Source organism: Anticarsia gemmatalis, chromosome 11 (genome assembly GCF_050436995.1).
Source record: "Anticarsia gemmatalis isolate Benzon Research Colony breed Stoneville strain chromosome 11, ilAntGemm2 primary, whole genome shotgun sequence".
NCBI lineage: Eukaryota > Metazoa > Arthropoda > Insecta > Lepidoptera > Erebidae > Anticarsia > Anticarsia gemmatalis.
In genome coordinates, this window is record NC_134755.1 from 10,057,074 (window position 1) to 10,345,431 (window position 288,358).

The 288,358-nt window shown below is 35.6% G+C and overlaps 6 protein-coding genes across 15 annotated transcripts in view; 3 read left to right on the forward strand and 3 right to left on the reverse strand.

Annotated features, from left to right (window-relative positions):
* Positions 1–210: 210 nt before the first annotated feature.
* eIF4B (eukaryotic translation initiation factor 4B) lies at positions 211–8,684 on the reverse strand. 2 transcript variants are annotated; one of them, XM_076120225.1, is made up of 14 exons: positions 8,535–8,684; positions 7,935–8,048; positions 6,900–7,090; positions 4,866–4,973; positions 4,470–4,558; positions 4,064–4,197; positions 3,235–3,355; positions 3,015–3,119; positions 2,829–2,899; positions 2,517–2,703; positions 2,085–2,169; positions 1,959–2,001; positions 1,339–1,874; positions 211–1,230 (listed from the first exon to the last, which is right to left on the reverse strand). In XM_076120225.1, exons 1-14 carry the CDS (start codon positions 8,545–8,547, stop codon positions 1,168–1,170), a joined length of 1,860 nt encoding a protein of 619 aa, XP_075976340.1. In that variant the 5' UTR covers positions 8,548–8,684; the 3' UTR covers positions 211–1,167. The 2 variants fall into 2 exon arrangements, with proteins under 2 accessions (XP_075976340.1, XP_075976341.1); XM_076120226.1 differs by having other exon boundaries at positions 7,935–8,045; positions 8,535–8,562.
* Positions 8,685–13,297: 4,613 nt separating this feature from the next.
* FER (tyrosine-protein kinase Fer) lies at positions 13,298–74,726 on the forward strand. Of its 3 annotated transcripts, XM_076120222.1 has the most exons (15): positions 13,298–13,925; positions 17,001–17,191; positions 57,208–57,304; positions 58,261–58,462; positions 60,377–60,514; positions 64,548–64,805; positions 65,094–65,304; positions 65,573–65,755; positions 66,811–67,011; positions 68,183–68,359; positions 68,744–68,957; positions 70,900–71,175; positions 71,632–71,754; positions 72,187–72,319; positions 73,258–74,726. In XM_076120222.1, the coding sequence occupies exons 1-15, from the start codon at positions 13,730–13,732 to the stop codon at positions 73,343–73,345; spliced, it is 2,688 nt and encodes an 895-aa protein (XP_075976337.1). In that variant the 5' UTR covers positions 13,298–13,729; the 3' UTR covers positions 73,346–74,726. The 3 variants fall into 3 exon arrangements, with proteins under 3 accessions (XP_075976337.1, XP_075976338.1, XP_075976339.1); XM_076120223.1 differs by lacking the exon at positions 65,573–65,755 and having other exon boundaries at positions 13,306–13,925; XM_076120224.1 differs by lacking the exons at positions 13,298–13,925; positions 17,001–17,191; positions 57,208–57,304; ... (3 more) ...; positions 65,094–65,304; positions 65,573–65,755 and adding an exon at positions 66,031–66,462.
* Positions 74,727–74,991: 265 nt separating this feature from the next.
* eIF2Balpha (eukaryotic translation initiation factor 2B subunit alpha) lies at positions 74,992–78,439 on the reverse strand. The gene is made up of 7 exons (XM_076119830.1): positions 78,285–78,439; positions 78,098–78,199; positions 77,673–77,812; positions 77,277–77,393; positions 76,307–76,419; positions 75,689–75,833; positions 74,992–75,310 (listed from the first exon to the last, which is right to left on the reverse strand). Exons 1-7 carry the CDS (start codon positions 78,295–78,297, stop codon positions 75,029–75,031), a joined length of 912 nt encoding a protein of 303 aa, XP_075975945.1. The 5' UTR covers positions 78,298–78,439; the 3' UTR covers positions 74,992–75,028.
* A 761-nt stretch (positions 78,440–79,200) lies between these two features.
* On the forward strand, positions 79,201–127,277 carry Men (NADP-dependent malic enzyme). 3 transcript variants are annotated; one of them, XM_076120249.1, is made up of 12 exons: positions 79,201–79,360; positions 97,311–97,521; positions 118,302–118,460; positions 120,587–120,768; positions 121,180–121,340; positions 121,692–121,896; positions 122,182–122,308; positions 122,673–122,898; positions 123,306–123,448; positions 124,152–124,325; positions 124,657–124,780; positions 125,953–127,277. In XM_076120249.1, the coding sequence occupies exons 1-12, from the start codon at positions 79,314–79,316 to the stop codon at positions 126,087–126,089; spliced, it is 1,896 nt and encodes a 631-aa protein (XP_075976364.1). In that variant the 5' UTR covers positions 79,201–79,313; the 3' UTR covers positions 126,090–127,277. The 3 variants fall into 3 exon arrangements, with proteins under 3 accessions (XP_075976364.1, XP_075976365.1, XP_075976363.1); XM_076120250.1 differs by lacking the exon at positions 79,201–79,360 and adding an exon at positions 91,764–91,920; XM_076120248.1 differs by lacking the exon at positions 79,201–79,360 and adding an exon at positions 92,128–92,414.
* A 243-nt stretch (positions 127,278–127,520) lies between these two features.
* LOC142976725 (uncharacterized) lies at positions 127,521–146,199 on the reverse strand. Of its 5 annotated transcripts, none has more exons than XM_076120246.1 (12): positions 143,877–146,199; positions 135,659–135,740; positions 135,053–135,119; positions 134,390–134,503; positions 133,957–134,047; positions 131,791–131,970; positions 131,142–131,271; positions 129,648–129,792; positions 129,016–129,121; positions 128,780–128,927; positions 128,518–128,548; positions 127,521–127,931 (listed from the first exon to the last, which is right to left on the reverse strand). In XM_076120246.1, the coding sequence occupies exons 1-12, from the start codon at positions 145,773–145,775 to the stop codon at positions 127,925–127,927; spliced, it is 3,000 nt and encodes a 999-aa protein (XP_075976361.1). In that variant the 5' UTR covers positions 145,776–146,199; the 3' UTR covers positions 127,521–127,924. The 5 variants fall into 5 exon arrangements, with proteins under 5 accessions (XP_075976361.1, XP_075976360.1, XP_075976358.1 ...); XM_076120245.1 differs by having other exon boundaries at positions 131,779–131,970; positions 143,877–146,198; XM_076120243.1 differs by lacking the exon at positions 128,518–128,548 and having other exon boundaries at positions 143,877–146,198.
* A 32,921-nt stretch (positions 146,200–179,120) lies between these two features.
* The window catches only part of LOC142976429 (progestin and adipoQ receptor family member 4), a 112,640-nt gene continuing 3,402 nt past the window's right edge, over positions 179,121–288,358 (forward strand). The window contains exons 1-6 of the mRNA XM_076119786.1: positions 179,121–180,034; positions 218,237–218,458; positions 275,744–275,847; positions 276,246–276,383; positions 285,526–285,666; positions 286,577–288,358. The exon at positions 286,577–288,358 is cut by the window's right edge and continues 3,402 nt beyond it. Of these exons, the coding sequence (XP_075975901.1) occupies positions 179,677–180,034; positions 218,237–218,458; positions 275,744–275,847; positions 276,246–276,383; positions 285,526–285,666; positions 286,577–286,642 (1,029 nt within the window). The 5' untranslated portion in view covers positions 179,121–179,676 and the 3' untranslated portion in view covers positions 286,643–288,358. The remainder of the gene's footprint in view (positions 180,035–218,236; positions 218,459–275,743; positions 275,848–276,245; positions 276,384–285,525; positions 285,667–286,576) is intronic.

The following is a 288,358-nucleotide window of genomic DNA, read 5'->3' on the forward strand; positions in this document are numbered from 1 at the left end:
TAGTATGCGTTTATATGTAAGGATGCGGAAGGAAAAGGATTCTTCGGCCTTACGTATTGGACGAAGCAGCAGATTTGGTACTAACGCATACCTCGTTATTTGCCACCTCAAAATCCTCAGTCGTACCGATGCCGATAATTGGCGTCGGGCTTCCGACAGACCAGCCAGGATGTTAATTTCGGGCTTAATTCACGACAAATAAAATACAAATTACTGTAAAAAGGGTAATTATTTATTTATAATTCACAATTACATAGTGTACCAAACAAAAATTCTTCGATATTACAAATTAAACGTCTGTTACGTTTTCACCATTAAATTAAAATGTGACCAAGCCGTAATCGCATCAATTAGGTACGTTTCATTATCATCTATATTTCATTACGATCAAGGCAGGCACATTTGTATGCATACTTGCAAAATATAGGAATATTGCGGCTTAATATTATTTTAACAAATTTTGAGTGTAAAGATAAATAATACAATTAACATTCTAATAACCTAAATCGACTAAATATTTAACATAAAAGACATATTCTAAAATATAGAAATTAGATTCCCTATGGTGTTTGCAATCAACTGCAGTAAAATTCCTTCAAAAAGGATTTTAATATTGCAATAATATAAATTAAGAAATAATTATTATTCACAAAAAAGACATGAAAGTGCAGCACCTGACCCAAAACCAGCTCTTATCAGAATTTAATGGAATATTTGTAGTTTTTCTGTTGGCCATGTTTGCAACCATTCTCCATTAACATTATATTTGTAACAAACCCATAGAAAAATTTACACAAATCAGTACAACATGGTCACAAATAGCCCCAGTCTTTACTGCAGCATCCTCGGGAGCTCGGTGAAATCGACGGGCGTACGGCCGGGGGGAAAGGGTTATTACAAAATCATCACAGAAAGCGTCAATAAAGACTGGGGCCGGCCTCGAAGCAGTGTGAGCATATAGCAACCCTATTAATATACACGTATATCCACACCGCACTAGTGACTAACGATCGAGTTCTATTACATAGCACAATTTAAGATTGTCTCAGTGCTTCATCAAGTCCTTCTACACGATAGACACTCTGATACTCGTAAATTTACACTTTACACTCGAGTCAACTGTAAAACGGACACTAATATGTAGCGCAAACCGACGTTACGCACGTGTTAATCGGATGCGCCATCGTCGGCGTCTCCTAAGCAGCTGAATTTATTCGATCCAACAAAATTCTGAAAAAGAAAAAAATGTATCAGCAAAGCAATATTTTTAACATAAAAATAGGTACTAGGAGTGTGCTACGTAAGCAAAGGCTTATTAAAGCTACATTTAAAACGTACCGGTTTCTCCTGTTCTTTCATCTTAGGCAAAGGTTTGTCGTCGTATTCGTCGTGTCGGTCGCGGCTGCGGCTGGGTCGGGCGCGGCCGTTGCTGACGTCACGCGGCGCGTCGGGCCCGTCTCTCGCCGGCGGCGGCGAGGCGTCCCGCTCGGGCGCGCGGCGCTCCCGCGAGCCGTCCCTGTAGTCGCGCTCGTCCCGCGAGCCGCGGCGGGAGCCGGAGTAGTCGCGGCGCTCGCGTCTCTCACCCGACGGCTCGCGGCGCTTGTCCCCGGAGTAGTCGCGTCGGGGGCGCCTGTCCCCTGAGTAGTCGCGTCTGTCGCGGCGGTCGCCGGAGTGTTCGCGTCTGATGTCACGGTCGTCGCGTTGGTCGCGGCGGTCACGCTCATCTTTGTAATCGCGGTCGCGTCCGGGCCGCGAGTCCCGCTCGTCCCGGTCGCGACGCTCCCTATCGTCTCTATAGTCGCGTCTGTCTTTGTCGTCTTTAGAATAGTCGCGTCGATCTCTATTGTAACTGCGAGAGTCTCTGCCGCGTTCATCTGAAATAAAGCAAAACACATTTAAATCATGCAAAGAACAATCATTTGTGTTTTTTTAGTAAAGTAAATTTTTCATGAACTTACCTCGTTTTGGTGGTGGTGCACGACGGTCACCGGAATGGTCATTCTAAAACAATAAAATCAACTTTAAGTTTCATGGACTAATTTTATACGAAATAAAAAGTAATTATAAGATGGACGTGAACTGACCCTCCTTCCCCAACGTTCCTTCTCTTCACCTCCGCGTCTCGCTTCCTCCTCCTGCTTACGAAGACGCTCCTCTATTTCACGTTCCCTTTAAAAACATGGTAAAAATTAATTTACCTATTAAAATAAAATCACAAATAATGGAAGTATGTGTAAAATATTTTTTTAAATAATATAACGAATTTTTTCAAACATTAATTTAAAATTAAAATTATTTAGAGGTTTTGAAACATTTATACTTATTTCGGAGTAAAATGTAGGTATAGAGCGACCGATTCTAGCATAAAGGCACGAGCCGGTGTCTAGTTAACCAATTTTAATATAGCACAAGTTAAAAAGTGAATGAATATCGAGACAGGATTATCTCGATATTCGTTTAATGTGCAGAAAATATTAGACTGGATCGTATAGAAGTAGATGACAGAGGACACTCACTTGGCAGCGGTGTCGACGGGCTTGGCGGCGCCGAACACTTTCTCGGCGGAGACGGGCTTGGGCGCGGGCTTGTCGGGCAGCTTGTCGTCGAGCGGCGCGCCGTCGGCGGCTCGCTGCGGCGCCTCCACGTCGCGCGGCACCGTGCGCGGCAACAGGTTCAGCTTCGGCCGCTCGCGGGCCTTCGCCTCTGGACATCGGAGCGACACGGTTATAACGATATACCCCTAAATCTCGCCTCTAATACGCAATTTAACAACGTGCTTGGATATTCATTGGAAATTAATATTTTTGTGCATAGTTAACGAATAGTACCTTCTCTTGGTGGTGGATCACGATCGCGGTCTCCGAAACCTCTGCCACCGAACCCTCTGCTGTCTCGGCTCCTGAATAGATAAAACAAATTATTTCAAATTCACTAATAAGTATAAAATTACAAACGAGATTGCTGATATACTAATATTACGATAATAAAATGTAATTAAATATAATTCCTCTTACCCAAAACCTCCGCCGCCGCCTTCACGTTCCGCAGTGCGGAACCCGTCACGGCCGCCATAGCCACTGCGTTCAGTGTCACGGCCGAATCCCCCGCGCTCTCTGTTCCTGCAAATGTACATTGAATTAGAGCCGATTCTTTATTTTTTGTAAGAAAATCTTCGTCAGTTTAAATATGTATTTGAGTAATGTAACCACATGTGTAGAAACAATAACTACTTACTCTCCACCAAATCCGCGGTCGCGGCCAAAGGAGTCTCGTCCTCCATAAGGTGTGCGTGCAGGTTCAGGCGGCGCCGGACGGTCGCCATCGCGCCATCCGCCTGGACGATTATCTGCACTGGCTGTTTCACGAATAACAAAAAAAAATATTAACCAAACATCTAAACGAATAGTTTTCTTTCAACAACTTTAAACAGGTCACTCAGTTAAGTATCTGAAAGTAGGAGTTAAGCATAGACTAGTCTGAATTGAGTTATAGCAATGCCATGTCACAGATTAAGCTGAAACAGCTGGTCGCAGAGCATTTCCAAGGGGTCGGGAGCATAGTCTCGTCCATGTGGAGTCCCTGACAAAGCTCAAGAGCCCTAGTTTCTGGTGTCTCTGCTATCGCTATTAGCGATACCGCCCTCTAGACGGACCAGTGCACAACAAACACTGGCGACCTTTACTCAGACCTTCCCGAGGCGAATAGAGTAACTCAGAAGACCAATTAAAACATGATCAATTGAAATCTTTTTAAAAGATTTGGATTAACGTTTTCCGTTGAAATTAAAACGTGATATTAATTAATTAACGTTATGCAAGCCAATTGATATTTAGATTAAGGAGAAATGGGTTTTCTTGTACTCGGTGTGTGCGCCCCAAGTGTGACATTACACTTAGCTCCAACTTGCAAATTACTCATCATCATTGTTATTTACACAACACATAAAATGTTCATAAAAATTGTGGTGTTAGTATTGCTATTGCAGATAACTTATATATGGATAAGCTATGAAAATATGTTATTAGTACCTAGTTGATAAAGTGTTAAAATAGTGCATACTCACAGTCCCTCTCCCGGTCGCGGTCCCTGTCCCGATCTCTCTCGCGGTCGGGATTGCGCGGCCGGCCCGAGGAAGAGTCCGGCATCGCACGTGGGCCTGAACGCCAGTCACCCATCGTGCGCTCCGGATCATACTCTCTACGCAACACAGGATACAGATGCGATTTAATTTGAGAATGGCCATATCCTATTAAAGTATTACTTTATCATCAGCCTAACAGTAAATTACAAGAAATTTGCTGCAATTTTATAAGTATGTAAACTATAGTACATTTTAATAGCTACAAGGAAATAGGGGCATTATAAAGATCTTTCCTGTTGCCAAATACTTAACACATAATATCAGCAAGCTGTGCTGTTAATAATAATAGCTCTTGTTTGTGTTTCAATAAGTAACAATAAGTATTTACCTGTCCCGGTCGGAGCGGTTCCCCCTTCCCATCCGGCGGTCGTTGTCCTGGGTAGACAATTCTATTCTTATCCGCCTGCCGCCTATTGTCTACAAAACAAAAAAAACTAGTTACAATCGATGTACAAAAGCCCTTTCATACAAATTCGGGCAAGTTTCGTGTGAAAAAAAAATGAGCAAGGTATTTTGAGAATATGGTATTATATCATAAAAGAGGGATTTTGAGTCCATTATTTCTGTCCCAGCTGTTATTGACAGATGTAAGTAATATCTGGTAATACCAGTTGCATTTAGAGTCAACAGAAAACAAATGAATTTTACTGAGAATTAGCATGATACAACAATGAAAAATTATTTTAATTTAATTTATTCATTGATCAATACTTTTAATACTTACAAGATCGGACATGTTCATAGCATTGATCAGGCCTTCTCTTTCTTCAAAATCAACACAGCCAAATCCTTTGAGGCGGTCTCCATCACGGGGCAATCTCAGGTTGGTAATCTGATGGACAAAAACATAGTTATTGAGTTGCTTAGTTTCTAGTAGTAGTACACTCTTATGTACGGGGCAATGATACAATGGTAGCATAATTTTATGGTCAATATTTTAGTTGCAATATCTGCTCTAGTTAAAATTAATTTCCAATCATTATAACAAGAGAAAGAAATTGCAGCTAAATAATGTAGTGTAAAACTTGACCTTTCATTTATTATTGTCTCATAATCTCTTTATTTTAGTGGTTTCTGCCCATTCAAGCTTAACAATAAAATAACAATCTGGGGGCACGGAAGTGCCCCCGCAAGTCGAGCAAAAAAAAGCGGCACGGCCGTAACATCCTTTTCTCGAAGCAATTCGGGCTATTTTTGACACCCCTATAATTTCGTTGTGGATAAAACAAGAAGCCTGGATTTTCAGCAACTAATCAGTCATTGTATAAACACGGTATATTTAAAATTTCAGTCAATTTGAACCAGTGGTTTAAAAATTACAACTTGTTAAAATTTTGAATTTTGTCACTCACTGATTCACTGATTCACTGACTCACTGACTCACTGACTCACCGATCATCAAAAGTCTAAGGTACTTCTAGCAGACTTAGAAGCTTAAAATTTTGAATACAAATAGGGTTTAGTGTCTTAATCATGGGAAAAATTTAATATTTTCTAATTTCGGTCCAGTTTTCTAAATACACTAACTGCAACAATAACTTTGTAATCCCATATAAATGTATAAAATTACAAGGTTACATTTGCAGTTAATTAATTATGATTACTGTAGAAAATAAAATAAATAGGTGTAAACAGGTACCTACTATATGAGGCATAACGGGAGGGGGTATAGGGTGGGTAAGGGTGTTTAGCCCATGAAACTGAACAACATTCCCATAGGAAAATATGTTGAATTATGAAAAAAAAAACGTCTTTCCATACGAATTGAACTTATGTTCGCTCTACAAAAAGAAGTGAGATGCCATCAAAAACATTCTGTAAAAACCTCAAGTCTCGCCGTAAAAAGTTGTGAGATCTATATAATACCAAGTCGATTAATCTATTTAGTCTCTACTTAAAGGACCCTCTGTCTTAAGTTATTACGTATGTTATTATCATGCCAATTTAAAAAAAATACCTTTAAAACAAATAGATCGACTTGGTCATCGCAAGAAAACACAAATTCGCCATTAACATTTCAGGAGCATTAACTTCTTGTCGTGCTGTGTAGTGTGATACATACTAATAATCAAATCATGCGATGGCCAGGTCGGTCTATTTGTTTTAAAGCTATTTTTTTTTATTGGCAAGATAATAACATACGTAATAACTTAAGACAGAAGGTCCTTTAAGTAGAGACTAAATAGATTAATCGACTTGGTATTATATAGATCTCACAACTTTTTACGGCGAGACTTGAGGTTTTTACAGAATGTTTTTGATGGCATTTAGTTTACTAAGATAACTTAAAGATATCTTGTTATAAAGTTTATAATGTAAAGCAGTGGATTATGATTGACTTAAGTTATTTAGCAACTGGTTTTAATCTAGTTTTCAAGGTTACATATTTTGTGTTAGGATTACTTTCAGTGACATTTGTATTATAATAATACAATTTGTCTGCAGCTTAGCTATTAGACTGCATAGAAATGTGATGAATATATTTTATGCTTGAATATATTATTTGCTAGGCATTTATTATTAACTATATTACTTAATAGAAATAAGAATCATTATAAAAGCAGAAGCAAGTATTTTTACATAGGCATGGTATTGCAGATCATGCCAGAAGAAAATGTGCTTTTCTTTTCCTCATCATTAAACAAAAGTTTAGGTAGGTACATTCAAAGATAATTGAAAATAAAATTGCATCATCCTTTGAATATTTGTCAAAGATCCAATGTTTTTTAACTAGTTAGTGTAATAGATATAATTATACCTTGAGTCCAGCAAATAGTTCAGTGATAGCACTCTCGTCGACATCGTAAGGAAGGTTGGAGATGTGTGCGGTGAAGGGAGGGCGGCGCGGGATGGACTCGTCGTCCACCGCGAGGCCGCCGCGCGCCGCCCGCGACGCCGACGGCAGCGTGACCACGGCCCGTGAGCGTGATGCATATCCATAGGTTTCAGCTAACCAAACAATATTGCATGTTAACCTAACATTTTAGTTGACACAAATTCCTTCATTCCTTCATGAATTATAAATGTAAAATATTGCTGATCTCAAAATTTTACATGTATAAATTTTACTATATCAGTCAATGTAGCAAATGATAAAAATTTGATTCTACTAATTGCTTACAAGCAAATTATACTCAATGAAAGTTAACTTGTTTCAATTAATTAACTATTTATTGTTATCTTGGAGCTGATAAGTACTGCATACTTGTTAGCAATTTGCTCAACAATTTCTTTTGTAATACATGATACAGTTGACTATTACTTCAATATAACATTGAGGACATTCTTCTTGCATGAATAATGCCTCAATATAGCTTAGGCTGATATAAGATCATACAATTTGTTTATATATGTAAATAAATAAGAGAATTGAGACTCTCAGAAAAATAGGGAGCAAGTCAATGAAAGACTAGTCTGAATTGAGTTATGACTGGAGTCACCTCGTAGATTAAGCTAAAACAGCTGGTCATAGGGGTTTCCAACAGTTGTAACATGCACACCTCCACCTGTCCCCACAGGCCAGGGGCCAGGCATCCCAGGCCTAACATTACACCGTCCTTTCTGGTTCCCCCACCTTCCCTGTGAGGGAAGCATCCTCCTAGAATGTATTTTAAATCACATAGACCTTTACTCAGACCTTCCCGGGGCGGATAGAGCGACAAGCACTCTGTATGTGCGCCCCAAGTACGAGATTAACATTGACTTGCCATTACCCTTTACATCATCACTGAGTCTATAGTTGTAATGTGAAGGTGAACAAAGCGTATAGTAGCAATAATAACATATTACTCACGTTCTTCATCTACAGAGTCCGCCCAGTTGTTAGTGGTAGCAATAGTCGTTGGCTCTGCAATAATGTCTGTGATGCTGGCTTTGATCCATTTTGCCTTCTTTGATTTCTTGCCTGCTAAAACATGAGAAAGTCGACCGTTGAAATTCGTGCGACAGCCAGATAAAATCTCGAATAAGTAGAGGACAACTTAATGAATAATGATGACGCATAGTAAGTGAACGACCTACTCCGATTTTGGAAAGCGGTTATTCGCGGACACATGAAAGGACAATTAGCATTTGTAACACATCTGTTCAAGTTCATTTTTCTCACCTTTTCAGAAGTTACGAAAATCGATAATTACAACGCTATAATGAGTAGTACAAGTGATAAAGTTATCGAGAATGTTGAGAAATGTGGCCACGCGGTAAATCCAAACGTCCGCAAAGGTGAAATGATGACACGTTAGCATTATTAGATAACATTGTACAGCTTCCAAAACGGATGCATTTGATAACTGATTCACATGCAAACTAAAATAAGTATGAAAAAATGATATAAAATAATAAAATCAAGCGAAATTCAGGGTTTTTTTCACGTGACAAAATTACTAGAACTAACCTGTAGCGGCCATATTACAAGGCTGGGGTCAGTGTTGCCACTGTCGCGAGCTAGTTACATTTTAGTATTACCAAGAGAAAATGAAACAAAAATGACGTATTGTAACTAACATCGACGCAATGCGTTATTTGAAATCTAAAATTAAAATATTTTATAAAGTACGGAAGATTATGAAGAAACTGTTTTAATTTTGTTGGTGTTTGTATTAACAACAAGAATTTTGAGCTTTTGGTTTGGACAGGTTTGGAAATAAATTTTGATTTGATTCGTTCAACAAACCACAGACAAGAAAACATAGTCTTTTTCTAGAGTGTTATTTGAGACACGGGCTTTTAATCCATGGACAGAATAGTCGTTTTTGCAAAATTATGTAAAAAATTATCACTAAAAGATAATAAGACCAGTATCTAATGATTGATTTTGTATAATTTCATTCGAAATATGGTTTAGATTTTTGAATCAATGTGTGCCTGATATATGTTTCAGCAGAAGTTTACGGACTTCATGACTTTATGTATGTATCTAAGAATTAAAAATAATGCAAATACTCATGTATATACAGTTTTATTCTATATGAAGCTATATTATCTAGTAAATGCAATGATGTAGAAACGTAAGAAATTATTCCTGATGGAACAACACATCGCAGGGACATGAGGGGTAAAAAAATAAGTAAGTAAATGGCAACGTTTCTTCAGTTTGTTGGTTGAATACACCGTAAGAAAATTAGTTATTATCTCCTATTCTATGTAGGTAGTAATGTAATTAGTACTAAGGAGGCAATAGCTATGAAGGTTCTTTTTCGAGCGTGTAGAAGTTTCCCAGCTAGTCCGAGGCCAGTTTAATGACGGGACGAGAGTTACCAACAATAGACGAAACGCGTGTTACTTTAAAAAACAATAAAAGTTTGATGCCTCCTTTGAATATTAGTCGACACTAATTGCTAACCTTTTATTACTACCTACCATTTTCCTAAAAAGACTGGGGACATAAGCCATGGGTGCGCTTAAATTATTTTACACTTGCATACCGGGCAGTAGTCCAAAAGTTGGGAACCAATAAATAAGGTGGTATTTTCAGTAAATAGTTTCCATAACTTACTTTCTCAATACATTGCTTGAATTTAAACATGTTCTTGAACTACTTACTTATCAACATTTTTGTTACGTTCTATGTTTGTTGCCACAAAAAAGAAAATATATGGTACACGAGATAAAATGTTTCAATTTTTGAAATACCGTAAAACGGGGTGAATAGAAACAATTTTCAACTTTGTCCTAAAAATTTGTAGCGAATAACTTGTTATTTTTATTGTCGGGTTATATTATATCATGTCCGGCGCCAAGAAGAAAGAGTTAAAACCATATTTGTCCAAAAATAAGCATCATTTTACGATATTTCATTAAAAAAATGGTCAATTTCTATTCACCCAGCGATAGGGGTGAATCGAAACGACCAAAGGGGTGAATGGAAAAATTGTGTTTTAAAACGTTTTTTCAGTTACCAATATTGTATCTTTATAGATAAATATACACCTAAAGAGATTAACACTCCAAACAACTTATTAGAAAAGAAATTCCACTTTAAATCCAAAGTTTTGAAAAAATTGTATGGACCATTAAGGCATTCGAGGACGGTTGAATTTGAAGCAATTTTTTGGGTATAAATATCAATTTAAACATTTAAACAATGGAGAATGTTACTAGGTATGCCAAATCGCTTTAAATTTTGTCACAGTATAGCCTGTATGAATACATATAAACTAGTTTTTGTTTTAGTAAAAAATACCAAATAGTTTTGATTTTATAAGCATTCAAAGTTTCGAAAAATTTCGCGTCCCGCTAACAGCCGCGTGAGCGGCTGTGACGTCATACTACATTACCGCGCCGCGCCGGCCGCGTCCCGCTTAGTATTAAGTCGCCAATCGTTGTTGTAGGTGTAATAACTTGCGCAGTATTTTGTTGTGTTTTCGTCCGCTTGTGTATAAAATAACTTATAATAATAGTAAATACTATTCTATTAATAAAATGGATAAAGGATTTGAAAAAGGGCAATCGGATAATCTACCTAAAATAAATGGAATAATGGTTGCGAATTATTTGTGGAACAAATAGAGGTTTTGTTGCTTCCGAAATCCTACTTAATATTATAAATGTGAAAGTTTGTGAATATGTACTATGTATGTATGTCATTGTATGTACGTAGGTATGTACGCATGTATGTATGTATGTATGTACATATGTATGTTTGTATGTACGCATGTGTGTATGTATGTATGTATGTATGTACATATGTATGTATGTAGGTATGTGTGTACGTACGTACGTATGTATGTATGTATGTACGTATGTTTGTATATGTATGTATGTACGTATGTAAGTATGTATGGATGTTTGTTTCTCTTTCACGCAAATTTGACTGAACCTATTACGATGAAATTTGATATATGTATAGGTAGCCGAAAACCCAGAATAACACATAGACTACTTTTTATTGAGTTCCCGAAGGATCGGGATTTACGCGGGAAGGGTTTCCATGCGGACGTAGTCGCGGGCGGCTTCTAGTATATATACGATCTATGTTAGATATTTACGAACACTGCATATTATAATGAACCAATTTTTAACCGAAATAATCGCGTACTTATTGATTTTACATTTTTCCTGCCACAGTAAAATCAATAAACTCGCGATCAATCCGGTTAGAAATTGTTTCATTAAAAGATGAAGTTATTTATTATTACTTATGTACTTACCTACATAAAATTAAATTACATTTAGGCACAACATATGATTTCCTAGTATTTGAATTGGACATTTTTAAAAGTATTTAGGAATAATTTCAACGCACCGAGTGCGCTACCGCAAGCGGACTGTGTAAGCCAGACTGAGCAAGTGTAAAGTGACGTCACACCGTCACCGAGAGCGAGCATCGTGCGTTTACAACTTGTTTTGCTTATAAATCGAAAACTATTTGACGTATCGAAGTAATTCTTTCACCAGTATTTTTTATTTTTAAACGAGAATATGGAATGCTTAAAATCAAAATTAGGTAACATTCTCCATTATGACACCGCAGAGAAGTAATATCGACGTGTAATCATTTCAAATTTGAACAACATTCTTAAACGAGGAGTACTCAAATATTGGGCTTGAAAACTTTCCTGTTTTTTTTTCTATTCACCCCGCGAATTCTATTCACCCCGTTTTACGGTAATGTTTGTTCGTGTACCGCGTTTGATTCTCTCTTGATATTGCTGTTCTCTATGGTATGGTAGTTTTGCTTTTTTAGTGGTTTTTATTATTTATCTTATCCCACTGTTAGAGTGTAGTTTGGTTTTTATCTGTAAAAAAGTCAATTTATTTTAAATATGCTTGCCCTCTATTGTCCTAATACCTGTATATATGCCTAATTTTTAGTAAAGAGAGACGAGAGAGCGATTAAGAGACGGTTTTTTTAAAAACTTACATTGTACTTTGTACAAGAAATGTGTTAAAATTCGCATCACATCTTTACATTCACCCTAAGTTATTCTAAAGTACATAATAATATATTATGTTACATTACAATAATTTGTGTTCGTTTCACGATTGAGGTTGCAGGAGCAGAAGTACATCAAGGATCGGTGCTGGGGCTCCCAAAGGGATCAATGGTGGGACCCATTTTCAACATTTTGCAAATGCATTGTTTGTTATATTTAAAACTAGGAATTAAAGTCCTAGGTTACTGAACCGTAGCTCATGGGTTTGTACCGTCGATGCGTGACAAGGAGGAAGTGAGCCTTCCGTAGGGTAGATATACAGACGTTAAAATCGCAAATGCTTTCATAAAATCAAAACAGTAATATATAAAACGATTTTAATATGTTTCATGTCATAAAGAAGGCTGGATTCACTTCAGTTGATTACTATTTAGAAAAATAAATATATTATAATAAAATATAGTTTATCTACCAATCACATTTTAATTCTAAAAAAAAAAACGTTTTAAGCTAACGTGTTACAATTTTCTATTTATAATAATATCTGTCCTGTATAAAATATGTGTATCAGTGTATAAAAAGTTTTAAGGACTTGCATTAAGTCTACGAGTAGATTATTGGTTTTACCTTGTTTATGAAAAATCCTTGAATTAATGTATTGGTGACTAGTTACATTGACGTAAAAGCTTTCCACACAGGTACTTGAACAAAGCAAGGTTGATGGACCTTATTCTACGTCTATTCATCAGATTTGTTTCTGACGCCTTGTCTTGATAGCTTTTTAAGTTAAAACCACGTCATACAAGCATTGTCTTTCTGTTTTTAAGTAGAACAATGTTATAATATGATTATCATAGTTGATTCTGCGTTCCTTACATAACTGAAGGATGTAGGTCAATATTCTAATTCTATTTTGTTTTGTAACTAAATGTTATTCGTGTTCTTTTCGTTGCCCAGTGGGACAATGTATAAAATAGGTAGCAAAATGTCTATATTTTTTAAAAAAAGAAAAAAGAACAATGCCATATCTATGTTTCCATAATACTGTGTAACAGATAACACTGTTACCGAACAAAGGATATATAGGAACCGTATTAAGAACCAGTAAACAAAGGATACGGTTCTAAAATCGAGATAAGCACAACCTGCGCCTAGTCTGACAAAACTGGTCGCGCTTGGAGGCGACGTATCATGAACATTTGTAATGTACTGTCTGGATCTTATATCATCTTGTTTTGAAGCAATTCCTCGCCGACGGACAGCGGGCGAGGCGACGACGACGGGTGACTGAGCCAGAGTGGGCCAGCTCGTAGTGCTCGTAGCGGCCGCACCAGACGTAATGTGCTCGCGATAGATGGCATTCAGGTCGGACGACGTTGCCGTGCGGACGCGCGTTTTGATATTCCGAGCGCGCTCACCTCGTTCGTTATAAACGTTTCTATCGAAAGTTTTTTTGTTAAATAGTTTTTATAAAAGCCTTTACTGTTAGGCTGCGATGCGGGTGCTAGCACTAAGAAAAAAAATAAAGCTTCTTTTTTAAAGCTTAGTCGGTCTCCTTTCTAACGAATCGGTTGTGCGTGCCAATAAATTGAATTTTGCTACGAGGTGACGTATAAACTCTGTGCCGGTGATAACGGAGAATGATGTGAATAGTGTTGTGTTTATGTTTGCAATGTGCGGTATAGTGTAGACGTGGGTCGGTGGCTTGTTTACAATGGGGTATGCAACGAGCGGCGCGGGGCGCGCGGCGCACGAGGCGCTGCTGGCGCGCCAGGACGCCGAGCTGAAGCTCATGGAGACCATGAAGAGGTCCCTGCAGGCCAAGATGAAGAGCGACCGCGAATACGCGCTGGCGCTCTCTGCCGCCGCGGCGCAGGGCCAGAAGATGGACAAATGTGAAGAACTTAACGGTAAAACTCAGCGCCACTTAACAATAATTATTATCCCTATTAGCACCAGCAAACGATCTTCTAACATTATGGTGCAAGTTATTTTTACAGTTATATAGTATTAGCGCAATAATAAACACTGTGCAGCCGCAGTGGGCGCTGTACCTGGTCAGGTAGCACATATTTATTTGTGAAACCGTTAAATTTAAATAAGATGTGTCAATATCTTGTGAGCAAGGATATAGTCACTGACTACATGTTTACGTTAGAGGGTATACATAACATAGTCAGGTCTACATGAAATATATTATAAATACGTGGACTCAGATTTATATAGCTTCATTTTTTATTTATTTGGGAATCTTAACGTCCAGCAGTGAGAGGTATATAAAAAGTTCAATATAATTGTTAATTTGACAATTGTTATTAATTGTTAAAATTAGAAATATTTTATTGTGTTAACTGGTGTTTAGAAATACTTCCCGATATCGAAATTTAAAGTAGGTCGTTGGAATTGCAATATATTTTAAATGCAATCTAGATCTAGGTAAGTAGGTCCGAAATTGTAATAATATTAGACAAAAGTTATTTAATCAATTTGGATTAGGAAATTGACATTTATACAGCGGGTTGAGACAGCATTTTTTTATTAAAAATGTTATTTTATGCAATTGTTTTTAGGTTTTCGGATTAGTGTTAAATTGGCATCAAGGTATTGGCAAATGTCAAAATGTTCATAAAAATATGACTTAAAACTTATTTTAATAATTAATCACCGTGGACCGCCAACTTATTTCCAAAATAAAGTAGCTTTATCGAACAAATCGAAAGTTAATAAGCCTGTGAGTCATTGATGTTCTTAATTTTGACTTTTGTCGCGTTTTGCCAGTCGAGAACTTTGCATACAAAGCTCCCTACTAAGTTGTGAGACTATAACATGCTCCAATTGGAATTCGTACCAACAATTCCTACAATGAAGCCTTGTCGAATTGGATAATTAATAGTTTAACGAAAAATTATTAATCTTGTACTCGGAAAAGGTTTGTCTAAAATGCTTAGGCGATGTAATTTTCTTCCTGTTGCTGAAATTGTAATGAATGCAGACTGAAACATTAGGCACTCATTTGATATCATCCAAAATATGAAACTGTGACGTCACTACACCGTAATTCTACACTGTTTTTGACATTTCATAAAGAGTAGCTGAAACTGTAGTCAAGTACCAAATAGGATCAACACTTTATTGATTAATAGCTTTTACCCGCGACTTCGTCCGCTACCTGAATTTTCCTATAGGAATGCGTCATTTCCCCGGGGAAAAAAGTAGCCTATGTCCTTTCTCGGGTATCAAAATATCTCCATACCAAATTTCATGCAAATTGGTTTAGTAGTTTAGGCGTGATTGAGTAACAGACAGACAGACAGAGTTACTTTCGCATTTATAATATTAGTATGGATACCAAAACAGTATCAGATTATCAGATAGTGAATAAGAAACAAACAACCCACAGGGATGATGGCACGTCTAATATTAGTAATAGATATGATAAGTAATAATTATGTGAATATTCATCTATAGTGGTAGGTGTGTATGTGGGTGCTGTCATTGTTCTCGCCATAACTGTCGCTTTGTGGGCCGGCCCTTACATATGGCAATGTTTGTTTACTAACATCTATTCTATAATTTTATTGTATGTAATCACATCTTCTGCTCTAAATCCTTTAAAATGGGAATAATCAACAATGTATCGGTTGTGGTCGATGCGTATACGACTTGGATCATCTGTAATCCGGACAATATATTAGTACTAGAGGCCGCCCACGACTTCGTCCGCGTGGAAACTCTTCCCGTGTAGACCCCGATCCCTCGAAAACTCCGGCATAAAAAACCCTATGTGTTATTCTGGGTCTTCAGCTACTTACATACCAAATTTCATCGTAATCGGTTCAGTTGTATTGGCGTGAAAGAGTAACAAACATCCATACATATATACCATACATACATATTATTTCTCACAAACTTTCGCATTTATAATATTAGTAGGATATTAAAGTCTATCTTTAGATACATAGGTATAGGCCTCTCTGGAGATATATATATATCCAGTCGTTAAAGTAGATTTGTTATAGGAGACATAATTATAGTCCAAATAAAAAACATGATACAAGTGAACATGACTTTCTTAAACTACGTCTGATAAACAAACACTATTAAATAGAAAAACATTCTTGCCTTTGATATCCTCGTATTGATATTCTTATTGGTAATTTACTATCAGAAAACGAGGTTTTAAAAAACTAAATTCCAATTAGGCTCTTGCAAATAATATCGCCACGTTTGAACGCTTTGCACCAAGTGAAATATTACGTAGATATTGATACTCCGCTTACATCTTTGCCCATAACAAGCTGTGTTATGTATGTATTTCATAGAAACGATTATCAAAGTTATCGAAATCTAAAAGATCTTTTGTTGTGCTTTCATTTCTTATAAATTGATAATCTAGGTCTATTTTATTTTGATTTACAAGAAGATTAGTTTAGTAATACGTTATCAGTTTGTTATCTATCATGCGAATATCATTGGCATTTATTCACGATTGATAGTCTTATCTTATCGCATCAATGCATGAGTTTATCGCGACAAATAGTTTTAACATTTGTAATAAGTAGCAATTGGCAATTGAAATGAAAACAGAACTATATTTTATCATTTATTTATGCTATTACTGCCCTATGGTTTAAGTTTGAGTCCATTAGTCTGACTGAGCACGGGCTAAGGACTCTGCATTCCTTGAAGATTTATTAATTAAAGAACTATTTTCCTGCAAATATGTTAAGATGATACTTTCTAAAAAACTTAATTATGGTAACCCTAGCACAAACACATGGAGTAAATGCCAAAATGTTAAGTTATACACTTAACTCTCTCTCTCTTCCTGGCTATTCGTGCCAAATGGTGGTGGGGACAGCCTTCCACACTCTCCCTCCTCTTCGACCTATCCTTATGTTAAGCTATACACTTAAGAATATAAGATAGTCATTTGGGCTTCACGCCAAAATGCAAATAATTGAATTGTTGATTTTATCCCTCAGGGTCGGTGATAGCATCAGCCTGGCGCGCCATGACTGAGGAGTGGGAGAACATCAGCCGTCTGATCAGGGCTAACGCTGAAGCCTTGGAGTCCAGGGCCTTGGACAGGCTCACCTCCCTCAGCACGGAACGACGGAAGTCACGCAAGGCGTACCAAGAAGACCACTCCAAAATATCTTCACAGTTTACACAGGTATGTTGGTATTCTTATTGAAGAAAAATGGCAAAATTTCATGTTATTTGCGTACGGAAAATTAGGACTTTTACTTAATTCGCTGTACTTAATTTTAAGCCCAATAAATGCGCGATGAAAGGCACTGATTAGGATGTAATTTTATAATATGTGTTGACATAAAAATATCCGACAGCATGTGATGCAATTGTGACCATTAGCAGAAACAAATACAGTTTTGGAAAGCTTAGTAGAGGTGTGGAAAGTCAATATAGATATTAGATATAACATAAGAAAATGGCAATTTCTCCGATACGAATGTAGAAAGAATAAAAATAACTACAAAACTTATAGAGTTGTAGAAAGCTACTCAACACCAAACATAGATGACTCAAATCCATAGAATGTACTAACGGGCACCTAATACGTAGAGTCGTAGGTTTGTTATCAGTATCACCGTGTCTGATCACGTTCAACGACGATAACACCCACGACTCATTGGACGTATGCTGCTTCTGACGTTACCTCATCACAAAGTCACGTAAGATTTATGTGCGAAAATACTTGTATCTATCTGGTTACAATTTTTTGCTAGTAAAATCTTCCGTGAAAATATTCTTGCTTGAGTAAATAATAAGTCTGATATTTATTTTCGGCTTGTCGACAAACTTGTTTTAGTGTATAATCAGTGATCGGGTTTTACTGTCTGCATCTTTCATGTTTATTTATTTAGTAAATGGTGCACGTCTAGAGGCGGAGAGCCGGCACGCGCGCCCCGTTACCATGGGCATGACCGGTTCGGCTAGTCTCACAGTTCCTCGTCCGCTTCCTATCACAGATCTACTCCCAGTACTTGGTCCACGTAATTAGGTCCCAACCAACGGTGCAAGAACAACCGTGTCGAGGCCAGTGTATAACCAGATGCTAAATTAACACACCATCTAAGCTTCGATGTGGGCTAATCGATTCTATGCGACACAGCGAACCACTGCGGTACTACTGCATACTGCATGCGTGCTCATGAACGATACGACACAGTAATCCGCCAAAGAATTCTACACCAATTTATTATAAATATCATACTTTTACGAATTTATTCCTTCTTACAAATACAAAGTAAAGTTTACGCGTCTCGAATCTCGACTTGTCGAGGAAGGACGGACCAGTTTCGCGAACTGTATTTTTGCAGCTTATACTTCTTGTTACCATAAACCTGTTTATATCGAGATTAGGATTTCGAAATACACAGATATAATTATGGACGCCATCTCGTTTAGGATTTGGAGTAATGCCAATTTTTTGCCAGAGATGTGAATAAAACAAGCAATATCGGCGCCGCGGTGCCGCCCGCGCCTGCCGGCCGTCGCTCGACTCTACATTATACACGCATCTGTGAACATTTTATCTGGAACTTAAAATTAGGTTGCGCTCCATTTCCTATGCTTACTGGTTATAAATGATTTATGTTTCACAGAAATTGTAGGTTTGTTTCTCGTACGTTGAACAATTTGAACGTAGATCGGTGTGACTAAATGTTAGAAAGTTAGTCGCTGAGTCTCGACTAACTCGAAGCTACAAGCGACAGGAAGGACATTTGTATGCCAGGGAATGCACTCGGCTTAATGAATGACTGACATTAGACCGCACAGTAACGACCTCCTGGAATGCGTGGGACGATACCACGAGAATTACAATTCCACCCGTACTCAGTACTGTCTAGCTAGGTACATGAACTTTTTCAGTTAACAAAGGATTACGTAATCTGACAGATTAAAAGCTCACAAAGATGGTGGTGTAATAAATTGTGCGAAAGTTATCATCTTCACAGCGTAGCATATTGAGTGTTATTCGCGCAGAAGGAAAAAGACAGTTCTTAATAATATCTCAGCGAGTTAAGCAATCTTCAGATTGATCGGTAAACAAAGAGTCCGCAGCGGCAACCCGGTTTAGGCGAGAGGTCCTTGGGCTTCTATGTCTCTCTTGCACACAATAAGATTTGAATGTGGCAGAGAAGGATGTAGACATAATTTCGTGATTTGAAGCGAGTCGCGTAAAGTGAGATTCTGTATCGGGATTGGTTGCGCGGCACCTGTCAACGTTCATTGGCCCTGCGCCTGCGCTGCCGGCGCGTGCACAACTGATTTCTTTTTAGTTTCATCTTTTGGCCATTACATTTTGCATTAGTTAAAATTTAAGATTGCTCCGAGGGGAAGTGCACGTGATACAAAATGATACAAAAGTATCCTGTATTAAAATAACCCGCATCTACATAAATGTAGCCCCTATACTTTTTTAAGTGCAGATATTAAATTTGCATAGAACATGCGTAAATCATTTAAATAGGAAATACCATTCTCGGAAGTCGCCTACTTTGCACAGAACGTATGGCCTTTTTCTGTAATGAATAGTAATTCAATTCGAGGCTTCGAAACAGTCAGCCTGCATTAGTCATTCTGTAGATGTCGAAATACAAAACAAAATCCGGCAGTGTTTATGTAAAGTGATATCGTGATCACGGCTCTCCTACCGGATGCAGGCTGCACTGACTAGGTCTCGCGTTGTCTGATTGGAAATCTGAAGACGCGCCGTGTCTGACTTACAAAGTAAATAAAACTAAAACTAGGACAAAAGAATCGCGACCGACACGCCTCTACAAGGTTAGACCGACGTTTCCCCGCTGACCATAAATGGCGCAGAATTTCACTCGACTTTTGCAAGATAGAAAAAAAACTAAGATGTTTTTATTGACATAAAAAGAGTGGTAACAAGTGTTTTTGTGGTAAAAGTCAAATACTCACAAAATATCATTTCACACTTCAGCTGTAAAAAGTTAAGTGTTTATACTTTGAGTGTCACACTCGATTATTGTACGACTACGTTGATATTTTTAATTTATTTATCCTGTTCTTATGTTTTTTAACGTAATATATTACAAAACAGTGGTTAAGTAGTTGACATATTTAATGAGTCACGAGATGAACCTACCTTCTTATTTAATGTCATAATGAAGCTTATTAACTCATCAGGGCATCTCGGTCGTTCCATCGCTGAGCTAGTGGGTCATCTCGCAGTTATGTTTTAAGTACCCTTCTTAATTGTCAACTCTGCGGCAGGCACCTATTATGTCATTTTTCTTCACGAGAGAGACATTTTATTCTATCTAGAATTTTATTTTATTGTAAGGTCAATTTGGGTAACTTTGAATCATTTGGGTAACATTGACAGTGGGAATATGAACTAGTTTCGATAATTTTTTCATATGAAAACAACACAATTGATAAAAGTTTGCAAAACTAAAATGAATCTTTATCAATTGTGTTGGTTTAATAATCGAAACTAGTTCAAATTCCCACTCAATGTTACCCAAAGGATTCAAAGTTACCCAGGTTGACTGTAACGCAATTATTTTACCTTTTGCAATGGATTACTGAATTCCTTATTTCTGAATAAATAAGTTAATAAGTATGACGAAGTGCGATAGTTTTTCAATTAGATCATGTGCAGTATGAGCAGTAATTACTGAGTATTTCTAGAATATGCCTGACCTACAATTATCCGTGAGAACATGAAGCTAAGACATTTTATTTCATGCACTGTGTAAGCAGTCATCTGGTTAGTATTGCGAAATATCCGCTTGCAGTAACTCACGGAAATAACTCCGTTTAAAATATTTATTTCACTAGTATTTTTTTATTTAAACGTGTAAAATGGTGCCAATATTTTTCTTCTTGTTTGAAATGTTTTTGATGTACAGCTTTTTAGTCGTATGTTTTTAATCTTGAGATATACGAAGCAAAGGGAAATGTAATGAAAATTGTCGCAGCAGTAACTATAATTATTAAAAAAACAGATGTTCTATAATTCTGTTGAATAAGCCATATTTATAGAATCTTTGATTTGGTTTATTTGCACGGCCATGAGATCATTGAGTAAATTGTAAAATAAATTGGTGAGCCAATTGCCTTGCGTATCTGTATTATTTTATAGATGAAGACATTGTTCAATGTCGATGGTTGATTGTCTTAGCAGGATATATTACTGGTTAGGTTTCCGGTGGGCAGGTCTGTTTTTGTAATTTAATACGTGAACATTGAAGGATATGTGTTTATTCCTTTCGGAATATAAATAATCTTCAATTAATGCTTGAAATGTCTTAGACGTGTTGATTAAAACTATAGCCGTAGTATATTCAATATTTAATTTTGTGGTTGTACATCTATAGTTTAAAATGTCATTAATTTTAGAATTCAGGGAACTATTTTCCTAGTATTTAAGGAACGTTTGTCTACTTAGCGTTTTTACATTTTTTAGACTGCTCTTGACCTGAATCATTAAAATAATCAGACGAAAAGTACTTAGCAATTTTTTTTCAACCAGACGTTATCTTAATAGCCCGTAATCAGATTCCCAGACAGTCAGTGAATGATATGACCGGTCGATGGTGGCCATTGTTGCGCAAGAATCGAATCAGTTCATTAGTTGCCGAGTTGCCGCGCTGAGTGAAATCACCCGGTCAGTGAAAGTCTACGACAGTTATCTAATTTTGATAGCAGGTTGCCGCAGATTATGGCTTACTGATTGTTTAAACATTTTTTTTCACGGTTTAAACTTATCAGAATATTTACGATTTTGTAAACTTGACCTGCTTTAACTTCCTATTGCAGTAACTTGTCGCTGTTCCGCGAAGAATTTGAATTAGTTTAGAAATATTGAGAGCAATGGAAAGGCAGTTTCCGCCTACAGCCACACTCGATGCGGTATTACCTTATCAGAATTGTGACGCTATTTCGTTTCTAAACGTTACAGATTTTCACAAACAAAAATCAATCGATTCGATTTCTAAATATACGAGATTAAAAATCGACTAAAAGCAAAACTGCAAAGCTCTGAACAGTGAAGTCAACTTTTTAAAATAAGAATAGTGATAACTGTACAGTAATAGTGCTGGACAATGAGGTTTTATCTTCAAAATTGCATTCCATAGTCAATGGTTTCTTTGTTATCCTTAATGAGTTCTCAAAGATACTCGACAGTGCTAGAGAGTGGAATTTCCTTTTACTGACGATAACATTATCTGAAATGACATTAGTGTGCAAATATCAAGGTCATTGGCCACAGTATGAATGTGCTCGTATAGGGCGGTCATACTGGCCATTAACTAAGGCGGCATGTTATATAATAGTTTTAAAAAGTAAGGCACATGGCGGGCTGAAGGTTAGAAACGGCGCATCATAGTTTTTTTTAGCAGGGTTGACCATGAACTGTGAGATTCAACCTCTGTAGAGCAATTGCAGTGAAATAGTTATTTGTAACAAAAAAATCATTGAATGCGTTCAAACATTATTTTATCAAAGTTTACAGTAATTTTTGTGATAAACATTCACATGAGATAAACCGCCTACACAGTATCAGTCACTGTCTGTTCAGTTTATAATTGATTAGTAAATTATTTTGCAATGCAAATTAATCTACATACATATTAGGTCGCGGAAAAAGTCTTTTCGCATTATAGTATGTATGAACTTGTAATAAAATCTCTTTGCCTTCAAGAATCACAAATGAGTACAAGGTTTATTAGGTTTCTTTCAGTGAGCTCGTGAGGTACCCAAATACCGAGATTTTATTTCAAGTTCATACATACTATAATACGAAAATACTTTTTCCCCGACCTAATGCATAAAATCACGCCTTCCTCCCATAGGGGTAGGAAGAGACCAAAGAACGCCACTTGGTACGATCCTTACAAACTTCCTTTGTTTCATTCACATCCATACATCTTGTCATACAGGACCGCCGGTTACGAGTATAAATAAATTAATTTTAATCAAGTTATAAAGACATATTGATCTGAAATTATAATTTTCATAAAAGGTCCTGTGTTTCTTAAAGTCGGTAAGGTTGGAAACTGTCGGAGATAATAGTGCCATTATATATTTTGTGCCTGCACTTAGCGAATGCTAAACGCTTTATACATATGCGGCCCTTGAATGCCTTTTTCAAAACACAAATAGTTGCCAACAATGCCTTCAAGGCAATTCAATGAACGCCACGCAAAATATTATATACTTATATATAGAATCCTTAGCGCCAATTACGATAAGATTATTACTTAATTAACCATAACTTGATATAATGATTACGATATCATCTTCAAAAACAATGTAACGTAACATGTCTAAGCATATATCTTATCGACATAAAATTAAATAACAATATATAGAAAAATGTGGCAAAAGTCCAAAACTCCAATGTGACGTCATCTCGATAACAGATGACAACAATCGTCACATAATTTTAAAAGAAATAAGGCAGGAATGTGACACACATACATGTATACCTACATAACTGAATATGAACATGACATGAAACGTAGCCAATTCACGTGGTCTTATTTTGATTGATGCACTCAGTAGCGCGAACCTCTACCACTATCTACTACTGACAATAAGCTAGCTATTGAGAAATTTTGTATAAAAATCGAATCAGCGCCTCTTGTGGGCGTCAGACAAACTATTTTCCAATACATTTTAAATGTCAGACTCTACTCGATAGCACCGATTGTACAGAATCGCGCAACTGTTTCAGTTTGTTTGAAAGACAAAGGAAGACTAATATACTTATGAGTCAGTACTTAAATATATCGAGAGATTAGTTAGACAAAACAAAATTACGATAGTTATCTCCTGCGTGCATGCGTCGTAGGATTTCCCGAACTGAATTGTGAAGCAGTAACGAACAGCTGTAATGCCATCCATCCCCATTCATATTTTTGTAGCCCAAAGTTTGGATACCGATATTTAACCTTAGGAAGATTTGCCCCCTATTGCACGGAATTTATAGCTAAAATTGGGTTTATTTCTATACACATACATTCAGGTATCATAATCGTAATACAATTTGCGCTTTGTTATTTGAAAAATACGGTAGCGAATTTGATATTATTCTTAGCCTGGCACACAATATATTGTATAATACATACACAGGTATTATGTAACGGTATTTACACGTACATAAGCACTAATTTTAACCGCATGCCTGTAAGTATTTAGTCAATGTAATGTCGCAGGCATAAATTATCTAAAAACACATGGCGGTGTGCCAAATATTCTAACTGAAAGGATTTTTAACAACGCCATAGTTCATTATGCGTGCTATGAAACGATTCGTTCTGTTCGCTTTATATCTTTTGTGTTCAGAATAAGATTTTGTGTGAGGTCATCTCCTTTGTAGTTTTGAAATAATTTGAAGATCAAGATGAGACTGGTCATCGGTGATTTACCTGTGCTAAATTCCTTTGATATTAATCTTAGCAATACTTAATTCTACTAGGTCAGTAAACCAATATAAAGCTGACCCCCGAAAGTTTAGCTAATCTGTAATGAAAACCTACCCTATTTCGAAATGATAAATAATGGGGTTTTTAATATTTTCCGCCCTTTTTTTGCCGCATTTCCCATTAGTGATAAAAGTAGTAATTTGTAACTTTAAACCTAAAATCTGTGTGATCTACACATCTACTTCTCAACTTTGGGTATTTCTCTCAGAGTGTAGAGGAACTAGTTTCTTTCCAGTAATGTTATAAACCTAATCGGACTTGCAAATGCTTCAGCTTATTAATTATACAATCAATAACAATCTTATGACGTGACTGTATAACGAGGATATTAACAAGGTGAATAAGGACGCAAGTACTTCCCCGGCTCTAAGCGTGCGTTCGAAGAATTATATGTCATCCTTACATCTAACACGGGGGACATGACTGTAGGGACACAGCCATTTTCTGTAAAATATTAGGTCGGGGACAAAGTCTTTTCGCATTATAGTATGTATGAACTTGTAATAAAATCTTTTCTCTACACAAAAAAAGCTCGATATTTGGCATCACGAGCTCACTGAAAGAAACCTAATGAACCGTGACTCATTTGTGATTCTTGAAGCTAAAGAGATTTTATTACAAGTTCATAAATACTAGGTACATATAATGCGAAAAGACTTTTCCCCCGACCTAAGTAATATTACATATACTTGGGGAAAATAATATTCAAAAAATGTTCTTAAATGTTTTAATAAATAGTCCTTATTTTCTAAATCTTTACTAACTATTACATAAAGCAGAAACACCCTTTTAAACCTGTAGCTTTCTTTTCGTAGAAAATATGTTTTAGTTTGTCCACCATTTTTCTTCTTTCAGTCTTTTCACTTTCACAATTTTTCTTCAAAGTAACTGTTTTGTCCGAAACGTCTTTCACTTCGTAATCAATGATATTAACACTATTACACGCATTTATTTGCACTGTAGAACCACCGCCGATCATTTCTAAGTTGCCGAAATTTTCCAAAACGTCAATACTGCATCCAGTCCCGACCATAATAACACTGCCCATATTTCTGTTTATCTTGATGTAATTATTATTTCCGATTATCTTCAAACGATTCTCGTTCAACTCCATTTCCATCTTCAAGTTGTTCCCGAGTAATAAATATTTCTTCATTTTTATTTCACTTATTTGTTAATTGTTTATCAGGAACACCGATGGTGTCGTAACAAAGTCTGGCGCTACATTGACTATAAACGGGCTTTGAGTCGCACTTTATTTCCTCTTTATAGCGCGCGAGTCCGCTCGAACCTCAGAGTGATTCCCCGTGAGACTCGTCATCGCACAACTAAAAAGATTATTGATATTTATGTTGTTATGCATCTGTTATGATCTGTATCTGAGTTTTACTTAATCGTAATCGTTGGGTGCAAATAAATTGCAACTCTGACCTCTGCCAATTTGTATTGTTTCCCACGATCCCATTGTTGTTGGTGTATAGCACTCCGCAGTTCATATTTCACAATAGGCAATTTGCATGGTGTTTATATAAAACCATTAAAAATGTGCAGTTAAATCTTGTCATTCCCACATAACTTCGTCTCGGTACATCGTTAATCGATTGAATGAATTGTCAACATTTCTAAACGTCCGGTCAATCACGTTGAACTTTATTTACACATCTTGAGAACTATTATGATGTATTGTGTACGCTGCGTCGGTTACGTCGACATAGATTTTAGCGTGCGTAAGTCAAATAAAACAGCCGTTAACCCGGTTTTCCGTGTACCACTAAACAAATGTAAGGTTTGTGTTAAATAAGACCAACGTGCGGTCATCATTTTGTTTATAATTAAGAGTGATTAAACCTCACAGTTTTGTGTTAAATCATAACAACACGGTCAACAGTTTGCATTTGCAGTCGTTATCGTTTAATGTATTCAGTTTTGTTTCGTGTAGCGATATCGCGCAAATTACTCACTATATTCGCTTTTGTTGAGTGCGCCGCCATTTTAATTTTGTCGAGATTAACCGTCTCGGTTCGGTTTTAGTTTGGCGAGGAGGCGGGTGCTTGTTAGACGATCACTGGGACCTGTTATTTGCCTCGCCGACAATCGCATCCGACTATTGGTAACTCTAGAACGCCTCTTTCATCTTGCGTGAAATTGCCTTTTGATCGTCGCTCTTAACTTGTTTTGTGTCCAGATAAATGTTTATTTGGACAAAAAGTTGATAGTTTTAGATGAAATCTTGATTCGGACTTCCTTTGTGGCCATACAATTTAATTTAATTTCATCAATATAAATGCAAAATGTATGTCTAATCTAACGTCTGACGAAGTCAATACACCCGGAGAGGTCATCAAAGCTGACTATTCTAAGAAATCCTTTGAAACATGACTTCACGCTAATAGTGTTTCTGGCAGGCAGTCCTTGCAATGTTATTGATTACATTGAAGCTCATTAGGCGCAAGTCAATAATAAGCGCGTTGTTGTTGGCTGTGAGTGCGGCCACCATATATTATCTGGCTGCAGAACACATCAATTACCGATATTAATTCGAAATGCAGAACAAAAATAGATCAAACTCGAGCGCATCTGAGGCATTCAATCAAGACCGCATCTGTTTAAATCCTTTAATTATGTTTTAGTATTCGCTCTATGTTTTATTTAATAATATAACAACATGATGGTCATCATTTAGTTTTTTGCTGTGCCAAAACCGTACAGTGTGATGGTAAAGACAGAGACAAGTAGAGGTGAGCAGATCGGAATTCGGAAGTGAAAATGGCGAAGTGTGTTGGCGATGTTCTCAATCTACATAAGTTGCACATTAATCTATAAAATAAAGGCCGTAGTCGGACAACGTTACGTTATCGCTAACAAAGTAGTCGCGTCTGGTATTGCGTCACTTGTGCTCAAACATGACCGGTCGTTGTGATCAGCCGTATCAAAATTCAGAAGGTAAAAATATATAAAAAGCCTTAATTTATCGCTCTGTAGTTGCTATAGTCATAATTTTATACAAGTCGTTGACGTGGTCCAGTTTGAAGTCATCATTAATTTAATATTTGGGACGTTTCTTTACATTAACCGGTGCTATTAAGGAAGTGAGGATTTTCGAGCGTCCATGTGTATTTTGTCACCAATAGCCTAAACGACTAGACTCATTTGAACAGATACAATTCTTACTTTAAAGCAAGTTGAATATTCTTGTTTATGTATATACATTAGTCTAGATTTCCACTTCTTGCATACCCTCTTTTAACATGATTCGCTGACGAAAACCGTTACAGTAAAATCTATGCTAAATGGCGAGTGGAATTTCCGTCGCTCTCAAAATTGTTGGCTGTTGTCAACAGTACTCGTGCAAAGCAAATCAAATGAGGTGTTTGAAACAACAGTTCCGCTAATAACTGCGCGTGTGCAATAAAATGGCCGTTTAGCTTGTACGCGGGGAGAATAAACTGCGAAATGTAGAGATCCTTTTTCTTTTTCGCTCTCCTCATCTTCGTCTCTTTTTATTTTCTCTCTCACTCTCCCTGGCTATTCGTTCCATAAAAGGGGTCATTCTTCCGTAAAGCCTCCCTTCACTTTGCCCTATCCTTGACGACGTCTTCCTCACCCTCACATACCTTTTTGTCTCGCCGAAACTTTGATCTCTCTCTATTTTCTTAGTAGGTACCTAATATTTTTATTTGTGATGACTTTAAATGCTGAATGTTTCTTATTCCAGCAGTTATCTTTTTGTACATTTTGCGCTTTGGCGCTTTCAATCGTCATTATTCGGCATGCGGCTGGCGAGCGGCCGAGTCGCGTTTCTCGGAACTAAATGTCGCACCGCTCCAAATAGTTCGTTGCACTGTTCTCTCATCCAGCCATACTGACCTCACTCATATCTTCATGCTGTCATCATGATTATTATTGTCAGTTTTATCAATGCTATACATTTTTCAGTAGCGCAATTCTCTACAGTCAGTACTGTCGAGTATCGAGAGTTTGACATTAAAAATGTACTGCCACAATAGTTCTTATGGAGCCCACCTAGTAGAGGCGCTATACAGATTTTCTTGTAAAATTTCGCGTTAGCTAGCCGGTGGTCGGTAGGCGATAGTTATAGAGAATTGAGCTACTCTATTCACTGATCTAAACTATTTAAATCTTATTGTACCAGCGCAATATCAAATGCAAAATGTCAGTTTGAATTACTTGTATTGCAATTTGTGTTACTATCGATTGCTTTATCTTAACTTGTAACAATAACCATTTAGCTGTCAATGCAATCAGTGAAATCTAAATGTAATTTGCAGTAGCTGAAATAACAATGCGTTTTTTCCCCATAAAATTTAAATTCACCGTATCCATTAGGCGCTGCTCCAAATGAGTTTTTCTTGAAATTTGTTGAAAGTTTCTGCAGTACCTGTGAATCAGTATTACGTTGGATTTAAACTAGACCATATTTCTGTACGTAATTGTTCAGGATCTTACTACTTTCTGAAAAATTATACATATTTTTAGAAGCATCTATTAATAAAATATAAAACAAAACACATTATTAAAACGATAGAGTTCTAAGAAAGTAGTTTGACCTCGGAAGGAGTGCTTCGTGTAAATCAGTAGATACAGCATGAACTATATGATACTAAGCTTTATTGTGATCCACGTATAAGCACCGTGTTCACCTTTGTTCAAAGTTGTAATTACTTAATAAATGATTGAGCAACCTGACACTTGCGTGCCGGTGGCGACCCAGTCGTGAACGACGGCTGACCCTGTTCACTCACAAACAGATGATTACTGTCATCGTCACGTGACTGGTCCGATAAGCTATGAATAAAGACACAATAAGAAATCTAACTGGTTATAGTTCCTTTTCAAGGTTTTTGCATCTATTTATTAAGTTGAATAAATGATACTTAAATGAAATGTAAGCTATTTCAAAAATGTGAAGGTGCTACAACTAGAATCTGTTGTCAACCAATGCTTTTTTTAATTGCGTTTTTTTTCATCGTCTCGTTTAAGCGTCAAATGATCGTATAATTTGGCATTACGGAGTCAAAGAAATGTAAAGACCTTTTATAATAACCTATTTTATTGTATTAGTTGAGCAAGAAACAATTCAGTTTTCCAGAGGTTTTTGGGGAATTACTTATGCCTACATGTTAGGTATATTAGCTTCAGGTATTTAACAGACTTTCCTGGTTATATAATTATGGAACGCAATTAGAACTTCTATTTCCTCATTTTGTAAATTTTTCCTTAATGCTAATTAAGGTACATATAATAATAAAGTGAATATAATTAATATAAGTTATAAAAGGAAAAATATCAATGGGAGGACTTAACCGCTTGCGATCATGATTCATGACGCAAGCTTATGTGGAATTGCATTGATCAATTGAAATATGAAGTCCCCTATTCAATATGATAGTGAGCAATTTGATCAATTACTCACTCATATGTTTTTTCCCCGAATATTTTCTATACGGATGTTGGTTTCGGATATGAATGTGTTTTGAGGCTTGGGGACTTTTGAATCTTATACAATATCTTTAAGCACATTTCCGTCTATAGTTGCGGTTCTGTATTATTTATTATTGAAGGATTCTAGAGTTTGTGCGTTGAGCTTGTGTTCTCTTCATAGAGCAAAAATTGGCGTAACTATAAGCTTGCAAAAATTATGACTGAAGTAATTAATCTACTTTTCAAGTTATTGCTTTTTCCTTGTGTCAGTCTAATCTCGTACATCAAAGTGAGTCAATTTGATAGTTCATAATAAAGTAAGTTGTTACAATTGTAACAAATGACGTAATATAACAAAGCACTTGTGAATTTTAGTTTCGTTTTCGTCTCGCTACAATTGTGTGATATAATAAAACAGAAGTGGGTTGCTTGTTTGAGACTATCGTGAGAATATGAATTATTTTAATTAGTTTATACACATTTTCAGAAGTCATTTCCACGAGTTACAACATGTTATACAATTAAGAGAGCACCTAGTTTTTGATTATGAAGGAAATACGGTTATTTCATCTAGGTATTCATGTTAATGTCGGCTGACTTTTATTTTTTAACATCTCATGAATTTATAATCTACGCGGGTTGAATGAATGATGAACAAATTATGAGATAAACTTTATTACTTTCGTTTAAAATCGTTCTTGTACTAGTAATGCCTTGAATCGGATCTGTATGTAAATGTGCCATGTAAACCAGTGATAACTGCATTTAATAAATTCCAGTCTAGCGTCAATTTAAAGTTCAAGTAAAAGGTCAATTGCCAATTTCCTATGAGATTGTCTGTGTCTAATTGTTTATTGAGAGATCTATGTTCTTGTCGCGAGGTCTGACTCTATAAGTACTTACCTATTCGTTTCATAAAGACAGCTAAATTTCTGATTAATATAAAACTAAATATTTGTGTAAAGGCATTAGAGCCTCAAAGGTAAAATTTATTTAAATCTGTTTTTGTTGAAGCTAATGTTAACTCAATTCTCGGAACAGATATTTTTTCTTTATCCTTATTCACTTATTCTTAGACATAATGAGCATTCTGAATAAACTAAATATTTTCAACAACATGAATCACTACTGATATGGGCTTTACACAGTTCTTAAAACTAAGTGACACGTTTGACATCAAACCTTTTTTCCTTTGTTAACAAAACTAGTGATTAGTCCTGTACGCTTAACAATTTATTTATATTTTATGGCATTTCACACGACGGCACCGACACCACAATAAGCTCCCACCGTAAAATGGAAGACATCATTCTGTCCAGGTACCAACTTGAAACTCGACTAAAAAACAAAATTGACAGCCAGCGTCCAACGTAATATATTAATGAAAAGATGGGATAGAAAAAAGATATTAGAATTCGAATTTTAAAAGGCGGCGCGTTCAAGCAACTGTGCTAGAGTTTATTTTGTTTGAGTGTTCGAAAAAGAAAACAAAAGTGTGGACGTTCTTTTCTCCTATTTGCCTCTGACCTCGGCTCTTATTGACAATGGCTGCCAGAATGAAATATGGCGCGCCTCTAACGAAAAAGAGATTAGGTGGACGATATTATTTCTCGTCTATTGTAGACTATCGGTGCGGGAAGGCTCTGTTTGCCGTTTCGAATGCATTTTACCTTGTTATTTTTTTAATCACCTGTTAAGCTGTGACGAAGGTTGGATGTTTTCTTAGGGAACAGGGGATCTATGGCATATCATTAATATAACAAATATGATTCATATGATTGATAAATTAAATAATATGAAATATCTCTCAACTATATCTCAGTGTATCACGAAGGTATAAAGTGAGAGTGTTTGCTGCTTCGGTTTTTGCCATATTGCGCTTGCGTATTTTCCCATATAATACTATTGTTAGTGGGATCTAGTTCAAGAGCAACACAAATCTACACTTATCGTTAATTGAACACCAGTAAGTGATTGAAATCAGTGCACAAATATGGGGAGGCATTGGCGCCTGGGTTAGTTGAGCAGTAACACATGCGCACGGGCCGGGAGGGGAGGCAGAGGTCTAGAGGGACGGTAATGAAGCGGCGCGTGTGGCAGAGGGCAGACACAATAGCCGCCGCCGCCGCCGACGCGCCGAGCCTTCTCAGAACCGGTCCCGAGGGCAGCGCTCTGCCGAATTTCGCGTCGACCACCCATCGGCCCGCGCCGCCTCGCATCGCGCCGGCCAGCCCGATACTTATCGCACCTGTATTTATGACTAGAAACACCATTACAGATATAGACCCCGGGCGAAGAAATCGCAAGTCGGGACCACCCGTTGTACTCGCTGTTGCCAGTGAAATAAATCGCTTTGTGGTCTCTGCGCACGCTTCTTGGCGTTTGACTTATGTCTCGCTCCGAGCTCGGTGCACTCGTAAATTCTCTGACTGAAGGACACCAATCTCGTTCTTTAGCAGCCCGTTAACACTTCGATTTACATTTTTTTTATCGTTTTTCAATAGGCAGCCCTAAAGCCTTGGTTCGGAGAGTAAAAGAGAGGGAAAAAGTGCACCGCTAGATTTGGATGGAGCGTGCGACTGAGATAGCAAACTGCACCGCTAGTCGGTGCAATGATCTCGCCTACTTAACGTCTACTCTACTCAGATATAGTGCTGTCATCACTATTGATCTCAAACTCATCGATACAAAATGGACACTGCTATTTGTTCTTAACGTTGTTCATATTAAAACTGTAATTTTAATACTGTATCAGATGTTCCGATACGACGAGATGAAATAAGTGGCAAGCTGCAAATAAAAACTGGTTTATTTAACGTTGGGCAAATTGACAAACGTGATTCTCATTTATTGTATACGAAAAATGTCACTGTCATCCATCACTGAATATTTAACAATTTGTTTAAAAAGAAATTTGTTTGTCAATGAAGATCTCAAGTGATTTTTTTGTCATATTTCTGTCGGTGACGCAGTGTACCGATAAATTAAGAAAAGTGAGTGACATTAGAGTGATCGTAAAAACTTGTCTGTTGGCTTGTTGCGGCCACATTATAAATAGATGACGCATCTACCGAAATACTTATATTGGCAGAGAGCGTAACTTTAAAAAAATGGGTCTATCCCACTAGTCCCGTTGAGTTGTCCCGTGACGGGACAACTGGCACTATTTTGTCCCAGTTGTCCCGTGACGGGACAAGTGACACTGTTTTGGTGCCAGTTGTCCCGTTGCAGAAAAATCACGGGACTAATGGGACAGACGGAAGGGTCAAAACAATTGGTTTCATTGAGTTGTTGTGTGACAACAGGTACTTGGTACTTTGGTAAGATAGCAGACGTTATACGTTGTGTTGTACATTTTTTCTTAATTTCTAGTAGATAAGTTGAAGTTACATTAGGTACATGTTGAATTGACTTGAGTGTTTGAGCTGCTCCAGGGGCCTGTTAACAATATATTTTTAGTTTCCTTACATTATGTTTTTTCAAGTAGGGAATTTCGCATAACGGTATGGAAGGTCATAGATATAGACACTCTTGTCAATTTAATTATAAAGTGAAAAGCCCAAATGGTAAAAAAAACTTCTTGTGAATTTAAAGTCTACATGGAGTAGCGTACAATTCATCATCAGCTATCTTACCAAAATACCAAGTACCTGTTGTCACACAACAACTCAATGGAACCAGTTGTTTTGACCCTTCCGTCTGTCCCATTAGTCCCGTGATTTTTCTGCAACGGGACAACTGGCACCAAAACAGTGTCACTTGTCCCGCCACGGGACAACTGGGACAAAATAGTGCCAGTTGTCCCGTCACGGGACAACTCAACGGGACTAGTGGGATAGACCCAAAAAAAACGCCAGAGCCTATTATACATAACATATAGACAGAAACACGTAATGTTAATTGACTCGATGTGAATATAGAGCGGATTCGTCGTTTGTATGAAATCATTTATGAGTTATTTTTTTTTATCGATAGAATAATGTGAGGCCATCCCTGTGGCGTACAGTTCATTGAGTAAACCTGTGTCCCAGGCTGCGCAGGCGCGTCGCCGCGGGCGAGCACGACCCTGCTTTTGTGTGTGTCTGTGTGTCAGCCACTTATTTGTTGTGAGCACTCGTAAGTTTAGAAGCTTGCCGGCGCGGGCGCCGCTCTCCAACGTGTTTCGTTAACTTTAACAGTTGTTATTGTATATTTATTGTTGTTGTTCGTTTCTCTCGGTATTATGGCTTGCCCTTTTATAATATCCTCCATTTTCAAACTAATTCTTAGATGACTTATTTATAACAGGTGGCATTGCATCTACCTGAGTACATTGAAAGTAACAATCGTTTGAATATTTTCTAATACGGCCTCTATTATCCAGTAAACGTCGTTCATTACTTCAACGATCGTATAAATCTAAACGAAAGCTTGTTTAATAAACATAGATTTCCGTGTTGACTTCGCCATCGGCAGCACGAGCGAGGGAAAGTTAACTTTCTGAATACTGATCGATTAAAAGTAAAAGTGCCTTCTATGTTGTGTTTGAGAGGCTTAATTTGCGTAATAATATGTTATGTGAATTACGTATGAGATCGTTACACCGTGCGGACTGAATTCTAAATATAATTACACCATCGACTATATAAAAAGAATATAAAATAGTACTGTTAAACCATGTCCCATTGGCCAATAAGTGGTCTGAGGTGGAAAGTGGCGATCTGTTTAAAAGTCAGGTACGCCTTAACACATTTAAGCGTATGCGCATCAATGTTCAGTTAAAGGAAAATTCTTAAGGAAAATGCTTGCCAAACATAACATGGCATGTTTGACATTTGTATGTGTCATTTACCAGTTTGTGAGCAATAAGCACCAAGAATAAGATTTGTTTTATCTTTAATACTTTTTTTATTTCATGAAATACATGATATTACATTATGTGCCCACCATTTTTTAATGTCGAGCTATGACATGAGTTTTTTTTATTAAAATAACTAAGTATTTGCTTTACCTCAGACTGTTGTACAGACTAAAGACTACAATGAATAATCCTATATTATCGCAAGAGCAAGTAATAGAAATTATTTTTATTTAAATTCGGTCTATTTTAAAACTCAACCTAATTTTGTTTTAAATAAAAATAAATGAAAATGTACACAGCAAGTTTATTTTGAATTTTAAACACACAGTATTGGTAGCAAGGTTCACGCACAAACAGAAATCACTATGTCATATATTATATTTTTATATGTACAAATGTTTTGTATATCACGGTAATTAACGACACAATGAAACTGCGTCATTCAAGTGTAATTACTTGTTAAAATACTGCGATGAGAGTGATTATATTCTTCTAATAATATCGTTACTATATCAGCCTAGCCTTTCTTCCCACTATATTGGAGTCGGCTTCCAGTCTCACCATATGCAGCTGGATACCAGTATTTTACATGGAGCGACTGCCTATCGGACCTCCACAACCCTTCCTAAACACGGAGGAACTAGATGTGTATAAGATGGTCATCCATCCACATAACAGCCTCGGCATGCGTAGCTTCATCTCAGAGATCGATTCGCGCGGCTATTGTTAACTAAGCCACGAGCTTCTCAATAATATCGTTACACCTATACCCAATATGACCACAGATTAATAAATAGTTACTACGGTATGGTTGTTGAATAACCACAAAAATATGAATAAATTAACTAGTTTCGTTTCCGTCAAATATAAATTTTGCAATAATCTATCACTTATGTAATATTTCCGGATGTATTTAGGACGATTCTTCGTGAATCTAATCACAATAATTGCCAAAGATTTGACACTTTTGACCCCCAAAGTTTAATAGTGTAGAAATTTTGCAATTTTGCTAAACAGAAACAGAACAGCGTGTTGAGAAATAGATTTGCTTTATTGATAATATTGTAGAAATGGCAAAAGAGCAACACTTTTCACAATTAGTGTTTACATATATTTCTGGGCGAATATTTTATTATTTCTAGTACCCGCAACGGCGGTCCTGTATGACAAGATATATGGATGTAAATAAGGCCAGGGAAGTGTGCAAGGATCGTACGGAGTGCCGTTGTTTGGTCTCTGCCTACTCCTATGGGAAAAAGTCTTGTATGTATGTAGTTTATAATTTCCGACAAACAATTCTCAGTCTTTAAGCAATTCGGAATTTCCAGTCAAGCCCTTTGTAGGTGCGTCTATGACATCACTCGCTGCATAAGTAGTAGAAAGTTGCGGGCCCATCACCTGTTAGTTGTCTTTACGCTGCCAATATTACCTAGAATTTAGCAAGTTTTCTTGCAAATGTACGGTATTATGTAATTTTTCCCAACAAATGCTGTGTTGGTCTCGAGCATTCGGACAAATTACATATTAACTACCATCATCAAATATTTTCAGTACCTACGCTCATTGTCGAATTTCAGATACAATTCTGTATAAAAAACAACTGCTCTACAATGACTGTTTTCTCATCTATTTCACAGTTTCTATAAGAGATCGATCAAATTGGTGCAGTCTGTTAGCACAAGTGTGTAATCGAGTTAAACAAACAAGCAGTCCCGTTTCATAGCGACATCGGCTCCTACGGCTGTTTGGTTTTCTTCGCGCACATCGTCATCATAATATAACATCATAACACCATTTTATCGAGAGCTCTTATCCGTTTCTCAATTACCATTTATTAGTTCATTATTACTTTAAAGAAGGAGGGGTGGTGGGTCTCCTCCGACTGGTTGCCGATAACAACACGGTTTGTTTAGCTGTGCAAATAGACGACGTTTGGTAGCAACACGCGCGATACCAAGAACTTTCTCGTTTACTTACTGTTGTACTTAAATTATATTTATCTTTGTTATTTCTATTAAGTCACCTACGGATGTGAACTGATAATGCTGTTTGATCACTCGTTTTCGTTGAAGTAATCATTTCCTCGAGACATTTTATTATGTGTTTATTTACGATGTCAAACATCGTCGAACTGAGAACTTAATGGAATGTTGTTGTATTTGCTCCCTTGAACAGGATTTGAATGGCTTTGAAATGGATCCTTGACATTAGTCGCGTCTCGTCGAGGTCAAAGACTACATTAGGTCATGTTGCGAATTCACTTTAACTAGTCACTATATAAAGCACACTAGCTGGCCGCGCAACTTCGCTTGAGTCACATTAGAGAGAATGGGTCATAATTTTCCCCGTTTTTGTAACATTTTTTACTGGTACTCTGCTCCTATTGGTCGTAGCGTGATGATATATAACCTATAGCCTTTCTCTATAAATGGGCTATCTAACACTGAAATAATTTTTCTAATCGGACCAGTAGTTCCTGTGATTAGCGCGTTCAAACAAACAAACAAAATCTTCAGCTTTATAATATTAGTATGGATTTCTGTAAACGTTATTTTTAAAAAGTAGTGCGCAGTTGTGAGCGCACCCGTATCAAAAACAAAAGGGTTCAGTGCCTTAGCCAGTATTAGTTATCATCGCGGACGTGCTGGCATCTATACATACATACATACATACATACAAACATACGTACAGTCAAACAGTCAACGTCCTCGACAGATTGTTTACAATTTGTACATGACGGTAAATCGTTAGTATACAGGGAAATAATGTTATTCTAGTCAGGTGCTGTTTACTAAGGTGTTTACGACAAAAGAACTTGTGTTTAGAGATATTTCGGATCTGACGTCTTTACAGGTCTATGATGACGATTGAAAAATGCTTTACATTGAACCTAGTATGAAATGTGGGATGATTTTTGAGTGAGTATGGAGAAAAAAATATTCTGATAGGTATATTTTTGCTATGGACTGTAAGAAGAAATATGTGTAGAGATGCGCCTCCATTAGTTTATTCACCCCCAAAGGGGAAAAAGAGGGTTGTATAGCTGCTTATTTTTTATATGAAAGTATTAAAATTGTTAGTATACATTGAAATTGATAAGTATCGTAAAAAAATGGCGTCTTTATTTTTTTAACAGCGATATTAACAACAAAAATTAAATAGTTGGTATTTACGAGTTCACCCGTGGTGTTATGTTGCGTGTTCAGTTTTAATTACATACATAAACACCACTACAGTGACGTAAATCATGAATGTACTATATAAATAGAAAAAACCCGGCCGCGTGTAAGTTAGGCGAACGAAGGGTTCTGTATCATTATCCATACAAATCGGCATAAAAACGTTTCTTGTATGAGAGCTACCCTTAAATATTCATTTTATTGTCGTTGTTTTTAGCGGCAACAGAAATACACCATTTGTGAAAATTTCATCTTTCCAGCTATTAAGGTTGATGAGATACAGCCTGGTGACAAATAGACGGATAGAGAAGGACGCACAGCGAAGTCTGCTCGAGTTGTATTACTATGAAACATGCTTTTGGTTGTAGGCTCTGGGACTATTAGTAATAGGTCCCGTTCTTAACCCATACGAAAGCTATAAACTACTATTAATATAGATATTGAGATGAAAGTTGGCACAGTCTAGTGATATAGCCCGTCATTGTCTGTGAAAGAATCCCACGTCTATCATAATTTACTCATACTTTATCAATAATTGTTATACTTTTTATCACGATGCTATTAAGCTAGCAAATGAGGCTCAAATTGGACAGAATAGAAGTGTCAAGTATAAAAATATGCTACTGTTACCATTATATATTATATTTTTGTTTATGTTGACAAAAAGGTATTTTTTTCTATTTACTTCACTCTTTAGTTCGTACAAGAGGTTTTCAATACCAATTACAACGATTTTGAACAATCATTCAATTTACAATTGCATAACTAGAACAACGAAATTCGCAAACAATTGGTTACAGAACGTATCGCTGAAGCGCATCGTACTATGTCAAGGCTTTTTCAATGCTGACTTTGCATGGACTTTGCCTTACACACAAATCTAAATAACTTTTTGTAAAACTTGTTTGTTTGTCTGTCCGTTGCAGACATAATAGGAAAGCTTAGAGTCCTTACAAAAATCTTGACATGAAGTTTTTAACGTATCGCCAGGAGTTTCTTGTCAGCTCTCCTGAGTGGAGTGGAGTGGCTTTTCGAACTGGTGGTAATTTTTCCTACTGTGTTTTTGACTATCATAAGTGTCTGTATTTGACCTAAATGAATAAATCGTTTGATTTCGATGTATCTTTGGACGTATAAAAACTAGGAAGAAGACTTGACCCACTTCTCTCTAGTGTTTATCCAGAAGGGAGAAGAAGTATATAAACTAAAATGATAGAAATAATACTTTTGGTATCTAGAGAAAAAGTTGGCAAGTTGTATTTTATGCCAATCGATTCTTATTTAGATTGGCAAATAGTTTTCCCTTCTTTTATCAGAATGTGATTAACTCGTGTCACTAATAAACAAACGTTTCTAAAATAAGCTTTATTAAACTAAACAAGTATGGATAATGTAAATGAGCGCGACACATCGAATCGGTACACAAGTTGCAATCACATGACTGAAACAACCAGTAGGCAAGTTGCATTTACGTACATATTGCTCCTAAAGATACCTACTCCATGCAATATACTAATAAGCGGTAATTTCCAGGGAATTACTTATTTTATCGTGTGCCGATAGGTTTAGGTACCTACCCTTTATGCAATATTATACAGTACATCATCAGCCTAGCTTTTCTTTCAACTATGTTGGAGTCTGCTTCCAATTTAACTGAATGCAACTGAATAACAATATTGTACATTGAGCGACTGCTCATTGGACCTCCACAACCCAGTTACTAAAGTTGTAACACGATGCCTCTTGTTGAGACTGATTGCCAGACTTTCAAACTTCTGATTACTGGTAACAACTGTCAAAGATAAAAATAGCAGCCGGGACTCACAATTCGACGTGCAGCGATATACGCAGGAACTCGCTGTGTTTAATATGGTCACCCATCCACGTATCAACCATGACAAGCCTAGCTCAACCTGAATGATTGATCTGTGCGGCTGTTACTTAGCCACGAGCTCCTTCATATTAAACAATTGTATGTAGCTAATTGTTGGTTAAGAGTGGAACCGGTATTCAGCAACAGATCTAGTAGGATGTTGCAATTGTGTCTCGGTCTTCTTTGCAAAACTGTACTTTGATATTGTCTTTAAAATATGTTGCTAAATATCAAGTCGTAATGAGTCAATATCAACTTTCTCTTTCTATGAAAAGTTCTGTAAGTATAATTCTTAAGATTTTTTAATTTAAAAAAAAAAAAAAAAAAAAAACATCGGGTAAACAAATGACGGATTATATCTTTTTTTAAAATTCGTTGAAGACACGTCTAGAAATATAAAGGTATAAGTTTTATTGTATTTTATTAAAAATCTAATTTATTTCAAAAACAATACTGGCTTTCAAAATTAAATGGGAACATTCTTCGCTGGAATCATCGTATATTTTTTGCGTCAATAAATTGGCAACTAAGTATAGCTTAGTGTAGGCCTGGTGTGGCTAATTGGTGGAGTGCGAGAAGTAGCCGTGGGAACAGCCCGCGGTGTTCGACTCAACCGACTTTAAGTCGGCTTTATCGCCGCGGATAATACTATTGTTGCTACGCCAGATTCTTCAATGAATCGAATGAGAATGTAGAGAGATTTCCTTTGTCATAGTTCTGTTACTTTAATATTCGTACCGTGCTTTTAGTTGCTGAAATTAATATATTTGGATCAAGCAAAATAAGTGTGCCGGTTTTCCTTATACTGTCCGACTACAAATTTTCAGAGTAGATCATTTAGCTTTCTAGAATTGTATGAAGATTTGTCTGTAAGCTCTATATTCGCTGTGAAAATTAACTCGTAATATTTTTTTATGATAACGTTTATTGTGGTCTTCAAAGAAACTGAATTGGAGCAACAATTAGTCACCAAGCTAAATGAAACAGTCTACGACTTTACGTCTAATAAGCGAAATTGAACACTGATGTCATCGCTTACTATTATTTAGTACAGAAGTAATAACAAAGAAAATAAAATAGCTCTTTGACACATTTTAATAAGGAAATAAAATAAAGGAACTCTGGCACATTTTAATAAGGAAGAAAATAAAAGAATAGCTCTTTGGCACATTTGCTTATTACTGACTGGTCAGTAAGTGTATAAGATACAGTGGTCGTATCGCTTCGTTGAAATGTTCAAACCATGAACAATCTGTGTGTAATTTGATTAATAAAATTGGCCGTACGGTCACAAGACTGCTAGTTTGTCGGCGTTATACTATTTTCGTCTAGACCTCTGGATCATTGACCATGAATATGAAGACATGATCAAGGTGTTTCTTTATCTATACCAGGTTGACTAATATAAATGCGAAATTTTGGATAATGAAAACGACAAGACTGAATGGATTTTGATATAATTACGCAAACATTTTAGTGATTGTTTGACTGGACTGACAAATAGGAAAAGCTTATTACGCTAGAAAATCTTTTCACGCGGAGTTGCTGCCAAAATATAGTGGTTACATACAACCTGTGATCTGCTATAACTAAGCTTTCTTTCAAATTGAAAACAAACTACAAGAATGAAATTAGTAATTCTTCATTACTTGGCACAAGTGGTCTTTGATTGTTTTGTATGAATGGCTAGCTTTTCCTTTACATACTAAATGTTTATTGTTCATGTGCTCAGTTTTCTCCTTTAGGTTTCTTCTTAAGGTCACGCTTTTCACTTAAATCACTCTCTCATTCTAAACTTATCTCTCAATTTTGAAACAGTCTGATTTATCAAAAAAATCTTTAAAAATCTCTATTACGTTTATCGTTATCATACTTTTATGGGTTTGAATTCCCATTGGTTTGTTTTTTTTTCTACTACATACGAGTACAACTCACGACATTTTCCATTGGGAGTAGGCATAGACCTGATAACCCTTGCTTCTATCCCTACAAATTTCTGCTTCACTCACATCGATACATTTTGCCTATTACCAATATCCAGAAAAAAAGTTTTTGATTCATGATACATGAAGTGAATACTAATAGTGCATTAGTAGGTCAAAGACCTGCTTTTCTATAGTAAAAAGTATGTTTTTTCCTTGTTCTCTATACACAGTAAGGTGGTATTGCGTGTTACATGCATTGCAAAAATGTACGCATTTGGCTTATCGGCATGTGCATTTGAAATCATGACAAGCGTTTATTTGGTACCATTTACAGATTTTTTGTCAGGTTCAGAAGTGTTTGTCTATTTTTCTTGTTTCATGTTTATTTTAGTTGCTTGGTTAATTTTCTTTTTTATGAAAACACTTTTATTGAAAACTGTTTTTTTTTTACATTTTGTGAAATTATCAATGGTATTTTTGTTTCGAAAAAAAGCACTTGTTAAGACAAATGTTTATTTTTAACATTGAAATTAAATAATATATGTAACTAGTCTGTAACTTTTCAACAATACTTAGGAATTCAAATATATCTCTATTTTTGTACAACAAAGTGTTAAACTTTATTAAACATCTATAAACTTATTTTATGACTTACCGTATATTATTAGGAAAGGAAATAAGGCCGTGGTTTGTTCAGGAACAGTTTGTCATATTCAATTGTGGCTTGTAGAAGGAAACACTTAAATAAATGATATAATTCACAGTAATATAGGAAATCATTATTGCCTACTATGTCTACCTCAGTGCTGCTTTTATATGAATATACTAGCTGTTGCTCGCGACTTTGTATGTGTCAAAAAAAAATTAGGGTAAAAAGTATCCAACCTATGTGATAATTCAGGTAATAAATTATCTGTGTAAAAATTTCATCAAAATCTGTTTAGCAGTTTTGGCGTCAATTGATACAAATTAACCGTACACCAAACGTTCGCGTAAAAAGATTCCCGAAGTGAATAGTATCCTATGTGTTAACTGAAGTTATAAACTATCTGTGTACCAAATTTCACCAAAATACGTTAAGTAGTTTTAGTCTCATTGAGCAACAAAAATACATACATGCTCACAAACTATCTTATTTATAATAACGACTACCAAGTAAAGATTAGCTTCATGATGTGACTTACATTACACTAGTCGCACTGATTATCAATATGTACTACTTAAAGATAACTGCTTGCCGCAATTTACTTGGAAAGAATTCAATTCTGAAGTACCTATATACTGTACTAGCTAGGGAATGCAATCCCGACTCGAGATCGTCAACTCGAGATCCCTCGCGATCAGAAATATCAATCCCGCGGGATCCCGAGATTTTCGGGATCCCGTCTAGTTAGTAAAAATAATACAATTCGAACGGCTTGTTTAATGTAATATGCGTGTGATAGTGTGGTGAATGCAATAAATTATTATTTGAAAGAAAATAAAAGCCTTTATTTTTGAATATTACTAACAACGTAACATAATTCACAGGTGTAATAACATGAACATAATCAAAAAAGTAGGTGTAGCTCCAGGAGATCAAAATAAAAAGTAATCACATGGCATTTTGAAAGTAGCCTCTTAAAATACAAAGTGTATCAATAGTACGAGCTTCTAATCGGCATCTTAAGTCTATTGCAATGTAGCCAGCTGCTGAAACAATCCCGAACGGGATCTCGTCATATTATGCTTCGGGATTGATCCCGAAAAAATACACGGGATCTCGCGAGATCGGGATCCCGCGAGATCGGGATTGCATTCACTAGTACTAGCTGACCGGCGCAACTTCGCTTGCGTCACCTAAGAGAGAATGGGTCAAAATTTTCCCCGTTTTTGTAACATTTTTTACTGCTGCTTTGCTCCTATTAGTCGTAGCGTGATGATGTATAGCCTAAAGCCTTCCTCGATAAATAGGCTATCTAACACTGAAAGAATTTTTCAAATCGGACCAGTAGTTTCTGAGATTAGCGTGTTCAAACAAACAAACAAACAATCAAATTTAGCTTTAGCTTTAGCTTTATAATATTAGTATAGATGAGTTGTAAATTATTTGCAATGACTTTGATATAACACTGTCTTTAGTAAATGTAGGTAAAAGTATTTATGTAGTGTTTTTATTAACTTTCGATAGTGTGGTATCGAATTTGTGTCGAGTGTTTGACATTTGAACATAAGAAGTTAGTTATTATGACATAGGTTAGTTAGGTGTGCGTTTTTTTTTCATTTTCTATATGTATAAAGTTGTAGTTGGACTCTCGTAATTAAAATTGGCATTAAATAGCTTTAGGCAGACATAGGTGGAAAGCGGGAAGCCTTTACCTTGAAGTGGGACATTATGGACTGATATGATAATAAAAATAAAATGTATAAAAATTATAGAATTTCAATAATGGATACTATCTATTTATTGGTGTAATTTATAAAAACTTGTATAATTTAAATATCGATATAGATCGATAGCAATCTTAGATCAAAATCTTAAAGCACATTATTTACATAAGTATCGAATTAAAATAGCAAAACTCAAACTACAGCATCTTGACATTCCAAACTTTATTCTAACAATCAAATACACGAGGCTATCTGAAACAGCCATTTACTACATCGCCCTAAATATCAATCTGTAAATAGACACCGGCATCATAAATCAGCGTGTTGTAACCTTGTATTGACAACGTTTTGGCTTGACATGCTATGTAGAGCATATCACACACTCGTCTGCGGCGGCCCAGCTGCAGGCGACCGGGTGGCTAGAGAAAGCAGCCACGCCTAGCTGCAAGCTTTTCCTGCCTCATACAAGTTTTTGCTTGTGAATCTGATGGACTTTGGACATAACTCTCTATACTATATCATCGTTTCATGGGTACATTGTGTCAAATATGTATCTTTCTCGATATAGTTGTAAGAAATGCACTGTACTGTCTTCTTTTTGATGATAAAATAAACTATTAGGTCGGGGAAAAAGTCTTTTTCGTTCTTATAGTATGTATGTATGAACTTGTAATAAAATCTTGTCTCTACACAAAAAAGCTCGATTTGGGTACCTCACGAGCTCACTGAAAGAAACCTAATGAACCGTGTACTCATTTGTGATTCTTGAAGCCAAAGAGATTTTGTTACAAGTTCGTACATACTATAACACGAAAAGACTTTTTCCCCAACCTAATATTATTAATTATATAAAGATCTCGACGCTAAAAGTTGATAAATGGTCCACTTAGGCTTCAGTTCAATCGAATAGATCATTGAACTTCTAAACTCATTGACGAGACATTTTTTGCAAGCGTAAAGGAAAAATAATTATTTGAATAGTTGAACACGATACATAGTTCGATCATGAAAGCTTTTCGCTGAATTTTGATGTTTAATGTGAATTTCTGACTAATTGTGGTTGACAGTACGCAGAATCAAGGTAGGTAATAATTGTTATAGAAGTTTGTACTTGCTTGTTTTTACTAGTAAACACCCAACAGGGTCTTGTTCGCATATCGGATGCGCTTGGAATATTAAACGGGATCGCGTCACCAGCCCTGAGGTTATTCCAGGACGATCCCTTTACTCGCTAAGTGCACAGATACATGGCCAACTGCATTCGAAATTACCCTCACAGCCAGTGACTCATAGTCCAAAGTCCAATTAAAAAAGCTAGCCAGACGTGTTTGGGACCATGTGATCGACATTCTTGTTCGCAAAGTCATTCCCTTTCCTATTTTAAATTAACTGACACTTTTATAGACGTGATAATGGATTATTATTACACTTGTTTTGTTGGCTGTTCACTACTACTATCGTCTTTGAAACATTTATTTAGTGGTGGTATTTTATACAATTACATTCCGATGGATCAAATATTTTATACTATTGGTGACTGGGTGTTAGTACTGCACCAGCTAAAGCGAACAAAACATTGATGATTCAAATATTTGCAGACCAAGGATAGGTCCGGTTGACGCAATACATTTCAAGAAACCAATAATCCAGTCGGGAATCATAATACTGACTCAACCGTTGAATTCATTGCTATCGAACATAGACATGTATCTATTTGATTTGGAATAAAAAAGAATACGATAAACCTTTCGCATGTGTCACAATTAAATAAAATACGTTTTGTCGGTTGTGTTTGAAGTGCAGGCAGACATGGCGGCCGGCAGGGCTCGACGGCTTCGAGTTCAGAGAATGGCCATCACTCGGTAGGACAATATAATGTAAAATGAATTGTTTTCCGTTCATACGGTGACCGCAGACATTTATCGCTCGGTGCTTTAAGCCTGTTTTTATCCTTTCTGTGTTATTTTACACTATTTATATTGTTTTTGATCGATATTTATGCTTATTTCAAGGTTACGGATTGTGATCGATGGGAAATAGGATATACATTTTTGTATGATACTCAAATGTTATTATTTATATCTATACGACTTGGTAAAACGTTTTGTGCCATTTGGATAATAATCATAAGCTTCCTCAGAAGATAATCGATTTCTATGCTTACAATAGAGCTAAGTTAGCGAGTATATGTTATTATCAAAAAGCTAAGCCAAACTACGCTAATGGGGTCTGGTAGGAAAAGAACCATGCAAGTATAACTCGACTTTTCCACATTTAGAAACTTCATCGGTGCCAACCCGTTCATAAGAAGTTTTCAAGCTTGTCTATTGTTCGTAAATAATGAAAATTTTATGCGACCTAGCAACGACCTCACATTAGTCTTAAAACGAAGCGATATTGGTAATAACATTTACGAACCCAACCATTTGAATACGAATTACGTGATTTTATAAAATGTTGTTTACACAGACTCTCGATTACCGTACGATATTATGTAAATACAATACATTTTTGTTTGAAATGTCTGAGGTATAATAATCCCAAGTTCAAGTTTGGTTATTTTATGAACGGTTCCTTAAATAAAGTTGAAAAAGTACAGCATGTTTTATCGTTTCCACGAAAAACGCTTTCTCTACTGCCGGCGGTGTTGCTCAAAGCGTCTTGGTTAATGTCATTACTGCTCCGTGTAGTCGGTATTGGTACACTCAGTTTTGTCACACCGTTTTAATTTTCCTCTTAGCTGATGAAATGTTTTGAGTAAATAGTTAATTCCTTCCTTGATACGTTTTAAGGAGGTCAATGTGGTTTGCTTATTATACACTAGTTTTGATTTGTATACTAACATTCTAATTTTTCATGGAATTCTTAACTTGTGGTCTGTGTGGGCAATTAATTAGTGTCACTTGTCACTATTGTCTTTTAGTTTTGACAGTAGGTAAGAATGAATCACTGAAATTACATACTTACTTAAATTATCAATTTATTAAATTTAAAAATAATAATATGTTGGTAAAAGTAATTTGTTATTTAACAAGACGATTAAAATATTGTTTTATGTGCTAGGTGCTTGTTTTTAAGACTTCATCAATATTGTCCGTTATTTGGCCTGTCAGTTTATAAGTAATGGTTTTATTTTCTCACGGGACCTGCTTTTGCCGACGCTTCTCGGAAGTCAAATGCATAAAGGAATTCTTTAGTTCTAATATGCCGCCGTTCCGTAATACCTGCTTTGTAAATTCCATAATTTGTCAATATTTACTTAAAGATTGTGTTTCAGTATAATGTTTACGCATGGCTGTTTTTACATCTTCGTCCACGTGGGAATTTTTAATCGGCACGCCATCGCTGCTAATTTTATGATCGTTGATCAAATATTTGCCATAATTAAAACCATGTTTCTTGTAGGCATTCGTTTATGGCGAGAGTCAACATTGTTTGCGTACATAAATAGAATTAACGAGTTTTGAACGAACTCAAAAGTATAATTTCCGATAACGTGCTTCATCATAAGTAATTACATTATCGACAAATTTGATTTCTTTGCATGACGTCAATGTTCAATTGAGTCGATCATGCGTATCGATGGGCACAATACAATCAAGATATCCTCTTGAGGAGCTATGGTATGCGTGTGAGTTGCCCCATCTGATCAATGTGGGTCACCGCAGACAATAGAGTTGCGTGTTTATAAATATCTAGCGCACATTCTTGCTAATGTCTCATAGAAACAGGAGTTTCACGCTCTTGGCTGCTAAATTCAACCGACCCAATTTACTATTTCCGTTCCATTTGCAAATAATGTTGATATGCGTCGCCGGTATTACAAACAGAAGTGTAGAAAGTGCAATGGTAATCAAATAGAATTGTTGTGTATCTTCGACACAGTTTAGTACAAGTCACGAGGAAGTCTTTCTCTTATTAACTACCGACGATTGTCAACATTCACGCCATTCACGGTCAGTGACAGGTAAATTGCGCTTACTGTACACAACAATCGAGCGTAATTTTACATCGCAAACAGTTAGCTATTTACAGATGCCGTACACCTGCGAGATTTATTTGTATCGTAAAAGTAAAAATATAGACTGCTTATCTAACTTGCGTTCCACATAAAACGAGGCTTAAATTGTAGTGAGACACCGTTCTTGGAAACCGTTATTCGTCTCCTTCCGTACATGCGACATTGTTACTTTCTGCTTTTGTTCACGACACCTACTAACCGTTGAAACTTATGCTTCTCGACACTATTGACAAGTTTTTGCTTGCACAACACTAATGCAATTTATTGCATAGTCTGACGCTTTCTCTTAAGTGATTGCCAATTATAAACATAAAAACGTAAGGTTTCACTCTTGATCTTTCCTTAGTTGCCTTAATTTGCGTACATTAGACATAACATTTATTGATTCTTTAAAATGGTGATCATTGCTAAATAAAAGTCATGCGTCATGAGATGTGCGAATCTAGATGATAGGTATTAAAAAATAATGAAGAAATCGTAAAAACACAGTATATTCATTTGTTATTTTATCCATGTACAAAGAGAATGAAAATAGCGTTGATGTGTTAAAAAATATGTATCAAAATAATTTTATGCTCTATGCGCATACCGAATGAGTTTACGAAATTAAGATATTCATAAACATATCTTTGCTAAATTCCTAGCTATCGATGGCATTCTTAATGCAAATGCGCTTAGGCATTTGATACCGTTGACATTCTAAAATACCTTGGAGCTTGTTATCGGCCATCTTTCTATGTATTAAAAGGTAGTGGATTTATTTAAGGATAGTAAATATTCGTGAGGTAGTAAAAGTGAGAGTCTTTGAGTCAACGAACTGTGCTTGTGGTTAGTGGTTTACCACTAGGCACTGCTCTCGGCCCTACACTAGGTCCTTCGCCATACGTGATTTTTGTTTATTTATCCTCTTTGTTTTAACATTCCAATCAATTTCTGCACCACTGTTTATAGTCGTTGTGATTGGTTAACAATTCAAAACATTGTTTGTTGAATATTTTAAACAGCGTTTGTTTCGTGTTAAAAGTATGCTAAATAAGTCTTAAGAATGTGCTTTTGCATACAGACTTAAAGATAATTTCGCATCTAAAGATACTGTTTTCATGTGGCGTGTGTATTAGCGTCACATTGTCTCAGTTAATAACCAAATAATTTCTAACAATAATATGGTGGATGCATTTACAAACGGTACAATTGACAGTAACAGCTTCCACGAAGATTTATTTCACTGAAGAGCCATTAGCATGACAATCATGTTGCGAGAATTACCGTACTCATTGTGCGTTGTTAACGGTAGTGCAAGTCACATTCTTCGAAACGTTATTACGTGTATTTACGCTTTTCTTAACATTGTATACCAATATTTATGCACGATTGATCGATTTCACTTTCTTCTCGTCTAAAAAGAAAAAGGCGCAGAATTTTGTACGTTTTCACTTAAATTGCGATCCATTAACGTTTTGTAAATGTTTAAAAATAGATTGTGTAGAATAGCGAATAGGTATGGTTGTGGAAGGATTTTGACTGGACAAGGGTTTCCACCTGAACGAGGGAGGGAAAGCAAGGCGTGGGACGGATAAATGATAAAATGTTTGATTATCGAAATTTGTAGCAGGTGCTCCTCTACACTTCCTAAGTAATCTTTATACCAAATTTCAACTCTCTACGCTCAGTAGTTTCAGCAGTACGTTGTCCAGCAGTCAGTCAGTCACTCGGTAAAGATAGGGTTATATTTATATTGATTTGACAGCCTACGTTTAAATTACATAATGAAGCGATACACGGATATTTATTGTACGAGATCAATAACAATATCAAGGTCTGTGTTACCTTAAGTTTTACAAAAGATAATCTTTATTTTTGGGCTTGTTGCGTCATATCACTACTTATGACATGATTCTTGATGAATTACCTTACTCTGCTCTCAAAGGTAACATTTGGCGATACTGATAGTAATGAAATTTATATAGCATATTTGTTCGTTATTTCACTGCCTCTGTGGTGCAGTCAGTAGTGTATCCGACTGCTGACCATGAGACATCGGGTTCGATGCCCGGATCGAGTAAAGTGCTATTGGTCTTTTTTAATTTACATTAGTATATTTAATGCATGCAGCCCGGAGTTTGGTAACATACCCGGTAAATGGTAAGGCATAGCAAGTCCCTACCACAAGAGACTTGATGGCGAAACCAGTATGCATTTCATACATCTCTGCCTATACTCTACGTTATTCGTTACATCAAATATTTCTTAAAAATACCACGATAACGTATTTTGTGATTCGCTTATTACTTATACTTCATCAAAATGTAATAAGGAAGCAATTTCAAGGTGTTTATTTATAAATTTAACTTAAAAAGCATTCTTTCGGATTTTAATGTTATTAATTCAGCGCTTCGAATTATGTCCTTCTCATTCCTTTTACATATTGTAACGGGCAGTGTGTTTTATTTTGTGGGTAGACTGGGAAGGTAGTTTTCCACCCGCGGCTTTGCCTGCGTGGAATTTCACTGCCTTCGGTATGGAATTTCCAATAATCCTTTCTTAGTGCTCCTCTACACTTCCTAAGGAGTCTTCATGCCAAATTTCAACTTTCTACCCTCAGTAATTTCGGCTTTGTCCATCAGTCACACACTCAGTAGCAGAAGAGTTTTTATAAGTATGAGTTTTAGTTTTTTATAGTAATATTGTTTTTTTTTATATGTAGAGACACAAAACATAAGTTGTCGTGTATAAACAATCTAAAGATCAAAACTTTAACGTCTTCATAAAGCTACTTTTCTCCGAAGAAACCAGTCTTGGATAGTTTTTTTATTGATGTGTGTTGCCGTTAGCTGCGAATTATGTGCTGAACACAAAGTCCTGTTATTATGATTTATTTTTACGTATTTTATCTGTGTTTTATTGTTTCTATATTAGTTGTTATGCGATAACTATGATATTCATCTGGACTAAATCGAAACGAAGAATAATTCTAGCTGTTAAAATTAGTGCCATAGTTGAGTATTTTTTTAAAATACCAATGATTAAATCAATCAACAGATTAATTAAGTTACAGCCTTGTAAACGTATTCTTATATACGGTATTTAAAGATATAGAGGTATGTTCATTCTTTAATACAATAAAATTAATTTAAATCAATTTCCTTGAGTAAGATTAATAGTTGATTTAACATTTTCGCACGTTCTCAAGCTCAAATGATTATAATATTCTTTTACTTAATACGAATTTAATTTGAACGACATTAAAATTTGATGATTTATGCCGTAGGGCTATAATGGCTGTGTGAATCATCTAATGATGATGTGTTATGATTTTTTGTCAGCTTCATCACTACTTATTCGTCTTTGAATTTAAATGATGAAGTCATTTTGTTAAATACATTTTAGGTAATTTGACCCATAAAACAGGCACAATGCGTATTCACTACATAGTATAAAACAAAGTCGCCCATTTTGTCTGTAGTCCTTTCGTATGCATAAAACTTTAAAACTACGCAACGGATTTTGATGCGGTTTTCACTAATAGAAAGAGTATTTTCTCCGACAGGTTTTTATATATAATTGAAATACATTGAAACTATATTAGCTGAGTTATAGCGATTTATGTCCAAGAAGTCAGAAAAAAAATCTAATTGAAGATTGCATTTGTGCGTGCGCCGCTTATACCGTTGGATACAAGTAAGAACAATGTATAGCAAAAACATTGGTCTTTATTAGTTCTACAAAAAAGTCCGCGATGACATATATCCAGCTTTTTTATTTAAGTCACAAAAACTACTTTTCTGTATTAAAAAAACATTTAATTCGTTGGGTGATGTTTAACTGGTGATATAACCAATAATACATATATCCTTATCAAAATAAGTAAGTTCATCATCACGGGCATTTAATTTAGATTATTTTTGCAGTTTACAGTGTGTTATTTAGACATATAGTTTAGGAGATATCACGATATTAGTATTGCGGCACGGTACGGGCCGGCCGCGGCGGCGTGGGCAGCGTCCCTATAAATAGCGCGTCGGCGGCAGCGGCTCCCCATTAGCACTTTGAAATTGGAAGCGATCGGACGCGTTTATTTATCGCAGCTCTTTGAGAAAAATAAAACGTGCTTTTCAGCGCGACAACAATAATTGTATGATAATAGTAGGTATTGTATTCTAAGGTTAGTATTAAATCGCACTTATTAGTAAGATTAGTTTTTTAAAATATAAAACCGTAATTTATGGATTGATATTAAGATAATTGATAACAACCGTGACTGACTTTAGAGTGCAATCACGGAAACGCTCAGTTCAAATACTACTACGCGGTCACCCATCTACAGAATGACCTCACCAAATGCTTTATCAATTACAAGACAATCTCTATTAGATCATGATAGTTCATATCATAATACATAATACATTTTAGAATAACATACAGAATTATCTAAGCTAATATTATAAAGCTGAGGAGTTTGTTTGTTTGATTGTTTGTTTGTTTGAACGCATCATTATATCATCACGCTACGACCAGAAAGAGCGGAGTAACAACGAGACATGTTACAAAAACGGGAAAAAAAATGACGCATTCTCTCTTATGTGACGCAAGCGAAGTTGCGCGGGTCAGCTAGTCAATATTATAAAAAAAAATCATATGATTTTTTTGACAGATGGAGGCGTTAATTACAACTAGATTAATATAGATTTACACATAATATGTCTTATTCTTACAGTCTAGTTTCGTAAGACTATAATAAGACTGATATTTTAATAAGCAATAATACTTCAATTAAGCAATGGACAAATGAAAATGCTTTCGAACATCATTACATTTTAAAATTGACATTCAACTACATCGATGAGGCACAGACAAGTCAATGTAATTCCAAATATTTCCGGATGACGAACACTGGCGCGATGTTCGACCAGCGCCAGACTACATGTCGAAATTATACATGTATTTGTATGAAATTAACGATTTGTTTGTTTTCTTCCCCCAAGGGTTATTTTGCCGATATACGAATCGAAAAATATCTCTTTTCCTGACGTTTTTATGGGCAATATCAGAAGTTACGAGTCGAGTTTTCCATCATAAGACATTTTATTGATTTATTTATCGGTATTGTTCTAATAATATTTATAACAAGTTTCAAGTTTCCTCGTTTATTTGGCAGAGATGCACGTGCAAGCGAACGTGAAAGTCTATTATCTATACTAATATTATAAAGCTGAAGAGTTTGTTTGTTTGTTTGTTTGATTGTTTGTTTGTTTGTTTGTTTGTTTGTTTGTTTGAACGCGCTAATCTCAGGAACTACTGGTCCGATTTGAAAAATTCTTTCAGTGTTAGATAGTCCATTTATCGAGGAAGGTTATAAGGCTATATATCATCACGCTACTACCATTAGGAGCAGAGTACGGGTGAAAAATGTTACGAAAACGGGGACAATTTTGACCCATTCTCTCTTATGTGACGCAAGCGAAGTTGCGCGGGTCAGCTAGTTGTCTATATACGGGCATGACAAGTTGTACATAGCTAATATCGCTATAGTTATTTACAGCACATAACACATGTGCTACTTGTTAAAAATATCTATCAAAACAATGTGGAACAATGTTTGAAGCACGTGATCTTTTGTTTTGTTCGAGACGCCCGAATTTTATAACACTACTCCTTGTTAGTCATACCATACATACGAACTAAATCTTTAAAAATCCGTGGGCGATTGTGATATGAATATAGAAAGCATTATCGTTCACTGTAATCCATACGCTGTTGTATCTGTTATTCTTTAAAAGCATTTAGCAATTGATTAAAAGCTTTTTTATTTCAATCTTCTTTGTTTACTGGCTGGTAACAGATTTTACTGGCCGTTTAAAAATAAACGATTTGACGTTTGAACTTTTTAAAAATGGCACACTAAGTGACGCGGTTTTTATCGTCTGAAAGGTTGAAGTCAGGTCAATGCAGGGTCATTGTAAATTAGCAATTTAACTATTGGCTTTTTAAACTCTTCTATTCGGTTACAAAGTCTTTTTATTATAATTTACCTTGCATTCAATGTATAAATTACTCATGTAACCTTAATATTAATTGGTACCTAATGTACCTATGACATCAGATCAGTTACTAACATTTAGGAAGTAATGACATCAGAGTTTAACCTTTAATTATCTTTTGATATTTAACAAGTGGAAGGGCTGTCAGGCTGTAGAACAATTCTCTTAGTCGGTACTATTATATTACTACTATCACTATTATCTTATTAGATAACTATTATCGAAAATCTGACAGCAAAAACATCTACTGAACAATTAGTTTCTACGATATCCGCTAGGGGCGCTGATCGGATTTTCAGACACATTTTCTCGATAGCTAAGTTGTGTTGAAAGTCCATAGTAATCAGGAATTGCCTCTCAGCAACTTGCTTGCCTATATGGCTATGGCTGGCTTTACTATAAAACCTAACACATAATCATAGTGCGTGTTTTATATAAGTTATTTATAAACTAGAATCATAAAAGTAAACAACACAAAGTTATTATTCAACCTCAATAAGGAGTGAATTGCATAACCGTGCCGTCATAATGCATAATTCATATACTTAATGAATATTAACATTGAAATCATCGCAGTAGGAAGAATATTTTTTGTACCAAAGAAGCAATTTGAGATTAGCATTTAATTGTTAATAGGTGTTGTAAAAACGTTTATAACTTGCACGCTCTAATAGTCGGGAGAAACATACGTGTCATTAACTTGAAGTAATTATTATTATCGCGAGTAAAGCCGTGAGAAAAACTTTCATAGTTCACTGGAACATCTAGTTTGTGGAACGAATTTTAATGGCGGTAATTTCCAATATTGTTTTATTCAAGGTTTGTTTTTATTAATAAAATGACTCTATTTGCATTATAAGTAAGTAATCCTTCTGCAATGTCTGTTATGTAATTACAATTTATTATAATTTCTATTTAATTTATACCTAGCTTAGGCTTCAAAGGTCCTTGTTGCTAATTAGCACAATTGAAATCTAAAATTAAGACATCTGCTAATTGCTATAGCTTCGAATCAAATAAAGAAAATAGTTTTTTTGTTTGTCCATTTAATATATATATTTTTTATAATTATGTGTATGATGGTCACTCGTTAAGAAGGCTTTCTAATGGTACGGCAAACGGAAGCATAGCCATCCCTGCAAAAGTTTGAAACATAGCCAGTTGTGCTCACCGGTCGGTGAACGATCTGTGGGTTAAGAAACCGTTGGCGCGGTCATTCTATAGACGGGGTGACCGAGCGTCTCCGTGCTTCGGAGGGCACGTAAAAAGTCGGTCCCGGTTCTTGTCAATTAAGACAATAGTCGATAAACCATGTCAAAGGCCTTGCTGGCGGCTTGAATAACTTTGACACTAGGTTGAACACTAACCATACGATAGATAGATAAGAGAGAACCTCACAATCTAAGCTTTATATTTGAATCCACCATAAATAGAAAAAACCAGTACTTATTACATCAATACTACTCATATGGCGTAGACTGTCGTCAGTTGAACACTACATTTATTTATGAGATGCGAAGAGGCACTCTTGCAAAGGAAACGTCAGTCAGATGCGGTTTCCCAGATAAATACTAAATGTTTATACGTCTACATTACTGTTTATTTATGTGTAGAGATTTGCGCATGTTTTTTATTGCGAGTTATTTTTTATAGAAAAAATACTCTTGATTTAATGTGCGTGTGTCAACAGGATGCATATGATTTTAGTAAAAAGTGTTGCTTATGCTATGTAGATAGGTACTCGATGCGAGAAATTCGATTACAATATTCTTGAGAATTCGAATATACCATGGGCCTTTTAATCTTGATGTTTGTCGTTTACACACTGTTAATTAGAAAAATCTTCATAAGTTACTTTTAAAAAATAAGTAACGTATATTCTTCTCATTCAGAGCTTTAGTCGTTTCCTTGCATAAGCCTCCTCCTAATGAGACGATTTCAACAACTCATGTAATACATTTTAAATTAAATATACCTTATCAAAGTTAGTACTAGCATTTATAATTATTTCACAAGATAAATAAATAAACTCTAAACTAAACTGCAGACAGAAGTGTAACAAATGAATTAGTCGGCCCAGTGATGTATGTTTGTCGAGCTAAACACCGAGTTCGTTGAGGCACGGTGCGCGAATAAATCTCTACAGCCGACTGATTTGTACGTCCCACAGTTGCGCGCACGCACACCTTCGCTGATCGTTTGTTATTCAAACGCATCTGTTTTCATTGCAGATTTATTGCTTTAAGTTCGCGCTTATGGATGAGTTTCTCTCCTAATTAAACCCTGATATTGTGAAATTTTCTTTTGATTTATTACGTATATCGAAAGCTCTAATTTTGTCTATATATTATAATAGAAATGGAGAGCTTTACACGAGGAATAGAAAAGTCTCTTTCTTATGTTGAAAATAAAACTATACTGTCAGATTTTCAAGTTGATTTCTGTATACCATACGAAATCATATTTTTGTTATATCAACCGAAGTTGCAGTGTTAAAATATGTATAGCAAATTAGGTAATAATATGTAGATTTCTTAATAGATGCGTGTATCCGCGCGAATTTATAACATTTATGATTATGTTGAGAAAAACTGGTTCGTTTTGGAAAATAAATGGTTTGCCACGTAATTTTCCTGCTGGGCAGGTTACTTTGTCTGCGCAGTGTCCTTTTATAGATATCCAGATTGACTGGTTATACGACGTTCAGTACAAACACCTGGTACGAACCCCGAATTTGTATTTATTTGTTCTGATTTTGATCTTTTTGAACTATATATTTTAGTTGTATTGTATTGGCTTGTATTTTAAGGTTATAATAGTGAGATGGAAAGATCTTTTAGTATAATTTTATTACTTTAAATAGTACTTAAGCATAACATGTTAGCTCAGATTTGTCGATCTTTCAAAAGTTACGAGTAATCATTATTGCCACGTGTTTATTATTAAGTGTGATGTTTGAAACTTGGGAGAATATTGAAACACTGTTTAAAAATATGTTTTCTATTGCCCGCAGCTGTCAGAGGAGGTGCAGAGGAAGCAGAGCGAGTACCAAAAGTGTCTTGAATCTTACAAACAAATGAGGACCAAGTTCGAGGAAAACTACCTAAAATGTAGGTGTAGTATATTTTCCTTTTATTAACAATCCTCGAAGGTGCAGCCAAAGATGCATAAAATACACACTCGGTTCGCCATTTACAAAGTATAAGTCAGCTTAGTACTTTAATCAAGCACGTTACCAAGCTTTGAGCTACTGAACTAAAAACAAGGACTTTGCTTGATCCTGGGATGGGGTCCGAAGACTTCGTGATAAAGCCGCTGTTACACTACTATCTACTTAGGTAATAGGTAGTGTTTGAAGCAAGGTAGTGACCATAGAGGCAGTTAGGTTCTTAATTCCCTATGATAAGCTAATTGTTTTACCAGTTCATTCATTAATTTGACTATAATGTTTTACCACATCTAATAGTCATCGTGACTAAGCTAAATCGTTCAAATCTATTGAAGCGGCGAATCATTTCGGATAACCTTATTTTTGTAAGAATATACCTACTATGTTTATTGGTTTAACTTTCATATTGTTGTACGTTTTCTCCTTTAGGTGTTAATAACACAAGTAGCTCATATGCTAATGAAAGCAAGTAAAGCACTTATTCTTAACCACAGCATAATTAATCGGTGTAGTTGTATTTACCGGCTAATTTAGTGTACCTAGTTTCTTGCTAAATAAGCATGTTTTTTTGGTTGTAGTTGTTTTGGGCGGATTATTGATTTAACGTTATAATGTCGTCATCGTCGCAATATGATAATAGGTACCGCAATACGCATCATAAAAAGGGCGTTGGCCAATGAAATCTAAACCAACCGAAGATGTTAGTAAATGAATAGTCCAGAGATTAACTATCAATTCATACAACTTAAGCATAAAACTGGCTTGCTAGCAAACATTTTTTTTTTCAGAATTAAACCATAATATTGCAGATATATTCCATATTCTTAAAGCCAAGTTCCTAAAGTGTTTAAAAGTATTTAAGGTGCCTGTTCTTATGGTTTCCATTTCCACTTCCAGGTCCAACAAGCCGAGGGGGTCGCAAGCTGGACGAGACTCGCGACAAGTACGGCAAGGCGTGTCGCCGCCTGCACCGGGCACACAACGAGTACGTGCTGCTGCTGGCCGAGGCCACGGAGTGCGAGCGAGCGCTCAGGACTGCTGCGCTGCCCACGCTGCTGGAGCAACAGCGCCGGCAGGGGGAAGCTGTTGCTACCTCATGGTATGTACTTACTTTTACTGACTTTATTTCGAACGGTTATGGGTCCTGGGTTGTGATTTGGTTGGCGGAAAACGTATTGACATTGTCCATCAACTTTGTAGAGAGATTTAGCTTGTACGATTTATCTAATTTGTAATTAAACATTCTGTGTATTTCCAAAATGAAATCGAAGAGAATTATTAATAACAAGATAGATATATTAATAACAAGTAGATTTATTAATAACAAGTAAGCCGTCGCGTCGGCTACATAAGCTTGCGGATCACTGATGATCTGAATTCTGAATATTGTATCCCATCGTAGGCGGCGAACCTCGTATACAAGGCTCTCTACTAAGTTGTTGAATGTTTCCAGTGTTATACCTTCAAACATAAGGGTTTATGACTAATTTTTTGTAACCAATGATATAGTTGGTCGTCGTCTAATAAAAGTAGTAAAATAAGTGACCATCGTTACATGAACCTAATGCTACAAAGTTTACAACCGCTAAATTGATATTTATTAACTTGAGATTCGCGAGTGACTACGGCAATCTTGCATAATCTTAAAAACCTACACGTGCATTTTAAGTGTACCGTTTCTTTTCTGTAATTTCTACAATTAGGTACAGTTACATATTATAAAAATAACTTAATTATACAGTGAGACTGATCGATTGACTCCAATTAAATGTTTAGTAAGATATGAGATCAGCTGATTCTATTTTTGTACTAATTACTTCGATAAAAAACAATGAATGGACGATATCGATTTATTACTCGTAAAATATAATGTATAATACTTTGATGACGCACTAGAGAAACGACAAAGATATTTTAAACGAGATTATCACGAGCAAATTGGTCGTGTAAGTGTAAAGACAGATAAAAAAGCTGCTTAACTTTTTCTCTATGATAAGGCTTTTCAACAAAATATAAGAAAACCGAAAAAGTTGATTCTGGGGTAAACCTCTTCGTCCCATGATTTTATATTAGTTTTGGCGCTGGACCTGTTCAGGGACATAAGCCTATTCTAAACAGGGAAATATATTATGTAATTACCTTATATCACTAGATAGACGAGTAAATACTAACAGTAGCATAATTTTAACGAAAAGTGGTGTAGCTGCAAACAATACACAACATTTACGAGTATATTGTGTGCTATATTATAAGATATTATCTTTCACAATGTACTGTTATATCATACCGTTATGTGATCTATATCTAGATCGTTACATCTGAAGGAAAACATAGCTATAATCAGAAGAGCGGTGCAAGACTGCCTGCAATTATGTGCTGTTGAATATTGCGCTTTTACGCCTAGATGCATTGGAGTTTTTATCAGTTAGTGACTGCACATGAAAAAGGCACCTAGAAACGAAGATTTTTAAGTTTCATACATAATATATACACACATAAATTCACGCCTTTTATTCGTAGGGGTAAGCAGAGAACGGAGAACACCACTTGCTACGATCTCTACAAACTTTCCTTGCTTAATTCTCATCGTGTCATTTTTAAGTCTCTGTGTAAAAAATCTATATGCGCAGGTTTTCAATTCAATTGAAAACCCATGTTAGAAGATAGGTTGTTTTCATTAGTGTAACTTTAAAACTAAGGGTTCATGACTAATTTTTAGTAACCAATGATATAATTGGTCGTCATCTAAGTAGAAGTAGCAAAATAAGTGGCCATCGTTTTAGGCTTTATCAATTAATGAGTGAGTGTTATCAGGTTATAAGTTATGGAGTCATCATCATTGAGAACTGATATCGAAATACTTAATTACTTAAACCTACTTGTACCTTTCGACTTCTATAATTGCTTATACTATAAGTGATCTAAGTACTTATAGCGATTTAATAAGTTTATCAACATCAGTTATTTCTAGCTCTTGAAGCTATTTTATTAAATAATTGTTATTATTTCACAGGAAAGGTGTGTTGTTGGAGGTGGTGCAGAGGTCTGACTACAGCACAGACAAGTTCCGTGAGATCCAGACCAAAATCGAGACCACCATCCAGAACCTGAGGCCGCAGGACGAATACAAAGAGTTCATTGAAAAGTACAAGTTAGTATACAAACAATAATAATCTGGAAACAGTAGCGCGATCCTGTACAGTCAGTATTTTCGAGTATCGAGAGTTTGACATTGATAATGTACTGCAAAAATAGTTTCTACAACGCCCGCTCGAGGTGCTCAACCGATTGTCATCCGATTTTTTTCTTTAGCTAGCCGGTTGTATATTACATTTTTTTTTGAAATGGCGATTGTGAGAAAGAATGTTCAAGGATTGTAGTACTTTACTAATCAACTTATTAGGGGAAACGATATTATTTACTCATACGAAACAACGATATATATACATAAATAAGACGCAAACTCCTTAATATTCACGTTATTATACTAACCAACCTACCTACCTATTCTATGAACCTAAATCAGCAAAAAAAGATTTCTAAGAATTTATAACCGCCGGAATATATTACGTTACGTTATTGAAACAAAATTGTTTTGCTTATCCGCAATTTTCTATTTAATAAATCATTATACACTAGGGACCTTTTTTCGAATAATAATTTAGGAGACAGTCTTAGTTTTAATATCTTTATTAAAATACGCAACGTATCTTAGTCTATAGATTAGTTTAGAACACTAATTAGAAAGTTGTTCTATAACTGGATTTGCAAGCTTAACAACCTTTTCACAGGTGGTCGAGTAAAAATATTATTATCGATAATAATATAGTAAATCTAAACACCCATCTCAGGATAGTCAAAAAATAATTTAGAATAAACCTACGTAAATTGTTTTTGGCATTTTTTTTTTCATTGGAGGCCAAGTTCTAATGATAACAATTAATTAATCCGTAGACCCTTTTTTATCGTATTTTCGGTACTTTTATTTGTTCTGCGCTTAAGATGTTGATTTTTTAAATCTTTCAATCTATGTCTACCTGATTACTTCTCAAAGTCCAGAATTGAAAATTGTAACTTGTCTCTTGTCATATAAAAATATCTTTTAACAGACTTTGCGAGAGTCATTCAGCTAAAAGTAAAATCATCTATAAACTAATTCCCAAATGACGAAACACAGTTTCTAAATACTAACATGTAAATAACACATTTTCACATATGAATGTCTTCTATATTAGTCTCGCAACACACGTTTCGTAATTTCAATCACCGTGCCGTGTATTCTGCAATATCATTACTTATTAAAAATACCTTTTAGGAATGCTATGTAGAAAGTAAAATGACACCGAAAACTTTCGATTTCACATGTGTGCTATACATGTGCGGTATTATGTTACTATTTCTGCATAAAAAACTAGGTTATGTACTTATTATATGGTGACTCTGTATATTTCCAACCAGTACCGCGATTTGCTACCAACTACTATTAACTACCGACAACCGGCTAGCTGTCGAGATTTTTTTTATGACCATCGGTTCAGCGCCTCTAACGGGCGTCGTAGAAATTATTTTGCAGAACATTTTAAATGTCAAACTCTCGATACTCGAAAGAACTGCCTGTAGTCTTATACTCGCAATACTAGACGTAAAATGTAGTATCTACATTTAAACTCCCTGCTCCTAAAAGTTGCCGCAGGTCAGATTTCCAGACCGTATAGTCGTAAGATCAGCAGTTATTTAGACTTTCTTAGGTGCCCATTTTTCATGTTATGAAAACTTTTAACTGTCAGCTGCTACAGTTTAGGTAAACCATTAACAAAACCATTAACACGGTAATTAATATATTCGTTGGGTTTACCCTCAATCAATTCAATTATAACAAAGAGATACTTTCCTTCCTTTTCAAATTAAATAGTATTTTAATATCTTTAATAAGAAATTTTCTTCAAACTTCAAATAAGAAGAATTATATATATATATAATTCTTCTGTAAGTGTGTATGTCACTGAACTTTTGTTTAACGACTGGACCGATTTTGATGATTTTTTTGTGTGTGTTCAAGGGGATCTGAGAATGGTTTAGATTCACAATTTTGTCCGCTGGACAATGTTTTTTTAATTAATTTTTAATTTATTAGACAGGACAACGTCTGTGGGGTCCGCTAGGTTTTGTATAAAATTAAAAATTATTGAAATAAAATGATAGAACAAGGCAAAACTGTTCAAAGGTGGAAAAAAACGATAGTTTAGGTATAGGTATAATTTCGACCACCTGTGAGGTCGTTTCTACCAGTTTTATGTTAATATTAAGAGATGACTATTAGGTATAATTGGCGGTAACTTAGCAAGGAAGTAAGGTATGGCAATATTGTGATGATTGAGCCAATAAAACGATTACGACGTTTCGTGATAGTCAATTGATGTGAATAAAAAGTTTAAAACTCCGCGTGCGTCTATGAGACGTAGTAGCTTTTATTTTGTGTGATCTATCTAAAAATAAGGTTTCAAATGTAAAACAAATTCTGGTTGAATAATACCTGGGCTGTAAATACTTCTAGATTAGAGCATATTTTCTATGATATATGTAAACCACCTAATTTAATGTAAGCACGTTTGTAATAAGCTGCCGTAGGCTTAAAGTTGCCGTAGAGTGCTCTGGTTTATTTGTTTATAATATTGTGGTAGTACCTACATGACAATATTAGAAAATAAAGTTCCTACTTAATAGGTACTGACTTGTAAACTCAGTAGTAGAGTGTAAAGTAGAAGTTGATGACTAAGAAATTGATTGTTTAAAATACTTGACACTGAGCGATGAGTAATCGAAGGTGAACTATGAATCAGTTAGTCGTATTTACTTTCAAAAATTTTGAGGTTACATATCAAGAATAACCTGCTTACTTAAGTAAGGCTGAAAATCTCCTAGGCGCTTATCTAAGTTTGGATATTAAAGTGTGTCAGATTTTATTAAATCAGGATGCCCTGTACTGTTTCTACATAAAACCTGCCTTCAAATAATCTGATTGGAAATTAGTGTTTTTCTGTGTGAGAATACCTACATAAATAGGTATATTTTAGTCAAAAAACTTTTAAAATTAACCATTGCTCAAGAGCGGTTTTCTATAATTGTAATAGCTTAATTTAATCATAAGCTTTTTATATAGCAACTACATATCGTATTTTTTTATTGGGGATGTAACAAATAATAACAGGAAATGATCTACTACTCTGATTAACCACCAGTCTGTATAATGATTATTTAATTGCTTAAAAGGTTTGTGTTAAGTGGCCTGACTCACTATGTGTCATCGTTTGTTTTGATGCACTTAAAAATATTTAGAAAGTTCTAGATTATATCGAAGAGCACGTATACTTCTCTTTTAGATAATTGTATAAATACTACAGTTAGATAATTATATTAAGTACATACATAGTTGTTATTATAAGAAGCTGATGATTATATAAAGCTTAAAGCCTTCCCCGACTTCACCCGGTTAAAACAGTTAATTTACTAATAAACTTTTACATCTTTTACACATAAACCTTCCTTTCTTAATCACCCTACTTATAAAAAACCGTATCAAAATCCGTTGCGTAGTTTTGAAGATCTAAGTATACATACATACAGACACAGGGACAGACGCGGGAAGCGACTTAGCTTTATACTCTGTAATGATTACAATGATCAGAAAATAGGTCTTCAACAAATGTATTTATTTCTATTGTACGGTTTATTTTAGATGGTCTTTGTTATTTGTTTTTCTTTGCAGAGTATTGGCCTCTATCTTTAAACAGGCCGGTGCTTTCAAACAAAGATATAACTAGCATGTTATGACTAAGCGAAATCACGTGGAATTGCTGGTGTAATGATAACAATTTTTAGAAATTCCAAATTTTTCTAGCCTGATAACATTTGATGATATTCAGATTTTAACATTTAGAATGATAGTTGCTAAGATCCAAAATCTAGTAAATAAACAGTTTAGTAGTAATATGTGGAAACGTTGTTGATTGTACCTTTAAATACTTTAATGTTAAAAAGCCTAGATGTGAGAGGCATTGTACAATTGTTTGTTTTCCCTAATAAAGTGAAACAAAAAATAAAAAAACATTTTTTTCCTGCTTACTATGGAAATATTCTGTTATCTTTCTATTCACCAATAATTAAGATAATAACTTCTTTTCTAGGTCACCGCCAGCAACGCCCGTCTCGTTTAACTTCGACGAAAGCCTAGTCGAAGATACAAGTGGTAAGCTTCAACCAAACCAGTTGACAGTCGACAACCTCACCGTGGAATGGCTGAAAGAGAAGTTGACAGAGCTGGAGCAAACCTTGCAGGATAATAGGGAGAAGCAGACGGCTTTACAAGGCCCTGAGATCATGGGCAATGGAGTGTGTAAGAACAACAATACTGGGCTCACGAATGGAGTCAATGGTATTGATAGGTGAGTTGATCATCTTGAAGAGATTTAAGCAGCCTTAAGTAGTCTCCATTCACGTGATAGTTTTGCACTCACTATTTCTTTGGGCTGTGGGATAGCTATCACAGGCTCGAGTGCCTTTTACAGTAGTGCTGTTTTCTTAACTAACGTGGACGTGTACCTGTTAAGAATAGTAGGTCCATGGGGAGCTTAACATCGGAATGTTGTCTGTACCTCAGAGTGAGGTAATATTTATCTACAGTTGTAACTGTCTGCAATATTTAATAGTTTTAATTTATTTTTCTATCTAAGGCATTCACCTCCACCGCTTCCTGTAACGACATCAGAGCCAATCAAGTTACTAGAACTTCGTGTATCGGAGCGGAAATGTGCTAAACAAGCGGAGATGATCCGCTCCGCTCTGGCCGAGCTGGGCTGCGAGGAGGCGCCGAGCGGCTGTCCCGACCTGTCCGCCGAGACCGTCGGAGTCGACAGCCTCGATGGAAGCTCGCCCGACCATCAGGTACGAATGACTAACTTAGTGTTTTGTGTTTCATGTTGAGTGGCAGTTATAGTCACAACAATGCAGGAATTTTAAGATCATACAGATTCACCTACTGGACGCTAAAGTCACCTTGTGCATATCGAGGTCGATTTAGCTGTAGCCAATTTATAATTACCAATTATTATCCGATGTAAGCTAAGGTGTGCAAAGATCATAAAACCACGATTTGTGTTGTGCTACATTCTTTCTATGGAGGATTTTCCCTAACTCAGATTTCGGTCATCAGGATCGCAGTTCGATTGGTTCAAAAGCATCAGCGGACGCGTTACGGTTGCACCTTCACTCTATAATACCACCGCGACCGTTCTTCAAACTATTCACGCGACCTTTCCGCCGTAAATCCGCGCCGTCGAGCCCCGCGCTCCCGCCCAAGACATACAGGAGCAGTAGCGAAGGCCCCGCTGACTCGGTAACTGCCACTCACCGCTCCAAGCGGTACAGAGTGCTGCGCCGACGCTTCCGTGACCGCGTGGATATCTATGTGCATTGCCGCGTCCATGACAAAACTCTCTTCAAGAAGAGGCGACGCAATCGCATTGTAGCCAATAGTTGTTCTAACAGTGTGGTGAGTGCCACTAACCGAACTTCCCTCACCCACGCATGGCATGGAATTACGTGTTGCATGAGGCTTGTCTCCCACTGGAAACGCCACGATTTATTATTCGCTCCGAATCGAGCGTCAGTCAAATTGTGTCAGTGCTATATTTAGGAGACTCGGCGTCACCGTGCACCGCACGAACTTCTGTCGGGAACAAGCTTTCGAATAAAATGAAAATAGCATCGGGTCTACTTAAAACTCAGTTTCAAAATCAAGGTGAAGCCGCTTGCGACGTTCCAGAAATGTGTCGGTTTCGCGTAGTCTGTGTACGCATCGGTCGCGAGGTTTACGTCAAGTTCATCCTGTTTTCTGTGAGGCTCGCCGCGTGTGGTGAAATAGAAGAGATAATAAAGTAGTAGGTGTTGTGAGGTGAATAGTGTTGATCGCGTTGAGTAATGGATCCGTGGTCGTTGTACATAACTCACAGCGAGCTGCCGCCGCCCGTGGTGGTGCCGCGGCGTAAGAAACGCCTGAAGCAGCTCCAACTACAACTTGAGTTAGAACTTGAACAAGACAACGTATGTTACAGCTTGTTACCGTTTGTCGTGTGCTTTACTTCTACATTATGTAATTAATACGTTGTTTGCATGTGCGTTGCGCGTGTTTACGTTTTTTGTGTGTTGATGCGTGCGTTTAATTACACTGATATTGATCTTGAGTTATTGAGGAGTTATTGATGAACATCGTGTGTTAATTGAATTCAAGTTGCATTGCCATGTTGATTTAAACACAGCACATTTATTACGATTATATGTAAAACTAAAAAAACAATGGTATTTTCTCCAATTCGTTTGACGTCAAATCACATGCACTTTTGCACATGGCCCCAATTGTAATCCTTATCTCATTTTATTGCGTGTATCCAGGTGAATGTGAGCGAGACGGAGCGATCGCTGGTGGAGCAGGAGTGGTTCCATGGAGTACTTCCTCGCGAGGAGGTGGTGAGGCTACTGAGAGCTGATGGTGACTATCTGGTGCGGGAGACGACGAGGAATCACGCCAGGCAACTAGTACTGTCTGTATGTTGGGGACAGCATAAACACTTCATTGTTCAGACTACGCCAGAGGTACGTATTTTATCATTAGTGTCTTTAATTATTTTATATGAATAAAATTCAGACTTTTTCAAATCTGCGCTCTTAAACTATCGATTGTTCTATAATGTTGCGGCTGTCTCATGATAATTAAAAAGTGGGAAAAGGTAATGAATTTGAGGATAATGTGAATTAGCTTATTACGATGTAGGTATTGTTTGTGCTTTTAGTTAGTACCTACCTAGGTACTAATTTTATAACTAATTAGCAAATATCTGTGAAGAATTAATGCTATTTTATCCATTATAATTTACGTCAATATATGACTCATGTACAATCTGCCTCCATTCGCTTGAAATTAATGAACAAATCTTTCAATTTCTGCGAACTTTATAACCTAGGTCACGATTTACGTACATAAGTTTTACGAGTTCTTAAAAGGCAGCAAAAAATAATTCTTTGAAATATTGAAGTGTTTGTGCAATTCATGGGAATTTGTAACTTCTTCATTTTGGAAGTCCAACCAGAATGTAATTCCCCCGTAAATGTATCTATTGAAGGTTTTCGATTAGTTAAATATTTTCCCTTTCCGTAAATTCCTTGTTTCGTATCTACATATAATTTTCCTCATGCTCCATGTCAGACAGCTGTCTTGTATTCTTTACTCCTACAATAAGAATAGTTTTTTTTAACCTATTGCTATCCCACTGCTGGGCAAGGGTCTTTTGCCAAACGAAAAACCAAGTGCGGGTTGGGGACTTTGCATGCCCTCGATAAATGTATTAAACAAATCTTTAGGTATGCTAGGTTTCATCACGGTTTCCCGATGTTTTCCTGAATAGTTATAATTAAATGTTAATCTTATTAGTGGTTACCACAGGCATGGCATCGTTTTCCATACACAGTTATTACCTACAGTAAGAATATGAGTTTTGTGGTTGATATTGAAATCACAAACGTCATACAGTTATTGTTGAAAATACCTACTGAGGTTTATTAAACAACAACAAACTCGCTGCAAAAAATTCTGCATCTCGTTGGGCAATTTAACCGTCCTTTATTCTTGATTGTCTAGTCTGTCTACCGCTATGTCAAATACAAGACTGTGTAGCGAGATACCCTATTGATACAAAAAATTACCATGCATCTTACTCATGGCTTGTTTGCAAAAACAAACAGATATTTATACATCTTTTTCTTCCAGGGTCACTATCGTTTCGAAGGAGCAGCATTCCCGTCAGTGGCTGAGCTGATCGCGTGGCAACGCACCAGCGGAGTGCCGGTGACTGCTCGCTCAGGAGCGCTGCTGAGACGAGCTGTGCCGAGGGAGAACTGGGAACTGAACAACGATGATGTACAGCTGCTCGATAAGATTGGACGGGTAAGTTATTTAATGAACCATTATTATGTGGACGATGGAAGGTGAAGGTTATGAAGCCACATTTTTCAATTCGTGAAACTGCTGCTGTTTCTTTTTACGCTTAAAATATCGTAGTTGTTAGGGTCTATCATATTGTGATTTCGGGTTTACTCCTATACGTATTCGAAAGAATAAGTGAGATTTCTCAAGAGACAGTTTTATTTGTTTTTATAAACACTATTTTGTTAAAAACGGCCACGGGTACAGAAAGCAATGAGAAAATGAATACCAAAGTAAATTAAATGCCGCATTTTTCCTGTACGCTATCCATTATTCAAGCAGTTTTAGCGATGATTTAGTTTTTGCCTCTTGATATATCAAATCTTAATGTATTTTTTTTATCAGGGTAACTTCGGCGACGTATACAAAGCTCGCCTGAAGAGCACAGGACAAGAAGTAGCAGTGAAGACATGCCGCGTGGCTCTACCAGACGAACAGAAGAGGACGTTCCTGCAAGAAGGGCGTATTCTCAAGCAGTACCAACATCCAAACATAGTGCGGCTTATCGGCATCGCCGTGCAGAAGCAGCCGATCATGATTGTCATGGAACTTGTGCCTGGTGAGTAACCACCTAACTTTTGTTTTAAGTGTAGCTTTTGCTGTGTTTTTTGGACTTAGGCAATGCTGACCCCGGAGAAAGTACCAAGAATTTCTAGTTTTTAGGGCCTAGAATATCTTGACATTACACTAACTCTCTGTAAAAACTGTTACCTAATTACTTTAGATACTTGTAAACTGTTAATTAGTCGCTGTACCTCAAAACGTTGCAGACTCTCGCAATCTAATATTTTATGCGATAGTAGAAAAGGGTGCCATGTAACGAATACCTTTTTCATTTCTTTTGAGTTCGTTTCGAATTTGTTGATAATTTAAGTATCAAAATGAGTTAGCCTAGTAAAGTCCCGCCGTTGTTCCGTAGTTTCTTTGTATTCTCTACACAATATTCGCCGGGGTGATTAACATTTAAACGATGTGCAATTTATGTGTCGGCTTGGCAGAGTAGATCAGTACATAAACGTCTGTTTATTTGAAATGCTACTGAAAATAGTCTCGACGTGCACTGTAAACAATTATGTCTGTATTTTCTCGTGAAATGCGTTAAAGTCAACGTGGTGGAGGAAATTAGGGGCACCTACGATTGTAACTCAAAATAAAGTTGGTAAATACGTCTTTTCTTTATGTCCGTGAAATCCAGTAGAATTTAGCTTGGCTAGGTCTAGGTTCGGTTATTAAAGCTAGATATTGGACATAGGGTAAGGTTTGAACATCTCTCCCTGCTTTCGATCGTTATTTGAAAAGCTAGACTTCTGAAAATTTGAATGGAGCTGCATAGCTGAATTAAACGGACAAAAGAGGTAAAATAAGACATTTAAGTATAGCCGGAGAAATAAGAGACGGTTATATTTTTTGTTAGTTATGATGAAATAGAGCAGCTTTAGAAAAGTGGCTTAGAATTTTCGACGAGATTTTTGCTGGATCTATCATAACTTTCGTTATTTTTATGATTATTGTCCGTCTACGTCACTGGGAAATGCCGACGTAGAGTTTATGTTGACAGATATATATCCTCCGATCGTCATGACCCAATTCTTATCCTAAAAGTGTTATTTATAGAAAAAATGTCAGCCTGAATGATATGGAAAATGCCTTCTGGTTACTATCAAACATATCTTATGTTGAAAAAACGGTCATCGGAAAAATCGTTGCGTGTTTTCTTTTAAAACAAATCCTAATGGTTATATCAAAGCTTGGAAATCAAATGAACCATGTAATTTTGTATAGGCTTGGTTATTTATTAAACAGGAATACATAAGCATGAAATGTACAATGTCAACTTCTAGAAAACTGTGCACTAATAATTCTACAGACACACACATATTTTTACTTTTCCAAAATATTTGTATTGCATTCAAATGAATTGGGTTGTGACTTGTGAGTAGTTGTGTCATTTGCACCAAAATAAAGTATTTATAAAATTGCATATTGCGAGAATATTTGTGTTCCACGATGTGTCAGTCCATGTTTATAAGTCGAGTGGGTGTTTCGATTTCAAGTGAAGACGTTTTAAATATAGTTCACTTGTAATTTGAATTACAAAACACGGTGTTGTGAAATGTCTAGACGTATTTTATTGTTATTGTTTCAATATTTAGGTTACACAGGAAATGTTAACTTTATTGAGATCATATTTAATGTGTGTGAAAGAAAATTTACTGCTTTATGTCCCTTTGTAGTTTACGCATTTTTTTTGATATGAAATATTATCTTTTTGTTATTTTTTTTAGTTGATCTGCTTTAGATCACTTTTCTAACTATGTCGACAAATATGCTCTGAGAAACAATTACTTCTTGATTTTATTATTACGTCTTACATGCATCTCTTTTTTAGCCTTCTGTACTTTGCACACCTCTCCCACCTTTCAAAATTCTCTCGGCCCTGTATGATCTCCCCGAACGCTGTTCCTACGAAGGTTTACTGATTCAAATAATTATCTTTACAGGTGGTTCCCTTCTAACATTCCTTCGAACACGAACAGCTACCTTAGGCGCTCGCTCCCTACTGGCCATGTGTCGGGACGCCGCCGGTGGTATGCGCTACCTGGAGTCCAAGAATTGTATCCACCGCGACCTGGCGGCCAGGAACTGCCTCGTAGGTGACGATAATATCGTCAAGATATCTGACTTTGGCATGTCGAGAGAGGAGGAGGAGTATATCGTGTCGGGAGGCATGAAACAGATACCGATCAAGTGGACGGCGCCTGAAGCTCTTAATTTTGGTAAGTTTACCTTACTATAATTTTAACTACTTGGTAAGAGCTTTGTGTGTAAGATTCGTGGCTGAAGAGTGTATGCAAATTCTGAATTTAGTACATTTATGAAGCTGACGGCAGTTTGATACAGCTACTTTATTTTGGAAATACACAGAATTGTTAATAACCTAGATAAAACGTGGATTCTAAGACTCTCTAGGTACTTAGGTAGTTGTTGGACTATAGTGATTGTCTCTTCAATTTTATTACCAGTAGGTATCCAAGATGCGTGTTAAACTGGTCAGACGTTTATAAGCCAAAATATGTAGAAGTACTTTAACTACAAGCTATGTATCTATCGGAATAAATAAAAGTGAACTATGCTCCTGTCAGGTCTTGTGCAAGATAAACATTGCATGACCTCTTGGCTGTGTGCCAGACTTTCTCACTGTCGTATTAATTGTACTGTCGATTGTATTGCAGGTAAATACACATCGCTGTGTGATGTATGGAGTTATGGCGTGCTAATGTGGGAGATATTCTCGAAGGGAGACACGCCTTACGCCGGCATGAGCAACTCACGGGCCAGGGAGAAAATTGATACCGGTACGTATTAAATACTAAGTATTTTTTTACATTCATGGTAAATAACAGATCTACGCGAGATGCACACAATGGAATTTCTCAAAAGTCTGATTTCTTATGAATCTGCAAAATTAATTTGGGCATTTCTTTTTCTTCTTGATTTGGATGGATTGCTCTTGTGTCGCGGGGACTTTTGCAAACATACAAACAAAGGACACAAGGTACAACCAGACCAGAAAACAAATGTTTGTGGATCACACAAATAATTGTTCCGTGTGGGAATCGAACCCACGACCTCCGGACGCAATGGTAGCGGCGTGGCGACCTAAACCACGACGCCTCAGAGGCACAGTACTACTCAACATTCGGTTATTTCTAACCCTGATAAGGCTGGAAACCGTTATTGATTTTGGCTTTAATGGATGTTATTTAATAATACCTATTTGTTTTCAGGCTACAGGATGCCAGCACCGGAGGGCTGCTCAGAAGACGTCTACGCACTAATGTTGCGCTGTTGGGAGTACGAACCTGAGAAGCGACCGCACTTCGACCAGATCTACACCATCATCGACAACATATACAATAGGTAACACATGACCTTTAACCTTGTGACCTTTAGTGACCTTTTGTGAACAAAACGAACAGAAAACAAAACTTAAGTGCCTGTATTTTCCCTCGACTGTGTGGAAAACTGCAACTTTAGTGTAACGATGCTACAGTTTTGTCAGAATTATTCTGTTACGAATTCCTGTATACGTCTTTTGATTGCAATGTATACTTTATTTATACGTTTACAATCTAATGAACTAAGTTTTGTGGAAAACGACTTTTAAAACGGTTAAAAAATATGTTTCATCGTCGAATAGATTCAACAATCTAATATTATTTAGCTTTATCTTGGCCAATGTATTTCGTACAAAAATATAAACGCGTTTTTTATGAGCCTACTGGCAGTAAATGAAAAAATGTCGTTTATATTTTTACAAATTTAAAAAAGAATAAAACTCAAAGATGAAATAACTTTCTACCTTTCTTCTTAAGGGTGAGTTTGAAATATCCAAGATTATGTATTGAAAGGTTTATAAAACGAATATTTGTATACTTAGTGTTAATTTTGTATACATAATTTTCCATTAGATACGCAATAGGTAACTGATATTGTATTACATAAGTATTCATAGTTTAATCTGTGTTAAATAATGAGTATTTTAATTTTTTTGTTTGTAACAAATATTTGGAAGTGTAGAGATAACTGGAGGAGGCAAAAGATGTGAGAAAATATCTAAAAACGATGTAGGTATAACTAATTTAAAATCATAGAAACAGGTTAAACAGCTATTGCACTGATGAAAAATGTTAATAAAAATGATGAATTGAAGTGAATTGATACAAAATCTTAATTTGATAATTTCCAACTTCAATTTTTTTAGTACTTTTCTATTTAACTCTTTTGCACCCTCTAGTGTACAAAAAGCGATTGTAATAGGTATGTACCTTGTTATAAGTATTATAACTCGTTCACAGAAGGTTTGCCGATGATACGCCCTCCCCGTCACCCTGCAGCGTCCCGCACTCGTCCACATTGTACCGGTTCAAGATTGTGACGTCATAATGTCATCGGCAAACTTATTGCGAACGAGTTGTTCTGTAACGATATTGTGTTGATCTCTCTTGAATGGTACTTTAGCTTAGAATGTAAGTACAAACTGAATATGTACGTATTTTTATTTCAAGTACAATTTGTTTATATAATGTATTGTTATTCTTTTGGATAATGTAAATGATAGCCGCATGTATTATGAAGTTAGGTGCTGTAGTTATATTGTTTTGTATATTCTGAGACTATTAGCAAGGTTTTAGAAAAGATTCCCTTAACTTTGATGTACGAGTATTACTTCTCACTGACAAGACAGTTTGATAGAGTATTGGAATAATTAATTATTTTATCTAGCCACTGAATTTAGGGTAGCATGTTAGCTCCAAAACGTTACGTGGCTATTGTATACTTATATTATTATGTGAATTGTATAGTCTGTTCATTTCGTACTCTAGAAAAACCTTCGAATATATTGTATTTTATCGAAGTAACGAAATTAGAGCTATTAAGTCGACTGCAATGTTATCATAGAAAAATATATAAAAATAAGTTAACTTCAAAATAATAATTTTATAATAATAAATACTGTTGAAAGTAATTCCCAAATAGGAATATTGTGCTTCCATTTTTTAAGATAAATATTTAGTATTACGATATTAATAAATTTTGGCAATTTAAGGGACATGTTTGTGATATGTTTGATGCTTCCACAAATTGTAAAGCTTTGTGTACACGTAGACACACTTAGCCCCCTTAGCACGAGCGTTTAACCGCGGGAGCGGCTAGCCGCGCGGTTACAGTTTAACATGCATCCGCTAGTGATTGTACGCATTTGACCGCCATGGTTAAGTCGGGCGGTTGCATATTAAACTGTAACCGCGCGGCCAGCCGTTCACGCGGTTAATAACTAGTGCGTAAGGGGGCTTAACACTTTTGCTGTCAACAACCCAATTGGTAGTTTCAATGTCAATGTGTTAACTGACTTAGGCAGTGAAAGAGTTAAACGGATAAGCCGCACTTACACCCGATTTCTGAAGTACATTTAGCGGTAGTTTATCTATTCAATAGTGTTAAAACTCATATAAAAACGCTATTGAATAGATAAACTACCGTTAAATTTACTCAGAAACCGGGCATTAATCGTACAAGCATTGTTAACGGTGTAAATGCTTACGACCAGTTTGCTTGAGCGGTTTATTCTAAGTGTGAGTTATCTTGTGTACGCAGCTTAATGTTTATAGTTTATTCTCTTGCCTAGGGTACATGCATGTTATGTTATTGATATTATAACAAAGTGAGATATGTATAGATATAATCTAGTATATTAATTATACGTTATAACAATGTAAATATATTTCGTACACATTAAAGTGCCAGACATTTTTTGAATTCAATATATTTGTGTTTTCTTTTGGTTACCCTCATAACATAATGTTGTCGCTAAAAAAAGTTCTAACCCAACCTGTTATAGACTATCGCATATATATCAAAAAGGATTAATAAAATTCCATTCCTTTTCCAATTTTTTTGCCCCCCACCAGAAACGGTATCGTTTCCGTTGCGATAAACCCTAGCAATTTAGTGTTGGATTGCTTCAACCAGAGCACTACTTATACAACACACAAAGGAATATCTAGGATTAAAAAGAACAGTCAAACGCATTTAAAAGTATAAATACAATTTATTATCCAAAAATATTTACAAATACAGTTTTATAAGCTCGTCACTGACGGCCGAAGGTGTTAGAATTCCTAGATCAGTGAACAACAGGGTGATATAAGCCGGTGGGGTGTAGTCTACTAAGGGATGCTGTTTCGTCAGATCTTTGCCAGATTTCAGTACACTGGATAAGTACTTGAACTCATTCGGTAAGTCTTGCTGGTTGAGAGGGTATATTCTTGAGAATTTGAAGCTTTCTGTTAGTACGTAGACTGGTTTCTTTAGTTCTAGTGCTGCCATTCCTAATGCGTATGTGCCGATCTGGAAAAATAATTTAATTTAAAACTTAGTAGTAGTTTACCAGGACTATCTGAGACAGGTAATCTTGCTGAGCAAATCATCCTTTGGGATTTGGTTAAGTTTACTGACAAAATAATAAACCGACTGTAGTCACTACATTCTAGTAAGAAAAATAACAAGTCTATATTGAGTATATTGTCTTCTCAAAAAAAGAAGCTCAGCTAGCTCCGCAGCTCGCTAGACAAACCATGATATTATTTCGGACTATACTTGTTAACGTATTATACTTTATTGCTGTTTTTTTTCACTCGCTCATATTATTTCCTGTGTAAAGTATCAAAGAAGAGTCTCTTCCTTAAAATTATCACCGATAAACATAAAATCTTCAGTGGTATATACCTTGTTGATAATTCCGCCGCTCTCCGTGACTCCCTCGGCTCCGATCATGACGATGTCGACCTGCTCCATGATGTAGCCGACCGACGCGTCCAGGATCAATGTCGCGTCGATACCAGCCGCCACTAGCTGTTTGTGCATCAGTTCACTATAAAGATACAATAAAGTTATGAGGACAAAAATGCCGACGAAAAAATCGTGATTGTTGCAAAATTTTTGTGTTCCTTTCATCTTTTTTTAAGTACAATTCCTATACTAAGAATCGCTGGTGTCGTGGGGACCTTTACAAACACACAACGGCAACGAAGTTGAACCAGAACAAAAACATTTTTGAAAATTGCACAAATAATAGTTACGTGCGGGAATCGAAACCTTGCCCTCCCGACGCAGTGGCTTGGCGTTCCAACCTTAACCACTGCGTCACGGTGGCGGCTTGAGATCAAAAATATGACTGTTAAACGATACATACGCTACACGAATAGGCTGTGGTGTAAACTACAAATTAGCCATGGGCCCTCGAGGTTACAACTTTGAAACTATGACATACTATCTATGCTATAACTTAATTATAATTCAGTAACAATAAATAAACTGTATATACTATAGATAAATGGTGCTTACCCACTATTGTCTGGACAAGACATTGTGACATACACTTCAAACCTCTTGTTAGCTTTTGCTGCTTCTAACATTGCTTGTAGCACTACCCTAGATCTTGAGTGGGTCAGTATTTTCTGAAAATAAAAGAATTTGTGTTATAGAATTACATCATTCCATCAAGAGCCTAGGTGGAAGCATTTTTTTGAATATTTCATAAAGAGATAGAAACATGGCTGTATATCATACATCTTTGCCTACACTTGTAAGTATAACAGGTTTGTTATTAAGTATGTATAAAAATTATTTAAAATATGTGTTCCATTATAAAAAAAAGTAGAAATGTTTATGTAAAATCAAGAATCTATTTTATTTTCTGCAGAGATTGTAGTTCATCATAACCAGTTATAACTAGAGATACAGACAGGAAAATAATTATTTAAATTGAACACAGATTCCACTTTATTGGTAAGAACAAAATGTCAAAACAATATACTTCAATTATTGGCTTCTATTATTTTGACATTGAAATATGCAACTTTGATGAAATTGTTATTTAACAAAAAACTGTTTGCAATTTGTTCACTCCTTATATCTCCAATTGCAAAGCATTAGTAATGGTGAAAAGAAACAACATCAAACAGGTAGAAAAGATCTACCATATTATGAATACAATAATTGAAGAAATAAGTAATGTAATAAAGTCTAATAGATCTACTTTTCATGATAATGCTAGTACCTACAACAGATAAACATGTATCTATTGTCTTACATGATAGTAACCCTCTTATTCATAAACACACTATAAACCTACTTTATTTAAACAACTACTAAAATATGTTTACTCTGTTTCATTTCGCTAAGCAGTGAAAGAAATGAAAAACACTTTATAAGCCTTTCATAACTTCATATATTTTTATGAATAAGAGGGTAAGTCTTTTGTTAACTTATTTTTGCTTGCCACTAACAAAACTGTATGCTTGCATATACTTACACATCCGTCTTTTATAAATCCCATAGCTTGTTTAGCCACCTTGCCTCTCGCCTCTAACAGTTCATTCAGGAATATATGGCCACGCTGCAGCATTATTTGTTCACACTCTTCAAATGACTGGAATTTAATAAGATTTTTATTAATGGAAATTGTAGTATAACCTGGGAAAATATTTATAAGTTATCCTAATGGTGATTAGCATGATACTATTCATGTTAACTTGCACGTGTTACGTGTCCTATGTGCATAAAATAAAGGACTATCTTGAGGTTAGATCAAATTCAGTTAGTTTTGTAATATAAAGTTTTACAGTATAAACGCAAAGTAAAGTTAGTGTACATAGTCAACAGTTACCTAGTTTGCCTATATATAAAAATATTCTTTAATTGTCCTCACCTTAACATCAAGTTTGGCGAATGTGATAAACCTCATAAACAGTTCACATCCTGAGGATATAGCAGTAACGGGTTGATCACAGTGTTTCATGGCATCCACCGCCAGCTGCAGGTTTAAGTCCAGCTCTCTCACTGTTGCCACTGGTAATATAAATATTAACACATACCTAAATATGGGACAGTTACATCATGCAACAAAATCACTCGGAATAAACACACAAACTTTAATCCCAAAAATACAAAAATAGATGGATTTAGTAAAAAAACTCTAAATAATATGACCAAGTAAGACCAAATACCCCGTATAAGTATATTTTATGTTTAATTCTCTTGGTAAAAAGTGAATTTAACATGTACCAAAAGCATGATGTAAGAAATAAAATCATGAGATGGGTTATAAAATTTTGAAAGTAATTGCTATTATACCTTTGTAGTTTTCTATCACAGATAATAGTGTTCTAATAGCAGCAACTCCAGCCGAAACATCTTCCTCCTCTCTCATTATTTTTAGAAATATTTCTTGTACTTCTGTAAACGTAAAAATATGAAATATTGTGAAAACATTTTAATGTCGTCTCAGACTTTAAAAGTTAGACGTTCAATCTTAACCAACCTTCTTTTTTCATTTTGAATTCTTAATTTAATGCTGTTTTTTTAACTGAAATAACAAAATACTGAATTGTTTACGTAGGTTTCGCTAAACATAACCTAACTTTTGGAAACGTCACGTATTTCTTGATGTCAGATTCAGTTAGATATTTGTCATGTAATTTCGTTCAAAAATTTAGTTTCTAGATACACATTTACATTAAAACATTTGATAATGTGCAAAATCATGCAAAATAGTTTCAAATTGCTCATTAATGTCGATAAAAGTAGTTAATATTCATAACATCATGTGATCCATAAAGTAGCTGCATTTTAATACTTTCTCCTAGACTTTACCAATGCCAGTCAGTACTCGGTGATCTTAGTAAATGTCCGGACAGATAGAGGTCACTTTATTTAAAAACCAGATTAAACTTACTCCAGATAGTTAATCTAATTTTATCAAGTTTATCGTATGTTTAGATTCTATTTATTACTTTTAATCATTAGTGTACTTAACTCGGTTATAATTATTGGTAATCCGCATTAGTATTTTCTGCATCACATTGGTAATAACGATTAATATTAAGTTAATATCTAAACGCAAATGAGAACCACTTCTGCCTCACAGCAAATCTTGATAAAACCGAATATATTTCATAATATAGATAAGTAAATTAAACTAAATAGAATTAAGTCAATTAAATAGTCCTTGAAAACGATCAAAACTTTTTTTTGAACGTATGTCACTTTTTATTTTACGACTACCGCCATCTGTTATCCAGTAGCCCGAAACAAAGTTTACAAATATTTTCAAATTAAACATAAGTTTTCCTTGTTACCTGTACGTTTTCTTGAGACAATTAAAGGAAATGACGCCACTTAGTACTGAGTAAGGTTTAGCTGAGCGAGGGAAAGTCACGGTCACCACCGCTCTCGACGATGCCATTCAAAGTGCTAGTGGTGGTGGTGCAGACTGGACGCGTAGTGTGCCAGAACATTTGTTTACTAAACACCGGCTTTAGTGTTATACAGTACTGTTGAATCGGCGGATATGGGAAACTCCGCATCTGTCAAGCTTAACGACAAACGGCGCTGGCAGTAAGTTGTACTATGTCATTGATTCTATGTGATATTTAAAAATATATTGGCTGTATAATTTATGACCTGAGCCTATAGTTATATTATCTGTTAAGTTGTTAAGAAAATACGTATAGATACAAACTTTTCAGTTTGTAAGATGTCATGATAAGATAGTTATCGTAATTGCAGTTATTACTTTTGATCTAGACACGAAATCTTTTAAAAATACCTACACAGATACCTGCATACCCTCGAATGGAAATGTTTATTATTTGCGCATGCTAATGTTATCTACATTAGTTTATTTACAAGTCGGAAAATGTAGGACAACAAGTATGGCTCTACTGATGCATCGTTCAATATTTGTTTATGTCATCGTTTACCTAGGTAATAGCATCATTTGATTGCATAATTCAAACAGGAAAACATTTATTTATGACTTAAAATCACAACTATTATGGAATAAAGTCTTACTGCGTATGGTTATCTATGTTTGCGATGCATACCGGTAATTTCTGAGCAGATTTTCATGTAATATTACTCAATAAAGAGTAATTAATAAGGTTTTAGTCATAAAGTTTTATGTTTATTATAGAAAGGCGAAAATCTTGATACAACATATAACTATCATATGTAGTTATATTGCTTAAGAGCAGTCATAACAATTATGTTTTGAAAACTTTTTATAGTTAACGTGAAACCATACTAAACTATTACAACATTGTTGCAAACTATTCTAGAAACAAAAACTATGCAACAGGCCATTAAAACTTAGGTACTATTTTTTCCTATGACTTCGCCCGCGTAGTATAGCGACTTAGGGTAGAATTTCCATACTAACATTCATCCCATCTTCTAACCCCCTATAAATCTTCTCGACGACAACTTCATCGCTGAACCAAATGTCATTAAAAACGGTTCAGTGTTCTAGACGTGAAACCGTAACAGACAGACAGACATAGTAACTTTCGCTTTTAAAGTAGGGAATAAAACACAGCAAGTAACAAAAACAGGTGCGTAAAGTAAATAGCCGAAGAAAGTAAAAGTAAACATTATCATACAATGAGTGAGTCACGGAGTTAATACAACATAATTAGACTAGGAAACAATTATAGCGCTGTGTGTCGAGGCTGAAACAGGTACCTAGGAACAATCTGTTACGCTGATATTGACATTAATTCGAAGGTATTTCGTGGAGAATAGTAAAATCTCGCCTGAATTTTAACAGATTTATTCCATGATTAGCTCACACAATAGTTAATCAGTCATCGTATAGGTAGCATACAGTTGTATGATTTACAACCGACAGTAGTAAACAAATTCACCTAAATATTGGGTTCGAATTCCATCCATTTATATGACTGTATTGAAGCATTTGTTAATTAAGTATTCTTCATTGTCTTGTCCTTATCCCACGCTCGTTGATGTTTTCTCTCATAAAAACATGTTGGTCAAAAAGATATGACTGATTTTTGCCTGCCTCACGAAACCCCCTCTTTATTCGTCAAGTCTTTTAATATAAAATTAAAAATATGATAAAAATGCAAATACGGTGAAAAAATAAAAAAAAACTGGCCATAACTTGATCTTTTTCATGATTTCTAATATATATTAGCATTTTAAGGGTTACTTAAAACCCATCTACATTGTCTACAGTTCGTATTATTAAGTAAGAACTAATCAGACCGCGACAATTTCCTTGGCCGCGTAAAACTATAGATTTAAGGCCATTTCGCAACTGAAGGGTGTCTGTTAACATATTACAATAACAAATGGATATTGAAACAATTATTTCTCTTCCACTATGATAATGGATTGCGAAATCTCCGGTTTGATTTCCGGGCAATGTAAAGTGGTTGGATTTTCCCAATGTTGGTTGGAATTTTCTTAATAGCAAAGTTAGGTTAGGTGTCTCGTTTTAAGCGATAGTCTCGCCTGTGTCATAAGACCCAGAATACCTAGACGGTGAAACATGAGTGTATTGTCTAAAACTCTAAAAGCTAGGCCTAAAAGCTAATTCCTATTCAATACTTGGTAAGTATATTAGCAGTGAATTGATAGAAAACACAGTTCATCTGTTAAGATTTTTTTTTAAATACTTATAATACAATTATTAAAAAGTAAATATAACCCATTAATGTCCCACTGCTGGGCAAGGGTCTCCTCCCGTAATGAGGGAGGGGTTAGGCCTTGAGTCCACCACGCTGGCCAAGTGCGGGTTGGGGACTTTGCATGCCCTCAATAATTGTATTAAACAAATTTTTAGGCTAGCAAGGTTTCCTCACGATGTTTTCCTTCACCGTTTGAGCATGTGATAATTATTTCTAATACACACATAACTTCGAAAAGTCATTGGTGTGTTGCCTCGGATTCGAACCTGCGACCACTGGCGTGGGAGGTGCTAACTTAAACCACTCGGCTATCACTGCCGACTGCGTATTATTATTGACTATAAACTTCAGCCTTTAGTCTAGCGTTAAAACTCCACAGAAATTTTGTAAATATATACCTCCTTATTGATAAACCTCGGTTTACTTGTACTAATATTATTATACTTTATCTATACCACAATATCGGAAATCCATTGTGGTCGTTCCATTATATTTATCTATAAAGGTTATTTTATGACACGGAAACGAGAAAATAAATAACTATAGACTAATAGAATACTGCTTAGTCCTTGCTTTTAAAAATACTGTGTTATTTTTCTCTACATCACAATAAGTATTTATTAAGTTATTATTATTTAACATGAATTTGTAACAGGCGGTTATGAAGATATGAATGACTTTTTCAAAAGGAAAGAACATATTTTCGTGATAATTAAGATGGCATCGCCTCCGTTCCTAAATAATGGAAGAACAATTTTATTAACATAGTGAATAGACAAAGTCCCTAACTCCATATATCTACACACACTATCACTACTCCATCCAATAGCGTTCAAACTTATACAAAAAAAAACGCTATTGATTAGATAAACTACCGCTAAATGTACCTCAGAAACCGGGGGTAAAGATGAATAAAAAAAAATAGAAATCGGTTATATTACAAGTTACATCAGCGTTTTTTTTTTGCGGGCGTACTAACAGGCGTAGTATAGTGGATCATAAAACTATAATTGGTCTATACCCTCGGCCATAGAGTACGTTTTACGATGATTGTACCACTTATCACTGAGTAACACAAACCATTACTAATTCAAACAGTTTTACAGACCTGTTAGTCATCGGTAATGGCACTAAAGATGCTATCTCAAAGAAATCTCTCATTTCATTGCTATTTAATGCGATTTCTGCTGCTGTTTTTCAACAGTTAAAACTTTCTTTGTATGGTAATGTAAATAAAGAACGTAAAACTACTATGTTTATTGTTTTGTTATAGTAATTTGGTAAGCTGTAATGTAGTAAAAAGATTAAAAGCTAAATCTGTGATAAAACTGAATAAAACAGCACGGTAAGTCATGCTAAAGTTCTAATAATAATTAGCGGGCTAACCCGACTACAGAAAAATTAAATCCCGTTGATTCTGTTCCCGTGGGAATTTTGATCCCATCGATACCTTGTCCCGACAGTTACGAAAATATTAAAAAAATAAGCAATTTAGTTTAATTGTGCAAAAGTTATGCGCAAAAATACATTTTGGTGAAATTATTTCATTAATCAAAATAGGAGAAGATAAGATATTTAATAACATAAGAAATTATCGTAATGTGTTTGGGATTTAAAAACATGACAGTTAAAAGAGCACTGGCCATTTTTAAATGAATTTAGCATAAAAAAATCTAATCGCATAAAATCACTTTAATTGTTATATTACCGCAATTGAACCACCCCCAGAGATTAATATCGCTTACGATTGATTTAACAGCCTTAGGGTTAAAACGACGTTATATTAAATCATGTCAATATTCGTTCGTGAGTCATCCCTATACCTTAAACACCTGTGGTTCAACCCTTCTGAGATAAATTAATTGAACCCTTATTTACGACCACAACGTTACTAATAATTTAAAAGGGCTGTTGAAGTTAAATCGCAAGAATAGATTTTAAGTGTTGTAAAAGCTTTTGTAAATATAGGAGTAATAAAATGAATCATATAGTTTAGAACCGTACTTATATTAAACAGTTTTTACTACTATATAAATCGAAGTATAAGTTCGCGTATGGATAGAAACTTAACTAAATCAGACTCCATATCCTTTTTTCTTTATTGATGTTGAAAAAACAATAGATTACAAACATTATGACACATAGTCAATCTGCGACGACGGCGAGTGTAACCTGCGCCGAAACGTCAGGCATTTTGAGATAAAATGCGTGTTTGCGTTAATTCTCAGTAAATTTTATCATATTATGATAGAGGCAAAGCGTCATATTCATACAAATTAGAAGTAGGTAGATGAAACTAATATTATTTAATAGGACACGCAAATTAATATGATCACGCAGCCAAAGAGTTTTTTCTTCTGACAATGGTCTTAAGCCTTTGTCGTAATCGTTATTCCGTTTTTTCTAATCTCCATCCGACCTTGCTCCTCATAAGATTAAGTATGATTAAAACACATAAAAGAATATAAAACTTAGTTGACATTACACATTAATAACGACATAAGATTGATAGAATTAATTTGAGACGTGACTGTGTCGCAAAAATTTTCGACAGACTTCCGTCTTAATAACATTAGTCTAAATAACTTAATAGTATATTTGACTACTATTATGTGCTATAATGACTTTGTTCTAACTTCCGTAAACGTTCTACAATAAGTTCAATAGAAGTTATTCTTATCCTGGAATAGTTAAAATACAGGAGAAAAGGTTGAGATAGAGAGTAGTCGTTATCTCAAGAGAAGGCTGCCAGGTTAAGCTAGAAACAAGACTTTCCCTATCCAGATAAAAATCTAGATGATAGAACAAGTTAAGATGTTTATGAGTGAAAACACATGAGCGACGTCTGCTACCACGGCCAGGATAGCCCGCGCCGATATGTCAGGCATTCAAAGGTAAAATGTGTGTTCGCGTTTATTCCCGTATTCTATTTTACCATAAACATTCAACGAAAACGTTTCAAATCATGTAGACATGAGTGAGTTCTTAAAAATGATGTCAGTAAAAAGCAGAATTAGCAATGCTGAACCCATTAAGTTATGTGGCTAGACTGGCTAGGAAAGGAATAGAGAGAGTAGTCAAGAGATTCGTATTCATTCAACATTAGTAAAGTATTCATTGTGTATGCACAGCTGTTGAGGCATATTGCCAAATAAATCGGAAGTGTTAGGTTGAGCCTGACTAGACATAAGAGCCTTGGTGTTCAGTCATTGGAAAACGTAGCAAAGAACGCATGACTTGACGTATTCACTGATTCGTCATTCTGAAACTGACATACAGGTATGAAAAACAACAGCAAATATCCCCGTCAAGGGGTTATTTATTGCATAATTCAGAAGAATTTTTCATAATATTTTAAGGGGTTTTACACATACCGTACAACGATTAAACTTTACTGTTATGTCCCCGAATGGCCAGAACCAAAATGTAAATACTTGTTCTTTTTAACCGACTTCAAAAATAAGGAGGTTCTGAATACGACCGTTTTTTTAATTACTTTGAATCAGTGTATAGTATCTGTATGTCATGTATTATTTTTTTTTATTTCGTATGAAAATTAAATTCACGTTAAATTCATGGTAATCATTGGTAGTTTATATACCGAGCCCATACGCCACAGATAATGCAAAACAAACACATTTAAAATCGTATGTTTATTGTAGTATTAATAGCAATGATGCTGTCCACATCACGAAGTTATAAAGTCAAGTTTAATGATACGTGGTCGACAGGAACTATGTAATTATATTGCACATACAACACGTAATTACTTGTATGTATAGACAATTTGCGGTACGGTTCGACCTCGAGTTGCCGCCGTGAGGTCTCAGACATGTATAAGTGACTTTTAAAATGCTCTCATGGTTCCTATACATATAGCATAGCCCGCGGGTTTTCGTGACTGTCTCGGGCTAACGGAAGGATATCATATATTTGATAACAAATTGTAACCAAATTAGCTTCGTGCATGCTTAATATAACGCCTGTTATACTCATAAGTGTAAAAGTATATGAAATAGTTACTCCTACGTTTTACTAGCAATGTTAGTCCTATGTAATACGGGGCGAGCCCACTGCCTTATATAAGAAACGTTACCGAAATCCGGGCTGTTATAGAGAAATACTCTGATATAAATCAGAAAAGACCCATAGCATTTTACCCAAACCAACAATCGAACATTTGAAGATGTAACAGTTTCTTTACAAGTTAGATTTTTCTATTGAGCAACCCTACAAACAAACTACCATTGCACAAATCTACAGCTTTAGTACTCAGATTTATGAACAAATACACATAATAACAATAGTTAATTGTGGCTAGGCCTTGGATTTACTAAATTATCCGCGAAAGTGTATTTTGTAATAACATAATGGTTAGTTTAACGACATTTTGTTTCTTGTTCGTTCATTAGAAATGTATTTATTTAGTTACGGTTTTGTTAGTTTTACTATTAGTTAATACGGGTATTAAGTACATAAATTTAGTAGATAATTTACCTATAAAACCCCATAAAACTCTGTTACTATCAAGGATTACCTTATAGTGTGGCTAGTGGCTAATATTGTAAATAGTGCCACGATAAAATTAAATATTTCTGGAAAATGTCTGTAATTTCGAATTGAATAGTAATTTATTCAGATCCGTAGCCTGTATGGTTTCTTAAATGTCACATGCATTTGGCGAGTTTATAATAGAATTGAATAAGAACGTACCTAATGCACCTCTCATGGACAGGTAATGGCTATTTTATGATAATACTAACAACTTCTTTAAATTCGTCCCTCTGAAAAGATTTTTAGAGGTAGAAATGAATATTATGGATGTGAATATGGCAAAAAACGTTTGCAAGGATCGTACCAAGTGGAGTTCTTTGGTCTCTGCCTATCCTTATGAGAAAGAAGCGTCATATCGTGATATTATGTATGTAAGTATGTAAATGTTCATATACTATCTGTTGCCCAATTCTCAACAAAATCCTCTCTATATTTTTTTCCACAGAGTAACAAACATCCTCACAATCACTAATAACATAAGTAGGATTTAAAGACCATTATTTTCAACTACGTTTTTCTTAGCAAACGCTAGGAATATGCCAGTAATGTTAGTAATATAATATTTTCCACTTTCTATAAGTGTGTACTTTCACTGCGTTAACTGCGTATGAGCGCATATAACTGTGCGGGATATTTCGCTCAGTTTCGTCATAACATTGATGACCAGCCGTCATGACCGCAGATCGATTATTAAACGATTGTGGTACATGACCACACACATTATTGGTTATTATATCGACTTTGTTTCATGTATTAGAATAGAAAATGTGATTTCAGTTTGTTGTGGTTGGCTTTCAATCCACAATGGATCATCAATGGATAAACAGTTTATGCCCGGTTACTGAGGCATATTTAGCGGTAGTTTATCTATTCAAACTGTTTAAACAAATTTAAACGCTATTGAATAGATAAACTACCGCTAAATGTCCTTCAGAAACCGGGGGTTAGTGGCTCAATTCAAACAAACAATTCAAATATTGTCTCAATATGAGACAATATTTATTTTACTTACGTTATAGAAATAAACGTGAGCAAGGAGTCCTTCTTTTACTATGGTTTCGATTTTAAATTCTGTTCATTACCTGAGTATAAAACTTTTCTTTGTAACGTGATGCACCTGGACAGCAAAAAGGGACTTTAACCAGAAAATATAAAGTAACAGCTTGAAGTTTAGAGTAGAAGGCAATTATAATGTAAGAACTAACTTTGTAAACAAACCGTCTCTTTGAAGCGAAGTTTCACAACTATGAAATATAGGATTTATGCTCATCTTCCTTTAAAAAACATTCATCATTCAGAAGTTGTAATAATATATCCATTTTATATAGACTATAAAACTAGACTATAGAATTATTTATGTCCGCTTTGTTAATAACTACCTTTGTTCTGACGAGGTTTTTGATAGAACACCCACTCATACACCAATGACCAGACAGTTTTACATAATAACTTGTGTAGTTCCGTGTTAATACGTAGGTCTGTTTAAAAGATGAACTTTGGATCATATTTTATAGGTAGTTATAATTTTATAACCTTTGGACTTTGTCTAGTATTGAACATTGTTGGATAAGGATAAACAAACATTAAATCCTTAAAATAAAGCATGTAGAGAGCAAAGACTAACATTTTTGAAGCCAGGTTTTTCCGTTTCCATTCATCTATGTATAATAAGATATTATGTATAGTCACGCTGACAAATATAGGTCTTCCAAAAGTATCCTACTGTATTCCAACTATTCATCTGTCTATTATCTTTATAGCAATTAAAAGGTAGTAAGATGCACGGTGTCGTCACACAGTGTCGGTAGTACGCAAGAATTGTGACACCATGGCGTACAGCCATTACCGTTGTCGCTTCTTTATGAATTGCGACAAAAGATCCACCATTTTTGGTTACATCAAAACTTTGTCGTACTTGTGTTATTGCGTAGATGTTAACTGCCACTGTGGCGCGGTCGGTAGTGTATGTGACTGCTGTGCGAGAGGTCTCGGGTTCGAATCCTGAGTCGGGCCATAAAGTCTTTTCTGAGATTTTCTGATAAGAATTTCTTAGAGATTGCCCGGAGTTGGGAAGTTGAGGTCTTAGACCTCCGTGACTCGGAGAGCACGTAAAGCCGTCGGTCGTGCGCCTGATCTCTCACTGGTCGTGTCGGTTATCCGTCCCACCAGACTATGAGAGTGATGGAACAGAGAGTGTACCTGTGTATTGTGCAAATACTTGGACACTATAAACAAAGTCCTGCACCGATGGCCAGTTTCTATGAAACTGACCGCCGTAGCCGGATATCGGCTATGAGGATTATGATTATTGCGTAGATAATTTGTATTTTAGCTTTATGTAGCAGACAGGTAATTGTTATGTGAAGGAATCAAAATTATTACACCCTGTCTGTCTGTCTTAAAGTGTCTTATGATCATTACAATTACTTTTATTGTGTACAAGTTTGTCAATACTGACATGATTTGTTTAGATTTTATACTAATGTAGTCTCGGTTTTATAGCTTCTTATGCCATAAATATGTACTCTATATTTTAAAACTTAAAATAAAGTGTATACGAAACATTACTGATATACACCGATTCTTTGGTTTGTATTTAGTATTTTTCACTGCACAAATATGTATTTTGCACACCAGCTGTTAAGTAATCTTACATAAACATATACTGCCAAAATTTATCACAGCTGATGTTTTATGTCATAAATAAATATTAAATATACCTACGTTACACACCTGAGTATCGTTTGACTCTGTTATTAATTAGCAAGACTACTAGGTAATTGTACATTACAATGTGTTCGTTACTTTGCTATGCATATTATATCGAATGAGAGATGAAGTAATTTAGAGTTGAATTATTTTTCGACTTTCCCCATGAGACTGGCATAGTCGCCTCCAGTGACTGAAGCCTCGAAAAAAAGATTTAAAAAAAAGTCTATTCAGCCCACTTCTACCCACTGTTGAGATTAGACCTCCTTGCAGTTTAAGATCTGCGTATTAACACGATATGTTGGTATGTATATGCTTTATAAAAATACCGTATAATTACTTAATTAGATGCTATTACCGTATCAAAACAGTTCGAATACGAAAGTAAAACTTTTTGCACAATTCAAAGGTCCGTTGAAAATCTAATTATCATTTCATGAATTAATTACTTTAAACTTAAATAAGTAAATTATATTTCATAACTTTGTAAGAAGTTTTCTGGAGACGCTGATTAATTATATGTTTTTACATAATCTTAATCTTATTGAATGCTTACATCGTGATACTATGACTAATATAATAATACAATGCAAGTTACTATGACACTCTTAACTTCCGATTATAATAAGAATATTATTTGAAACGCAAATTGAATGAGCTAGATTTTGCAAGGCCTGTGTATATCAATAAATATGCGACCATTTCTTTAAATATAATAATAAACATTCGATTATAATCTGCTATTTTAAATAGCAAAAGAACTCCCCATTTCTGACAAGAATTTTGAGGGCAATTAATTGTAAATCAAAGAATATTTAATCCATCACAAAATTATAAAAAAAATCTAAAAATAAACAAATGTTATCAAAAGTCACACATGATCGTTGCACACAGCTTCCACCTGTTTCCTTATCAGTGACTTTTGGAGTTCAATGGCCATACGTTATCATTGCCAATAAAATGATTGAGCACGAATTTATACCACTCATTAACTCTCTGAGCCAGGTCGTAGTATTACTAGGAAATTTTTGGAGAAGTAGGTCAATATTTCAGCCTCTCGTACTAATTTTGGGCTGTAATCTGATTAGTACTATAATAATAGTATAATCAGTGTAAGGTTTTGATTACTTTTCAGTCACATACATGACTTTCTTTGGATTTACTCATGACCAGCAGTCAGACGGTAAAAGGTCAAATACAATTTACTTTATTCTTTGAGTCCGTGTTGTAGACATAAATTGACTACTTAACTTTAAAATTACACTAGAATACCTAATGTGGAAGCGCTAAGTTATAAAAATAAAACTATCGATCAATACTGCTTATTGCATTAATGTTTTGTTCAAGTCAATCTCAAGCATTATTTTTCTGTCTTCGTAACAATCAATCAATGAATTATTTTTACTGACTACGTCGAATTTTCTTTTTTTAAATGTAATTTTACATAAAAGTCCATTTATTGATAATTTAATTAGTTCAGGCGGCGTCAGACAGAGGTATATTTCCAACGAAGAAACATCTTCGATCGTGACTCAAAAGTGCTATATGCGGGAGCGACAATCGCCACCGCATTTTTGGCAAAAAAATCTTTGCACTACATTAAGTTAATATAGCGAAGTATTCGTGTAAATAAAAAGCAGCAGTTTTTTGTTAAAATTTTAAAAGGCCGTTTATATCCGGCTTTAAATTACAAACATTCTTAAGTTTCAAATATAATTGGGCGGTTAGTATCCAACTTTGAATTAGGTACCTACATTCCTACAAAACCCGCATTATCTCAATATCTTGCATTACAAAACTTTCCGTTATAAACGTCTAATTACATAAGAAAATCGATAGGTGTATCACGCTCTCCGACATGCGTCCTCATGCCCTCGACCTGATCTTGAGGCGTGCGCAGACGCACATGCGACTGTCATGCGACGCCATGACATATGCGCACGCATTCTCTCTCACACGATCTACCAATGACTTTGTAGCGATTATCTCTTGAACTTGTAGAAGCAGGTAGATTTATCCTTTGTAAGGGTCATGTATGTAGAGCATGAATCAAATGTGTTGACATTGATTGCACTAATGTAAGTTGTGTATAATGGCCGAAATATCGCAGATTTGAATAATTTGCGGGAAAATATCTTTGGTATGTGTAAAATCCACAAAGGTATCCTATTATTATGTGAAGTAAATAGTATATAAATGTAGTGCATCTTTATGTAGTTAAATCTATCATTACATTCTAGTTCCTAAAATAAAATATTCATTTGAAACGAAGAACGCGAAGAAACTTTGAAATTGAAAATGGGTTTTCTTCCGCCGTTATGAAATGGAATAAGTCTATTTAAAGAACCATGAGACCCGCCACATTGCCAGTAGTCTTGTGGAAAATGAACATTCTTATTTTATGTAGAAATAAAAAAATTAGAAAACTAATAAGAGAAAAATATAATTAATGATTGAATCGATTTAGAATTAAAACAACCGAAAATTGAGTCGATGTAACTTTTCTAATTCTAGTGCTAGATTTAAAAATAAAAATGCAAATAATATAATACAATAAAACATAATTATTAGGACAGTTTGTATCATGATTTTTTAATACTATTCTACTAAGTTTAGTAGGTACATACCTATCTGCTACCGGTTAGTTTCCGCTCGTATCGGTTAACCTATCGTAATTTCAGGTCATATCAATTATATCGATAAAGAATGATTCTTCTTTTTATACAATTATTTTTAAATAATTAGGTTCAATGTCGTTTTTTAAATCAGTTCATACGTGCAAAGCAGACAATGAAACGTCGATGCTTCTATACTTTTTTATTTGGAAGTTCAGATGCATCTTTAGTTCCTTACAATTACTTTCAACCGTATAATAGTAACTCAACGGTTGGACTTAGCCCTATAATTACTACAGTGTAGTTTAAAGCCGCGGTGTTATTTTTAAAAAACCGTTTTGCCCTATATTTACTGAAATCTCTTCTTATAAAATGTGTTTCCTATCTTCTTTACTCTTGGAAATACTACTCTAAGGTGATAGATTAATGCAGCTGGTCATAATCTTGTCAAAGATAAATATATACGGTTGGTATCTTGAAATCTTCACGTTATTTCTAATGTGACATCGAGCTGTATCGACGAATATAGTGCTGTGAGACGTCTGTAAAATACAGGCGAAAACATTCCACAGGAAACACGCTAAAACACGTAAGAACAAATTATACATTTACAATTTACCTTTTTGATAAAATGTTTCTTTAATACCTATTTATTAGTCATTTAAAATAAACTAAAACCGCGTGATCGGTTTCAGCTTATTTACATTAACAGCGCGTGATGACCGGAGATTCAGTTTCTACAGTATCTCTTAATTGATATCGATAACTTGATATGTTCACTGATCCTACCATCCAACCTTTAGTTGTCATTTAGAGTTCGTATGAGCTCCCTGGCAATCCGTCATCTTAAAAAAACATTAATCATAAAATGTATTTATTCGAAATTAATAAATATTAATAACACCGTACATAAATCAAATTAAAATTTGAACGTACCTTTTTGGAGAAATTGTCTGTGATATTTATTTTTAATTTGTTTTTTATTGTTTTAAAAATGGAATTCTTGTCACGTAAAGTCAAATCGCACAGTCAGTTAGACGCGCGTCAAGTGAATGGCTCTTCTGACACTGGGAAAACTAAACGGTAAGAATTCGTTATTTGTTAAAATAAACCTATTAAATCTCATGTCGGAGTCTATTTTTGTGAAATTGTGAATTTTGGCAACTGTATCTACAAGTTAAGCAAAGTTTTTAATCCTTTTCGTTATCGTAGAGCCAATTTTTTGTTATTTATTAACTTATAATATGTAAATTAAGTATACAATTGTGTATTAGTACTATTATGTATGAGAATAGAATATTCATTTTAAATTGAATTTTGACTGCTTTCTTGTCTGAACAGCACTTTTATTAATGGTTTAGGTTATATACAAGACAGCAAATTGTAATTATTTTATTTTTATTATTTTGTAGCAAGATTTTCCGAGATTTTGCGGAGTGCTTACAGCTGCACTAAAAGTCGGATTTATACATTGAACCGGTTAGCAAACTAACTATACGTTGTAAAGTAGACCATTGTTTATTAATAGTGTAAAATAGTTAAATAAGTAAAATCTAGCAGTAATTGTAATACAATAAACACTGTCTGAATAATACTGAAAAAACTATTATTTTTATTTCAAGTTTTGTTTAAAATCTAACACTAGTAAATCTAGCTTCGGCTATACCTCTGAAATAATAGTGAAAACCTATTTGTTTTCAGATAGTGTTTTCTTGCTCTAACAATGAGCTGTCCCTGTCACACGACCGAGACTCGTTGTCCCGCTGAACGTAGGTAGGCCGTAGACCTTCGTAGCTTCGTAGAGATTTAGGGTCACGTAGCACCCATTGTGGCGTAGACCGTTAAGGGCGCACGTAGAGCCCGCGTAAGTGTAAAGCACTGTATTTTCACAAAGTAATGTAGAAAAGTAATAGTTAGTCGTTATGGTCCATTACGCACTGTCGATAGTCAGCGAGGTTCTCTTGAAACGATTATTTTTATAGTTTAATAATTATAGGTTTCAGGCAGTCGTCCTGCTGTCTTGCCTGGACGACCGTACTACGTCAGTCAGAGAGACTAATTAATTGTCTATCTTCTATTGTCAGTGCGTATCAGTGATAGTTCAATACAATATATTATAGAAAACGAATTGCTCTATTAAGCTACATTTGTAACAAAAATTATTATTTTTGTTCAAAAGTTTAAAAATGCCTGAATCTACGTCCATCTTTTTTCACATGAAACATTCCAAATTTAAGTTTGCTTCCTTTTTTATTTTATTTTACTTAGAAATGATAGTACTATTTCTACTTTTATTATAAGATTTATGACGTCACTAAACTTGGGCCGTGAAATTTATCACCCTTGAAAGTTTTTCGACATAAAAAAGGCTGATGGAGCAATATTATGCCTGGGCCAATAATTTTGTATAGAATGAAAATATAAAGTACAAATAGGAAATGGGAATTAACGCGTAGTCGCATTTTACCTTAGAATGCCTAACGTATCGGTCTGCAACCACGGCCAGTGCGACCTGTGCCGAAACGTCAGGCATTTTAAGGTAAATTGCGAGTTCACGTTATTTCCCGTATTATATTATAGATTAAACAAAACTATTCGAATTTTTTAAAGGTGTATTACTAAAATTTTATCTAAAAAAATACCTTCAAAATGCGATTTTTTTCTCTCTAAACTTTTCACTATCAATATTATGATTGCAACTGACACGGTGTCATAATGGTCACTTTGTATGACATGTTATGACAACTAGCCTGATCTAACACCAGTGTTTATAAACAACAACATTACCGGGGGTTTTGGGGTCAAATGTGTCAAAACAAACTACACATGCACTACAGCTGGGAACACACAAAATACTTTACATATGATCTATATGGACGAGGCGAAAATATTATAAATTTAACATCAGTTTGTCAATTTTTAGGAGCTTCTATGAGCTAGATTTGAAACAAACGAATTTGTAAAGTATTGAGAGGAGAGCCAGAGGTTCATGCCTACTCTGAAATCGTTAACGTTAATATCTAATGCAAGACTAATTCATTAAAACTTTACTTTCCCTTAAACCCATCATTCACCTTAAGCCGAAATCCAAGATCCTTAACTGAATCTAAGGTAACATAAAAAGCATCAAAAGAAAATGATATAAGCTAGTTATCTAGCGCAGTGGTTTAGGTCGCCACGCCGAAACCATTCCGTCGGGAGGTCGTGGGTTCGATTACCATACGGAGCAATTAATTGTGCTTTGTGTCCGTTGGTTGTATGTTTGTAAATGTCCCCGCAACACAAGAGCAATTGTTAGTGCGGGTCTTTAAAAAAAAAACAAAAAAAAACTTTATGGCAAGAAATCGTGCAGTTTTCGTGTCGCTGAAACTTGCAATTTATTTATTGAAATTAGTGACTCATCGTTATACAACGTGTCCCAAAACTCAACGTCAAAACGAAAACCTGAGCTAGGCCGAGTTGTGTTGGCTCTCAAAAAATAATTTAAAAAAATCTATCTCGTGTAGTTTAAAAATGACAACCCTTTTTGTAAAATTGCCACCCTCTGATGAGTTTAGTCTACTGTGGCAACAAATGACTTCTTTTCTAGTTCTTTTTTTATGTGGAGTATTCTTAAGTAACGCTCCTACAAAATTCAATTCATTATTTGCACACAACTTCATTGGAATATCAGAAAATATCCCTTTTATGGCGAATTATGCCGTGAAAATAATTTCATCACTCAACTTTGACAGTCTGTCCTGAAAAATAATTGTACTACGCTTTTTCGGCATGTACCTTGAAAAGTTGGCGCATTTAATAGGCTTTCGAAAATGGTATAACACTTACTAAATTATTTCATAGGCGATGAGAAAATAAAAAAAATCTTAAGATAGTCGGTATTTAACGTATTATTAGTTCGTCATAAAACTTTCTCAAAATTATTCTAACGTCATCTAAGCGTTCTGTGATGATGTTGTCCTGGTAGATTTCGGATACGGCGGTCAGTTTCATTGAAACCAGCCAACAGTGCAGGTTTTTGTTTATAGTGGCCAAGTGTGTGCACAATACACAGGTACACTCTCATAGTCTGGTGGGACGGCTAAACCGTCACGACCAGAGAGAGGTCAGGTGCAGGACCGACGTCTTTACGTGCTCTCCGAGGCACGGAGGTCCCTTACTTAAACTTCCTACCTGCGGGCAATCTCTGAGTATTTTTTTAACAGAAAATCTCTAAAATTACATTTTGGCTCGACCCAGGATTCGAACCCGAGACCTTTAGGGCGGCAGTCGCATAAAGCGACGAAGAAATTTAAGAGTGGGGCGGATAGTGACGCTACATTCATGGTGTTAGTGACATTTATTGTATTTGGGATTGTTTAAATAAAGATCAATTATTATTAAAAATCTAATGATTATTTAAATGAACCTTTTCTTAATCGTCAATAATTAAACATTACTTCTCTTTAATGACACCTCAAAGAACGCCTAGATGACATTAGAATAATTTTGAGAATGTTTTATGACGAACTAATAATACGTTAAATATCGACTATCTTAAGATTTTTATTATTTTCTCATCGTCTGTGAAATAATTTAGTAAGTGTTATACCATTTTCGAAAGCTCATTAAATGCGCCAACTTTTCAAGGTACATGCCGAAAAAGCGTAGTACAATTATTTTTCAGGACAGACTGTCAAAGTTGAGTGATGAAATTATTTTCACGGCATAATTCGCCATAAAAGGGATATTTTCTGATATTCCAATGAAGTTGTGTGCAAATAATGAATTGAATTTTGTAGGAGCGTTACTTAAGAATACTCCACATAAAAAAAGAACTAGAAAAGAAGTCATTTGTAGCCACAGTAGACTAAACTCATCAGAGGGTGGCAATTTTACAAAAAGGGTTGTCATTTTTAAACTACACGAGATAGATTTTTTAAAATGATTTTTTGAGAGCTAACACAACTCGGCCTAGCTCAGGTTTTCGTTTTGACGTTGAGTTTTGGGACACGTTGTATAGCTATTACTTTTTTTAAATAGCTTCATATGCCACGTCATAATCTTTAAAATGGTGCAACTGATTTTTATGATGATACTTATTTTTTGTTTGTATTTAAATATTTGTAAGTAAATGTCTTCTTCTATGTATTTCGACTAGTTCGTTAAGTAATTATGTACTAATAATAATGTCCTATTTAAGTAATTCACTAATTATACTTCTTAATAACCCATTATCAGTGCATTTAATTATATGTGTATAAAATATCCAATTTGTTATGTTATTATAATATTATGTTAGATGCAATAAAGAAATAATGTGTAAACTAACCTATTAGAATGGTTAAATAGAAAAATATTAAACACTCTATATTTATTAAATTCCACCTAAAATGTAGGTATAAAGAAATACGTATTTCAAAATACTTCAGGATTTTTTCACTGTGATTTTGTATGGACCCCGACTGAATAACTTAATGGGTTTGCTCGAAACGCGAATAATATTCGATTTGCTTGTAAATTGAATGTCCGCAGCCACACTACTACTGGGACTAAAATTTATTTCCTAGCTGCAAGTTCTTTTTATAGTAGAAACGTTCAGGCAAAACCGCACACTCCACGTGTATTCGTTGAATAATGTCAGTGACCTTAATACTCAATGTACCTATCATTTGAATGTGGTTAGATATATCGATTTTACACACCTATAAGTGTATGTGTGTCAATGAACCGCAATATTATCAGTTTTTGAAATTTATCAAAATTGATAGGTAAATAAATTATCATACAAAATATTGAAGAAATATGCTGTCTATTCCTCATAGTAATGCAGTATTTCCTTATATCATACCACTACGCATAGACCCAATAGTTACCTAATAGTTAAAATATTCCCACGAGTTCGAGGTCAAAGCCCGCGCGCCATCTGTTATCGAGCGGATGCAACCGCACTGTGGTTCGTATCTATGTTATCGCTGAAAAATTTTCCCGCTTTCCCAGGAGCGAGTCCGCAATGAGTCCAGCGCCCCCCGCCCACCGAGACAAAAGTGGCGCTACGCTCGGCTCCGTCAAGCAGTCGCTAATAGCCAGCGAAGGGAAGTGTACGTACGACATGGAGCGCGACCGAATCGGAATGTGGGGCACCGGCGACGGACAGTCGCTCAGCACGCTGTCCGGCCTCGACCGGCTGCGCCACCCGGGACTCAACAAGGTACTGTTCCTCACTACACACGCTATACTTGCATAGTTTTGACAGATCGATGAGCGCGTATATTTCGGTTAGGTCATGGTTGGGACTTGTGGCGGAAGTATTCGCATTACGTCAAATCGTATGATCGCCGTGTGATCTGGGCCGGCTGTGTGGCCGGCTTCTGGTGTCGGTGTCTGGTGACTTCCACGTCCGGCCCTCGCTTACATTGTAATGCTAATGTTTGTTTTGAACTTTACACCCGGCGGCAAAGTTTGCGCCGAGTTGATTTCGATGCGAGTGTCAACAAACTTGAGCCCGGGAACTAAAACGTGATTGTTTTTGTAAACAATTCATTTGACAGCGGCGATTTTAATGAAAAATTACTCGTGATAGCTGTAAACTGGGAAAAACGTGAAGAGTATTGAAATTGACGCAATGTTTAGTAATAATAAGTGGATGTATTACAAATATGCCGATTCACTGTGACTACTAACGCATAGGCCGTTCTGTGTTTAAGTAAAACATCTGTATTTATATCTATATGTGTGCTCGAAACTTAATTATTTTTTGAGCCGTTGTTTTTACAGTTAATGAATTTTGTGTTACGCTCAGACAATTTACTTTTCACGACCTTCTTTAGAAGACCGATGGAGTTTTTTACAGCATAGTTAGACTTACGTCAAAATACAATTAACCGAACAGTGAGTGTGTAATTACTGCAACTATATTTTAAACAACCATTGTTGAATTAACGACAAATCAATCTATTTTAACAACATAGAGACTACTTATATTCTTTTCATCGGTCATTAGGATGGTCGTAAGAATATTTTTTAATGAAACTTATCGAACATGCTCGCAATTCCGTTAGTATAGGTACTGCAATGAGGAAATCTACTCAATTAATATTGATATTTCCGGTGTTCCGTACTAAGATTTGACCGCTTACCTTGATACAGATACCATATAAATGGTTCTAGTTATAATAGTGCCCATGACAAATGATTATTACATATATCTTGATTTCCTATTTACGTTTTATAAATGAATGAAAACGGATGAAGCTAAAGAAGTTTGCACGAAAAAGGCGTGATTTTATGTATGTTTGTATATTATGCCAATAGCATATTTTTCTGGTAAAATCCTAACCTTGACTTTTAAGGAAATATGCCATTAAATGACAGAGATGACGTATTTTATGTGTTTTGTAACACGTAGTTTCCAACACCGTTTGTCCTGCCTAGTCTGTTTATTAATATTTACTTTCCTGTTCTATGCACACGGTTGTCATGTTATTTATGATTTTCAGTAACTATGTAAATACATATCATCTTAAAATGCATGAGTAATGTAGGTATACCGTAAGAACTGTAAAATTTTTCGAAAGTCCAGGCATCGTAGCATAAAATTATGATATTATTATTTTTATGATACTTATGATCAAATTCTCAAACGTCACTCAATTTTAAGTGATACTCAAAGTTATATCTATGGCTACCACATAGTACTACTTATCGTCAAAGTAATAGTAAACAACTCGAAGAAGAACTTAAGAGTAACTTAAAATTGAGCATTGATTCAACGAATCCTCCATAATTATCTAAAATTTACGAACAAATTCTTGTATTTAACAATTTAAAGTTCATCCTCCATAGCGCGTAATGATGAGTAAAATCGATGTGAGCGCAGGGAGGCATTGTGCACATCCATTGAGCAGAGATGTGGCTCCCTAGACGTGGAGTATGCGGCAGAAGGGTCGCGGCCAGACTAGGGGTGACTGTACAAGCACGTGTATACGCATTGTGTAATTCGCTTACACATTATTTAGACGTAACTAAGCGAGACGAACAAGATTTTATATATCCGAGTACTTACCCCGGTTTCTGAGGTACATTTAGCGGTAGTTTATCTATTCAATAGCGTTAAAATTCATACAAAAAACGCTATTAAATAGATAAACTACCGCTCAATGTACTCAGAAACCAGGCATTAATCATTTTTACACACAATTAAGTTCATTTTAAATAACCCCGAATTTTACTAGTATTACAAATGAATGCGTTACTAATAGTGATATCTTATAACATAATTAGTAGTAGTTAATTCATTACTGTATCTCGGTAATTTGATAATTAATGAAAACTATTCTCTTCTCTAGATAAAGAATGAAAAAAGTAATGTTAAAGTTCCTTGTAATGCAATCTTATAACATAAAATATGAACGGAATAAAAATAATTAATGAGAGTATTGTTTCAGTTGATTATATTTTTTCCGTAATTTAAATCAACGTGAATAATCGTAAAATTGTCACATTATTGTTTCTCATTTACGTTTTCTCATAAATAAGGTTTTTAAACACTGAATTACCCATTCGATAGTGATTAATATTACACACATATTTTTAAGTTATAGGGCTTAAAACGTATGATATATTACGTATAAAATGTTATGTATCTTTTATCATAATAATCAATATGTCTGGTTTCTATAGTAACCTTGATATTGATTTTATATGTCTTGATAAAAGGCAGATTTACGTAGACTTCTTAACGGCACGAACAGACAGGAGACCCGATATCAAATCATCAAAGATTGAGATAAAGTTCTTTATGTTGTTGTCATGCATTAATACAAGAATTACGCATTTCACTTGTTTTCTGCATAAAAAAATCTTGCTAACTTTTAACTCTCTTATTCATAAACACACTATAAACCTATTTTAGTTAACAAACTACTATAATATGTTTTCTCTTTTTGGAAGGAGTAAGGACGGAGTGAAAAAAATAAAAGTCTTTATAAGCCCTTTATAACTTCATATATTTTTATGAATAAGAGGGTAAATGTAAAGGTAGTCTTTAATTTATTTATGAGATGTATTTCATAGCCAATGTTTGGGCATGGGCTTCTCTTTCATCCGAAGAGAAGAAGGGTTAATCTTTCTGTTAAATTTCATAATTGTGGCCAATTTGCTGATACCAAAGGCTTAACAAAAAAGGGATAATCATTATATTAAACAGGGTAGCAGAATTTAAGTATTACGAGTTCATTTTCGATGTGTAAATATTGGTCTTATTACTGAGGTAACCCAATCATCAGTCCTTAATTAAATTATGTCAATTAGTGGCGGTTGCAGCCTTGCTGACTCAAGTGCCGCACTCGTATAACAATTAATTTGTCTTAATTAAAATAATATAACACTTATACATTCAAAAGACATACACAAATCATTTCGACGATGCCTAGGAATAAGGTCAGGTGCGTAGACTGCGTAGTACTCGTAATCGGCGGTTCTGTATGACAAGATGTATGGATGTGAATGAAGCAAAGGAAGTGTTTAAGAATCGTACTAAGTGGCATTCTCTGGTCTCTTACCCTTATGGGAAGAAGGCGTGATTTTATGTATTTACTAGCTGACCCGCGCAACTTCGCTTGCGTCACATAAGAGAGAATGGGTCAAAATTTTCCCCGTTTTTGTAACATTTTTTACTGGTGCTCTGCTCCTATTGGTCGTACCCTGATGATATATAGCCTATAGCCTTCCTCGATAAATGGGCTATCTAACACTGAAATAATTTTTCAAATCGGACCAGTAGTTCCTGAGTTTAGCGCGTTCAAACAAACAAACAAATAAACAAACTCTTCAGCTTTATAATATTAGTTTAGATATATGTCTTATACCTTAAAGAAGATATAAATGGAGTGTATGCGCATTCACTTGTGATATATTTTGTCGAATAATTTTTAGGTGACATTGCATAATCGGTATACTTACTCTACAGAATTGTAATCTGCAGTCAATCGAAAGATAGCGTCTTATTTCAAAATCTAGTTATATCTGGAATTGACAATGATATGCATCTTGCAACTAGAAACAACAGTCTACACATTAAGATAATAAATACTAAGGTAGATAACAAAATCGCCATATTTATCTTAACGAAAGTCTTTATCAATATTTGGCATATTAATCTAGACTCCCAGACATTATGACATGGTGAAGAAACAAACCACTTGTGATTATTTCAACAGTAACTAGGCATAGTTGATGTTTGCAATCTCTTATCTCAAACACCAGTCGGCTCAGGTGTACCGCCTACACTATAGACAAACTATTACATTCGGATAATATCGATAGTTGTCCAATGTTGCTTAAATTTTCGTAATGACAATAAACAAGATCAAATTATTTATTCATTTAGGTCAAATACATACACTTTTGGCCGATATTTCGATTATCGTCAGTTCGGAAGGTAAGACCAAGCAGAGTTGACAAAAAACTACTGGCCACTTGTAAAATAAAAAATATATTGGGTTGTGGCTGTTTTTTTTTATGTCTATTTGTGAAGCGTAAAAGTATCGCGAATTAAAAAAAACTGGACTTCCGTCTAATAAAACCTCTTTACTATGACAAAAAATACGAGTGTATCTTTTTTGAAAATGCAGTTAAAACCACTTAACATGCAAAGATTCTAGTTTCGCAAATGAGTCTAATTTCTAATTTAGTCGTTACTTGCAAATTGTTAGCGGAACACATTTTCGTAAATTAAATTCGCTTGAAAAACTATTCTTCTAATTAATACAATGTATTTAGAAGTTAATTATCACTCAGTAACGGTGAAGAAATATGAGAGACCCGTGTTAAAATGAGTCTTCGAATCGAGGATCATTAATGAGCTCGCTACGCCTACCGACTTATACGATGAAAAGTAATTAGCTTCAGAAAATTCGCTATCATTATCTGATTACAGGTCCTAGTTAATCTAGTCGTTGTTAATTAATAAATTAGAAAAATGACAGGACATGTAATGTTGTTGTCAATATTTATTGCCTAAAATAAATAGCTCTCGTATTAATACATATTATTTTGTCTCCATCCGGTCTCTTAATAATATTTTATGAATATTTAAGGACTTTTGCAAACTCTATTATAAGTTAGGATCGTCATGAATTCTTTTTTTTTTAAGTAGGTACCTAAGCATGCCACAGTGATCATTCTCTACTTTTAACTTAACGATTACAAAGTACTACAATTAAAAAGACATCATTATTTAAAGAAACAATGATTATTCACTTTATACGTTTGTAGTTCTAGTAAAAAACCTGTCAACGGTCAAATGTACACAGTTGACGTCAAAATGAAACAACTTAAAGTTTATATAAATGTTAGTGTAGGCAAAAATTGCGTCAGTTTATTTTGTCATTAGACACCTACGTGTGGCGTGTAAACGGAATAAAGCCTACGCCAAACAGTAATATAGACATTGCGTGTTTTAGTAATCATTGTGAAACGGAAGCCGATTTAAAATTACTTGTCACCATCATCTGGACCGAGAAATAAAACCGTTTTATGGGTATCATATTGATGGGATCTTAATAACTCATTAGGTATTTAATTTCTATACAAATACGGACCAAAGTTATGATAGTTGGCTGCTCCTATGCAAATAGGGGACCAGTCTGTTGCCATGTACTCGGCATAGTTCCAATACCTAAAGGTAATCTCCTGGCTGCACAAACTTTCGGCCGAGGTCTCAATAGTTTGTAACTCACGTCCATATATCGTATTTACTTGAAGAAAATTAAAACCATAGTCCATTATAAACATTAGTTTCAGCTAAGCGTAAAAAGTTAAAGTATTCTGTGTTAATCTCAGTTCTAAACTACCTATATACCAAATAACATCAAAACCGAGGAGTCGATTTTGCGTACAATAGTAACAAACATACATCCACTTATACAAACTTTCGCATTTATAGTAAAGGAAGGATTTTATATAAAACTGCTCCGAGTTATTCCTTCAGTGCCAGATCAATATCTTATATCGCGTTAGTCTATTTTCGTTGGAGACTTTTCGGCATCAAAGTCACCTGTGCCAAGCTAAATAATAAATCGAACTAGTCACCAGTACTGGTAATAGAATTATTATATCGATTTTAGATAAGCCTCAAGGCTAATCGGCTTACTATGCATTAGAATATCTCACTTTAATAAAAGTTGTCTAATTTAACATTTTATACGCTGTTCTCGCAAAAGTTTGATACTTAGGTACCTTCTGTGTATTTTATTGAGGTCAAATGTGCCCTACAGGGATCTATAAACAGGGTTTTATGAACATTCAACAAAATACAAATCCCTTTATGTAATAAAAACAAAAGTCGAAAGTCTAAAAACTGAAACTTACTGACTTTCTGACAGATGTAATTCTCTCAAAATTATTCTGTACGTTAAAATATACTAGGCATTTTATGGTGTGGTCGAACGACATTATCCTTGCCAACTCGTGGAAGTAATATTTGGAAGGAAATGGCTCATGAGCGTGACCGAACCGGACATTTGATACATAGAAATATTAACATATGGTATACGTATAGTACATTCATAATTAATGGTTTTGTTATGATTGTTTAATCAATATGGCCGCTCGTTTTTCAATGAGTTATGTTTGTATCGTGGAGTGGGGCGACCATGGGGAGGATCAACCCCGTGACCTTCCCGTAAGCCGTTTAAACTGTGTTCCAATTTATATGGGGTTGACTGAATTAATTTTCGTTAAATGTTCTTAAAGATATATTTAATTGGTAGCTTACTTGTTTATTTGTGTGTACGTATTTGAATGTTTTTAAAATTGCTAATTAAAAAGACAATTCGATAAAAACGCAGGCGTAAATATCCATGCAAAGTTTCATAATTATTGGATTAAAGAATTAAAAGATTACCGAACTACTAATTTAAATTACAAAGAACTATCTAAATTCAGTTCTGTTTTATTTGTTAGCGACCTTAATTTTAAAACGTAAACACCATTTTTACAAACATCTTCTTAAGTTAACCTTTTTTAAATTTCTTTACCAAATCACATACGAATTATACTGTCGATAGGTATTCATGTTCGGTGGGTGTGTCTCTACGTCACGTCGTACGATCGTACAAGGTCGACCCGCTCTTGGTAATGAACCACAAACGTTCGGTTGCCGCAACAAACACTCTTGGTTTCGTCACAATACGCGTGTGAAAGTCCCATGAGTCGTTAGTAGGAACTACAGCCTATGTTGTGTTAGTCATTGTGTGGTTTTTATTCTAACAAATGAGATCAAGGATCTAGTAACGGGTTTTTAACGGGTTATTTGTAGATTAGTCATCGCGGAATTAATAAAGGCCATCTTATTCGGAAGTAGAGGTGTCTCTAACAAACATATAAGAAGGTTCTTAATCTTTCGTTGATAGACTAAACTTGATTATTATGATACATATTCAGAGAGTATAAAAATAGGGAAATTGCAGTAAAAACTTCAAGTATTTTCACGGTACTAACTCAAATCGTGCCAGGCAAGACTCTAGCAAATGTAAATCAGCTTTACTCGCAAAAATCATTTATACATTTCTTTGATGAAATGTCGGAGCCGAATTCCTTCAAATCTCGGCCTTGTAGAGCACGTTCGAGTAGGAAATCAATCAACCTCAGAAAGCTCAGTACTTTACTTGGTTCCCAAGAGACCTTGACAATCAAGCCTCTTATTGAATCAATACGAAATGCCTAGCTGTCTAAATCTACATACCTGTATACTTTCTATATTTTATGCGTTGCAGTTAGTTCCACATATTTTGTTTGCCAATTTTATAACTGAGCTCACATATTTTGCTAGGTTTCAAGCACTACTATGATGAAAGCCTTATTATATAACTGATACATATATACAAGAAGGTAGTAACCTCATAAGTCTAGTAGAAAAGTGTAACAAACAGCTGATAATACAAGTGTAAAAGTAGGTGATTATTTTTCATTTTCACTTGATTGGCGAATTATTAGTATAAAAGCTGAAGGTTAACCTCAGCACAATAGCAATGTCCCGACCTCACGAAGATTGGAGTTTGGGTTGACCCAAAACTGTTTATTTGATGCGTAAAATTTGTATCGCTGTATTTATTGCTCTAGATATTCGAAAGGGTCGGAGTTTCTTCTTAATATTTCTAAAACATCATCATCGAAATATTATTAATTATAATTATTGTTTACGTTGTGGACTTAAGGCCTAACTAGCCCTTCGTTCGGAAAGAGACCCTTGCCCAGCAGTGGGACTGTTATATGTTAAACATCTTTGCCGTGTAAGTGAATGGTAAAATAAAACATTCGCTACCTTTAAATAAGATACTTGACTGTCTCATTCATTATGGATATTTAACGTAAAAACTCTGCGTGTTTATATGCCTATATCGCATTCGGTAACAGTGTGGTGTCCGATAAGACCATGCGACAGATATATTTATAACATATTATATGATAGTTTTGTAACAAAATACACAATAATAGTGTTATCAGATATCAGTTCGAGTATTGTTTGATGTTTATTATCGCGATCGTTACTGATAACAGAGTTTGCTGAAGGCTGTTAGATACAGGTAGTGCTTCTATTACCTATACCTATCTGCCTGTGTTCTAGCGAAGCAGTTTATATAACTGGCAGGTTGCACTTCGCAAATTGGAATTCTAGACTGAAATTGGAACCTTGTACAAATTGCTTGGCAAAAGAAAACTAGTTCTGCACTTTAAAAAGTTGTTAGTTTAGAATGGTTCTTGATCCATATAACGCACAGATCCACCTCGTGTTACAGGGATTATAATTTCTTCTAATAGTTACTTGTGTTATTGTAGAAGTTATTATAAAGAGAAGCATAATAATAAGTTATCCGATGTTATTAATACAACTGCATTCTCTTATAAAACATGTTATTATTTGACGTGTGAAAAATACCAGGTATTTAATTGTCTTGTTATCTACACAATATCGATTCACGATCTTCTTCCTTTAATTAAATGACAATAATTATAATGTACTATCATAAGACGATTAGCCGTAATGTGATAAACTTGTTGGTCATTTTTTGATCAGTCTAAAACTCAAAATTTGAATGTCATGCTTCCTACTTCAAGGCACAGATTTGAATCTATGACGTCATTCGTATTTTACGTGGTATTTCACAAGTATTACACCATGACCATTACGGCTATCTTAAAATAACTATAGAAACTTTGTATTTACGTTTTACATCCTAATATTATTATAAATGCGAAAGTTTGTGAGAATGTATGTTTGTTACTCTTTCACGAAAATGCTACTGAACCGATTACGATGAAATTTGGTATATAGGTGGCTGAAGATCCAGAAAAACGCATAGGCTACATTTTATCTCGGAGTTTCCCAGGTTGACTCGGGAAGGGTTTCCACTCGGACGAAGTTGCGGGCGGCCTCTAGTTTGAACTATGTATGAAATCCTTATCCAAACAGCCAATGTTATTTCAGGCTCCAAATAATGTTGTCAATTCCACAAGCTTAGCGTACTAACATAGTTTTCAAAGGTATTTTAGTTACAACCGCTGAGTGTTATTACTTCACACAAAGTTGGACATAAACCCTCAAACATGTTGTCCGACAATAAACAGACAGAAAAACCATTTTGCCGAGAATAATGGCGGTCAATTTGCGCTAATGTGGACCTTTTCTCTGTTTTGTATGAGTTTAATTGAATAAAACAGTTACCTCGGGACTCTGGTCGTTAATGTGGATAATCATGAGATCCTAAATTCTTCCTTAAATATGAAAATGATAGCTGTGTAACCTTACGTCGCGTAATCTTTACTTGTCTACGCTTAGAAATGTGAGCGGGTACCGTAAAAGTAGTTTATAAAAGTTAAATAAAAATATGCTTGGTAGAAATGTTTTAAAACCTGCGCTAAAAAATCTTGAAACAAAATAAAACAAGGTCGGTCTAATTTAGCTGTAGTGTTTTAGTGTACAAATTATTCTAAAAATAAACTTACTTTTTAGAATGACTAATGACTTGCCTATTCGTACTGGTTGGTAATTACAACACGCCATGACTGTGCACGTCATTTCGTACGACTATTTGCTGTTAAAACCTTCATAATAGCAAGCTTCTACCAAGAGTGTGACATCACCACTTATAAAGGCTTTGCGGCGAGTCGGCGCCAGAAATCCTCTGAATTCTTCCTTTGTCTGTAAATATTTACTTTGTACCCCTACAATGGTATTACAAGATCTTTAACCGTCTCAAAATTGTTTCTCACTTGAAATAAATTCAAAGATTCAAAGCGATATCTTTGACACTGAAGGGCACAGAATGTTGTAATATAAAATGTAAAAAGATTTACTTTATCATGTGACGTTAAACTTTGCGCACATTTCGTTCCAGCCGGTTAGATACAATTTTATCTGTCTCTCAAGTATTCTTGTTTGTGATATCAAAGGATTTTGTGACTGCTATTAAATTCAGGAGCTGACACTGATACGCTGAGTCGATGGAAATATACGATGATCTTTGCGAAAACTTATACGATATAGGAATTTCATTTCATTTTTATATGTAGAGGCCTAAGGACTCAACTCGGTAAATCTCGTCAAATTACTAAAAAAAATAATACTATAACAGTTATAAAACGTTTAAATAAATTGTACCCTTCTTCTTATTTAAGGACAACTAAATCAAAGCAAATAGTTTCACGTGTCTTTCGCAAATAACGTACAATTTTCTCAGGTCCGACTTGGGAATAGTTTTCTCCTCCGTAAGTTTTCTTTATCTCGCAATACATAACAAGGGTTTTCGTAATACATTATTTTGCTAACAGAAAAACTCTGTGTGTTCTACAAACGAATCACGTTTTCTTTAGAATTTTTCTTCCGAGAAACAGTCACAGGAAATGAGATAAATAAACTTCAGTACAACGTAAAGGAAATAATTCATGACAATGTTTATTTACTTGAACGGGAAGGAGAAAATGGCAGGTTTATTTTGAAATCTCGGAAACCCTTTCTCCGGATTTAATTTTCGTAGCATTATACAGAGAGGAACAATGTTATATTATTTGTTATCGTTTTAAGCGGTATCACGACATGCCGTGATAAAAATGTCACTTATTAATAACACACGTGGATACAGAGAGGAGGTTCCGCGGATTTACGTTATCGTAATACCCAAAAATTGATTTTCTAATACTGATAAGAGAGATTAATTCAAGTGCTCTCATAGTTTTATTAATAGTTTAATCTTTTGCACGCTTTTACATATTTACCGATGTTATCATTCCTTTCATTACTTTTCCTATAATAGGTACTTGGTTATTTATGAAGGTGTTGAATTATAAATACTTTTGGGTGTAGTAAAAAATCCTTGAAACATTTGTTGGGCACGTGCCTCGGTGAGAAAATTTTCGTACTTTACACTGATAACATCTTTCTTGATATTACGCAATTTCTAAGAGTTTTTTGAAACGTGGCTAGAGTTGATCGAAATATTTACTTTTGTGCAAGTTATGAGAAAAGTGATAGAAGAAGAAGCCAAAAGTATTTTGTTTCAGTTTAACTTACTTTTATCTAGTAGTAGACTGACTTGCTGTAGACTTCGATAAATACACCTAGAGTTAAATCGCCTCAACTACTGTCCAAATCGAGTCAATATTTCCTTACCCACAAACCCACTTAAGAAAGCTGTTTCCATGCTGAAAAACGACCTCTAGGACAGTAATGTCCTATTTATTTATGTTTATCCTATATCTTCGTGACTCCATCGTTTTAGTCCGTGCGCGGCTTAGCCTATTTACAAATAGTTCCTTGTGTGCGTTCGATATTATCAGGCGGGGTTGCATGTTGTCGTTAATTGAATCATTGACTCGGTAATCCTGCGACGCCTCAGGCTTTGTGGGGCGGATTACCGTCGCCATGGCGACGAGATAGCTTGCGTTTATAAATGTTATGTGAACCACACCACCTTCAGTGTTAGCTACTAACCTCATTTGTTGAACTCGTGTCGTATATTTTAGCTCGGACTGTTGTTGGTTAACTGTTGTTTTTGTTGTTGTAATCGTTTGCGGTTGCAATTTGTGCTCGGTTTACCCAAATGTGGTTTGCGTGAATGTACATGAGTGAAATTGCGTGACGTTGATTCAAATTGGGGAATGCTTTTCAATTTCCGGAATTTGTAACGCGATTTTGACATTTATATGTGCAAGATTTATTGAAATTAAACGAAAGTAAAGCGATTAGTAGAGCAGCTACTATACAATTATATCTTAAGATACGGACATATAATATATGAGCGTAAAATATAAGATGAAATCTGAACAATGAAGAATAGTAAAGTCACTAGTACAATATTTCAAAAGTAGTTCTAAGAAATGTGTACTGAAAAGATAATAATGCCATTGTGTGGCACAGAAAGGTTTCAAGTGTGTTGCACAGCGGAAGTCGATAAGTTCACCCCGACATATTGTGCGAATGTAGGTTATTGTTAGCTGCTATTGTTAGCCTTGCTATCTAGGCGTCCTAGGCACTAACTAGACACCACGCCTAGGTATATCCTTGCATTGTAACACATATGAAAGTGATACAATATGACCTATTATGAATTGTTCTAGTACTGATAAACAAATGAATGCTTAGTGTTCGGTTATGCTACTCACATTATATCCTAGTGTGTTGTGTTACGGTAGTTGCATAAATTAATGTTTTGATTACGTGATAAGCTTACTTATCTAGGGAGATTATGAGATTGAGACAATCTGTACACTGTATAGTATAGAGCTACTATGTTGCTTTATTGTTTAGTATAGAGATTTTATCAAATAATCTCAATTTAAACATTTTAAAACATTGAAATTCGAAATGAGAACTTGTCATTCTCGTGGAATACTTGGCAATACTTGCGGTCACGTGTTATTAAAATTAAATGGATTTTGCTACAAAGAAATGGAGAAGAAATCATTTTTAAGGTCTACCTAAAGACCCGTTACGGAATAGAATACCATGAAAAGAAGAAGAAAAATATTCTTCAACAGGATTAGAATTTATCTCGACAATTATAGCTTAATTCAGAAAATATAACAAAATTCTTATCGTAATTTCACTGATAGATTGCATAGTTTTACTATGCATTTCAAACACTAACCAACACGTAGTTAAGCTCAAATCAAAGCGTGCTCCAAATTGTGCAACTCTGCTCTACTTCAAAAGGAATTTCGTATGCGGTTCATTTCGCGTTCAATTCACAACATTCCTAACTAAATGTACTGGCAAAGCTAATACCGCTCTATTTGTTAGTGAAATGTAGGGATTTAATCTGACAGTGACGAATGTGGCCCTCAATAAGCTGGCTCTGAACTGCCTCAGGTGTATAGAACTTTGATTTAACGACAAAGTTTATAGTCTTATTGGTATAGATACAATTTAGATATTTAGAGAAGCGATATTCAAATTGGCCATGTTAGGGATGATGACTTAAGTTTTATTTATTGTCTTTTATGGCTACAAACTGGCCAGGGCCACTACTCATATGAACAAAGTTTAAGAATGAAGCAAGCAAAAAATTTTTTTCGATTGTGGTTCATATTTTTTACTTTTTGTATACTCATACAACGTTCTATTAATTAGGAAATAGTCTTAGAACATGTTTGATTGATATTTTAGTGAAATAACACGCCGCGGCTTATGCATTTTTTATTTGTACACTCAGAAAGATAATAATATGTTCGTACAGACCTACATGGTAGTTTAAATATTCCGTTCACGTTAATCTAAATACCATCTATGTATATTTTTCCTTTATAAGCCCGGTGTTATTATGAAGGCATATTATAGTTTAAACCGCGAGCTCGTCATTTACCTCAAGCCGTTTATATTACTTGTTGACGTGCAGCCATGTTATGCAAACTTAGGAACAATTTACAAGCGGTAGAATAACATTTTATTATTTTATTTGTATTTACACATAACGTCCCCAACCCGCACTTGGCCAGCGTGGTGGATTCAAGGTCTAACCCCTCTCTCATTACGGGAGGAGACTCTTGCCCAGCAATTAGTTTTTATTTTATTTACACAATAGATTTTATAAGAAATTCATATCTTTAACGGTTGTTTATATTGCTCAGTAAAAGTGTAAAAAGTTTACATGACAGCTTGCTATAAGATTCTATTTGGAGATTTTAAATCAGCGGGATAACTGATTCTCTCCTTTCTATGAAGAATTTTCTATAATAGCATTCGCTAATAAAACATAAGTATACTCGAATGAAAATGGGAAAATTCTAAGGTTCATCAGCGCCTGCAAACACTGGAATAATTCAAAATTTTCGCACTCATTTATATCGAGAGAACCTTGTCAGCTAAATGAGAAGTAGACATCGCAGCATTAACGAATGTTGACTCAGTGCCAAGAGAAAACCCTCGCTCTTGAACGAGCCGTCAGTGTTGGTACTATATCGACCCGGTGCAGCTATAGCTACACTTGAACAACGCACCCTACTGTAGGTATATTGATACAGTTGCGGGCAAAAATATGGATACAATGACACTTTTCCAAATGACGTGCTATGTTCGAAGACGTAGACGCAATTGTCGCTATATTATAACCATGATAAACAGCGCTTTAAAGGCCGTGTTTAGCCGCCTCTGTATGTAGCAAATAGTAGTAAATAACAAACATATAAATATTTACAGTTGTTTTTATTAAATGACTGCCACTTTAACTACTACTATAGCTGTGGAACTGGATCTAAGAAACAATTTGTAAAATATTCAGTTGAAAGGAATTAAAACCAGTAAACAGCGGTACATTAAGTAACTCACTGTTAAAATTGAGATTGAAAGTGTGACGACGTAAATATATTTTTGCTTGTGAGTGTACTTGACGGTAAACGTGATAAAATTGCGTCTCAAAGGGCTTGTGATGTTCCCTGAGTATTAAGAAGATTAAAAGGTCGTGATTTCCGCTTGTCAAGTTAATGTAGTCTTTGTAGGGAACGAGAATTGTGTCAATGCATGTACAATTTGTAAGGCTCTGTATAAATTCAAGTCGTAATAATAATATGTAACGCTTTGATTTCCGCTAAATTTGTTTTCTTTTTGAGTACTATGTTTTTCTCCAGGATGCAATTTTTAAACCCTATCATAGTTTATCCAAATTGGGTAGCCATTTAGCTGTCAAAACAACAAACTGATAGCTACTTTCGCTTTTATGACATAAGTTTAGATTATGGTTAGTATCGATTAGTATGTACAGTTGTACAGTCAGCCCTAAAAGTAGCTTAACTTATTTAATCCTTCGAAACCCCACATTGCGTCGAAAAAAACCCGAGAGGTATTTAAAGCAAAAGAGGTTTTATAGTTTTTATTTGTTAAGCGACTTTGGAGTTAGATGTAGTAATCTATAGATAATAAAAAATACTCCTAACTCAAAAAAAACTGTTCGTTAGTATTGTTTCTGCTTCTATAGTCATTAAGAACAAAGTCTTATGACGTCAAATTGTTGATAAATGACTACTTAACGAACTATTACGTCACACCGATGAACTGAAAATTACGTTCAGACAAAAAGTTACCTTGACTTTTGTTAGTGGCTAAGATAATATAATTCGTGTCAATGTTATATTAGTAGGTTATATGCTGCTTGCACTTGACGCAAAAAGATTAGCATTTGTTAATTATTGAGACTGAAGTACTGGAAAATGTGCAACCCAATTTTCGTGATATTTCAACAATTACAATACAAAATATTATTGATCCATTACATTACCTTAGTGATTTAAAAAAAACCGTTTGAGCACGTTTTTGAGGAAGGAAAATGTCATTTTAGGGGGAAAATGTCATGCCATTGACCTTTCTTATGATTCATGTTATTAAGGCCTTACAATCAATATTTTTATACGACAGTAGAGAGTAGTCCGTCAACAGCCTTAAATTCCACTAAGTTTAAGAAAGAACAGACCTCAGTACTTTATTACAGAGGTTTAATTAATGCCTGTTTTTAATTGTTGGGACGAGGAAAAATGTTAGGACCATTCACACTTCAATTACTTAAAAGTTGGAAACTCAGAAGAGGTCTGCTCCCTAATGGCCTATTCGAGGGATTAATTGAGCCGACCAAATTACCCATTTATTTGCGCAAGACTCAAGTTGCTTTGTTGAAAAGATATACAACGACACGCTATGTCGATAACTTACATTTTACAATAAATTTTCAGATGAAGAATTTTGAATATGTAATCAACCGATTTGTAACGTATTTTAGAAACTATAAATGTTAATAGCTATCCTTTAAACCTCGAAAGTTATTCATGGATATTCACAAGGATTTACATTTTCCCAGTGAAAGGACTCCGGGAAGCCCGCCAAGTCTCGGAAAGGCTTACAAAATTTATATGAAGTGAGATACCTATCGCTGTTTGCGAAATTCTTTTTTCCTCTTTACCACATCGTTTCGAGATTTTATCACTTTTACCTTGCTTGCTACGGAAAAATATATGAATCATCTTACTTTACAGTGGTGTCAAATATTCATAAGTTTGAATAATAAACGTCGCAATGTCTCGCCTTGGCCTCGACAACACTACTTCAGCGTGAATTATTTCGCTCTGAAAATTATTATGTTTACATGGTCGACAGTTTTGTTTGTTCACTCTGATTGCTCGCAGGACTGAGCAAATTAATTCATTTTTCGTGTTTATTCACCCCAAACACAAATACAAAATTACGTAGAACAGACGTTTATGTTTTACCTCGAAATTTAACTCTGCAGGTGAATTTGATTTACTTATGATGATTATTAAATCAAGTTTACTTTCACGACAATAATCCTAATAGTTGTAATGGTGCAATTAGTGTCAATGTTGGTTGTAAACATGTAGTCCTTACGTCTAACGAACTGGTACCGTAATTTAAAAGTAATAAAAGCCAAGATCAATGTGACCAAATACGGACAGATCAGAATCACCGCGGCTAGAAGTTTTGTCGCCGTCGGCGTTCCCAAGTTGAAGGCGATTTGTCGATTACTCATGTAATTGGGACAATTTGTGATCGTATCGATGTATACGACGACAGTAATGGTCTTGATTTAGAATAATGATTGCTCTAAACATGTACCTGTCGTGCCTGCGGCGATCTTTCCGCTGGCACCCGTGATTGCCATAACAATTTGAAAATGATTGGAACATGACAGTAATCTAGTTAACTTTGCTGGTAATCGCGAACGATTTGACGACTAATGCGATAAGCTACTACCTTGGAAGCCAAAACAAATCAAGATTTTCGGCTCCCACTGGATTTGCGTAATTGGAATTGCACATTGATTGGTTTTAAAGCTCCCTGGTTAATGCGCTTGATACATATACAATTATACATTCAATTTATATCGCACAAAGAGCACGAATTCGGCTACGATATTGGATTGGTAGAGATCTCACAGTAAATATGTTTAACATAAGAAAACAGTAACGTAAGTGAAAATATTTCCCGGCCGACACCAGCTGTCATCAAAAACATTAACGAGGGTAAACTTTTGGAAATACACATTGTTTGGCAAAAACAAAAAGTGGGGTAACAGACCCTTTCCCGACCCAGTTATAAGGTTCATATAAAATACCGGCTCATAGGCTAAGATATCGATCGTTGTCAGGCGCCGCGATCACTAATAAAATAATAAATGTTCCATGTTGCTTGGCTCACTCCTTCCACCAGTTGAAATGCAGCACTCGTTACTCGCACTGAAAATTGAAAAGCTTTTCCCATTTCAGATAAGTGTAAAATACTGGGTTTTGTAGCTTTCTCAAGTGTTATTGGAGCGTAAAGATTGCTTTATAGTGTCAACATAGCGTTTTAAAGACTGTTTTATTTTTATGGCACGTTTTACGTCTTAAGATAGGGCTTGAGTTATACTCATAGTGTGGACAATGGTTTAGCAGTGAAGTGTTATAAAATAGTGGTCGATATAAAAAGTGATAGATGTGTAAAAATGGCAAGAGATTGGTGGCAGCTGACGCCTCGCCGCGATATATTCTCGATGCCCGAGTGTCTTGGAGCTGCCGACTCGCGGGTGCGTACAAAAGAAAGGGTTGGATGATGAATAATAAGTTCGATGTCTATCGATTCTAAAGGGTTATAATATAGGTATATTAGGTATCCAACAAAAGTTCTATACATTCAGTTTCTCGGTGATTATAAAAAAGAAAATAGACTTTGACTCGTTGTCAGGACCCTACATTGTCTTAATCGAATTTACATGTCGATATAAGTGCATATAACATATTTTTCTAATGTTATTAAAATTCTATTTAACCACAGTTATAACGAGATATACATATGGCTTGCCATAAGCAGATGTGGATAACATAAGTTAAATACTCCTGTCAAGCTTTTAATGGCTTTAGAAACTATCCGACCTTCAGAACTTAGCGTGGTTCCGTGTAGATGTTTGTACAAAAGGATCACAACATTTAATAGGGTGTAATCGAAACCTGTGCTTTGTACTCGTCGTGATCAAATATCCCTTGAATATTAAATTACGGTGAAATTGGTATCAATTCATATTAATCGAAAAAACTCTTTCTAAATTGCTGTGCCAAAAAAGAAACGAAAACCTCCGTGGCGCAGTGGTTAAGGTGGTCGCCAAACCTTTACTATTGCGTCGGTAGGTCGCAGATTCGATTCCCACGCTAGACAATTAGGTACTTGTGCGATCCGCAAATAATTGTTTCGGGTCTAGTCGTACTTTGTCCATTGTTTATACGTTTGTAAAAGTCACCACGACTCAGCAATCCTTAGTGCGAGAATTGTCTTTATTAGAAAAAAAAGACTCAACATGTCTGTTCAGTCAATAAGTCAGTTCCTATACACATTAAAAGACAATGTAAATGGATTTCAACTGTCGCAGTTAGTTGGAGCACTCCGTACAGTCTCAATGAATTACTCGCTCTGAAAGTTTCCGGCGCGCGGCTCGGCTTCCTGAAACGACATTAATTTTGTCAACTTGTAATGTACGAGCGACTGCTGATGGCAGGTGCTCCATGTTTCTCCAGACTTTATTCATATTTCATTATTCTCGTTAAGCTTTTCATTATTGCTTTGGATTTATTAGAGGGGAGAATATTATTCGGAAATATTTCGAGAATACTATTTAACATAGACTTTGAAGATTGTTAAACATAGTCAGACTTGAATCTTGAGTAAATATTTATCCAATAAATAAATTTATTTTAAGTACCACTGCTCGGCAAAGGTGTCTCCTACCGTAATGAGGGAGGGATTAGGCCTCAAATATCACGCTGTCCAATGGCGGGTTGGGGACGTAAAAAGACTTTAAGTAGTTCGCTAAAAATATAAGATAATGATATTATGTGTGGTATCGAAACTACGAATGTGTTGCATAATAATCTCTTTTGACCGGTACAATAAGTGTTAGTAAATACAACATTAAATCATTCTTAAAGAGCCTAGTTACTAAGTAACACTATTTATCAATCTTATATGGATCAATAGAATTATAAACATACCCATTAGTAAGTTATAATTAATGGAAACTTTCACATGACATGTAAAGCAAAACATTGTACTTTAACATATAATATAAACTCTAGAAATAAAACAAGCTGAATTAATCCCTATTTAAAGAGAGATAAGGTCTAAGATCTAATGAGACGGAGAGCAAGGTCGTTTGGATACGGTCACCTTCGTTGCGTCACTGCACAGCTCATTGTTTATGTTTGTGGGAACGTTTCCGGAGTCAGTAGCTATGGCACCTCATTGATCTTGATTTATTGAAACTCTTTGAAGAAATATTTATTAGATATGAGAGAGCCTATTCTAAGAATTATTTTTTGTCAATGAAATGAGTCAAAATGGAAAAAGATTTCTTTCGAGACTTTTTTTTAAATTGGAATATCATCAGGCTCCTTCATCCGAAATAATATTTTGAACATTTCAGTTACCTGAATTGGTCTTAGGATATTATTACCTCATATAAAAATGTGTTTTATATCTTACGAGTATGATTATAATATGAAGAATGTAGTCAGAGTGGGCTGGTCATTGCAATTGCAACAGACCGTTGATAAGGAAGCAGTCAATCATATTCTAAAACAATTGATGTACTCGTAATGATGTCCATTTTGCGCAGTTCTTTGAACTCATTCAACTCTTGGCATCATATAGAACACAATAACATTTGTATTGAGATTATCATTATGCAAAAATATGGTATCTAATAGGTAGATTTTTTTTATACCTACAGCAGTGTTATACAGCTTTTTAATCAATGCAAAGTTCGAAAACCGCACTTGTGACTTCATTCAGACCAGCGTGGTGCTAGCTCTACCTCGGTACAGAAAAGACCTGTGCCCAGCTATAGAACAGCAATAGACCTTAATTAAACTCATAGTTTTAAAAGCCCTTCCCATGTTTGTTTAGATAAATTATTTGATAACAAGTGAACGTGTGCACGCACGTGTTATCGCTGCATCGATTTTTCTCTAGTGCTTTTAATAGCAAGTGCTATCTACGTCCTGTTTTAAACGCTATGTAAACATATTGGAGTACCTAACAATAAGTGTTTATATACAAATAGCAAGGAATGGCTTTTTTATATATTATTATGATGATACAGATTATCGTCATTATTTGCAATCAATGTGTACGAAAAACATGGCATAAATCATATCAATTTGCATAAAAAAAGGTTTCTCTTATTTCATAATCTCTCGTAAACTTTCCGGATTTTTGGCGAAATTTTAAACTTATTTTACGATACATTAGACATTTTATTTATATTGATGACATTAGATTTAAGAAACCGAAACATTATCACTTAAAAAATAAAGTTAAGTTTCATGGCTAGTCATCAAAATGATGCTCAGCCTCACCAACTCCACCCATTGCTCAAAGTGTTTGCGTCCTAAAAGTCTTTATAATTTTATTTGCATGTAACATTAACTCACAACTAACATGTCACTTTGTTTGTCTCACAGGGCATGGCCTTCACAATTGAGGAGCGTCAGACGCTGGGCATCCACGGGCTGCTGCCCGCCAGGGTGAAGACACAGGAGGAGCAGGTGCAGATGTGCCGGCTCTCCATCGACAGATACGAGGACCCGCTCAACAAATACATCTACCTTATGGGACTACTTGTAAGTACCACCCTTCAATACGATATTGGCGATAAAAGTGTAGCAAAATGGCTATTGATTTTCATCATTACGAACCCTTCTTCTTTTTCGGTAACCTAGCTTTAAAGCAGTATGATAATTAAACAGAAAATTATTTTTTTGATGATAATGTATCTTAATATCTTAAGCAAATTATTTGCAAATTTCTTGGATGACTAAGTTTTTCATAATAAATGATAATATTTTTACATAAAATATGAATAAATAAATAGTTGAGTGTCATTACGTAATACTTTTAGTTTTAAACTTAGGTTCTAAAAAATAATAGTCAAAGATGCGTAAAATCCTGACTATTTATTTAGCTAAAATGGTATGATGCAAAGATGATAGATGACTGGCACAATAATGAACAATCCAAAGGTTAAGTTTAGCGTGTTTTTGTCAAGATATCAATATAATTTGGTTAGAGCCAAATTATCTATGGTAAATTCAAGGCCAAGTCTTTTTTCTGTGACGGCAAAAATATCAAGTCAATTAGATCAATTACAATTCAGTTATATCATAGCTTAGTGCGGATTTTCTTCAATAATATTTACATTTTTCACACCTTAAAATGTAATTATATTTTGTCCTTTGTTTTCACAAACTGATGGAAGTGTTTCACAAAGTTTTCGAAACCTATTGAAAGATAACTTCAACACAATAAACTTTGTAGGCAAAGGAAGCGATAATGTAATGAAAACAATCGGTTTATTCCGTCACTTGAACACGACTCTCGAAGCTTGAACCCCACTTAAAAACTTCGCTAAGAATTATTTTGTAATTTTTTGATGGACACATTTTCATTGTTCGTTAAACATTTACATCAGACGGTGCTCTCTTATACAATGTTTCGTTTGTATAATAGCTACGAGAAAGACTTGTTTAAACTGTAAATATTCATGAACTGACAGAATAACAGGGCGTCTGATGTTTTAATGATTGCTAAGTTATAAATAATACAGTGATAGCGTAATGTTGAACACTGTTTTGTAAATTACTTGCACATGAGCTGTAACCATCAGCAGGAAAGATCGTGGAGTCATTATAAGATTCTTAAAGTCAATTAAAGATCAAAGTAAAAATAGCGAAATTGTTATAAGGGTAACAATTTTGACAGTAAGACTGAGTTAATGAATTCAAAATGGTACAATAAGAATATTTAATTCGTTTCGAGTAAAGTTAAATCAATTTCATTTTCCACTTTTAGTATTTATACCTTTGCCTTTGTGCAAAAGCTAATTGTTCTGCTTACAAGAGTGAATGAACGCCGTGAGGCATAAATCCCGTCTGTACGCGAAGGTCAGACACACCATGCCTCAGTGACCTACAGACGTCAAACTTAAACATTGAGAATAAATATTTACATGTCTCACTACAATTAATGAACACTCAGCAATCATTTGATTTATAGTCTAATTACGAACGGTTCACGAACTTTCGTCTGCACGATTTTCTCCGTCAAATACTTTGGAATGTAATTACTGGAATTAGAAAAGTTCCAGCAATATTAAAAGTATCAAAATAACGTTCTATACAAGCTATAAAGGTTAATGTAAGGTGAAATAAGAAAGCTAGCCGAAAGTGTTTTATCGTTCGATATAATGTTAGTTCCCACAATAAAATTAATGGCAGTCTCTAATCATATACTATTATGTAATTTAGATACATTGCCTTTTTATGACACGTACTGGAACTCCAAAATATTTTCGTGGAATGCAAATAGCGCTCTGCGAAAGCTTTTGGCACTAGTCCAGTAATATTCTGACTTATTCCGACATTATAGGAGAAACAGAACTGTTCCGTTTTGGATAACACGGCATCAAACCAAAGCCTTTGACAGTCTTTACAAAAGGTGTACAAAGTTTGTATCATGTCGTACTCACAGGCCTGTAAACGGTCGTTCGCGACATACAACCATTAACTACTTACATAAAAGAAAGCCTTATTCAAGCACCTCATCTATATTTTAGACGCAGACTCCTAACGCAGTTATTTAGTCTTTCTAAAGCCTGTTTCAAAGATATTTATTATCTTACTTTTAAAATAAGTCTGCTAGGACAAAAATAAAAAAGCAACCTAAAATAAACGTTTATACTCTTGTTCAGGACCGCAACGAGCACTTATTCTACCGGCTAGTAGAAGAGAACGTGGCCGACATGATGCCCATCGTGTACACCCCCACCGTCGGGCTGGCGTGCCAGAAGTACGGGCTCGTGTACCGCCGTCCTCGAGGACTCTTTATCACCATTCACGATAAGGGACATGTTTACGACGTCCTTAAGAACTGGTGAGTGGACTAGCTGACTCTACTATGGTTTAGAAGAGGCGAATTATGGCGAAGAAATAAGCTTTGCTATTTTTTTGGTTTTTGCTTTTTAAAAAGACGTTTCAACTCTCGCACTAAGAATTACTCCTGTGTCGTGGGGACTTTTACAAACATGAGTTTGTGTGAGGTGTTGATATTAAGGATCCTGAAGGTTTACACAAGTTCCCTGTATCTAACTGCCATGACATCTATTTCTAATTTAAGTTAAAATTTATAACCAATATTATCTATCTCTGATATGTTATCGTATCATCAATATAGGTATGCATAAACTAGATTAATTACAATGTTGAGCTAAAAGGGTTACACAAGCTAGCAAAAGACAAAACACTGTCTGTACAAGGTTATTTATATGTGGCTATTGTCTGTCAGGCCGGAGCACGACGTTCGTGCCATCGTGGTGACAGACGGTGAACGTATCCTGGGTCTGGGAGACCTCGGCGCGTGTGGTATGGGCATCCCCGTCGGTAAACTATCGCTGTACACCGCACTCGCTGGCATCAAGCCGCATCAGTGCCTACCCATCACTTTAGGTAAGTTTACCATCATACTTATAAAGTTAAGTTTGTTTCCTATTGGGGCACTTTTGATCGTTTCGCTGCGAATTTCAGTAGTTTTTGAGGGCCATCTTTTGAGAATGGCTTGTGTTAGATAGTCTTGATAAAGCATTTTGGTAATCGTAGAACCAAGCCCTTGTGGACTTGCAACCTAATGGATAAGGAGCCAATAAACTTAAAACTTAACTTGTTTTTTGGGATAAAAATATCATATTTGATCTAGACGATGTGCTATGAGTAACGTTCGGAATTGTCTCTGTAGAACTTCTAACTTTGACTGTCACGAGTTATGATTGACTAAAAATAATTAACTATTTGTTTTCCCAGACGTTGGTACAAACAACCAGACGATGTTAGACGATCCTCTATACATCGGTCTGCGTCAGCGCCGTGTCCGCGGCGTCGAGTATGACGAGTTCATCGACGAGTTCATGCGCGCCGTCGTCCGGCGCTTCGGACAGAACTGTCTCATACAGTTCGAGGACTTCGGCAACGCTAACGCCTTCAGGTTGCTCGAGAAATACCGTGGAAAGTGAGTTGAAAATCCAATTTTGTTCACTAACGTATTGCTCACGCTAAATCAAAGTCAGTCGGCACGACTATGTGTACTGGTGTTCAAATTCGATCAATTTCTAAGACATATTTTCAGAAAAAGATAAATGTAAAAATGAAGGTGACTTTAAAAATATAGACCTCTTACCTTTCCGCTTATTATCCAATCTTTACGGAATCTATACCTGATGCAGCGAATCCTAACACACCTATTGTGAAAACATAATATATATCTCTCAATAACTAAGTAATTGTCTGATACTAGGTACTGCACATTCAACGACGACATTCAGGGTACGGCGGCGGTGGCGGTGGCCGGCCTCCTCGCCAGTCTGAGGATCACCAACAAGAAACTGTCTGACAACGTCATCGTGTTCCAGGGAGCCGGAGAGGTAAGCGATTGCAACAAAAAATTGCCTACATTTCGCGCCAAAACTTTCGAGTATCTTATTGAAGACTGTTCAGAACAAACTATTCAAAGAAAAAAATCTTAAGCTTTGTATTATTAGACGAGATCCATTTAAATTTGATCTTTTCCCATTATTCCATTCCCAGCCCATTACATAACTTGCTTGGGTTAAGACTATGAACTTTAAAATATTGACATCAAAATGTTCTTGACACTAAGTAATCAAGTACTTCAATGAGTCATTAATGACCTTAATTAACAATCTTAAAAACAAATAATCAACCTTGCCTCAATCTTGTAACCTTCATTAACTGAACCACTATTACAAACAACATTATCTTCTGCAGGCGGCGTTAGGTATCGCAGAATTATGTGTGATGGCGATGAAAGCCGAGGGTACTGATGAGAAGATGGCGAGGTCTCGCATCTGGATGGTGGACTCCAAGGGTCTGATCGTGAAGAACAGGCCAGAAGGAGGACTCAACGAACATAAGGAGAAGTTCGCCAAAGATCACCCCTCAGTTAAGACCTTGGAGGAAGTTGTCGATCTCGCCAAGCCTTCTGTACTTATTGGTGAGTTGAGGAAATTATTTGTTTATAATTTGGGTTGGGTGTAATTGGATTGTAATTGTTGTTTGAGCATTATCTTGGTCCTGTATGTCATTACAATGTAAATATTGGCAATATAATGAATTGCTACAGTATTCTTTATTGGACAAAATATTCTACATATTGTTGTCATGAGAAGCAAAATAGAAAAAAGAAAAAGTTAATGTAAAGAGTCAGTCAGTCATTTAGTATTTATTCACATTTTGAAAGTGATTGTTTTGATACGGATCGAGTCAGTCTATAGATCATAATTATGAATAGATTTTAGGAATTTGCATGCACTGATTAATTAAACGCTTTCTAAATATTCCTATTATTTTAGACGATGTTACTGAGGTAGTACTTATAAATATTACTTCTTGCGTAATCAGGTGCGGCGGCTATCGGCGGCGCGTTCACGGCGTCGATCCTGCGCAAGATGGGCGCCAACAACGCGCGCCCCGTCATCTTCGCGCTCTCCAACCCCACCAGCAAGGCCGAGTGTACCGCCATCGACGCGTACAGCAACACTGACGTTAGTACTAACTCAAATCTAATCTATTAGGTCGGGGAAAAAGTCTTTTCGCATTATAGTATGTATGAACTTGTAATAAAATATCTTTGGTTTCAAGAATCACAAATGAGTAGGTACACGGTTCATTAGATTTATTTCAGTGAGCTCGTGAGATACCCAAATATCGATCTTTTTTGTGTAGAGAAAAGATTTTATTACAAGTTCATACATACTATAATACGAAAACATTTTGTCCCCGACCTAATATATATCCACCCACTGTTGAGTATATAGGCCTCCCTTTATACGGTCCTGCGCTTGTCTCATGCATTGCAGCCCTACACATTTAGTACTTATGCTACTTACTATATGACATCCAAAAAATGTTAGTCACGGTTACGTTTACGCGAGGTGCAACAGGTTGCCTTCGCGTAACGTAACTGTTCCTTCTTTTCTGCTCTATTTGCGTAGGAGTTTTGAAGCGATGTAGGTCAGTAAACCGAGAGAGGATCGTGGCTAACTAAACTGTCAGCTGGAATTAGATGGGAATCTCTTGCTATCATTTTGGAAACAGCTTAGAAAAGCCAAGAAGTTGTGTCATAAATACTCCTGTCAGATATAATACGATCGAAATAAGACAACTCAGACCATACAACAAGGATTCTATATTTTGTAAATCATCATAATTGTATTTTGTATTCAACTGCAACTATTCTACTCGTAGGACCGTGCGATATTCGCGTCGGGCTCCCCGTTCCCGGAGTACCGCACGAAGTCAGGGCGCGTGCTGACGCCGGGGCAGGGCAACAACTCGTACATCTTCCCCGGACTCGCGCTCGGCATCATGTGCGCCGGCATCATCGACATCTCTGAGGACTTCATGCTGCTCGCCGCCGAGGTAAAATATTATTTACTTTTCACTATAATTATTTATTGACACATATTTCATCACTTAAAGGCGGTTTCACCAGATATCATATTCAAACAAAAGTTTTACTAATAGGTACTTTACACTGACTGTTGCTAAGATCACTTATTCTTGTTTAAGAAAAATTGTACATATCGATTACACGTAAGTATTCTAGAATACAAACTGCATCCAGACGCACATGCCCGCCCCACTCTAGACTCCCGTCTAAGATTTTCCAAATCTGCCTGCAGTTTGTACACTAAATAATTTATCTGTCCATATGTTTTTTTTTGAGACTCAATGTGTATGTTGTGTCCAGGCGTTGGCTGAGATCGTATCGGACGCGGACCTGGAGTCAGGCTCGCTGTACCCGCCGCTCGCGCACATACAGAACTGCTCCGTCAAGATCGCCAAGAAGATCGTCGAACACGCTTACAAGTGCAGTGAGTATACATTAACACGTTTATATCTCAACTGCTTACCAGTATGTTTGTAAATTCAACAGATATTAAATAAAACGCTATTGAATAGATAAACTACCGCTAAATGTACCTCAGAAAACGGAAGTTAGACGTATATCGTATTGAAAGATATACTTTTGAACACCACTAAAAATTTAAATATGTTTTTATATTCGGGTTATAGGAGTTGATCTTTTGATATCTGTTGATTTTTCTGTTCCCTTCGGCTCTCCCTTTCTCTCTCGTTTCCATGCATATGAATCCCATGTGATAGTGGCGTCAGCCTTCCCAATGTTTCTTCTCTATTTCTCTCCATTCTATTCTCCTATTGTACCTAAATCTTTGTCTAAATCCTTCGTAAGACTTAACGATGCTTGACGACAACCCAATTAAAGACAAGCAGCTCAACTAATTGATATTAAATCAATTCTACAAAAAAAGTAAATCAATCCTTACTAAAAAGCCCCCTCTCCAGTTTCCAGAGCTCTGATTTATCACTTCCTGAACTATAATTTACAAAGATGTTCGTGACAACCAAAACATATCTTAAATCAATTTTATAGTGACACCACAATATCACATGACATCATTTTTATGTTTATCTCTAAAAATATTGTCTTTGAAAGTTGCATGTTAAATATATTATTGTCCATTATGTACGGAAAAGGTGGGCGTTAATAAATTTTAATTTGCGTCAGCTCGGCTACAACAGACAAATTGTTTTTCCTCGTAGTGTCTGTTTAATTAAATGATTTATTGTTGTCGTTTAAGTTTCTTGTCACCGACTTCTTTGCGAGTCGAGAAACTTTTTATGGAATATCTATCTATAAATTGGAGATTACGTGTTTTTCTGAAATAAAGGTAACCTTTATGCTTACGTTTATCGTGTATCTAAAATCAATTTATGGACGACATTCTTATAAAAAATACTTTTGCTCAGCAGAGGAACAGTAATCGTGTATTGTATCCATTGACATTGTTAGCAATTAGGTATAAATTCTACAGTCGTGATAGCATTTTTAGTACTAGTTATTTAAGATGATTTATTTCTAAACCTAATAAACTCGAAAGCCTCCAAGAGTGAGATTCACTTCTGCATATATTTTATGTATGGTATGGATAGAAATATTAAAAATTGTCTTTTTTATTTCCAGACAAGGCATCAGTGCTCCCGCAGCCTCCAGACACGGAGGCGTTCATCCGCGCGCAGATGTACGACGCGCGCTACAGCGGCGCCACCCCCGCCGTGTACGCCTGGCCGCAGCACTCGCCCCGCGTCGACATGATCTAACACACACACACACACACACACTCCACACTACTCGCGCTTGACTACATAACCTAACCCTGCTGTATTTTATTCTTCGCTAGGAGCTTACTATCGTTGTATCACGAAGATTGTTCACTTGTAAAGGTAACAAACTGACAGAACAATATAAAAAAAATGTCTCCAGCATGTTACCTTTATGATAGTGACGCTGTAATTTTCTATTAATAAAAATTAACGATCAAATGTCTAGTTACAAACGACAGTAAGCTTCTTGTGTATTTTTCCAATCCTTCAAAAGATTTGAGATTATGGAATTGAAAATGTAACGCTTTCTCTGATATCTTTAACATTCCAAATTGTAAATGGTGTAAACTCTCTGTAAATGTAAATACTCGCGTTGTTCTGTCAAGTTTAATCCATAACAATCGTGTAACTATCACATTAAATGTAATAAATGTATTTATTTATTTTGATACTTGTTGCCTAATAATCTTTTTAGATAAAAGGCCTGTTTTACTACTTACTTAACTTTCGTTTTATTATTTTATAAAGAACGTTGTAACATTATTATTTAGTGAATCAGGCCTAGAATGTGCTCAAGCGCTCGCAGCGATATCTCACAGGATCTTGATTGGCATATTTATTAGTTAAGGCGACGTACTAATGACCAACGGGCTGTTCAAATGGATAAGTTATCTCAAAAGTCACGGTTCTTAAATGACTGTGAGTAATTGTACCACACTAACACACAGTCACTTAAATATCGACATGTTTTTTTTATCTTTATCGTGTCGTAACACATGCTTTGCTTTGCTACATTAAAATCACAATTTTATTTACACAAATCTAAAATTTCTATCATCATAAGTAATGTATGTGTAACGACAACTTTATTTATTTACCATTCCAAAAAACAACCTTGAAATTAGTTATACTTTGTACTTAAGTGTTATTTATTGATAAAATTAATGCTTGGTAATAAGCTCTCTCATTATTTATCAAGCAGGTTTTGTATTTGTTCATGTAATTATTATATTGCGATGTATATTGAAGGAGGTTTGCGGTAAAACTGTAACACCAATGTGTACATTAGAACTAGTATAAATTGCATGACGTTCCTTTCAAATTATAGTATAAGTTAAATTTAAACTTGAACCACAAATGTACGGTATTTATATGTAAATTTTGAAATAAATGATTATACATCAATTTGATGTTTTATTGTGGAGTGCATCATCTGAAAGTTGTTTTTAATAACCCCCTTAACTCCAAAAGTAATGTTAGAAGATCGTCGGGCTTCTCCAATTCCTCTTCCATAGTTTGGACTATACTGCGATATGTTCTTCTAAGATTATAAAGACCCAAGAATAGGTATTCAAATTTTAAAAAAGAGTTTCCTATTGTACAATCTATTCATCGATGAGATTTGGATCATGCAAATAAAAAATAGTGTCCAGACTGACAGTCTTTATTTCGAATAATAGTTACTTTATAAATACAAATTGAGAAGTACCGATTCACAACAAAATATTACCTAGATTACAATGTTCGACAAAATAATTATCACTTATCACTTCATTACAACTGTACAAGTTTACACGCGCATCGACGAACCTCGACGCGTCGGCGGCACTTATTGACTATGTCGTCCTGCGGCTCGGCGCGGGCCCGGCGTGCGGCCCGGCGGGGCCAGGCGGGGCCAGCGGGCAGGCGGGCCGGGCGGGGCCGGCGGGCCGGCCGGGACCCGGCGCGGCCGCAGCTCAAGGGAGCTCGGCTCGGTGCGGGGCGCCGCTCACCTGCTGAGCGAGTGCGATCGCTCGCGGGACCCTGAACTCTCACCGTTACACCGCGCGCGGTCATTGCCTGTGAAATGTACACCACGTTCGATTTATTTCCATGTTTGGAGTTTGTGGCAGCTAATGAGTATGTTTCGAAATGCCAGTAGAATCTCGTTAAACATATTTTACATCAACCATGTCTATCTACATCGCGTCTAAAAAGATTCGACTGACATCGTATGTGCCATTATAAAAATACAGTGACGGATGTACCATATTTTTTAATTTTATTAAAAATAACCTATTACAGTAGAGCCGTCAATAATGTTAAAATAGTCAGAACATGGTAAAAAGATTGTAATAGAATTTATCGCTTTACTCGTGTAACGATAAGCGCTTACAAAGTAAAATGTTCTTATTACGTAGAATTTACGGCTCGTTTGTCATAGATTTTCTTAAGTTAGATACTTGGTACAACCGACCCTTGAAAATAAACAGCGGAGGTTACTGACGATAAATATAGTAAGCGAAAGAAATCAACGGCACACTAAGAACACAATATAAAAAACCAATTAATCGTAACGTCATGTCGCAACATGTGTTTCAGTATGTATAATAATAAAATTAAAATAAAAGCTTTTATAAAGCGTCTAACGATAAAAAGGCCTGACCTAAGAAACGACGGCCTTGTAAACTGGTGTCCTATAACAAAAGAAACTCGACATGAATCGGGCGACACAACATCGACGTCGCTCACATTTCATTTCGGGGACGTCTCAAGTTCAAAATCATAGTTGAGTACATTTAATTTCGCTATCATGGTTTCTTTCGGTTAAAATATATAGGTCGGCGAAGAGCCTGGAGGGACGGGCCCCCGCGTGGTAGAGTGCGGACAGTCGTTGTGGGCGCGGTGTGGTCGTGGTGGGTACTGACCGAGGCGCTGGTGCGGCGGCAGCTTGTTGAAGAAGGGATGCTTGAGCGCGTCCCGCAGCGTGATGCGCTGGGAGGGCTCGTACTCCAGCATGCGCGCGATGAGCTCGAACAGCTGGCGCGACTCCTCGCCCGTGCTCTGCAGGTACCTCTGTGGGGGAGCGGCGCGGTTATGTCGAGTGGCAGGGAGATACACAAGATACACGTTCGATCAGGTTATATTTGTATCGTCGACTCACCAGTAGAGGTTTGCAGTTTTCTCTGACGTATCTGCCGGCTGACGATTTCTCGTCCCAGTCTAGTTTACCGTGGTAGAAATATTTTGTCCTCGTTTTCCGCGCCATTCTGGAAGGTGTAAATATTATTTAAAAAACGTAAATACTTTCGTTTCGCAACGCGCACTTGAGACTGTAGTTATTGGCCTACTTTTTATCGACGCGAGAGTTTCGTATCGAAGGAGAATGTTTATTTGGACGGTTCGGTTTAGTGAACGATCCGAGCGGTCGGCCGGCGTTACGTAAACCGGCTCACGGTAAACGACGACCGAACGTTCACAGCCGGTTTTCTAGATTAGACTCGTGGGAATTTCCATTACTGAAACCTAAATAAACCATCACACAGTGGAAAATGTGAACATAATATTTAGACAATGAACACATTTAACGCGATCATACTTGTCTGTACGTGTATGTTTGTTTTTTACAGTTCTCATAATTATCTGGCACACATTGATATATTACTAGGTATCTTATATATTAATATGGTGCGCTATGTGACCTACCTGGGCAAAACAGAATAATAAATAGGTGTATTTGCAACGTAGACGCGATACAGTCATCGAGTTCAAATAAATAATTAATTTGTTTATTACCTATAAGGTATTGGTCCTAAAATTCTCTCCATCATGGCGAGGTGTTCCCTGTTGTCATGTGTTTGGAAGAGCGTGATGCCGAGATACAACTCGAACATGATGCAGCCGATTGACCACACGTCGCACGGCTGAGACCAACCCAATTCTGAAATAAATAAAAAACAAAATTAGATCACCATCAATTTAAGTTTTACGCAAATAATTTTAAGCGTTCTATTTATTTGCGACAAAACAAAAAAAAAAGAATGCTACAACAATAAAGACAAAATAATTTGGCAAGGGGCTTGAAAATGTAAATTGATTTCGTCGCCGGTATTAGGGTTGAAAATCACAAGTATAATACATGTATTTTTCAATCGGGCTTTGTATTTTTCAATAAAAAACAGAAACTTTCAAAGAGGTCTTACGATGTATCTTTCGAAAGTTTCCGTTTTTTACATGTATTTTACATATATTTTACTGTATTTTAGGACTAATAATGATAAAATAACTTTATGGTTAAATCAGCATTAATCAGCATCCTCTTTTACATATAATTAAAAATCATTCAATTGGTTGTTGTCTTGTTCACAAATAAACCCCAAAAAATACTACTTGCACGATATACATTATTTTTATTATTTTAACGAGCACGACAAAATGTGGCACTGACTGATATTGTAACTGATTTCGTTGTAATTTATGAAAAATACATTGATTAATACACGTATTATACATGTAAACTTGTATTTTTCAAACAGCCCTATATTTGTATTATTCCAAAGTTACATGTATTTTACTGGAAAGTTTCAAAGTTGCGAAAAAAACAAATGAGTATCTTTCGCCATTTTCATCCCTAGCCGGTATCATAATTTCATCGGAACATTGGTGTCAGGTCATGTGACTCGACGATTTATATTGTTATAAATGTGCGCGAACATTGCTCGCTCAGATATAAAGTGATGTTCATGGAGCTATTGTGTGCCAATCAAGCATTGCCGCTCAATTGGCGGTGATCACTTTCAATTTACAAAGTCAAGGTCAACAAGATCGCTATAATAGCGTCCCAATAAACACGTTCTGGGGTACCGTTATGAGCTTTTTCGCCACACAATGACGAAATATACCTTTGTATGTTTATTAGAAAACGAGTTTATTACTTTTCATTGGTGAGAACAATGGTAAAGGTGGGTGTTCTAATTATGTAGTTGACCGGGGTAACGAAAAAATATGAAACTTGTATTCGTAAAAGGTTCAAATAAAATGCCCAGGCTGTGTAATTTTGCCGGGAAATAGTGTTGAACAGACTGAAACATTTCGTTAGGCACTCATTTGATACTAACGAAAATATGAAACTGTGATGTCACTTTGTCATAATCCTATACTAAAATGTAATTTTCACATTTCATTAAGAGAAGTTGATTTGACTGGTAGTAGTCATCTACCTTTCAAAATATGTTAATTCAGAAGAAGAAAAATGTATGAAGATACATAATAAGGTAAAACGGTTTATACCTAATATAACTTCCGGCGCTCTGTAGTGCCTGGTGGAGACGATGGTGCTGTGGTGTTCGTGGTCGAATGTGGCGCTGCCGAAGTCTATCAGTCTCACGTCACTGCGCTTCACTCGCCGTAAATCATGCTTCTATAGCGAATAAATAACACATTACATTTTTTTTATTCTATTTCGTCATGGGCACAAAAAAACTATTTGTTTTTGTTTCTTAAGGTTAGACTACGACTCTGTACATACTTACAGACTTTGGATTTCTATGAACCGAGTGTTTTTGTATAAGCAAGTTTCTCTTGTTACAAAATTTGTTATGAGACTTACTGAAACAGTGCCTACAAACATTTACTGAAATTGTAGTTCCGATTTCGGTCGTAGTCTAAACAAAATTTCAGGAATGTGGATTAGGTGATTAGTTTGTTTTTTAAAGAATAAAGAATATCGGCAGAGCATGCGATGGGCAAAGAGCAAGAAGTTTTATTATGAGCATATATATTACGTAATTCTGCAGAGAGAGATTAAAATATAGACAGGAGTTGCTAATATGACACAATACTTTAAGAAATAGAGGAGATAGGTGATAGTGAGAAAAGGTTCATCAAACAATTATAATAAAAATCTAATACTTTTGTCAATACTTACATCTGAACTTACTTTTTTGGAACCATTATATACACTGACGACTTCGTAGTCGCTGTCCACGAACAGTATGTTCTCTGGCTTGAGATCTGTGTGTGTGAGCTTGTTGTCGTGCAGGAACAACACGCTGTATATCAGCTGGTACGATATGTGTCGCACCTGCTCTAGGGGATAAGGCTGGTAGTTGTTGTCTTTCTGGAATTACAAAAATAAATTATTTTCAACTATTTATCCATACTAATATTATAAATGCGAAAGTCTAAAACTCCGTCTGTCTATCTGTTACTCAATCACGCCTAAACTACTGACCCAATTTGCATAAATTTTGGTATGGAGATATTTTGATATCCGAAAAAGGACATAGGCTACTTTTTACCCCGGGAAATTGACGCATATCCATGGAAAAATTCGCGGCGGACGAAGTCGCGGGTAAATCGCAAGTCATAAAATAAAATAAAACTAGCGGTGGTCCCGGCTTCGCTTATGTTTATAGCTGTTTAACCTCAACAAATTATACTCTAAAACATTCCTAGGATATTGCACGATGTATTGGTAGAAGCAGCAAGAAAATTCGTTTAGGACACCGAATATACCGCAAGCAGACGGACAGACGCGACGAAGCGTCTCCGTTTCATTATATGTATATAGCGAACAAGAAAACTATAAAAAATGATGTGCGTATGTAGGTCTTAAAATAGTGCCAGTACATGACATCACGTACACAATTCTTTGTTATTGTAGACGGCATTTTATTTGCTACTTATTATTTCATTAGTATATTTGTTCCACGCACAAGTATAATGTTGAATGCAAACAAGGAAAATGTCTATATTCCGAGGGATTTACTTGTTCCATTTAAATATATTTACACAGTAATTATATGTAATTTCGATTAAAACCCTATGATGCACACAACTAAGTTTCCAATGCAATTATAAACGGAGGTTAACCAAGGAAAATAATAAACTGTAACATTTCCTTGACTGAGACTTAAATTAATACGTGACGTGGTTATTCACAGCAAAAACAAGCAGAACAATAGCAAGAGACATACTTATGAATTAGTGTCAAATTTTACATGGCTATTCAAATATGTTTTTTCTTCGGTCGTCATTAGTGGAGCTATTATTACAACGTGTTTATTTTTATGTTTAAGTATCATTTAAAAAAACATTAATACGGTTAACAGGAAACCTTATAACATTATGAACCTGAGACCCCAAAACACTTCTGAGAATTTTGATTCAGAAAAGAACCTGATTAAATTGTTGGACAACATTTTGATTAGTCATTATGTGAATCAGAGCGGGTATATTTCAATGAACATATCCCGTTATGACACCGTGACCCGACTGGAACTTTCTATGCCGCTCAGACGTCATACCGAATCCTAGGAAACCGTATCATCAATGGCGAGTGCGTATCTGATTAAAATAGAGTAGGTTCACACAAACAGATGGTTATCTGTGAAAAGTCATACGGGGTGAACCCGTTATGGCAGCGATTGCGTATTAAGTTATATTTATACCTATTTATCACTGTCATTGGGTGTCAATCAGCATCATCGACGCTTGGCAAATGATCTTGTTATTTTGAGGAGTGAATGAGTGTGTCGAGTCAAGAAATAGGGTAATTACAGTTCACGTAGGCGATACACTAACAAATGGATGTGCATCGTCGCCACTTTGTTTTGCACATTGTAGGTGTAATGCCAACGTGATCGTGAATATCGCGCCAGTAGGGCGGAGTATCATCTTAATCAAAGTCCGTTTTACCAGTCAGCATGACAGCTCGAGATTCACAGATTTATACATCGTTGCCGATTACTTGCTTACGACAACAAAATGTTATGGATTTAAATGCTAACTACCTACTTTATATAGCTATTTAAAATAACAATTACTTTTTATTAAGCTAGCGTTGCACCCCAATTTAGTCAGGTATTGACTAATGGTCTCAGTTTCAATGTCAAATGCAAATTATTATAATTGTCAGAAGTAATAGACAATAACTCGCCAACAAGGACATTATTTATTTTGTAGAATGTGAAAACCCGCATGTCAGACCACCATTAATATATATTTTATTAGTTATCAATGTAATGACGCATAAGTTATTTAATGTACAATATCATGCGAGGGAGTTTTCGTATAGTTGGGGTAATAATACCGTGACACTTACCAGGAAGTCGAATACACTTTGTCCGAGCATTTCAAACGCAATGCACATGTGGCCGTGGTATTCGAACCAGTCTAACATCTTAACGCATAAGCTGAAACATAGAGAAACACACGACTGTAGCGATGTTATCAGGTAACAGTATATTCTTCTAGAACAATACCTACGGTATTCGGTATTGTTATATAAAAGCTATAATGAGCGCGTAATCAAATAATATGTGAAGTTCAGCGCGCGGTGGGCACATGGTATTTTTGTGTGTTGGGAGTTGACATCGGGTGCTTCGTTGGCGGAGCGCCAGCCAGGAGCAATAACGTCGCATATAAACGTGCAAGGTCAAATATTGCTACATTCGCCGGCTTCGCCCGACGTCCAGCCTCGACTGTATCAACATGTGACGCCGCTACACAATAATAAAACATAATCAAACACTCACTTTTTACAATCAGGGTCGACGTCAGCTAACTTTTCTAATACATTAATCTCGAGTTTTGCAGCCTCTCTGTACTTCTCAACGTTCTTGATTATCTTCAGAGCCATTCTGTGCTCCCTGGAATTTATAATTAGACAGTGTTATGTTATATTCCACTATATAAAACCAGGAATTTGGCAATAAGTATAGAAATTTGACGAGGTGCTACATACTATAAACAAATGAAAATAGAAATGAATAATTAACTAGAGGCGTGTCCTGCCAAACAATGTGTGTCATCATCCGGCGCCGCGCGGATACATCGCTCGTCTAGATACTGTTAAACAACTATGCAATCATTTTTTTCAAACATCATCGGTATGCTAGTGTAATTTCTTTAAAGAGAGGGCGAATATTCAATTAAGCAATGTACTTTTGGTATGTGCGTACTATGTTACTGTAGTGTGCGACCGGTTTAACTTGGTGATAAAAACATGACACGAATGCAGCTTTATGTTGCATGCAATGTTGTACTGTCACGAAAACTAATATATGCAACAGAAGATGTATGCAAATTATATGAATACCTTTATATTACTAGAGTACGGTCGGCGATGTTATCGCTGCGCTCGCTCTCACCTGGCATTGGCTACATGCACTAGTACAATGTAAAACAGAGATACTCACATTTCTAAGTCCTTCACCTCGACCACCTTGCCGAAGGTGCCCTCACCGAGCGTGTCGATGATTTTGTCTGCAATGAAACCAAGGCAGAATGATTAGTTAACTGAACACAGCACAAAGTCATGAAGGAATCATCATTGAATATCCGTGTGCCTAAGAGTTCATTGATACAAGTCGGCGGCCCCTTGAATTAACAACTCTAGTATTCAATAACACGGACAAACAAAGTACGGGGTTCCAACAGGACTTTATTCGTTTGTGGCTTTGTTACTGTATTATGAAAAAAGTTTATAAAATACATTTCAAAAGCAGAAAATCTTATTCTGAAATCTTCAAAAACACGAATCACTGAGTCAAAGGACTTTGCGGTATCTTTTTGGGTAGTATTTTCTGCAATCTGTTGTGTTTTTGTGACTCATGTGTGATAAATGTGTGGTTTCCATTATTACAATAGTGAGTGTAGTTTTCTGGTCTATTAAATGTGAGGGTATGTATTGTTGTGTTTGTGTGTGTGTATTTGTGTTAGGTGAGTGTTGTGTGTGTGTGTATGTGTGTGTATTGTATGGTGTAGTGTAAACATTTGGTTAAGTTATGGGTGTGGACACGAACATCTCGCTCCCATGACATATCCGGGCCAGTAGACCAGATGTCCGTCCTTGTCGTCCTTGACGGAGGAGCGTGCCCGGGAGCTCTGCATGCGCCAGCGCCGCACCGCACAGCCGCACCGCCGCCGCACCGCACCCGCACGCCGCGCGCAGACATCACGCCACAGCCACACGCACCACGCCACATGCCACGTAGAGCGCGCCACGATCGCCACGACCCGAGTAGTGTTGTACCCAACAATCAGACAATGGAACGGTTGCCCGTCAGACAAGCGACATTTGGTATGGTGTGTCGGAGGTACATGCTGTTAGAGGGCGGACGGATTGGCGCTGCGGTGCCGACCCGAGCGGACGCCGCCGACACCGCGCCGACTCGGGACCGGGACCGGATAGGATCGGGGGTCACCAGGAGCGGAACACGATACACCACTGGCATTCCGATCTCTTTCACAAATCACCTCACGCACAGGAATGTTAGGAAAGTGTCCACCCGATATTAAGTCGATCACATTACTAACTTTACGGAAGGCGGATCTATCGTTACTTCGTTTATGTTTTGAGCTCGAAAATATTTTAACACAGAGAAGACACATTTTAGCTTTTATACTACGCACAAATAAGCTAATTACATGCACTATCATCATACAGTACTTCAATTATTATACTTTTTAGCTGTCAACTGTCAACACACTGTTAGTAACACAAGATACGCGTAGTTCGTTACTATGTACCCTCCAATACGTTATTTTTTGTATACCCGCCGATGTGGATATAACTTTAACAAAGTTAACAAATACATGCATCAATTTTATGTGGAATAGATTTTTGATAACGTACATAAGATAGCCGAGGAATATCTGGTTTTATTATTCAACGACGAGTTATTACGAGCATATAGTCATGTGATAATATTTATGAAATAAAATGAATTAGAGATTTGTCAAGAATGCAATGCATACGGTCCTACGATACGATACGTAAAGGTGCGTAGATATATTCAAAAAACCACGGACCAGGTGTATGTTAGCAGCACACAGTGCGCAGGCGGTTGTTAGCGTGTGCTTACAGGCGGCGTGGCCGCGCGCCGCATCAGGTGTCGCGGCCGCTGGGGACGCTGGCGGCTGCGCAGCTCCGGCGGGAGCATCACCACGTCGCCCACGCCTAGCGGTTGTTCTTTCTTGGGTGCGATCACTTCGCTTGGCAAGTCGTTAGATTCCTTGTCGCCGATTCTGCCGTACACCTCGTCCAGGTGTGCATACTTCATTATCAGGCCCTGGATCTCTTTTCGTCGTGTTTCTCGGTCGTTGAGCACGCGATCTCCGACCGGTGTTTTATCCTCGTCCTCGTCCTCATCACTTGACGGAAAATATATTTGTTTCTGCCGCCCTACTTCTCTAGACGGAGAGGATGCCGGCGTTTTAGTTATCTTTAACTTGGTAGTAGTATCGTTGATGGCCTGTTGTGGAGGTGAAATCAAGTCACGTATTCCCGGTTGTATGTTGATATCGATAGGACGCAAAGATAATTTTCCTATTTTTCTATCACTGTTTTCGCTCTTTTCAGCTCTGAGGGATCTTCTCTGATGTCTTCGGTAAACACTATCTCGATCTTTGCCGTAATAAGGCCGATCTTTCAAAGGAATGTCGAATCCATTTTTATAATCATCTTTATTCTTATGACTAGACGACAATCTACGGTCAGCAGTATTCCTGAATGGAGTTTTGTCTCTTGTTTTTTCTCGTGAGTAATTGTTTCTTTTAAAAGAGTTTTCACCAAACACAGCCGTTGTTAAACTCCGCATTAGACCCCGCGACAAAGATGGCTCAGGCTCTAATGTTTTATCGCGATCCTCTTTTTCCTTTCGTGCCCTTTCTTTTTTCTGAACTGCAATTCTGTCCAATACTGAAGAATATTTGTCTTCCAAACGACTACGCGTATTACCTAAGAAAATGCTGTCTATGTTATTATTGGGCTCCTTGAGAGGGTATCGCTTAGTGAACGGTGATGATTTATTATCTTTCAAGTGAGCTCTGCGGAATGAGTCATTGCGACCGAGTGCGCTAATCCCGGAGGTAGAATGCAAAGGTGAGGTGTCAATACGCGACTTCGTAGCGCCCAGGTAACTTGAGTACATACGATCATCGGTCAATTTTTTAGCTTGTGCACTGGATGTAATCGATGTGTACGGTGAGATATGACCATTGTTTTCATAACGACGCACATTTGCTAATGTGGAATTTTTGTTCGAAATGAGTTTATCATCAAAACGTGACCGGGCAGAAGATAACTTGGCGTCGGCTGCGATTTCAGTCTTCTCTGATGGTCCTCGCCGAGTAAGTCTGTTGATAAAACTGGAGTATCCATCGGAAAGCAATTGCGTGACACTCGTGGTGGATGACCGGTTATAACGCTGACGTCGCGGGCTCGTCGTAGCGCTAGCACTTGTGCTCAGACTAGCCATAATGTTTGTTTTGGCAGTTTTAACAGTTTTATTACAAACACTTTAACCAGGATATATCACATAATACTCCAGAAACGTCATATTTACACATTTAAACTGATTTAGCCATTTATTTAAGGTTCCCACGACATTTTCTAGTTTATACGGCGCTTGCTCCGCCACCGGACATGAGACTGGTTCTATCTCGAGATCGAGAGCGTACCTAAGCGCGAACGAATTTCAGAAAGATCACTAGCGCAACCGAGTGCGGCCGCCGGTGCCAAGTAATCGTCGTGCACTAAAAATATCGGCAACCCGTGGGAGCGCCCTCCCGCGCACTCCGAGGTGCCCGCCGCGAACACATTTCTTCGCATTACACTTCACTACGTTTTTTCGTATTATTTTAAAAGTATGTAGATTACATTGCCTATTCTCAGAAAGTCTATTTCTGGGTTATTTAGTCCATAGTATTTGGCAAGGGTCAATGACCCTAGATTTTTAACATTAAAAATAATTGTATGTATTGTATTTAGTACTCTACGTCACCATTTTGGCAGAGCAACGACTTTAATGTTGTCTCATTGTTCTAAAACTCCCTAACTCACTTGCAAGCAAGTTGAAACATCCATCTTTTATAAACAAATTATGCATTGCGAATTTTATATTGTTGATTAGATCAGTATGCCTGAGTAAAAATAATTATAAACATGCATGTATAATAAATTCGTCACCGTGAACGTCACGATGCGCTAAATATGTGCCAGTGTAAACAAACAGACAACACTTATTAAATTTCAAACAGCGCGTTGTTAATTCAGACTTGTAATATCATCGGTGGAGATGGACACCTTGGTCTCAACGGTGAGCCTCGGAGCCAAGACTGTTCTGTCAATAAGCTGTAGGTAATTGGGTCAGTGGAGCGTGTGCGAGCACTGAACAATGCCGCCGCTGCCCGCGACCGACACGAACGTTACTCGCCGCGTGCGCACGCTGCTACCACGCAACATAACCATCTTCTCACAAACATAACACCCATAGGTCGACTCTTATCGCACAAATATTTAAATCAGCATTAAATATTGTATAAAACATGCGTTATCTGTGCTCACAACAGACGATACAAACCGACGGATGTGGGCGCTGTCATTCTGGAGATGCCATGATAAAGACACCGACACGACTCAACTACGTGCTGTCTCACGCTTATCTTATTGTAAACTATTTATCGTGTATGTGTTACCAAAGTTTGATTGATTTTTTACGTGTAGTTCATATCTTCTGAATCACCATTTAATATATGATATTAACTGAATAAACGGTAAATAACTGGTGATAACATTACATTACATACAGTTGTCATAATTTCTTTCTGGCACATACTGTTTATAAGAAGTTTGTGTGCAACGGAAACAACACAAAAATAATCTTGCATTCTTAACGTAATATCGCGTACTCCATCACTGCCACAGCATATTCTTCATGTGCGGCGGTCGCTAATTTTCTACTTTCACTTGGCAAACATTTTTCTGCACTATAGCCAACGTTATTTGCAAACTACCGTAATGCCTATAATTACTGATCAATATCTACTTTTAACATTCTTTAATACAAAATTGTAGAGTTTAATGACTTTGTTAGAATGTGGACCAAAATTGATGCACGTATTTTTCAACCCGAACTTATTTGCTTGAGGGTATTGTCTGCTAAATATTTTGTTACTATAAATACGAATTAGTTTGTACATTATTTTGACGAGTGACACACCTTGGGGTATCCGAACTGGTCTAATGTGACAGGATAATTAAAATTGACTATTTTCTCTAATATACTGAGGAAACTAAATGTTTTCATTTTATGCACAGTAAGGTAAGTCGTGATCACTAACAATAACACTGATGTGAGACGTTCATCACCGACAATAGTATCGTAGCACTTGTACATAGACACTATCATATTATTGTTGGAATGAGCTAACATGGCACACCGGTGTTGAGATATTGTCAGTTACTAAACAGCATGCATACTGACGGTTAGCCAGCTGTTTCGATCCGCTTTGTAATAGGGTGCAGGTAAAAACTGCCCTAACAGGATTGGTCCCTCATCTTGACAATAAGCATTCGGCCTCACATTTTGCGCCCGTACCTTAAGATCAAATATTTTTAAACACACTATGATAAATTTATACTAATTGAGATAGTGGGTTTCCATTATTTAGTACGGTTTATATGACATACAGTTTGAATAACATAAAATCTTAGTAAAAAAACTGTTGTTGAAATAAGATAAGTTTTATTTCACTTTTATGCACTAAGGTGACACCGGTATTTTTCTTTTTATGTGTTTATTGTCTACTAAGTTTAGTTCGGAAGCGGGTACGTGCTCATTTGTACGATAATATAATAGTCTCATGTTATTTAGGTTCTACTAAAAAAATATAACCCGAATCTAACTTAATAAGCTTATAATGTACATCGTCTAGGTTCCTATTTCAAAAGTTGTAGACTGACCTTGCCCACTAGCCGGCTACAAGCGCCATCCACATCAAAAAGGATCTCCGCGACCACAGAGAGTAATTTCGAGACATCGTGCCACTTACAGCCGTGTTCCTTGAGAAATCGTTTATATAGCTCATAAAAGGAGGCAATACGTAAGGGTATACGAGAGCGATCGTGTTTTATTGACAATTCGGCCATTATGCACTACACTGCACTGCACTGCACTGTTTAGACGCGAGCGAGCCGCCGGCGACGTGGGGCGGGTGGCCAGCCCGCCGCCTGTTACACAACTGTACACAATGCACACGACGCGCGGCACAACCACTCAGCCTCTACACTTACTGAGCCGACAAAAAGATGACACAATACTATGATAACTTGATCTTAGCGTTTACTTAGATACGAGCGGACACTCGAATACATGTATTGTATCGTTCACTCTACGTTCGAGACTAAACTGCGTGGGTCCGCAGCTCCATGGCTTTTAATTAAAGATGGCATGCACAAATGGAGCGAACAATTTGAAGCTTTCTGTATCGGTTGAAACAGGATTTATCCGAATTTCACTCGTTAAAATTGTTGTCGTTCCATGAACAAAACGTGAACGCAAATTACTTATGAAGGCAAAATTAATATTTTCATGTTCTACGCGGGTGAATGGTAAGAACAAGACTGAGGAAGATTAGATGTGTCTAATTGATATTATGGTTTAACAACTGACAGTCGCCTGCTACCGGGTCAACACCCTTGTAACATGTTATTTAAAAATATTATGTTGTTAATAATGTATTAAGATGATCGTAAACATTATTTCGTTTGTGTTCCGTTTCAAACATCACGATAAGGAACTTCTTCAATGTCAATGTAAGTACCCAGTACGTAATATGTTTATTTTGCGTGTACTTGGTGTAATTAAAATTATTCACATTCACCTTAAGTATTTCGATGGAATCAAATATGTCAAGCATTTAACATTACTCAAGGACTATTCAAAAAGGTTTTGAAGAATGCCATACGTCACGTTAATTATGAGAATGTATTATTTGTGAATGGTACAACTGTTAAGTACTGTACATAATAAATCTAAACAGATTGTTGCAGTGTTTGACTTATATGAAGAAATAATATGCATGTGCATAATATCATTAAAGGGAAGGCGCTCTCGTCTGTGTGTCCAGTGACAGAAATGTTAAGGTATGACAATGTGAATATAATTGTGAAGCGGAACGTACTTCACGCAGAGTGCGCTGTTGGCGCAACACGAGCGATATCGGCAAGGTCGGCCGGAAGGAATTGGGCATTACCAAATAGATAGGTGGGCAAAACTACGGGCGTACCGCATTTATCAGACCACTATCTCGATCGCCATTGGCGGAGCACGCCACTCGCGCTGTATTAATACGCGATACCTACTACTACCAGCTTACCTATGAACTTGACCTCTGACCACTAACGCTAAGCAAATAATGTTCTTACATAAGGTTCTATGTGACCAACTATGAATGTTAATGAGAATCATTGATGACTTCCATATTATACCGGATTATATCCCTTGTTATCATGTTTATCATTTTGATAATTAAATATTATTACCATGCAATAAGTATACACAATACACATGTCGCTTTATGTACTGTAGTAATAATATTACGTATTATTTAATTACTCTCACTGTAACTAAACTAATATTAACATCAAATATTACTCAAAATAAATTTATTTAAGTCTATCATGCAAATTTGCCTTGACTGATATCTGGAAGGCTTTGAACTTATATGAAAGGCTATTCACAGTAAGGCAGCGTCGTTTCATAAATCGATGTTCTTATTGTTAGCCCTTGAGGAAAATTAGCGTGAAATAAGGAAATTCTAGAATATTCCTCTTAGGCACACTTAAGACGACAGTGCTCGCATTTATAAAATAATATTATGAATAAAATGGTGAATACAGCAATTAAGAAAAATAAAGATTGTAGATATCAAACACAAATCATCAATGACAAACATGTAATCTACTGGGTTAGTAACTAAGAAAAACATACTAGGTACTCGTATTATATTAACATAATACCGTATTATGATTTCAATGGGTCAAAGTTCTCAAAAATAACATGGTGGTATATATGTGAGACTTCCTCTTATGGGAATGTCATCTGCCTCGATCCGGCTACAGCAGGATACAATTTATAGTTTTGGTCTCACAATTCAAAACAATTGAGTGGCACGCCTCTTGATGACTGTTCATTACTCAACTGTATCAGTCGCAACGATTCCTAGTAAGTACGCGCACTTCTTACACACACGATAACTTCAACGAATAGTACGTACAACAAATCATTAATTTGTGTTTGTCACATACAAAACAAAAAATCAGTTAGTCACTCCTCTGGTTTGCAATAGTAATTGAAATATGCACATTTAGATTGTTTTCCGTGATAAGCCATGCCAATTGCAGAATAATTAGTCAATAATTTATTAGTAAAACCATCCTATTCAAGTTCTTTGCGCTCGTCTATACAAATTATCATTTTGAAAGTAAAATTTTATGAATATGTATGAAACGATCAGGTCAGCAAAACGCGTGGGCGAGTGGGCGACGCTTGTTCACATCCATGGGCTGTTATCATAACACAGTATAAATGCATGACGGCAGTCTCTCCTAGGTGAAGGTGATCGTCGCGATACTATTTCGGTGCGCATGCGTCGTCCATGTTTTCAGCGCAAGTACAACGCCACGCGGCGCCATCTATCGATCGCCATTGGCATCTCATAGTTTCGTGCCAGCTGCTGATACTATTTTAAGTTCATCATATCGTACGCATATACCTTAACTTTGTTTATTGCAGCGGGGATTCTTAAATCACTATTGTTGCATATGAGTACCTAAACACAAACGTGCGATCCTATATTTATTATTATCGATACGATTTGAATCTATAATTACATACATATAATATTATCAAATCAGGATGCTGAAGCAAAACTCGGTAGATAGGTTCCAGTGCGATTAGAAGCGTCACAATATATAACAATCATACGGAAAGTATAACGATGAAGGAAATGTTTGGACATATTTTAGAACAGGTCCTAAGTCGTTATGAGGATAGTAATAAATTAAATCCTTGACCTAATAATATATGCTAAAATAGATGCACATTGCTCCCAATACACGCGCGCTGGCAGCGCGTGGCGCAGTACTCTCTCATACAACATGTATTTCATTTATTAACAGCGAGTGTAACAGTGTTTCAAGGCATGTTAATGTATAGAAATGGTATGCGGGCTGACCTCTACTTCTTTTGTCTGTTTCTCGGGTTTGAGTTGTGACACGTGCGCAGGCGGCAGTGGCGCGAACGAGCACGAAGGCTGCGGTTCTGGTGGTACAGGCGCTTGTGTCTTCGGAGCCGGCAGGGAAGCCACTTTGGGACTCTTCTGAATATCAGTCGGTCCTTCAGCATTTTGAACACGTATCTGCGGCGGATGCACTACGTTTGTGTGTTGTCCACTAACGGGTGGTCTTGGAGCCAACCAAGACGGGGGTACCGCAGGTGGGACAGGCGGTCTCCGTGCTACCTTCGGGGCATTATCAGCTACTTTGAAATCATTGTCACGGGCACAAAGTTCCGTTGATGGTTGACTTGTTCTACACTGTGGAGATTCACCAGTTTGAGTTACCTCCGGTTCAGATAAATTCACTAGTTTCTGTTTTACATCTACACCTTGTGAGGGCTGGTCCTCGTGTGTTTTAACAGATTCTTTTTCAGGTAAACTAATTTGTACGGGAGGTAGTTGTACAGGTGGTCGATCTTGAAGTGGAATGGATGGCAATTGACTCAGAGGTAGATTTGTTACATCGGTTGTGTTTGACGTGGCCGGTATATTTTTACCAGTTGTGGTTTCTTTACTAACGGCATTGAGCATTTCTGTTTTAATAGGTGAAACATCATCCCTACTTTGCGAATAATCGGTACTATCACAACAAGAGACTTCATCCAGACTCTGTACTAAGTCGAGCGCGGATGCTTCGTGGTAGTCGGTGGAACACGGAGATGTGTCATCACTGGTATCGTCAGCATCGTCAGGCCTTTGAGAACTTTTACTACTGGGAACAAACGCTAAACTAGAAGTAACATCGTTGGAAATATCAGCATTTAAGGATCCTTCACTTTGTGTAGATGATTCTCTATTATTTGACAACTCTACAGCACTAACTTTATCATCTTCACTTCCTACATTGCTCACTACAGCTTTCGTCGTTGGCACTTCAGTTTTTTGTGAGTTAGCCTCTCTATTGTCATTGTTATTTATTGGTTCATTAGCACTAACAATATTTGTATTTTCTAAAGTAAAACTGTTGTTATCCGCATAATTTTCCATTTTGGCTTGTTCTACCACCGGTAAACTCATGTATTGAGGGATAGCATAGTCTAAGTCTGTTAAAGGTGTGTAATGAACGCCATCTTCACCTAAAGGTGTTTCGTAATGTGGAGAATAATATTCAAAACCAGCATTTTCATTACAGTAAACAGACCACGGATCGTTAGATGGAATTAACGGTATCCCATCATAGTACATTTCAGGATTCATTTCTCTATCGATCAGGAATTCTGGTTTGTAATCCCAACCAGTCGGCACAAACGAATCTTCAAATGCTAAATAATTTTCCGGTAAAACAACCATGCCCTGGTTCAATTGGTGTGGATCCAGTGCGTACGACCCGTCGTAGAACGGGTTGTTTAATACGAGAGGAGGAGGTTGCATAGGCGCACATTCCATAGTCACTTCAGCGAACAATCCGTACTTAGATAAATCGGGTTCAGATCGTCTATGTCGGAATGCGCGCGGGTCGATTTCGTTAACGATTTGTGCCGCGTAAATATCCGAAACGTCAAAACTATGAGTTCTTCGCAAATAGCTTTCCGGTGGTAGGTGATATTCTATGTTTTGGTTATGGTCGAATACTTCTACTTGATCGTGGAAGGTTCCGTCATAGGTGGGCACACCCACGTTGTTTATTTCGTGTAAAGCATCCGCATCGTTTGTTTGGCCGCCACTACAGGGTGCAACTTGGAGGTCGCAGTTCGCGAGCGCAGCATCACTGGGTAGAAGCAGCACGTGAGGCAGTGCGGGCGGGGGTCCGCGGAACAGTAAGTTGTTGGGGGGTGGACGCGGCGGTTGGGCAGCCATGGCTTCGGCGCTGGCCGCCCGTGGCCCGACGCGGCGGACTAGTATTTCGGTGCGGCAGAGACGCGCCGGGCGGCCGGCTCAGCTTTGCGACTGACTGAAGGCGTTCCGAGTGACGAAGGCGAACACAAATAGAACGGGCGCAAGCGCGAGGAGGTCGCCGTCTCTCGCGCACATCTTCACGGGCGAAGGCGCACGCGCACGCGCACTCGTAAGCCAAACCCGTCCCGCGTGTTATCCCAAACAAGCACTCTGACGTTTACGCTTTATTCTGGTTCCGCACTTTGCTTACGGCATGTACAGGTGGAAGCACCGGAGTGAGGAAAATACAGGTTTACGGGTGGACACTTCTGTGGTAATGGCGAGTGTTGAATTTAACGAATCACACCATCCTTTCGCGCATCCTCAAAAATGAAAAAAGAAACATTGAAACTGACCTGTTCAGGGGGTGACCGCGGCGAGGACTCGTCACGGTGGTGCCTCCTCCGCCTGTGAGATGTCGGTGAACGCCGATGATGGGATCGTTTGGAACGTTCATTTCTCCGCCTCCACGAGTGCTCCGAGCTGTAAAATCATCGATCGGTGGGCTGTAGGGTTAGTGAGTAGGATAAGATAGTGCAACGAATGGCAACGAACGTTTAGGTGAGGTCCGTCTGTGTGCTAAGTTTTAAGAGCGAATAGCCGAAGCTTTACTAACGTTGGCGAGCGTTTCCCATGAGCGGAATGTGGATCTATCAGCTGAGCGAGGTGGTCAGGCGGCGGCAGGCAGCAGGCGCTGAGCAGCGCCCGCACGGTAGCCCAACGCCCTTGACCCGTGCCTAGGCCTTTTATGTTGTCTTATCTATACGATCTTCTTTATTTATATAATGTCTATGTTGAAGTACTTAGATGTATATCTAACGACAGTATAACATATCCGCATCTTATTCAATAATGAGTAATGTAAATAACGTACACATGTTGTGAGCGCACCCGACGATTACGCTAAAACACAATCCTAAACATGATTCAAACCTTCACAGTCAAGGCCACCGCAGATGTTTAATATCACTTGTGATTAAACGTGTAGTATGTAAGAGCATGACGAGCGATAACACACAAGAGAAGATATGGCGAGGGGTACACGGTGAAGCACAACGTGTAGTGTCAGTTGGTCGGTACCGCTAGTGCGGTAAAGCGCTGCCGCGATCGGTCACTCATCGAGGACCCGACGCGAGCTGCGGTCGCCGGTGGACTGACAGCTGTGACAAGCCGCCCGCGCACAAGATACCAGCTGAAGTAAACGGACGTACAATCAAGCGCTCGTTTCAAAACACCGCAGTCACAGCCTAACAAGCGGACAATCAAACATTCACGTCACTGGCGCAATGTCATCGTCTATGAGAAATCACCGTACGAACGTAATACTTTGACACGATTCATAAGTAATAGGTACGTCATAGAAGTTTTTTGTTGTTTAAGTTTTTATGCACGTTTTTTATAACTACGGGACTACTAAAGAGTGTTCATTGAATGTAAGTACATTATGTAAAACTTACCAGCAAACACGCAAACCTAATGAGCTAGAAATGAGACCGTTATCGATTACTGTTAAACTTGTGCTTTTTTCGCCCATAACAAAATATACCATATTATTATTATTAAAACTGTATGTACTTTAGCGAGGAGTCGAACAATATAATGCCCATTAGAAGAACATTTCACTAGTAAGATCACACTGAAAATAACCAAGAATGCAGCACTGGGGACGTAGGGACCACTAATAGAATTAAATGTACGTAATTGGTTTACCTAGTAGCGTAGGAGATAAATATGTATGCGCACAAGATATTGCAGAAACAAACGTCTATGGATGTCGTTTTATCGTAAAAGCGAATATTTTCGTGTTGTGGAATAGTAAGTAAACAATATGATCATTAGTGACATCTAGCGGTGAGTAGCGAAACAATTATGTTGCGAAAGTAAGAATCTCAACGGAACGACACACGCGTCACGTTTCTAACTACACAACACGTATTAATTATTATGACCAATTATAATTCTTTACATTACAGTATAATATAATATTTTAGTACAAGGCAACAATGAGTTGTTTAGAGCAAAAAACGTATAGCTACTATATTGAAAAATAAAAAGTTTGAGGAGTATGAGAACCTTAAAAAACAATCTTAAATCATCAAAAGATTTCTAAAATGTGAAATTTATACATCTAAACGAAGGTCTGAAATATCCCGAACTTAAGCAATTAATAAATCAGATATATTATTATTAAAGAATTCTAGAATTAACGCATTTTTGTTAAAATGAAGGCAATAAAATAAATAATGTAATAGTATAAGACCTAAGTGGGCAAATGCACAGGCGGAGTGGTGTGCGGGGGCGACGCTTACATGTAGAGCTTAATGTCACATTGTTTAGCGCCACTTGAGAGGTTGAACTTGAACACTTGATTGTTTCTAGCCGGTGGGCCTTCGCAGCCTTATGTTAACATCATATGTTACGCCTCACACTAACTCGACACATTTATCAAACCAAGGAATTATCTACACCTGTTATTTACATTGGAGATCCATTTTCAATATACTAACCGTCTTATTCATAAAAATATATGAAGTTATGAAAGGCTTATAAGTGTCTTGTTTCTTTCACTCCCAAGCGAAATGAAAAAGAGAAAACATAAATAGGTTTATAGTGTGTTTATGAATAAAAGGATAAGGTATTAGCTATGATTTAGGATTTCAAATTATTGGGTAATGTTGAGTTCAAGCAGCCGTATCATATAGCTAATCAACACTTTTTTGACAGATATCTTTTGCGTGTACACTTATACTATCTACCACTTCACCATATGATATGGAAATAAAACGAAGTAGGTAATGCACTCTACATAAATATTTTTCTTAGTAAATGTTCAATTTATTAAAGAGAAATCAGGTAACTACATACAAACGTGATTAAGACAAGGCTGGCTCGAGAGGTCGCTTAAAATAAACGTTCATGTTATGAAGAACTACATTTTAATGCTGTTTAGAACGTGTAAGAGAGGCTAAGTAATATTCTAGAAAAATTTAATGCATAGAAGGGATAACGGGATAAAACGTTGCACACATATATGTGTTAAAAGTCGGCTCTCCTAGTTCTTGTGTATTGTCACTCTGGTGAATGTAAGTCTAAGAATCTCAATTTATGAGAATATCATAATTTCTGGATGAGTGGAAAAAAGATTAGATGGACTATTTTCACAGATGTTTTCTAATTTTGCCTGTAACTTAATCTAGCGTATCTGGCAATTATTCATAAGCTGAATTTCTGACGAATTTTTTTTAACCCAATACGCAAATGTGATTAAAAATTTAGTCTAGTACTGGTATGTAGATTAATCGAATAAGCGAAATAGATATCATGATTATTTTAAATGTAAGCGGCACAACAGCTGTACACACATACATATGTATTTCGTTTTCGTTGACCTAGTTTATATTAGATAATCGGATTTCAATCATATACATTATGCTCTAAAATTTGCATAAATCATAGAGATATTTTCTCTTTCGATGTATGTTATCTCGATTGAATATGTTAATGAGGTATATAAAATTTAATTTATATTCATAATTAATCAATACATAATTAAACAATCCGGTCGATTTTACAGAGTATAGGAAGTGCAACCTATTTCCAGTTTCGTAGAGTTTTTAAGTTAAATAAGCCTAAAACCAGATGTATAAAAACAAGTACCAATGCATTTATGAGAATGATAATATTTCTTGTTGCTTTTTACCACGATTATGTTTTTCAATCGATTTTTCCAGCTCTTGTCAGTTTTATAGCAAATGCAACATTATAAGTTGCAATAACATTAGTTTATAGCCTGGATTAACAAAAATAATAATTTTTCAACGGAAAACCATTTTCACGCAAAAACTAGTGAAGCTAAGATAAATCAAGGGTTACTTGAATGACACATAGTTCTTTTACCATGAGGTGTATGGAGATAAATGGACAAACATTATGAATATGGCGACCGGACGTTGATTAAATATCATCTGTCTTCCTTTTACCAAATTTGGGGCAGAACACTATAACTTTACGTGCTACTGTTATTATTGGCCGTATTAAGTGTCTGACATTAAATACCTCCAGTGAGAGTTGCTTTAATAAAATAAAAATGTAGTATCAAATAACTAGCGTTAATTACTACCGCGGTGAGTTCAGACTATCTTTAGAGTATTCAAAAAGATTGCACAACGTGTATCAGTTTTATTTAAAGAAGGCACTCGATGGTGGAATCGATGTTCAACAAAGCGACGCACGTCACACGACAGAGCCCGTCGCGAATAACAAACACCGGAACATTCACTTTCGACGAACAACGACATAACATTATAGATTCGAAGCTTCATGTAGGCATGTGAGCGTAAGCTAATTCTAACCGGCTGTTTCATAAAATTCTAAAACCAGTGGAACAAGTAACTACGCCACGTCACCGACACGGTACCTCACTCAATTAATTAGTAGTGGGCACATATTCGTCTGTCGCTCGTTAACATCTACTTCTACGTTTAATTTTAATTGGTGAAATTCCTTTTTAGGCTTTCCTTTCCTCTCGGTAGAGACCGGTAGTCGAGGACTCTTTAATTACAACCTAAGGTGGTTGTTGAAGGTGAAAGCGAACTTAAATGTATTTCACGATTCGTGGTGTTTATGTCGTCGCAGCGTGCACTTTCGGTTCCCGCAAACCACACTCAGCTGGCTCGTGATAACGAAACTTGTCAATATTTGTAGAAATTTACTTGAGAAAGTTTCACATTGGAATAAATTTGCCTTACTGGTAGTAAGGAACAAAGAAGAACATTTACAAGTTAAAAACCGGGCGTTATTACGCACAATAAGTACAACACAGTTTAAGGATAATGCACAAAGGCATATTAATGATTGAAACATTAAAGGAAAACATTAATTCGCAACGCGGTCAACGTTCATACAATACATCAACGGTATTTACACAACGGTTCTTTATATTTAGAAACACTGAACACGTGTATCGTGACTGAATCATCTCTTTCTTCCTGTTTCTTGATATTTTCTTATGGAACGTTGGGCAATCTGCATCCCACAGTGCTTACTAAAAAGCTTTAAATATGAATGATTTCGAATACGATAAGAATGTTTAAATTAAGTGTGTATCACTTTACTAGCAAGGAAACTAAACTAAAGGTGTCTTAAGGTCAAAGAAGCAACGGAGCACGCAAAATCGCAGCGAGAGTGAAACGCCTCTGGCACAATGACCATAATCGATCGGTCGACCAGTGCACACTACGGGCTCGGTTACGAAATCGAAAGCCACAGTCTGCAATGTGACACGACCAGTGCCCGGTCAAGGATTCACTGTACGACAGACATGCCAAGTCGGTATTCATCAGTTTTAATTTCGACAACTACTCCAGTTTCACATTCCACTCATCTTTCCCATTAAAGACAAGAAAATAAGTCTCAATCGAGTGTTATTCACCAAGCGGGCATTTTTATAATAATGTTACAAATAAACCGTGGTAGGACGGAGCGGGTACGCTCGCAGCTGACAAGGCCGCGCCGGATGAGCGATTACTGTGAACCGTGTCAACGCTGCAGCCGCGTCTAATCACCCGCCCGCGCCGCATTTCGTCAGGTCAATGACAAGCACTACATACGACGCTCCAGACTCTAGAGCACACAATAAAAGTAAAACTGGACACTTTTTAAACTTACTTTTGAAACTATTATAGCAATATGTCTAGATGGTATAAATATTGTTTAGGAAATAACGCTCTTTAGGGTTCGCAAACAACCTAAAGGAATCTAGGTCATAGCAAATTAGTACATTACATATGGATAGACAGAAAATACAACGAACGGGCAAGCCCGATCATGTAACCTAAAACCATTAACCTTAATTAGAACGCCTAACAGACACCAAAGGAAAGTTACCTAGTCATTAGTATGTATGTAACCGCTAAGTTGTGTATATAAAACGTTTATATGCATTTTTTTTATTTATTCGAATACTATAAACGAAAAGTGACGTTTTTTTTTTCATTTTTGATGAAACCATAACGTCAAATACAGATTGTTAAAACCACCAAGAGGAGACCAAAATACTAGCACAACAGATATTTTATTGAATCTTAACTTATGGAAAGTCAAAACATACACCAAACAACAAATTTCTTAATACAACATATAACAGCAGTGCTGAGCAATTTTTGTTAAAGGTTATAAAATCAGAACTTGGGTGAAATAAACATCATGTTTGTCCAGCTACAGCCAGCGTTACATAAACAAATATATTCTAACTATTTTTCTAACTACTGCTCTCAGTTTGTAGAAATTTCCAAATAGTAATAACTTTCTTTACTTATATTACAATAAGGTATCAGTTTGTATACATGTATTTCTGTGTAAAGTATTACCAACTGTTAAGCGATCTGTTATCGCAGCTAACGTAATAAAATGTAACTAGACATTAAGCGTGCGTCGTACGTACAAAGCGCACACAGCACGGCGAGTAGTTCGTAGTGAAAGTTGATCACCGGCTGTAAGCTTATGTTTTGACATTTGTGGTGTACGTGAGCGGGACGTTAAATACTGCCATTAGTATTATCGATACACCTAATAGTTACGACACAACCACATTTCTCAAACTGTAACGCTGTCAAGGAATATTTAGTTTCACATAAAACAAAAAGCATTTTCGTCACGTCTGATGTGTTTTTGATTGCTTTGTTTTCGCGTTAGGCGGAGGAAAGTTCTAACTATGCCGGCTATAATAACTTGCTTATTGCCTACATTTGGACAACATTGCGAATGCCAATTATTGATCTTAGTACGCATCATTTTCGTTAGTTCCATATTTGAGTTCGATGTGTTGTATGTAAAGCCGAAAGCTTTACTCTCAAAAAAATTACTCTCCAATCCTACAATATCAGAGCGTGCTTGAGCAAGTTTTTAATATCTTTAGAACCCTCTAAATAAATTGTAGTCCAATGCATCAAAATCGTGCCTCTGTTTACCTCGATATCACTTACGTCGCCGAGTTACTATTCTACAGTTGTAAAGAGGAAGGAACAAAAACAATATGTAAAATTACGTCATAACGCCTACTGAGTTGACAAATCCTTTGCGAGCGCACAAACCAGGACGGGACCTTGAAACATTCACTGTGAACGCTATCGAGACGAATCTTTTAAGCTGTGGATACGCTGGGCGCCCACGGGTATGTTTAGGTGTTTACTTGTCATATTATGACACAAATATTCACTTAGGCATCAAGTGAAAACAAGTAAAATGCGTTGTAGATAATAGTGTGTGCAAGTGAAAGACCAGTTATTTGACCTAAAAATTATAATTATACTTCCATGTAAAATGTACATGTATTGAGACCGCAATCACTAAAAAGTTGGCTACATTTAAATTAAATTCCATTTATGACTTAGGCATATTTTTCTGGTTTAGGCCTCGTACCAAGTGGCAAGCAAATAGCGTTAATGAGCAAAGAGATTAAGCAATCGCTAACAGGATGGTATAAAGTGGTACGCTGGTGAGTCACGGTGACTTGTGCAATCATTTTGCACAACCAGTTCCCGGGCCCTCGATCGACACTACTGTCATAATTCGTAATATAATGTAAAATGAATTGAAGTAAACTACCTAGTTGGACACAGTAAACTAAATAAAAAGTATAAGGTCAGGGTTACGAAAAAACTTAAATAAAAACAATAACACTGTTTCTCAAATGGGTAATACTAGTTAAAACCGTTCGCTGTGACTGTATACTGTACTGTAACGGTAAAAACTTAGTCTAAGAAATAAGAATGAATGTCTCGGACATGCTAGTTACGGTTTTGTTATACACATTATACAGATATTTTGCAGAGGTTAAGAAATGTAATAGGGTCCCTAGTGACGGCGTTAACTATAACTACTGTTGACAAGTATAAAATGTAAATGCCTGCTCCTGATATACTCCAGACCGGACCAGTAGCATAAGTCGATGCACTCGGGCTGCCGACTGCGCGCTAGTTTTTTTCCTATTTATAAGCGCATGAGATGAACTCGGTTTCCAACGCATTTTAAAGACATCGGCGCGCTAAACGCTAAACCAAGCACACAAGAAACCATAATATTGGAATTAAATGGAACTGTTTTGTGATTTCGAAAGGAGTGTAACGGGAGTTGTTAGTAGGAAGTCGCATTGTGTTTGAGTTCTGTGTTGTACATACGAAACGCTCCACTCGTGGTCACGCATGTTCTTCTGGAAGGCGGCAGACTTTGGTGTCCAGGAGTCGACACCGCGGTAGAGCGCCGGAAGCTCGGCTACCTTCACCTCGAGGCGCTCGGCCAACCTCTGTTCGACGACCGCCTTGGGGCCGCTCGTTAAAGGCCGTTGTTGCTCTTTCGCACTGCGTCGCTCCAAACCACCGTATCCATTTAACTTCTCTCCGTTGCAAGACGTCACGCTTTTGGGGCTATCTGTGCTGAGCAATTTACTTTTAACGGTGTCCGTCTTACCGTAACTTTTATATTGCACCGATTCTGTTCCGTTCGCCGTGCGCGAATACTTCAAAGAATCGTACGTGTCGCCGTTCAGGCTGCTGTATTCGACGTTGTTTAGGTTGATGTCTCTATCGACTCGTTTAGTCGCGGCATCGTACCCGTTTCGTTTACTATAACGCTCCTCGTGGCTTTGTTTGAGGAAGTTATTTTCGAAACTAGTTTTACATTTAGGAACATTGTTTAAATAATCGCTATAACTTAAATCTTTATTGTGTAAACCTTTATCACAGCCCTTTTTTAGTGTTTCTTGTATATCGATACCGTTCCCATTAATGCGGCTGTATGCAAAACTTGCAGGTTGGCCATCTGTTCTGTTGTCAATGATATCTGTTCGCTCAGTGGCATCCTTGCTTTCAAATTCGTGTTTGGCAAGTGCCACACGCGATACATCGCCATTGTGGTTGTTCTTGTACTGCGACTTGATGGTGAAGTCGGCCGCTGTGATGCCAGCCCTGCTCTGTTCGTTGGGAACGGTCCACGTATCGTGCTTCTTTTTTTCGCTGCTCTTGGAGGACCACGCCTTTGCCAACGCAGCCTTAAGCGCCTCCCGTCGCTCGTGCACGCTGACCCTGGGGTACTCGTGTATAGGAACAATGGCGGGAGCGTACAGAGTCGACCGTGGTGTGGCTCGAGTTATGCGGAAACTTCTGAACTCCCTGTTGAACTCCGAACTCAGAGAATAAGCCGGTATTCTCGAAGTCACCATTTTGAGATCAAAATTTCCAAACAACAGTCATATAAAACTTTTTACTTTACTTCACAATAAAAAATATTTTAGCACAGAGCACACTGAACACATATCGACTCTACCTGAAATGTCACAGTAGAAAATATGTTGAACCAAATGTTGATCGATATCGGGATACATCGGCTGGTGTTGTATATTATTGTGCGTTTTAAGCCAAGGTGTATTGTCGTGGACGTGACAGCGGCTGTCTGTGGGCCGCGACCTTCGCGGTGGGCGGCGGTGCGGCGGGACAACGCACTGGTCAACGAACCGCCCCGTGCGCCATCGGCCGTCCGGCTTGCTAGCTTGCATAACGTACTCACTAACTACTGCCCTACCTTATCACTTATGCAGTTGAACATTGATCACATCAGCCGTAACTACATCAATTAAATATGACAAAAACTTATCGATACCAGCGCGATAATATTCATAAACATTAAAATGAGTGATCGAGAAATCGATTAACTGTTAGTATTGTGATAAGACGTTACTGACGCGTTAGCAAGTTTTGTGGAGCAGTTATGCCGTATAAGTGCAACAAGTGTCGCCTTGGTTGCATCCCTAATATGGCTTGTGGCGTAGCTGCCATATGGCCCGCGGCCGACACATCCTAGGCTGTCTCCACTCCAGCTGCACCGATACAATGTACATATTCTACACATTATCGCTGTACAAACAAGTTTTGTAGGGCAACATGGTGCTACTGCTATTTGTTTAAGGATAAATTCGTTTGCATCCAAATAAAATAGCACATTTTAGATATGTTTTTCTAGTTATGCAGGAGTCATTTATTAATGAATTCTGGTTTAGATCGACTCTACCCTAATACATTTTCACTTATAACCTGAACAGTAGTTATTAAATAATACATGTACATGTTCGCTTGCGCTTCATTTGCATGATTGTGTCGAGGCTTTATTATTGAATACATCACAAGCACAAGATAACAACACAAGCCGTGTTTATAAATGTATTAAAGTGGTTTATTGTTTTGTAATTGAGGAGAAACAATGATGGAACACTTTGACATTAAATTAATTTAGTTCAACACATTTTCTCGTTTTAGCACAGATTGAAACCGACGTCACTGAGTAGAAACATTGCGAGTAGCGGTCAACACACGCTTGCGGTGGCTGCAACCAAGTAAGCGGCATATAGCACAGGATAATTTATAAACGAAGTGAAACCATCTCGCGGCGCGGCACCGCGGACACGAAGTAGACGACAGTGGTTGGAAGGAGAGCAGCCACCGGAAGCGAGTGCGTGTGTCGATAGAGCGGCTATGTCGACGGCGGCCGGTCCGTGCATACCTTCTCGTTGCGAGCGCGAGAACTGCGTGCGGTGTGCGTGCACCGCTGCGACTAAACTGACTGAAGGGGCGCAACGCGCGGCGGCCCGATGCGAGGACCCCACCGCTGCCGCTCCGGCCGCCTCTCTCCTGCGGTCCACCACTAGTGACTCTAACGCGAGAGCATTACGGGCTGAATCGCAGGAGCACTGACCTTCGCTACAACAACCGAGAGATGCCAACACACTAGCAACCGACGGGCCCGAGCGCACGCTTGCATCCGACTGAGTGCACTGTTCCAGTACCAGTTTAACAGTTGCCAACCAAATTATGCGGAGTTTCAGTGATCACTTTATCGCCTATTGGCTCTAGTAAAATTTTATTCAAGTATCGGTAGCTTTCACTCACTTCTAGGTACCTACCTACAATGCGATTACAGAAGTTTACGAGAATCTTAAGGAAATAATTAATTATTATAATATTGTAGATATATAGATGCTTCCTAACTGTAACGTTGAATAATGGTGTGTTCTGCATTACACAACGGTGGTATATTTCATAAAAAAATTAAATATATAACTAATTACTTAAGTATAATATTATTCAACACAGTCGTAGTTATAGCTAATGGCTTTATTATATATTTCCTTATTTATCGTTAATTTAATGTGGTAATAACGCTGATTTATCCTCATTGGAAAGAACACCCGCATTAGGTACATTGTAAATGAAATAATTATAACGAAAATGTTGCTAAGTTCATCGAGTGTTTAACAGAAACAAACTGGTATACGTATAAAGCTCGTGTTCAGATTTCGATGTATTATGTTGTTATGCGTGACGTAGAGCGTGGTAAATTAGAGGATACCTCACCTTAAACGTTTGGTTCGTTGCAGCTAACAATAAATTGATAATTACCTGCAACAAAAATACTTCAGTTAATAACTCAGCGGTATTGAGCCTTGGCCATAAAACATAACGATAATAATGATAAAAAATACACTCAATGAAAAATACACATGAAGCGAGTCGGGGTACAGAAGGCCAGGTTGATTTCGAAACAACTTTGCATTAACCGAACATTATTATGTATTTGGGCCACTGTAAAAATTAACTCGATCTGCCTATAAATAAATGATCAATTACACGTTTGTTCAACTGCTGGCTAAATGTTTTATTTAGTGAAGTACATTTCATTCTAAGTCTATAACATTATGTCGAAAAAACATAATTTTACAAGCCTAATAAAGGTTACTAGTGCTTTCATGTACTTTAAATAGGTAATTGCAAATTAAATAGTGCGATTGAGTTAAATGAGAAACCGTAAATCCAATGCGCTCTACATTTTTTACATTATGATGGACATATGAATAGGATAGAGCAGTATTTGGAATAATATTACGCCTGTTATACGCCGAGGTGTTGTAGACACAGGCAAACGAAATTCACCCACGTTTCGCCATTAATAATCCCAATCACAGAGAGCGAACTTATTGCAATTTAGGTTGCACGTTACCTACATGCCATAGTTTGAAATGCGAGAAAGGTCATCCGCTATTCATTTACTATTATAAACCTATTCTGTCAGTTTATAGAAACTTTTAAAAAACTACCGTGAACAGGTTAAACGTAAGCTATCAATCATGAAGTAATTCAATATCATATTCATAGATTAAATGTACATTTAATTCACTAATAAACGCAACATAACATGTCTTTCAATTTAAATCCGATAATCAAGCTAATTTGCAGGTTGCCGAATATGGGTGAAAGTTTCCAAGAGTCAATATTAAAACAAATTGAATTAATAGCCTGTCGAGTCTTTTACATAAATTATTACTGCCTACGTTTCGTTACTACGAAACAAAATTAGAGAATGTGTTAGACAAAAGTGCGAAAAGAGAGATTACAAATTTATGACTTCCTTATCATTCTTAAACGAAAATGTTCTTATTGTTATCTTATATTCTACTAAAAATTTTACAAACATAATGATCCGCTGCTATAATTTCTTTCCCAAAAAGCACAGATACATAGTTGGTCGTGAAATCTATAAAAGTATGCAAGTGTATAATATAGTGACATGGATCGTTTAATATTTATTTATGTGTGAAACAAACACGGCCTAGAACATTATTGCTTATTCAGAGGTGATGTGTGTCACTGCCAACGATTATGCGCTTGTATGATTTCATTCCCCTTAGGGCTTAAAGCTGTGCAACATTTGCTTGACCTTTGCAGGTATACTGTAAATAGTAAAGCTGAAATAGTTTTTTTCCTACATTTACCTTTTTTACTGTGTATAACAGTAAAAAAGTAAAACGTATGTTAACTTTCAAAATCGTTAAATGATTATCTGTAAAATATTTATCAGTAATCACTTTGAGCTTACCTAAAATACCGTTAGGTTCTCACATCCTACGCGATTCACCGTGTGAGTCCACCAATCAACGATGATCCGTTACACTTGAATGAAGAAAAGCCATGTAAAGTTACAGGCATGTTTATATACGTCCATACTGTGTCGACAAGAAGTTCTCAAACTGTGATTGTAGGCGATAGCGTCACTTCGAACAATTGGTGGCGCGTAAATGGCGGCAAAAAATAATGGCACCGGAGGCGGCGGCGAGTAGCCGACAAACGGCGAGGTCCAATGACCCAAATGGTTCATTACTAGGCCGGCTAGACTAACGAAAGAAAAATCGGTCGCCGTCAAGCGCACGACGCTGTCTTTTCTCAGTATGTCTCACAGTAAACTCCTGCTTGATTGCCAATTAGTGTCAATTGGTCTTACTTGATTTCTAGCCATTGAACTCTATAACGTGACAGCTATACATAGGTATTTCATACGACTTCACAGATTTTGGTAAAACTTCTTCGTGAGCACGTGGAACGCATGAGAAGGTAAGAATATGTAAGTAATGCGAATGGGTATCGACAAACAATGTGTAGTCAGAATAATATTATTAGTCGAACATTTAACGTGCTGCGGAGCTAGCAATAACCAAGGCGAATTAATCCGACACCATAAATGGTGCTCCGGCAGAAACCTGATCGAGCAAGCACGAGTGTGAGTCCGGTACAAACACCAATCTAAATTATATATCAAAATACCAACCATAAATAGACTTCCTGGAGCCATGGGAGTCTTTGCCACCGCTTGATACGTAATTATTGTTTTAACAGGCATGAAAAACACTGTTTAATCTATAATTACTGAAGATTGAGTATGAATCGTATTTCATTGAATATAAAATAGCCGGGAGATATGAAGATGATTGACATTCATACTAATTTTGCAGTAATTGCTGAACATTAGCAGGAGGTGTTGAATGTTTGGTATTTCAAAAAGTAACGCAATAATAACTGAGTCAAACATAACGGTCCTCATTAATCATTGAGGTCAAATTCGGTCAAACAACTAACCACGTACAACTAAGCATTACTCGATATTGACTCGTCATCTTCAAATTATCATCGGTGTTTTTGGGCCATTTTTTGTATTCATGTGAACTATGTTAACCGAATGATACATATGTATGTATTTTGTGCTGAATTCACAATGAACGTCACATGGAATAATACGGTTTTGTACAGGTAGTGTTTTTTTTATATTTTAAAAATCTAATGATGCAGGTTAAGTCAAAAATGGCTACGTGACTTCCTCTAGTGTTTTTCCGGAACACTTTTGGTTTTGAATGATTCACTCTGTGATGATAATTCAGTGAAAGGTTTAATATATATTTTTTTTACTCTGCGGGGATGTTTTAGGTCTCTGTTTTGTAAAACATCGTACAAACTATTCGTTTTTGTATCCGGTTATTTGATACACCTATTAAATCTTGGTCAACATGTACTGGTGCGTAGCCATTTAGTCACTTATAGAATTAAATACATCATGAGTAAGTTTCCAAATGAAAATAATTAATTGTAGAAGTAACAGTCAGTGTTGAAGGACTTCTCTTAATTAATGTAAAACGTTCTGTAAATAAAAACAAGATCTAACACGGTAAACATCAACCTCAGATCCATTTAATTACTGCTGTGTTATTATCTTCCGGTAAGCAGGACAAGAGAAATCAGTCCAACGACCTGCATTTAAACACCTTTCCCACAAAGACATACCCGTTGAGCTTCTCGGAAGCACAACAAAGATCCTGTACACGTTTGTGACTCACGCTTGCTACAACCTTCAGCCCAGACAACAAAAACAAATAGCAGCGACAGTTCCAAAGCGGCCGATAGATCTCACTGTTTGGAGTTTTATTTTAAAGGTTTCTATAAAAAGAATTGGAAATACAAATAAGCCTATCGACTAACCCTCAGCCTTAAACCTCTCAGGTTTGATCTTAATATCATAAATGCGAAACTGCGAGGATGGCCAAAAACAGTTCGGATTTTGAAGATTGCAGATAGTTTATAATCTGGATAACCACATGGTACTTTACATACCCCGGGAGAATTTTTTTTACGCGGATGAAGCTGCGAAAAGTAGAGTTCACATATAAAATCAATAATGATTTTAGAGTCATGAAAGTTGTGTTGCCCACATGATTAGATACGACGGAGATACACGTAATTGGGGCAGAAAGTTGACTTACGCTGTCGTACAGTTCGTTTCTTCGAAGCGGCGCGTAGGTGTCGCCAACCACATTACCGCCGCTCGCCATCCTTCATACAAGAAATTGCTTGTTCCCATAATTTGTATTCGGGGCCAACGTCACACTTCTGATGTGCGATTAGAAAGGAGAGGCCAATTGTATTTCCTCGTAGAAATGATCCACGTGTGGGTGGTGATACCCGACTCTGGTTAGGGAAACTTTCCAATGTATGATCTATCAATCATCGTATAAAAAATGACGCTACATTGAGATTTTATCTTTTAGCAAAAAAAGTTCAGTTACTTAGTAATTATTGTAGAGGAGGCATAAAATGCTTTGTTGAAGTTGATAGAGCGGAGAAGCACAACTCTTTTTCGATATCTCAATATATGGGAAATAGTCGTTTAATACTGGTGTAGACGTCACTGGTCACTAGTTGCTTAATGAAGTATTTCAAGTGCTTTTAACACAGAGTGATATCTCAAGTCGCCTGGCATCTTAAGCTAATTGTGACGAATTTACGCAAAGATTTTTGCGATTTGTTATTATTATTGCGGTCCTAGTTAAAACAACGAACTTTAATTATAAAATTCAATCTTTATCTAAAACAGAAATTGCTCTTGGTCGCAAAAATGGAATATAAGGTATAATTATGCACTTATGTGAATAAACATCAAAGAATGTCTTAGTGTTAAACACCCTACAGTATTGAAGTTAACCTAGGTAATGCATACAAGTGAGGTTAATTAAACTTCGTCATCATTAGCACCTGAACTTAATGACTCACACACAAGAAAAAAGACATTACTTTGTTGTATTCGAAACGCGGAAACATGTATTTTGTCGAGAAGAAGGTTAAGCGATTGACGTTACTCAGACACGTCAATTGCTTTAAAATTCTTGTAATAAATCTTCATAGTTGCTTCTATCTCTGAAGGAAACTTTCACTTATTAATATTTCTTATGATAAAAGGGAAATCATGTCACGTCACATGACAAATGGCTGCAGACAATGTGCAGCGACGAGATGGATAACAATCAAGGCCGCCAAGAGTAGGCCACGGTTTGGAAGTCGTTTGAAAACAAAAGTGATCACAGTTTACGCGAGATGCGAATAACTGATTGCGTAAATAAAACGTTAAGCTCTCAGATTCGCGCTCCACCGTCGGCTTATAATACATCCCACCCACGTTCGCATTCTATCTAATATATAGAGAGAGACAGCCATATCGAGACGCAACTAATGGCGACATAGGATAATTAATAGGGTTTGTCGACTCAGGACATCAGTTCATCGCCTTTGTGTTGTCCGCTAATTGTTGAAAGTGAATGTTTTCGTCATCTCATACAATGACAAACAAAAGAAATAGGCTAAGACTTTCACCGAAAAAGATTTGTCAGAATTTGCTTTGACGTTTAGTCTGCCTACTATAACATTAGGCTTACGGCCTGTTTCGCAATCGTCACATAACTTATCCAGATTATATAACGTCGAAACAATATTTCTTTATCGGAATAAAAATTGCTGCTACTTAGTGCTGTAATTTTAATGTTTTAAAATTTATTATTATTTGCATTAGTGTTGTGTAACTTAAGGCTATTTTAAACAAATAAGTATATCGCTTATAAAAAGTTAGATTTGCAAGGCCCAGAATGACATTTTCAATGGGTAGATATAATCAAAATTGATTCAGTAGTTAAGGTGTGAGCGCATATGTAATTAGCATGAAGTATGGATATATGTTATGACTTATACGTAAACCAATTTATATCGTACGACTTGGCTGTTAAAATACTTCCGTGAACGAACGAATTACCGAATGATCATTTGCAATGTTTTAGTGCGACGCCTCTGTCGATATCTGAACAATACGTGGGCGGTCGATGCATTGCCAATCCTTAAACGGAAACCTTGTTTACCTACTTGTCTTCCCTTTAGGATAGCCGATATCGATGCACGACAAGGTCCCCCTGTCATTATGTTCACCGTTGTAAAGCGAGGAATCTTATCTGGCACTTAATAAGTATGTACACACTCCGTTCCGCCGGCATTCAGTGCGTCCTTGACGAAAATGATTCAAATATGTATTGAACTTCCGTAATCGTGACCGCAGCATAATCCGTGTAAACACAGTGGATGAGTGCATCGACAGCGTTGCTTACGTTTCGTATATTTATTTCCTACGAAAAAGGAAATAAATGATTCAATTTGCATAATCGACTACGAGTCGTCACGGTTATCTTTGTGTAAGCTAACCTAACAAATAAATTTGCCGTATAAAAGCACTACTAGTTTATTGAATTAATTTATCAATAAGGCAACATTATAATGCAAAGTGTCCTTACACTGCAATCGAATATTAAGTACATACTATTACTATCCCATATATATTATAATCTTTTTATATACGCGACATAATTATGCTAACTTGAACTTCAGTTTATTCTACGAATATTTTAATTTAATTTTCCGAACTAAAAGTACAGTATTAAGCTCGTGAACGCCGCGCAGTTGTTAAATTATGTGTGTAATGGCTAGCTTTATTTGCATGTTCGATGGTCAATGCCAAGGTACAGACCACTTTGTTTTATCACGTCTCAATCGTACATATATATACTACACTACAGAACCAACACGTATCTGTGAACTCATCCAATTGATCCATCACGTCAACGACAATGAGACCAAGCTGCTTTCCCACTTTCGAAAATTACCCACTCGCACCTAACGATTGAGAACAGATCAATTTCAATTAGAGCTAATAAAGCTATTGAAGACAATAAGCGTTCTTGACAATTCGGACTAACGTGATCATTTGCTAATGCTGAGTCAGAAGCATAGAAGATAGCTATTGGTTTAGGTTAGCACTTGCTCTAATACCCCACATATTTTAATATCACATTACATTCAAATACGTCTCGTGGACTCATTACGCCAATCTTTCCTTACCATGATACACGTACGTACATAACCTTAACTTATAATAAATTACAAGAACACGATTAATTAATTAATCGTATAATATGTCAATTGTTTGACCCATATTTTGATAATCTAGTCGCGACCCACACACTACAGCTAGACAATAAAACAATATATACGAGTTCTACGAAATACACATATGTACACATAACGGACGGACATATTTTATTTAGTACGTTCGATTGGTGCTCATATGAATACAATGGAGATGTGTTATCGGACTCTCTCGATGTAAGAGATTTAAAAATTCAATTAGACGGACCGTTAACATACAAGTTCCCAACAACTAAGGGCTTAATGACATGTAACAAGTAACAACGACGTGGGTGGGGGGCCAATAAATTATATAAATAATCAAAGCTTGCAAAATGTTTATTGACTACAACAAACAAAACCTTACTGACGTAGTGACGGCACGCAGTGGTTGACAGCAACAACATCGCGGCGGTGGTTGACAACATTGCAACCCTTTGATATTCAAAGTAATGTGGTGCTCAGGAATTAATAATATAATGGGTTATTGGTTATTTTATAACGACGGTACGTTATAGAAAATCATTGACGCAATGAGGCAAGCAAGATGTTTTCTCGAGTTTTTAAGCAGTTCTTGATTGCCGTGACATCTGCCGAACCTGCATTTGGCCGACGTAGTAAAATGTGGTTCAGGCGTTTATGCAAGTAAGGAATGCATAATATATTATGGCATCACTGTGAAGCATCTAAGTGTAAACATTAAGTATTTATTATGATTTAGGGAAGTATATGATTTTAATGGTTAAAGAATGCAAGAAAATCTTAGGATATTGTTGGTTCTAACCTCAAAATAATCAAACGAAAACTAGTTTTTTAGTGCCTTCATTTTAATCGAGGCTGAAAACTTAATAACAAAATAACTGCACAACACGCAATGCGATAGTTATAACAGACTTTGCGTAAACTATTTAACGGATTCGAATGATTGCTATAATATAACGTTTTCTATTTGACACTAAGCAACCCCTAAATATGTGAAACGGGTAGTGAAAGTTACAGATGAGGAGTTCTATGAAATGACAAAGTGGTAAAGTGTTCTCCGAAACAGAGAATTTATTAACTAATGCGCTTAATTAATAAATATAAACAAGTTTACAACGAATTAGCTTTCACTGAACGCCCACTGACAGCCGGCTGCAGTCAGGGTTGGAGCCCACAATATACAAGCTCTAGAGAATTAACGCAAAGCTTAGAGAGCGCTAGCGCAAACACTACAACACCTCTACAGCATTGTTTAAAATTAAGTTAATTAGTATTTGCTAATTGCAAAAATTGTTTCAGAATTTGATTGACACAGTAATGGCGAAAGTGGAAAGATGTCACGGTTAGTAATTTTGAGAGAGAAAGGCTCTTGGGATACCTATGTTAATAAGTAATTATGGTACGCAGCGTACGTTATTCAACTTGCATTTAGATGATTGTCTAAACGAGACAGAATTCGTTTAATTTTATTATTACCTCTTTAGTTTATATAATCACTTACGTTAACATGAACGTTATTCTTTTAGTTTTTAAAATTATATTTTTTATTATGTGGCACTGGGAAGTGCAGCTGTGCCTGATTCATATTGTGCCAGTACAACAATGATTCAGCAGTCCTGACCATTGCTAGATATCAAATGAAGTGAAATACAAGACTACAGTAAATACACGATAGTTGCAATACAGTGCCATCCATCCATACTACGTTAGAATCTCCTGTGATAAATATATGTTATTATATTGGAAGTATCAGAGGATTCAATATAACTTATTATAAGTAGAGTCAGCTGTTTAATATGTACATATTAAACTGCCTACACATATATCTCAAATACAAAAAAGGCAAGCGAAGTAAACTGTACCTAGCTACTGATTGGAAATTCAAACAAATCTATTAGATCACAACATTGCAATTACTACAAAGCATTGTAGCCGTTATGAGTTCAAATCTAAGGAACACAATGGATATCTAATTTTCATCATATTGCAGATGGTTTAAATAATTATAAACAGTAGAGGTATAACAATACAGTCGCAATTACCGTTCTTGCACGCGTCGGATACTTTCTACGAGACTCGTCTGCCACAATGAACAATCACATTATTAAAGTTTTTGTGTATATTAGTAAAAGTAAACAGTGTTGCGTTTCTTCCACATACACATTCAAAGGAAACGCATGTTTATTTCTTCAACTAACCATACACAACGTCTCATAATAGCGCAGGCTATGGGTTCTCGATCATGATTCCAAAGATATAGATTTATTTTATACACATATTCAAAATTATTTTGGGGTAACCTCTGCCCTGAGTACGACATTGTTGACGATACCTTTTCATAACCAATTAATACATAATCTATCTAAAATTAGTACTTTGGGTTGAATTCGAAGCTCTTATAGAATTTGTTTTAATACTACAACATTCGTAACTACGTATTTATGTTGTTTGAAGGATTTTAATATTCCATTGGTCTGTGACATCTATTTAAATATGGATGACTATAGAAGTCAGGGGTATCATTACGCTCAAATAAACGTTCACCGAGCGTGAATCGTTTATAAAAAGAGCACTCATGTGTAGCGAGTGGTGACCGTGGTGAGTGAATATATATAAAAAAAACACCCTTTTATCTTAAAAATAAAATTAATTAGTCAGCTTCATAAAACATGAGTTAAAGCCTACACTCGCTTTCGTCTACCAAAATGGCGATAGCAATAACGATGAGTAATGAATAGAGAGCTGCTTTAATTCGCGCCGCTGCCTGTGCCCACGCACTCAGTACAACGCGCATCCACTCGGAACAATGCTTACTGGTTTACTTTCTCGATTGACTCATACAATTCATTGCATATGTCTAGCAATACGAATTAGATAAATTATGTAGCTCACAAGCTATTTGCAATAACACCAGTTCATTGTGACAAATACCTGATCTCTCAGTGATCATAGTTAGTAGTTAGTAGATCAGACAAAATACTAGAAGATACATTGTGAAACGAAAACGAAAGTTCAAAATTAAAATAAAGTAGTGTAGGCGAACAAGTAGATATTAATCAAGTTACTGCGCATTGCGCAGCGCTTGTTTAGTGACAAAGACTTAAGAAAATGAAATACTGATTTCTACGGAATTACAAAAGCCACAATAAACCTCGTGTTGGCCCTGAAGAGCGCAATGTCCTCGCGAAACCTTTAATTCAACAATATGTGCGGACTCTACAAAGGAATGACTTGCACCGGGCCTTTAAAGTATACATTTTAAAATAATCATAAATGCACTTGTATCTATCTATACCTTTTAGACATTGGGGAAACGATCAACGACAGGCGACAGCATGGAATAAAAAATAATTTACGACTTCTGTTGTATTGCTTCTGTTGTACAGGATTGAGAATCGTTAGGTACGCTCGCTTAGCGGTAATGCTGATTTTATAAAGAGCAAAGTGTTCGAAGACATGCCTTTGCGCATATTGTAATGTAATGTGCAAGGGCTGTGCAGTGCGCAGGCGCACTAATGAACGCGTGTCGCGCCGCTGACCCCCGACCCACGCGGGTTCGACGCCCGGAGAAGCGCCCCGCGCTCCGCTGCCTGGCCCGCTCGGCCCTTAGTCTTCCAGGACGATGTCAGACTACTTTATCGCGTTTAATCAGCACCGTCCTGGACGTCTGCTTTGTTTACGTTACCTACTTGTGCAATACTACCAATGCAATAAACATGTATATTTACATATTATAATCATTAAACATCTTTTCAGTTATATTGAAATCTCATTCATGTATGTCTGTCTACTGCTGATTTTGGGGCGTACGTGAGTTGACACAGTTCCCCTTAAATACTTAATTTACCTAGTTAGGGTACAAGAGTATATATTTTCATTGAATGAGAACAGATGAAATTTCATGTCATTAGAGAAGAATCCTATACGTTCATAAACGTTCAGAAATTGTTTTGCGATTTCTCCAACGTCCGGGCTTATTTCTTGGTAAAAGTCAATTGGACAGGTACGGATAAACAAAAAAGTAGGAGTTTTCCTATAATTGTCTCAAACGACAGACCTGCGCAGGCGCACCTGCTAGCAATTACACAAAAGCGGACATGTGCACTTAAAAAACGGCGAGATACCAGCAAAACCTGTCATCCAAGAAGTGAAACTAGACGTGGTTTACTGCACCTATAATTATATCACAGTTTACTCTGCCTTCGTCAGAAGACACCTTCTAGATATAAGTTCTAACACATATGTATGATTATTTTGTGAGACAGTGGCCAAACTACTACGGCCTAATACTTGTCAATTAAGCAGTAATGTATCTACTAGAAATACCTTAACAATCACTAGCGGGTCCTTTGTCTTCTAGCGGCCTGCACACCGACCAATGTGTTTGGGAGTATAGGTGGGGGAATGGTGCAATGGCGAGAGGTGCATAATTCGCGTCCGCAGGCACAGACAGTGGCCCTCGGGAGTCAACGTACTGCGGGGACCGGTTCACTAATCGATCCCGCACCGGCTGGCCGCGCTCCTGTCCGCACCTAAACGCGACTAACGGCTCCTTCGCAACCAGCCACGACCAGATATCGTGTCACGGTGCACTTTGTGCATTTCTCCAGCTAACTCGTGCACGTTACTCGTACATGCGCTCCATTTATTTTGCTTTCGAATGGAAATAATGAGTATCGTAAAGATATTAAATAAATACATTTTACATATATATTTATAACGAATATTTTGAATAATCGAATGCAACCGTTTAAGAGTTTAAAGTACAAACACGAAGTACGTAGCAAAGAAATGACGCGCACAACAAATTTGCAGAATAACAAAAAAAAAAGATAAATATTAAACCGTTATATCACCGTGATGAATGATTAGTCAGTAACGGGTCGACTGTCGGCGCAGCGTATGCGCAATTTTCTTTAAACCGAATAAAGCAAAAGACTTCACAACCCTCCACTAAGTGTAATTTCCGGGATAGTAATAATGGCACTATTATACGTGCATAAGGCAAAGCTCAACCACTGTGATAATGGAAGGAATGGTACTTAAATATTTATTTTCGACTTTATTATATTAATATAGAAGGATGTAATTTGTGTATCAGCGTGAGTTATCGTCGTAGGTATATTTTATATGAATTAGATCATAGCAAGGTTTGTTATTGCGAACATGGTCTCAAATCGTTATAAGTTGTAGCTATAGTTAGAATGATTTACAAACTCTCCAAGTAGGGCCCGAGATGAGTGATTTATAGGACTATACATCTAATAAACTACACAATCGCTAAGCTAGCTTAAATCATATTGTTTTATATAAATTTATATGTATTGTAGAGCATTTTTTACACCTTTATTCAATGTTCCAGTTTACATTCTATTAAATGTATATATTTTCCGAAAGAAAATTTTGGTTTCGCGAAAAGCCGGATCATTCTATAAAGGATTCTTTCGCTTTGTTTTCATGAAAACATCTATTTTTTTTGTCGAAAATACGAATAAAACGTCATACTTATATTTTAAAACATACATTATATTATTATTAGAACGTATGTTTAAATTATTTTTTTTCTTCATTCTCTAACAAATATCTACATGAGAAAAATATGTTCCGATTGGCTTGTTTAATTTTGTTCAGTCAATGATACATTTTAGTAGCGTGATAAATTGTCGAGCTCTCACTAAACGGTCGTTGATTCCGTCACATGTGCTCGATCTTCATATAAAAGCGGCGATCTTCAGGCATCCACACTTTTACAACGAAATATATAATTGGATAGTGATAGATGCGCGGAACAACACTATTATGAGTCACACATTCTAAGATGATCTGTAAATATGCTATAAAGTGTAAATAATATAGCTACAATGCTAATTTTGTCATATATTTCCAAAAGAGACAACATGACTAAGGAACAGTAATTATTATAATATTTTTTATATTATTATGACATGTATCAGTGCCAGTGCGGTTAAGAATAGTTAAGACGCGTGCTCGACGCCCGCCGTGTTGAAGAAGACCCTGATAAAGCCCTCGCAAAGCTGCGACGACGCAAGGCCGGCGCGCGCTTCGGTGAGCTATTGTTAAATTAGCAGGATATGATGAGATATGACCTCGCCATCATATTCCAATATGTTAGCAAGGAAACAATTTTCTTTAATGAATATTACCTTGTACCTGTGTCAAAATATAAAATGGTGTGACAGCATTAAGTCGGATGCATTGAGGAAGTAGCGATGCTAATGTTAATATTTTCCCACCGTAACAAGAGAATGATCATTAGGATATCGTGATGTTTGGAATGGAGCGTGCAAAAAAATAATCATGTAAAAGGCGATCAGTAACTACGAGGCCAGGAAGTTGCAGGTAGTGTTCAGGCTAACGAACGGGCAACAAGCAAATGGCATAAATCCTCGATCGGATTATATCGGACGTCGCTATACGAGGCATAAATCGAGGCAGCGGTGTGGCGTTCCGCCTCGCGACATGGAAAGCGTTTCTTGGCCGAGATCTACGCAGATCACGCCAGATAAATCTCGCGCACCGCGTGCCGTACTGAAGTGAGAACGCAGTGCTATCAAATATATACGTCACCAATCACTGCGCAAATATGTTTATTACTACGACCATCGTACAAGAACAGTTCGTTAGGAATTGACTAACTAAAGGAAACCAGAGCGTGCTAACCGGCTATATCATTTTAAAACGTTTATCAAGTAACAATAACAATTATTTGGGTATGCCTGGCGAAATAACTATCTACTGCGCGTTTATTTGTACTGACTCAGCAACGGCACTGTATTTGATTAAGTATACAAGTATAAGCAACCAACCGACAAGAATGCTGAACCTTAAAAGCTCAGAGACCGGTTGTGGATAGTCGTATTAGCAACTTGCAAAAAGCTCCGCGTGGGCCGCAGCTGCACCTACCTACTGCACTTCTAGTTTTACTGTGTCAAGAACAACGCCTCTCGCCCCCACCCCGCGCACTGCTCGCGACTACATTTGTCACCTGAATAATACAACACCAGCTCTTGCGACAATTGGTGTTCGCCGTGGATGTACGCAATCACCGGCCATTGCTCACGAGATGTTGCACTTTTCACTAAATAACAATGCCGGTTAGAAGCTTCCTTATTTAGCAATCTGCTTACTGTTTCAAAAACAATAGCCGCTTGGAACTGTTACGCGTTACAATAAGACACACAAAAAATGACACACGCTTAGTTGGAGTTAGAAATTTCTAAACGAATTTAAAGATATGACGAGTCATTTTGTGAAAACCAAAATCATACACTGTTTACTCAGAGATAAAATAAAGATTACCGTTTTAGTAAACGACCTTTCAGAGGTCCTTGGCATACAATAGTTGCGAAAGTCAAGAAAATGAAAACATCGACACGTAATACATATACGTTAACAGATATCAGGTATAAAAGCTTGTCAATAAAATAATTTTATTGCAGGCTTGTTCCACTCAATGCAATTTATCTCTAGATTGTCGAACGCGTATTACTAGTAAATATTGTTATAATTTGAATAACCTATTATATACATTTATTTATTCCTTGAATCAGAGACAGAATTAAAAATCATTGACTTAACACGTACGCGCTCAATTTGCCCACAAATCAGCAATTACCGTTGGCAGTCCTTTGTTCAATATATTAATTTATAGGCCTCTGTGGTGCGCTGAATTCCTTGTATATTACAAGTATCTGTTTTTGTAACTCTTGGACAGAGTTCAGTGACCTCATAGACAAATACATTTGTAATAGTCTATCTATCTATAATTTACTTAAAAAACTAAAACATCGACGATAACAACGAAGTGTATTTAATGTTTATAAACCGCAAACGTGACATGCAGGTAAAACATTAAACAGACGACACGTAATCTTTTTTATACTTAACAATGTTTTGAGAAGTTAAGGCTAGCAAAGTATAGTGCTTTCATTATACAAGAAAGAAAACGTAAAAATGAAGGAATCATAAACTTGCAATTCAGTCGAATGAACTCCAAATCATTATTGTAGATGCGGTACTGCCGACCATAAATGTTAATAAGTTGATATAAATGGCCATTAACACGCAATATTGATATATGTAATGATTGGTTGAAAATCAAGGTCTTTATTGGGGTGTGAAGCAAATGAAAAGCTGTAAATGAAGAACCCCTGATCTAAACATGTTAGGTGATTTTGTAGAAAAAAATATGTTGGTAAGTATACCCACGCCGTTATACAATCAAATGCAGAGGGAATGTAAACCGCTGCAAAAATCTTACTAAAAAAACGATTCCGGCAGTTAACACGAGAAAATATTTTAAGGCTTTTATTCATGAGACCTTTCGTTGGAACTCAATAATGTTTGGAAGATAATGTATTGTTTCAATAGAGGAACGTTTTTCAATGCTATTTATTGCTCTTTTTTTGGTGAACATATATGGAATCCACTGAATTTGTGCAGATGCCATAAATAAATCATTAATTTAGGAATGTTTAGTTCTATATGGACGCCATACGGTTTTTTTTATTTTTTATTATCTAACGTTTCACTGGGTTTCAGAAAGATATAAACTGCTCAATTATTGTTCTTTACGGAATAACAGGAAAACCCTTCATGAATCGAATAAGCACAAAGCTCGTAAAGTAAAACTTGGTTAATAGGGTAAACGAATGTCAATGTTAGCTTGGACAATCAGAGAAAAAAGTCAAGTGCGTTCCCACGAGCCGCCACGCGAGGAAGGCCGCTACGTTAATCAGAGTCGTGTGACAGCGGTGCGATAGGTTGCGTTGCCAATTTGTACAACAACAAGCAGCTACTTAATCATATAGTAATTGATTGGCACCTCTTGACGAGCGCCAACATAAAGAAGCCGCCACGCTTGCTGTTGCACACCACTACCATGTTTTTATGGTAACTCTGTAAATGACTCATTTATACTTGCACTGAGCCTCGCCGTACATCTGTTGCGTCACACGATCTCGCCTGATCTCTGTACACTGTACAACTGTACACGAATAAAGAAACAAGATTGCAAAGGCAAGATAATTTCTTATTTATGTTGACAAACGAAAACAAAGATAGGTATGTCTGGTTCCCGAATAATTTACTTTTATATTAATATTATATCGTTGGATTTTAAGTTCGTTTTTGTTGATTAACCTAATAAAGAAATAAATTATTGAACACGAATTATGACAATATATAATTAGATACGTAAAACTTAATATAGATGGTTGTATCGGTGGCAATCCAGACCAGAACGCCCGTTTCGTAAGGACAACCATTGCCTAACACCAAGTATACGCTTTGAGTGATACACTACACTACCCATATTTAATCTCATAAAGTCAGTTGCGAGTCATCGTCGCGTGTCTTCACATCACATTATCTCAATAATAAGTGACATCGGAAACTAACGATTCAGCCGCAAACTTGATTTATAGCATCTTTTAATTGCATTCTTCACTTTCTTTCCCAGGTATTTTTGAGAGGTACGTGTCTAATATTTTCCGTTTGAGGAATGATAAAGAAGCTTGTGAAGTTATTTGTTGTGAATGCCGTAAGGAGCGATAGTGAGGGAGAGGTCGCTTATTCACCTGGCACGACTCGCCACAGTATGACTTATGCCCCGGCTTGAGGCCCTAATCCGCAGATACCGTACACTAACCTGCACCTTAGACACCGTTACCTCGCTCAATCCTATCATATAAGCGCATATATGGGATCTGTACACACCACGCCGATTGGCGGCGAACACAAAATGCGTAATAGCTACGTACTGAAATATATAATTGGATGTCTAGCAGGATAAGTATAAAATAACACGGTGGTATTCCTCCTGTATGCTAGAATATATTTGACCACAAAATCATGCTCTTTTGAATTTTTGTATGCAAAATTATAATAGCGATTATAGAAAACCGTAATGCTAAATCTGCGAGTGAAACATATTGTTCAGGGTTTTTTCAAAGATAGTTTATTACTACAAAGACTCGATCGCACCATGTTTAGCTAGTTTCTGTACAGAAATATTTGGTCACAAAATTACCTAACTGTAATGTAAAGTTGTGGAGGTAGTGTTAGATACAACTTCGTACGTTAATTTAATTTATGACTTCATCTTACACATAATTACACTCATCATAATATGTTTATTTCCTCAATTACCCAAGCTCGATTTAACACATGCGAAAAAAGTCAATTATTAGTAGTAATGGCAATCAAAATTAAATACAAACAAAGCGTGTATTGAAATGTATGAAGTACCTACAACATTTTTATGCTTATAAATACAAGGAAAACAGACTTATTGCTTCCTAGCATATTATAAGGCATTTTTATGACTTAAAAAGACTATTTCATTTGAAACTGCCAAGTGCTATGTTTACATTTCCTCGAAGCACAATAACAAATACATATCAAAGATATGTATGGATAAAAATAAGATCTAAATTTAAGTTTGCGTCCAATAATAATACCAATAGCAGCTGCATAATGGGGAATTAAGAATTAAAGTTTAAAAAATACTTGAATTTTGAAAAATCGTGATGGTTGGTGAAAATATCTAAAACGTTTAATTACCACAAAATATTTTAAAATGTATACTACTCCATAAAGAATTTAACAAAATCATTATCATGAAATATGACTATACCGCCATCTAGCGGAGAGTAGCGTACACACGCGAAACACTTCGAGTAGCTTACAGTGAAATAACTTGGTTACTTATTGAAGCAAGAGAATGCTAATAGATGTCGCTAGTCCTTTTTAACAAGCAATCAGTCGCATCTACAAAAACATTATGTAAAATTAATCCAGTTAATTTTATATTGTGTATAACATTTTTATTATCTCCTTCCTAGTATAAAATCTTTTTGGAAGTAGTTCTTAAGAATTATGTATTAATCTGATTCATATTGTGTTCCTGGATTATATCACAGCAATTATTGTATTTGATGGAAAAGCAAAAACCAAAACTTCAATAAGGTTTTAAGGAGAATGGCTATGTAGTTGGCACTATGAAGTAAGAATATGCCAAGCTAAACAAATTAGAAAGCGTAAGGAATTGTTAACCGCGCGGTCGTCGCTACCTACGTGCAAAAATCGTTACCAGTTTATAGCTATGTATGAGCCGGAATTTTGTATACTTATGTTTGAAGTTTATACATAATTTGAATGTTCTATTTCAAATAAGAATTATGCACATACCGATTTTAAGACCATGAGGTTTGGAACAACAGTAAATACCTACCCTTCCTAAATAAAAGATGGGCACTATTTCATCAACAACTAATTGTTATGATTCCTACGCCAATAAGGTAAGTGCCAATTTTTATTGGCACATGTTTTATTGATATACAGTATAATAAATTTTGATCAATCATTTGTAAATATTATTTATAATGGAAAATCCTATTACTGACCTTTCATAACATGAGTTATTTGATAATGAGAAATTTGTGCTTCAATCGGTCTGTATCCAACTACTGACCAAGAAGTCCTTGCGGTCAATTTCCAGGACAGAAAGTGCTATTGGTCTTTTCTTAATTAATGTTAGATTATTCTTAATAGTCATCAGGAGTTGGTAACATGCCCAGTATATGGCAATAGGCTCGCCTCCTATTACATGGGACTAACGTTAATGGCGAAATGAGAGTGTATTTCCTACACCACGCCCGTTAATATTGCTGTTGTAAATTTGGTCCTAATTCAACTCAATCAAGCACTAGTCCATCTTTGATAAATAGATTGTTTTAAATAAAAGCTGATTAACTGACCTGTCTCTATCCCTGCTTCTGCTCCGTTTTCTGTATGTGCCTTCAGTAGACCCATCGTCAAGACGCCGGCGCTTCGCCTCATATGATCTGGAGCGCGACCTCGAATGCGATGAGTAGTGCTTCCTACGGGTGCGCGGCATCTGCAAACAGAACACGTGATCATCATTTACACATGACTTTTACCATAGCAGCAAAACACTTCACCAGTATGACAGAATCTGTTTCTTGTTAGATGTAGTTAAATGTTGTATGTTACTGTTTAAAATATGAAAATGTATGGAAAAATCTGCTCTTACTAGCAAAGTTGAAGGGATCGAAGTCTTCATTATGCCTGGTGGTTCTAGAAGCAGCAATGATAGCATTTATAGCTAGCTCTTTACATTTCATAGTTTATAGTACAAGGAGTTTCAGTGAAAATATTAAGCTGTGCATTGCCAAGCTAAAAATGTTAACATTACTGGTAATTTGCAATGTATTAATATATAGTGCATGTACCATATTATGATGGCTTTTACTGTATGCTGTATAAGCAGATATTGTGCTGCTAATCAATGTGTAATTAGCAGCACTATAATAATATTATATTAAATGTTACATTTAACATCAAAGTGTCACAATAGTTTGAACTGAAGCAAATACTACAGGGTGAACACTTTTAAAACTTCGAGTAAAACACTATTAGTCAAGTATTATGAAGGTTATCAACTAATGTATATTATATGCTTCTTTTATCAAAATGCTGGGTTATTTGTCTTATATAAAATTATTAATGTAATCTGTTGATATCCCAATGCTGCGTACATGACATAAATCATACAATTTCATGTTTAAGATGTCAAGTCTTCCTCCAATGAATTGGTACTATGGGTTGGTAACATGTAGTGCAATCAATATGTAATACCTAATTCTATTGGCGTATCATCAGTAACAAATAATTTATTAGATATTGAGACTTGAAGAGATCTACCATGAAAATCTTTTTATATTAAACAATTACTAAATTTGTCAAATTTTCAAAGTAGATTACCAATAACTCTCATTATAACATAGCATAAAGCCATTCCATTAACAAACCAACATGCTAAAGGTGTGACTGTCAAAAAGTGACTATTAAATAATTGTGAGTAAAACACTTTTTGTCAGTCACACATCTTAGGAAAGTACATTAAGTACCTTCACTTACCATAACAAAGATACCAAAACTCGTATCCGAGCGGTTTAAGCTGAAAAACATAAACTTTTTTAACCTTTGACAGAAAGTCAAGGGTGCTGAGTGGAAATTTAATTCACACTGACATGCACTCTGTATAAGCAAATGTAAATTGAGATATAATAGCAGAATGATCTAGAATTACAAAGCTGAGCTTTCAGCCCCATGAACTGATAGTCTGACTGTCATTTTGCATTAGTCAACTCTATATTACAGTCACTGCCCTTGTCAGTTCTAGCCTCAGAAGCCAAGCAATATGAGAATCTCTGTGAATTTAGTAGGTACCTAATTCTCGCTTATGTTCTGAACACTAAAAGCCTAGACCATCAATATAATACCTAGTTCTTATATATAAAATGACATGACATCTTCTTAATATAACATCGATTTTAAGCCTTATCAGCTTTATGACATGTTTCCAATTTAAACGAGGCAAGAATTGTTGGTGATTTACTGGACTACGTTTCAAACGACATTTTTGTTAGTGTGCTATGTAATTTGCTAAATGATAACGAAAGTTCCAGATTCTACATTTACAGATTAGACCAAAAACCAATGCTTTCAGACTCCAGAATAAAAGTTCGCGAAATTTATCGCAGCTGCAATGCCTGCGAATACTAACAACACACGTATCTGCAATAACAGTGCGTAAAACTCATAGAAGTGCCCAAATTATGTCAAAAAATCCCTACGATTAGAAGTAAAACTATACTAGTGTATTCATGAAACAATAACTTGAAAAGCTAACTTGCTCATGTGGATGACAATAAATGTCACAAGTTATTTACATTTTACATGCTGACGCCATGTTGGTTTCTCTACGACTCCGCTGGAGCCCTAAGTACGCGTTATGATAGTAAATCACATCCACTAAAACTTACCCTCAATTCACGTATATATTTCAATTTACACCAAAGTAGTTGAGTGAAATTAGTAAGACAATTCCAAGTTCGCGATGCTGAACCTTGAAGAATGCTTCTTCGCAATAAAGGCCCGAACATCGATCCGAATCCAAGACAGATGCCTGTTGGTTGGTTGAACGCAGCGCGATGGCGTAAAATCGTAACTCAAGTTTTCCTTCCGTGACAAGAAAAACAGTATTGCTTTTTAGTAACTATTAACTTTAAAAATAACTAAAATACTGCATAATAAAAACATATTCGTCATTATAAATATTTTAAATAGCTAGTAAATTAAAATATTACTTTAAAAGTACGAAAAAGTTTCCATTTTATAGGAAGTTATTGCAATACTGCTGCCATCTAGTATCACTGCACATAAATCATTACAGCAAGGTAGCCAACGTAACAAGTTCGAAAGCTGCGTTCACGTTTTATGATAGTTTTCATATAAATGTGCGTTCGTAAATAATATTTAAAAAAATATGTGTAAAAAAATAGAGTAGACACATATAAGACTTTAGATAATTGCAATAAAGATTTCATATATCGTAAACGATATATTAATTATTGCATTCCTACTGAAAAAGTTCTCGAAGTAGACGATTCATTCCCCTGTAGCTAGGAGCCGCAAATGTCAAAGTAACGTTCTATTTTTTTGCACGTGGGGTCATGCCAGTAACCGCATTAAATTTTGGGTAAAAATATATTATATATTTTATGGAGTTTAAAGTTATTTCGATAACTATATATTCCAAGTGATCCGCAGTATACTAAATATACTGCTTTTCCTTTCTATGTATTAGAAAATAATAACAAAAGATCGACATGATCCGCTTGTGATAAGGATTAATTTTATAAAAAAACGTAAAGCTATGATGGTCATATTTTTATTTTTTACTTAGAGGAATAGTTAAATATCATTGTATTATCATATTTAAATGCCGCGTTATATTTAAGTTCCGTTGTATAGTTTGTCCGTGTCATTTATAAAGAAAAAAAAGTAAACAGTGCAATAGGAAAAAAAGAAATAAAAATACTTAATACAGTATTAAGTTTTTTTTATTTCTTTTGAAATCAATTACATACATACATTGCGAATACTCATAATGATTAAATGTATTTTGTATTTACAGTAATATATATTTTTTAATTTTAACAAAATCTAAAGCTGACTATCTAAATACATATATTATCTTTTGAAATCCCTAGAGCTAGTCATTTTTATTTAAAATATGAGACTATGATGGGTTAGTATAATACCTATTGACAACAGTATACCTATATTTTATATTCTTATGTGGGTCACATGGCTCCCATCAGGAAAAATCAGACTATGCAAACTTTCATTAACGTAAAAGAATACGTTCAACAATGAGTGAAAGTCCATCGAGGAAAGGGAGCGGGCCGACCTTCTGGCGGGAATCAGCTGATCAGGTTTGCGCAGTGCGCAAATGTGCGGTGTGATGTGCGGGGGTGCGCGGGGGCGGCGGCGCGAGGCGTGCGGCCGGGGTGTGCGGCGGCGCCCGGCCAGTCAGGCCGCCCAGCCTGCGCTGCGCCCCACGACCCGCCGCGACTCCGGACGCGGTCGCGCCGCTACACATCGCCACCGATAAATAACAGAAAACCTCTACGACGAGCGGCCGCGACACCGCCACGCTCCAAATTAATGCTGTAACTGTGATATTTGTACAAAAATCGACGGAACCCGTCGACGCTGGCCATGCGGGTACACAACGTAACGGAGAACAGAGCCGTATCGCAGCCTCCAGTCGCACGCGGCGAGCGTTACTCTAGCACGCTGTTATGAGAGACGTTCAGAGCGTACCTGATACATGTACAAAAATGTTCGATATGTCAATTCAAGAAGTGAACGGGAAAGGACCCAAAAAGAGGAAAAAGTCGTTAGAGCGTATCTGTGATAATGAGGAGCGTGAGGTGTCGAAGGCGGCGAGCGGTGAGTGCGCGGAGAAGCGAGAGGGCGCCAACGGTGGCGATGTGTCGGCTCCCGGCGGCGTGGAGCTGCTGCACTGGCGCGACATGCCGCAGCACCTGCAGTTCAACCCGTACGTGCTCACCGGCTACCGCCCGCTGCAGGGCTGGGCCGGCTGCGTCGGCAGCCTCTTCTACTTCCACAACGAGACCATCAACATACTCACGCATGGTAACTATCTCATTGATTTATTCCGCGTCGTTACGTGCCGCCACCGCCGTCTCCGCCGCCGCCGACCATTGTAACCTCTGTCACGAGTTCGATCTTGTTCCTCCGCGTTACATAAAGAGCTTTTGATGCAACCTTCTTCGTCGCACTACTCATGTTATTACATTCCATTACTAACTGTTTAATAGGTACTATGATATAATATCATAAACCATTGTGTTGCCATTGAACTATTTTATTATCAATTCTATAAACAGGAAATGTTGGCTATTAATTGAGGAGGAAATACTAGTTATTTATGACAGAAGTATGTACGTTTGTCTTATGTATATATGAATGTAGGACAGGACGAATACATAAATAAACGTCAGTTCAAGTGGCAACACGAGCGAAATGCAATAAATTGCAAGCATTCCCCGCTCCGCATACGAGGCGGAGTACATAGCTACGTTCGTAGCGGCAAGCTACGGGCCTACGTAGCACAATTTATGTGCCTACGCAAAGAATGCACACTGAAATATTGGTATTTGAGGGTCACTGTACAAAAGAAAATACACTCTGGGTATAATAGAAATTTCTTAAGAGCGTAGCGATGTTGAAATATTTTAGAAAGTAGGTTACACGATATACTTACAAATAAAATGGTATATGCGGTAGTTAAAGGGGAAAGAGAAATGGCAGGGTTGTTACAGATTGTGTAAAATTTTAATATTATTTTGAACTGAGTACTTGAGTACGAAGTAACGATACAAGGCTGACTATTATCAAGTAACCACGCTATCTATGTGGTTACTTGATAATAGTCATCTTAATAGATCTTAAATGTAAAAACTTAACTTTTGGATTGTGTAACACAATCTTAAACAATACAATAACCGGTATCCCCATTGATTTGCGCGGGGCTTTGTACTCAATTTCATAAAGAGTCGAATGTATGGGAAGCTATAGGGTTGCCCCATAAAATTGGGCGTTGTAACCCCATAAGGGGTATTGCAACGAGTTATCCGTGAATTTCATCTATTGTCGATAACCCTCGGAACTACCTGGCCGATCGTTATGGGCCGTATTCGGCTTTTATTGCAATGCTAATTAGCAAAGAGGGGTGAAGACAAATTTAAATATTATTTCGATCATGAGAAGGTTTATTTTATTAAATATCTTTGAGAACGCGTGTTGAGGGAATGTCGGAGAATTTTAAATACTTAAGTTAAAACTGCTAGTTAAACTGTACGTTTACCTATATGCTTGTATTTCTGTGAAACAAAAGAATTCAGTCTAATCCAGTTAGACTCGATACTGGGAAGCGTTGTTACAAATAGGATATTAACTATGAAGAGAATAGTAGAGTCGACGTTTAACTGCACACCTCTAAATAATAATTCTGCTATTTATTTTAATTTTAAAAACTCATTAGTAAGTATTACAATCGAAACACGGATAAATCGGGCAGCATGGACGCCGCGGCGGTGACAACGTTGTAGTGCACAACTTAGTAAACTATGCTTAGAATATTTGCTTCTATTAGATAGTAATTTAAATATAATTTTATTCTTGAAATATACCCACATAAAACATATCTCGGTTATACAAATAACAACACAATTGTCAGCTATTACTGTCATTTAAAAAAGATCTGTCAGAATTAGTTCCACGACGACGCACAACAAAATATAATTTTAACGGCTGTAATTTGAATTACAGGCGTAACAAACACGTCTGTCATATGTACAAAATGTGTTAGGAAGATTTTAGACAAAAACAAATCACTAATTTATGTAATTTAACAAAGAAATAGATATATATGTATACTGTAGTACTTATGTGTAATAAATACAGTCCTGTGTTTTTCTATAAAATTTAAATATGACGTGAATGAAACTTACATAATATCACGCTTGTTATATATAAAGATATCGGTAGAGATTTATACACGTTTGGTCAGTAACAACGTTAGTCCCACGTAATAGGGAATTCCACGAATGATCTTTCAAAAATTATCGGTTCATCGAACAAACTTTTTTCCACTATTGGAATGAGTTCAAATGTGGTTCCCATTTTGTACAAATTGCGATATTGTGTATGTCTTAGTTTGTACAAATTAACATACACTAAGCGTTGTATTTAGCAACCAAACATATTATGTGAGTTGATATGTCAAAATTTTGATTTATTTAAGTACCTATTTTTTTAACAAAAAAAAATACTTTGCTAAACTATACAAAAACATATCAATATATGAATTAAAAAAAAGAAAATATGAGAGACATTAAGAGATTTCATTTCATCATTGCTTGTTTATTTTTTAAATATCTGTGATAATTTATTTGTCTTTGGTTAAAAGTAAATTGTGATAATCTTAAATGAAACTTACTCGTTGTCTAAACCGAACACTAGCCTTTAAACAGGGTTGAAAAAAACCAGCGCATATAATATTTTTCCGCGAGTACTTTTACATCCGCCATGTTGTTTTAAGTGAGAGTATAATCTCATAATCCCAGCTCGTAAGTTAACTGAGTGTAAGTTAATTATGTTCTACGTCTATTCATTATTCAAGCACGATGGTCGGGCTACTTTGGCCTAGGGCTATAAACCTTACGATAGTTTTAGTCTTAAACGGAACTAGTTAGCGTGTTATGGTAATTTCGTTACGTTCGGTGTAAAAATATCTTGTTCCTTATTTACGTAATGTATAAACTTATTATAAATATTTACTTAATACAATTATCTCAAGGATTCAAAGCCTAACCCGGGGATCGTTTGGGAGGAGATCCTTGCCCTGCGGTGGGACAGTAATGGGTAAAAAAAAACAATTATGTTGTATCTGTTTTTCGTCTAATATACTTAAAATAAGATAGATGTGGCATTTACAGCCTAAAAAATAATTATGACAGTTTGAGAGATGATTGTCAGTGTAGGTAAACAATTATAAATTCCATAAGCTTACTGAATAAAATATTATGTTAATAACTAAGTTTATTAAATTAACTATGCAATACGTTTAGTGTCGCACCCATTTACCACGACCATCGCTGTATAAAATCAATAAATCATATTCAACTATCATTCATTGTGCGCACAAATACAATTTTTGCAACAAATAACATCCAATACTACTTTTTAAAGCTCATTCATCTACAACAATTACATAAAGAATTCCTTCAGTAACCGTAACTTCAAAACAAATACGTGAAACAAAGCAATTTATAAAATGATACACCACTAACAATGTCTCGGTACAAGCTAATCATATAATCATACGAGTATTGACGATAAACCGATGTTAACCTCGTCAATTATGAGCGAGACGTTTACCGTACCGGCATTTTATCGTTCCACTATTCCAATAAGTCTTTACTACGAACAAACCTTATTAATAGACAATTGGTGGTCGAAAATAAACGCCTACTCGTTGACCATTTGTCATAATAACTAGTCATTTTGTGTAAAAGGTCGCCCTTGTGTTGCGACCGTGGGAAAATTTATCGTTTTGTTGATAGCGTTTTAGTCTAGGATTAAACCTGAATGGCCAGGTGTGGTCTTCATTTAGACGATTTATTGATAATTGAGAATACATTATAGGGATTTTCACCTTGCAATGATAGTGAGGGGAATGAAGTAGCTGTTTTATATAACGAAGAGAATCTTCGGAGGCGGGTGTTTGCGAACTTTAGTCTATCAATTGATCGCGGGGAAATAGTAAGAAATATTGTTGCGTGCACACTTTGACGTTTCTATTCAGGCTGTGTCATCTATGTAATAGTAGTTCTACTATCGAACGCTGTGTCGCTAGAGTATACCTATGCCCTAGATTTTATTTATAGGAATAGGTGCATAGTCACTGCACACATTTTACGAAGGTGTTAAATATCTAACGTTTCTATTTAGTAGTAAATGAAATCATTATGTGAAAACCTTACACGCCAGAGAGTTTAAAACAGTTTTTCTATGAATACAAAGTCCTTACCTGCGTTTAGCCAACGTGGTAAACTCTGAACTCAACGAGATGGAGATCCGTGCCCAAAACCATTCTCTCTCTAGTATCTCGTACTATTTAGTAGATGAAAAGTAAACAAATATCCACTCACCCACTCTTTCACCCACTACAACATCTAAGTATAGAAATATGGTTAAAAATAATGACTACTCAGGCGCTATGCATCACGGTGCAAGTAGTACGAAATAAAGTCTGCTTTAAGACATACTGTACTTTTACTGTAAATATAAAGAAAACATAAAATCTCTTTCTTTTTCATTCGCCTTGGCATTTGGCATTATATGGTGCATACTGGCACTTTAACGATCGCCATTTGACGCAATTTTTCGTCAGGGTTAAAGACGACCCATTTTTTGCAAGGATTTACTTTCGCTGCCTTTTTGTAGGATCTTTCGTAGTGCTATTGACAGGAAGGATGTTTTTTTTATTACTCTTTCTAGCTAAATATATCTTTCGCATTTGATGCAAAATTAAATAGATCCTTACTTTAGAAAAAACGAATTTAGACAAATAGTCATTAAAAAAATTCAAGGCAAATGTTATTAAGTTTTCCAGCTCCTCATGAAAAATTGTTAATAGCAACCCGTAGATATGTAACTTGTCAAGTAAATTGGGCCTTACATATCCGGGAAACTGAGTACGTGTGCTTAATTTTTACAAATAACACGTCCCTAATATCAATTTTGTAAGCCGTTGCCTATAAACACTCAATAATAAGCACTATTATAACATGTTATCATATAAACATATTCTGTTTATAAGAGGGACTAGCGTCCCATCTGCGTCGCATGCGGTCAAAGCCGAATGGATTACTGCGGTCTTACAGGCTCACAGACAGCCTATACATGCCCTAACTAAGCGCTAATTGAGTAGGGAATTGCTTTTCATAATACACCTATCATTTATTACGAGAAAGGCTGTTATTAGTACATTTTAGTATATAACTTTATTAAATTTGCAAAAGAGTTACTTAATGCTATTTACGTTACCATGGCATCGTTGTGTATTTAGCCGTGGTTCTGAGCCGCCCTCGTCTAACGAGCTTCAACGGCTCATTCGTCATAACTTTTTCGATGCACGTTTATTATAATAGAATACGGGAATTTACGCGAACACGCGTTTAACCTTGGAAAGCCTACTAGTCCTCACTACTACTCAGTTGCGAGCACGGCCAGTGTTACCTGCGCCGAAACGTTAGGCATTACCAGGCTAAAATGCAGACTAAAACATCGACGGCTCATCTTGTTCGGAGCCTATGCACGCTGCTAAGACCTTAATCCAGCAAAATACGTCTTTTGGTGTACATAATGATGGTATTATAACTATAAAATAATGAATCAAGAACACATCAACTTGACAAGACATCCAATTTATACAAAATTTATTATTTCTATTTATCAAATAAAACCCTACTTCAGTTATTAGTTTACCAAACAAAAATATTTACTCAACCTTGAACCGCTGATAATCTTCAAAGAACGCTCCACATACATTAGAAAATATTCCTTTTAAAGAATATCATTGAACGTACGTATCAAGCAGGAAACGTGAACCTTTAACAAAATGAACCTGGAAGGGTTTATTTCTATTATTCTGGAGTTTTTCATAACATACGGATATATGATCCTTGTATGTTAAAAGCCTTGCCCTGCATCACATTAGAGCATAACTTTGTATAAGACAGATGTAGTAAGTCGAATTGTTCTTTTACTTGGATATAATGAGATATGATACTTATGGATATGGATTTTGCTATGGTATGATATGCTATTGCTTTTTTCATTTCTTGTTGCTGACGATGTTTGGGTGCAAGTTATTATAGTTGGGTGCAAGTTATTATAGTTGGGTGCAAGTTATTATATTATATTATATTAGGCCTTCCGTATTCGGTTCTAATTTTACATGTATTTATCAGATATTGATATTTCTACAGTTTATTGTTCTAAGATGTTGCAATGATTTACTTTGCCAATGGAGAATGTTACTAGGTATGCCAAATCGCTTCAAATTTTGACTCAGTAAAGCCTGTACATGTACATGCAAACTAGTTTTTGTTTTAGTCAAAAATACCAAGTAGTTTTTATTTTACAAGCATTCAAAGTTTCGAAAAATATCGAGTCCCGCTAACAGCGTGACGTCATATTACACCGTGCTGCGCGAGCCGCATCCCGCTTAATATCAAGTCTCCAGCCCTAGATGTAATAGCTTATGCAGTATTTTGTTGTGTATTTGTCCCCTTATTACATTTATAGTGTAATAATAGTAAATATTATTATTAAGGACCGTGTGAGCTAGACTGAGCGTGGTGTACAATGACGTCACACGCAAATTGACGGTTACAACTTGTTTTACTTATAAATCAGAAACTAATTGACGCATCGAAGTAATTCTTTCACTAGTATTTTTTATTTTTAACAGAGAATATGGAATGCTAATTATCAAAATATGTTAACATTCTCCATTGGTAACGCCATCTAAGGATCTTTGTCAATCACCCGTGAACCCCATTTTAGTAGTAATGATTAGCAAAAGATATATTTATATGCTTTTGACTTTTGTGCCGGTTTTGCTGCAAGCGTTAACATGTTAACATCAAAAATTTACTACAAAAAACGGTAAAAATAAGTTCAAGCTTCAAAAGGCAGTAAGCGTTTACGGAAATTGACAATGATGAGAGAAATTTAATTAGCTGTGTATTTTAGTCGCGTACTCGCATCTGCGTGTAACGGCCACGGTCGGGCGCGACACAATCTAATTAGAGAGACGGCTCGTTGGAGGCTGCGGTCTGCTGGACCCAGCATTGACCCCCCGCCTCTATGGTACTGCATTGAACATTTGGCTAATTGATTCATTTCACTCAATATATTTTTTGTAGATAGGTATATGCCATGACATTTGCCTGCAAATAAAAATGGGGACTAAAAAATACGCTTGTAAAGCAACGCCTTTTTTATTTGGATAAAAAACAAAGATAATGAATGTTGTTCATTAATAAAACGTTTTTATTCGATAAATCTTAACTAAGATGATGAAACTTAGTGCTCATTTATAGATAAACAACGGTCCCAGGTAGGTACGAAAAAAATGAATGTGATAACAACAATGAAAAGAAAAAATTGACATTGTCAATTTAATTAAATTTTTCTGTCATCATCAAATCATAACTGGAACTGTTCAAATTAAACTTATTATTACATTGGTTGCATAGTAAGTCACCCTTTTAGCGTATAAAGTTCATCTAAAATAATCAGTTCCTTATTTTTTCTCTCATCCTCGACCGCATAAAGTTCAAGGCCAAAACTCTTTGTAAGGAAGTCTTAAGGACAGACACCACTTTGTCTCACATAAAGACACGTCACAACGTTTCTAAAAATAATGTAACGCTCTTATTATTCTGCCGGAGTACAGCAGGAGCAGCTACCTACGTATTGAGTGCATGTAATAGTAAGTTCATGTTCATATATTATATTACATGTGTCAAATGAACATATGCGTCAAGGGTACCAACATAATCATAAAAACTAAAAAAAACTATTTTTTTGAGTGCATTATGTATTTATTTTACTTTTTTTGTGAAATGCATATTTAATAGGTAGCTTTGATATTTAAAACAATTATATTATTTATGTTTTGTTTGTTAACATTACTTTCTATAATGTAAAATCAATTTAAAATAACGAATTGTCGCTATCGTATGATTATTATCAATACGCCACAAATGTACCATAAACTAATTACAGTTAATTTGCATGAAACCCATTAGAGCTTTCACTGAATAATGGTAATACGCGAATAATAAACCAACATTTACGTTTATTAAACTACACTCATAACATCATTAATTACAATTAGCGCTGTGATTAACGTTCATTGCACATTTGTATTTTAATATCAACTGGGAAATAATGAAATGAAAATTATCTAAAATACTAATGTCACAACGATTTATAACATACTCATACAAACTTTTTAAAGTTTTATCAAAGCAGATTTAGCACTGGTTGTAATTACCAAGAGAATTCGATTCAGAGCCATAAAATTAATTTAAAAATTAATATATTTACTTCTTAATATCACTTTATGGCTATTGCGTTAATAGTTTTGAGCAATACAGCCAGTCATTTATGATTTTTATGTCTTGACAGCAAAAAGTTTTATTATCTGTAAAAACAAAGGGAATAATATTGTGAACATCGTAAAACAGATAAAAACCTCAGCAACATTAACTTAGACAGAGTAAATACAGTCTTGTCTAAACAGTTAAATGGAAACTTTACTAAATTCAAATGAATGCATTTATTAAAGTTATTAAGTCGAACTTTACGGCTTTAGCTTCTTTCAGCGCAATTTCAAGATTCCATTCAAAAAGTAATTTAGTGATAAAGAAATCCTCGTTGCTCTCTATATTTTAATATCATTTAAATTGTCCAGTTTGCAATAATCTGGCTACCTACAGTTAATGAAAGAGTAAAAAAAAAAGAAATGACGAACACGATTTAAGTATCTATATTATTTTGTAACAATGTTTATTTCAAAATATTCAAACTTCTTTGATCATAAAGTAAAGATACTGGCAACTCAACACATCGCGATAGGCCGTAAAGTATAAAAAAAACATGCTTTTATTTTAAAATATTTAATGGTTTGTTAAAACATTTTTTAGCATATTTATACCAGTAGTTATTGACTCAGATAATAAATAAAAAAAAGGGTTTACGTCATATGCATTTTGTATACTGAAGGTAGGTACAATTTGATGAAATTATTCTAAAATAGTAGAGAATTCAGAAGAGAGTTTGGAAAAGAAAACCCTGTACCTAAAAGTAAACGTTATTTAGGGACTTTGTCTCGATCTCGACAGTAATTTAGTGTTTCGTAATCTTTACTGCTTCCTATAAATCGAAAAGTAGCCGAGATATTCCGTCACAATATATTTTAACAAAGCAAGCCGTAGGCTTATAATTTTAGGATAATAAACATTCTTTGGGCTTTTAGTGTATTACTAACCTAAAGATGCAGACAAATACCTATGCTGTATTTGAACATACCGTAACATAAATTTTATGAAAATATTTATCAAAACCAAAAGATTTAATTGACATCCATATCGATAACTTTCATGCTAAATAAATAAAACAAATCAGTATATAAGCCCAATTATTCAAGTATTTCTATATTTATTGAAAGTAAACAAATAAAAATACAATTGACTTTAATAAAACAAAATCTTTCAATTCCATTGTTTGTGGGCGCATTTTAGATTCACCTCTACGGCCTGAACGTAGCCAGTCTACGTTAAATTTAGCGAGGGCCGAGGTGGCCGACGATTGGCACCGCTCCAGATATTACGCAACCATTGTTTTCAGCAGCCTTCGACCTTTACACGACTTCAAAGAATAGGAAATGAAAATAACGTTACATCACTAGTCATAAAAAAGCTACTTGATTTATGGTTAACTAATTTTTGGCCGCGGCTTCACCCTTAAGATTTTAAAAAGTAACTTTTGTCCTTTCCTAAGAAATAAACTGTCATCCTGTCTAGTGTTATCGAAGTAAATCGATCCCGCTTAAGACTAAAATCGCGGCTAATATTCTTTTTCAAATTCGTCAAAACCATGAACTTTTAAATGTCTTTCATAATTTTCACTTTTTTAGTAATATGAAAAGCAGACCAGTTAAATCCATTATTTTTATTTCATTGTGTGTTAGTCTATCCATATAATAAAACTGTAATCTATCTATACTTAATATAATAAAGCTGAAGAGTTTGTTTGTTTGAACGCGCTAATCTCAGGAACTACTGGTCCGATTTGAAAAATTCTTTCAGTGTTAGATAGCCCATTTATCGAGGAAGGCTATAGGCTATATAACATCACGCTACGGTCATAAGGAGCGGATTAGCAACGAAAAATGTTACAAAAACGGGGAAAATTTTGACCCATTCTCTTAGGTGACGCAAGCGAAGTTGCGCGGGTCAGCTAGTATAAAAATATAGGGATTCATTTTGGTAGTCATTTCCTAAAACTTTCATTTCCAATTGAAATTGAATAGTTTTTCCCATTTTCAGTTGGTACAAATACTTGCAAATGGAACTTACACAAACAATAGTTGAAGAGAACAGTTCCTTGTAAATTATTAGTTTGCAAAGCACTTTCAGTGTTGCCAACTAATAATTTTATCAATTACCGCGCTTTGTCTTCAACTTAATAGAAAGTGTTTCATTTTACTTTCAATTGTATTTTCTTTATCAAACATTGTATTCAGTTTGCTGTTTTCTATGTTTACTTAATGAGATGCGAATGCTTTTGTTATGCACACGAGTGTTACAGCGCGCTCTTTAACTGAATAATATTATTTTAAAATAAGTTTTAAATGGTAATGTTGGCACTTCTGAAGGTTATTTTGTTCGTTTCTTTTTTCAACCGTCTGTTTAATAGACTTAATTCTTTTTTATACATACTTTACAGAGTTTAAAACAGTTTTTACTATTATTGATAATTTTATATTATTATAATTAGACTGAGATGCGGCACAAATCCAAAAAATAATATTTCATTTTTATATTCCATCGGACAAAGTGGCGGGAAAGAAATACCTCCTGCCATGGCTGTTTATCTTGTAAGAATACATTTTTACGAGTAGTAAAGTAACCCAACATAACGCAGTGGAGGTCAGATATTAACTTATTAACCAAGGGTCGAGTCTATGTATCTTACAGTGCCTACATAATTTATTAGCGGTCACCAGCACATATATGTATGTATAACTACTGATATTCTGTGCACGATCAACGATTTGAAACTTTCAGAACGACGGCTGAATTTTAAGAGGGGCTAACTTGACATAAATGCTTTTTTTTTATAAATATTTTTTTCAATGGTCGTTGAGCTAAGCTCAAGAAAGTGGACTCTTATTTCACATATTCTACGTAGGGCTAAAATTGCAAGGATGTTTTTTTTATACAACGTGTCCCAAAACTCAACGTCAAAACGAAAACCTGAGCTAGGCCAAGTTGTGACGGCTCTCAAAATGTATTTAAAAAAGATCTATCTCATGTAGTTTTAAAATGACAACCATTTTTGTAAAATTGGCACCCTCGATGAGTTCACGTCTACTGTGGCTACAAATGACTTCTTTTCTAGTTCTTTTTTTATGTGGAGTATGCCTAAGTAATGCTACTACAAACTTCAATTCATTATTTGCACACACCTTCATTAGAATTTCTAAAATATCCCTTTTATGGCGAATTATGCCTTGAAAATATTTCATCACTCAACTTCGACAGTCTGTCCTGAAAAATAATTGTACTACGCTTTTTCGGCATGTTCCTTTAAAAGTTGGCGCCTTAAATGGGCTTTCGAAAATGGTATTACACATGCTAAACTATTTCATAGACGACGAGAAAATAATAAAAATCTTAAGATAGTCGGTATTTAACTTATTATTAGTTCGTCATAAAACTTTCTCAAAATTATTGTAATGTCATCTAAGCGTTCTGTGATGATGTCGTCTTGGTCGATTTCGGATACGGCGGCCAGTTTCATTGAAACCAGCCAACTATGCAAGATTTTGTTTATAGTGGATACACAGGTACACTCTCATAGTCCGGTTTTAACAGAAAATCTCTGAAATGACTTTTTGACTCGACCCAGGATTCGATCTCGAGACCTCTTGTGCGGCAGTCGCATAAGGCGACGAAGAAATTAAGAGTGGGACGGATAGTGACGCTACTGCCTTGGTGTCAGTGACTATTATTATTTTTGGAAATGTTTATGTAAATGAACCTTTTTCTTAATCATCAATTATTAAACATTAGTTCTCTTTAATTACACCTTAGAACGCCTAGATGACATTAGAATAATTTTGAGAAAGTTTTATGACGAACTAATAATAAGTTAAATACCGACTATCTTAAGATTTTTATTATTTTCTCGTCGTCTATGAAATAGTTTAGCATGTGTAATACCATTTTCGAAAGCCCATTTAAGGCGCCAACTTTTAAAGGAACATGCCGAAAAAGCGTAGTACAATTATTTTTCAGGACAGACTGTCAAAGTTGAGTGATGAAATATTTTCAAGGCATAATTCGCCATAAAAGGGATATTTTAGAAATTCTAATGAAGGTGTGTGCAAATAATGAATTGAAGTTTGTAGTAGCATTACTTAGGCATACTCCACATAAAAAAAGAACTAGAAAAGAAGTCATTTGTAGCTACAGTAGACGTGAACTCATCGAGGGTGCCAATTTTACAAAAATGGTTGTCATTTTAAAACTACATGAGATAGATTTTTTTTAAATACATTTTGAGAGCCGACACAACTTGGCCTAGCTCAGGTTTTCGTTTTGACGTTGAGTTTTGGGACACGTTGTATAAGTGGTAGAAGTATCTATTCGTATTTCAGACTTTGGAATATTCTAGTAAAGAGGTAACCGTAGCGCAATTCTCTACCACTATCATCTATCGGCGAACGGCTAGTTTTTGTTTATTCTCGCATGAAATCTGATCAGCGCCTCTAGAATTATTTTCGCAGTACATTTTAAATGTCAAACTCTGGATACTCGATACTACCAATATAGAGAATCGTGTCTCTGGAAAAAAATCACCGTATAACGGACTACGGCACTCGCATACATTTCTATTCACATAATAAACAGAAGTGAAAACATAACTACATCTCATAAGTATCCCATCTCTCATGAGGATGGAATGTAGAGAGTTTTTTCCTTATTATTGTTATGCTGTACATAGAGAGAAAAATTCCGAAGCTAAGTATACCTCTGTGGTTTAGGGTGCGATTATAATAGATCGTTCAGCAAATCAGAGCCCGAAGGCCGCCGGCTATTTCAATTTCCGTATGAATGCTATAATTTCCTATACAATTTTATAAATATAGTATGTTTATATTATGAAGAAGTACCGATCGACGACCGATTCATTTTAAATGGAAGTTGCGTACTTTATATATTTAAATTTTGTATTTTTGGAACTCATTGCTATTTTCGCGTGTATAAAAAAAGTTAGCGACTGTTCGCCCTAGTCGCTGTCCGATAGGATCTCATGATAAATGCCTACATTGGTTGCCTAAAGGCCTTGTAGAGTGGCTTTTTACTAGTACATAATTATATAGATTTAAAAATATATTATAATACACATTCAACTGAAAAGTACCTACTGATGGCCAGTGGCCGTCCGGTTAGATGGCTAGTGGCAAAATAATCAAAAAGTAAATACGCGATTTTTACAAATAACGAATAGCACGCGTATCGACGTAATATAACTAGGTATCTGCACAATCATTATGTGATGTAACTGTAACATCGTATTGGAGCAGTGCCCGGGAAACAGCTCCAAATCCATTTGATTTAACATAACTACCGCAACGAGGAAGTTATGCGCCCTTACATAACCCTATTATCAAGTAGGTATTACTATAGCGAGGTTATAATACTGCCACAAAATATCCTATTAAAAAAAAATACAAGCTTTTATCCGCGACTTCCTCCGCATGGAAAGATTTCCAGGAGTAAAAAGTATTTTATGTGTAAATTAATCCGGGTACGAAGCTATTAGCGTATCGAATTTCATTAAAATTCTTCTAGTAGTATTTTCGTGAAACGGTAACAAATATAACCTCAAAAAATTTCGCATTTATAATATTATAGTAGAATAAAATATAGTAGTAAATATAGTAGGATTTCACAGATTAAAATAATCAAGGCATAGAACAGAGAACTATTATAAATCGACACTGTCTAACTATATATTTTTTTAAATTACAATTCATAATCTTCATCAATTCAGATTAGCAGATAACGATTGCTTGACTAATGAACTAAAATTTTCTATTAGTTACCCATATTAAGTTAATGAAAATACGTGAGCTTGATTAAAAACTAATTTTATTATCAAATTACTGTAGTTACACGGTTAAATTAAAACTGATTTAACTTTGAAATACTTTGCTCTCTAGATTCATCATCTCACAATCAAAGAAATATTCTAACTTACATAAATTAGAAATTACAAATAGCATTTTGTCCAACCCGTTAATCAAACCCAAGTCCTCTTGTTCAGCTGTCGGTTATAGTACGGACGAGGCAGTCAATATATACCTATGTTATTATTTAATTAAGTAGGTACAATCAGGTACATAATACTAAGATTAAGTAAGGAAAAGATTGACATTATCCTCTTACCACGGTAGATATAATGACCATGTTGCCATTGTAGAAAATTGTCAATGGTATATCCTTTATGCTTCCTTGTTGATTATATACTAATATAATATTTCCTTGCTTCATTTCTATGTTGTGTATTATACACGAGATATGTTTGTTTGAAACTGTTGTCTTGCGAAGGAAAAATACGCAAAAACTAGGTTAATACGTAACGGCTTCACAAAAATTGACAACGGTTTGCATATAACCTACAAATTTCTTATCTTTACCACACTAGGTTTTGCTCACGGATTAAGAGAAGTTACAGCTTGCATTAAATAACGTTGTTTGCAGGTGAGTGTTAAAATTATGTACATATACCTTCTTGTAACAATTCTCAAAAATTTATCATACCTAATGAATTTTCCTATAAACTAGCTGATCCGCGCAACTTCGCTTGCGTTACATAAGCGTTAAAAATTTTCCCCGTTTTTGTAATATTTTTCACTGGTACTCTGCTCCTATTGGTAGTAGCGTGATGATATATAGCCTATAACCTTCCTCGATAAATGGACTATCTAACACTGATAGAATTTTTCAAATCGGACCAGTGGTTCCTGAGATTAGCGCGTTCAAACAAACAAACAAACAAACAAACAAACAATCAATCAAACAAACAAACTCTTCAGCTTTATAATATTAGTATAGATTATCTTTAATTATTAGAATAAACATACATCACATAAAAACATAAAACAAACAGTAGACTGCATATTAAAGTTCAATACTATCAAAGTCAATCCTTGCTCAGAGACGTCGGCAGCCATTATTTTGTCACAGAGCTTTGTAAGCGGAGTCGTTCTTAGTAATGCACTTTGCACTGGTTTATAATACCACGGCTACAGGCAAAGACAATGTTTATACAGCCTAGTAAACAAGAAGGGCTCGTGCTCTTGTTTTAAAACTTAGCTGTTTGATAAAAATAAGGTCAAATGTGTAACGAAACTAGTTCTATTATATTTTTCTGTTACATATTTACAATTTATTATTATTTAACTAAAACTGACTATAATTATAAGGACAAAAAATCTAAAATATGAATATAATTAGAATAAAACATCATGATATATCTACCTAGTTTTTAGCCAATCTGGACTTTGTGTGTAAAATTCGGTATGTTTTTGTGAAGTTTAAATTACCTTACGAAAAAAACTATAGTTATCTCTTTTATTATTTTGTAGCTTAAACGAAAAACACTACATTTCTTTTACTATTTTATAGCTTAAACAATCATTTGAAATGAAATACTTCATCCTAAAATATAGGATTCTTCAAGGACAACCACTCGAGAAGAAAAGTAACGGGGTGTGGAGAGATAAAATACGCACTCGTTTCCCAAGAAACGCGTATTATCATTTAATTGAATCAGCTTGCAATTTGCAATATTTATCCAAGTCATTCATGCCCGAGTACCGGAGCCTCCAGCTGTAAAAATATATTTCATACGCAAGCAGGCCATTGAAAGTCAACCTTACTTACCTATTTTAAGCTCATTCACTTTATTCCTTCGACTTAATGTAAAATTACTTAATAATTCACGAGCAGTCGATGGTGTTTCATGGAAAAGCAAAATGTTCCCTTGCCTCTGCTATAAATTAAATTTATAACCTTCCCTGGGGTCTTTGCAGACCTTTTGAAATGTGAAAATCCCCTGAAAGTCGCTTAAGTTTGAGACAAATATATAGACGATGTGCGTTGTAACTGCCTAAAACACATGCATATTACATTATACCTTCAACTTTGATATTCTGGATAGAAAGTTAGTGAATGTAACATGAAACCGAGAAAATAGTATCCCAAAAAGTTTGTATTGATATTCTTGAGCGACACTCTCACAAGAACGACTTGTATGAAGTGAATAAATATGTATGAATAGTTGTAATAAAACATGAGATATATTGTTGTTTTTGCTGATTTTAGAATATTTGGAAAGTATTGTGAGTTATATTAAAGTATTTGTCTGTTCATCGACGTGAGTGGAAATCGACGAATCGCGTTGATGTCGTCGGTCGGCAAGTTTATACCATAACTTTATAATTTCAGCAGTCGAACATTTTTATTCTATACTTAATATATTGTGTGAACGCGCATATTACTTCGCATACAATCCTTACTTTCGTGGGCACAACAATAGGCACTAGGTATCATACAACAATAGGCACAAGTTTTACATAAGAGATTTTTCCCTTCGAAAAACTATCTGTAAATGATTAATGACGGATCATGAAAATACTTTTCCACTGAGAAAATATGCTAAACGACATTGTATTTTTGGTAAATTTCCTTATCAACTGCGCGATTTTCAACAGTTGGTACGACTGATGTCGCGCAACTGATGAGGGAACTATCGAAAGAGTCATTTGAAATAGACTAAAAAATCTAGTTCTACTACGGAAGCTAATAAGGTTTGATGCAAAAAAAATTGTCAATAGCTACCCGGTTGTTGATATTCGATAGTTGTAGAAAATCGTGCTACAGCTTTACTTTTCTATACAGATGATTATTCTTCTTTTAAACCGTTTCTTTCGCCATTTAGATGCTCTTATTTTGTCTTCTACTATCGCAATATTCACAGGAGTTTATTTAAACAAAGCGTCAAAAGTTACATATATGTATGTGTAGGTGTCGTGAACATTGGCCAGTGTATCGAGCGTGCATCTTGCATAAGTAATGTGTAGAAACTGTCTAACTGCGTCCATAAATCATGCATCCGCGCTGACAGCTCGCTCGCTGCTACTTCTGACCTTTGATACTGAAATTATACCTCACTTGACGTGTTGTCTATCTAACTAAACTTTGAAAAGCTACTTTAACAAACAAATAAATTGGTATTGATTTCACTTGAAATTATTAACCCTTTGCCTGTTTGTTAGACCATTTTTTCTATCAGCTACTTAGTTTTTAAACAAAGCCGTGCATGCCTTTTTTATAACTTTTTCCGAGTGCATGTACGTAAGATGTGAAAACGAATAAAGCTTTAGTTAAAGATTTAGGCTTACCGGCTTTGATGGAGATATGTCTAGCTTAAGGGAGAAATAAAAGGATTGAAGTATTTTAATTCGATGTCCTTTTGTACCTGTATTTTTAAGATAAAAAAATGTGTTAGGTTTGTTTAACACGCTTAAAAGCATAATTATATAAAATTACGTAGAATCAAGTCTTCTAATGTACCAAAAATCCTGTCCGAATCTGTCCAATATACAATGAAAGCTCAAGCAAACTAAAAACATAGTCTGGCTATCGAGTTGCATTCACAAAAACAACTAGCAATTTCGTCGTAATTGAAGGCAATCAAAAAAATCGTCGTTCCTATCGGATGAACAGCAAGGCACAGGAATCGCGTTGTAATGCCGGAAATGAAGCAACGCTACGACACGGCACCTACACCGAGTTAGATACGACTAATGCGAGCAAACCCACGGCATCTTATGACCCCAGCAATTTTGACACTGGCAATATCTAGCACGATTAATTTTTATGGCAACATTAAAATAAAATGAAAGCATAAACTGCGCTACAAAGTTATGAAGCCGCGGAAAGAAGCTAATTTTAGATATCGTAAGCGTTGAGGTTTATCTGAATGTTTGGTTTAATGAATTTTCCAGGTATCGTATCCTATAATAACGAAATACCTGGGATCCTGTGGGAGTTACGAGTACCTTACATTTCTGATATATAACTCGCAAATTAAAACCAAATTCTCTAAATAAATATGTAGTTTAGTAAACAATACTATAAATAGAGACTTGCTACACCATATCAGTCTTGAGTGTCTGTTCAAAAGACACATCTATTTATTCTGTTGAAGACAGACGTCCAAAACAAAATAATAAAACACAACATTCCTTGAGATAAAATCGACAATCTGTCGAGAAAAGGAGGAAATTCGACTAAAAAGTTAAGTTAGGGTGAGGGTAAATTGGGTAAATGCATCCCCTCTTCACTCGTTTCTCGGACAATCAATACTGGAGGTATAGGGGTTTGCCGTGGCTGCGCTCTTACCATCTATAATTCACTAGTGAGCTCAAACAAAGCCAACTCGCCGACTTCGGGGCCAATAGCCAGAGGCATTAAAACGTAGTTCGGTGTTACGCGATGTAAACAACTGTAATATTATTATGGCAAAGTTTTAGTAGTAATGGCTGGATGAATGAAATATGGCAGTGATTAAGTGTATTAATATAAATATTTTTTGGCTTTGTTGCTCTCTTGTTTTGAGTCACGTTTGCCTCTCTGAGGCAAATATTATAGAGTACCTACTATTAAGGTAGTTTTTGCTGTATGCGGATTTTTCGATCTAAGAAAAGTTTTAATAAAATGTCTTAGAAACTCATATTGTCAATCACAATTTAATTATGTCCAGTCTAAAAACAAAATTAACCTTAAACATTCCAGAAAATATTAAATATCATATTACAAACCACAAGTTTTCAGTTAGAGTTTCATTCAATTCAAACTCTGGTTAAAACAGCCGCTAGCAAAAGGCAAGTTTTACAGAAATGTTGGCTTAAATAAAATAAGCAGATAAGGAGTATTACCACATCACTGCAATGTGTTATTCGTAATCCTACTGATATAACAAATGCAAAAATTTGTATGAATTCATGTATATATGTATGTTTGTTATTCTTTCACACAGAAAGTACTTGATAAAGTTAAAATTACTTGACTTATAAGTGATGAAATTAGATATACGGATAATTTATAATCTGTACTACACATTGGATATTTTCTTTCCCGAGAAAGCTTTTTATGCGGACGAAGTTGCGGGCAGATGCTGGTACGTAAACAATTATTAAAAAGACTTATTTATGGAACGTACAGATAATTGTTTCGGGTCTGGTTTTACTTTGTGTCCGTTGTTTGTATGTTTGTAAAAATTACCCGCGACACAAGAGCAATCCTTAGTGCGGGAGTAGTAAAAAAAGCAATATAGTGCTTTGGATTCGGACGTCACGCGTAGGTATATGATTATGTTAGTGCGGATTTACACGAGAGATGAGCAGAATATAGTCCTACATATTTGATAGGGGAGATAATGCGCCCATGTATTATTTACCTGGCTTTCCTCTATATTGTATGCCTATTAGATATTGCTGTACTCTTCTATAATAAAGTTGCGGGAAACTAATTGTCATGTCGACCAGTCTTGACAAAATCTGAATTAAATCAACACGCAGAAAGAAACCAAATACTTCGAAATTTCTAAATTATTCAAGGCAGTTTTTAAGAAAATGCTATTCCTAAACTCAACGCAGTTATTTTTATTTTCTCTGTGCTTTTTTCTAACAGTAAATGTTATATTTTGGTACAATTTATGTAATGTGTTCCAAGCTCAATTGTTTGCGTTTTAGGGCAGACTGGATATTAAATGTTGAATATTGAAGGAGGTGCGGATTATATTGCCAGATATAACTTTGCGTAGCTACTGATGTACTAATATAACTATATTACTTATATTAGGTATTATTAACAGGCGCTTTGCACTCGTAAAAAGTTTTCTAGAAAATACTACTGCCATTTATTAACACCTACGATATGGTTCAAATGTTTTGCTAGAGCTTTATTCGTAAAAATGTCACGTGTATATGACATTACCTATGACATTTAAAAAGTCCCCAATAGTTTTACTAAAAATGGTATCTATTTCTAGAAAATTGATGTCGGGGTATCGGTTTTTCTGGGAATCAATTTTAAACGTTTTTTTTTAACTGTTTTCTAGAATACACTGTACGTAATTTTATTGAAAAAAAAAACATACTTAATACGAAAAAATAACATAATCAGGAGAAATCTTCAGAGCTCTTTCTATCAAACAAATCGAAATTCAGTCACAAGATTGAGAGTCTCCACTCTCCAGTACCTTCAGAAATCAGATAAGTAACACAAATAAATGGAGAATCGTTGCGCATTCGCGTTCGGTCGAAAATGCAACAGTGAAGTTAATCTAATCGGCGTGAATTGAATCATGCTCGGTGATAGCTCGATCATCGAATCGCTCTGCTTAATCTAATTGTCTCATTGCAAACCTACTTTCCACGTTACTGAACATTTACTGAACGAAATTCACTCGCACTTTAATGTCCTCCTGGCTACGGCGACCAGCAATTCTCAACTTATATCGACTATCGACAACTTGCCAGCTATCGAGAAATTTGACTGAATAGTACCGGCTGAACAGAATCACGCTACACTAGTATGAAGCTCTATAGTTGTAACTATCTACTATCGAGACTTTGACATTTAAAATGAACTGCAAATATAATTCCTACGACGCGCGCTAGAGGCGCTGATTAGATTTTCATACGAAATTTCTCTATAGCTGACCAGTTATCAATAGTTGATACTAGTACGAAATACGAGACAGCTACAGCTTCGCTGAAACCGAACTGCGAAGGAGATTTCAGAGTGACCAAGTGAGTGCACCAGTGGGTCATAGTCAGTGTCAATTTTCTCGTAATTCGGTTGGATTCTAACACAATTAGTAAGACTTCAGGCTTAAGACGGTGACTTACGTCGCGCAAAAAGGTCTATGTTCCAGATCCCGGGGCACCACTGATAATTTTTAAATTCAGGTATAACATTTTTGTTACTTCTTTGGCTAGTATTCGAACTCGAGACTTCTGCGCAGAACTCCAATACACTACTTACAGAAACACTTGGAGGTATTATACAGCACTCGCCTATTTGTCACTCACAAACAGCGCTTTTAATTCAACATTCAATTTGAATGCAAAAAGCGCAGAACGCTAAGTACTGGCACAAAGAACGAATGATTATAGCCGCGGCTTAAACAATACACGTTTTTCACCATTCATTATCTGTTTCACGAAAAATGCCGAGTATTTTTTATTCTTTAGTGAACGAATGTACGTTTTTATTTATATAAATAAATTAAACTTTATGGATGAATATTTGTTCGTATTTCGCAATGTTTCGCTCTCCACATTTTCACGGGCACTGGTGATCTGTTACGGCTTAATGAATTTAATTAATGGAATTGTTGTCGTATACATTTAGTCATTTGTGGGTATTATCAGAACTCGTGTTGCTTTAGATTTTATATTGTAATGTTAAGCTTGGCCAATGGCCAGCGTGGTGGACTTAAGACCTAACCCCTCCCTCGTTTGGGAGGACACCCTTGCCCTGCAGTGGGGCAGTGATTGGCAAAACAAATATATTTGTTCATCATCCGCTCATAATGATATCGATATCGATTTGTATGAAATCTATTCGATAATTTATTTTGTTAGAATTTTTTCTTCATGAAGTTTTGAGCATAGTATTATCTCGTTTAAGGCTTCGCAGTAGCTCTATTCAAATGATTATGAATAACATAGAAAATTTACAACGTTTCCTAATTTCGAAAGTTATCAAACCCTGTTCCTACTTACTAAAATTAAGTGATGAATTTTGAAAATAGTTACAAATATAATACGCGTATTACTGGCTGGAGGTTAAACCCGCAAATAGCTTAATAAATTCTCTTTACGAATGCATAATTTTGTACAATTACACATCATTATTTAAAGAGGCGTATGCGACAGTTTACGCAGCTGTAACATATGATAATTAATATATTTAAGCCGTTCATTTACATAAGTCTGTTATGTAAGCGATTACCATAGAGTATACAGTGTTAGTGTGGCGCGAGGTAATTCAGAAGAAGGATTATAGAGATTATTTAATTCATTGAAATACCGTTCATTTCCTTAGGTTAAGTTAGTTTATAGCTAAGATCTTGAACAAAAGAATTTTATAATCAAAACGGATCTCCTTCTGCGTTTACTTTTGAACACAAAAAACAAATAACAATATTTTTTTTTATTTAACCGAATCAGTTTCAGACAAATAGACGTAAAGGCTGACCATACAAGCAACGGAGCGCATACATTTTAGTTTTTTCATGAATTACATTTGCTATTGCACAGCGCAAGAAGCAGATCACAATCTGTGCACATTTGATATTATGAAATTCAATTCAATCCCTAAATTTGTAGCTCGAATGTACCAGCCAATGGTGTTTAAATAAATAAGTAGCCATTAGCCGAGCTGTACTCAAGTCTATAGGTACCTGCTTTGCGATTCATTAACTATAAGTCTGGGGTCATCGTCTCAATGTCCAATATCAAAAAAGACACACGTCACTAATTAATGCGCGCTTTAATTTGAGTAGAAATCGAAAGTTAAAACAATAATCACTTATTATGGCAAATCATTAACTTTCGATGTGAACTACACAGTTAGAATGACTTAAATATCTAATCTGTCTGTCTGTTACTCAATCACGCCTAAACTACTGAACCAATTCGCATGAAATTTGGCATGAAGATATTTTGATACCCGAGAAAGGACATGGGCTACTTTTTACCCCGGAAAAATGACGGATTTCCATGGGAAAATTCAGGTGGTGGACGAAGTCGCGGCTAAAAGCTACCATATAAATTTATCTTTGCTGTGACAAAATTACTAATTCGAATTAACAGTGATAGTTCTAGGTGTAATAAATACAATTATCAATATTAGAGACTCAAGGTTGGTGTTCATCCTTTAGCTTTTGTAATAACCTAATCAAATGGACGTGGCCTATCTCTGTTCAAAATCTCTTTTGAAATAGGTTTACTTAGTTTCACTCAGTTTAGTTAATTAAACAGATATCTATTACTAAAGTTAGTTTGTATGTACTTACGTATGTTTGTCCGCTCGAAGGATACCGGGAAGAGAAGCTACGTATCTTCTGAAGCGCGATTCTGTACAGTCGGTACTGTCGAGTATCGAAAGTTTGACATTTAGGATGTTCTGCCATAACTATAAATAAAAAAAATAGAAAACCCCCGATTAAAAACAATTTTTTTTCATACTTTTTATAGACTGGCTAGTTAGGTAAAGCCATTCTAATATTCGTACCACCAAACTTTCTCACCATACGAAGCTATTTGAGACCCCGTCCGAGTAAATTTCCTCTCCTCCACTCACTTTTACACTCTACAACTTTTTAACGACTCAACCGATTTTCATCAAACATGTCTAGGAAAACTCGCACATAAGTAACCTTTTATACAAAAGAAACTAATTTGAAATCACTGGATCCGTTCGGAAGCTATGATACCACAGACAGACAGACACACACACACACACACAGACACGTCAATCTTATAACACCCCTCGTTTTGCGTCGGGGGTTAAAAATAGTTACTATGACGCCCGTCAGAGGCGCTGATCAGATTTTCATACAAAATTTCTCGATGACTAGCCGGATGTTGGAGGTCGATAGTAGTAGAGAATCGAGCTACTGTTTAGGTTGAAGAAACCTAACGCTTCGAAATGAATATGTATTTGACATATTCACAGGAAAATAGCACTAAATAAACAATTGAAGTTTCAAAGGAAAGCTAATATACTTCGTTTAAATACTTAAAACTTGTAATAACATGGACAGAAAGGTCCACACGATCGTTTATTTATGCAGGTAGCTCGAACATGCACCGACGCGGGGCTATTTGTAGCTGTACTAATTTATTCACTTCGTTGCAAGGGAACTAACAGTAACTACCCTTATAAAATGACAATGCTGTTATGTTTAGAGTCGGAAAGAAAGTAAACTTTATGAATACTGTAGTTTAAAAGTCTAGTGGGACTTATAATGTGGTTTTATCGAAATAATTTCTGTTTTATAGGACGAAGCTGGTATAACAAATAGATATGCCGAATCGTCTAGCTTTCTGCTTGAAAACGTTTATGAATGCTGGGTGAAGCTTAAATGATATTTTAATCCGTTTTTTTCTGTTCTTTAAGTAAATTATTGTTAAAATATTCATTGTGTTAACTGTTTTATGAAAATGATTATTTCTTGAAAATCTTGTAATGATTTAGGAAAGAGGATAAAATAGGAATTGCTATATACGTTGGTTTATTATTTCGTACAATTTAGAAGACAATATTATTATTTTATAAACAGGAACAAAAGCTTACATACAACTTTATTAAACATCATAAATTTGCTTTATCAAGCATAAAAGAAATGCCGGAATAACAGGATTTTCCTAGTATACACGTAAAATATTTCGCTTATTTATCGAGAATCTTGGGGTGGAAACCGCGGGATCATTATTACACTAGGATGGTTCCAAAATGAGCTCGCCCTCACAACGTGCTCACGAAATGAAGTAGTTGTTTCACTCAATGTTTTATTAAGCCGCTTATAAAGTAACGCTTAATTATTCCATTAACGCGGGAATTAAGTAATAACATGTGATACACCTGTTATATTTACCTTTGAAAATGATATTAACCATTCATGGCTTTCATTCATCTCTAATAGACACGAGTGGCTTCGCACATGTATAAAAATGTTTTTTTTAAATGCCCTCGTCGTTGAGTTTCTCTGGGTTTGTGCTATATTTCATCTAAATTGGTTTAGAAGTTAAGCCGAAAAGAGCATAGCAGGCAGACAGACCATTGTATTCATACTTGCATTGTGAACAAAAATTACTTGCATTTTGAGCTACAAAACCATAGTTTCTGGACTTTGTAAGTATGTGTTAGGGGTAATTTCGTCTAATTAGTGTAAAAGGTGATACGAACCCATGCATCCACGACAGCTCATCCAATACCTTAGCCATCAGGCCACCACTACTTTACATTAAGCTTAAACACATTTCAATCATACTATAAATATGCTATTTGGTAAAAAGCACTTACTTACTCGTGAACGTACAGTTTACCTTCTTATCGACGTAAAACGCTGTCGAAAGATGTATATCAGAAATAAATGGATGCTAAAACAGCTTAAGGCTCGATTAAGAAGAGTATTTTGATATAAGGGATGAATAAAATGAAATATTTATATTGGATCATAAATAAAGAAGATTAATGTATCGTAAAACGTCTGTTGACTTTGACTAATGTTCTTACGCTATGTGTTTTAGCGTACTACAAGATTCACGATTTATTGTAGTAGTAGTTAGTGTGTCTGGATTTAAAAGTAGTTTTAAAAGTAAATTGTCTTTCTTAGTAATGGTGCAATCTTTTCGTTGAAATGAAAACGAAATGGATGTTTAGCTTATTTCAATTTAACAAACATATCCTTTACGAAACGTTTTAATTTTAAAATGCATTGTATTATTCTCTAATTATCATTTTTTTCCTTTTTATTGGAAATTAGGTGATGAACCTGTAAGTGCTAAAGAAATTTATGCTAAAAGAGAATCACTACCAAAGTAATTAAGTTATTTTTTTGTTTAAAAGGTTTAATATCTGTTAGTCTAACAATCTTCAGGTTTACCTATGTGTATTTTAATATGCACTATTCTTAAATAACTAAAATATAAATTGCCAAACACTTACCAAAAAAACGTTTTATAACAAAGGCAGACTGTAATTCAGAAGGGTAAGCGTAAAGAATAGAAGATATATTATGATCTATGGCATCGATAGCACATGTGGTTTATGGCGCGGTGCGAGCGTGGTGACATTTAATTTATTACCATAAAGCCTTTCTACGTGTAATGACGGGAGCTTTGTGAAATATTCGATGCGGGCGCCGGTGAAACATTGCTAAGTTGATATTGTCGTGATGTGAATGTCTTAATTTAGAAGCTAAAAATACACTTTTGATTATTTGAATTTGTCTTAATGAGACTTAGGGCCGATATTTTTAAGTTTCAACAAACTTTAAATCTATAATTAATTTACCGGACATAGTGTAAATTTGATGTTTTTTTTCCATTCCTCGTTAAGCTATTGCGGTGCGCTCTAATAACCTGCTAGGTATCGTCCTCCTCTTGCAAACTGCAAGTTTATGCTAAGCATACATTCCTCTTGCATGCCCGTCATGTGTTGTCTTCAGCTGTAATAAGCCTAATAATAGATACAATATTTAGACGTCATATATTACACTAGCTGACCCGCGCAACTTCGCTTGCGTCACATAAAAGAGAATGAGTCAACTTTTTCCCCGTTTTTGTAACATTTTTTACTGGTTCTCTGCTCCTACTGGTCGTAGCGTGATGATATATAGCCTATAACCTTCCTCGACAAATGGGCTATCTAACACTGAAAGAATTTTTCAAATCGGATCAGTAGTTTCTGAGATTAGCGCGTTCAAACAAACAAACAAACAAACAAACTCTTCAGCTTTATAATATTAATATAGTATATAGTATATAGTATAGATGTCCAAAATCGTGAAGCGTGTAAAATTATTAAGACGCTATCCAACATTTTCAGTATAAAAAGTGAAAAGCACTCAGACTGGTTATCAAACGTTACCAAAAGTTTGAGACTTAAACTTGATAATTCGACAACCATAATTTCCGTATAAATGACACATTGTACTCTTTAGCCGACAAACACACTATCACAATAATATACGAGGGAACTAATCAAGCACACCGGCGCAGTACGACTAATGTGTCGTACAAAATAAATAGCGACCGACATGAACTGAACAACTATTAACAAAGTGATTGTAGAGCGTGTTGTATCCGCCATTTGTTACTTATTTAACAAACTTCAGCTGCCGTTTATTATGGTTATATATTTAAGTCTATAATAAGCAGATTTGGTTTTTGGTTATTGATACTTTTAAGCGAGGTTGTGTCAAATGCATGGCCATCTTGTAAAAATCTACTATCTCAATTGGTCACGTATGCTACCTACCGCTTAGAACTTCGACTGATATGCCCCTTGACTATGCATATGCATATGAATCCACTTACTCTTGTCTTCAATAATTGAATCCTTAAAAAACAATATCATAGTCTAATAGCATAGAAATAGCTTTCATTCATATCATTTGCGTGCTATTATGAAGTGATTTTACATTTCTTTTAAAACTGTTCGTAAATACACATAAAAAATGTATACAGTAAACCGACGTTTCGCCATTAACAATTAGTCCCATGTGCCTAATAGGGGGCCAGTCAATTTTCATTTACCGGGCACGTTACGAAGCTCCTAGTTACTATTAAAATACATTCTTATTACATACATAAGAAAATACTAATAGTATTTTATCCGACCCGGGAATCGAACCCGAGCAGTTGGATATACCACCGACTGTGCCACAGAGACAGTCATACATTATTATAACGAGAACAAAAATAATATTGTACCTATAAGCCAACGTTATTTCGCCTCCATTTTGAGCAAAACTCGAAGATAAATAAAGGTATGTGGTTCATTAGGTAACGTTGAGATATGATTTTACATCGAAATGTATACGGTTTTACGGTTCGTTACTATGTTTGTTTGTCATTAGGCTTTTACGATTCGTTTCGGAGTTTATTTTGGAGAAAAACCGTTTATTTTTCTTTTAGTACGGTATGTAGGCTGTGTTGAGTTCATAAAATTGGTTTGGGAGTTATTTGTGTTCAGAATTGATGTTTTCGAATGCTGATTGAATTTTATCTTTGAAACTCCAATGTATTCTTTTATTTTAATACAACTTACTTCTTTGTGTGTGAAATTTTCTTGATAGTCGAACTTTTCGGTTGTTTAATGCAGATTGTAAACGAACTATGGTCTCAATGTTAAAGACATCCAGTCTTTTTGGCACACCGTTAAACATTTATTAAAATTGTTAAGATTCCTTACATACATTTTTTGACTCTATAACTTCTTGTACGTTTACAAAGCAAAAAAATACTTTTTTCAATCAGCATTAAAACAATTAACAATTCAACTTCTAAAAAAAATCAATTTCTTTGCGAAACACGTGTAAAACGCAAATAATACACGAACTGAATAAATAACGCGAACAACGGCGTCGTATATCTACATTTGCGTTTTAATTGCACACGTTACAAAGTATTGACTGAGGGTAAGTGCCCCCTGTCCGTCGTCCGGCCGGTAATAGGCATGCAAACCCCCACAATTATTCAATCAATATATTTGCACTACCCCCATGGGTAGCCACGAGGAAATTGCAACTTCTTTCAAGTTATGTTTTTGTTCTAGAAAATTAAGTGTTGCGTGGATTTTCTACGTAATTTAAAGAATTATATTATAGTTAAAGAATACTGGAAAAAAGATTTTGTGTGTAAAAATCTTAAGGCAGTTTTTTATTTGCATGCACGAAGAATTGGTTTGAGAAAAATATCTTATTTTTTTGTTTTAGATTATATTTTATTAACTTCTTAGAAAACTATTTTAAGTTCAACAGTTTGTGATAGTGAATCGACTTTCCAATTTATAATTCTAGAAATGATTGCAAAAATCGCGATAAATTCAACCCTCATTTAACGTTTTAAGACTGCTGCGTAAAGATTGTTATGTGCTAGCAAAATATACTCTCTTTTGTGAGCTACATTTATTATATACAAAACACGAAAGTAATTGTTGTAGAATCCTAAAAGTAATAAATCAAACGTAATGCATGTTTCTTCTGTTACTTTCCTAGAGAGTATTTTAAAAAACACATTAATATTGATTGCCCATTGACTGTTCATTAAGGAAGATGAAAAAAGTCGCTTATCGGGTGTTAATTTTAAATGTTTTTAGGCAGAGACGTTTAATTAAGGTTGATCTATAAATTTGTATTTAACACGTAGTCTTTGCACCATGTTGGAGATGAAAAATAGAATATGTTTGACAGGAGGTATACCATCTAATCTACCTTTCACACCTAAAGTTCCATTTTATAAAAATCTCGGTTCTGATTTCATTCTAAAAAAAATTACGACTTGATTCAGGTCTGAAAGTGTAATAGACAGATTTTCGTGTTTGTAATATTATGATTATGGTTTAATGGAAACAAAATTACTTTAATTCTCTATCATTTTAAGATGTCGAGAATACACAATACCAACAAAAAAAAAAACAAAAGTGTCACGTTCCATTTCCCTGTTTAACGTAATAATGCTGAGACGGCTAATGTAATCTTGTTGCGTATTGGGTTACTTTGACCCCCAGCTATTTCGACGAGTGTCCAGTATTGATATAAGTGCTGACATGCACTTTCTAGGATTGAACAAATCCTATAAGAATATATTACGTTTGCATTTATTCAAGCAATGTTTAAAGTAAATACATACCGCTACTTAGAACCAAAAGGGCCACAAATCAAAACATCCAAATAACAAATCAAAAATTTTTTATGATTAAAAATCATAAAAAATTGAATTTTACCGGGTATATTTTATTAAGTATCATTGACTCTCTGTATCATTGACTATCATAAGTGTCAGCAATTGACCTATATGAATAAATGATTTGATTTTGATTTTAAGTATTATAGAAAGACTCCCATTAAGCAAAGAAAAATTACATAAGTCTTTTTTGTAAACCCCATAAAATGTAATTATAATGTAAATGATTTTGTTTTAAAGCAACGATACATACATGTTAGATTTAAGAATTGAACTTTAATTATAACGTATAATTTGGTAAAGTCATAGCTTTAGGTTTGAACCGCTGCACGTGGGATGAAATGTTATACTGTTACTGTACTTATTATTGCCTATAATTGCTTTACCTTTAAACTGAACGTTTAATTCAAAATACGTAATTACCTCCTTCTGTATTCATTCATGTTCCAGGCTTCATTAATCAAATATTGAATTAAGAAAAAAATGTAAAAGCGAGGCAAAGTAATTTCTCTTTACATAGCGACTTTATTAAATTATTATTCTGTCAATTTTGTTCGATTACCTTTTGCCATCTGGCAATTTCGTCGTTTCGCGCTCGTAAAAGATCCCATCTTTATTGGTACAATATTTTTTAAAGAATTTGATAGCGAAATACGGCGGGTGTTTGAGACATTTTGTGAAGACAAAAGACAGTCGGAGTCTATCTCTCATGCTGTGATATTGTTCTCTGATAATAAAAGGGTAATTTATTGCCAATTTTCGTTTGTAAATGTCCTGTCCGACGCTTTTATGTTTTCGTTTCGGTTTTACTTTGCTTAAAATAAAATTATTGAGGCCGTTTAAAAGGTTTCGGGTACTCTTCCTAAAAGTATTAGGTACAGTATTTGTTATTGTTCCTATCCATATTTGTATACTATGGTATGTATTTTGAACTAATACTTTCGATAATCATTTCGATGTGTGATAACCAATCGCGATAGCAAATTACCTTATATATAATTTTCCCACGTACACAGTCGGTGCAGAAGTTAATATAAAAGTAAACATAAAATAATAGCTTCATAAAATTAATTTGCAAGGGTAAAATATCACTGTTTTGCTCTTCAAGCATTTGAAAGGCTACAAGATCAGTGTTGTTCAGTAGTGGGCGTCACGTGGGCGGCACACCTCAGCCAATTTGTGAAGAACAAATACGAAGGCGTGAAGATACACAAATGTCTTTGCTTATTTTATTCCTACTGTTTTGTATTCTCTTGTTTCTACTGACCTTTTCTGAAGTGAGTTCGTGTTTAGTTATTGAATTGTATCACGTAGGTACGTTGCTTGTTATTGAATTTTGGTAACAAATACTTTTTGATATAGTGGTTTTATTACACTTAGTGTTCGTAATAATATCGAATTTTTTTTTTCGTGTATTGAATAAAGTTTTAAACAAACACTAACGGTCTTCACCCAAGTTAAAACGGTTTAACCTTAATATTTTGATTTTGATTATTATACACTAAAACCTACTCCCTCGAGAATCACTCTACGTATCGGTGAAAACTGCATGAAAATCCGTTTAGTATATTTTGAGTTTATCGCCAACAAACGGGCAGACACGACAAGGGAACTTTAATTTAAAATGTTAAGTAGTGAAGCTAAACTTTTATTTCGTTGTAAAGAGTATCAAAATATTCGTATAAAAAAAAATATTTGACAAAGTTCCATTTCAGTTTCATAGAGGTGGCGTGTTAGAGCACTCTACTGACTCTACAATGCTCTACATGTCGATTCCATTTCCACTTGTAGTAAATTAATGGCCGCCGTGAACGAACACCGTTCACACAGTATTTTAACTTCTAACTTTGACGTAGAGAGCGAATAAAATTGTAGATAGAGTGTCCTTTTTCATGTGCAAGCTTTTACTGTTTAGTTATTAGGTAGTGAGTTTTTGGCTTAAAGTGAAGATATAAATTCCTTACATAAAGTTTTGTTAATTGAAAAATAATTATTTAAGTCAATGTATCAAAACATTAAGTGAATTAAATAAAACTTTTAAGGATAGACTCATAAATTTTCCGTATTTATTAAGGTTCTACTGACTTAGGTACAGACAAGAATTAAAATGCTTTGTATGGTCGTAGAGCTGTAGGTGGTGTAGGTACCTACTAATTGTGGACTATAACATCTATTACTTCAGTACAAATAATATGTAAACATAACTAAAACAAAAAATACATAAAACGTTGTCCCAAAACTTCGAGATAGCCGAAAATAACATTTTATTTTCCCGTTACATTCATTACGTAGTTTGATAAACGGCCACAAAACCCTACGAAAAGGAAAAATGTATGAAAAGCCACCGAGAACACTGAAATAGCCACATTATCCACGATAAAAGCAAAAAGGATCCTAATTACGAAATAAGGCTAAAACAAAAAGTGTTATGTATGAGAAAATGCGCACGTTTTGTTGTTAAGATGTACAGGAGTCGTGTTATTAGCTGTAATTATAAACACATATATAGATTGAGGCTTTCGATGAGGACAAAATGGTGGACACAATATTGTTATCTTTGAGGTAGAATATTTTTTTCAAGCCTCTGTTATGTCGCACCGTTGCGTAAAGGCCTTCCTTTTAAACTCTTATATTGTTACCTTTTTTTGCGTAAAATATTATTGACTGTTATGGCAGAGGGTTTATTCGCACCAAATATGTGTTAATATAGATTTTTAATTGCTATTCTGCGCAGATGGTTGAGGTTGACTGACGGTTGAAACTTTACTAGACTAGAGATATTGATGCATGCTCGTATGCATTAATCCTTGAGTAATTACAATTGGCATAACTCATATCGTTTCTATGTCAATGGCTACTTTACAATATTTGAAACTTTCTCTTTATTATATTGCCAATAAAGAGACCACTAGAACTTCGAAAACCGTTTCCCAACGAAATATTGCGTATAAATTTCCAAGAAAATATAGAAGTTTAAAGTCCCGATTTCCCGGAACACTAGCAAAGTTACAATCATTACACAACGGGAGAAGTTTACCCCAACTTATGGGTAAACTTATATTGGGTAGTACTTAACTACCCGCAGTGAATTCAGTTGAAAGGCACTTGATATCAAACTTAATGGTTTGAAACCTTCCAGACGAATTCTGCTTCAATAGTTTTTATTTCGCTTTAAAATGTTGACCTCGAAAGTAATTGCTGTCAGCTGCATTGGTAGTTAAGAGTTTCGATTAATGAAATGTTTAGGAAACCCGCCTCCATTTTGTTGTAATAAACTTCAAGGCATTTCTGTTAAGGTTTTTGTTAAGGCATTTTGCATCGGGCTATGCCCAAAATGTCGGCACCTTAGAATTTGTTTAGATTTAGTGCAATGTTAATAGGGTTTTGTGTGAAAAATACAAAAAATAAAGACTGTCATTTACGCCAAATATCTAAAGAGAAAGCTTTATATTCTATTATTAGCATATATTGTAAACCTATCAAGCAATTATTTTAGTAAATACAGTTTGTACAAAATGAGCTGTGTTTGAAATTACAAATGTTGCTCCATTTCAACTGAAAGTCAAAGGTTAATTAGTTAAATAATTGGCGTAGTACTACAATATTAATATTCATGTACTGGCGGAAATCAGGCCGATTTTACAGTTTGAAGCTGGACTTTGTAAGCAAACGTTTTGTGCGAATATTGTTAAACAGTAAATTATAGCAATTTTAACTTTAGTTCTGCCTCTATTTTATTTTATACTCAATTTAGGAAAATGAATAACTTTAGCTCATTGAACTTCTGCTTCCATCCTCACCATTGTTCGGTAATTGTGGACAAGACCAAAGATTTTGACAGTCTTCTAATAACCAATATAAATCAGTTTTTGCAGAAATAAAACCTTAAATGTATTGATTAAGTTGTCAAGAAAAAATGTCTATAAATCTATTCAAAAAGGTGATTAAATTAATTGTTAGCCTAGGAACTAAAAAAGTTCTCTCAATAGTCATTTGAGACTATAGGTACTAACTTTACAAATCGTGTTAAAAATAAGCCGCTTGCATTTGACGTCGACGGTGGCGCCACGGTGCGGCAGCGCGCACAATCACATCGGGCACAATTTCCTATCAATATTGGAACTGCAATTTATACAAATTCGATCAATTGCTCTCAATCCGATCTCTCACTATGTATTTCAGAAAAAATATTCTCGTGTTTTCCTTTCCAATGATAATTCTTTTTTGTTTTGCTGTATAATAAAGAATATAAAAATGTATGTCGGAAACTGAGACTGAATATTTTATTCGTATATCTATCTATGTATAAAATTGTTCGTCGTTTTTTTCCTCTTTAGGAGTCTAAAATAGTGATAAAATATGTGATTACTCTGTTTTCGAAGTAATATGATATAAGGAAAATTATCATAAGTTTTCCATTGGTACCCAAATTTGTACAGTTACTTAAATTATGGTCTCTTTTCTCCATAATCATAAGTTACCCTTTCAATAACGAGTTACGAGATAGTCTGTACTTATGATAATGGAATTTACATAAAATGTGCGAAGTATTTTATAAAAGCACACAACCTCGACCAACTTTCAAAGCACTAGCCCACAATAGATATTCGATCCATACTGACAATATTCTAAAGAATTCAAACTTCTATTCTACTAGGTGCTGGAATCGGTATTCAAAAGTGGAGTATACCCTCAACAAAGACTTCACACAATAGTACCTAACACATCTTCTCACTCACGTCACGAACTAATACTCGCCTTCACGACTTTTCACATGAATATTATAACCAGTTATGATAAAAATATGTCTGCTTTTCTATGATTGGACGAACTCGGCACCATTTGGTCTTATTGCTCCACATTTGTGATGTAAAACTAAGCTTGGAGCGACTGCCAAATGTGGGATTATCCTTCATTATTCATAAGCATTTCGCCTTCTAGAAATTTCGTTGAAAAACGTTCAAGTATATAAAGCGTTGATTACATTGCCTAAAGAAATTGAGTTTCAGAAAAATAAGTACTTGTTTCGTATTTAATCCTCTAAAGGGAGTCTCCGAGGAGGTAGGGATTGTTACACGATTCACGTGGTTAGGTCCCTCGGTGTGTAGTGTACCTACATTTATATTTTATGAGAGTTTGAGAATGTATATTGTAGAAAGCTTAGACGCTTACGCCACGTGGAGAGGATGAACGAGAAGCTCACAAAGTGAATCAACAGCGAACGTGTATACTTATTGAAATGGTCGCAGGTGTACAAGAGTGTACTAGAATTGTTAGAATGGTATCATTTTTGAAGATATTGTGAGTACGACTGTTTGTAGCACATTCATAACGAGTTTATGAAATTTTAGGGCTAATTTACTATTTAGTTTTTCTTTTGGTTTTTTAAAATCACAACTCATTCATTAATAATTGCTCTTATGTCTCGGGGACTTTTACAAACACAAAGCACGACCAGACCCGTAACAATTATTTGTGGATAGCACAAATTATGACTCCGTGTGGGAATCGAACCCACGACATCCCGACGCAATGGTATTGGCATGGCGGCCTAAAACACTGCGCCACGGAGCATTTGTATCATTGTACTAGCTGACCCGCGCAACTTCGCTTTCGTCACGTAAGAGAGAATGGGTCATCATTTTACCCTTTTTGTAACATTTTTCGTTGCTACTCCGCTCCTAATGACTGTAGCGTGATGTTATATAGCCTAAAGTCTTCCTCGATAAATGGTCTATCTAACACTGAAAGAATTTTTCAAATCAAACCAGTAGTTCCTGAGATTAGCGCGTTCAAACAAACAAACAAACAAACAAACAAACAATCAAACAAACAAACAAACTCTTCAGCTTTATAATAGAAAAAGAAGAAGAAGAAGATAGAAGATAGATAGATATACTTAATAGTATAGATTAAGCATAGTACAAGATTTATGAACACTTACCTCGGATCGCAACTGATTCCAGTAGTGTGAGAATTCAGCCTCATCAAGCCATATTACGTTCATTACATAGATGTAATTGAATAACGTAATAACATGATTACACTTCAACAATTACAGTAAAGAAATAGCGTTCAAACTAATCGATAATTCTAATATTATTGTATTATTAATGGTCACACTACAATGTTGCCTACTTAATCGATTGTACAACTATAATGTATATGACTTCAGCACACTTCGGTAACTTATTTATAACTAATCATTTTTTTCCTACCTTAACATGTTATTTTTTCCCAACGGGACATTTTCATATCCACCCACAACATTTTAAGTTGTTTCTCTTGACAAAACAAACTAAAAGGCCAGAACCAAGAAAGGCCCAGAAAATCTGTAGTTAATGCTTACATGCTTAGATTTTAAATCATTATTTTTGGATATTATTACTTCAATTACGATGATTCCTAAATAAATGACCATTTGAATTTTTTAAACGCAAAATAAATGTTGCACCAAAAGAATCATAAACTGTGTTTAAAAATATTTTATCGCAGCATTTTCAACGTTTTCAACAAATCTATTTTAAGAACACACTTCATGGAACATGAAACATAAATTCAAGTGTAGTGTCAGAACGTCGTATGTACATGTACACGTAACAGACTTACGACGTTTTCTCCTCTCGCTCTTATATATGTGGTGAACGTGAGCTCTTGTATGTTATGCACCTGAACATTTCGCATTTTATTCTCTCTCAAGACAAAAAGGTTTGATGTATTTAATGTTCTAATAGAATACGGGGTAGTAATGCTAATATGGTTGTTGTGGGTGTATGTATTACCAGTACACATAGTCGAGTTTTTATTAAATTCTTGTTGTTCTTACAATTGTTTCAATAGATATGAAAAAGCTTCGAATTCAATATCAAGAAACTTTTTTAATATCAAAATAGTTTTGTGATGTTGAATTGGAAAAACTTGAAGCATTTTATATAACGAAACGGTTTTCGATTGTGCTATCTGAATTCTGTACAGATATGGCGGAATGCATTGTCACCACGTGTAATAGCCTGGGTGACTCTGCAATTGTCTTGCACGTGTAATTTCATAATCAATAAATTTTCAGTAAGGAATAATGGATGAACCATATAGTTTTTTAACGTTTGTTTCTATAAGATTTCTTGATTGGATATACTACACTCACTACCAACATTACAGTGTGTTTCAATGTAAAGCAAAAGCTTGACCCTAGCCGAAAAATCTTTCGGCTAAGATGATCAGATTATCATACTATCAATGCCATGAAAATTAGAAGTTAAATATTCTAAGAAATATAGCACATTTCGATCAATGTTCACGTTTTACCAAACAGTAAAGTCCAGTCATACAGTCCATCAAATATAACATACTATCACAACATAATCACGGTCATTAATTTCACCATCCCGTAATAGCGTAGATTACAATACTGATTTGTAGTCATAATGACAGAATGTCGCGTCACTGTCACGCCGTGACTAAGGACACGCTTTAGCAATTAGTTAATAATTTAATGAGCATATTATATACATATAAAGTATAATATATTATATACGTAGCGCGATAGACTATTATATGTAAGTGCTTTTATGGCGCAGTCTATAGTATATCCGACTGCTGATTTCGGTATTTCGGGTTCAAATCCCGGGTTAGGTTTTGATAACCTGCCCTTTATCTAACTTCTGACTCGCTCTCTCTCTCTATCTCATGGAACTATTGTTAATGGCGAAACGTGTTTGTATTTCGTACAAATCAGCCGACACCTTCGTGTAAAACCGGCGTGATATAATGTATGTATATATAGATGTATAAGTAAACTATATTATGTACGTTACGTGATAGAATACAAGTTATAAAGCTATGTGTTGCCACGGTCGTGTTTTGTTATTTTTCAATCATTATTTCTATATTTAGAATCTGATTTATATCATAGTAATTATTTGAAAAAGCATTGCGTCATTTGATTTACTCATAGCCTCTAATAATAATATGGATTTTAGTCACAATGCATGGATCTAGTAATGACCGTTGCAAGCTATAGAAATTGTTTCTTTATTTATTTACACTTCATGTACAGTTGAGATACATAGGCGAACTCAATGCATCAAGAAATTCTCTACTAGTCAACCATTGGGTTAAAAAAACTATATTAACTATACTTACAACTTATTAATGTTTTTTTAGTCATCACCGAATTAATGATTTAATAATTTTAAACAGAAATTGTTTATATAAAGCGATCCATTTCGGGCTACGTTTAAGAGAAAGCAGTATTGCTGTGAAACGTAGAAGTCAATAAGAAATATACATGCGTAAGCATACGAAAACCTATAAGCTTGCACTCTGTTTGGGGTGTTGTGTGCCGAGTGTGCATACTCCCATGGGAACCTTGCATCTTACGGGATAAACCTGCTTACATTCATACGATCGATATAGTAAAATATTACTGCCAAACTAGGATTATTTTTTTCTGTTTTGTACGCGTAATATTAAAATGAACATCCGTTTCTTACTTCCATCACTTGCATTGGTCACGTTGTTCACCTGAAACTAAAACTAGTCAACTGTAGTCATAATCATAACAAAACATAATATATTATTATGTTTTGTTATGATTATGACGTGTAAAAAATGACGAATATTGACATTTACAAAGTGAAAACAGTAAGTTTCTTGGTGTTACTTCTTATAAGCAACAGCTTTTCCAAAACGTGGGTATATTTATAATATTGCAATTTTTTTTATTGAAGACCATGTTTGTGGATGGAATCTCCTTAAAATTTTCCTTCTGCCCTTTATGACCCGACGTTCCTGCATCTTTTAGGTAGTCTATTAACTACCAAGACTTTACGGGATGAGTTGCAATACGAAATTATAATAGTTCTTAAACATCTAGGTATTAAAATCTTTTTTTGTTGTTTCAGGAGTATCGTTAGTATACATGATGGCGGTGCTGCCCGGGCTGCTGCCGTGGGGCAGCGGCAGCGGCGCGTGGTTCCTGTCGCTGTGCCACCTGCTCGGAGCGCTGGCGCCCTGGTGCGGCTCCTTCCTCTACCACCTGTTCATGAACCACACGCGCGGCGCCAACCTCTACCACCGGCTGTTGCAGCTCGACATGCTGGGCATCTGGGTCAGTCAGAGCATAGGTAAGTGAATATATTTCATACTTATTTTAGAATTTGCCTAACAAATAACTATAACGATGGCTTGATCAGTCAATCAATTATAATATATAGTTGAAAAACTAAACAGACTTTATTTTTCAAATCTACGGTATGAAGTTTAGTGGCGTGTTTTGAATGCCAGATTCCATGCTTGTTGGATTAACTTAGTTTGCGTGGGTGATCAAATGATATCCCAAAAAGTATTATATTTCATTTTTCGTAAATAATTGCAAATCTTTTCTCATCCTGCAAGATCAAGGTAAAAACGACCGTATCACTAGGAATAATGTGATTATTACAATGTCACTGACGTCATGTATCCCTAAACCACATGCTGTAAGCTTTATTTCCTATAGACTACTAAAATAAAATCCGATTCGTAAGTAAAGGTAGTAGTAGGTGTATCACTCGTACCAATTTCTATATATACATCAAGTTTACAATGTACCCGTATTGTGTGTCAAAATTCTATTTGTACATGTAAATCGATACACCAATATATGGTATTAGTATGAACAACGTATCTATTGTGTATTTGTGAACAAATAGTCCACATTTCAATACATAGGAGTATGACCTGAAATGTTCTAGAAGTTCTAGATTAATTATATAATAACTAGGTATCGTAAGTGAGTAATTATTTCTTTATACTGCTGCGTTAACTATTGCGATTCAGAATGGCATATTTTGAACTAGGCAAACTTATGGCACGACGTGGATACGCTCTAGTCTCTACGAATTTCAGAATAATTAACATAGTATTAACATATTAGCTGCTTGTATGATTTTTATCATTTATATGTTATACTAGCTGACCCGCGCAACTTCGCTTGCGTCACCTAAGAGAATGGGTCAAAATTTTCCCCGTTTTTGTAACATTTTTCATTGCTACTCCGCTCCTAATGACCGTATCGTGATGTTATATAGCCTTCCTCGATAAATGGGCTATCTAACACTGAAAGAATTTTTCAAATCGGACCAGTAGTTCCTGAGATTAGCGCGTTCAAACAAACAAACAAACAAACAAACAAACTCTTCAGCTTTATTATATTAGTATAGATATAGCCGAATTAATACTAAGGTTTACTTTCTGAATACAATAACAATATTGAAAATGATTTACCAAAGCTAGTTTAGATCGTTCTATTTATAGCTTCGAGATCAAAAGTGGAATATAACTATACATCTTAATAATATCTCGACTGTGTACTAGACAGCCCAGTTTACACGTTAATAAGCACAATTTCTGTGTATATTGTGTATCCTACAAACTGTCAAACACACAGAGAGGAGCAGTCGAACAATTGTTAATGCATTTAAAGTTACAGAGGATGAAACTGTTAGTTTAGATGAAAGAGATCAAGTAGAATAGTGTAGTTAGTAGGTAGTAGGTTAACAAAAAAATATATAACTTGTACTCGTAAAAAGTTCACCTAAAATGCCTAGAATGTGATTTTTTTTCGTAAATAATGTTGAAATTGTAATTCTTACAGACCGAAACACGCACTCACTTGGTGCAATGAAAATACGAAACTGTGATGTCACAACACTGTACTTCTATACTGAACTGTGTTTTTGACATTTTATAAAAAAATGCTGATTTAACTCGTAGTCAAGTACCCAATTGGTGTTTTTAGTGATTATTAGTTGCTTTTTTTAATAGCGCAGTGGTTAAGAAAGGATTCGTATGATACATTATTAGTCGCATGATGTGACAATGTTATGGCATCATATAGGTACTGCTCGCGAGGAAGTCGAGTATGTATGATTTTTGTACAGACCAACATTACTGTCCCTTTCTGAGAGTTATCGGTACAGGGCTTTACCTTTCATACGTTAGATCTATTAGGTCGGGCAAAAAGTCCTTTCGCTGTATGAACTTGTAATAAAATCTCTTTGGCTTCAATAATCACAAATGAGTACACGGTTCACTAGGTTTATTTCAGTGAGCTCGTGAGGTACCCAAATATCGAGCTTTTTTGTATTTGCTTTGTAGAGAAATGATTTTATTACAAGTTCATACACACTATAATGCGAAAAGAATTTTTCCCCGACCTAATGTTTGTTAAGTTTCTAACAAAATAAGTTTTATTCAAAGAGCAGCATTTGTTCACCTAAAACATAATTTTACGACAAAACGCGCTCTTTAACTTTCTTGTTTTGCATTTCTCTATATACCTTTTGCATTCGCATTGTGACCGACCGATCTCATGACAAAGTAAGTCGTCTTTTGACTAAGTTGAACGCTACGCTTAGCTCTTTGACAACAAAAGCAAGGATTTTCTCTATAATAATCTGAACATTTTATCAGCTTACAAACGTAAATAAGAAGTGAACTCTATTCTTATAATAGAGGAGTAGAGGGCTCTTGAATAAATGAGCTCGCGTTTTTTCTTACGCTTTGAGTGACGGGGTTCGAGTTTATTTCTATTTACGTGATTCGATCAAGGAATCCTGTTGTATTTTTAACTTAAGCCTAGTCTAAAATCTAGCTTTGATAGTTCAAATCAAATAACGCTGAACAATAGCGATGCAAACAAATTGAAGCGGGGTTTTCGCTTTATTTTTAGTCAACCCGCATGTTTGAACATATTTGAGCTAGGCCATACTTTGATTGTCTGTCTACGTTTCGCAAACAAAAAAAAACTAAACTGGTTTAAGATTATTATGTTTTGAAAGGGTTAGAATTTCTATCACAGGCAGGTGAGACAAAGGACACTTATTTTTCAAATGTACACGATAAGTTCAGTTAAAATAAGTTTTAAAATACTACACATTGACTAGCCAGCAATTTGAAATTGAAGTGAGGAAGAAGTCACCAAGCGGTACATGCAGGAAGATGGACTGAAAATGGACAATCTTCAATACTTAAATGTGATAAAAACGGGTGAAGCCGGTATCAAAAGCTAGTATTTAAATATCTAGTGTAAATGACTCGATTCTACACGCACGGAGACACATTTATTCTCTAAATATGTTTCAGCTACATAACTTAGCTAGCACGCTAGCCTAAAATTGTACTAACCTAATTACCATTATACCAAAAATGTGTTGCGAGTTTAAAATAGACAATATTATGTTAATTTTACATAATATAACGAAATGTGCTTAAATCAAGAGAGCACTCAGAAAGTTTGTGATATAACGTTGTTGAAGCGAGCTCTGAATATACCCAGCTAAGTTTAGATTGAAAGTTTGAAAAGTCAGCTAAAAATATTTTTGATATAAAGTCTTTATGGAGGACTAGCTGATCCGCGCAACTTCGCTTGCATCACATAAGAAAGAGTGAAAAAAAACATCCCCGTTTTTGTAACATTTTTCGTTGCTACTCCGCTCCTAATGGTAGTAGCGTGATGTTATATAGCCTAAAGCCTTCCTCGATAAATGGTCTATCTAACACAGAATTTTTCTAATCGGACCAGTAGTTCCTGAGATTAGATTTGGAAGAGAATATTTCTGATTTCTAATAAAGATTGAATAGTAACGTATTTTCAGAAATAGAGCATAAGAAGTTATGAGTGTGAAAAATCATCGTGTGTATAGTTCATTTGAAAAATATAAATTTCTTATATAAAACGAGTTTACTAAATACTTTAATTAGTTTCTTTAAGAATAACATTCATTCTATGTTGTGGCAATATACTTCTTTTCTTTAATTACAAATTCTTAATTAAACACACAGTTTCGTATCTTGTTTTCTTCTAAGAATGTAAAGAAAACGCAAAACCACAAACCCAGTTTCAGTAAAAAATAATTAACGAACAAAAAAACACGTGAACAGCGAAGGTTGTATTAAAACCGCGGCGTGTTGGCACTCTTGCAAAAAAGCCTTCTGTATACAGAACTTTTCTGACTAAAAATATCTTTGTTCAATTTAACACGTGTACGAATCTCGCGGTTCATTTGAAGTTTCCAATTTGAATTTCTTTTTTCTCACGTTTGAGACAATTTTCGGGTCACAATTTACATCTTTCTGTTTACGTTTCCAAATGAATTTATTTTCAAATGCTTTTAACAAAGAAATTAGCATTGAAAACGGGGTCGATTATGGAATCATTTCTCACTAACTAAAGCCCACGACTTCATGCGCATAAGATTTTCCTTTGTTAAAAGTATCCCAAGTTATAGTCCAGGTAATAAACTATCAGTGTACTAAACTTTACCTAAATCCGTTCTGTAATTTTGACGTGATTGAGTAACAAACAACCAAACATACAAACATTCAAACTTTTACTTTCAAACCTGTTTGTATAGACTAGTGTACATTTATATATGCAATCGTCGTCTTTATTATTTTTTATACTAAACGCTTTTTACCAAAACAACAAGATCCACTCCAGTCTTCATCTTTATAAAGCATTACAGAGTATTGTCGCTCCAAAACCGTATCAAAGTAAGTGTTTCTTCAAGTATCTCGTCTCAAACGAACTAAAAACGGCGTCATTTAGAAGCAAGAAAGTGTACAAGCTGTGACGGAGAGTTTTAACTAAGGGCTAGTATTAAAGCTTGTGGATAAGTGATAACCTATCCGATAGATAAAGTGAGTTAGGTCTGGTTTCAGATGCAATTTTTACACTTGTTTTCATATGAATTCAGTCCTGCATGACAAGGTAATATAAGGTATGAATGTCATGTAAATGAAGCAAGAAAAGTTTGTTAGGATCGTCCTATGTGACGTTCTGTGGTCTCTGTCTACCCCTATTTCAAAATGTCATGATTGTATGTATGTAATGTATATTTTCGTACATTTAAAATCATGCATTACATACGTACATTATTAAGCAAATAGGTTATTTGACCATTAATTACAGACTGTGAAACTATCCCTTAAAAAAGGAATTTAAAAAAGCTGTAAAATTTCTCTAATCTCTAAAAACCTCCTGATATTCTAACTGACACTTATTCAGAAGTGATGACACCAGCCATAAATCTATGGTATTGTAGACATTTGTAGCTTCGTTCAGGAATGTGGATATAGGTAATTAGTTGGTGAGAGTCACGCGAGTGTAATAACTGTCCGTGTGGGATCACGCCGAGCTGAATTACCTTGTAGAGTTTTGGTTTCAGAACGTATTAACATTGCTTGAATAACTATGTCGAGGTGCGTTTGATTTGTGAACTGTGGATATTTGTTACTAATTAGGGCTAAGTTTGGGAAAGAAAAAATTTGGTAAAAGGAAAGAATAATATATTTCTTTAAAGTTATAAATACTGTAAAAACCCAATTTTCCAAAGATGAAAAAAAATTTTTTTCTATGTTTTCCTCTTTATTGCCTTAGGAAATTTTATTATCTTACTTTCACACCAAAAATAAACAGGCAAGGCCCTATTCAAAAGTCAGAAAATTATAACTGACACGTTTCGAAATCCGAGAAAGATTTTCGCGGTAAAATTTTAACACCTAAAAATAACATTGAAATTCCATATTCGAAGTAACTCGGCGGGAACGTAACCAGAGAGGTTTAGCAATTCAAATATGGCGGCACTCGGCATTCGAATTTGGAACAGCGAAGCTCGTCATCAAGTTGCAGTCTCGTGTCTATGCTCTTTAGATTAACGAACGCAATCTCTGGATTGCAGGTGGATCGTGTTTGAATCGCTATTAATCACGTTTAGCGTTGATTGTGACTTACATCGGAATGCTGAATGCATTTACGTCGGCTCTATTGGTCTCGACGGCTGCAGTACGCTTGGAAGATTAATTGGTGTGATCTGTAATACAATTAGAATACTGGTGGTAGTATATCAGCTGTAAATCTAGAACCACAGTGTGTTGTTTGACGATTACATTTCCGTAAATCGCCGTTAATATAGAACTATTGCAATTATGGTTACAGTAAAGTACTATTACTTTACTACTAAAGGCAAATGTAAATGATCTATCCGGCAAAATTGACAATTCTATCTATAACAATTCGTTACACCTATCTACGCAACAAACAGTATTAAGCCTGACCAATATGATTAGCTCTATCGAACCACAACAGTGACCGGTGTCGACACAATATCCGTGCAAATTACATTCAACGTAACTCCATACAAACATATAACTAACACATAGTGTTATATGTTAAATATGCCCATCTATCTACCTATCTTTCTTTATACCTATCGTATGGTTAGTGGTCAACCTACTGGCCATGGTGGGTCATGGCTTAACGACTGTTATCTTAATTGACAACAACCGGAACCGACTTTTTACGTGCCCTCCGAAGCACGTAGACGCTTATTTCAAATACCACTACCTGGTTACCCATCTATATAATGACCGCGCCAACGGTTGCTTAACCCTACATATCATTACCGACCTGTGAGCGCTACTGGCTATGAGTGTCATGGCTATACATTTCCATTAGACTTGATAACTCATTCGGAATATTTTAAATAATTCATCGAGAATTTCACACGGTGAGAATAAAAATTAGGGCAGAGCTTTCAGTCGCGGTGAATGCGGCTTCACGTTTCGTATTCTGTCGTGTAACGTAAGTACACGTGTAGGAAATGGCGTAGTGTATGCTATACATAAATACATCGTTTTTAGGGATTTATTTTTGCAAAGCGTGGTATGGAAAGTAGCGTTTCGGTGTTTGCACCTCCTTGCATTATGACTTGCACCTCCTTGCATGGGAATAAAAACCCCTACTTAAGGTTAAAAATAGGATGAAATATAGAAAATATATATTATACTGAACAGCACTATTCCTGGTCTGGCAGTAGTGAGGAAGTCAATCTTGTCTTGTACATAAAAAATGAGTCGCCAAATGTGTTGCTAAGCTCAAAACTTAAGAACGGCTAAACCAATCCACTAATTGTTCGTAAAATTGTCTTTAAGGCACGGGAAAGGCTTTTAAGGAATATAAAAAACAAAAAGAGTGCAAAGAATATCCGTGTACTGCATGGGTTAGAAAATAGTTTATAAAACTTTTGTGATATATATGACAAAAAGGCATCAAGTATGAAAACGCCGTTAAATATTTTCGTAGAAAATCGTGTTCTACATTGCATGCACTTCGTCATACAGTTTCACTTTAACAACCTCCTCGTAGTGCATCGAGGAAAGGTGTTAAGTTAGCAAAGTTTTATGAACACAGCACACGTTGCCATTTACTGAGGAACTCTTATTAGTTTTGGATCTGCTATTTCGATGGCAAATACTGAAACTTTGTAATATTTGCCGAATATTGCAAAATTGCAAGGATATACATACATACTTACATAATATCTTGCCTTATTCCCATAGGGGTAGGCGGAAACCAAACCACTCCACTTGGTACGATCTTCAAAAATTTCCCTGGCCTCATTCACACCCATACATCTTGTCATATAGGACCCCCGACAAGGATTTTTATAGCAAACTTAACATAAGGTATCACTTTCAAAGCAACCGAATGAAAGTTTCTGAAAAAGAAGCTAGCTTAAAGGATTCTACCGCAAGGCCTGTGAACTTATGTAAGTCTGCAAATACCGGAATAATTTGTTTCTTCCTCGGAAACACACGACTTTTTCCGAATAACATTTGGTCGAAATCCTCATAGATTTATTCTAAGATAGGTTTATCTGTCTTGTACATTTGTACGTAACGAAATAAGATGTGTACAGAAAGTACATGCCATTTGTCACAAGATAGCTGAAAGCTGAAACTACAAATCTTTTGTTAAAAATCTCTTTTCTTTTAACGAATGTGTAGACTAACGATTTTACACGTGACTTGAACACAACTTTATAATGCAACGGGTCTTAAATGCGATTGAAAATTAAAAGTTAAGTATGATACTTTATTTGCTTACCCGACGTTTCGGTCTAATTGCATTGACCGTGGTCACGGGGTGATTGATGTGGCTGCCAAACATCGTCTCTTTCTGGCGCAAAGATACCTAATAAGAGCATTGTATTGACAATGACATATTTTATCTTCTGGTCTTAAATGTACATTCTCCTTGTAAATAATGGATTTTTTACTAGTTGGTTCTTAACTTTCAAGATCTTCTGGAACTCATTATTGGTATCAACTAAAACATAAAAAGACTATTTTCAAAATGACATCGTAGGTGATGCTGTTTTTAATTTACGTCGTCCATCTTTACTTTGTGGCGGCTGCTCTTTGACATTTAACCTTTTACAGTGCATTCAAACTTAAAAAAAACTAGGCTGTATTCAGCCTGACGTTGTACCATATAACCTACAGCAATAAAGTAAACCCAATTAAAAGTAAAACGTAGGAATTTTAAAAAGGTATTTCTTTAAAATTTTCGTAGACTAATTCGTTAGTTAAATGAAGAAAGTTAAAACATGTCTGAGTGAGGGGTAACAAATTGCGCTGTACGTTGGCAAGGGGTAGACCACGTGGGATTTGTAGGGCCCGACCGTCGTTACTGCGCGTACCTGCCCTTATTGCAAATTTGAATTTAGACATGTCTGCTTCAATATATCACGGATATGTAAATTGTGTTGTTGCTGCTCTGTGAAGCTATTTATTGTTATATATTTATATTACTGTAAATCCAAGTTCTTAGTTTTAATTCGATAACAAAATTTAAATGTGAAGGTTTTACATTTCGACATGTACAAGAGTTCTAAATAAATAGGTATAGATTTAATTTACCTATTCATATTTTCACTGAATTCAAATACAATAAACTTTCGTTTCATCAACTGCCAATTTTACTTTACTCAGAATAAAATGGATGCCATTAAACTTGACCCACAAACCAGTTTTATAGCGTAAATTCTGAATAATATTAACTTATTTTAAAAATGTCAACTGGGTAATATAAAAATATAGTTTGACGTTGTTTTACGTAATTTGACGGTTATTCAACGATGCGGTGTATTAAAGTTTTCGCATTTTCCAACGCGTCGAGCACTCTCCATGCCTCCCGGTAGTACAATTTACATATAAACGTATTACATTTGCGTAGTAAACAACACAGAAATTGGTCATTTATACGACATTTTCGACACATGATAATTATAAATATAACAAACTTAACATGTCACAGCTGGATAAGGGGAGACTCTGGTGTGGAAAATGTTAGGTCTTGATTCCACGACGCTGACCGAGTCAGGCCAAATATGGGTTATGGACACTGCAATCATGTGAAAACTGTGTTAAAGAAAACCATATTTTCCTTGCAAAGTTTGTTGAAGGCGAGTGTATGCGACAAAGCATTCCTTTTCCTTGGTAGGTCCAGTAGAAGTATGTACCCATTAGGTACATAAGGCTTACATTTCTTCTTTGAAGAAGAAAAATGAGGACTTAAATATAAAATTCATAACGGTAAAGAAAAATCTTTTGCTTGTCTTCACGTATTTGGTGCAAACCCTCACTAAATCTCAATATGCTTCCTAGAACTAAATTCCCTGTGAAATTGAAGCAGTTTATGAACTCGGTGAGCAATATTCTAAGTTACAATTACTTAGATACCCGCACTTCTCATATGTGCGTTGATTACTTTGAAACTGTTACAAATTGAAGCCCAAATCGCAAAAGTGGATATAAATAGTGACGTAGTGACATTCAACTGGATAAATATGATAACTGAATCCATGATCCAACCGTTAGTGAATATGGTTATCTATCAGAGTTTTGTGTTTGACCCCCGTGTCGAGCAAAGCGTTGTGAAATTTAGAATTTCGGATCTTTGGTAATATAATAGTTATATAATAGTTCTCTATTTATCGTATGGAAAGGATCATATACCATTTACATCGAATCGTGGGTGTATTGCACACATCTTCGCCTACATCTTCATGTATAACGGGCGTGATATTACAAAAGCCTGTATAAAACTAGATTCCTTCTCAACTTTGAACTTTTATCAAAATGGAAATACTTTCACAAAAAATAATATAACTTTGGTACGTTAGAACGTTGGAAATGATAAACAATTGTTGCTCCCTTGAGATATATTACGTGAAACGGAACGAATATTTTCATTTTATTTTCAAATTGTAAAAGTTAAATTGAACATTAGAGTGATTTAGGGTGTATATTTAAGTAAAATATGTATTAAATCGTTTGTTTATAAGGCCAGCAACCATTTTCAATAACCTGTTTTGTTTATAAATTTTAACTGTAAATATTAACTTCGATACGATTTCTCATATATGAGGTATCTACTTGTATGCATACAAACCTAAAGTTCTAATTAGTAGAAGAGAAATTAAACATTATCAAGCCAAAATGTCGGAAAACAAATAAGTATTGAACCAAATTTTAACAATCACCTTTTTTATTGCGTCTACGATACACCTATGTAAAAACTGCGATAGTTTTAAAACCTAAAATGATTCCATTATAGTGTTAGTAATACAATACATCAATCCAAGGACACATAATACACATTGTTCATCTACATACAATATACAAATACATATAGTTCATCGCGTATTTGTCACATGAACACAAGGGCAAGGACATCTGGTACTGAATGAGGGATTCATGTTCAATATTGGCTTGGAGCGATGCAATCCCACATCATATTACGTATTACCATACAATACATCTGAATACGACATTGTATCTAAATCTGTCATACGCAATAGCTGAAAGTATGAATACTATTTGCAAACAAAATTAGGTCTACACTAAAATTCTCATGATACGAAAGAATTTTATAGGCTTTTATAATAAAAATGAGATAAGTGTTTATAAGGAAGAGAGGAATTACTTTGTAGCACAACATGAAGTAACTATAAATAAATAAACAACGTTTCACTTTCAAGTATCTTTAGATGTCCTTTACATTAACGTTTAAAAAATATAAAAATAACACACAATATCTGTGATACAGTTTGTATCACAAAAGAATGCCTACTTAAAATAAAATCCCAAAATTTGTAGGAACATACGTTACATGAGAACCTATACATTCGTTCCTTAGTAGTCGTAAAGAGGTAATAAATTTACCTGAACTGTTTCATACAAGTAATTTGTTCGGAATACACTCTCGTAGTTATTCATACTCATTCATATACATATGTGTATATCTTCGTAGTGACATAGTATTCGTATATTGATAGAGATGATCTAATAAAGCGTGCGTTTCCCGCCGCAGGGCTGTCAACCATCAGCCTCGATATTTCAACTTAACGGCATTATTAAATTTCCTAAATGTTGCCAAAGAAAGTAACAGCTGCCGTAAATGGTACTCAATTTGAATTAAGACCGCAAGAGCATGCCTAGATATAAAAACTTGAAAGATACGTAATAAATTTTAAAAGCAACAAAAATACATACCTTTGTACCATAGAGATATAAACGACCTGATTTTGGAACATTTTTGTGTCATTTTTTCTCTGTAGATGCGATTTTAATATATTAATTGTGCTATGAAAAAATCAAGAACCTGATTAATTTTTCTATTAAAAAAATAAAGTAACTAAGATATAAACAAAAATACATACCTTTAGTACTATGAAGACATAAACGACCTGATTTTGGAACATTTTTGTGTATTTTATTCTCTGTAGATGCGATTTTAATATATCAAATTGTGCTATGAAAAAATCAACAACCTCAACAATTTTTCTATTAAAAAAGAAACTAACAAAGATATAAACAACAGGTAAAAAAGGAGATAAAGCGCATCCCGCAAAAAAGAGCACGTTAATAAAAATAATAAAAGTTGCATAAGAGTCAAGATATTTTTATACGACACAATATTAGCATTAGATTGTCACCACCCACTACCTCGGCTCCGCAAATACCTCCTATCTCCAGTCGGATGGATCGATGCTGCAAAATAAAGAAAAATAATATCTCTTTACAGCCTTTGATAATATTATATAATACTAACATTTAAGATAGAATGGGTCAAAATTTTACCCGTTTTTGTAACATTTTTTATTGCTACTCTGCTTCTATTGGTCGTAGCGTGATGATATATAGCCTATAGCCTTTCTCGATAAATGGACTATCTAACACTGAAAGAATTTTTCAAATCGGACCAGTAGTTCCTGATATTAGCGCGTTCAAACAAACAATCAAACAAGCAAGAAAACTCTTCAGCTTTATAATATTAGTATAGATAATTAAATTCCCTGTACTCTTAACATCATATACTTGCATTAGAGAAAGGAAAGTTCATTACCAGTTAATTTAATAATGAAGTTCTTCTGCGTATTAAATATTTATTATGATATTGAACTTGGCCTTTTTTACCTGCAAGGAGGAAAATAGTCTGAAAACTTAGTAGGGAGCCTTGTGTGCGGGTTTTGGGTCTGAAGAAAGTACACAAAATTCCGAATTTATAACATCAGTGACTCGCAGTACACATCTGATAGTGGCCTGTTTAATATAACTTCTTTATTTTGGTATGTCACTGAACTTCTCTTAAACGACTGGACCGATTTTGATATTTTTTTTTGTGTGTGTTCAAGGGGATCTGAGATTCACATAAAAAAACAAAATTATAAAAAAAATTCTCGCGTCACAGTTTTCGTTGCCATACTCCTCCGAAACGGCTTGACCGATTCTCATGAAATTTTGTGAGCATATTGAGTAGGTCTAAAAATCGGCCAACATCTATTTTTCGTACCCCTTAGTGACAATATATTTTTTTAAATTTACATGGCAAAACAATGTTTGCCGGGTCAGCTAGTCTACATATTATTATATAAATCGTGCATGCTAAGGCTCTCTGTTACGTGGTCGGACTACAATAATAAAATAAAGCCAAAACTAACGAGTACGTGATTCGTATGACGATGCCAAACTCCTTTCAGTGGCTAAACCAGTTATGCACCTTTGTGTACACAAAGTTTAAAATCGAATTAATCGTGTAGCTATTTCTCTTTCTGTGATAAAAGTATATGAAATTAAAACATAACTTTTTTTTTGCATTTCTATCGAATACAAAAGTTAACCACTTTTATAAACAGTTATCTATACTAATATTATAAAGCTGAAGAGTTTGTTTGTTTGTTTGAACGCGCTAATTTTAGGAACTACTAGTCCGATTTGAAAAATTCTTTCAGTATTAGATAGTCCATTTATCGTGGAAGGCTATATCATCACGCTATGACCAATAGGAGCAGAGTACCAGTAAAAAATGTTACAAAAACGGGGAAAATAATGACCCATTCTCTCTTATGTGACGCAAGCAAAGTTGCGCGGGTCAACTAGTTTACTACATAAACACCGAAACCAACCTATAGCTTTAAAAACTGTGTTAGGTATATCTCTAAAAGTTATATGACAATAGTATTTCAAGAGACGGCAGTGTTAATAAGAAATTCACTTTGTCCCCGAGGACGGTACTCAGAGTAGAGACTGTCAAAAACTTTATCAAGACAGGACTTTTCTCTTAAAGTTTCTCGCTCATTTATAATAATAAGTAGGCACTAACAACGTGCTCTCTAGAATTCTTCCGAGAAGTCCGAAATATGGTTTTATTAGTATTTTGGGCATTTGAACTTGTTTTTTTACCTTTATAATTATAACAAGTTGTACAAAATTTCCTGTACCTGATGGGATATAAATATTTTAATTTAAGTATTTCATCTATACATGAATAGTAAGCTTTCTAATTGCATGTTGTTCGATCTTCAAAGTATGCTTCGTTGTTATTATCATTGCTACTGCATCCCATTTTCTGCTGAATGCGTTTCTCTTTAAATCATCAATTTTTTATTATAATTATTAGTTTTTAAATAAACTAAGATAATAAAATAATTTCCAACAATTACTTTCCCGACGTAAATTCCTGTTTATTTCTTTAAAAACCTAGTAGTTAGATTACCACGTCAACGTAAGATCAACATTACATAATTCCTAAAGCCGTGGTAAGGGGGAAACCTGTCAGTCACTGTGGCCTAAAGTCCCCTTCTTTGTCTCGGATAATACCATCGATTTGAACGTCACGGCGCTTTCGTGGCCACTTGACTACCCTACGTTCAATATAAAAGATATATTAATGACTTTCGGCCGGCCTTTTCGCCGTGATTGAACAAAGAATGCTTAGTTCGTTTCGATCACCGTATGATTGAAGGAATTGAATGAAACTCATACGCCTTTGTGAAGCGAAGTTTCGAGTTTGTTAAGAAATACGATTCTGAGTGGATTCGTTTAGCCATTGTTGGATTTTGTAGGGAGTTTTGAAGGACAATTTACGTGGAGTTTACCTTAGAATTATTTTTTAATGGATTTGATGTTTTTTTATGTCGAAAATTGATTGCTTAATTCTAATACCCATAGAAATCTTTACGTTACTACGTAAGTTAAAATCGATTTTTAGTAAATTACGACCTTTTAATGCGGCTAAGGAAATAACATTCTTCCTCTAATGTAAAAATAATTGTCAAGTAGGAATTGCTACAGTATTGTTATGTAATTTGGCCCAGATTGAAGCGATAATGGGTATTTCCATAGTAAAGTAACGCTTAAGATTTAGGCCAGATATCGCTTATCCTGGAGTGGCGGAAATGTATGAGTATTTATTTACATTCTTGTTATATTGTGACAATTATTAATTTGATTGGCTGTTGACCTAGTTCTAATACAGTTTTCCTTATTGTATGACTACATTCGTAGACGATTTAACGTATGTAAGTTTGAACCTGCTAGTATTGTAGCCTATGCCGTTGCAGTAAGATAAATACGTGTGATAGACTGAAAGAAATTTACATATGTTTTCATAGTACTTTTAAATATTGAAACAAGCAATTGCAAATAAAACTGCAAGATACTTTGCATATTTCATTTATGTGTCTGTGTCTATAGCCTCTAGTGTGCAATTAAATCAACATGATTTTCTTAGGTCACGTAGGTAAACAATTTTTAATTTTCTTGTGCCTAGTATCAACAGAATTTTGTTTAAAAAGCTTCATGTGTTTTGTCCTGCAGGGTTTCAAACCAATCGGATATTGAAAACAGTTTCGCACGGAGCATGACGGAGTTTTAACGACATTGTTAATAAAACTTGACGTTTCAACAATATTTTACTTTAAATCAATATTGCTTGAATATCTATTATTTAAATACCTGGTAAATCGCGTTACACGCTTTCAAACTTATACACAAAAGAAGAAAACACCGAGAAATTATGCCTAAGAGCTCTCCGACTATATCTTGAATATGTATACAGACTCTCAAATAATACTTTGCTTACATAGACTCTGGCTTTAGCTTCTCCAGACTCCAAATGAATTATTTAACACAATTTTACCTATACAAAAACTAGCAGAATTTGCAAAAGTAGGTATTTTGGGAAGGGACTGTTTTTGCTTTCGTCGAATATTGAGCATGCAGTTTTTGCTACTTCAGATACTTCAGATTTTGACGCAATCTACTTATTACTTTTTTTGAAGAATCTATACATCTGTCCTGGGTGTTCTCTCTTAGAGATTACGTCATGACGAATTTTAGGATTTTTTGTTACATGGTCACTGCAGGCAGGGCTCTTCATGCCCCAAAAGAAAGGGTTAACATTTAGTCTGCCAACAATATCATAAAACCTTACAAAAATCACGTCTAATTCCTACTGAAGTATCTAGTTGGTAGTTTGCGTTCCCTTCAAATAAAAACCAAATTTTACTCAAACAATCACAGCCCTGCACACAGTTAGTTTAGTTAGTGTTACGTTAACGAGTGGACGAAGCACGTGGACTTAATTAGCGCAGGTTCAGTGTGAAGGTCAACTCAAGGTCAAGTGCAACCTCGCGTGAGTCCCGCTCGTGAAGGATGAGCACTGCTGAAAGAATGACACACTGAAATCTAGGCGACTTTTGTACGAATTTTTGTTGTTCGTGCCTTTTGTGTTGTTGAAAGCTAGTCGTATTTTGCATTTGGCTACTTAAAAGAGGAGCTTAATGATTGTCTGAAAATAAAATTTTAATTCAGGTCATAACATACTTTTCAATATCTATTTATGGGTCCCATTACTGATTATTTAATTGATATTTTTACTTAAATGATACCTTTGTGACAGTAGGCACGAGTTGTTTTAGTCCACTAGGCAGCCGTTTCTGGTAGATACTTTCGTTCGCTCAGAAAGTTCTTCCAGGAACGAGCTTAAAATAAATGCTGTCATCTTATTTCTTCGTTTTGTTATTATGCGGTCTTCACTTAACTTTTAACTTGGCTTGGCAAATGGCCTATCAAAAAACAAGGGAGTTGAGCCAAATTATAAGACTATTAAAATACTAGTCAGAGCACATAGACCAAAATATCTAGTTTTATCTATCTGGTTTTATCTTAGTTTGGAACATGGCTAAAGAAGATAAATAAAAACTACTGAAGAAACAACACAAGACTTATCCAACAGACCGACACCCGTACCAGCATTACTGGAGCATTGCTGTTTTTTCTTAAAGAGAATTAGTTAATTTTACAATTACTTGTATCTGCTTAACCGTACCTTTCATTGCGGATCGTGGACGTTGTACTAAAGCTTTTTATTTAATCAAAACACGTACACAGAGTTTTGGTCTAAAAGGGAGGAATTGTCTTTGTATTCTTTAGTATCAGGGTTCCATGCCCCAAAAAGAAAAAGGCACCTTTATATAATCATACTGATCATAGTGCTGTCCGTATGCCCGACAAGATTATTATTCTTATTGATATTAGACAAGATAATTTTCTTAAGAATATGTTAACTTTTAAAATAGATGTTGACTAAATATGCGGCCCTAATATAATTAACTAGCTGACCCGCGCAACTTCGCTTGCGTCACATAAGAGAAAATGAATCAAAATTTTCCCCGTTTTTGTAACATTTTTCGTCGCTACTCCGCTCCTAATGACCGTAGCGTGGTGTTATATAGCCTATAGCCTATAGCCTTCCTTGATAAATGGGCTATCTAACACTGAAAGAATTTTTCAAATCGGACCAGTAATTCCTGAGATTAGCGCGTTCAAACAAACAAACAAACAAACAAACAAACTCTTCAGCTTTATTATATTAGTATAGATTTATAATATAATCATTTTTTTTACAATTTTAGAACTGTTTTGGGAGTAAACTTTATAGTTTAGTTGGTCCCTTAACCTTATTCTTTTTGTTTTGAATAGCACGGAACTCTCGGTGAGTGAGTACAACTCGCACATTTTAGGGTTTTTTAAATAAGTGAAGCAGAGACGAGCGGAGTTTTAATAATCATGACAGTCGTTACGTTGCCCTCTACAGCCCTTATTGTTGGGACGCCCCTGGCACTGTCTATATGGAATTGAGTCCAGAGGGACTTTCAAAAACAGAGGGAGGAGAGACGCAGTCTTTTGAAAAATCAATAGATTTTTGTTATGGTTGCACACTTTTAATATATATAGAAAAACTTAATTTAAAATATGCCTAACGCATTAATTGTGAAATTAATAATGTATTAATTTTACAATCTTTATATATTTCGCACAAGTCCCGATAGGTGTATTTAAATAATTAAAAAGGTATAAAATAAGTAGTTTTACATTTTTATATATTACTAGCTGACCCGCGCAACTTCGCTTGCGTCACATAAGAGAGAATGGGTCAGAATTTTCCATGTTTTTGTAACACTTTTTACTGTTACCTACTCTGCTCCTATTGGTCGTAGCGTGATGATATAAAATATGCTTTTTTTCGCGAAAAATATACTCAAAATATTTTTATAGTATAACGAAGTCGCGCTAAGGCACATCCGCCATTAAAACAGTTGCCATGGCAACGGAATTTTGTTAATTCAATGTCATTATAATATTGACTTTTCGCGATTTGGTTGAATTTTCTGAATTTTCCCGGAAAATGCGTCATTTTCCCGGGGTAAAAAGTAGCCTATGTCCTTTCTCGGGTATCAAAATATCTCCATACCAAATTTCATGCAAATTGGTTCAGTAGTTAAGCGTGATTGAGTAGCAGACAGACAGACAGACAGACAGACAGAGTTACTTTCGCATTTATAATATTAGTATGGATTATCCTAAGCGTGCCGAATGCCGATAGTAGTTATTCGAAAGAACTTGGGATGTATAAATTCTCGTATAAAAACGCTCTTTTAAATTCTATAAACTGAATTATGCGCGTGAAAGCAGACAACATACCCAAATCTTGTCTGCAATAAATCTATGATAGAACTAAAGATCAGTAAATTCAAATTACGTAAACAAACTCAAGTTCTATTAATCATTAGCTTAGCTAGCTTCTAGCTTCTATTAATTAGTAGCTTCCTTTATCTTTAATTATATAAAATACCCGAGCTATTTGTTCCTTGTCAAGGTGTTAATTAGAAATAGCTTAATTGATAATTTCCTGTTTGTACATAGGAATACTTGTCAATTAAACATAAGAACCATTTACCCACTTCCTCATTTATTAATTAACTTACTTTATATTTATGTATTTACCTTTATACGTTTGTATTACAATACATATTCTTTTCATTTTTTAACTCCTTCACTAAGAATTGTGCTTGTGTCTCGGTTTACAAACATACAAACAACGGACACAACGTACAAACAGACTCTATACAACTAATTGTGGATGGTACAAATAATTGCTCTGTGTGGGAATCGAACTCACGACCTCCGGACTCCGACCTTTGTCAAGAAATTTAAGTAAAAGCCCGCTTATTAAAATGTTTAGTCAAAAAGGTTTTATCTTTCCAATTTTTAGGGCTCACAGCCGATTTAGTAACTCTAAGCGTAATGCATAATTCTAGCTACACTTGTGGTATTATAAATAAAATATAGCACTATTTTTAAGATAAATGTATCCATAACACTATGAAAGTATAACATGCTTGAGCTAAGGACTAATAACTATAGCATTAAAGGATACTAAAATTTACATAATACAGGCACTAAGACGACGATAGTGGTAGTAAGAAGCTGTTACATTATTCACTAACACAGATACTTAGTTGCCTAGATACCGCAAACTTTAACTTATAGCGTACATACAGTAGCTCGATTCTCTACTACTATCGATTACGTAGCGCTGCGTAGCGCGATTCTGTACAGTCGGTACAGTTGAGTATCGAAATTTTCACATTTAGAATGTACTGCCAAAATATTTCCTACGACGCCCGTCAGAGGCGCTGATCACATTTTCATACAAAATTTCTCGATGACAGGTCGGTTGTCGCCGTTGTCGGTAGTCCATAGTAGTAGAGAATCGAGCTACAGTACACTGTGAGTAAAATCCTAAAGATTTTGACAAAAGTGCCGTTGCGTTTACATGTTATGGCTATGTCACGGAATTTTGTCCCACTGATAATATCAAAACGTCCATTCATAGCCATTAAAAATCAATCGCGACTGAATTAATACAATTATGTTCACGACGCGTACAACACTTAAATACTTGCGTGACGTAAAAATAGCGTAAGTTAACCAACAATTTTATTTTTGTGGACTGATTTTTTTATTAATTAGTTTTTTTTTTTTGCCTTAACACGTTGAAGATAAGGCCATGACGGTAAATGGCTAAAGTAAAGGCCACTATTACGGTTTATAGAAAAGTATCGGATAGTTTTTCAAGCAGATAAAGTGATATCAAATATTCAACTGTCGAATTTCTACCATATATACTTACTTTATTCAGAGATGGTAAAACCGGAGCTTAACATTTTAACACACTAAACATGCGGGCGAAACAGTAACTTACTGTATAATATGACAACTATATGACTCCGGCTACATACCATTTCACTCACTTCTGTGAACAGGCGTATCTAGTGCACTAAATATCTGTGTGCAGGTTCCCAGCGAAGGCATGTCAGGTGCTGTCGACACGTCACATTCCCTCGAGACTTGCTTCAAGATACACATGATATTACTACACTAATATACTCTAAGACATCTCTTAGATCAATCTGATGTAGCCCTGGGAAATGCTAATAGATATATAAATAATGGTACGACCGTTAGGTATACCCAATGGTGTAGCCAGAGATGTTTGAAATACTCTCACGGTTTTGCTTAAAACAATGTTAGTCTATTGTAAAATCGGGCAAGCCTATTGCCATATACTGGTTACCAAAACTACAGGCTACTTTGGGAAATATTCTAAATCACATAAGTGCCTGCTAGTGTACTGGCTGCCTCTGTGACGCGGTCGGGAGTGCATCGGACAGCTGACCATTAAATCCCTGGTTTGATCCCCGGGTCGAGCAGAGAATGTACTATTGGCAGTTTATAACGGAAATTGCCCGTCCCGAGTCGAACCCAGGACCTCATGAACCCCAGTTAGATACACTATAGACTGTGCCACTGAGGCAGTCAAAACGTTAATAGATATCCAATGTAATGTAAACGGGACGTCGTAGTTGTTATCTAATAATCAGTTGTCTTGATAACGGTGATGTATTGGATTATACATTAACTAAGGGCTTAGTTAACTTTAGCTAATTGAATTTATAAGGGTAGTTAGATCTGAAGGTTATGTTTAAACAGCTTGAGCAATTTTGAAGTAAATTAAGTTATGATGTGACAAGGAATAATTAAATATTTGTATGAATATGTTGTAAATGAGTAAATAATGAGGCGAATTCAACCATTTATTGATCATACGAACTTTATTCTACACCCTAGACGCGGTGGAACCTTACGAAAAGCTTAATAGAAAAGTTTTATAAAATAAATAAGTATACCAAAGTATTTACAAATATGCTAATCTTTCGTAACTGAAACCAAACTAAATAATTAGCATGCCACCTTAGTTATCAATTAGTACATTCTAGCTTGAACTAATAAACCTACCCGCAAAACAAAAACTCTACACATCTTACTATTACTTTAAACCATCTTCAACCGTCTTCTTCTCAAAATTACTTCACAAATCCCTATTTTTAAACAAGCGTCATTTTGTCTACAGAGGTAGAACGGTGAGTATAGTATAGAAATAAAGTGTAATTGTAGGGGAAGGTTACGATGGACGTCAGTGGCAGTCAGTGGCAGTGTAGGCACGTTAAACAAAAGCAACGCGACGCTGAATACGCTACTGTGACCAGGGTTTAGACCGCGTGAGGATTCACTGACGTGTGTAAAATACTTACGACTTAATAAAATAAATTCAACCCATTAATGTCCCACTGCTGGGCAAGGGTCTCCTCCCGTAATGAGGGAGGGGTTAGGCCTTGAGTCCACCACGCTGGCCAAGTGCAGGTTGGGGACTTTGCATACCCTCAATAACTTACTTACGACTACTTTAAATAAATCACTGGTTACGAAATTTCAGCTGAACAGCTGTGAAGTGTGCGATTTATTCACAATTATACGGAAAATTATTTAAATCTTATATAAGAATCTTTGCACGGTAGACAGATGCACGGGAGAGGTAAAAAACTATTTCCTAAATTAAAAAAAAACTCCGATAATCTGTTTCCTAGGTGATCCACAGAAGAGAACAAAATGTTTATAAATTTCATCGAATCATTATTCATTTTCACCTTATATCTTTAACTAATTACGATTTAAAACTGTTATTATTGACGAAATATAATGAAATATTTTGACCGCTGGAGAGATCTATGAATTAATGTTTAAATATTCGCTGACGCAGCCTTTCGAGTTCAAGTGTTAGAGTGAAAGTAAATCTCGCTTGTTTTGCTTTACAATAAAATCTTCTGCATCTTATATTTTGTTTAACAACCTCAACGAATTTACACATAAAATTAAGGTTTTATTCGTACCGTAATATTGGTGTGGATTGCGTAAGAGGCTGAGCAAACGTTGCCAGAAGGCAAAATTATACGTGAACTGAACAGTTTGTAGAGACGCTTTATAGGACGTTTATATTGTTTCTAACAGACAGTAAAACAATGATTCTCAAGTTCTAGAATTATAAATGAACGAACTGTTATATATTCTATAAATAATGTTATCTGTCTGATGTAAATAATTATTTCTTCACAAAATATCACATCTCTAGTAAGGACGTCTACCAGCTTACTTTTTCTCAATTATACAAATGGGTCTATAAAACTGCACTGATTTTTACGTAACATTCATTTAAAAATACATAAAATCCAAACTTGAGGTGATTCAATAGAAATAAGTAAGAGATTTTTCTTTACTTGATTTTTGATTAAAGACGAAAAGGTTTTACTCTTATTTCAGCGCTATTTTTAAATTAATTGCTTCTATACGTCAACAGCAGTATTACACGCCAACTAATCTAAAATAACCTTTTACATTCTTTTAGAATTTTTTATTAAAATATCGCCTAAAATGTGTTATAAGTTTTTGTTAATCTCGTGCTCTTGATAGAAAATTTTCTTAACGCGAGTTTATTAATTACCAAAAAAGTCTAGTAAGAAAACCATATTCCGATTATTACTTTAGTACCTACTATTTAGCAACGAAAACAGGAGGAATAAAGTCGATTTTATCAAGATTATCCATGCTTTGATTAGATTGAAAATAAACGCTCAATTTTACCACAAAAGAAATGTCAAAAGGCCATTTAATCTGAGAAAAGAATTGAAAATGAGCGATTAAGTTGTCAAGTGTCTGATAAAATCTGTCAATCAGTGTCATTGGCAGTTATCCCGGGACTGTGAGGCTCGTGGACGTAGTAGTGACAGTTGAAATGTCAGTAGGCCGGTAGCTAACTGGGTCACCTTATTAAGGCAGTGCGCTCCATACTGCTCGCCACCGCTAATGAGTCACACCAGCACATCAAAATATGACTATTAAACATACTGCATTTAATTTGTGTACTTATGCTGATAATAATAGTTTTTGTTTTATCAAAATCAGGTCAAAATTACCGAAGTTACAGCGTTATAAAGTTTCACTGCTTTTTTAAATTTGCGTTGCTTCGCGCGCTATGCGCTGACGTCACATCGTGACAGACACGCTTGTTCGACTGCGGGTGATGCGGAGTTTTGATTTAAAAAGTGATTTGCATTTAATATTTAAAGAGTCTGTGTATGTGTATGTGTTATAAATTTTATCATCGTGTTTTTTGTAAAATAAGCCTCCACTAAGATATCCCCGATCTCGATCGCCATGCACACAATCATCAACGAAACCCAGGTAAAGAAAGTTGAACTCGTATACTACTAATAATATTGTGTGTAGTTAACAATAAAATTGAAAGTTTGTTACAACTGGCATTACAAATAATGAGTGTTACGTACCTACCAAGTGTAAATTTGGAAAACCTAGTTTTAAATAATATTATAAAAAAAAAAATTGTCACCCCTGCCTCTGACTTTAGTCAGGTTGATGGCTATTATGAACGCATGAATCTACTCTGTAGGTAGTCTTATATGATTGGGTGTGTAATGAGAACTTTTAATTAAACTAACATTTTAATTTTGATATTATTATATTTAATAAACATGAGTTCTTTTTTCAAAACAAAAAACCAACGCCAACTCAACCGCCGCGCTCGGCTCGCCGCCGCCTGTGAGGTCATTGAACTGCTCATTAAATAGTATCAACTGTTTAGTAGAAGTTCATTGCTAGGTAGGTATGAACATGATATGGCATCTTGATCTTGAGGAAGTGTTCAAAAGCCAATAAACTTCTATTTAACATTTGCGCTTGACAGAATCTGAACCGGCCTTTAAGTTTTAGATTAGGTGTCTTTTGCAAAAATATAAAACAATTTACCTACATGGTACAGAAAAAAACAATTTTTGGGGTGTTTTTTCACTGGAGTTAGTACACATAGGAACAATACAATATTTTCTAACCATTTTGTTTGTCCACTATAAGCAAAACAAATTATTTAAAGCGAAACCGCGAGAGCGCAACGAGCCTATGTAGGTATCGGCAAGTACTGACGAAATAGCAATGTCACGAGATGACGTCACACGTCCGTGCGGCCGCTTCGCCGGAGTTTGGTGCGAAGGCCTACTTTGACATTTAATATCTCGGTCATTTTTGAAGATACGAAAAAAATAAAAACAGATTTTTTATCCTTGAAGTACCTAGTTTTTAAATATGCTCATAACAAAAATCATTGGTGTGACTCATTATGCACTGAAGATATTTGTGACGTATTTGACCAAGACGCGCTTCGATAATGGATTTGTGTGCTTTCAATCTTAAGTTTTGAAACTGCTAGTAATTATGCCGTGCGGTGGTAATTTTTATTTATTTTTCTATTAGTTTTTCGACCTTTAAGTACTTGTTTATGTTTCATTCACATACATGATGCGAATAAAAATAAATATTGAATAATTTGTCTAACAGTCTTTGATAGGAAACCAATGCACGCGGAATAGTCCCATATAAAAAGCCACGATTAGTTTCAACAATAAAACTACCGCTTGGAACTATCGAAAACTAATTCAACAAACGTGGAACATAAAACCTTATGTGATCGCTTAAAAGTAGAGAAACGGAACAAAAGTTCAAGGCAACAAGCTACCAAGTCAGCAATCAGTTCTTTTACAACAGGGATAACGTCATTCATTCACCGGTCATCTGTTACAAACTAATCAAACAAAAATTTGTGCCGAAAACGAAAAACTTTCCCTCGGAATGTAACCCAATAATGAAAGTTCCTCATTAAATGAACGAAACATTTCAAAGAACTTTACGAAATAACTTTAATGAAAATGCGAGATTCGAATTGATAAATTATGGAACGTTAATTTCGTGAGCTCTAATTATAGCTGGCATAGTTGTTTCAGTATTGTAATAATTAACACTATATAGTCGTAGACAAGAATGAGATAATTACCCAAGAATCTGTGATAAATGAGTTGAAGATCTTTTGATTCTTGATAATCTAAAGCTACATGGAGTGCTACAAATCATGTGCTACGAGATTAGTGCTACAAACGCGTCTCCACTTTAAGTCTACGAAGCTTGTGCTACGAGCTACGTAACACGTGCTTCTGACTGCATTACATAACTTAGACGTTGATCTTAGAAGATTTAGAACTTAAGCAAACTTTACACTTCAGTCTTAAGATAGCACGCGGTGTAATCAGATCAAATCAAACCTTGTTTACCCTCGCTACAGTCAATCACTTAATGTTATGCTATAGGCCAAATACTCATATTGAATGACACATAATTTTACGTGATGCTCAAAGATTTATATCACTACAACACACGTCAAAGTAACAGTGATAGCTTGAAAATTAAACTGCGCAACTTCAAATTGAATGTCGTTATAGAGGGACGATTCCTTATATAGAATTGTTATCATCCGATAAATGCTCCTAGCGAATACCGTAGAAATTACCTGTTTAGTACATTTCTTATGTCATTTTCCCGATACATGTTCGTGAGTACCGATTGTAGAAAATCGCGCTACAATATTCGGCCAAACAAAAAGTGAACCACAAACACATCTGGCCAGCTGTTTAATAAATGCATGTTTAGAAGTCTGCCGATCCGCCGCAGAGCTTTGTGCGTAATCCAAGATTAGATGTTCAACTCACCAGGATTACTAGCGTAGGTTCCTGACAGCTCCCTGACAGATTAACGGCGTTATATTTAATTCACCAGTGAAATTCCGACGTTTTCGAAAGGTGTCATAAATGTTTAATGACTCGGTTTTTGTTTAATTACTTTGTTATCAGGCAAGTAGGATTTACTTTTGAAAGGGAAAAATGAACCTCCATTTTGTCCATTTATTATAGAGCATTTCTGGCTGTTGAAGAATGTACTTACTTATGTGTTTATGTAGACTGTCAATCGTATGTTTTGTCATGCGATATACAAGGGTATGAAACTAAAGATCTCTCCTCTGAAAATTGAATAATATTGTGTGTAAAAAGATAATATTCTGATTATTTTACCTCACATTTTGGTAACGATAATATTGTAGGAAACCTGATATATTTTCAATTGTTTTTGAAAATGTATTGTCAAAGTAAACTTATTATTCTTTACACGTTACTTTCACAAAAATACAGTCTGTCTGTACACAATACACTATAAGAAACACACTTTAATAAAAGTATAAAAAATTGAGTACTTTTATTTCTCAAAAATACGTTATGCGTCCTTTTACTATACGAAGAGATAATAGTTTATATTTATGAAGTGAACGTGCTATAGGCTAAGATAACGTTCAAAGCATTGAAAAAAACATCCTGCTGAATAAAATTGCAGCAGATACAGCTGTTCAAAGTAAATGGAAAGTGCACTTTAAACTCGGTCCCTTTACACGACACGCGTCAAAACCGTTACGGTATTCTATTTGACAGACAGACTTGTTTACTTTGATCCGCCATTTTGATTTTATTAGCCTGTCTGTCGCTATGTTATCTTTGAATGTAAAAATGTTTCTAAAATGAAAATATTCTGTTTGATTTTACATTCTACTCGTGAAAGGGGACAATATAAATAGCGCGCAATTTCTTACGTTTTGAGTATTGGTACTACTACGTTTACTACTACGTATCTAAAGATGTACTTTAGATACGTAGTGTTATTTAGTTTCTTCTTCGTTTCTTTTATTCACTTCAGAAACCAAATCACGGGCTTAAAAGACATTTTTGTCAGCAATTAGGTGCCGTCAAGAAATATTAAATAAAGTTTTTAGAATACATACATTAAAGGTATCGTAAACTTTAAAATTCTCATCGCGTTTAAGACCCGTTATTCTTGTAAGGAAAAACAAGTGTGGCTTAGAATGAGTCAAGTCACCAGATTTTTTTTCACAGTTCCTAGGTTGAACTAGCTGGTCATAAGAGAAGGTATCACAAAAATAAGCGAAAAGGTCCCGAGAAATAAGCGTACGCTAAAAAAGGGTTTCTAGAAAACCCACACGAATAAAGACCTAAGTTTTTGTGAACAGTTTTTGTAGAAAGTAGGTTCTATACCAAAAGTGGTTTTATATGTACGATACCAAAAAAGTGTGATGTGTTTTCGCAACTTATTTGTCCTAGAGATTATTAGTCGTAAATGTAAGTGATATTAATATTGTAATACCTAACTTTATGACCTATAAACATGTTTTAGGTTTCTTTTAGCTTAAAGCTGAAAGCACACAAGTCGTTACTATTAGGATTAGGTACGTACTCACTATGATGTTTTTAAGAATATTTTCGAAGACATAAATGTAATACCACTAATACAATATAATGCGAAAACCTAAAGCAACATAACTTTAGCCTTATTACATTTTCTTAACACACATAGACACGTTATGAAATGCATCAATACTAAAGGAATAGTCATTTCGATGAAATAAAAAAAATATACTATACTTCAAACCAAGTTTACCTTCTCTGATCGAAATCCTTTAACTCTATCTCTCTCCATGCTAAAAATTGGTTTAGCAGTTTACGCGAAAAAGCGTAATAAACAGACTTTCATCCTTATAATACCTATGAGTAACATTGCTCACTCATCGCATAATATCGTAATATCCAAACTTAACTTACTTTAAAGCTTACCTTTAACCTATTCTATAAAACTTAAATCCAATGTTCCTTTTTACCGAATTGTATAAAAAAAGGCGTAACGCAATATCTGTGTACAGGCTTAATGGTAAAACACGGTTACATGTTGATTCAATTTAGAATGTAAATTACAATGGGCCGGATGAAAATGTAGCATGTAAGGTCCTCAGGGATTTATTTTCATCCGGCACCAAATTGAACCAGGCTTGGGTTTAAATTGATTCAGTAGTTACGACATCATGTTTTGAAGAATAAAATATACATTGTAGCTTTAAGTTGCTCTGATAAAGTCTGACGACAGATAGATCACAGCAGAATAGAACAACATTATAGAGTATGAATTCATAATTTAATAATGCAACGGGTGTTAAACGCGATTGAAAATTAAATGTTAGGCCTTATTTCTTTACCCGACGTTTCGATCAAATTACTTCGACCGTGGTCACGGGCTGAGTGCGAACTTGTCTCTTAACACCCATTCTTGTAAATAGTGCACCGGACCGAGCCTTTCAAATAAGCAAATGAATTGATCATGGAGCTAGCGCACATTACAAATGTCATACATAGTATTACATAGAATCATACCTTCTTCAAATGAAAACTGTAAAATTGACAGGGCTCTGGTTGATTATGGGATGTTCATAAACATATGAGAAGCTCACAAAAAGTAAGCTTTAACGTTTTTTTAATGCAGGTTTTAAGTTCAATGAAAAGTACTATACTATAGTTAACTACTTATAACTAGTGTAGTGTGAAGAAGCTGACACCATACCACCCACTAGTGGCTGAAAGTGATGTTAATTATTATGTTTAACATAGTTATCGTTTATCTCCAATAAGTGCTCTATAAAAGTTATAAAAACCAATAAACGATAAGGCCCCGGTACAGCAGGCGATAGTGGGTGCATAACATATTATTATAACACGTTACCGGTGCAAGCGTCTCGAGGAGCGGCCATTAAGGGAGGCTTGCTGGCCCAGTTGGCACACTGTTTCCACATAGATAAACACACGTAACGCGGGGAAATAAGTTGCTCTACCGCCGAGTTGCCTACAAATAGTTATAACAGTGTAGGTGGGTGTTATTAGATGCTATGTTAAAGGTTACACACTTACACTGTAGTACGTTAGAGGTACTACAGCAGTGGTTTATTGGAAATGCTAAAGCGGCTGTTGTCTAATTAGTAAGCAGCCCGGTTCAGTTTTAGTCATTTAAGTATTGCAGAAAATAATTTATACTCATAGAATACTTTGTTAAATCAAGTCTAAATAGCTAAGTGACCATAGTAGTTAAAAAACTCAACAAGTATCAATATAGTTTTACCAAACGATGTCCAAATTCATTGCATCGCGACGCACAATTGACCCATACTGTATTGAATTTCTAAAATGTATCTTTCGCGTAACTAGTTTCATTTTACATTCATTAATACGACATAAATAAACTCTACTACGTATTAAAACATATCAATAACATAAATAACTCTGAACATACGACACGTAAAGCCGAAGCCTCAATAACAAGTAACAATAACTATGTAAGCAATAACATTGACTGGACCGTGCGATAACGACACCCCTCGCTATAACGATTAATTACAACGCATAATTTATTGCTCCTGCTTTAAAACAGGGAGAATACAACTTTCGTATTGTTAGTCATTCTGGACATACCCAGTCTAAATAAAAAAATACGCTTTTAAATCCGTCCCCTTTCATTTATGGATGAGTGTAATGCGATTCTCAACAGTCGGTATTATCGAGAATTGAATTTGACATTTAACCCTAGAAAGATAACCTACGCCTCAGAGGCGCCCGCGTCCGTTTGAAATTGCTGTCTCTTTCTAATGAGCGCGCGTATCTACCTGTCCTTTTTAGTTAGCTTTTTAGTTAGTTGTAGTTAAGTTAGTTCATTAAAAAAAATATTAATATATCGTACGCCTCTAAAGCGCATGGTTATCTTTTGTGGCAGTCAAAATATGGTTATCTTTCTAGGGTTAAAATGTAATGCAAAAATAGTTTCTACAACGCCCGCTAAAGGAAATTTTGAAATTTGAAATCGAAAAATTTTGTATGGAAAAAAAAAGGATTTTCATGCAGAATTTATCGATAGCTAGCCGGTTGTCGGTAGACGATTGTGGTAGAGAATCTAGCTACTGAATAAATTATAATATCTGCTAGTACGTGAGTAAATGTAAATAATTGCATCAAACGATGAACAGAAAACTACACAGTTTACAATATTTTTTTTAATTACCCATTTGATGAATATGAATACTGAACAGTCATTTGGCTACTGTATTATTCTACAACCAAACAGAAGCAAATATGCGTGATCACGTTAATCCCATTCCGTAGTTGAAATACATATTCTACGACATGAAATATTCAATGTAGTAGTAGTAAGTACATTTATAAATATTCAAAATATTCCTGGAACATCGGACGAAAGATTAATTTGAAGCATGTTCGTGCTTATTTTTCTCTGAAATTTCGCTTATTCCACAGAGAGTCGATGTTAGGCCATTAATTTAACAAGTACACTGCAAGGGTTCGTGTTTTTAATTAAATTCTTAAATATGCACGCGCAGACTGTTCGGAATGAGAGTACAAAACTCGAAGTTGTTAAAAGAGCTGCGGTCAGCCGGTCAGGCCTTTCAGATAATCGGTATTTCCAGTATACTTGTTTGTTGAACAAGATCATTAATTGTTAAACAACTAAAACTTGCTTTTTAAAGTAAAAGAGCATTTTCACGAAGTTATTTGCATTTTAAGGCGAACTTTTAGCTTGATGTACAGCTATTTTGTGAACAAAACGAACTTGTGTCTCTGACATACGAAGAACGGAAATAGCGAATTTGTAGGGATTCCGCTTCTACCTATTGGCTACGAAACAACTGGCAGTCTGATAAACAGAACCTGTTTTTTGCACACGTGGAACGTGTGTCCCTTAGAATACTAAAGCCATACGGGATATGATAGAAGACATGTCCCACGACATTTGTCAACGCTATGTCGAGCGAAGCTAATTAATTTCACTTGAACATATCTAGCGAATTCGCACGACTTACGTCCGCAAAGCAACGAGTGAAGCTTAGCACCTTCAGCGTAGTCAATGTCGCACACCATCGGCTGACGTCGCTGGCGACACGGCAAATCATTTGGCTACTTGTCACCCTGTCTTCAAAATTCTACAAAATGTTAACAATATTTTAAGGAAACATAACTTTTAACTCAGCCCGGCCCACGGCCAGTTTGACCTAAAGTAAAATGCCATAATGTTAAAAAATATTCACAATCCCCGAGTTCTATTATATAATGTTGTAGAAACTTTGTAAGAAATCCATCAGTGTCTGTTTAATAAATGCGAGGTAATTAATTGTGTACAAATATGTGCGTTAATTCGTGAGTGTCATGCTCCACGCGATGAGCGACACTCGTTAGTAATGACTACTCGGATTCATTACACGAACCTAGCTTTTTGTTGCCTCTTGATGAATCTGTTTAGTTTTTGTCTCTACTCCAGTTTTTGTACTGTTGAATTCATGTAGCTCATAATGCATATTATCAAACTAAGCACCGAATTAACCGATTGATAGTAATTTATTTTCTAAGGGTTTTTCGAGACGATGAAGTTGCGGGACTTACGTTAAAATTGCAGATAACTTATCTGAGAGATAAAGTGACTGAAAATTTATAAAACCGATCTGAAATTTCACCTATAATATAAAGCACTTTAGACTGTGAAACCAATCACTAAAACTGTTCATTCTAAGTCTAGTGTTACTTCATCTTCATATATCGCATTTTATTCCATTCAAATAACAAACTTAAAAACAAAAAGAATAAAGATTATTTTTGTCCACGACCAGTCCTAAAATACCGATATCATAGCTGAGGGTTCATTGTCTGAAAGCGCTAATTATATCAATATTCAAAATTAGTTAAAACAGGGTCGTCGTAAAGAGATCTTATTGGAGGCCCATCGAGTCTGGCGTCAAGATTCCGTTCCCTCCCACTCGAGAGGAGGGTCCTCTTGGGAAGTAAACGGACTTTGAATACGGAGCTCGAGTCCGATGCTCATCTGATGCGGAGACAAACGTTCGAGCTGTATCTTGAGTGCTTACTACGAGTATGAGGTGATGTTTGTCGATAGCACATGAGTGCAACCTATTTTCTTTATTTATTTTTTTTCGTCACGAAAATGCATTACTGCATGTCCCGCTCCAGGGAGGTAGCGGGGGTCTGTCGGGCTCTCCCGCCGGCTAGCCGTACCGGCTTTTAAATTTGGGCATACCGACTAAAAACCTGACGGTGTTCCTTCAACTGTCACCATAAAGTGGCCAGGACGCGGTACCTCCAATTGGATACTCCGCGTCCCACATGAGTGCAACCTGCGCCGAAACGTTAGGCATTTCAATGTAAATTGCGTTTTTGCATAAATTCCCGTATCTTATTACATGTATACTAGTTAACCCGCGCAACTTCGTTTTCGTCACATAAGAGAAAATGAGTCACAAATTTCCCCGTTTTTGTAACATTTTTGACTGGTACTCTGCTCCTATTAATCGTGGCGTGATGATATATAGCCTATAGCCTTTCTCGACTGGGCTATCTAACATTGAAAGAATTTTTCAGATCGGACTTAGTTCCTGAGATTAGCGCGTTCAAACAAACAAACAAATTCTTCAGCTTTATGATTAGTATAGATTAAACATGCAACGCGAGAGTTTAAAAGTTATGACAGATGAACACTATGTGAATATTTACACCCCAAAGCGAGTGCCGTTTGCAATAGGAGTTTTGTCTTTTTGATACATTTTTCACTCTATATACGCCTATTATACTTGAAAGTGTAGGTGGTTTATAAAGTACACCCACGCGGATGCTTGGTGTTTATATTTAGGCCTGCGTAGGTTACAGAGTAAGGTAACACTATAAAAGTTACTGCTGTCGTTCAGTAACTGTTATGGTGTTTTCAGCATAAATAAAAAACCTCAACAAAATTGTTCAACCCGAGAACCAAATCTGATACCTCGTGGCTACATACTACTGCTCGAACTAATAAACGTATGTCTGAAATGAAATGGAGCCATTTAAAGGCAGCCAATTAGAGATATTTTGACAATATCATTGTACAATTTGTTTCTAGACATAAATGAACATTAACTTTTGAATAAATGGATCCCTAGAGCATTACTACGCATTAGCCACAAAAGATTTATAACAGTTGCTAAAGCTAACAAAACATTCAGTGATATATGAACTTGTATAGCTATCCTTGTCTCGCACAGCATGCGTAGTTAGCGAGACAAGGACAAGAGAATATCGCAGACATTACGGTGAAATAATGTGATTATTCCGTAAGTCTGCACTCAACATTGAGCTAGGCACTTAGTTGAAACTTGAAGTAATTTGGACCGCTCTCAGCAAACACATTTACCTAAGTATTTGCTTTCAACAAAGATATTTTAAACTTCTTATAAAATGGATAGAACGTAAAAGAATTCACTCTCTCACAGTAAACATATATGATATTTGTAACAACAAAAACTGTAATTAATCAGCATCAGTTTTGAATTATAATAGCTAAATAATATATTGGAGCAAATATTTACTCAAATATAAATGGTATCACGTTTCAACTGATATGATTAAATTATAGCCTGTACAATTAAAACAAACGTGCATTTAGTTATATTGTTAGCCTACAGTAAATAAAGTATTGTACAAACACATAGGTAGATTAGGTAGGTACTAGGTAGTTAGTAAGTAGTAAGCGACAAGTAAGGTCCCTCGTCATTGCAGTGACGGCGGACCTCTCGTGAGACCTGAGACGTGTCGTATAGATTAACCACACTTTAAGAGCTTTACCTCTGAAAGACGTATTTATTGGCTAGTATTATTTTATTAACCTTAACCTGGAAAAAGTACTGGAGATTGAAAATTATCGGTTTGCAAAAAAAATATTGAGTATGATGATCTAGATTTTTTTTACTGATTTCTCAAACCGTTGCACGTTGGGCTATTAATAAATTGCTACCATTTCGGAAATGTATACGCAAATAGGAAGTGACATCCAAAAACTGTGTGCAGTGACGAAAAAATCTAGAAGTGAAGGAATGAGGAGCTATGGCTTAGCCTAGATTGTAACTAGATAAATATTGAACTCGTTCCCCAAGCAAACTAGACTAACTTCATAAGAATATAAATTTAAAATGAAACCGTAGAATATCAACCAAACGTATTAAAACTAACAAACAGAGTTCACTAATTATTCGCTACGTAATGCAAACTACACATCCAGACTATAACACACTCAATATACGCTATCTCCTCTCTACAGTTCCTAGAAATGTTAGAGAATAATATCTAATATTTGCTGAGAGGATTGTGCCAGTCGGTCGGTTAGTTTGTACTAACGGTCAGTGTACACTTTACTTACAGCTTTCAATCACTTTAACCTCTTGCGCTTATGAAAAGTAATCATTGAATTCACTTCGTTAAAAGGCTAAGTAAATAACGGTAGTTACTGAATTTTGTGAGGATTTTCATTATTTACATGTAGATGAGCATTTAGAACACGGTCTTTTTAGTTTAAACCCTAAATTTGAATCGTTGTAAAACTAAACGAATTAAATCAATTATTTATTTTACGGTCACCATGACTTCCAAAAAATATCTTGCAAATTTTAACTTCACTGTTTTAAATCTGTTCAACTAGTCATTTAATGATTTTTACAGCATCGGTGATATATTGCCAAATTATAGTTATACTAGCTGACCCGCGCAACTTCGCTTGCGTCCAATAAGAGAGAATGGGTGAAATTTTTCCCCGTTTTTGTTACATTTTTTACTGGTACTCTGCTCCTTTTGGTCGTAGCGTGATGATATATAGCCTATGTCCTTTCTCGGGTATCAAAATATCTCCATACCAAATTTCATGCAAATTGGTTCAGTAGTTTAGGCGTGATTGAGTAGCAGACAGACAGAGTTACTTTCGCATTTATAATATTAGTATGGAAGTATGGATAGTATGGATATACATTTTCTATTCGTATCTGCAGTTTTAGAACATTATTATAACCGCAGGGTAACTGTGAATCCCATGAGAATTTACCAAACAGATCTCGAATTCCAACTTTTAGAATACACAAAACAATATCTAATATTTTACCATGATATCTAATTAAGTAAATAACAGTGAACAATTTTATTTGCATAATAGTATTTGCGAGTAACTTCCCGTAGTCTTCATGATAAAAGTATATAAGTCAGGTAGTAAGTACAGTTTCCTTGACTATCAGATTGAATGCACCGACTGAACTTGAACGAGACACGCATAAAGGTGATTAACATTGAACTTAGCCTTTACTTACACTAGATTTCTAGATTATAACGAAGCTTCTTTATCCAGTAGTTATAAGACAAACAACTAGAGACTACAATTGTAGAAATTCAACTATACCTTATAATACTAGTATACTCAAAACCGATTTTTCTATTTTTAGATAAGTTAATTCGGTAAGAACTTTAGACTTTTTTAATAGATTTTCTGTTTGAGCGATGACTTTTAGGCCGGGGAAACACGAGGTGAAAAATGTGTCACAACACAAAATATGTCGTCGATATTTCGAACGAAATCGGGCTAGTTCGCCTCACATATGTAATACGCACATAGTAATACATAATATATCTACACACGTACATAGTAATGCCTCCGTAGTCCAGTCATTATAGTAAGTTCACCTCGGAATTCGAGATACCCAGCTGTAAGTCTGTAAATACTTGTATATTGACACCCTAAAAGTTGTCTCAAAACCTACATATGGTAGGGTGTACGCAACTATAAAATTTCAAGGTCCAAAGTCCCAAACACCGGTTTTTTGAGCTTTTTTTGTAAATATCTCATTTCCTATGGAATTTTTGCATTCGTATTCATTACCAATATTGTACAGTATAAAATTCTCTACAAATTTTGTTTGAATTTTTTTTTTTACGGTTAACCGTTTTCGAGATAGAGGGCGGAGAGCGCGCGGTCACAGGATCATTTCAAGTCAACCGGTGCCTCCGGTCGAAGATGCGCCATATATAGTTGATGAACTATCGATAAATCAATGATTATAATAATAAATAAATTTAACCCATTACTGTCCCACTGCTGAGCAAGGGTCTTCTCCCGTAATGAGGGAGGGGTTAGGCCTTGAGTCCACCACGCTGGCCAAGTGCGGGTTGGGGACTTTGCATGCCCTCAATAAATGTATTTAACAAATTTTATTCATGCAAGGTTTCCTCACGATGTTTTCCTTCACCGTTGGAGCATGTGACAATTATTTCTAATACACACATAACTTCGAAAAGTCATTGGTGTCATCATTTTCTTCATAATTATATTAAATCTATATCTTTTCAATAATACTGATTTATTTGTTTTTTTTCATCATGTAAGAAGTTATTAATATTAATTAGGTTAAAATTCAAATATAGTGCCTATATTTTCATGAAAAATTCTGCAATTACATGGGCAGGTAAGTGTTGATAAGTTAATTAATACTGAATAAAAAGTGGATAGGTTATGAAAAAAATGATAAAAAATAATGTAATAGTTAATAGAAATTGACAAATATTTATTAATCATTGATTTATCGATAGTTCATCAACTATAATATATATGGCGCATCTTCGACCGGAGGCACCGGTTGACTTAAAATGATCCTGTGACCGCGCGCTCTCCCCCCTCTATCTCGAAAACGGATCACCGTAAAAAAAAAAATTCAACCAAAATTTGTAGAGAATTTTATACTGTACAATATTGGTAATGAATACGAATGCAAAAATTCCATAGGAAATGAGATATTTACAAAAAAAGCTCAAAAAACCGGTTTTTGGGACTTTGGACCTTGAAATTTTATAGTTGCGTACACCCTACCATATGTAGGTTTTGAGACAACTTTTAGGGTGTCAATATACAAGTATTTACAGACTTACAGCTGGGTATCTCGAATTCCGAGATTCTTACCTAATTTAAGCTTAATTGACTGCACTACCGTAGCAACGGACGACGCGTAGCATCTAGTGTCAAGTTCGGGAACGTAGCACTAGTGCACATCACGTCGTTGCCGAAGGACGTTTGTCTCCTAGAGTAAACCGTGACTTCATTTAGTTTCCGCAAACATTGTATTGAGATTTAGTCAAATGTCAAAAATATTCGTCGAATGTAAATAAGCAGACCCGACAACAACAAAAAATTACAGCTCAAAATTGAGACAACGAAAAATAAAAACGCAAAAGAATTGAACCGTAATAAATCGAAATTACGATTTCTGTTTTAACGTGGCACGCATTAACATTTTATTTTTCTCAATTTTAGTTACCAAGAGGAAAACCGCAGGGAACTTTCCTTAAAATAAATCTTCAGGAAGTGCTTATTACCGCTTATCTAAATTAATTTCCTGAGTACCGATCCCACGAAAAATGTTCCTAACAAATAATGTTAAATTTTATTTATGCAACGAACGAACGAATCTTAACGAAAGCGCTTTGCGTTTAAACTATAAAATAACTTGACTTGTTAACTTTTATAAAAACCGCAGCTCTCATAACAAGAACTTAATAACAAAAACTAGGTCAAAAATACCACTAGCAAAACAACAGTAAAAACTTTACGCGAGCGTCTAAAATTAAGACCTGAAGCTTAGATTAAAACCTAGCCTTGAGTCCCAAGGTTTCATTTCTACGTAACAATTCAAGGTCTATCGTTCTTTCATGAAAAGGGCCAAGTATTTGTTTTGCTGATAAACATCTTCCTTTGACACCAATAGACTTGAACAACACTTGACATTTGGTGTTGATTGAAAGGTCGAGCCCTAACCTGGGACCGCACTCTGACATGCGACAGTTCTACAGTGAGAAAGGGACAACGCTATAGCAATTGTATATCGACGTCTCTTTCTGACATGGAAAGTTTGGTTTACTTTAGAATGATAGAATACGGCCCCTATTGGAATATTGAAGGTTTTAGCTCAAGTTTATTTTGATATTGCCTAATTGGAGACTTGTATAATTACATGTATTTTGGACTGATTGCTTGTTTTCAATTGATTTGATTTTAAGAATTTGTTTGAGTACTAAAATTGGTGCTTTAGTAATTGCCTAGTATTAAACTTGTACAGACCTATTACTCATAACAGTGAACGATTATAAACTAAATTACTGTTGCTTGGCAAAGTTCAATAATTATGAATGAATAATGTTCACCACGCTGTAGTTTTTTAACAAGAAAAAAAAAATATAAACGAATTATACGTAACTATTTACTTTCTAGGCTTATGACAACTATTAGTTTTTGAATTCCCTAGCTTCAATGAAATGTATTACACAGACGCTATTTCCCAACAAAATAAAGATATCGAACAATCTCTAAATAGTTTGACATTCGCTTCTCATTGTTAATATACCCAACAATCTTCAAAACTATTCAACAAACTTCCTACGTCTATATGATATACCAACCCCACCCGTGATGTGGACTGAATTCGTCTAACATTAGCAGACTGGGTGTGGTGCTAGGCACCGTGAACACCATGAACATCGCCATATCACGACAGAGTTACCTAACAACTGTCTGAAAAGTAATCACGAACTTACAAACCTTTCATTGAGTAGGTAACTATAGTTGACATATCTTCTGTTTAGAAAAAATAATCATACATACATAAAATATAGTTAGTTACAATACACTACGCTAAAGATTAGCGTAATATATTATAACTATAACTAGTGACTCATTATAGCTCTGTCATTCGTTTATTTTTAACAACTTTTTTTTAAATCTCTTACCGTCCGACTGTTCTGCAGGAATCTCCTCCTAACGAGGGAGGTGTTAGGCCTTGAGTCCAATACGCTTGCCAAGTGCGAATTATTAAATATATTTAATAACAGACATTTTCATAATTTTTACGACAAGAATTGTGAAATAAATACGCACATTTTATTTATACAGTTGTTGAAAAGAATACACACCACACTTAGCCAACGTAGTCTCAAAACCCCTCATTAAGAAAGACCCATACCCACCGGTCAAGATTAGCCAATGAACTTCATACAATTAAAATTTAAAGCGAATATGTAAACAATACTTCGAAGCCCAAATTACACAGACTTTCCGTATCGATTTCAAACTTTGTTTATACTCGATGCGATTTCAACACGATAGTTTCGAAAGTTCGTGAGCACGATAAAGCAAAGCCTTGATGTATTACATGACCAATAGTTGATAGGCTGTAGGCATGACACTAATTGCTGCGTTTTGCCAAATTGGAGTTTTTCGGACTAGATAAATTAACCGCGTTTGGTTTGGGTTAGGCTTTTAGCACTAAATCATGGAAAGGGGTTGCTATTACGACTGCTGCTCATAATAGTATTAGATTTTTCATATGTTTGGTTTAAAAACGTGAACATTAAGTGGAATTGATTTTATTTGGCAAGGTAGATCTTTCGTCGAGATTTTAGATTCGTACTTTTTTAAATTAAAAAACATAAGAAAATATTTTTATGTGAGATGAAAGAATACAGAGTTAAAAAGGCTTTTTATAGTATAGATATGTCAGTCAAGAAAAGGTACAATTTTCAAAAACATACCGACGATAGTTTCATAGATATCTCTGAGAAAGTAAATTTAAATAATGATAATAAAAAATTGATTCAACCCATTATTGCCCTACTGCTGAAAAGGATCTCCACACAAAATATAGGAAGGTTTAGGCCTTAATTTCACAACGTTGGCTAAGAGCGGATTAGAAAAAATCTTAATTTCATTTTACATTTACCAAAACCTGCAAAAAAACTGAGCAATCAACATTTGTAATCTTGTAATCATAATATAACAAACATTTATATGTCGGAATGAGCAGTGGTTCATAATCGTTAGGACAAAGTTACAACACTGAACATTGTCCCCGAGGGAGCCTGTGCCGTCTACACTGGCCTACACCTACTACTACCAGTATGTGTGATTTATACACTGCCATTTACTTTTATACTTTGTTTTATATTTTATTCCCTTAAGGTAAAGAAAATGCTGAGCCACGTAATGTCTTTTTAAGTAGCGACGAGAATTTACGAGTAGGTATCGCAAAAAAATCCTTTTTAGAGAAAGATATTTTTAGGTTAATTTTACGTGAATGATCGAGGGTTTAAAACTACGGCAACTTATTATTTTTGAAGTTATGTATGGAGTAGGAATAATCATTACTTGCTTTAACGATAAAAGGTATCATAATAGTGACTTTTCAATGTCACTCAAGTATGAGATTTATATATCTCTTGCTTTAACGGAGAAAAAAAACATCGTGATAAAATCTTCTGCCACAGAGCTCTTTAAAACAGTTCTTAACGTAATGCAAAAATAATTACTTACCTAAAACAACATATTTAAAAGTTAAAACTATAAATTCTGAGACATAACTGGAATAAGTAAATAGTGGTGCAGTCATTTCCTATCTTCGAAGAATACGTAGGGCATTTCAAATAGCAATGGCCGTTTCAAAAGTGCCCTATTCAGTTCTATTGTACACACGTAATAGCAGCCATTACCTTCGTAATAATCCATTTTACCACTCCAGTGGCGAATGCATTATATTTTCACTTCCATTTCTTAGAAACTAACTTGGCTGCTTCTGTAATCTTGACTGTAGTTTATACGATTTGCTGAACACGAGGTATTGGGTTGATTCACAATTTGGGCTAGGTGCTATTGGTCTTTTTATTTTTTTATATGCGTAGATAATGTCACGCCTTTTTCTTATTGGGGTAGGCTGAAACCAAATAACGTTACTATGGTCTTTTGTTTTCTAATCTATATCAGAAGATTTTAACTTCATCCTGAATAAACAATTAGACCGACGCGAAGCCTGCAGGGAAACTTCATTTTATAATATGTACTGGCAATTCTTAATAGAAGTGCGAAGTTCGCTAACTTACCTGGTAAATGGCAATAGGTTCGCCTCTCACTATATGGGGTCACATTGTTAATGGCGAAACGTGGGTGTATTTCGTATACCTCTGCCTACGCTCGGTTATAAAATGCGTGATGTTCTTAAAAACTATGAAGTAGGGCTAACCTAAAGCTAAAAAATAACTCGATTCTCTACAATCGGAACCAGCGAGTATCGAAATTTTGACATAGAAAATGTACGGCAAAAATAGTTTCCACGACGTCCGCTAGAGGCGCTGATCAGATTTTCATACAAATCTTTTCGATAGCTAGCCGGTTGTCGATACTCGATAGTAGTAGAGAATCGGTCTGCAAGAAGGTATGATAACGACTAAGTTTAGACGTTTATTCGACAGATTGTGATTTATGACATGTCAATCGTTACATTAGCGAGCCTGAGCACCGTGATGTAGGTGAAAATTGAAATTTTTCCTTAATCTTTTTTGGGATATTGTTTGTTTTTCATATAACTTCTTTGCAAGGTAATGTTCATGTTATCTTACAGAAGTTATACTTAGGAAAAATCTGTGTTAGGTTAGTATACATTATTTTAAGTATTGGTAGAGTAACCGTTACGGTTAAGTAAAAATGTTTAGAATATACGATTTTACAGATTGTGCTTTGGTTAATCTTTTCTTTTTATGCATAGTGGACAATCGTTACAAAATATTTATTTATTTGATATCACTTTATCGTTTTTATGTGTTTAAGCAAATATATGCAATATAATGTAAAAATATCTGCGCTATTTAAATATTGCTTATATATAATTTAAGCGCCGTGAACAATTCGAATGAATAAAGTTCGTACAATAAAAAGCTCTTATGGTAGAATTAATCTGTGCATACATATGATGTAAATGAATTTATCCTTCAGAACCAATGCTTCACAGAGCGTAATGAAAATTTATTGAATATTCCCCCTTTATAGTGCCAATAACTTTATACCAGGAATAAGTATTTAACATTGAATGAGCATTTATTTCAACCAGAGAGCATGATTTTAAATCATTGAAAATATATTGGGAAGACGAACAGTAGCGCAATTCTCGTCAGTCGGCATTTTCAAGTACTATGTGTTTGGCATTTAAAATGTACAGTAAAATAGTTCCTCGGGCATCCACTAGAGGCGTTGATCCAAATGTCATACAACATCTTTCGATAGCTAGCCTTGTCTAAAGTCGATAGGAGCGCCACAGGACTACTTATTATTTATTTATTTACTTGTTCATCTCTTTATTTGCATAGTACTGACAAATTAAAATTTAAAATGCGTACCAAACTAACGTATATTTTATTTGCAGAGTGGCTTTTAACTTCGCTAAAATATTTATTTTATCTAACATAAAACCGCTCGTATATAGCAATAAAAAGCGCGAGTGCAACGCAATGGAGTATTAAATTGTCGCTCCACCGGCCGCCATCACTCAAACGATATCAAACGCACGCTGAAACGGTTTTATTTTTATTTTCCACAGTTTAATGGCCGCTGCAGTCGTGTGGTGGATTAAAAATGTTATATTGATTCTTTTGCTCTGAAAAGAACAGTCGAGTATTTGAAATAAATAGAATAGTGTCCAAATGTTCGTGACTTTCTTTTTCATACAGCCAATTGATTTGTATCATTTAAACATTTGTTGAAAGATGATATTTAGAATCAAAAAATATTGAAACCTTCACACAGAGTAATAAAGTTAACAAGCGATTAAAAAAGCAGGGTTAACCTCAAAAAGTTTCTATAGGAAGAAAACTGCCTACAATTTCAAGGACCACTGATAAAAAAATCGTGATTTAACACCAACATAATCTCAAAATAAACCACACAATCAAGCCTAGATTAAACTTGTTCACGTGTTTCACGGACAGTTTTATAACAGTTCATCGTTTCTGACCTTAATACTTGGGGCTTTTACATATAGTTTGAGGCAGTCTTGGCTGCTTGCGCTCTGCGACTAGTCGATAAACACCATGTGGGTTAAGCATCATTAACACGCATATTCCAGAAATGAGTGGTCTTATGGTATCTGAACTTTATGTCTCCGTGCTTCGGTGTGCACGTAAAAAGTAATTCTCGGTTGCTATCAATTATGATAACAGTCGATAAGGGCTGAGAGCGGCTTGAAAAACTTTGATACTAGGTTCACCACTGACCATCTTCTTCAGCTATGGGAAAGGAGTTGATGAAGGTTGCAGTGACTCCGTTAAACCGGGAACGCATACACGAACGTCTCTATTGTATGATGGGACCGATCAAGAACAGTAGCTCAATTCTCTATATCTATAGACTACCGACAACCGACCTGTCATCGAGTTTTGTATGAAAATCTGATCAGCTTTTTTGGTAGTACATTCTAAATGTCAAAATTCGATAGCTAGCCGGTTGTCGGTAGTCGATAGTCGTAGAGAATCGAGGTACTGGTAAAGGCTTCCCTGTCCGTGACCACAAACTTTACCCTAAATAAATAATACCTACAGTTTATTTCAGTAAGCAAACTTTGACTCCATTAAAACTGTATCGCTGATTCGTGATATGTCGGACTCGAAGGCTACACTACCAACTCTATTATAAATGTACACACTTCGTCTAAATATAACCTGGCTTTCAGGCCGGCCGCGTCTCAAAATAAATGTTCGGACTAGATCACAAATAGGTTGAATGTTAGATCAATAACGTTTTAGTGCATTTGGTTTCTCTGTTAGGTTAGTGAATAAAATAATATTTAACTTTAACTACTGTTAACGAAAGTCATATTCGTTTTCTGCCTATGATTGCCCGTGAAGGAGTTTTGTGCAAATTATGTTATCGTTGGTCGCAAAATATTGTATTGTGAAATTTATGGGTCTGATTTTCAGGCAATTAATGCCAAGTACCGGGCCATTTTCACTACAAAACTTCTACTTCGGACTATGTTTTTTTATATACACCCAATAACCAATGTTCTTCAAAACCTACGCAGTAATTAGTGATTAGATAAATTATTTCTTTAAATTTTTCCCAACTTTCCCAAGCTGTTTCAGATTTAAGGCATTGTTAAGCTTCTCTATTATCAATCAGCTTTTATCGAGAGAAACAGAATATACGTTTTCTATGGCTATAAATCAAGGAGAACCGCAAATCCATTCATTGCAGAATCCTCAATCTTATCTCTTAAAATCATTCTTCAAAATGACAATTCCCTAATTATTTATTCTAACATTAAAATGAAAACAAAAGAGAATCCGTACTTCGGTGATATCTTAATCTCTTTACGCAACGGCAATCGGAATCTACTTCATTAGGCGTTTGAAATACACACAGAATATCCAATGAAGCAGTTTCAGTGAAATGTTTTAGCAACATTTTATCAGATATAGATGGAATATGGTTATACAGTTTTAAGACAGAACTTATACTAAATATATAAATGCGAAAGCTTGAATATTGGTTACTCAATCATATCAAAACTACTTGAACGGATTTTGAATACTTTACACACTGTTATTATATGTAAAGGAATTTTTTTACGTCGGAAAATCATTCCGCACGGACCTAGTCACGGGCGAAGTTTGTAGTACTTAATGACTATTTCGTAAGCTTTGTGAACTGCAACATTAAAAAAGAACAGCTGATTAATTAATGCTCAAATCCATTAGGATCCCATTAGGAGGACCGGTCCCAAACTTTCAGTGAGTTTTAGTCAACCAATGGTCAAACAGGTAGGTAAAGTGGGGAGAACTATTTATTTAATGCTATGTAATGATTTATATATAAGTAACAAAATATATATTGACCCAAACGGTCTCTCTTTTCCAACTGTGAAGTAATTATTACCCATAAATATGGTTAGAAATAGAGATATAAAGAAAAACCTTGTCTAATCAGTAATAACTATGATATATACTGATACAGTTTAGTATAGAAACACTACATTATTAACATTGGCCCTAATACACTACCTTGGTGAACTCCAAAATGTACACATTTCTTTTCTACAAAACATTTCTCGTACAGCCGTGTATTGTATAACAGAGCTGTAAGCCGAGCACGTAATCTTAGCGAGGTAGTTAATAGGAGGTAGCGACGACATGCCAACGACATCCCGACGACACGGTAACGACCCGGCCACGGGACGGGCACGTCGCGGCTTGATGAATAGCGTCACACGGTGAGACGCTACTGCGAAACTGTAAATGTTACGCCTAAAGCTATTAGGTTGCAGCGAGAGCAGGTTTTAAGACGGCTTCCTTCTACGTAAAGTTCAGACTTTACAGTAATTGTTTCTGAAACACAACACAATATCTTTACATTTATTTTTTTCTCACTTTTATAATAGACGTGGTTAAAAAATTCGTCAAGGTTTTAAGAGAGGGAACATCATTTGACATTTTAATGACGTAATGACGATGGCTGCGAATGAATCTAGGCGTTAATTTTTAATTACGAGCAAGTTTTTATAATTACATGAATAAGACTAGTATTAATTGAGGAAATATGAATATCTTGAATTTGTTTTCAGAACGTCATGTGACTCGTATGTTCATAGTATGTTTTCTTAAGCTCACTTTTCAAAACATGTTTGTACGTGTCTGTTCCAAAATTTATTGCCCACGACTTTCTAAGCTTCTCAAGCAACAAAATAAACTTACTTTACACGTATAGCCACAATATCGAACAATTTTGTTTTAAAAACTTTCCTTAATAACGACTACGAATTTTCCTTCGAAAATCCAGGTCATAAGTCATGAACATTGGGTAACATTGCTCCGCTCATAAATAAGTCAAACAAACCCATTCGTATTGTTCCTACAGCCAGGATTATGCAAATAGATGGGGTTTGTACGTAAATATTAATGAGTAAGGAACACACACGAATGCCAGGCAAGCTTTGTACATTATCCTGCGTGAAAGGGAACGTTCATATTTTTCGACGGAGTATGAATTAGCACTTTTGTAACGATTTTTATGCGAACCTAAAAATTTTAAATTGTAAACGTGTTTGTATGATACAAGATAATAAAAAAACAATCTGTAACTTTTATGATTGTTTTACATAAAATGCAATCGCATAGGTGACTGAAAATTCAATTACGCACATTATAAAGTCTCAGTAATATACCGAGTCCCCAAAAAATCCTTACTCCACAATTACTCACGAAAAACCTTTCGGGAATTTACCTCAGCAGCCATTATCCCGTACCTTATTAAAGCATAATGATCCTGAACGATTTATGAACGCCTTTAATGTCCATAAACTCGAAGACATCTTTAAAAATGCAACGACAATGGCTACTTACTTCGCTCGCTAACATCAACTCGTAAAGAAGAATCACAGTAAAAAGAGCTTTTGGTATAACTTTTTACATCTTTAGACATCAAATTGGACTGATTTAAGAAATCTTTGTGAGAAAATAGATGGAAAATATGCGGAAAAACGACATTGAATATTTTCGTCTAAGCTGCTAATGCTTTGATGTATGGACGTTTATAAATCACGACTAATCTTCGGAATAGCTGCACACACTCATAATATATTTCGGTAAGTACTGTGAGATTTTATTTTAAATAAAACGAGCATTTAGATACATATATTACCGGCTGGAATTCATATTATACCTTTATCACAATAGAAAAACAATATGTGACTATTTCAAATACTTTGTACGAAGTTAACGAAATAAAGGATATTTTGAATTTGAATTGAATTTAAACGACTAATCAAACTCATAAAACAAACGATTTTGGCTTACCTATTCAAAGTCCTTTAGACAAGGAAAGGTCTTTCTGATGTACAAAAATATCAATATATCTGTAGTGTATCCTGAGAGTGATGTTCGTCACGACTAAGAACATGGTTTAATTAATAATTGGCGTACGATGTACATGGTTAACCAAAACCAATATGTAATGTCTTGCGGCTTACACATACATAGTTCAAGTGTCTTCTACACTGAAGAGCTTCTTGAACTACTAAGTACTAAGTACGTTAGCATCTGGTTCCTACAAGTGTAGAACACTAGAGATTATATTCAAGACATGTTAGATAATAATTGAATGAGGAAATTGGGTGAACTGAATTATTTGTAAGTAAATATTTAATCTTGAGGACTTTTAGACTATTTATAACACTGAGTTAGTAAAATCCGTTTGTTTCCATGAGTAAATTTTTTATACTTCTGAATCAATTAATGAAATTAATTTGTAGAAATACTTTTTTATTATTTACAGTATAAAATATATGAGTTATCCCGAGCAACTCATTCAATGAACGAGTTTCTTCCGGCATTTTTGTCGTTTAGGAGTCGATAAAAAAGTATATTTTTAATTCCCGGCTTTCAACTACCTTCAAGCAAAATTTAATCAAACCCGTTTCAGCTGTAAAAAGGCAGTGATTGCGCATATAGACTATCTACTATATATTTGTAACATCACCTAATGGAGTTTACATTACAATAAATATTTTTCACACGATGAAAATCGAAAGTAAAAGGAAGATATCGTAGGAACAATAAAGCCGGCACCCCTGAAGGAAAATTGTGCAATAAATTAGAGCGATCCATCCATCACTCGCCCAATAACGGAGTTTGTTTTACAACAATATGGATCAAACAAAATTCCTCTTCCTTCTTATATCCGGATATTGTCAGGGACTGCTGTTTACCGTGAACCAAAAATAGAAAATCAGCCTCCGTATTTCAGGAAAAGTCCGATAAGATGAGACTGCTAACAATACGAATATAGAATTTGTGTTTTCTGGAGTCTGGACCTAATCCGTACTAACAACCAATATGAATTGTTGCTTGCATTTTATTCTTGATCACTATTTAATTTTGTGTTATGTGAATACAAGACAAGCATTTTATTATAAAACTATGTTTGTTTGCTTGTTTATCCTTCCTCCACATGAAAATAACGATTTAAGACTGATAATAAGGCTACTGGGGCAGACCACTTACTTTCGGCAAAAGTTGTAAGGTCACAATTTAAATATTTTACACCCATTATCCGACTATCCATTAATGTCCCAGTACTGGGCAAGGGTCTCCTCCCGGAATGAGGGACGGGTTAGGGCCTTGAGTCTACTACCCTTGCCAAGTGCGGGTTGGGGACTTTGCATCCCTTCAAGAACTGATCTAAAGACCACTCAGGCATGAAGGGCTTTCCTTCACCGTTGTCAATAAAATAATAATAATATCTGCTCTAAAACTGAGCAATATCATGATTGTCTATCAAACGTCACGGACAACAGCGTTGTTGCATCGTTGGTCACGTCACTAGTTCCCGTCCACTCTGACGTTGGTTAACGTCATGAACGTCAGACGACCGCTCCCGGGGGGCTGGCTGTGTTTGACGTTGACGCAATGTGCACTTGATAACAACTAATGGATGAGAAATAAATTAAATTGACAATATAAATAGAAAGGAATGTTTTACTATTTACTTACTTAGATCGTGAAAAAGAATAGATGTGCAATTATTTTGTGAAAAAACCATACTTGCGGTTTTAACAAAACAAAGTGGCCAATGGCCTAAAAATTTAGTTCCTTCGTTAGGATAAAGACGAACGAAATAAAACTACAGTTAATACCGTAAAAAAGTAATATTGGCGTACTTTGGTCGTCATTAATAATAAATTATACTTAATTTAATCAATTCAAATATAATAAGGTAAGTAGGTATACTATACATACTTCATTAATTAAATTAAAGATCGGTATAAGCAGAAAACCATACCAAGATCTTAACAATCAGACTCTATCTTAGCAGATCTCTATAACTCGGAGATCTAATGTAATGTATACAAATGCCAGTAAGAAGTATACAAAAGGGACGAATTTATTCCAATTCCATCTGGAATAACTAAGGTGTGTACATATGTGTACGTTCGTGTATTATTTGAGCACGGTACTTAAAATCATAGCTCTGTTTGTACAGGGCCCGGAGTAATAGAGGTCGTTTAGATTAACGTTGACTCAGGGACTAGGGCCCTAATGTGGGCCCTTAATATATCAGCCTATTGTTGTAGTACTGTTGTAATATTCTTGTTTCAACAGGACTAATAGAACGCTGAAATAACAGATTTGTTGATGTAACAAATGTAGGTAGGTAATGTCAGGTCATGTAGAACAGGGGTGGCCAACCGGCCGATCGTTGGAGAGCAACCAGTTTCCAGTAAAAGTTATGAATCTAGTCAAGTTGACTACCTCTGGCAAATTCGATTTGTACCGATATTTCCATTTATCGAAATGAGTTATGTTTAATTAAAATCAGTCCGAAATGCAACGGATACATGACATTTTAATTAACGAAATATGGACGGACGTAACTTATAACAAATTCACGAAATCGTACCAATTCCAACGGACTACAAACCTAAATTCGAGAATCAAATGCAGCGGAATATTATTTCAAGTATAAGCAATGTTCAGTTATGTAATTTAGTTGTTTCAAAATTTGCGAATGGGATATAATGGATGGGATTGCAACCTGCAAATGATGGGACCTAAGCTGCAACGCGACGCTCTACATACAATACTATCGAGTATCTACAGTTTGTTTTTAAAATGTACTGCTAATATAGTTACTAAGATGCCCATTAGAGAGGATTATCAAATAAAATATCTAGATGGCTTGCCGTTTGTCAATAGACAATAGTCATAAATAATCGCGCTACTGGTTAGACGACATTTAATTTTCAAGTCAGCAAAATGATTTACTTACATTGTTTAACTTTAGTCAGCACGTTACGACGGTGGAAATATCACGGCTTTCAGTGTCGTAGTTTTCAGGTCATTCTTCACTGTATATTTTTATCTCGAGTCATAACATCTCCGGTTTTATCGTATCGTTTGTACCTCAGTCTTGTTCGTCGCATTCAATTACTCTGTTTTAGCTTCTACTGTATACCAGTTTGTATTTCACTTTTCCTCTATAATGTACAGTTTAAAGAATCTGCATTACATGGATCATTGTCTGTAGAATTCTGAAAAACCTAATCTCGCCTGTCTGCACTTACATAAAACGGTTGTCAAAGATTTGATAAGCTTATTAAAATAATGAAATGATTGTATTGTTATTTCTACTGTGTTAAAGATAGTAGGAGAATTAAATCAGTTTTAAGTAAACTCAATCTTTCGGGCATCTTTTTCAAGGTTATTTAGCTATTCAATGTTTTGAAATGACCTTCATTTGAATACAGAGTGAAATAAGTTTAAAGCTTAATACTACAGTTATATACATTATCTACCACATAAACATTATTAGTTCCTTCACTAATCAGTATTTAACCTTCGTTATGAAAACAAAAACTCTCGCTTTAAATCGAGCTCGGAACAAATATAAACTAATTAATTACACGATAAGTTTTTATAAACATTTCAGCCATGTTTCTTAACTCGGCCTTCTAAGAACTCCTTGCGTGAAAGAAGCCTAACTTTTTATAAAATCTTAAAAATGTATTCCATTTCCAAACTAAATAATGTTGCTACGTATGAATTTTAGAATTTTATCGCTGGCAATACTCGAAATGCCTGTCACATTTGACAGCTAATGTAATAAAATATGTATTACAATGAAAGCACGTGAAGCATATTTTCATGTGAATATTTTGAAATATTCGGTACACTTGTTATTTCTTTAGTGATTGTTAGTTACATATAAAGTTGTTTATTTTTATTTCTAAAATTGTGTTGTTTGCTTGATTGCCTCTGAATTACGTTTAAAGTATTGTTAAAACATTTATATTTATTTTCGAACATGGCTAACCACTAGAAGATTGGGTTATTATTATAGATTAACCTATACAGACTTATTATTTAGGTTATAAATCAATTAAATACACCAAGAAATCATTATTAATTTTAAAATTCGTCGAATAAACAGCAATTATTCAAATTGAATGTTATTTTAAAACAACTAGTATTTCTAGACGAACAACGAATTCGTGATTTTTATAAATAAAATATTTAGTAACTTTGTACTACCTATTTTACTATTTTTCCGATTATGTTTTATTTGAATAAACGCGGATAATACAACAAATATCGGTTTTAAAATGTAAAATAAAGCCTACATATTTCAGTGAGTGCTGTTAAAATCGTCCAATGCGCCCCAATAATTTTTTGCTGAACAAAATAGTTGTATTTGTACGTCCGTGATTTGTAGCCTCCACGCCACACAGATTATCCGCGCGGAAGCTGTGCAAACATTTCCCGTTTAACAAAAGCTTATGATATCTATCAACTAGGGTTTGCCTGCGGCCTCGTCTATTTGAAAAAAAAGTCCGGCATATAAAAATTACTGAAACATTTTTTTTTTCCGAGTCTTATGAAAAACATTTAAAGATCCGAAACGTAACCTACTAGTATATTATTAATGTTAAGCAGATTAAGATAAAAAAAATCCAGGGAATAGGGTACCCATATCCCAAAAAATGGCACCACATACTTTATTATTTTGGAGTCGTTAGCCAAAATTCTCAGGAAGATAATATCAAAACGCTCAAACAAAGATATTACATTAAACTACACCACTCGAAATAAGGTCACACAAATAGCAACCTATTTCGTTCAGTACGAGGGTCGAGAATGATTTATCGTAATTACCGTTGCTGGCAAGTGACGTGCACTTTGTGTTCAAGTTACGTTCGGCCGAGCGAGCTGGCCTGCGTCCGACGTGTCTACTCATGACTGATGCTCGGAATAACCACCGTTACTTCGGTAATAAGAGTTATATCATGACGACCATATCCTTAGAGGCTTAGAAATAGATATTATTTAATTTACCACTTCATTTCGCTCTCATTTTGGCTTAGTTAAAGCCACAGAACAGCGGGTTGATTTTTTCAGGCGTGTTTAAATCTGGATATTTTTTAGTAGAATGTTCTACTAACTATAACTTTACAATCAGCATTTGATCGAGCTGTAAATAATATACTGATTGTCTATATAACTGATTGTCTTTGACTATACAATTATAGGCACTAACAATATTTTTACTACATATGTAAAAATATTGTTAGTGCATATAATTGTAGGTAGCCATTTTGAAAAGAAAATTATCGGCCGTATTTCATTGCGACTTTCTGAACAGCAAAACACTAGTTACGACTAGTACAATTCCGCGTCATAAAATATCTGTAACACCGTAATCCTACATTCTACAACAGTGAACACATAACAGACATATCTTTATGTAATATTCGTACCAGACCCTTCCGCAGTTTGCCGCTCAGTTGACCAGAGACAATGACCATAAACCACGCTTTATTGTCTATGTCCAACCGCCAAACTATTCTTTGTATTCAACTACTATGTCGCTGTAGACTGTAGTAGAATATCAAAGGTTTTTCCACTGCTCTTACAACTTTATGGCCTGCAGTAAATAGAAATATGGTTCTCGGAGTTGAATAAAAAAGCGAAGTCCTATTGTGTCGGTTAATAAGAACGGTCAATGTTTTCTAAAAGCAGTTTTCTTTATTGAACTTTGTATTATTTCTGTTCAATTAAGTAGTAGGTGCTATGTTATTTTATTAATAAAAGTGTGTTGTAACAAAGTTAGTCAAAGGAAACAATTCGTAACCCCTCCGGTGGGAGCGTGCATATCAAATACCAGTCCATATATTATGCGTGGTGGCACGTAACGCGCAACTCGTAAAAGTTCATTGAGCGTTGTAGGGAAAGGGTTACAGTTGTAGCAACACACACACACACATACGCACATACAAGCATAAAGTGTGACGTCATCAGGTCCCTAATCGCACGGAATTTCACAAGTTGAATTATACTTAGCGTATATTCAAATTCACACATGAACAGAATCACGCATACTTTGTATAAAGGAACAAAGCATACACATAAATCAATGGTTTATTGAATACTGAAGTTTACAATCGCACTGAATACATTGTTATGTCTGTAAGTCTTTGAAAAACTTCTAATTTTGATGAAGGCATATAGACCTGGATTATGAAAATCGTTAGACGGAGGCGTAGTCATGGATAGAAATCCATTATATTATTACGCCATTATAACAATAAGTAAACAACCACAATTAATAACGTCGTAAATTGTATTTGGACAGTTAAACTGCCGAAATATCGTAAGTTAGCAAAACGTTTGCAATAGTTGTTTGAAACAATCTCAGTCTGATTCGCAAACTCCGAGCTACGTGGTTAATTAGTTGCCTTTCGGACCAGCAGGCCTTACTGTTATGCAGATGTGGTATTTTATAGTACAATGCTACAATCCACAGGCTGGAGACAGTGCTGTTGTCTTCGTATTCGACTAACTAAATGTGAGATGACTAGGAATGTCTTCTTGTGGTTTTTTTACACTATAACGCTTTTGACTAGCTGCTTGTAAACTAAGCGCCTGTTTCATTTGTTTATTCACAGCTTACGAATAAGTGCTAGATAATCTATATGGTAAATAACGCGACAGCAAATGTATGAAAACCCTTTGAAAGTCTGACCACTATTCTAACCGTGTTATAGCCCATTTAACTGTATTCTGGAGGTTCGATAGGCAGTCGCTTCATGTAAAATACGGGTATCCAGCTGCTTCCGGTGAAACTAAAAGAACCCCAACATAGTTGGAACAAAAGCTGAGGTGATGATGAAATATATGAAAACACTCTCAAAATTGACAACATTTTTCTCACCAAATTTCAATAGATTTTTCGTGAAATTACTTAGTTGAAAAAAATCATCGCATTACAATTTCCACGCCGTTTCTACTACACCGTTTTTTACGTTTATCGAAATGGGCACGAGGTAGCAACGATCCATCAATCAAAAGGTACTTCCTACGCGATATATGGTGTTGACAGAAACCTAAAACAGGGCTTTTAGTGTTCCTGCCTAAGGGGTTTTAATGGATCTCTATGTTCGGTAGAAACACGATATCTACTGTCATGTCAACCCCAGCTAATAGTCTGTAAAAAATATCATGTGAGTAGTACTACATTGTTTTATAATTCACTAGCGACCCGCTCCGCCTTCGCGCTGTAAAAACTTACTTTTACACTAATTCTTAACAAATTAAGTTTTTAAACATGTCTCAGAATGCTTTCTAGTTATTAGTAAAAACCACAAAATTAATGTTCAGTAGACTTTGAGTTATCGCGAAAGGATGGACAGACGCGGTGAGGGTTTTTTAAAAGAATTTCAGAACATTTTTTAATAATAGGGTTCCGTTTTTACTACATAACCCTTACATGTTATGGTATATTGAAACCACTTTTTACTACACGTAGAGGTCCACACAGGTCAAAGTCTAAATTTTTACAGCCATCGTTTCTGTAAATGTTTTTCAAAAGAAACGGTACAGTTGCAGTTCAAATATTAACGTTGACTGCCTAAAGCGTGGCCGGTAGATACATCAAAGTGAAGGCTTTGTTCGCTGAGCACACTCGCTCTAACACGGGAAACTGGAACGCATTTGCGAATTGAAAACGTTATACGTCTTACCAAAACGTATGTATGTAAACTTCCTACTAATATTATAAATGTGGAGGTTTGTAAGGATGGATGGATGTATCTTTCACAAAAATTTACTGGACGGATTTGGTAACATTCAGAACACAGATAGTTTATCTGGATTAACACTGTATTTATAGTATTAAAATACTATTTTCCCCGGAAAAGCTTTTCGGGCGGCGATTTCGTGGGCAGGAGCCATTTAACTAAATTCATGTTATACTAGTACTAGTACTATATACTAGTTAACTATGTTTCTTCCTTGTATTTGAAATATTGTAAAGGAATATTTAGAAGTTATCCGATTGCGTTTGGTAGAAAGAAGCACGTACGAAATTGTATTCTCTCTGGTAGAATGTCTACATTGTTATGCGGCTAAGACTTTTTAACAAAAAGATGCACGCTGCATTTTTTTATGTAAACATGTGAAACAATGGAAAATTCTCATTACATTTTCAACTGTACAGCATTAACTTAATGAAAATGCAAATTTTAACTACATATTTCCATATTACAAAAGTAATTTTGTTCATATTTACCCGAATTTACTTTAACAAAATATGGCAGGAAAGGCCTCCATTATGAAAGCAGAATCCATTCAATTTCATAAAGTAAACAGTATGTAATCCCGCGGTATCGATTACAAATCCTAATGCCTTAAGTGGGGAATCCCGGGTGACGGTGGCCACTCAATACCGACGCAAACACGAGGGAGCCGAAAATACACAACCAACGAAAATGGCGAACATTCACTTTGAAAATTGACCCTGACACTCAATTACCAAACTCAATAACCCGTAGAAATAATTAGAAAAAAACCTCAATGAAGCGAAGTTTTTACAATTTTTAATATTACAGTACCCACTCATTGTTTACGAACAAAGTCTCGCCGGGTAAACACGGTTTTTATGAAAAAAAAGTATAAAGGGCTGCCAGCAATTTTCCTTCAATGCGAATAATTTTCAGCTCTACAAGGTCGGCTAAAGTAAAGCTTTCTGGGCTAATATAATAACTGTACACAGGAAAAAGCTTCTCGCATTTTCAACTCATAACCTTGCTTTGAAATTACTAGTATTCAGAATAATTATTTGTTTGTTTTTATCATTTCTCCAACCAAGCGAAATTGAGTTTCGCTTTTACTATACCCATAAACCTCGTTGAACTTTATTTTGTCATAAAACTACGATACACTATAAAACTCAAAACGTAACTATTATGTCCTCTATGTGTAGGGATTTGGTGACACTGGCCACCAAGCATCGACAGCGAATTCAAAAACGTTCTGAAAAAATGTTTATTTACAAATGTTTATCTGTGACCAACATAACAAATAAAACGCGTTGCCCTACGTTTGCCGCCAACAAAAAATAATATATAGAAAAAAATAAAAGTTATTTATTGTGGATAGTCATTAAGATCGCATCCATCATGGCATTGACAGGCTAGTACTAACGACTCGCGTGTTACGACACAGCACTGTATGGGATCGTATCGCGGCCATGTTTTTATTGTTCACTCGTTTAAGTTCAATTTAACTTTAGGACTCCTCAATTGATGTTTTACTTTCGAGTTTTGAGAGTTAAAATGTTGTTTTTTGAGTTTACCAAATTTTTTCGAATAATGTTTTACGAGTTAGAGAAATAAATACACATATGTATTTAGTCATTTAATCTTTTAAAATACATTTTATTGTTTTCATAATTTTCTTTCTTCAAAAGACTGCAACATTTTCTTCGTCACCCAGTTTTATCAGAATCACATTTCCAGTCATGTCTTAAGTTACATAACCATTTAGGTCGCTTACTCCATTTTCGTCGGCGACATGCATCGTTGCATTTGTACCTACATTTGAATACGAAATATGAGCAAAAGCGCTACTAGGAAGCGGAACCATGTTCTCGGATTTACATAGCATTCTACGACAATGATAAGTAGCACAATATCTTTAAGAAGTTAAAACCGATAAAGGAACGAGCATTCTTATGTAGTTATTCGCTATGAATATGCGAAAATGTCTTGTGTTTTTCAATTCACTTGCATATAATGTTTCGATATAATGATTTAAATAAATAAAAAGAAAGGCCGAAGAGCATAGACTGACTTACTTCAAAGTAGGACCTTACAGGCGTTGTCATTTTCGGGAGTAAATATTCTCCTATTAGCCATTCCTAGGTTGTCGTGTAATAAACATTCAAAGATTTTTTACATTTATAATGTTAGAAATAACATCAAGTATAAATGTATAAAGCCTCGTGACGACCGTCCTTTAATGAATACGTCTCTCATGATTCATTAGTTAAATCCACAATGATCCCAATTAAGAGAAATGCAAAATGGTAGCAAAAAGTAATTACGACTTTGTTCACGAAACTTCGCTTCATTTGTATCGCTTTAATACGGATATTAATTTAAATCCACCATTATATTCAGCATTGTTGAGAAAATCAATAGTGATGTTCGATATCTTTTGTTGTTTACAAAAGGTACATTTTATAGAAATACAACAACGCAAAGATTTGACTTCAACATTGGTTGTACCAGAAAACTTATTCATAAACATTTTGTTTGATTTACATTACAGAAATGCGATCTGAATTAACATGGGTATATCGTAATCTTTATGACAGATTAAAGCTATTTACAAGAAATAAACGGAATATTTTTCGAAAAATAAAATCAAATAAAATAGTTTTCGACGTTCTAGGCTGCTGTATTATGCTCGCCCTCTGTTACATGGGAGTTACATTGTAAAATGACAAAACACTGACCTGTTCAATATACTTCTACTACACCCTCGGATATAACAGGCATACATGTACGTGTATATATGAGGTTCTCCACGTACTATTAAGCCCTAAGCCCTAGATTCAGAACCCCAATTCAGAATTACAAGGGCTTAATAGTGGCGATCCATATATGAAGTAGTCAGTTTCAGCTGTATTGTTATTATTTATGTGTAATTGAAGCTGTAAATGCATTACATTACAGTTTGAAGTGGGAGTGCGCTGGTGCCTGTAATGGTCACACTCGAGCGCTGTAACGAGCAGATACGAGCTACGAACATAACTGTTAGACATTACTATTTACAATGGCTTAAAACTAACGCAAAGCTATTTTGAAAACTAAAATTCAATGACTACTGAGTTTTAATCTTTTACCTCTATATTTTTTTGATTAATTCTTCACATTAGACGATCAACTAAATAACAAAAACGTATATTTTTGCACGTTACTACCGTAACTGCTCTACCTGAATATAAAACCTCTGAAACCTTTTTTGTAATTTTAACTTTTACCTACAGTTCGATGTAATAGGTTGTCTAGTGTCGCACAGTTCCATCCATCACGATTTTCTTCCTATTGTTTTGTGTCCTACCATTTCACATTTTCTTATTTAAGAGATTCATTGTTCTCTTAGGTAATTTTAACTTATCTTCAACTACCTAATAGAATACATATCAAGAATATCGTTAAGGATCAATCATGGTAAGACATAGAAAGTTAAAGCTATGATTATTATTGTTCTCAGGTGCGATTCCTATGGTGACGGCGACGGTGTACTGCGCGCCGGCGCCGCTGCGGTACGCCGCGCTCACAGTCTACAGCCTCGGCAGTCTGCTCGGACTTTATAAGGTAATCTATCAAAACATTCCTTAACATTTATATACGGCATCAAGTAAATACTGACAGAGAGCCGATAACAGTGCTCCCGTTACTTTCAGAAAAAGCAATAGCCTCATGTAATGTGTAGCGCAAGGCTGTAAAAAAGGAAAATGGAAACCTCCAGAATTACAGCCTACGACAGTTTTCACTCATCATACTAAATCCAAACCTACATAAAATAACAACTTTTCGTATAGGGGAAGGCAGAGACCAAAGAATCATCATAATATGACTTTACACTTTCTGCGAAGACAGATAAACACGCTACAATTGCCACCAATTTATAGTCACTATTTCCTATTTCACTCAGCACGAACGGCACCTTCATTCAAGGTATCATATAATTTTTGTTGTTATGGTGTGTCCAGGCTATGCGCGCGTGGTCGCCGTGGGAGAGAAGGTTGTGTTTCGCGGCGCCGTTCTGCATGCGCGTGCTGCTGGCGGGCGCGCGCGCGGCTCGCCTCGGCGGCGGCGACCCACACGCTATACTGCACGTCTTCTTACAGGTACGACCAAAGAACCCCTGAGATATTAACAACTTTATATGCGATTAGATTAAGTATAGATATAGGAATAAAACCGACCAAGCACGATTCGGACTCGCGCACGAAGGTTCGCACCAAGAAATACGAAAAAAACATGCATATTGTCAAGATAAAGCCTGGAGACAGACAGCGGAGGCTTAGTAATAGGGTCCCGTTTTACCCTTTGGGTACGGAAACCTAAAAATGAGGATTGAGCAGAGCAGCATGGTGGGAAAAAAAAATGTTACCAAATACTAAAGCTAAACATGTTCTACATATTTTTAATTGTACATTTTAACTCTCCGTTAAATATGAAAAATCTGTAAGCCAGCCAAAATTCCACGAAGCCAAGAAAACTTAATTTCACACTAATGTTTTTCACTTTAGAAAATGGAAGGTTTAAAATTTGCCAAGAATCCCTTGTAAAATTGCCAAAGGAATTGGCGATAAATTTAGCGATGGCCGAGAAAATCTGTGGTACCTTCTACAACCATATTTTAGTTGCAACTGTAACTAAGCTCACTCGATTCTAAAATATGGTGCAATTAGGAAACGAGGAATAACAGTTTCTTAGTATTAAATGGCAGTTATTGAACCTGGAAAGTCGGGTACGGAGGTGATAAAATAATACGTGCAATGTAGGTACATAGAGTTTATTTTACGTTAAAAATAGTAGACGTCCTTTTGTAGACTCGTTTAAAAAGTTAAATCGAGCGATATTTTGGAGCGAAAAGTTGGACGTTGATCGTTTTTCAACTCGCACGATCTGACGCGCCACATAAGTGCCATGTTAAACCTGCTCGATATTTGTTACTTTTGTCGCAGTTAATAGAGTTCAATGATTCTGCATCGCCTATGTTACGTTAACATATTAAAGTGCTTCATTCATTAATAATTATTTATCGTAAAGATGGCCAAAGGAATGTAAAAAAGGCGTAGAAAACCAGTCGTAGAATTTCAGTTCTTCTGCTCTCAACAAAAACATTCCAATCAGCACGACCCAATCCAAAAAAACAACTAATTATTGAACGTTACAATCCGTTACAGTATTTGGCGTGAGTCCAGCCACTTCGTGTTATTTATTGTCCACTTGTGCCGCGGCGACACGTGCGGCTCCTACTGGACTAATTAAATCTAGCTCAATACCAGACCGTCACGAACAGACCCTAGATCATGACTAACTAAACTAGACTTATTAAAACTTAACTCAAATAATGGACGGTCTCCAAATAAACTTGAAGTTTTAACATAATAGAAGCAGAGAACCCTCGAAGTCAAATTCAGATTCTGTAGTTTGAAAAGTTCAAATATTGGTATTGTTTGCCAATCACTTATTATTACTCGGATCGTCCCGAATTTAACCCTTAAAATTCAACATTTGACCTGAATTTATAGACGTAGTTTTCAAATGTTCCGGACAAAATTCGCTTTTTGGCGTAAAATGTAGCGTACATTTTACTCGTAACTGACACTCAAAGCGTCCGCTAAGCTAGCTTTACGGTCCGTAAGCCGATGCAATTTTCACTGTAAATCGTTCAGCGAATGAGCTTGTACACACAAACATACAAACATACAAACACTGATCGAGTACAGGCTGCAATCAAAATTAGCTGCTTTAACACAAATGAGTTGTCAAACTAATTTATTCTGCCGCGCAAAACCGCACGCAGATGATTCAATTCATTTTGCTAAAATGAGTTACACCGAATAACAATTTAAGTTACAAACAGGGGAATTGTTTTGAACAAATGATCGTGTATTTATGAAGCTGTGCAGAGTCTCACAATTTGCTAAACTAATATCTGTCGGTAATCTCGGCGGTGTCTGACACTCTCGCAATAAATGTCAGACACGCCAACTAATGTAACCGGAGCTTTTAGCCTCGTTCACAACTGGGAAGGAATATTAATCTTAATTCTTGCGACGAGTTAGAACTTTTGAAACAAAACACTTTGAATGGGTAAGATATTGTTCAGCGAATAATTTAATTTAAATTGATTAATACGTAACCGAAAACGCTTAACTACTGGAAATTAAATCTTAATCTTTCAATAGGTAAAAATTATATTTTACTGAGTGTTCTAGAGACTAAGTTGTATATAATTCGAACTCATTAGGTTCAGAAACATGAATATTATGTACATATTATTATTGTAGTATTGTGTACATATTAGAATTATCACATACTGAATCATATGACTTAGTTATTAAATGTTTCAGCCTCCTGTTGTCAAATTCTTTAGTGCCATTATGTAACTCAGGTTGCATTATAATCTAGAGCTGTGGAAATTGTAGTGTCACAAGCTAGCGTTAGCTAGAAGCTGACGAAGCTGTAAACATCAGCTCTTATAATACATCACCATATCACTGTACTAGACGCTGATGGTGTGAGTGACTACAGATTACCATGCAAGTTTACACTTCCTAAACTAAGAGTAACTACGAATTCGGTATAAATGTAACGTTTATTTTTGTCTAGACTAGTATCCGTCGAAATTGTCTAAATTAATTTAATTTGTTATAAGCAAGTTTAATAAGTTAACTTGTATATCTTTATATGACCTGCAACTAATATTTTGCGCGGCAAGACCCCTGGATCTAAGTTTACTCTAAAACAAAACCTCATTTTATATCACTTAATCCGCTTTTGTTTACGAAAATATTGATGAAAATATCAATTTTTAATCCAATACCATTCTAGTCAGATAGCGCCGATAATACGCTTACAAAATTTGAACGAGGATCTGACCAAAATATTTCGCTTCTACAGTGTTAATAAATATCGTGCCATTTTCCGATAACCATTTAGTGTCATAATAAGCCTTGAACTACCATCTGGAATTTCAACTAACAACTTAGATTTAATAAGCAATTTTACCTTTTTCAGCTTGTCATTGAAAACATCATTACTAAGCAGATTTTTTTTTTATTTATATAACGGCTAAAGGGAATGTTATTCGTAGAAACTGTAATCTAAGCCTCATCTTGAATAAGGCTTTCCTCTACAATCGGGTTAAAATTAGAAGCAACTTTCAAATAAACATTCGAGTTATAGAAAAATATAAGTTTAAAGTAACATAAATAACCCTACCAAAACTCAGTTTTACATTATTACACTAACAACCAACAGTAACGTGAATAAATGAATAAAATCTGACCTTTTAAAACGCATTGAAAGCCTGAGCCATTAAAACGGTCTGTCACAACTGTCGCAGTCCGAATGCTAATATAAATCTCTCCAATCAATATTTACTTCCCGGCTCTTCTTCCGTCACAGTTTTTCGTCGCTCCAAATACTTACATACGGTTATAACGAGAAATACATATATTTTCTGCTCCGTGGCGTGGCTGTAGTTGGCGAATTTCTATCTCGGTTCGGGCTATAATATTGTTACTGATATCTTAATAGATCGGTAGCAACTCAGAAGCACAGTTTTAAGAACCCATTTTAGTACGTAAAACGGGTTTTAAAACCCGTGCTTCTACTGGTTGGTACCAGGTAATTGGGCTGTAGTTGGCGAATTTCTATCTCGGTTCGAGCTAAAATATTGTAGCTGAATCCTCATAGATCTGTATAAACTTAGAAGCACAGTTTTAAGTACCCATTTTAGTTAGTCGCACGGGTTCTAAAAGCTGTGTTTCCAAGTTGGTTCAGTCTTATAATCGGACCTAAATTTTTCAAACACTGAGTACAAAAGAGGGCATAACTAAGTATTGAGGATATACTTGAACTCTATAAACAGATTTTCAAAAACACAATTTTATTGAAACTGACCTACCTGAATATCGGTCAGGAGGACATTATAATACAAACATAAACAACCAACAACAGCAGAAACAAATATTTTCCTCCTATTGTAATTATTTATTAATGGTGCTTATAACGATATTATAATTGCTAATCGATGTGTTGTGGGCAACCTAATGCTTTAACACGCGAGCAATCAACATAAACTTACACAATATAGCAGAAAACGTGATGTTGTAGAAGTCGATGAAATTAGAATTTATTTTATAAGGTAGGTAAAGTTCAGGCAATGATGAACGGTTCATACTAAAACAGTAATGCCAGTTCACCAGGACAGCCAGTAGCTTTGAAAGCAATTTTACATATTTTTTGTTTTTTTTTTTAACTTTTCTCCTGTAATGTGCAGAGGTGTACCGCAATATTACTGCCCAACTCGGCAATCAAACCCGGTGCCTCGTAATCCACAATAGTACACAGTACAACTCCTAGAATAGTTATTCTTACATTACATGTTGCTGGAAGTTAGGCAACCAAAATCATCCGAGTGTTCTTGATTAATTTGTAATACGACGTTCAAATTAAAAGAAAGAGAATATTATATTAGTTATTGTACAAATGTTCAACATTCAGTGGCTTATAAGAGAGCAACTGTTCAAAATTAATAAAGTGAAACAGACTTCCTGTTTCTGGGACCTAAAGTTTCATATTCCTTATTACTTGTTCTTCTATTTGCCTTTAACTTTCTCTGGTCGTATTCTATAGATGTACTTTTGTATTCCCAGCTTTATTTCACATACTAGTTTACGCCTGTAGCTCGGACCACATTGATATTTTTTTAGAAGTAATATGTTTTCGCACATTCATACTAACATACAAGACACCATGCCCGTTATACCAGAAAGTTTAGGCAAAGCTGGATAAAATACATCCAAGTTTCGCCATTTACAATTTATAAATCGTAAGTTCCATGAAATAGGGGGCGAGCCAATTGCCATATGCAAGGCACGTTACCAAAACCCCGGATTACTGTTGAGAAATATTCTATAACTCAGAAATCGATCTCTAGACCTCGTGATCAACACATTCTTCAACTTCACATGGATAATCTACTTTAATAGTACGTAGAGATTAGACTGTACGTAGTCAAAATAGCTAAACTTGTCTACGTCCACAAATCTTTGAGGTTATTGATTTAATCTGTCTGAATATAAGACTTTAGATACCGCAAAGTTACCTAATAATACAAAAGATAAACAAGATGCAAGCAAAGCGTCCGTAGTTAAGATCAGGAAGGCTGGGAGCCGCGGGATTTAGTATAATGTACAAAACGAGGGTATTAATATCCCAAGTTTGGAAACGACGCGGCCGCTCCGGAAATATTAAACGAAACGTTTGCAAGTGTGCGCTGTATTCTCATCCCAAAGTACTTTTGTTATTTCCAAACTATGTAGGTTTTAGTCGGATTAGGGAATATTTAACTTTTTTTTCTTGAGCTATAGATAAAATGATACAAATGTTGAAATATGGATGGTAGATGATTGAAATCTGTTATTAATCGTCAATACACTGAAATTGTTTTAGTTTTGTAACAGAACCCCAACTAATATAACCTAATTGGTGCTGTAAACCGAAAAGCTTAAATAAAATCGTACCAACAAACTGTCTGAAAACATTCTTAAGCAGGAAACATAAGAAAATACAATAGCACTACCATGAATTTGAGTCTACACATCGTTCACGATGACTACCATCCCGTCGCCTTACAGTCTGAGCGCATACACCATCAGTCCACCCGAAACTCAACGAATACGTGGTACACGCGAAAGTAATTAATCTCCATATCATATAGTTATTATGTAGACGAGAAACAATCCCCCAGTCCCTTTCAATAGGTACACAATGGGCGCTGGCTTGTAGCCAAATGACTCCGACCCGAGCCGCGCTCGCTCGAATAACAAATGAGCTTAAGCCTTACAGATAATCGCTCTTCGGAAATATGTTCAGCACTGTCCTTTATTTCTTTAACCCAATTTTGAAGGCAATAAGTTCAAAGGGATTTTTTAAAGCAGCCTAGTAAAGGCTTTATTTAATAAAACGCTTAATTACAGCGATGGATTATGCGCTTAATCGCTCTTAAGATTTTCCTGCTCTCTGAATTTTTATTTGAGTTTTATTTTGCTACTGCGCTTAGTCACGACCCAGCGATTAAAACATGAGGTAATTCTAGAATATTTTTAGCTAGTGCTTCAATAGTGCATCACAGGAAAATGTTCGGTAGTAAATGAGTAGCAGATAACATGACACATACATTTTAGTTGCCGCTCTAATTACGAGTACTCAAGCTTATCAAACAATTGCTCTAGATAACAGTAGCCTACTTCCTTAGGCACTTTTTATCCTCGATTTACGTTATCTTACAAAAATAATTACACTTAAAAGCCGGTAGCATAATACTAGAGTACTTGGTACTTAGATAAGTTTCCGTAAATATTGAGTCAGCTCTGTTGGCAGTTGTTAACGAGGGGGAGTTCTCAAAAGGCACCTAATTCTAGGAAGGGAAGCCGGATTACTAGAAGGGATTAAAGCCACTATCGATGGTTACCCCTGACGCCGATTAGATAAACTTTAGTACGCGACTATAGAGTGTAAAGTGACACCCTGATGGAAACTTTACAAGGTTGCCTACGACGCCCTAAAGCTTAACTTAGAAGTGAAATTCAGGTTTATCGTTTATCGTTTATTTAGATGTTGTTATTTATGTTCACGTTTATGAGTGCATAATGAGCCCTTTACCTTGCTTTGATGTGTACAAATAATTTAATTAAATATTTTCCTTACGCAGTAATTCGATATCTACAAATGAATTATTCAAATCATAGCGATCGTCTATTACAGAGCATCAACAAGCCTACACAGAACCTCGCTTTCTCAAAATAAATAGTTTATTAATCTATAGAATATTCGTATCTTTCTTAGACTGTCAAGGCTACAAATAGAAAATATAATGAAATAATAAACAAAGTAATCGCGAGGCTGACTGTCTGGTGTGCGGTCTGTAATTGGATAGCAATGCGTAAAGCGATTATACATCGTTATGTACAAATGAGACCGCGATACTAAGGCTTCACTTATATCTTACAAATTAACAACATCTCTTTACTATACAATACTATTCTTTCTTGCAACTTCTAGAAAATTCTACAACAGTAAGGAACGTGTTTATAAACTCGTTTCAAACGTGAGCTACGAGTCATAATTCGGACAAATTCGTGACCGTTATTTTTGTTCCCCCATGATTATTCGTATACTGGAAATAGCTAATCTGGAAATTCAAGTCATAAATAAATGTGTTCTCAACGTTTACCCAATGGGTAAAATACAAAAATATTTTACCGTTACTATATATATTTAACCGTAATATATAATAGAATATAATATATATTTAACCGTCATTTTACAATAATGTTACGTTTGAAAACAGTATGTTTAAAATCTCTTTTGCGAGATTTTTGGTGGAATTTTTAGGGAGATGCCATACGAGGGCGGAATAAAACACTCGGCTCTTCCGCCGCGACTTCCGTTTCCCACTCGGAACGTTTCATATAAAAATATATAATATAACTTATCGCTACTGCAGTTCCGTTGTTTTTCGCACTATGTACTGAAAATGCAGGCTTTTAAACGCAACTACTGACCCTCGTTCAAAACAATGAACTATTGGCAAATATTTTAACACAGTATTATACAGTATGCAGTATTGTTGTAATAATACCAACCATATCTTCTGCACTTCTCACTGACGTTTGGATTATCACATAAAACATAATATTGACTCATCTTATAGGTATATGATAAACTCTACTTTATAAATATTGTTTTTTTCCCAGAAATACGAAATATTAACATGAGTTTAAAAGAATAACACGATGTGATATTATTATCTCTAAATAGCTGTTCAGTAACAAATGATTAAGGAAAACGATGGCAGACAATCAACGGTGTTCCACGTGATTTATGCATCAGCGCTGACGTCTTGGCATTTATGTTTTACGACACACTGGAAAAATGTATAGGTGCTATAACTATTTTTCGTGATAAAAAGTATACTAAGACATAGCCGGATTCACCACTTATGAATAACTATATCCGATAGTTTATTAAAAGGAATTTGAACAGTATTTCATAAATTTAATGTATCATATATATACTTTATCTACTGGATATATAAGTTATCCGACATTTATTAATGACTCATAGAATGGGCCCTTAAGAATAAGGGAACCTTATATTAGACAATAAAATTAAAAGTATGGCTAATTAATCAGCACCTTAGCAGTCAAACTACATAGTCAAGCCCACTTTATAACAACAGTATAATTAAGTATAAATTAAATAAAATCAACACAGTCGCAAGGACGACAACTACACGTCACGAAATTCTCAACTACGAGACACGTATTTCCCTATATTTTTCTATGCACATCTAACTAACGTGAATGTATATGTATGGCATATTCCTTAATCTTAGAGCATTTCTTAGTATCTGAGTCATCATTATGACAGTTCCTAACGTGTATTTTTATAGGTTACAAGAGATCAAAGTTGTACAGGAAAATCTACTACTCCTAGAGACACCTAATGAAACATGTGTAAAGAATCACACGCTACTACCATTTCGTTGGGAAGTAAGATTTTCAGTAAGAAACAAATATTTGTGCAGACCAAAAAAATAGCTGTTTCGTATCTGATTGAACTTTGTGTCCGTTGTCTGTATGTTTGTGTTTTTAATTGTCCCCGTGACACAAGAGCAGTTCTTAGTGCAGGGGCGACCTTTAAAAACATACATCAGCTAGTTGGGAGCGCATTTGAACAAGATTCACATAATGCATTGTACAGACAATAGAAATTCTCCTAGCTAACCCATTTTGGTCGTTATTGATTAGTCAGTAGAAACGAGAGCACGGCTTTCCAATCAGATTGGAAACAATACGCTATTGTACACTAGGATTTATTACACGTGGTCTCATCAACCGGCCTGCATTGAAATTGTGTGCTTCATTAGTATTGAAACGAGATTCGTGTTTAAAACCTTTGAATTAAACAATAGGAACATTGAAATTATGTAAACTAAACTGATCAGACTCTGTTCGATTAGTATCTATTTTTTTTGTTTTTTCTTCTCTTCATCGACAGACCGATATGCGACCGAAAATAGCTAGGATACGAAGATGACACACGTATTCCGCTTGGAAACAATAATGGTTATATGAATCAGGTTATAACACCGATACCAATGTAGTTTAGTTCTAAGGGATACCTGATGCCTGATAAAATTATAGGTAATTCTTGTACTGACAAGTGCTGTGGATGTTCCAGGATGCAGTATCGCTGGGTGGCGGTGTGATAGGCGCGATGCACATCCCGGAGAAGTGGTTCCCGGGCGCGGTGGACCGCTGCCTCAACTCGCACAACATCATGCACGTGCTCGTCGTGCTAGCCGTTTACTCCATGCACCAGGTCAGTCTACCTATCTATCGTATGGTTAGTGGTCAACCCAGTATCAAAGCTGTTCACACCGCCCGAAAAAGGCCTTTGAAATGGCTTAACGACTGTTATTTTTACTGACAAAAACCGGGACTGACTTTTGACGTGCCCTCCGAAGCACGAAAACGCTCGGTTACAATACCACTATGCGGTCACCCATCTATAGAATAACCGCGCCAACAGTTGCTTAACCCACAGATCGTTTAACGACCGATGAGCACAACTTACGACGATACGACGGAGACCGCAGCACACAAAATAGTTGCTTGTATTCCTGGAACTCAATATATTTCTAGTTTAATTAAACTAGAAAGAGTTGCAGCTGAATTAGGCGCTCCTTAGAATTTGTATCGTTTCGACACACGAAGACTGAATGACACTGAAAAGGTACTGAAATTCATAAGTTAGGCTTTTTCTACTAATTATAAAATCACACTACGCCTAAAGACGCAGCCTAATGAAGTCCAATAGACAGAACAATTTTCTAAATGAAAAAAAATCCTGCAAAATGTATTAGAGTTCTACGTAAATACTTAAAGTGTACCATAGTATATTTAAGTATTTGTCGCGTATTACCGTGCTTAATACGTTGACAGTATATTGATAGTATTGATTACCCTCGTTAGGTACAAGTGCAACGGACTAATTGTGGCGAATGTAGGTGAATTATTAATTAATCATAGGACATGGACTGGCTCTGTGGCAGAATTAATTACATGTGGTTACTTGTATAATTAGTAGGCCTTGTTTGAGGACTAATTGATTATATTAAAAGCACGATGAAATTATTACTTTGGAGGTCGGGTCTAGGTTTTGTGGGTTCAGGGATCCTTGTGGCTGTTCTTTTAATATAATAACGTGATTATTTGTGTGTTGCGTGCAGGTGACGACTCGTGACCTGGAGTGGATGTCGCGGGTGGACTGCCGCGCGCCGCTGCGCCACCTCTGACGCCGCGCACGGCTCGCCGCGCTGCGCTCGCTCCTCGCTCCGTCTGCTCCACTCCTTCACTCACTTCTACTCAATTCGCGCACGCTGTTAGCTTCCTAAGTCACCGCGACTTGGAGCTGCGTACACCCGTAAGACCAAACGAGAGGACTATGTAACTTAAGCTAAGACGACTATAATAACTCTTTTACGATACTGCGAGTCTTTTCGTTGGAACGACGTTTGAATGTTTTGATAATAATCTGTTAACGATAATGTGACGCAATAAACATGAAGTGAACTCAAGTTGAATCATGAAAATCTTAAAAGTATGAACTCAAAATCACGATGGTCTTTGTTGAAAAACGGTCAGTCTTCCGAACTTTTATGTTAAGGTCGTAAAATCCTCGATGTTGTGAAACTATCTTTGTAAACGATGTCTTCGGGAGAACGTGTTAGTTTCCTCGTGTGGATAACTCAGTCTCGGATGTTAGGTATAGGGACGTAGTCTTCAGACAAGGATGATTAGTTGCTAAGAGTCCTATAGTGGAACATATTCGGTACTTCGCGGATACATTAGTTACCATTTGGTCTTATGGAAAGTGGCTATAGCTTAGTCGATAACGTAGGTATCGTAGCGTCTTCAGGAGCCGGTTAGCATACGTTCGACATACGTATGACAGACATATCTGCAGGATGTGACGATGCTCATAGCACGGCTGAACCATAGTCAACATGTAGAGCGATCCTCGTGTCACTCTATGACATGAAACGTTTCTTGACGAACGTGAGTGCTGTCAACTAGCTATGAGATAGTGTTGTGATTAGTAAGGACGTAATGATTAAGTAATCAGTTGAGTTTTAATTAAGAACTTACTTCGCAATATTAAAAAGTTAATTCTCAAATATACATAATTAAAGTTATAAGTAAAAAAGCAATAATATGTGACAATACATAGGAGCGTTAACATTTACCTTACAAATGCCAGGAGAGTGAATACAAAATGCTTAGTAACACAAGCGACTAGGCAGGAGTCAAAACAAGTAACCTATTATATCAGATACTACCAACTTTTGTCGACATCGGCTTAAAACTTGCGAGAGTTTATTTGCTCGACTCGAAATATCCAAAAATCCACTAGGTACTGTAAATGTGTGTATTTACGTAATTTGCTCTAAATTATGTATTGGAAAGTTGACAGCGCTCATTATTTCAGTACTCATACTACAGTTTTATATCTTCACATAGGCTTTTCAGATAATATCTTATAGTAAAGTTATAAATCTGCCTCAATGTATGACAGTCAGGAAAGCACCGAAACACTCGACATCCAATAGCTTGTTTAAACGATCTTTTCTGTTATCGTTGCTAATTGATAAAGTAAAATTATTGGTAAATTCCCAGCTGATTAAAATTCGTTAAAACATCTCTTGCCGCGTAAATGACTCATTGTAAGTTATTCATATACCTTATGGCATATTGTCAACGATGACATTAAAAATAAAATTGCATCATGCTATTCTATGCGTTGATACAAAACCCGGGTTTTTATATCTACGAATGACTGTCATTACGATATTACCCTGCGATAAAGGTAAACACGCTTTTAATTACAAAATAATGTGTTTCACCTGACTTTCCATACATTAAGGCGGGAACTTGAAACAGTATAGTAAGAAACAAATAATATCGTTAGTAGACAATATCGCGGCCTATACAATAGAATATAATATGAGTCG

What these genes read in the sequence shown, in the direction of transcription:
- LOC142976725 (XM_076120242.1), bottom strand. Translation starts at nt 145,775, where the DNA reads ATGGCTGCCCAACCGCCGCGTCCACCCCCCAACAACTTACTGTTCCGC. An exon ending in AGCGCCGGAAGTTATATTAG is followed by an intron (nt 129,793 to 131,141) that starts GTATAAACCGTT and finishes TATTTATTTCAG; the next exon opens with AATTGGGTTGGTCTCAGCCG. An exon ending in AAAACTGCAAACCTCTACTG is followed by an intron (nt 128,928 to 129,015) that starts GTGAGTCGACGA and finishes GCTCCCCCACAG; the next exon opens with AGGTACCTGCAGAGCACGGG.
- eIF2Balpha (XM_076119830.1), bottom strand. An exon ending in TGTGATAGAAAACTACAAAG is followed by an intron (nt 77,813 to 78,097) that starts GTATAATAGCAA and finishes TTATATTACCAG; the next exon opens with TGGCAACAGTGAGAGAGCTG. An exon ending in TCGCCAAACTTGATGTTAAG is followed by an intron (nt 77,394 to 77,672) that starts GTGAGGACAATT and finishes ATTAAATTCCAG; the next exon opens with TCATTTGAAGAGTGTGAACA.
- FER (XM_076120222.1), top strand. Translation starts at nt 13,730, where the DNA reads ATGGGGTATGCAACGAGCGGCGCGGGGCGCGCGGCGCACGAGGCGCTG. An exon ending in GCCTGAAGCTCTTAATTTTG is followed by an intron (nt 71,176 to 71,631) that starts GTAAGTTTACCT and finishes ATTGTATTGCAG; the next exon opens with GTAAATACACATCGCTGTGT. An exon ending in ATCGACAACATATACAATAG is followed by an intron (nt 72,320 to 73,257) that starts GTAACACATGAC and finishes ACTCGTTCACAG; the next exon opens with AAGGTTTGCCGATGATACGC.
- Men (XM_076120248.1), top strand. Translation starts at nt 92,326, where the DNA reads ATGGAATTCTTGTCACGTAAAGTCAAATCGCACAGTCAGTTAGACGCG. An exon ending in TCTACCTTATGGGACTACTT is followed by an intron (nt 118,461 to 120,586) that starts GTAAGTACCACC and finishes ACTCTTGTTCAG; the next exon opens with GACCGCAACGAGCACTTATT. An exon ending in TCATGCTGCTCGCCGCCGAG is followed by an intron (nt 124,326 to 124,656) that starts GTAAAATATTAT and finishes TGTTGTGTCCAG; the next exon opens with GCGTTGGCTGAGATCGTATC.
- eIF4B (XM_076120225.1), bottom strand. An exon ending in CTATGAACATGTCCGATCTT is followed by an intron (nt 4,559 to 4,865) that starts GTAAGTATTAAA and finishes TTTGTTTTGTAG; the next exon opens with ACAATAGGCGGCAGGCGGAT. An exon ending in AACCGCTCCGACCGGGACAG is followed by an intron (nt 4,198 to 4,469) that starts GTAAATACTTAT and finishes TGTGTTGCGTAG; the next exon opens with AGAGTATGATCCGGAGCGCA.